This window comes from Macaca fascicularis, chromosome 9 (genome assembly GCF_037993035.2).
Source record: "Macaca fascicularis isolate 582-1 chromosome 9, T2T-MFA8v1.1".
NCBI lineage: Eukaryota > Metazoa > Chordata > Mammalia > Primates > Cercopithecidae > Macaca > Macaca fascicularis.
The window spans coordinates 25,369,091-25,627,219 of NC_088383.1; the positions used below are offsets into that span (position 1 = coordinate 25,369,091).

The 258,129-nt window shown below is 40.6% G+C and overlaps 1 protein-coding gene and 1 long non-coding RNA gene across 18 annotated transcripts; one reads left to right on the top strand and one right to left on the bottom strand.

The window, feature by feature from the left end:
• Nucleotides 1–16,902: 16,902 nt before the first annotated feature.
• ARHGAP21 (Rho GTPase activating protein 21) lies at nucleotides 16,903–149,620 on the bottom strand. 16 transcript variants are annotated; one of them, XR_012417537.1, is made up of 28 exons: nucleotides 149,176–149,620; nucleotides 97,329–97,508; nucleotides 94,145–94,169; nucleotides 67,423–67,515; nucleotides 65,806–65,884; nucleotides 61,813–61,867; nucleotides 54,616–54,645; nucleotides 51,361–53,257; nucleotides 42,580–42,681; nucleotides 40,902–41,060; nucleotides 40,656–40,758; nucleotides 37,406–37,442; nucleotides 35,071–35,196; nucleotides 33,777–34,061; nucleotides 31,106–31,170; nucleotides 30,606–30,742; nucleotides 29,900–30,042; nucleotides 29,063–29,218; nucleotides 28,894–28,972; nucleotides 28,289–28,362; nucleotides 28,122–28,211; nucleotides 24,969–25,094; nucleotides 24,747–24,788; nucleotides 24,325–24,430; nucleotides 23,314–23,587; nucleotides 22,384–22,415; nucleotides 20,183–20,281; nucleotides 16,903–19,386 (listed from the first exon to the last, which is right to left on the bottom strand). XR_012417537.1 is itself a non-coding variant. In XM_074001241.1 (27 exons), exons 1-26 carry the CDS (start codon nucleotides 149,236–149,238, stop codon nucleotides 20,213–20,215), a joined length of 4,353 nt encoding a protein of 1,450 aa, XP_073857342.1. In that variant the 5' UTR covers nucleotides 149,239–149,620; the 3' UTR covers nucleotides 16,903–19,386; nucleotides 20,183–20,212. The 16 variants fall into 16 exon arrangements, 13 of the variants coding, with proteins under 13 accessions (XP_073857342.1, XP_073857340.1, XP_073857347.1 ...); XR_012417536.1 differs by lacking the exon at nucleotides 20,183–20,281; XM_074001241.1 differs by lacking the exon at nucleotides 23,314–23,587.
• A 51,824-nt stretch (nucleotides 149,621–201,444) lies between these two features.
• On the top strand, nucleotides 201,445–222,360 carry LOC135964932 (uncharacterized). 2 transcript variants are annotated; one of them, XR_010577677.1, is made up of 2 exons: nucleotides 201,445–201,818; nucleotides 222,144–222,360. It is a non-coding gene; the product is annotated as an uncharacterized lncRNA (long non-coding RNA). The 2 variants fall into 2 exon arrangements; XR_010577676.1 differs by lacking the exon at nucleotides 201,445–201,818 and adding an exon at nucleotides 214,614–214,721.
• Nucleotides 222,361–258,129: the final 35,769 nt, after the last annotated feature.

A 258,129-nucleotide genomic window follows, 5' to 3' on the forward strand; every position in this document is an offset into this window, starting at 1 on the left:
ATAGGTTCTACGGTAGAATAATCTTCATAAGATTATATTTTATCAGATTATATTCTATTCCCAATTTGCTCAGTTTTTTCTTCCACCTTATGAAGGAATATGAAATCGTATTAAATGCTTTTTCCACATCTATTGAGATGACCACCTCATATTTTCCCCTTTATTCTGTTAATGTGATTAACGACATTGATTAGGCATAGTTATTAATATGGTACACTGACAAAGCAGTATATATTATAGTGGTTAAGAACAGAGCTCCAGTGACAGGCTGCCTGGATATTAACATGGTTACACTACCTACCAGCTTCGAAGACTTGGGTACTTTCTTAAACTCTCTGTTCCTAAGTTTCCCCCCTCTCTAGAAGGAATATAAATCATAGTCCATCTCATGAAATTGTTGTGAGAATAAATCGGGTCACATGTGCAAAGAGCTTAAAACATCTGTGACTTAGTGCTCAATAATGTTCGCTATTTTTATTATTAGATCCTGGCCTAGATTATTAAAACCTGACAGCAAAAAGAACTGCCCTGAGATCTGAGCCAGAAGGACCCAGGCCTCTACTTCAGAGGGCTCTATGGTGGCCCTGCTCAGGTGACACTGATCCTGCAGAGGAGGCATCTTCAGGGCCTGATGCCTACAAGAGGGTCTCCCCGCACTTGGAACATGGCCAATGTAAGCAGACATGCTCCAAGTGTGAGGACAGACACCTGATCCAGACACATGTCCACTTACGCTGGCCATGCTCCAAGTGCAGGGACCCTGGAACTCTGCCCAAATGCCCCAAGCCTGCCCTCTGGGACTCAAGACGTTCTACCCTAGGTCCAACGTCCAGATGGTAGAAAGCTTTGGGGTACAGACTTCAAGGCCAGAGAGGTCTCCAAGGGATGGCTGTTTACAGTAGGATGTTGATGGAATTTATGAAAATAGGCTTATCCAGTCAGAAGCATAAAACAGATTTATTTAGCGGTTCATCAGCTTGATGTATTACTTTTCTACATGTACACATATGGTATGTACACATCTACTTGTACCATTGTCCTGAGCCCTGCCCAGTGGTTGGTTCTCAGCCACACTGGCATACCAGGTCATCTTAATTTGCAGAGGCCAACCTGCAGCCTTCTCTTAGCCTGGGAGTGTGAAGCACACGTGCTTATCTCCAGGTCAAAGCCCTGATGTCCCCAGATATGTTGATTCATTGTTCGGGAAGCAGGAGGAAAGGGCTGAGAGCAGTTCTGGGAAGGGGGTCTTCCTGGAGACAGCCGTGAGGGCCCGTTGAAGAGCAGGGCTGCCAGGGAGGCTTTGATTGGCTCTGCAACAGAGAAGAAGCCACTCTCCTGGCCAGAGCTCCCCACGTCTGCCAGCCTGCAGCCTTCTTGCAGGCATGGGGGTCAGGCCATCGGCAGGATGTAGACCGCACCCTCCAAGGATGAACATAGGCCAGATTAAGGAAAAGGAGCGTTGGTGGGGTACGGTGGCCTGTAATCCCAGCATGTTGGGAAGCTGAGGCAGATGAATCACTCGAGGTCAGGAGTTCAAGACCAGCTGGTTAACATGGCAAAACCCCATCTCTACTAAAAACACAAAAATTAGCCAGGCGTGGCAGTGGGCGCCTGTAATCCCAGCTACTCAGAAGGCTGAGGCAGGAGAATCGCTTGAACCTGGGAGGCAGAGTTTGCAGTGGGCCAAGATTTGTCTCAAAAAAAAAAAAAAAAAAAAATTAAAGGATTGTCTTTAAGGAGTGCAAGGCCCAAAGGGATTGGGGTAACAGCATCACGCAGACCCTCCACAGCCACCTTCACCAACTTGGGGCCCTGTGACCCACTCTTCTGAGTTCTATATGGCTGAGGATTGAGGGGCAGCTGACCTAAGAATCCTCCCTCAGGCCGGACGCGGTGCTCACGCCTGTAATCCCAGCACTTTGGGAGGCCGAGGTGGACGGATCACGAGGTCAGGAGATCGAGACCTTCCTGGCTAACACAATGAAACCCCGTCTCTACTAAAAATACAAAAAAATTAGCCGGGCGTGGTGGCGGGTACCTGTAGTCCCACCTACTCGGGAGGCTGAGGCATGGGAATGGCGTGAACCCGGGAGGCGGAGCTAGCAGTGAGCCGAGATCGCGCCACTGTACTCCAGCCTGGGCGACAGAGCGAGACTCTGTCTCAAAAAAAACTCTTAGCAGCAGGGCAGAAGCTGAAGGCAGCATTGAGAAATGGGAGTACAGGGAGTGCTTCTAATTTTATGTGGCCTCAGCATCCAGTTTTTAATATAAGTTTACCTTTCACATACCAGGAGCAGGGCTTAGTTCCCTTGATGGGGTTTCCAGTAAGTACTCCACCCCACCCAAATGGCTCCAGCTGGTGGCCAGAGATAAGAACTTGGAGGCGCCTCTCCCACCTAGCAGGGGGCGTGCCCTGCTTGTGAGGTCACAATGTGGCCTCCTGGGACTCTTGCTTGCTTGCCTGAAACCCACCAAGAAATGGTCCCTGTGGGAAACCTGTTTGGGTAACACCCTGGACCCAATAAAGGCCCTGCTCAAACAAGGGGATCCCTTCTCATTCCCTGTTTGCACCCCCCAACTTCCATGTGTATGCATGTGCTTGTATGTGTGTGTGTGTGTGTGTGTGTGTGTGTGTGCACGTGTGTGCACGCAACCTCCAGGTGTGCCAAGTACCCCCACCAGGGTCTGTAAGTACTAAAAACTCTTAAATTTTTGCATTGTGGTTGTGCCATTGTAGCCCTGCCAACAATCCAGTCCCTGATAGTGAGGCTGCCCCAAGGGGACCCACACAGGTGGATCTCCAGCTGTGCTCTTCTAGCCTCTGTTGGCTCCTGGGGACAGGGGCTGCCAGCTAAGTTGATAAACTCAGTTTCATTCAAAACTGGCAGTTAGGCTCCTAGTTGGCCTGGAGCCAGCTGCAGTTAGGAAGGGACCAGAAGGAAAGGAGAGGAAGAAGGCAGGTATGCCCAGAGAAGCTGAAGAACCCGGGGGGTTAGGGGTTGGGGGGCAGGAGAGAGGCAGAGACAGATACACCTGGCGCTGCTCCATCTCCCGTAGCTTTGAGGCCCAGGGCCAGGTCTGAGGCACCCTCAGCTTTGTTCTCGAGAGAACCCAGGGCTCTTCCTTCTGAAAAGAACACACCACATCCCAATGTTCTAAGAACCCCATCAGAGATCTTGTCTGATGTGCTCATGACTTCTCAGAGATCCTGTTCCTGGAAAAGCTAGACTGTGACCTAGAAGGAGTGACCTGGGGTCTTGAAATCTCTCCTCTTCCAAGCAGAAAGGGCATGAGAAACGTTGGCACCTCGAGATAGAGAAGCTGTGCTCTGGGCAGAAAGGAAAGCCTCCCGGAAGAGCGGTCACTGAGCAGAAGCTTGATGGGCAGGGAGAAGAGGAAAGGAGTGGGCAGGCAGAGGCGGGATGCAGGAGAAGGATGCTGAGCCATCTGGTCACCAGGACTCGGGAGCGGCAGCCAGTGGCGTGCAGGAGGAGGAGCAGGCGCCCACCGTGTGGTGGAGGAGCTTTGCTGAAGATTTGCTCCACCTCAACCCGGCCCTGGTCACTCTGGCCCTCTTCCCTGGAGAGGCGCTGGCCCTGCATGCCTTAGAGAGTGTGGTCTCCCCCACTGCTCACCTGCCTAAGGGCACAAAACTTGCAATGCCACCAGGTCTCCTGTGTGCCTCCTTAGTCAGCAATGTGGGTAACACTCCACCCCTGTCCTCAAGGATCTCAAAATCCGGCAGGAAAGGCAGAAAATGGACACACAGTCATGGTGCCGCCAGTGTGAAGGTTCCGGGTAGGTGCAAGTGCAGAGAAGAGAGGGCCCACTTTACCGCAAGCTGAGGACACAAGTCATTAGGCCGGAGGGCAGAGTGTGTTGGCGTAGGAGTAGTTAGACCTAAAATAAGGGCTTCCTATGCTAGGCAACCAAGTTTTAGTCACTTGCTTTATAGGCAAAAGCAACGTATTCGTGGATTTTCAGCAGAAAACTGTTTTGAAAAGCATTTTGAAAGCAGTGAGGGGAATGACAAAAGGGAGCTGGAAGCTCAGAAAGAGCTGAGGGGGGCTGGGTACCTGTGATCTCAGCACTTTGGGAGGCCCAGGCAGGAGGACTGCTGGAACCCAGGAGCTTGAGACCAGAGTGGGCAACATAGTGAGACCTTATCTTAAAAAAAAAAAAAATTATTAATGGCCAGGTGTGGTGGTTTGTACCTGTAGTTCCAGTTACTGGGAGGCTGAGGTGGGAGGATCGCTTGAGACTGGGAGGTCGAGGTTGTAGTGATCCATGATCATGCCACTGCACTCCAGCCTGGGAGACAGAGCAAGACCCTGTCTCTAAATAAATGAAGGAAAGAAAATAGAAAAAGAAAAGAAGGCAGAGGGGGCTCCTGAGTCTGATCTGTGGCTGTGCAGAAGCTCAGGGGATGGGAGGCAGAGCCTGACAAAGTGGGTGACCCTACCCAATGCCTGTCGAGCCGAGTGGGGCGACTTGCTCCCAACTGGTCCGAGGCCTCACTTCCCCACCCCTTCCTTCCACCTCCACCTTCTGCAGCATTAAAACACACTGCTTGCCCATGGGCGACACCGGGGGGTCATCTCTGGATTCCATCATGTCAGTCACTGTCCAGGCAGTTGGGCACATTTCCCGTATTCTTTAGCTACGGCAATGTCAGGTGCTTCTGTCTAGGTGGAGGCATTGAGAAAAATGAACAAGATCTTTACATTTTTTTTTTTAACTGGAGACCAAGGTTTTGAAAAATTAGCTCAATTGCTGTCTCAAGGTCAGTCACACCATAGTCTAAAGGGCCGACCTCCCAAAAAATGCTTCCCCAAAACACCCCCATCCTGTGTGCAGCCATACCATCTACCACCTCTGGGCTTTAACGGCCCCCTTTGCTGCCAGAGAAAATGCCACTCCACTTCTGGTACCCCCTGAGGTGGTGACAGCAGCTTGATCTGGGAAGAGCGCAGTCCCGCAGATGGACCTGAGTGGCACGTGGCCTAGCTGAGAGAGTTCCACACCTGGGCGTCAGCTCCAAGCCTGCCTGAGGTTCTGGCTACCTTCCACACCTCAGTGCCAGCCTCTGGTGCCCCAGGAAAGAAAAATGGCTTTCTGCTAGGTTGTCTTCCTGCCGCAGAACTAGAAAAGACTCGAGCAAGGCTTTGAGGAAGTGAAGTGACCCAATCAGTTTCTTTCTCCCAAGACCTCTGCTCAGGGCTTCCCCAGTGGGAAACAGGGCTGGAAAATGGCACCTGATTGGAGGTAGCAATTGTTGTTGCCTGGAACAAAGGAAAGAAGGAGGGAGAGAAGATCATTAGGGATAGGAGAAGGTGGCTGAGGAGACAGTGACATTGTGAGTGATGTGATGGTGACAAGTGCGGCTCTGAAGTCAGGGAGAGTGGCCACGATGTGTGAGCAGCTTCCAGAAGCCAAGAACCTCCAAAAAGGCAACAGAGGTTGAGTCAGGGAAGAATCCAGGCAACGTCTGCAAAGCCAGTGTTGTCAGTGGAAAAGCTCTGGGGAACAAAATGAGGGCAATCATCCTAGAATGTGGCAACGGAATCTTTGCAGACCTGACATATTTTGTTTTGCTTTTAAGAAAAGAATTTGTGTGCACAAAGCTGTTATTTGAATTTCAAGTAGGAATTGAGCTGTGTAGTATTGTTCAGCTTGACTCATTGCAAATAAGTATTTTACCTCTCTCCGAAATGACTTTTGGTAGCAGAAAATGAAATAACTTTAAAGCAATCAAAGCATCTTTCCTTGAGGGAGTTTCATTTCTCATAGCTCTTACTCTGCGCTTCATTCTCCTGTGAAAAACTGAGATTGCTTATGAAAATGACTGAGTTAGCAATTAAAAGCATGTTTAAATTATGTATGTAAGAGAAGTTAAATGCATTTAAACAAACTTCTGTGTTCTATGTGTTCTGTTTTATTTTTTTATATACTTCACCCAGTAAATTCTATTGTTTCAGAAAAGCCTTATGTCTTGTAATGTTGGGGCATGGAAAAAAAAAAAAAAAAGAAAAACTTCATTTCTAAGTGGCATAAATAATACGCCATCATCTAAAAATCCTCAAGTGGGCCAGGTGGGGTGGCTTATGCCTGTAATCCCAGCACTTTGGGAGGCTGAGGTGGGTGGATCACTTGAGGCCAGAAGTTTGAGACCAGCCTGGTCAACACAGTGAAACCCCATCTCTACTAAGAGTAGAAAAAATTAGCCGGGCATGGTGGCACACACCTATAATCCCAGTTACTCGGGAGGCTGAAGCATGAGAATCACTTGAACCCAGGAGGCGGAGGTCGCAGTGAGCCGAGATCTCGCCACTGTACTCCAGTCTGGATGACAGAGTGGGACTGTCTCAAAAACAAAATCCTCAGGTGGGCTAGATTTTATTCAAATACACAATACTAACCTGAGGTTTCCATTTACTTTTGTGTTCTTAGTATATTACAAAGGGGTAGAAATCTCTCAAATTTTTATAAGTTCTGGAATTCTATGTTATCAAAACGAAAACTGGAACCACTGAAGTCAATCTGACAGATTCTAACACCATCACTAACCATTAGAACATGCGGGGGGTCGGGGGATCTGATCCTAACACCATCGCTAACCATTAGAACATGCGGGGGGTCGGGGGATCTGATCCTAACACCATGGCTAACCACTAGAACATGCTGGGGATAAGGAGGGATCTGATCCTAACACCATCAGTAACCATTAGAACATGCCAGGGGTGGGGGGATCTGATCCTAACACCATCACTAACCATTAGAACATGCTGGGGATAAGGGGGTGGATCTGATCCTAACCCTGTCACTAACCATTAGAACATGCTGGGGGCGGGGTGGGATTTGATCTAGGTGGAGATCTCAGATTTTCCATTCTTAAGACTGTCCCGAGCTAACCTTGGACAAACGGCTGAATCTCTCTGTGCCTGAGTTTCTTCATCGTAAGACAGGGATATTATACTCCTGCATCATCTGGGGCTAGGTTCAGCTGCACATGACAGAAAACCCAAAGTAATAATGGCTGAAACGAGAGAAGTTGATTTCTCATGTCCAAGCAGCCCAGAGGTAGGCGACCCACAGTGTCATCTACTTGGGATCCACTGTGCAAGGCTCTCGTTTTGAGATTCCCACGTGTTTCAAGGGGATGTGGAAGCTGGGCTGTGTCCAGTCTGTGGTAAGAGGAAAGCATGTAGAAGCCCGTGCCCGCTGCGTGTGCAGGCAGTGGCTGGAGTTTGCGTTAAACCACTTCTTCTAGGCAATGGGCACGAACTCAGTCCCGTGGCCACACCTAGCTGCGAAAGAGGCTGAGAAGTGTGGTTTCCAAGAAGCAGTACTGGGAAATAACCAGGACTCTGCATCACAATCTGTTTCACTGGGCAGTTGTGAGACCTGTGTATTGATGCATATCAAATACTTGGGACAGGGCCTGGCACACAGTATGTGTCAGTGAATGCTGGCTGTTATACAGGAAGTGGTGGAGGCAAGCAGTTTGGCATTATGGAAATGCATATGTCCAAAGGAGAACTGCTTCTCAATTGTCCTTTCCTATTCTTATCCTAGATGAATTGCTGGGATCGGGTAGAGACGAAGTCAGTTTGGTAGAATGTATTGGCGCTGGGTAGAGGCCAAAGGGTTGTTGTATTTGTAATTCAAGGACATCTCATTCATGTCAGGAGTGAGGGTAGTCATTTGGAGTTTAAAGCAGTGATTGCCAACTGTTGTGCAGCAGGTGCAGGCAAGTGGGGAAGCAGCCTGGTGGGGTTGAGAAAACTGGGGAGCACACATACTCTCTGAGGGGCGAATGCAACCTGCCACTACCCTGTAGTAGGACTGGCGCTACTAGACCTTCTAGTTTTTAAAAAGTCTGGATTTTTATGTGACATCTTTTTGTTCGCCTTGAACATTGTCTTATGGCCACAGGCAAGCAATCAGTTCAGTAAGACCACATGAGATGAAAATAATTAGATGAGGGACAGGCTGGAAAAAGCTATCAGGAGCTGCAGCTGGAGGGCATGATCGTGACAAACTCCCGGACAAGGTTACGTAAGAAAGGACATCATGGGTGGATCTTCAGTTTTCAGCCCTTTCTCAGCTGGGTAAGAAACCCAAGGAAGGAAGAAATGCTAAAGCTACAGTTTTATGACTTTTGTTTGCATGATTTCTGCTAAAATAGGCTGGAGGAATGGGATGATGACTATTTTCTAACATTTAAAATGCTGTCAATACTAGAACTGTAATACAGCACTCTTTCAAACAAGAAAAATCCACATTTCTGTTTTTGTGGTCGACTACATGATTTAAGTTCTTGTTCTGTTTTCTCCAACCCCTCCATGAGAAATCTCCAAGCGTAAGATTATTTTGCTCATCTCTTCTTTGAGGATAAATCCCTCTGTTTGAATGATGTTTTCTCAGGGCAGGGATGGGAAGTGTCTGCTAATCGATAATGACCCACCAAGAACCACGAGGGTCTGTAAACAAAGCTCTGGTTCCCCTCATTATCCTACAGCCCAAGCATCCTGTGGGACCATATGTAGGTTTGCAGAAGAGGTCACTCATGGAAAATGGAAAGGGAATAATTGGGTATTTCTCCTTGTAGGAATTCATGAGAAGGAAAAATATGTAATGTTATAAGAAAGTCAACATGGCCTAAGGGAAACTTTACCAGGCTTTTCGAGTCAGTCACTTGGGCCAAAACGAAGAGAATGATAAAGATGCAAGGCTCTCTGGCTGCTTGAAACATGAAATAAAGGAGACTTTCTTTTTTTGGTCAACAGTATAGTCTAAAAATGTCAAGGCTTATTGCCCAGGTTAATGGTTTTTGATTTCTTGGTATCTGAGGTTAGCCACAGGGGAGCATATTATTATAAAGTCACCTGGCTTCACGGTGGCTCTCATTGGTTTTACTTACCGATAGACTTTTATTCTCAGATTCTTAAGATAAGAAATCCTCTAGGAAAACCTTCCTGAGACTCCTGTTTGAGTCTGAGCTACTAGGAATCTTCTGCTGTCTTCCAAAGTCACTGTGTAAATGTGCATTTATCAATATGATTGTATTTCTCCTCCCCCTTAGTCTTTAAAAAGCACTCTTTGGGTATTCTCAAAGATTAAAACAAGATAAAATTCATTTGGGTATATTGAACTATGTACACCATGACAAATGTTTGCTTTTCTGGCTCAAAGATAATGATAAAATAAGTCTATTATCCTGATTTCTATAAACTGTGAACGCATGCTTTACTATATGAGAAAGCAGATCACCATAGGCACGAGTCAGTAGAAATATCAAAGAATCAAACCTGCTAAAACTGAAGGTATGATAGCTATTGGATCCAGATATAAAATAACAGAAAACACAGTAACTGAGAGAAGGAGTATTATTTCTCTCATTTTACATATCACAAAAACTAACATGTAAGTTGGGTAGCTTGTCCAAACTCATCCACTTTGTAAATGGCAAGGTCTAGATTTGAAGTCAGGCAGTTTGGTCCTATAATTCTTATAAAATGTTTTATATTTTACAGAAATAAAAGGGGATAAAATGTGATGCAAGCAAAAGAGATCTGAAAACTAGGCTGTTTTAAAAAACAGCTAAAGAGAACTTTCTAGAAGTGAGATAAGTGAAATTTAAAACTCACTGAACAGATTAATAAGACATGGCTGAAAGTAAAATAATAAATTGGAATATAGTTCTGGAGAGCTTACCCAGAACGCAGCACAGAGAGAAAATGAGAAGTAAAATATAAATAATAAGGTAAAAAATACCTTATTGTAAGTTCATTCAACGTACATTTAACAGGAGGAGCTCCAAAAGGAGATAACAGACGAAAGGGGGAAAAGCCAATATTAAAAGTGACTGAGACACTTTACAGAATCGACAAAAGATACCAATCCTCAGTTTCAGCAAGCCAAACAAATCCTAAGCAGAAAAGAAACCCACATCTAGACACATTGCAGCAAAGCCTCAGAACACCCAAGACAAAGAAACGATCTTACAGCAGTCTGAGAATAAAAATACACAGACCTCGACTGAAAACTGATTCATAACTGCAACACCAGAAGCCAAGAAAACTAGTATCTCCAAAATGTTGAGGGAAAAAGATTGCTGTGTACCTATTTGTGTATCCAGCAAAATGGTCTTTCAAGTGTGAAAGCAAAATAATTACATTTAAAGATAAACCAAAGCTGAAAATGTTTATCCCTAACGACTCTCACTAAAACTTCTGAAATACACAATTTAGGTAGAAGGAAAATTATCCTACAAGGTAGGTCTGCAGTTCAGGAAGGAACAGTGATTATTGAAAATGGTAAAAATATAAGTAAATCTAACCATTAGCATTGATTGTATAAAACAACAATGGTAGTATATAAATTGGGAGAGGATGACTGGACTTAACGTAGGCTTAGATCTTTGTGTTGCTTGTGAGAAAGGTATAGCTATTGATTAAATTTGTTTCCTATGCATATTAAATTTCCTAGGGTATGCACTAAAAGGATAGAAATTAGGGAGGAAACGAAAAGTGAAGGAAAAAATCCATCTAAATTAAAGTAAGAATGAAAAACATGTCACTAAAAAGGGGTCACAGGAAAAAAACAAAACAAAACCCAAAATGCAATTCAACCAGGTGATGAAAACAGATCAGTTAAGTACTATCAATGGAAAATGACTAACTGGGGAAGTTAAATGATACGGTTTGTAAGACTAATTTAAAAAGGGAAAGGAAAGGAAATGCAGCTCTGTGGCATTTAATATACAGACAAAAGATATTAAAGATTGTATTTCCTCAATGGTGTGTGCCTTTCAACTGGAGAGTACATATCTTTTTCAAACACACCTACAACATTAGTTAGAACTGACTGAAATGGAATGGAAAAAATACAAGAATGAAAAACATACAAACCAAAACAAAGCTAGTGTAACTAAATTAATACATGGTAAAATACAAAATAGACTTTAAGTAAAAGTAGAAATGAAAAGAATCACTAGAAAATAATAATTTAATTATTATGTAATCACAAGTGTACTAGAAGAAACAGGAAGTTATAGCCATTCTAAATGTGCAAAAAAAAAAATAACAAAAAGAAAAACCAATAAGGACAAAGTGACAAATTCATCATCTACCCCAAGAGGCAGCCATGCTCAGCAACTGATAGACCCCCCAAAATCAGATGAATTTTGATGCATCAGATCAAGTATGAATTTGAAATCACAACAGACATACACTCAATGATGTGTGCCTTTCAACTGCAAAGTACAGATCTTTCTCAAACGCAGATACATTAGTTAGGACTGATTGTATACTTCCCTCAACAAATTTCAAAGAGCTAGGATCACATAGACCACATACTCTGCCACAATGCAGTTTAGAAAACTACAAAAAGAAAAACTAGAAAAGTTCCATCTCTTTGGAAAATTTAAAACATACTTCCAACAACCCATGTGTCAAGACAAAATCATGACAGGAAATACAAAAATGCTTAGCATTAAATCTTGTTTGACACAGTTTATACTATTTACAAGGAAATGTATAATCTTAAATAACTGATACTTGGCCTAAGCATTCAACTTGAGAAATTAAAGAGAACAGAAGAATCTTCTCAATAAAAGTAAAGACAACGTCATATTGAGTTATAAAAGAAATTCATGTGGAAGCTCATAGGATCCAGAATGGCCTGGATAAGAGGAAACAGGCAGGGAAGCTTTCCTATCAAGATTTATAAGGTGTGTATTAGGACCAGTGGACTAGAACTGGCCAATGGAACAGTGAGCCCCACACAGTCCAACACATATATGGGAAGTGACATGGCAGAGCTGGCATTGCACCCCGGAGGGGAAGCGGGGTACTTTCAGTACATGGTATTGGGACTACAGGATAAAAAATATAGATCCCCACTTCCTATCACACACAACAATCAATGCAATATAGATCAAGGTCCTTTATTTTCAGGTGTCCAGTGTTAGATAAATTATACAATGGCCCTGCTCCTAACCATGTAATTCTTTTTCTCAGTCTAGGCTTTGAACAAAATCCCTCTCCATCCAACAAATATTTTCTGTGTGCCAACTATGTTCCTGCCAATTGTTCCAGGCATGGAATACACCAGTAAACCAAAGACCTCTACCTTGGTGGGATTTACAGTCTTGTGGATAATTGATATATATGGCAGTTATTATGTATCGGGCACTTTATTAGCCCTGACATATTCATTAAATACTTGATAGATACTACTATCTGTAAGTGCCAGAGCTAGGATCTGAAGTTAGCCTGCCAACTCTCAGAATCCCAGCTAACTACTGTATTACATCTAGTGCCTTCCTTATTGCCTTGGTGAAGAATATGCCATGAAATGCTTTACGTAAACATGTATGTGATGATCCAAACACATTGTTATGTGTAATGAATTGACTTTTCTTCTGCAAATCTAATGTACTGGATAGGTACCATCCATCCTCGGAAGAATTTTGAGATTAGCTACTCAATCATTTTCTGTGTTGTGTGGTTCAGATGAAAAAGCCTGAGTGGTGCAGAGATGGCACCACTGTGCTCTAGCCTGGGTGAGGGAGGGAGGCCCTGTCTCAAAAAACAAAAAAATAGGCCGGGCGCGGTGGCTCACACCTGTAATCCCAGCACTTTGGGAGGCCGAGGCGGGCGGATCATGAGGTCAGGAGATGGAGACCATCCTGGCCAACACGGTGAAACTCCGTCTCTACAAAAATACCAAAGAAAACTAGCCGGGCGTGGTAGTGGGTGCCTGTAGTCCCAGCTACTTGGGAGGCTGAGGCAGGAGAATGGCATGAACCCGGGAGGCGAAGCTTGCAGTGAGCTGAGATCGCGCCACTGCACTGGGCAACAGAGCGAGACTTTGTCTCAAAACAAAACAAAACAAAAAACCAAAAAACTGAGGTACAGTGATTCCACCTTCTGGGGAAGCTTATCCATACCTTAAAATCTAATGCTGAGTAGGTGAAATTCGAACGATGTCATAGATGAGCACCTAGTTTTTTGCTTTGTTCTGTTGGTAGATTTTTACAACTGCCATCTTCATTCTACTCTCAGAAAGTAAAGGTTTCAAGACATCTGTTTTGTGTCTGTAAGATAGCATCTTCAGGACCCTATGGTCAACAAATGTGACAATCAATAAATCTTTATCTCTAATTCCCAGTATTTTCCTTTTGTAACTGCTTCATTGGAAGGTTTGAGCATATCTTACAATGTCTCAACCTTCTCCTTGGCTGGACAAAAACTAAGTTTCCTTTGCTGTGTATTTCCTTCTACTCTCCTAAGATGCTGTTCCAGCTCTGGTGGTATTTAGCTTTCATAGCAGGGATGCTGGGAGGTCTGTGTAACAGATGCTTTTCCCCTAGTACAGCTCCCCTCCTTCCTTCCTGGGCAGCCAGCTGAGATGTGTTACTGTGTTACAACTGGCTCCTACTGTTCTCTGTTGCACAAATCAGTCAGCTAAAGCAGCCCTGCTGGTGTCCTACAGTGTTTAACCTTGCTACAGTGAAATGGCAAGTGGGACATTTGGTAGTCTTGCATATGAATCCAGGAATCTGACATTTTATAGCGAAAAGCTCATCAAAAACGACCACAGGAAAAGATAATCCTGCCATTCCACCTAATATCAGTCACAAAATAAATTCCAGCACATGAAAACCAACTTTAAGCCAAGCAAATATATACCATATGTCTGTGGATAGGGGAGTATGTCTTAGTGGTTCTCAAAATACACATATAAAAGCCGATAAATCAGGATAAATAAAACTTAAAACTATGCAAAGAAACACCTGAAACCAAGTTTAAAAACTATAGACTGAAAGAGGGGATCTGAAATTAAGATTAGTGTCCAGATCTTGTAAAGATCTGTGAGAAAAAGATAACAGAAATATGGTCAAAGGTTCACATAGCTGGATGCAGTGGCTCATGCCTGTAATCCCAGCACTTTGGGAGGCTGAGGCGGGAGGACTGTCTGAGCTCAGGAGTTCAAGACCAGCCTGTCCAACATGGTGAAACCCTGTCTCTACTGAAAATACAAAAAATTAGCCAGGTGTGATGGCACGCAGCTGTCATCTCAGCTACGCGGAAGACTGAGGCAGGAGAATTGCTTGAATCCAGGAGATGGAGGTTGCAGTGAGCTGAGATCATGCCACTTTACTCCACCCTGGGGACAGAGCGAGACTGTCTCCAAAAAAATTAAAATTAAAATTAAAAAGTTAATTCAGTTGGAAACCAGAATAGCCAATGAACATCTGAAACATGGTCTCTTCCCTAGTAATGCAGGAAAGGAAATGTAAACCAGTGAGAGACCTCACACCCATTGACTTTGTTTTAAAAACAAAATTTTTAAACACTGACAGTACCTAGTGTCCTTGAAGAGATGAGAATCCTCATACATGGTTGGTGAACTCTGGAGATGAATTTGACAAAACCTAGTAAAGCTGAAAATGTGCCATGTCAGTGCAGTGGCTCACACCTGTCATCCCAGCACTTTGGGAGGCCAAGGCAGGCAAATCGTTTGAGACCAGCCTAGGCAACATGGCGAAACCCGGTCTCTACAAAAAAATACACAAAGAAGTAGAATCCAACTTAAATTATATTTGGTTAAGTCAAGGATGTCACTAAAAGAACATATAAATATGCTAATAGAAGGGTGAAATGCTATAATAAAAATATTAACCCAAAAGAGGCAAGAAACAAGAGAAAAGAGTATGCAAAATGCCCTGGTCATGGAGAAAACAAATGGTTCAGATGCAGATGTGAATCCAAACACATAAATAATTATATTAGATGTAACTGGGCTACGTATTCCAACTTAGACTATGTTTAAAGAAAATCTATATGCTGTTATGAGAAAAATACAAAAGGATTAAAACAGATAACGATGTATTATGCAAATACTAAACAAAAATAATACAGCTACATTAATATATAAAATACTTTAAGGCAATAAAGCTTTGGTTGAGACTGATTATGAAGGACATTTCATAATAGAAGAGTCAATCTACCACAAAGACATAACAATTCTAAATTTATGTTCACTTAGTAAACTAACTTCCAAATAAAAGATTGACACAAAAGATATGCAAATCTACATTCACATCATAATATTCTATCACTTCTCAGGAACTGGTAAGAGCCAGGTAAGAAATCTGTAATAATCTAGATCTGTAAAACATGATTCAATTTGACCTAATAAACCAAACAGAAACCATCCAGTAAGGATAGAATACATACTCTTTTCAAGCAATCATGTAATATTTCTCAAAATTGACCATATACTGGGTCAAAATGGATGTCTCAATTTCGAATATATGTTTAATGATAATGTAACATTATACTGGAGTCAACATGACTAGAAAGGTTTCAAATGTTTGGAAATTAAGCAGTACATTGCTAAGTAATTCACAGGTTAAAGAAAAAAATCAGAATGGAAACTAGAAAACATTTTGAAATGAATAATAAAAATACAGCGTATAGCCTTAAAACGCAGATATTAGAAAACAACTAAAAATCAATTTTCTAGGCAATCGTCTCAAGTTAAAAAGTCCAGCAAATTAAAGCCAAAGAAAGGCTGAGCGTGGTGGCTCATGCCGGTAATCCCAGTACTTTGGGAGGACAGGGCAAGCGGATCGCTTGAGCCTGGGAGTTTGAGATGAGCCTGGGCAACATGGAGAAAGCCCATCTCTACAAATAATACAAAAAACCCCAAAAGTTAGCTGGGCGTGGTGGCACGTGCCTATAGTCGCAGCTCTGCAGTGAACTGTGATGGTCATACCACTGCACTCCAGCCTGGGCAACAGACTTGAGACTGAGACTCTGTCTCAAAAGAAAAAAAAATAGAAAAAATAAACTTAGGAGCAAGAATGAATAATAAAAAACTATTTCAGCCTTGAAAGTAACTTTTTTAAAACATGTAAGTAAAAAGTGTTTTTGACAGTTTTAATAATACTCTGACTTTTCCAAGAACTCCCCTTCATGTAAACTAAGGGAAGTGTGTGCTTTATTTTGTTCAAAACTTCAAAAGCAGGGCATGACTCTTGATAAAATCTTATCACCAGCAGCAAACTATTCATGGTACCATCTCCATGTGTAGTTACCATTGTGATTCTATATACTGGAGCAAACATCTGACTATTGCATTATGTTATTTTTGTGCTGTAGTTGTACCTGAGCATTTGCATATTGAAAAATTTATTATAAATCACTTTTTTCTTTTCTACTGTAATAGGGAATTATAGTCTATATCGTAACATACTGAATATAAAGTTATGTTTAGATATATTATGAATTTCATTTCATGATGGTAAAGGGGAAATTTCAAAATACTTTTAAGAAAGTATCGGGTTTGACAGTTGAAAATCTCTGGATTTGATGATTAAGGTCCTTCTCAGCCTTAACAGTCTGAGATTTTTTTGTAACCATTACTACCAACAACAGCTTTGTTCTATTTTGAAACTAGTGTGTGGCAGGCACTGTAAGTGGAACAGTATCTCATTTAAATCTAATCACCCTTATAATAGGTAGTAATACTGTCACTGTTTATAAGAGAAAACAAATTCAGAGGAGTTAAATAATGTGTTCAAGTTCACATATCTAGGAAGTATAGAGTTGGAGTGACTCCAAACTCATGTTCGTTTCACTCACGAAAAGGTCATTAACGTACATTACTTTCCCTAGAAGAATTAAATACTATCTGTCGACAAGTGAGGTTAGGCTCATGTAAGCATCTGTAAGAGTGTCTGCCCACCACAGCAAGAAAGAGGAGAAGATGGAATGTATAAATATAGTAGGTGTCTTTTGAAAGTCAGGTACCTTTTTAATCACGTAAGGTAGTTATAAATGGATGACATCTAAAAATATATCAGAATAAGTTTCAAGCCATGCAAAGTTCACCAAAACAATGTTTATTTCCAGTGTTTAATTGGGTATGCACACAGGCATGACACAGGTTTGGATTCATTAAGTCCTCATGCAGAATTATATTCTTCTCGATAAAGAAGCCAGTTCCATCCAGGATCCACTATCTACACACCTATGTTACAACATTTATATCAAATCTGGTATCTGAAGAAAAGATACACATTTAATATGTTCATTTAAGTTACGTATTTTACAGAAAGATTAAAAATTCAAGTCACACAAAACTCAAAAACTGTATTAAAAGTTTGAATATAAAACTCAGATCCACCTGGAATGACTAAAGAATGGAAGTTCTGTATCCACCTGTGTTAAAACTGGTAAATGTAATGAAATTTGTTACCGATAAAACGCATTCATTTATTCAATGTAAGTTATCTAATTTTAACAATATGGCACCCTAAAAACCAACTGTATTTTTATGATGAGGCACTTTTGTTAGTGATGAAACCAAAAGAACAAATTTGCTGCACACTGATGCCAGCGATTTTCTTCAGTGATTTTGGGTATATGCTATGTAGTAAGTTGCAACAAATACCTTGCTCATTTGTGTGCAACTATCCGATATATTTTTAAATATATATATATATGTTCTTCTGGCTGTAGTAATGCACTGTAAAGCTATTTCACAGTGCAAAATGATGAAACCAGCCCAAATGAAGGCTGCATAATAACAATTCTGATACAAGAAAATATTGACAGAGTTACTGGAACGTGTAACAGTAGTTTTTTTACTTGCTAGAGTGGACATACCCCCAGTTTAAAGACAGGGATGAAACTCTGCTTTATTGCCTGGGGTTTCAGACAGTTTACGAGGCTGGGCATTCGCTGCAGAACTAGCATTTTTGCTCATGTTCTGGAAGCCTTCTCCGTTTATTTGGTCAGATGACTGCGGTGGTATGGAAAGAAGGGGCCTGTTGGTTGAAGCCAAGGTGCTGGAAGAACTGCCTGTGTCGCACTGAAAAGACAAAGGTGTGTCGGTAGTGGCTGTTTCTCGTGTGCTTGGGTTCTCTGTCTGGGGATCTCCGATTTCTCCTCTGCTAAGGTCAGAGGTACTGGTGCGTAGGCGTTCCCTGGCCAGCCAGTCTGAGATGGAAAGGTCCTGGGCTGAGCATTTTGGTTTTAACCGGTTCACAGCTGAAAGTTCTGATTCTCTCTCCCCGCTCTGCTCATGCACTTTCCAAAAATTCAAAACACTGATTTCAGTAGCATCTCTGTGCCCTCCTAGCGTATGTCTGCGCCGGATGCTTTTCCTTTTAGCAGTCTCAGCATTCGCTTTGTGGTTCCCTACTCCAAACATGTCATCCGCAGGGGCTCTGGGTCTCAGTTTTAACCGATCTGCTATTTTTGTTTTCCATGTGGGTTCCTGTTTTTCGGATTCGCCTCTGGTGGGGGTCAGTAAACTCCCAGTTGACTTTCCTTTTTTCATAACATCAAACACTTTAGTTAATGAAGGTGCTTCTTTCTCATTCTTGGCATCTCCTAGACTTCCACTATCTGACTTGAACCTAGCTGATTTTTTCCTGGAGAGAGTATCACATTCGATGAGTTTATGGGAACTGAAGAGCTGTCTCCGGCTATCTAAACTTGATGTTAAACTTCCCTCGGTGCAACTCACTTCGCTTCCTTCAGAATTTCTCCGGCTGTTCTTAGTCACTTCTTGCAGTTTTCCTCGGAAAAGCCTCTCTGAAGTCAAGGCTGTGGGGAAAACGGGAAACTCGCTCTCGCTGTCGGTTTCCACAGGCCGCCCCTCGCTGATGAGTTCGCTTCTCTCGTCGTCTGCCTCGTCCCCCTTGCTCTCTGCCATGGATTGCACCTCAGGGCTCAGTCGACTGGAGTCCAGGCTAGTCAAGTATGTAGCAGATGATGTGGTGGAATAATCTGAGGTGATGGTGCTGATGTTGGCCAAAAACTCGCTATGTTTCGTTTCTGGACTGGTTGATTTCTTCATGGAAAACCTTGCCAGGGAGGCCTGGGAAGACGTGCTAAGCAAAGTGCCAGAGTCAGAGCCTGTCTCTTCAAGGTGGGAGGACTTCTGTGCCAGAAGTGACCTGGGGCTCTCTTTCAGGATGGCAAAGCGACAGCTGAGAGTTGGGGACTTGTTATGTTTTGAGTTGTGTGGCGGTGAGGGTTCTTCGGAAGGCGTGCTCTCTTTTCCTAGTGATATCTTTTCATCTTTTGTCGTGCTGGGGTCTTTCCTAGTGCTGTTGTCTTTGGCAATGATGATCTTCTGTTTTCTGCCCAGTGTCTCACTTTCCTTTTTGGACTCTTCTTTAGTATCATTGTGACACTGTTCCACATTTTCTTTCTTAAAAAATACATTGTCCAGTTCATCTTCTGAGCTGCTAGGCTGTGCTTTTTCTTTTGGCTTCTTCCTCTTGCGACTAGCGGCTGCAAAGATGGAGGACACAAGCAGCTCCCTGCTATACTGATCCTTGCCAGATCCCCAAGAACCCTGGGAGGCGAGAGAGAAGACAGACTCTGAGCATGAGAATGCAGCTGAGTTCATGTTCCGACAAGCTTGTCTCCCAAATATTTCTTATCAAATTATTATCTACTAAAGCTCTGGAAGCATCAACAATGCAATTAGCTTTTTTTTTTAATTTTTTTTTTTTAACACCTCTTTTTACCTTGCACCAAAGCCAAATTTTTATTTAATGAGTCCAACTTCTTGCCTGGTGGTATTTAACTGCCAAACCACAGCTCATACACATCTGCCTTTCCGGCAAACAGTCTCTGCTTAGTGCCAGTTCCTATCAATATCCCCCAAACACCTGACCTTCCCTCCTTCCACAGTGCCCAGGCCTGCTTCACTTCCTTCATTTGGAACACAGGCATGAGATAGGTTAACCAATATTGTGACATGGTCAAACATCATAGTCTGATATAGGTTATTAAATGTTTATGACTGACTTTAATTTTCTAATTACAGGTATCACATGATATAGATACTGTATCAGATAAGCTCATTGAGATAAGGAAACTCTGGTCTTCCATTAGTTCATCCAGGAGGGATCTTCAAGGATCTGCCTTAAGTAAATCAGGTTGGTACTGTCTTCATTTATCTCAAGGTAACAACGGAATTAGAATATTCAAAAAACAGGTCAGGTGTGGTGGCTCATGCCTGTAATCCCAGCACTTTGGGAGGCCGAGGCGGGTAGACTGTTAGAGCCCAGAAGTTCGAGACCAGCCTAGGGAACATGGTGAAGCCCTGTCTCTACAAAAAATTAACTGGGCATGGTGGCACGCACCTGTGGTCCTGGCTACTTGGGAGGTCGAGGTCAGAGGATCACCTGAGCCTGGGGAAGTCGAGGCTGCAGTGAGGCATGAGGGTACAATTGCACTCCAGCCTGGGTGACAGAGTGAGAACCCATCTCAGGAAGGCAGGAAGGAAAGATCAATTAACATAAGTAAAAATAAATCCTTACCACAGAAACACTTTAGTGCACTGTTATTGGGAAAGTTATTTGCTATGTATAATGGGTTCTTTAAAACATTTTTTTTCTAAGATGGAGTTTCACCATATTGCCCAGGCTGGTCTAGAAGCCTTAGTCTCAAGCTATCCTCCCACCTCAGCCTCCCAAAGTGCCAGGATTACAGGCATGAGCCACTGCATCTAGATATAATAGGTTTTCGATTGCAACTATTAATTCGTTCCTAAATATCTGCTGGTTTAACCACACACTTTTTGAGACAAGCAGGTAGGCAGGAGGTACGCTGAGTAACAGAAGCCGACAGTATATTTCTCTATTGCCTAAAAATCTTAGACAAGTTAAAACTGCTCTATTTAAAGTAAAAATTCAGGCTGTTCTATCAAAGAATTCACCAAGATGAAATCACAGATGAATATAACTTTGTTTTTATATTATAAAGACTTTCGTAATTATCCAGCACATTTCCCCACATTTTGCTAAAGACTAATAGTTGTGACTGGGCTCTGAACTGGGAGACCTTGATGTCCATCCTCTCTAGCTTGCTAGGTACGAGCAAGTGATTCACTTTTAAACATCTCAATTCCATGGCAAGAAGCAATTAGATTATACTGTCTTTAAGATTTCCTTAAGGGTCTCTTTACAATTCTATGATCATATGCGTGTTGGGGCAAATTACTCTACTTTTCTACAGAGACTGTTAGAAGTAGTTACTCATATCATTGGGATATCCACTATATTACAGGCATGATATAACACCACTATAGATAAGATGAAAAGGCTATTGTAATAACAGGTTAAGAAAAATGCACCTAGAGAAAGGAAAAGCAGGGATTTCAACAGAGTTAACAAAACTGTTCTAGATTAAAGAAGTCTAAAGAGATTTGACAATGAAATGGAAGGAATGATCCTTGACTGCATTCTGTATAAGGAAGTAAAGAATATTACTGGGACAATCTGTATAAACACTGCACATTAGATAATAATGTATTGTACCTACATTAGTTTCCTGAGTATGAAAATTACTCTGTAATTATATAGGAGAATGCCTCAATTCTCTGGTGATATATGCTGAAGTATTTAGGTGTAGTGTTATCTCTACAAGTAACTATCAAATGATTCAGAAAAATCTCTACAAGTTAACTATCAAATGATTCAGAAAAAAAGTGTGAATTTACAACTGATAAATCTAGGGTAAAGGATTTGGGTGCTATCATTTTAGCAGCTTTTCTGTAGGTTTAACATTTTTCAAGATAAAAAGCTGGGCGAAAAGATGAACATCACAAGTAACAGAGACATGATAAAATATTTTTGTAAGAATTATAATTTAATCATATGGAGTCCTATTATGATATTTAAACATGATACATAAAATTCATGTCTCATTACAAAATATAACAATGTTTTAAGAAGTCTGACAATTCTAGTTGCTACTGCCTCAACAGAGCAAAATTTAGATCCACTGACTTGACAACAAACTATTCAAAAAGTTGTATAATTGAGGGAACACAGATTGTGTAAAAATATTATTAAAAAATTAGTGATTTCACTGAAAAGGCAAGACTATAGTGTAAAAATGCATAACAAAAAAATTGATAGTACTTCTGAACTATTTACAGATGATACGATGTTTGGGATTTGTGTAAAGATGGTCCTAGAGGGAGGGAAGCACGTGGCATGCAGAGGAAACAGAGCTGGCCGAGTGCTGATAATTATTGGAGCTGGAGATGGGTACAGGGAGGCTTCTCGTTTTATTATTCACTTCTGTATATGTTAGGACCTAATTTTCACATTAAAGAATGGCCTAGATCTTTGTATTATGCCAAAACTGCACAATGAGAAGAATATGAACTTTTGAGTTTGTATTCCAAGTCAAAATCCAGTATTATTGTTTTAGGAATTCATTTTTTATTATACTTTGTTGCTCTGTCATTAGACACAGAGAGGAATGCATTTGAATATCAACCATAACAATCAACAATTCCCCCCTAAAATATTTCAAATTGTATGAAACAATTTACCTTAGATTTTGTTGAGTCACTAGTAGCTGAATCTGTGAAAAGTTAAATAAAACATGGTCAGTATTAGCCAATCTTTAGTGCTTTCCACAAACAATGCAAAACTTATGGAAAGACAGGCACAGAACAAAATGTGAAAGCAAAACTCAAAACAATAGAACACAGTGGATAGTCAGAGCTCACAAAGATGCAAGCTGCACCACAGAAAGCCACCGCCATGAAAGGATGCTGTGAATTGTAGGCAGAACCAGCTCAATGATAGAAATGGCAAAGGAGCCCTGTACTAAACAAAAACAGAAATACTCGTGTTTATTAGATTTTCTAAATATTAAATCTAGCAATAAAGAAGCTTGAGGACAGTATAACAACAATGTTTTTTGTTTGTTTTTTTATGTACCACATCCTGTATCTGAAACTGATACACAATGTAGAACTTTTAAGAGTGTTGGCCGCCCTAGCTACAATTGAGACACTCATACTGGTGTGTTTGATTTTTGTCAGACTTAAATTTTCTAAGCATTATGCTGTACACGTATGGATGCAAAAGAGGCATTAAGATAATCTTGCTTCCAGGTCACTTTGGTTTTATAATAAATAATGTTTATCTTTGTGCTTCAGACCCCAGTTCCATAGCAGTGCAGTGAGGGATCCTTTTGACTAACTTGCTACCAGTTTTGCAATTATCTATTAACAAATGCTATTATGGAAATGGAAAAATGGAGACCATAATTTTACTGTCTGGCAAAAACTCAGATTATACAATTACAAAGAGGGTAGGAAGGGGCTAGCAATATTCAGGATAATACCAATTTTGCAGTTTCATCTTTCAACATTAGGGAAATTGGTTTTCAGAATAATGAGCTGAGCCCCATGCCACGCCCCTTTTAACACATGGCTAAATGCTTTATGACTTTAAGAACTGGTAGACCATACCATGCTATTTCTCCTCAGGGTCTGCTTCAGAAATAACAAGAAACAGCAGAAAAACTTTTAAGAAAGTAGTAGTGATCTGTTTACAATAATCTTAAGAGAAACTTTACACCACAGATCAACTATGTTTGCATTTACAAGAATCGGGGGTTTCTGCAGACAAGGCAGCTACAGTGTGGACAACAGTCCTCCTTCTTCCTACAGTTCCAGCTGTCCATCAGGGACATCACAGAATCCACTAGTGACATTACCGTGTGATAGACTCCTCCCACTTCGCCTGTTCAACATCAGTATAGATTTGCCTGTGTCAGTAAGAGCTGAAAAAACCCTTTAGGACTAAAACAAGAACTAGAGACAAAGGGAGAACATTGTGTAAAACAACATGCTAGATTAGTGCAACAGTTTGGCAGGAGAAAGTTTTCATTCAAAAGAGCCTAGAAGAACTAATACTTAACCAAGCATTAGGGTGGCAACAGGAAACGGAAGAAAATAAATCTCAAATAGGCTGGCTTTTACTGTGACAAATAAAACACTGTTATTTATGAAAATGGAGCCCATTACCAGTTCAACAGATTTAACTTGCTGCTTTTAAACAGAACTCCTGGCTCAAGAATAAGAACTACTTATACAGCCCAGATCATACTTTCTGCCATCACAGCAACCACATACTCAGTAGCATATATCTGTTTTACCTTGTGATGACTATTACATGGAAACTGTGAATTAAAAAAAAAAAAAAAAAAAAGAACAAAACAGTGGTTTGCATGCTCATTTCCCTCATAGTTCCATTCTGACAAACATTACATTACAACTGCATGCACTGCCAATGGCATTAGAGTCACTGGAAGATAATTCAGATCAATCGGAAAAGGAAGATTAAGGTTTTTTATTAGTAGAAAGGAAGAGAAAAAGAAAAAAATCATAAGTAACAATTCACTATGATTGATTTGCTCTTTCATATTGTAAGAATGTAGCTTTCAGCCTAGAGGTCAAGACTGCCCAGGCAAGAGTTACCTGATACATCTCCTGGGGAGACTCCTGTCCTTCCAATGTTGGTGAGTAAATGATCTATGTTTGGCACTGGCTGGGAGTCTACTGTGCTTTCCTCCTGCACTGTTGTCTATGGTTAATAAACAAAGATCTCTTCATCATCTCTTCAAAGATACTTTCTTTAAAATTTAAACAACATTTAGTAAAAGACACATTCCTAAGTAAAGCACCTGTGCTTAATGTTTTTACACTGTTTACGCATAATTATCTGCAAAATAAGCACTGTACTGGTATATTCATTAGATCAGAAACTGAGCTAGAGACCTGCTTCCGGGGCGCAAAGCGGACAATAGCATACAAAGCAGGAAGTTGACATTGTTGGCGCGCCAGGATCTTGTGTCCCAAATGAAACTAACTGAGTACAAATGCTGACGGACAATACTTACAAGAGGCTCATCAGCACCTTCTTCTGTGAAAAACCAGTCATGCTAAAATTTAAAAAAGGTAAGAAGAGAAATTAAACAAGCCTTTAAATATATTGATATCTTGGAGGATAGTATAGAAAAAGGGTAATTTTCTTAGGGAAAAATATTACAACCAACCTCTCTGACCACATAGTGGCTGCCCGTGAAAATGAATTTTCTTGTAGGGATGAAGCATGAACTTACGTGCTGGATGAGCGTTTCTACGATCTTGTACTGGTCAGGCATGTGGGTGACCATGTGGGTCATGTTGTCTTCTGATGTTCGAACAAGGGTTGGACCAAACACTATTGCTAGGTTTCTTGGTTCCATCTGAATGGGAAATACCAGAATTTTTCTTAAAGAAGTAGGCTGAAATTCCCATTGTAGGATTTTTGGTAAAGAAGAATATAAACAGAAAAATGGCTTTGATGTAGATTTAAAAAATGCTTTCTAGCAAGGTTTTTTTTTTTTTTTTTTTTTTTTTTTTGAGACAGGGTCTCACTGTCACCCAGGCTGCAGTGCAGCGGCATGATCATAGCTGACTGCACTCTCGACCTCTTGGGCTCAAGTGATCCTCTTGCCTCAGCCTCCTGAGTAGCTAGGACTATAGGTATGTACCACCATGCCTGGCTAAGTTTTTTAAATTTTTTTTTGTAAAGATAGAATCTTATAATGTTGCCAAGGTCACATTACAAGACCAAGATTTCAAGGTCTTGAAATCCTGGCCTTAGCTTCCCAAAGTGCTATGATTCCATGTGTCAGCCACCACAAGTGGCCTAGTTAGGATTTTCAAAGCAAATGTGTACAAAATGTTTCTTCTGCATTAATGATAATGTGCATTGCATAATTAGCATTCATTTTTTTTCCAAGAAGTCTTTGATTGAAAAAACTGATTTGGTTCAAAACGAGGGTTACCAAAGCTGGATTAACTGATAAAAATGTTAAAATCAAAGGAAAAAAAGCTTGCAGAAGATTACAGGCACACCTGTAGTCCCAGCACTTTGGGGGACCGAGTCAGGTGGATTGCTTGAGCCCAGGAGTTCAAGACCTCATCTCTACTAAAAATAGCCAGGCGTGATGGTGTGTGCCTGTAGTCCCAGCTACTCTGAGGCTAAGGTGGAAGGAGGTAGAGGTTGCAGCTTGGGCGACAAAGTGTGACCCTGTCTGAAGAAAAAAGGAAAAAAAAACAAAACAAAATTCCCTCCCCTTGAGAAATGAAAGTGGAAGAAATATGAAAGGTTACAGATTTTCCCTCTAGTACATCAAAATCACTAATGTGTAAACACCCAATGGTTGGAAATATTACTTCTGACCCATTTTTACCTGAAACCAATCTTCTGAAGCTCTTTGGTTGGGTTTGCTTTGCTCTGAATGCCTCACTCTTTTGTATACTTCTCTGTTTATGCATTAATTTCTATAGACGGTATTCCTTGTTTAATTATCAGACTGTCAGAGGTATGGATCTTTTGCTTTCCTTCATTAAATCTTACAATGTCTGATATATTTTGAATTCAGTATTTGATTAAAATAACTTTAATCAACCCTAATAACATATCAGGGGGCTAAAAATCACCACCGAACTCAAAAAGCCAAACTGGAAAAAAGGGAAAAGCAATTGCTGCACACCTAACATGTTAACTAGTGTAGCACATACCTAACGACACCATCACTGCAGAGGAATAAGAGGAAATTGTGTTGAAATCAGGATTTTTCTAGAGAGTTGGCTTGGTAGAAAGAAACTATGTGTGGGAAAGGTGTACTTAAAACTGGGCACGCAGAAATGTTTCTGGTCTCCCTCTTAGAATATGTACTCATCCTACTCTTCTATCTGTGCTGGTGTTGGTGGCTCAAAAAACACAAGTCTACCACCTCAAATGCCTTATGTAAAATTTTTACTAGATTCTTGACTATGATTTATGTTTTTAGACTAATGATAACATGCATTAATATTTATATGTATACACAGTAATATTTTATCTGGGTAAACAGTTTCAGCTGGTTCCTACATAAAACTGATAAAATAGTGTACAGTTTATTCATAAATTTAAAAATTCTATTTTTCTTTAATATTCCATAAAATACCATACCCTTCTTCAAGATTCAGTGTAATTATATTAAAGACACAAAAAATTCTGCAGTAAAAACCTATGCTAAAGATTAATTCAGTACTTTCTAAACTAACTAGACCAACACTCTTTTCTCTGTACTGATGAATGATATAATAGATTTCAGGAAACACTGACATTAATTGGAGACTACTTCAGCTACAATTATATTGAAAACTCTTTGGCTCCTACAGTATGAATTTCTGGAAACAGTCTAGGCTTTCATTTCCTTTTTTTTTTTCTCCCTAACCATTTTGTAGCCCTATCACTACGGAGGAAATTGAGCATCTAAAGGAAGTAAGCTTCTTGATTTGCAGGTAATAGAGGTTGACACTCTTCTCATATCAATCCTTACTACAACTTCCAGAACATGCACAACGACTAAACTGATCTATCTAAATCACTCAGAAAAGAGTGTCAGCAATATTCCTGAGCTTGTGGTATTCTTTCATTTTCTTCTCCAGAAATTAAAATGACTGTTTCAGTACTTTAAGAAGTAATGCCCTTGAGTTAGAAAATCATCATTTTACAATCTCTGATGATATAATGGATTTAGGCAATAATCATCAAAAAACTAAGTTAAGACTACAACCTGTCAACCAAAATACCATGTGTAGACCTTGTGTGGATATTGACTTAAGCAAATAACCCTACAAAGACAGTTTTACAATCAAGAAAAACTGAATGGGGTTGGGCATAGTGGCTCATGCCTATAATCCCAGCACTTTGGGAGGCAGGTGGATTGCTTGAGCCCAGAAGTTTGAGACCAGCCTGGGCAACATGGTGAGACCTTGTCTCTAACATAACTTTTAAAAAAAGAAAAACTGAATGTGAACTGAGTATTAGACAATATAAAGAATATATTTTGTGGTGTTAAAAGGGATGAAAATGACTTATCTGTTTATGTCTGTTTTCACTGTATTCTATTTGGCCTTTTGACTGTTGTAGCGTATGCATATCTTACCTCTTCAAAATACTGATATACAGCTGAAAAATCAGAGCAGTAAAATTTCTGACTTTTTCATTTTTCTTACTGAATAACCATACAAGAAATCTTTTAAAATATCCTTTTAAAATGGTGACAACTGGTATTTTGGGATCTTTTGCTTTTAAAAACAATTTTAAGAAGAACTTACCCAGTTTGATGTTGAATTTATAAACCTTTTATTGACTATTTGGCATGAAGGAATGAAGCATATCTTTTAAACTAAAGCCACTAAAAGTACATTTCTCAAATAAGCCTTTAACATACCTTATTTTTTTCTGAATTTTCTGCCACTGTCTTCAGATGAGCTGAAAGGAACTTAAGTGTTTCATAATGATGTTCAGGCAAATCGTGAATCTGAAACACATTATTTTCACGATGGATTTAGAGGCTGAATTTTAGTTGTATCCCCCAAAATATAAAATAATACCTACTAGTCTTTTTAATGTTTTCAGACGATCTAGAGGATCTTCTTTACGATTGGCTTCAATAAAATCAGCATATTTATCTGATGACAAGAACAATAAAACAAATTTATTTTAAATTGCTTAGGTGAATTGTAATCTAGTTTCCCTTTAAGGATTAATTTTAAACCACAACATAAGAAAGATTTCTACATAGTCTTTGAAATGTAAATCTCTAAAATGTAAGTTCCCTGCAGGAACCATCCTATATTTACACAGCCTGTCCATTCTTCCCCCACCCTCCAACAACATCTAGTAAAGTGTCTTACATGGCATTTAAATACTTGGCTTGACTGGAAAAACATTTTTCTACTCATTGTACCTTATTACGTCAGAAGCCATTTGAATGGTAACAATAATATTAATTTGGCTGCAAATATGTATGAACAAGATAATACATATGTTAATCAACCTAAACAACTTTTATGTTTTTAATATGAGGGAGAACTCAACAAAGCCTCCTGTTTCCTTTGACCAAGACATTTTGTCCTGGTTCAATGGAATACTCTATGGTTTTCCAACTGTAACTTGAACCATTTCATCTGATTATCTATCTTTCATGGGAGTTAACTCACCATTTGTGAAGAGAGGCTCAGGGAGTTTTCTGAAGAAGGATTTTAGTAAACTGCTTATCACATTCAAATCTCGCCATTTCTAGGTGTACAAAATAGAAATACAGTATTTTCATATCCAATACCACCAAAGGGAAAAAAAAGGATCAGTTATTCAAATAAGCAAACTTACATCATCTTGTATATCAATATCAGCCATTCCCTTGTTGAGTTCTTCTTGCATACTTGAGATGGCTGCATTATTTCCAGGAACTCTATAAATACCTGTATATTCAAGACCTCTTTCTTCAACTAATTTGCAACATATGTCAACTATTAATGGAATATACTGAAAAACAAGAAATAAACATTTTATTTAATGCAGCACAAATGTTTAGTAGTTGTATATCACAGCTAAAATGCCCCTTTCGTCCAAAAGGAAACATACATTGCTGTTATGTAATATAAAGAATAGAGACATTACAGATCTGGGAATAGAAAAAACCTGCAAGAGATATTTGAGACAGTAAGAAGAGAAATAGACTGAGAGAAAGAGGGACCCCCAGAGAGATAACATTGTAAAAAGTAAGAACAGGTAAGGAGAATGTGGAAACCGTTCAGCTGAATAAAGAGACAGTCAAGAAAAGAAGGAGGTGAGAGTAACATCAATTCATGATATGAATCCTAGCATAAATATATACACACACATTTGCATGTATTATATTTTCTTAATTAGGTCCTTGTTCTCATCCTTGTTTTAAGATGCTAAAAGCAGAAACAGACATGATTTGAAGATGAATTGTTACCGACCATTTCAGACACATTCCTAATGGTTGAATATTCAATTTCAGAGTCAATACATTAGAAAAAAAGCATTACAGGTCAGAAATACTTAGGGAAACTAAAGTCTGCTACGAAGAGGAAAATAGATTGACAGTCTCTGTTGTCTGAAAGGCTGTATACTCAGATCCCATTATAATCACAACCGAATTAATGACTTTAGGAAATCCGGTGGGCTGGTGTCTCCTACCCGATTAGTATGAGCTGGTGGGCAGTCATCTAGTCGGACGCCGAACGTTCCTGTAGCAGTTGGCTTTTTCTCAAATGTCTTTCTCATGATACTTGGAATGCCTTTTCTCCATGTGCCTTTGTCTTTTGGGGGACTGGTATCATCTTTTGATTGCCAGTCAAAATAAAACAACATAATAAAACGGAAATGAGTGTTTAAATCATGACTTTAAAAACATTTTATCAATGTTTACATAAATCCAAGTCCTGTAATATAAATAATACATCCTATATTTAACAAAAATATGTTCTCTTCCATATAACTTATACTTCTTCATTCTTTTATAATGTGTGCTATAATTTTCTTTAAAACAGCAAAAAAATAAATAAAATCAGTGTGTCATCTTTATAGTGAGACTTCAACAAAGGGAAAAATAATAGTTTTATTTCATAAATGATAGGACCTGAATCCTCCAAGTCATTTAAATTTGTAATGTCTCTGATTTAAGTATTGTTTGTATTTTCCTTCACTTTCTCTTTATAATGAAGCTGGTGTCTTGGGCCTCACAAAGGGAAAGGCCCAATGAGCCCAGACCAGGCCTACTGTGAATTTTGAGCTAGTTGACATGGGGCCTGGTCAGTAGAAATGGTACAGAAAACATAAACGTACCTCTCCGATGCCAATTTTAAATCATCTTATTTACTTGTTAGAAAGCTAACATCAATACCTTTACTGAGAAGTTTCCTTTCCGACTCTTCCTTCGGAGAGTGTGGGCTTTGAGTCTTTGGCTCTGATTTAGCACCAAGCAAAGTTTGCCTGATGCTGAGACTCTGGCGAGGTGTTTTTGGCAACTGCTCTGCTTTGCTGTTGAAGGAAATGACATTTGTTAACTATTATAGTCATCCTCCTCTATCTGTGGTTTCAGTTACCTGTGGTGAGCCATGGTCTGAAAATATTAACTGGAAACTTCTTGGAATAAACAATTCATAAGCTTTCAATTTTGTACAGTCCTGCCCAGAATAAGAATCATCCCTTCATCCAGAGTAGCCACACTGTATACGCTACCCACCCGTTACTATATGGGAAAAAATATAGTGTAGAGAGGATTTGGTACTATCTGCAGTTTCAAGCATCCACTTGGGGTCTTGGAATGTATCCTTGCAAATAAGGGGGATGACTGTACTGATTTTATATCCAAATTAACTGCAGGCAAGGTGGGATTCTCACCTCATCAGACTGTTATATTCTTTTATTCTTCGACTAATTAGATCCCTGTTAGTGACTCCAGTGTCCTACAGAATAAATAAAGTAAAATTAGAAAATCAATTCTAAATATCAATAAGTAAGTGATGATCCCTACTCTTTTGAGGCTTTGTATTGTACTGCTTTGCTTGTTTAACAAAAACATTACTATCATCTGTTCTCAGTGGAGCTGTTTCAAAGCTTCTATTCAACATCACCATGTGACAAATGTTTCAAGTGCCTCCCAACATTGCCAAAGGGTTTTGTTTCTTTTCTGTATCCATGCAATACCTAGGATAGTACCAGCAAGTAACAAGTTTTCAATACTTATTGAACTGATCTGTCCATTTAAAAATAAATGACTACGAAGCAGTGTTTTCTCTAATACCAGAAAGAATGATCAGTGTTTAAAAAATATACGTGTAAGTGATTTTTCTTCAAAAAGAAAAAGAAATAATATAGGTGGATAAAAGATGGAAACAGACTGCCAGAATGTGTTAGTGACTAATTTGTAAGGACAGTGAAACCAAGGATCAACTAGTATCAAAAGATGCAGTTACATTACCAGAAAAGAAAAAAAGAGAAAAGCTTAAAATTTGCTTGATTTTTTTTTTAACCTCTGTGAGTTAACTTGTATAAAATGCTATATGGTAAACCCAGAGTTGACCATAACGTGATCCTTTTATTCCTATTCATTCCAATTATACATTGATATTGAGTGGGGTTGTCAATTTTTTTTAACTTGCCTCGTTTTGATTGATACAGTTTACAAAGAATACAGTCTTTAAATACAGGAGTAAGTTATCTTGAATTTAAATAGACCATTCCAACTTATCAGCTAAGAGATCATATGATTAAGATCTAGAATAAGACTGCCTGGATTTAAATCCTACCCCGATGCTTAAGTCGCTGTGTGACCTTAGGGAAATGATTTAGCCTCTCTTTGCCGCAGTTTCCTTATTTGTAGAATGGTGGTGATGATAATAGGACACATTCATATGGTTGCTGAGATTAATGCATGTAAAATGTTTAAAATAGTATGTGCCATATGCTATGTGCTCAGTGAATTACTGTTTTCTCATCTATGAAACTGGGGAAAATACTTGTGTACCTGTGTCTTAAGATTAGATGGTGATGATAATAGCTCACACTGAGTAAATGTTTATTACCTGGCAGGCATTCTTCATATGCATTACCTCATTCAATCATCCAAACGGCTACTATGTGTCACAGAACAAGTCATCTGAAGGAGTTTCAACAATGACAGTCTACTGCCCGAGAGAGTGCCTGACACATAGTAGATGCCTGTTACACAGAACTCCTCTGAACTATTACTTAAAGCTGAAATCCACATCTAAGTTCTTATTCTCCCTATTTTGCAAAAATTCAGGTCTGATGCTCTCTGTATAGCGGGTAGTTGTACAACATAGGTTGCACTGATAAAGATCTGGTGTTACTTTTTAACCACAAACAAGGCAGAGTGTAAACTACCAAAGGAAAAAAGCACACTTTTCCTATGATACACGTTTTAGTACTTTGAATTGGATATAATGGAAATGACTAAATTAGAACATAATCTGCATAAGTTTACATTTAATGTAGGCATTCCTGAGTACTATAAGAGAACTCTGTGCCCCTTTTTTGGTTATAATAAATGGGCATGAAAAGTGAAAACACAGTGAAGAAAAAACTGTTAATGATAAGAAAATACTTCAGCAAATGCTGACTTAATCATTGCTAAATTTGCTTGATAAAGTTTATAGTTATATGTACTTTAAAAACCATCTTTCCTGTTGAAATTCCTACTGTAAAAATATCTTGATGATCATAATTCTCAAATCCCTAAACACTTCTGCATGAAAAAGAAAAGCTGGGCTAGGCGCAGTGGCTCACACTTGTAATCCCAGCACATTGGGAGGCCGAGGTGGGCAGATCACGAGGTCAGGAGATAGAGACCATCTTGGCTAACATGGTGAAACCCCATCACTACTAAAAACACAAAAAATTAGCCGGGCGTGGTGGCGGGCACCTGTCGTCCAAGCTACTCGGGAAGCTGAGGCAGGTGAATGGCCTGAACCCGGGACAGGGGGCTTGCAGTGAGCTGAGATCACGCCACCGCACTCCAGCCTGGGCAACAGAGGAAGACTCCGTCTCAAAAAAAAAAAAAAAAAGCTGACTTATTATTTTTGAAAATGCAAGTTTTCTTAGAAACTAATTATTGTATGACAGTAGGCTATATCATATTCTTGACTGTATAATTCTATTAACAAAAATCATCAGTATCACTCTGCATTTATATGGTTATTTATACTGGTAAGTATGTTTACTGTAACTTAAGCACTACAACGATCCTGTCTTTGAAAGATGGAAATGGATCTGGAACAACTTGGTCACAAACGACCAGGACTAGGAATGTAGTTCACTGCTTCTCGGTATGCAGAATATATAAATAACCTATGTTTCTAGTTCAGTGATGGTGATTTTCCAATATGTGAAAATAATATAAAATAGGTATGTCTGAGTTTTCCATCAACTGTTTTACATGAAAATAGCACATTATAATTTTTTATAAAAATGATGTATCATATTCCTTAGATCTTTGTAAGAAAGTGTTGTGAAAGGGTCACATTTCTCCAGCATTCCTTTGAACACCCACCTCTTCGTTTAGGTTGCTGCTGTCCTGGATCGTCTTGATCCAAGCTAACATATCGTCTCTGTCTTCCGCCTGAAACAGGCATTCGCAGTCGGATGTGGTGAGTCGAAACACATTTTTCCTCTTGGTCTCACTGTAAGAGATGTCTATCAAGCAAGCATTAACACTGATGGGCTGCTCTTCCTCAGACGGAGTCGTCTGCTCTCTTTTATCTTTGTACAGGTAGAGTGAATGACCCCGAAGTACAACGTACATCTGTTTCCACGGCCGAATACTTCCACCAACTCGCTAGAAAACATGCGACATTGCATGAATAGTCAGTATTTGGCTAAATCTTTGTGACAGGATAAGCACATTAAGCAACACCCTTCCTCTGCGCTTATACATAACTAGTGTAGCAGGTGGCAGATTTAGCTCAGTACCTATTTGTGAGGAGAGGAAGATAAAAATTGTGGACCGTAAACCGAGTTAGGCAGTGTATGCATATCAAAGTCAAGGACAGTGAAATCCCAACTTTAGTTGGGAAGGCAAAATGAACAAAGCAAATCAAAGAAAACAAATGTAGCAAAATACATCAAAAACAGTAACGGAACAGAAAATTTAAAAATCAGTCCAAAAAACCTTTTGAGTGAAAGACTTACGACTTAGAGCACACAAATGACAGAAACTGCAGAAGTTCTCAAACAATTGTATACTTAACTAATTAACAGAGTTCATCAACTTAATATGGCTTAGTAACTCTATCCACATCCAAAGTGAGTTTTCTGACAGCATTAAAATATTCTTATATATAAGCTGTCCAAATATTATAGAACATTTTTGCGGCAAAGTTTTTTTCTATTGAAATCTACTGGATGCATATATTGATATTTTTATGCTTGTTTAATTCTTAAAATACAATGAAACAAACTTATAAAGGTAACTTAAACTGAGAAAAGAGATATAAAAATTTAAAACTGAACTGCCACTTCCTAAAGGACAATGGGAATAACCCATTGCTAATAAACTAATAAGAAGGGCAGAGTTCCTTCTTAAATACTTTGGTTTCTTTTTTACATTGCCAAAACGTAAGACAATATGCATGTTGACTACATGCAGCTAACACACAGGACAAAAAGTACTAAATTAAAGCAATAATTAGAATTTTTTTAAGGAATACTTTTTTAATGTAGAAAAACATAAATTTTTTTTTCACTCTTTAATCTGGGTACCATGCCATTTTATGTATACAGGTTTTATGGTTTATTTGTCAGGGTCTGCATTTCTGACAGTCAGGGTGGCTTAGAAAACACACTACCTTGCCCTTATCGGTGACAAGAGGCCGGAAATGGAGCCACCCTTCCTTGGCAGCATCACTGAAGACCTCTGAGGAAGAATCTTTTCTGGACCCAGAGTCTTCCGATGACTTTTGGCTGTCTGTGATCTATAGAAAGGACCAAGAAAACAAGGGAAAACAGCATTTTCCTTTATAAATATTTGCACATTGAAACTGCTTTGTGGAAAACTCTTATTTAATGTTTCAAGTGAAGGGCTATTTTTGAAAAATCCTAACTTTGTATTTTTAAAAATTTCTAGTCTCATTTAAAAAATGTGAATTGACTATCATTTTTTAACCATTAAAAATAACAAATGGTACAATTTTCCTGTTCTCATCAGTTCACATTTTAGTGAAAAATGAGAAAATGATCGTTTTGTGATTTATGTCATTTGAAGAATGAAAACAGCAAGATGCAATAACGAATGGCTGAGAAACAGCTAGAAACTGGTGATGCTGTGGCAGGGCTTCTCTGAAGAAATAATATTTTGTTGAAATCTGAAGGAAAAATAAGGAGCCAGCCATAAAAGGTCAGAGGGAAGAGAAGTTTGGTGAGAATGTATAGCTAATGACTGTATATCATCATTATCACTTAAAATGTTCACTGATTAATGTGATCAACAAACAGCTAATTCTAGATCATTAAGGGTCTTTTAGGCCATGGTAGGAAGTGTGAAAGAAGCATTAAGTGACAAATCAGGGGAGTAACTGAACACCCAGTTCAAAGCTCACTCTGAGTACTCTGTTGAGAGTGGATTCTAAAGGGACAAGCATGAAAAGAGCTGCGACTACAGGAATCCAGGTGAGAGATGATGTCAGCTTGCATTTAAGTAGCATAGGTGAAGACAGGAAGATTCAGGGTAGTCTGGAATTGATATGGGGGAGAGTGAAAAAGAAGAAACATGGCTAGTTCTGAGATATTTGGCTTCATCAAGAAGATGAATGGAAGTGAACTTGCTGAGATGGGGAAAACTTAAGGGATAATGAGGTCTGGGGGTAACGGGTCTAATCATCACGTAAACCTTGAGTTGCTGATTAAACATCCAAGTGACGGCAGCTGACATGAGCTGCAGTTCAGGAAGGAGGTCAAGGATAGCCACGTAAACTTTGGGAAACCTCTGCATAAGATCACTGAGGAAATCAGGGTAGATAAAGAAGGGTCAGAACAACTCTGGGCATTCCAATATTTAGATATTAGGTGGAGCAGAGGGGATGGAGAAGTAGCCTTTCAGTTAGAAAGAAGAACAGGAAAGTGTGGCAAGATGGAAGCCAGCAGAAGAAAGTGTTTCAGGAAGGGAGCTGGAAATTGCATTGAATACCAGCAAGGGTTCAAGTTAAAAACCGACGTTAACCATTAGTTTTGGAACCTGAATGTCAGTGTTGTTCTGATGTGTGTGAGCTGAGAAGAAGTAGAAACTATAGTTTTTTTCAAGGGGTTCTGCTGTGAAAAGGAGTAACGAATAAAGCGGGATGTGGATTCCAGGAAGGTTTCTATTTTAATGTAGGAAATAGAACATGGGTGCATACAACAGTGAACAAGTCACTGGAAAAATGATGACTGTGCAGAAGGGGACTGAGAAACTTAGAGGCAAGAGAATCCAAAGAAGTGTGGGGGTGCACAGTAATATTTATGGTAAGAATAAGGAAGGCAGCAAGTGTGGGTATAAAGGCTGGGGATGGTGGCTCACGCCCGTAATCCCAGCACTTTGGGAGGCCAAGGCGGGCGGATCACCTGAGGTCAGGAGTTTGAGCCTATCAACATGGCAAAACCCCATCTCTACTAAAAATGCAAAAATTAGCCAGGCGTGGCAGGCACCTGTAATCTCAGCTACTTGGGAAGCTGAGGCAGGAGAATCGCTTGAACCCGGGAAGTGGAGGTTGAGAAAGGCAGGAAACTGATATTTTTGGAGATGGTAAATAAGGAAATTCCTGTCTAATAGTTTCTATGTTTTCAGGGAAGTACGAGGGGAGGGAGAAGAGAGAGAACAGGGGTGGAGTGAGGGGTGTTAGGGGAAGCCACGAAATAATTTCCAGGATAGAAAAACATACAACAAAATACAAAAAGGACTGCTGGGCAGTTAGATTTCTGGCCTTGAACTGATAAAGTCAGAAAAATCAGCACAACGTGCATCAAGTATTACGTACTTGAATATGTATAGAAATTAGAAGAGAACATTTTATACATGATATTTTCCAAATGTACTCAATACTTACAGAATAAAAGATTACAATATTTAAATATTAAATGTCTACTGGGTAAAAGAAGTACTTCTCTATGAAGAGAGAAACTAAGGTAAGGAGAAACTCTAATACTAACCTTGATTCCCTTCAGACTAGATACGTGCTTAAAGGACCTGTTGGGAAAAAAATACATAAATATTTTCAATAAGTGCAAAAAAAACTTAAAGATATAAGAATAATTTTATTACCATTAATCTTTCAATAATAATCTGACATTTCATCATTAATACGTTAAATGTCCCCTATTCAATGGAAGTGAAAAAAAAAAGCTAATTTTATAAAAAACTTTCCACTCAGTAATTAAAACTTTCTTAATTGATCTGGTAAGTTAAAATTGTTTCTGCTTAAAGTGTGGGATTTTCTATTTTTTTTTTTAATCAAAGACAAAGCTACACAGGCTGAACACTGGGTTTTATGTTATTAGTTAACCATAGCTGCAATGCTATATTAAGAATTTCCATGATGTTAATTATGATCAGTAAGCAGTTGCCAGCAGCAGCCATCTTCAGAGAGATGCTTCCTGTCATCTCCACTCATCCTGCTGGTGGATACCCTGAACTGGAAATGTGGCAGGGAGGGCGCAGTTAGGGACAGTCCCGGCCCTTTACTCTTCTACTCCAACCACATTCTGACTGCTTTCAAAAAGGAGGACAACTGTTGCCACTGAAAAGGCTCAGTGCTTCAGGAGACAGGTTCATGTTAAAGTAATCGAAAATAATTTAACTTTTATTAAGGGACAATAAAACTTTTTAAAACTCAAAATTCATTTAAGAAACTTAGAGTTTCTTGAAGATGTTACTAGAGGTGTCACTGTTCTCTCCTCTCAGAAACGCCCCCACCACGCCACAAACAACAATGTAATAAGAAACAGATATGCAAACTCAATCTTCAACCATATCAGAAGACACTGTAACTCTGAACTACCCTATACAAACAAAAAAAGGTGGCTAACTGCAGTGAAGTAAACAATGGATACAGGAAGAAAGAAGAGGGCACTGTTACTTGCAGATCTCAAAACTGCAGTACATTGATTTCTGAAAGATTGAAACCAACCATCCATTGTTTGGAACAATGGAAAATAGCGTGCTGAAGCTGGCGACAGGAGCCTTGTTTGTTACCACGGAGTATCAGAGGAGAATGAGGAAACATACAGTCCTGCCATCACTGCAGGAAACAGTGTGTAGTTGGTGTAGGCTGCGGTAGACTCTGAAATAACGGCAGTTTTTGATATCTTATAATGAGGAAGAAATAAAAGCTAAAATAGCTCACAAATCCAACCCTGTATCTTTAGGAAAATTCCTGCTAGCCTGGAAGCAAGCCCTGCTAGCCACACACAAACCTCCCTGAAATAGCTGGTCCAGAAAGAACTAATTTTATTGGAATATAAAGAATAACCAAATGGAACCCTCAGAGGACTGTATGCAAAAATAAAAAAGACAAATAGCTCTTTAACACAAGGTTCAATATCATAGATGTCAGTATTCCCCAAGTTAATTTATAAATTAATCATTGTATCAATGAAAATGTACATAAGAATTCAAGAACTACAAAATCTGAATTTAAGGTTCAAATACTAAAATAAAAATAGCCAGGAGAATTCTGAAAAAACATAAAATAATGATGGATAATAGTCTTACCAGATAAGAAAGACACCATAAAACTACCATAATTAATAGAACCTGTTATACATTAATATACAGATAAATCAACTGAATAGAGCCCCAAAATAAAATTAAATACATATGACTTAGTATATAATAAAGATAATGTACTGGTGGGAAAAGGATGACATTCAACAGGTGCTTTTGGGACAACAGAGATATTAGAAAATGTAAAGTCTCTTTATCTCACTAATTAGAATAAATTAATTCCAGGTGAGTCAAAGTTGTGAGTTTACAAAAAAAAAATAAGTAAACATAACTTTTGTTATAATTCTGGAGTAGAGACAGAATTTTTCGATACGACTCAAAATTCAAAGGCCACAAAAATATTTCCTAAATTTAGCCACAGAAAAAATTTCAAATATTTTTGCATGGTTTAAAAAAAATGAAAAATATTGAATTAGGAAAGACTTGCAACACATCACAGAAAAATGTTAGCTTCTTTTATATAAAAAGGATGCAGAAGTCAGAAGAATCCATAGAAAATAGTCAAAAAATATAAAAAATCAGTTCACAGAAAAATATATCTTAAATATATGAAATGGTGTTCAACTGGTAAGAAAGCGTCAAATTAAAACTGCAAAATGCTATTATGATAATTAAAAAGATATGTATCAAAGTCTAAACAATACACTGTGTTAGAATATAACAGCAGAGGCTTTTGTATATTGCTGGTGGGAATGTGGTTCGGTATAATTTTTATGGAGAGCTATTAACAATATATATTAAAATTAAAAATATGGCCAGGCATGGTGGCTCATGCCTGTAATCCCAGCACTGTGGGAGGCCGAGGTGGGTCGATCACCTGAGGTCAGGAGTTCCAGACCAGCCTGACCAACATGGTGAAACCCTGTCTCTACTAAAAATACAAACTTAGCCGGGCGTGGTGGTGCATGTCTATAATCCCAGCTACTTAGGAAGCTGACGCAGGAGAATCGCTTGAACCCGGGAGGTGGAGGCTGCAGTGAGTCGAGATCGTGCCATGGCACTCCAGCCTGGGCAACAAGAGCAAAACTGTCTCAAAAATAAATAAATTTTTAAAATAAATAAAAATATACCTTTGATGTAAGAATCCTATTTTCAATTGTATTTATTCACACATGTGCTAACTGCACTATGTACAAATATAGTCAATAAAGTATTTGTGATAGCATAAGATTTGATCACTATAAATGTCTATTAATACAGAGTATTGGTTAAGTATATCATGGTATAAACTACTCAATGGAAAATTAAAAAATCATGAAACAGCATGAGCCAGGACTATATGCATTTAATGATCTCTAAGATCAGTGTCTATATCATGTGTCATTTGTTTGTAAAAATAATTAGAATACAATACACATATATGCATATTTAGGTAGTGTACATATGATTTTATGTACAGAATAGCTCTAGAATTACACAAAACAGTAACATATTATGTCTGAATAGTACTGAATGGCTGCAGTTTTTAGGGTGAGAGTATTTAACATTTTTCTACCATGTTTGTGTGTTATTGATTTTTAAAATTCAATTTAATGTTACCATTAACAACTTTATTTGCATTTCTAATGTCAAAGTTAGAAAACATAAGACTATCATTCAATTCTGAACTTATATGTCCAGGTCATGCTGAATACCCATCCACATGCAAATATTTAAAATAATACACCTGAGACTTACAATTTTGCATCTTCTCTGTAATCATCCAGACCCTCATCATATGATTTTGATCTTTCTGTCTTTGAGTTGGGCTGAGCATCCAGGCTAGGAGGGCCAACAGATTCTGTAATTAATTAAAATTCAGTATTTAGACATTCACAAGTGGTTCCCAGATTCTTTTAATGGTGGAAAGATCAGTTTATCATACTGTTCTAAGCGGAAAACAGAGCATGAGATATCGTTTACAAAACCACCCTTTAGACATACCGTGGTCATGTGAGAGCTGACGGCGAATTATGGGAGCTGAAGTTGTGAGGCTGGGAGGAACTGTTGCTATGGAGGGGACCTGAGAGGTAGAGGCTGATATAACAGCAGAAGCAGGGATATGTGCAATATCATGATCAATGCTAGGGCTAGTTGGTTCATCTGTAAGAAAAAAGGAAAATCAGAATGTTCAATGACCTAATTGTTATTAATAAAACTCATAGTCAGTAACATTATTAAGGGGGTCAGATAAAGATTTTAACACTTCACCACCAAAGCACATCATTAAATGACCTATTCAGTCTGCTAAAAATTGATTTACAGTTATTACTCTAGTAATTCTAAATAATTCTGAGAATACGGTATAAGAAATTAAATGAGCTGCTCTGCCAACCAATTAATGCCTTCACTAACTAATTGTCAAGGTACTAAAGTTTATAGGTACCTCGAACCTAAACCTATCAAACCAGAGCAATAATCATATACCACCCAAAAGAATTACTTTTCAAATTTTAAATGTATCACAGATTATCACTTCAGGAAATTAAGCAAGGTGATTGGTTGAGGCTCAGTTTTCAAAGCATTAATTCCTAAAACCGTATCTCCTCCCTCAACCCCACACAAGTGTATCTCAATTTCTGTAGAAAGACAAAGTCCAGTCTCTAGCTTACAAAATAAGTTTCCAGAGACATTTGTACAAAATTCTTACTCTTATAAAAACATCAATGATTTAAATTCTAATTGAGGCCAAGAAATGTAATTCAATAGGATGCTGGAACTATAATCCTTAAAATTAAATGCCCCAGAATAAAACCTGTTAAAGAATGTACTACAATGATAAACCAGGGTTTTGATGCCTTGATTTAAAAGGTCCAGCTATGTTAATTTTGACTAAATTCTAAGAATGCTGTACCATATTATCAGGATTTTACTCAAAAAGACCGATAATGTTACAAAAATATAACATTTCCATCTTATGGCCAAAATCAGTAAATTCTAACTAAGTTTAGCTTATTTTCTATTTTTACAACTTTCTTTAAAAGCAGCTCTTTACATTTTAGCAAGAGAAGACATTTTGGAAATTTCTCTATGCACCACTTTTTACTAAGTAAATGACAGTTTACTATCATGTCAGTAAGAATACAGTAATTCTTTTTCCAAAATCAAGAAGATAACTGAAGTTTTAAAAATTCAATGAGGATAACAATTTAATTTCACTAAAACTTGTATTTAAAACTGATTTTGATATTTAAATTAGCACATGTAATAAAGTTTCTTTAAACAATACATGATATAAAGCAGGCTGGTTTTATAGAGTCTGCTGATCCATAACTCTGTTATAGATTAATGAATACTGATGTGAATAGGAATATACTGTATTCTTCAAAAAGTATCTGACTCATGCAGAATTAATAAATCTTTATACTGGGATAAATATTTGAGGAGAATGATTCTATGCCTTGCAAAAGTAATGAACATGAAATTCAAATTGTACATGGATTAAGCATTATTGCAAAGCATTAAATACAATTTTCAAATTTTGTGTCCCTGGATTTCCTGATGGTATTCATTCAATCCCTTCCGACTTACTATATTTTGGAGAAAATTTCTGAAACACACTGGATTAAAATAATCAGTTTTAGATATGTCTGCAAAAATAGGTGGGAGGATAGATACTCACCTGTTCTAAAGTTGGACTGAATGGAGAAGGCGTGGGAGAAGAGACTAACATTGGGCTTACTCATTTCAGTATTGTTGCATTCTTTATAATAAATGCCTTTTACTGGTATGTTAAAAGGAGAAAAGGAAAAGCTAAACATACTTTTAAAGTAAACACAATTATATTACCTCACATTTACAGACTATACTAATCCCATTCTTTATTCCCTTTGAAAATATAAAAACTTTTCTACCGGTTTAAAAATACTGTGTTAGGAATAATCCAAATTCAAAAACTCTATAATTTTCACATACAGTTTAATTATTACCAATATGCAGATTACATAAAAACAATTTCAATTTATCTTATTTTCCAATGTAGAAAAATAGACATTAGTTGACCAAAGGGAAAACAAAAATTTATCATCTCATATACAAACATATTCAAAAGCATCATGATGTCACACTCTCAAACGACTTCTAAATTTTTAAATAAAATATTCTGTTAGATGAAAACCAATCATCTTTATCCTAGGCATACCACATACTACATTAAGACATTAATGCATTCAAAACGTCTTTATGAACTACTGGGGTTACAGATTTGTTATTAAGTGGCATAAACATTCGTGTTAAACTAAATTACATAATCAAAGAACTGACTTAAGAAATGAAGTCTTGGCCGGGTGCGGTGGCTCACACCTGTAATCTCAGCCCTTTGGGAGGCCAAGACGGGTGGATCACCTGAGGTCAGGAGTTCCAGACCAGCCTGGCCGACATGGCAAAACCCTGTCTCTACTAAAAATACAAAAATTAGCCGGGCATGGTGGTGCATGCCTGTAGTCCCAGCTACTTGGGAAGCTGAGGCAGGAGAATCACTTGAACCTGGGAGGCGGAGTTGCAGTGAGCTGAGATCATGCTACTGAACTCCAGCCTGGACGACAGAGCAGGACTCTGTCTCAAAAACAAAAAAAAAACAACAAAAAAACCTGAGGTCTTCATTTACTTTCTTCACTAAAAGACCCAGAGCTCTTTTTAATAAAAAGAATGGTAAAGAATACGTAAGTTGCTACACATCAAAATTCAATATGGTTACTGTTTCTTAACATGTAAAAAAATACAGGCCTATATATCCCAAAATTTTGCTTTGGAAAACAATGTTTTCCAAAAGTAAATAATCCTCACAGATAATATCTACTCCATTATTCATTTAGATTTTTTCCAAATGGAAAATATTTCAAATTATGTTTCTATTGATAATATTCATATCTGAATAGGAAACTTTCACTGTTTATTGCTTATCAATATTTTAGAAAAAACATCTTAAAGATTTCATATTGTGAAACTTCATGCATAACTGTTACATAATCATTTTTCAGATATCAAAGCATGAAAGAAGAGAAGTCCTTCTATATGAAGAGCTCTTATAAGTAAGAACCACCAAAATCACAGCGGAAAGAACAAAACACATGAAAACACAACTCATGGAAGAAATACAAAAGCCTCATAAAAATGTAAAAAATACTTGTAAAAACCTATTACTGAACTGATCAAATAAAAGCAAGATGAAACAGTGATTTATAACTGTCTTTTCATCTCATAAACTGACAAGTATTTTCACTTTAAGATGTTCTCATCCTACTTGATCCTCTTCGTATTCTTCAAGATAACTACAGAGAGTGTATCTATGCCTGTCTATCCCAGAGATTCAACAGGATTTCACAGGAGTGGCTGGCCCTCCTGTGGGTGGGCATGATCTAGGCCTATCCCTCTCAATCCACAGAGATTGGCCAACGGGTGAGAACCACGCAGTCAGGGCCCCTGATATTAATAGTATCTCCAGGATTCAATACATGGGCAGTGAGAAAACTATGGGCTTTCTCTTCTTTTCCTTGAATAGCAACTGTAGAAATCAGTAAACTGTTGAGTTGTCACCAATGGCCACCTTTTCTACTATGTGGAGAAAAATTATCTGAGAATGAAGAAAGCAAAACAAAAAAAGACTCACAGTGGTGGCTCATGCCTGTAATCCCAGCACTTTGGGAGGCCAAGACGGGAGGATCACTTGAGGTCAGGAGTTTGAGACCAGCGTGGCCAACATGGTGAAGCTCCATCTCTACTAAAAATACAAAAATTAGCCAGGCATGGTGGCACACGCTGGTAATTCCAGCTGCTCAGGAGGCTGAGGCAAGAGAAACGCTTGAACCTGGGAGGTGGAGGCTTAATGAACTGAGATTGTGCCACTGCACTCCAACCTGGGCAACAGAGTGAGACTCCATGTCAAAAAAGAAAAGGGAAAAAAAAACCTCACTCTTGATGTCATCACTTGGGTATTTAGATCCAGCCATGCATGGAACCGGGTCTACCACAGAAGTTCTTCTCTGTGAGCTAACATTACTTCTTGGCATGAGCTAATTTGAAATAATTGCCCTGTTCCTGTAACCAAGAGAATTATGATGAACATAAATGTGGAGGGCAATGCGTTTCTACCACCCTAACAAATGTGCATGTCTTCTCAGAACACCCAGTGTCCACTGGCACAGGTTAGGGCACAGAGCAAAAAAAAAGTACCTTCTAAGATGAGCTGAGTTATGAGGAATGTTTCTCACAGCTTATCATAATTACAAAGAAGCATATAATTAATGTACTTTATATTTTATAATTATAGTTGACAAGAGTTTTATGTAACTCGGTGAAATTATCAGAATTTTCAGCATAGACCATGGCAGAATAATCAGTTCCCTGACATAATTCTGCTATTTTATTTCACCTCTGCTACGAAGTAGTATTCCTACCCTCTCCCCAAATTACAGCATAATAATTTAAGGAATATTAACACTATTACTTATTTTAATGACAGAGTAAACTGTATATTGCAAAGACAGGGATAAATTTGTATAAGTTGAAAGATATGGCAACTAACCTGAAATTATATATGCGGTTCCAAAATAGCAACAGCATGTATATATCTTTTTTACTAAAATATGGAAATTGAATAAACTGTTTCTGTTCCAACTCCTACCAGAAGGGACATACCTCAAGCAAAATACACTTAAAACCTTGATTTTTCCTCATCCTTAGGGAAAAGGAGAGGAAATACAGCTAATGGATCCTGTGTCTTAAAAATAAATTCAGGCCGGGTGCAGTGGCTCACGCCTGTAATCCCAGCACTTTGGGAGGCCCAGGCGGGTGGATCACAAGGTCAGGAGATCGGGACCACCCTGGCTAACACAGTGAAACCCCGTCTCTACTAAAAATACAAAAAATTAGCCAGGCGTGGTGGCGGGCGCCTGTAGTCCCAGCTACTTGGGAGGCTGAGGTAGGAGAATGGCGTGAAGCCGGGAGGTAGAGCTTGCAGTGAGCCGAGATCACACCGCTGCACTCCAGCCTGGGCAACAGAACGAGACTCTGTTTCAAAAATAAATAAATAAATTAATTAATTAATTAATTCAGATGTGACAAATATCCTTTCTTTTTACTTGCCTTCTGAGATATACACTCAATTTAAATCAAAGGAGGTGAAAGGCTAAAGTTAAATGATCTTATTAACAGTCAAGCATAAGCTCCTTCTTTCAAGTAACAATGTATTAATCTTTGGTAATGCCACTTTTTTGGTATTTTTTTTTTAAATCAGAGTTAAGCCCAATGAAATAAAGACATCCTAAAAAATTGAACTCCTTAGGCAAGTTTAAATTAGCCCCATTAATACCAATTACTGAACATCAGGTAAAAGAGCTGATAAAAATGGCATGCTGGAGCTGGAACTCCATTTACATTACATTTAAAAGGCCTGGAGAAAGAATGTTTAAAAATGATGCTAATATATTCACATGGCCTTCTCATCTTTGACCCAGCAACAGACCTTGAGTAGGCTCACTAAACATTTTTCACTAATTATAAATAAAATTTTTGAAGCAATAAGTCTTGTTTTATATGAACTGGTAAGGGGTACCCATCACCTAGTTCAAATAGTCCCAATTTTTACAATAATTAAGCTTATTATCATAACTGGAATTCAGTTTTCTAATTAAGACCAAGTTTCTTTAATGGTCAGTTCTGTGAACATGGATTTAAATTAACATTTGGCTTTTTGAAAGTCATTTGGAGATCTGGCTATCTTAATAACCAAAAGGTCAATGCTATATCTCCCTATTAGATAGAAATGATTTTACAGTGGTTAGGAAGGGGAGTATTTTGAATAAATTCCCTATTCATGTTTGCCATAGCAAGATGGCAGTCAGTGCTGACGATGAGGGAGTGGAGTTATAAATCCAAGAGGAACTACTGTGAAGTAGGTATTTGAAAGGGAGGTGACAAAATCAGAGCAAAAGCAGGGATATGTGTGATATGGGCAGCTCGTCTACAAGAAAGCAGGCACCAGTGAGCAGAGCAATGGCTCTAAATCTACAAAGGGCAAGTGCAAGGATCACATCTAGATTTGCCACGGTTAACAGGTTACAATTACTTGGCTGAGGTTTTGCAGTCCCATAGATCAAAGATAACTAAACCTTTAAGATCTGGGGGTGAGGGTGTGTGTCCATGGGCCCATGCACAAGCATGTGTGTATGAAAAATGATCCAGCATGCCAGCTGACATGCTGCAACAATTTCAACAAATTCAACATTTACTTAGAAATTTAATAAATATCAGGTCACCAATTTCACTAATCTATCTTTTATTCTCAATTCTAGTACACAGAAATGCAGTGAGAGAGTAGAAATGTGGATGACTGAGTAGGGAAGTCAAGAGACCTGGTGTGTTTCACTTTGCAAAAGCCACTTAACTTTTTTGGATATTACATTCACCACCTATAAAACAAAGAAGTTGGACTTGGATGGTGAGAAGGGCCAATTCTAGTTCAAATGGCCAACAGTTACAAATCCACTAAAGGGGCAGAATTACCTATTTAATTTATGTAAACATATAAAATATTTTTAGGTTTTTATAAACCAGGCATTTGTTAGAGGGCTTCTGAGATTTGGGTCTATTTTCAACATTAAAGGAACTAGGTGAAAAGGCTCCAAAGTCTATTTTAGTGAAACAATTTCAGTTTGTAAGAGCTAGGTTTTGGGAGGGCACAGTGGCTCATGCCTGTAATCCCAGCACTTTGGGAGGCTGAGGCAGGTGGATCACCTGAGATCAGGAGTTCGACACCAGCTTGGTCAACATGGTGAAACCCCGTTTCTACTAAAAATACAAAAATTAGCTGGGTGTGGTGGCACACGCCTGTAATCCCAGCTACTTGGGAGACTGAGGTGGGGGAATCGCTTCAACGTGGAAGGCAGAGGTTGCAGTGAGCCAAGATCATGCCACTGTACTCCAGGTTGGGTGACAGAGTGAGACTCCATCTCAAAAAAAAAAAAAAAGAGCTAGGTTTAAAAAAACATATTTCCCTAAATAAATAAGCATAGCAATCTATAAAGTGTGCTACAAAGAAATTTAAAGTGTTTCAGAATAAAAGCTAATGTGGCCGAGTGTGGTAGCTCATGCCTGTAATCCCAGCACTTTGGGAGGCTGAGGCGGGCGGACCACCTGAGGTCAGGAGTTTGAGACCAACCTGGCTAACATGGTGAAACCCCGTTTCTACTAAAAATAAAAAAAATTAGCTGGGCATAGTGGCGCGTGCCTGTAATCCCAGCTACTTGGGAGGCTGAGGCAGGAGAATCACTTGAACCCGGGAGGCGGAGCTTGCAGTGAGCCGAGAGCGTGTCATTGTACTCCAGTTCAGGCAATGAAAGTGAAATTCCATCTCAAAAACAAACAAACAAAAAACTAATGGTACTACCAAAGAAAAGATAAAAGAGCATATAAAATTATTTACTGGTGGAACATTTTTGTTAACCAACTTAACACTTCTAAATCATCTTGATATGGCAGTGCCAATAAGGCAGTGACCATCAAATTCAATTTAACCTAGGCTAACCCTCACTGAGCACACACACAGCCAACGTTGGGGTAAGACGGAGTAGTCTTAGAGATATGACAAAAGCATGGAGAAAGAAAGTGAAGATGAAACCCTGGGTGTGGGTAACAGTCACAGTGTTTTTGTATTACTAGTAATGAGGAGTATAAATCAGAGAAGTGTAGGAAGTCAGGATTTTAGAACACACTGCAGTATCTGCTACTCACCATAGGATTACTCATGAACAGCTCACATTGTTATGGTTTGTGTTTACTTATAAAAGAAGTTGAAATTTATTTTCAGGACTTACTATGTAGCTTTATAAAGTGGGGGGGGAGTGGGAACAGTAAACAAAATACTGTTAATGAGTAATATTTCAAATTTAAAAACAAAATGTATTCATTTTGTATGCCTGTATGCCTCCTAGAACCTTAGTATATAGGAGGGGTCCCCAACTCCTGCACTGCAGACTGGTACTGGTCCATGGCCCATTAGTAACTGGGCCGTACAGCAGGAGGTGAGCAGTTGCGGGAGGGAGACAAAAGTCAAATAAGATAGGAACTACAGAGTACTTTTATTCTTAGTAAATAAAATGATTTCTTTTCATCAATCTATATGTATACAGAATTATACAGATCTTTATTTTCTATTTTAGCCAAAGTCCCCTCTTTAATAACATAATTAACTCTTTATTTCTATACTTCATAACTAGGAAGAAATATTAACAGATATATCCGGCACTTTTTTTTTAATACTCCAGTGTAATCTAATTATATTGTTGTTATTACGTAGGAAGAAAATATGATGCCACTGTTCTGATAAGATCGCACAGGCCAGTGAAACACAGCTACAGGTTGTAGGACTTTTTACATTTTAAAACCTCATAAAACAATCATTCGCCTCAGTTGCTTTCTATAAAATATCTATTCTAGATGATGTATAAGATTTCATCTATGACAGGAGTCTACTATTTGCTGAGTTTGGCCTTAGGGGTATACATATGAATATGGGTACAATTTAGGTTGGGATTCCCTACAACATTGACAACTTGAATATATCCTATTTATAAAAACACATAAGCTGTGTGGAACTTTTTTAAAAAGCTTTTAGTGTCACCTATCCAATTAAGTGTTTTCTTAAGAAATATTTTTAAAGCTATCAATAGCTTTACAATTGATAGCTTTAAAAATGTTTCTATAGAAAAGAAACAACAGTCCTCAACAGCTTTAAAAATGTTCCCATAGAAAAGAAAAACTCAACTGGTACTCAAAGAGAAGCATATTATACTGTAAAATGATGGAGAACTCTTTTCATAAACCCACTGGGCACCAGGGGAATAGAAGTATGGGCCTTGGCTGGTGGCAAAAAGAGAAGGAAAAAAGCCCCTGCATCGTGCGCCTCCAGGGGGCGCTCTTCACAGGCATTCTACATACACAGCACCCTCCCTGGAGCTGTGCTCTGCGATGAGGCTGAATGAGGCAAACCTAGACACCCTGTCTCTATCACTTACTGTGCGATTTTAAAGAAGTTATTTAGTCTCTCTATTCCTTAAATTTCTCACTTATAAAATGAAGATAATATTAAGGACATAAGTCATCACCCGTTAGCAGATGATTTAGAGCTGCACAGTCATTATGATGAGAACTGTCTTGTTTTGCTATACATTTAACCAGCATTTCAAAATTCTTTTAGCCATTATCTCAACAAATACTTACTGAGTGCATTCTTTATGCCACACAGTGTTCTAGGCATTAGGGACACAAAAGTGAACCAAAGATTTAAAATTTCTGCTCTCATGTAGTTTATGTTTTAGTTCTACTGAGAAACATGTAACAACAACAACCAAAAAAACCATGTCAAGTGGAAACAGTAATACGAAGATAAATAAAAAAGCTTAAGAAGAGAGTGTCAATTTCTGTGTCTGTGTGTGGGATACCTGTTTTAAATAGGTGAGTCACAAAGGCTGCTTGGATAAGATCTTTGAGCAGAGACCCAAATGTTATGAGGAAGTCAGAGGCTTGTGACTATCTGGAATGTGTTCCAGGGTTGGAAACCAGCTGTACCTGTCCCTGTAGCAAGGCACGCCTGACAGCAAGGAGGCTGTCGAGGCTGTAGATGGGATGCACATGGAAGACTGTGATAAGAGACCACGAGGCAGGACCTCTCTGACCCCATCAGAGACGGAGCTGTGAGGCAGACCATGGAGGGCCTTTCAGACCACAGGATTTTGCATGCTATTTTGGGTGAGATGGATGGGAAGAAAACAGAGGGTTCTGCACAGAGGAGTGGTGTGATCTAATTGACATTTATAAAAACATCACACTGGCTGCTGTATGGAGAACAGATCTGGGGTGGGAGGGAGCAGACAGAAGACTCAACAGGACGGGTGCCAGCAACTGTGGCACACGCTTATAATTTAAGTAACTTCTCTAAATCTATTCTAGGATTTACAGTATGGCAAACTAACTTGACAATGAAGAGGTCTTTTCTCTCAGTACACGTTAAATTTACAAAGAAATATGCTTTAGAGAGTAAAAGCACCATTTACATGAAAGGTTGGTAACTAATTATCAAAACTGTTCCACTTGGTTTTTGATTCACATGAATCAACAATTAGGTACAATTTGCTTTGCTGATTTCCTTAATCTCAGGAATTTGTCTCATCAAAATAAAAACTTGAAATGGGTACTAGGTACATGAAATTTTTTTTTTTTTAAAAAAGGAAAATTGGTACTAGAAATAACCTTTAAAGAGGATAAAAGCTCTGGTTGAAGCACAGCTTATGAGATTCCCTACAAACACTTTGAAATCACACTGTTAAGATTTCTGTGCCTATTGAACTAGAAATAATACTTTTCTTCTACATTTGGCATATTAGCCAATGACTCTAAATAAGCTCACCTATAAATGGGATGGAAGCCAAGGAATCGCCAGGCGGACTGGTACTCGAGGCTTTTCTTTCCTCCATTCTTTTTATGTGGACCTCTCGACGTGCATCATTGGGCAGCCAGCAGGTAGTGTCTGACCCAGTCTCCTGGTCATTTACTGCCAAGATGTAAGACTGATGCCTTAAAGGCTGTGGTGTCTGGCGTCCAGATGGAGGTTTTTCCCTTAGGATGACAGCTTCTTTATTATCTAAAGTATCTGACTGCTCAATTTCAGCCTCTTGTAAACTTAAATCTTGATTCCTTTGACTGATGGGTAGTTCTAAATCTGAAGTACCGGCGTTTTCACTCGATTGAGGGGCAGGCTTGGCAGAGGCTCCAGATAAAGAGGGGGATTTCCCAGTCTCCACTTGCTGATCGGGGGTGCTGTCAGTCCTTACCCATGTCTGCTGATTCAACAGACTATTCTGATGCAAGTGATTTACTGGTCTTTGGTCTTTGATAGAAACAAATGATTTCTGGCTAAATGATGGTTTTGTGACATGCGTCGAAGGAGCTTTCAGAGAATTACTTCGGACTTTCACAAGAGGTGACCTGTCTGGTGAAATACCCCGAGGCAGTGACATTCCACAAGTAGTCTGAAAATTTCTGTTTGACTGCAGTGCTTTTAGATCTGGTGGAATTTTTTTAAACTGTGACACAGATCCCACTCCTCTACCACTCAATCGCCTGTTATCAGAATTAACAACGCTTGGGGCCACAGTAAAATTGGAACCTCGAAAAGATTTATGAATTTCTTGCTGCCTAGGTCTTTCATAAATACCTCGTCTATCATCCTGTTCAGTAAACCCACTCCACTTGTAAGTCTTTTTTTTCTCTCCATTGGAATCAGGTATTGGAGTTCCAGAACTGACATTTTCTAAGGTTTCATCCTGTCCCTCAATATAATCCCATGAACGAGTTCTATGATTACTAAAACTAACAGATGGAGACGTCAGTGCTCCTTGAGATGCACTTCTTGGACAATACTTCATTAGCACTGAGTCTTCCAGTCTTTCTTGGGACACACTGCGTTGCCGTATCTGGACAGACTGGGGCACTCGATCATGAGAGGTGCTTCGACGTCGTCCCTGCAAAGTAGTGCGGTTGGGGACGACCTGGTTATAATCCGTCGTGCTTTGAGATGCTGCTCTTAAACTATCTAATCTTTCTTGTATTGTCCGACAACCTATGTGCAATCGTCTGTTATCAATATACTCTTTGTAAGTTTTATAGTTTTTCCAGTCTATGTGCTGATGGGAATTCGGCGAATAGTGATTAACAGATACAGAGGGAGCCTCCACAGTTTGAGATCTGCTGCTTGAGATTCCATCAGAATGTCCACTGTAATTTCCAGATTTAAGTAAAATTCCAGAAGGTTCCAATGATCTGGAGCCTGCAGTCTGATGAATTAGATGAGTGGTGGGAATTGATAATGGTGGTGATGTGGTTCTTGACACTGTTTTTAAAGAGGTCTGCTCATTCACGCCATACCTCACTTCTTCAGTTCTATGTGAAGGACCTGCATGGTTGTTTCTATTGGATAACAAATCTACAACCTTCTCAGAAGGCACAATGACAGTCCTTACACTTTCATTGCAAACACACACTGCTGTGTTTGATTTTGCAACATCTGTTGGTGATGGAGGCACTTGTATTTCCATTCTATAGGCCCTGCCAGGTTGTGTCAGTACTGGTGTACTGGTTTGCTGTTTGCTCAATGATGAGTCAGGAGGAGATATTTCAACTGGCTGTGCCATGGCTGACGGGGCAGATGGCAGCCAGGGATAGCAGATTGGTGGAGGTTCAGGTATATTGCGGGCATTGCCACTATAAGCTTCGTTGCCTTTCAGGTAGGCATCTTGAGAATATGCCTGTATAGAAATGAGAGAAAGGTGTCACTGGAAATTCACAAAAAGAATAATAATTTCCATTTTTACAGTTTACTATTTTATCTGACTATGCCCTACCTCGTTCCTGAGTGACATTCACTATAGCATGCATGCAAACACAACATAAGGGTACTCTACAAATCTAGAAAGAGCTAGTCTCTCAGAAATCAAATACATTGTAGAATCTGCAACACATACAAATTACAATCACCTCTTTGCTCAAAACATGTGAAACTCATAAATTTCTACCCAATCAATTAGATGTACCCATATTGCTTCTAAAATTCTCCCCATTCAAGCCTTCTGATTTTTCAGCAGTCGACAGGTTAAATGGCTGCCAAATAAATCCCAGTAAAGGAAGATTCATGTATTTTGCCAGAGAAAAGGTGAAAATATTAAAAATCTTAAATGCATTTTAAGTACTACTACTATCATAAATTAAATCTAATTTATTTGAAGCATCTTGTCAATTAACCATTATAGAGTCCCTGAGAATAATCCATTTTGACAAACTAAGCCCATCAGCAGCCATGCTACCAATTTTAATATTTAAAGTAAGAGAATATGCAAGTTTAAGAAATAAAGCACACACAATAAAGGCACAAAAATATGAAAAAAGGTAACTCATCGTTCTGTATATAATTTATACTTTTATTTTAAGCTAATGCAAAAGTATATCATACAAATTTATTTGGTCTCTTTTACTTATTATGAGGAGACATTTCTCTATTACCAACAGGCAGGCATGCAGGTCAAATTGTTTTTTATCAACTATTTGTAAAATTATTCAGCAATATTTTTAAAGCCTTAAGAATAACAGAAATTAACTATAGAGACTTTACAAAACAGAGCTCATCAGTGCAACACAGGGGCTATGTTCAGCATCTGAGACAGGTGTGGTAACACATCTTCCCCTAATCAAAACAAGCTTAACTCAAGACTATCAGCATATCTTGTCTTTGCATTCGACAGCTTGCAAAGCTCAAGTGCAGCCACAAACATAACAGCAAAGTAGCAGGGACAGGAAGAGGGTGAGATACTTAAAAAAAAAAAGAAATATATATATATATTTTTTTCACACACACATACACTGATGCAGGTAAATATTACGTTGTAGCATCAGTTATGTACAGGATACAAAAAAAAAAAAAACCAAACATAAAAATAAAAAATAAGGATGGAAAACCATCTATCACAAACACATTCTGCAAATTAGTAAGATTAACATGATAGAGGGACTTCTCTAAGCAAACTGAACAGTTTTTAATAGATTGGCTTATTACAAATCTCTACAAAACATGACTTAAAAAGCAAGGAAATGGCTACTGTGCATTTCTTACCAGTGCTGTGACATCCTTTGTAAATTGTAGCTAGCAGAAAATAGGAAAACATAGTAGAAGCTGCTTACTGATATAAAGACAAAATCATGTTGTCATATTGATGCTGGAAACGGCAAGCTAAAAATACATCTATACTTGTTTCTCTGGAAGGTACCAAGAGAGGTAAAGGGCAGTGAAGCATAAAGAATAACTCCAGTATTCTTCTGAACATCTTTTTCTCAAGCTTTTATCTGATTCTTGTTTGATGTGTCTACCATTCTTGAAAGCAAAATACATCTGGTGACATGCATTCCTAACAAATATTTTCTTCAATATGCACTGCTGTCTGATAACATGCTACAAAGCTTCCCTCCACAAGAGCAACAGTGATGTCTCTCATTTCCCCCGAGCTTCTTCCATCTCTGCTTCCAGATGACGAAACGAATGCTCTATTATGCATTTAAAATAGTACAACCTCCTCCTTCCCCAGTAAATCAGAGCATAACCACAAGCTGTCAGCAGACTGCAGCTGCCTTTACACTAAGATTCAGGGGGAAAATGACTTTTATTAAGTAAGTTTCACTCAAAAATTAAGATCTTTCAACACTGTGCCTTTTGTACTAATGTATTAGTTTGCAAAAATAACTACTGGATACACATAAAAATATTACTTCCAGAATAATTCTTGTTAACCTATAATAAACATTATAGAACACAGACTAGAATGCAGTGAGAAATTAAAGCTAGGCATATAAAAGAAAACATGTCTACATAATATTTTTATGGCATGAATACTGTTAATCCAAACATGCAGTTTGGGTATGTGCATTGACACACCAAGTCTATCTTTTCCATGCTGATTAGAATCCATACCAATACTTTTCTGCAATAGGAAAATTGTGTCTGGATGAGAAAATACTGTGCTATCTGGTAACAGCATTTCCCACAGTGTCCTTGTGTAATTTTATTATATACCACCTGAAAAGGAGGATGGGGGAGAGGAGGTCCCCACGGTCAATGATGTAGAGTCACTTGGCAAGCTTTTGATTTCTCAAAACCACTATGACATTAACGTACATTGTGAAAATCGAAGGGAAAATATAAACTTATTCACTATGGAGGCCATTTTTTCCCAGAGGTTTTAACAAAACTAGAATATCTACTTGTGTAATGCTATTCTAGAACTAGTATTTTAAAAATAACTCCTTTAATCAAATTTGGGAAGAAATATTGTTTAGTAATAGAAGTATATGGCTGGAACTATTAAAACTTGGGAATATTTTACATACTTCAGACATCTCTACTATTTCTGTATGGCAATTCTAAATGCTAAATAGCGTGCAATACAGTCACAGGTCCCCACTTCTGAGTTATCACAAGGGGTCCTGAAATCCATACACACGCATGCATGAACAGTGAACATCTCACACATGCAGTACTATTATCTAATGTAAGCAATATGGTAGAGATAATAAAATATGGATTCATTCAAGAACATTTTTCACAAAATGTACATTGTGAAACTTCAAAGTACAAACTTATTCACTAGGGAACCTATTTTTTTCCGCAGAGGAAAAATAATTAGAATATCTGCTTGAGAAATGCTGTTCTAAAACTTTTTTTTTTTTTGAGACTGAGTCTCACTCTGTTGTCCAGGCTGGAGTGCAGTGGTGCAATCTTGGCTCACTGCAACCTGTGCCTCCCGGGTTCAAGCGATTCTCCTGCCTCAGCCTCCCAAGTAGCTGGGATTACAGGCATGAGCCACCAAGCCCAGCTAATTTTTGTATTTTTAGTGGAGGTGGGGTTTCACCATGTTGGCCAGGTTGGTCTCGAACTCCTGACCTCAAGTGATCCACCTGCCTCGGACTCCCAAAGTGCCAGGATTACAGGTGTGAGCCACCATGCCCGGGTAGAACTAACGTTTTAAAGATATGTCCTTTATTCAAATTTGAGGAGGAATATTATTTTTGAAACCAATGTCATAAGAATTACATATTCAGTATTAACAATTCTGAGTTTTAGTTAGGTTTTAAGCCCAAATGGATACTTTACAATATATGTAGGTGTTTTGATAGAAATAGACATTTAATTTTTTTCCAATTGACTAGCTCTTGTGAATTCAACAGAATATGACAAAACATTTTTAGCCATTTTTTCCATTCAGCTTTTTTGTATATCACTTCACATTCCTTCTTGAGCTTTCTTTACCCTTGTACTTAAGTATTACGCCTTATAGGAGTTTAAATAGCTTGTATTTTAAAACTGAAGCCTTCTCTAATGAAAACAGAATAGTGGCAGCCCTGTTTTGCCTACTAGATACAAAAAGCTCTAAAAAAGCGGGGGAAGAGGAAGAGGAAGGAAATAAGAAAGATGACCCAAAGAATTCTTTCTTTGGAATTAGAACTCTAAAGGGTATGTTAAATACAACTTAATACTAACAGCCTGGATCTTGATTATATGTACAGTGCCTAATAGTAACTAAATAATCCTAAAATAATCTTCTAGTTCATTTTTTACAGTCACATCAAAATCACCATGACCATACCTATGATACTGTGTATTAAATGGTAAACAAAACAGAGGAAAAAAAAAAAAAAAACCCTGAAGAATAAAAAAGGTGGTAAGATTAAAATTCCTGCCTTTCAATTCATCTTTAACAGGTCATTAATTTAATGCCATTACCTATGATAAAAGCAAGAATAACTTCATGTTTGTTGGTAGATGCCAACCATGCCAGCGTAGGGAATGGGAGAAAGGGATGGTATAGAAGAAGAAGGACTTTCTTTTTATTATACCTTTCTGCGTTATTTCAAATATCTTCAACCAGCACATGCTATTCTTGTAATTATTTAAAAACAGATTTTAAAAAAATTACAAAGTAAACTGCTGCTAACTTGCAAAATATGAAAGAACCCTCCAGAATCATACTCTTGCTTCCCTTACTCTACGCCGGACCACCTAGATATACACTTGACAAATGGCTAATCTTAAATAGGATATTATACTGATTATAAAACACATGAAATGCTTATTTTAAAAGTAATTCTAATAAACCTCAAGAAATACTTAGTTTAAATTACATTTTTCAACTTATGTCACATATCCATAGAGCAGCAAAAAAGAAAACTGGACTCAGAACCCCAAGGTTCACGTTAGAATAACAGTTCCGATACCAACTGGCAGGGTGACTTATGGTAAAGCCACCTAAACAATTCATCTCCACTCAACAGCAGTATAGGACTGTGATTTAGAGTACAGGCTTTCATCTCAGACCTGCCCGAGTTCAAATCCTTATACCATTTGCTTTCTTCCTTATTATACCAGACACGCTGTTTAACTTTGCTGTGTTTAACACAGAACAGCGTAAAGTAGGTTTAAAATGTCATGGCCAAATATTAGACATACCCAAGAATCTCCAGAGTTACAAAAACCGATTAACTTAAAATTTAATTTTTGAGTCAATGGAGTCAAATGCTTAACAAAATATCTTGGGTGATGAACCAAGAGGAATGCCCCGATCTAGTTCTCCTACCACTATTTCACTCAGGGAAGTATTCTCTTTGGTCAGTGCTGTGGTCTGAATGTTTGTGTGTTCCCCTCCCGCAATTTGTACGTTGACACCTAATCACCAATGTGAATGAGTTAGGAGATGCGGCCTCTGGGAGATGATTGGGTCATGCGGGTAGACCTCATGTATGAAATTAGTCACCTTATAAAAGAGACCACAGAGAGCTGTGTCAGCCCTTCCACCAAGTGAAGACACAGTGAAAAGGTACTATCTGTGAGAAAATGGGCCCTCATCAGACACCAAGGCTACCTGAGCCTTGACCTTGGGCTTCCGAGCCTTCAGAATGTGAGAAATAAATTTGTTTATAGTCCATCCAGTCTAAAGTATTTTGTTACAGCAGCAGCCCAAATAGACTGAGAGTCACGATCACTGTTTAGGTGACTGGATTGGTGTGGCTATTTCATTCATGCATAGGTAACATTTAATGGGGAAACAAAACCATTTTGGTTTTTGAAAATAAAATAAAAAACTTTTTTATTTTGCAATAAATACGAACCTGCCTAAGATACTGGAGTCTAAAATATTACAACAAAATACTGTCAAAATGATTAAAATGAATGTAATACTATTCATATTGTTAAGCTAGAAAATATATGCTGGTTTAGAAAATGAGGCTGCCAAGCACAGGATGACTATTACTAGCAGTAGTTTAAAAACAGAAATGAATTATTCTTAATTTTACTTCATGGTTTTCAACATTCTGTCATTGTCATCCACGAATTATGAAACCTATAATCATATACCTGTCCTTACATGAGTCAAGTTTTAAGCCAAATTGAATTTTCTAGGCCACCTCTCAAAGGCAAGCAGAATGCTTCTAAAATAATTTGGTCTGTATATCACTTCAGGAAAAGAGAAAAAACCTCCATGCACTACCCAATCCTGTGGCCCAGGCAAACATATACAACCTACAAGTGTTTCCATGGGCAAATGATTTTTACGGTGGCTGTAAAAATGTTCACATTACCCATTGCTTTTCTTTACGATAAATTTTCAACCTCATGGGAACAAACACATCTTTAAAAGCACATAGTTTGAATAACAAATTTAAGGTCTGCATAAGTACTTCTGAAGACCGCTTAAAGAACATTTTAACTCTGGAATATATGTCAGAGACAGAGAATTATATACTCCTTTGATTTCTTAATGAATTACACTACATTCAAATGTGAATTAAGGATAGGTTTAAAAGTAGGGTTTTCTTTTATGATTAAAGGCATGTGCTTTTATTTCTTAATGATTACGGTAATTCAAATACCATGTTTTAAAAATACATTTTATGTTACAGTATACCAGAACTCTTTACTGCTGAGCCTTGAAGATCTGTATGCTCATGTTATTTACTAAACTGGTTTTTCTCTGTTTCTGGGATACTTTATATTTTACTTTTACTTTAGATTTACTTAAATAAAATATAACAAGACAGACTATTCTAGAACATGAATGAGTAACAGAAAAAAACGAATTTTTCTTTAAGTAACCTATTTTTCGATTAATCATATCATTACAAAATTATTCCTTCCATTGCATGAAGTGGTTTGCTGCTCTTCATCAATCACACTGCAGGATATCATGGCGATTCTGCATTTAATTGCTTCCTTGCCAGCCATTCTGTGAAATGAGCACTGTTCCAAGAGCCATCCAACCAGTGCCTTCACCTTGGCAAGGAAAGGGTCTACTGAAGATCAGAGAACAGTTCAGTTTCGGAAGCTGATCCTGTCTTCAAGCCTTCAGATTGCAAGGAGGAAGCCAGGTAAATCCTTCGCTACCATTATACATCATCTTCTTTATAAGAAGAGCACTAGAGAAGAATTCCCTATTTATTTCTAGTCTAGTGATTTTCACAGCCATTCGTGTCTGTGGTTATGTCTGCTACATGATCACTATGCTGAATTGTCAGGGTAGGAACTCTACAACCACTTTTGCATGCCCAGGAAAATTACTGCAGCTAACTGTACCTGCCTTCCTGAGCCTCCCAACTCCAACTGAACTGTGTACTTCACAAGAGTAATTGTTTTCAGTACTAAGCCATTCCTACATAAAATCTACATGCCTTGAAAACATGGGGTTAATCCCCATGAGTTTCACTTTATTATAGTTTACATGTCAGTGAATGACTCTTTAGGATCAGCTTTAGTGATTTTTTTTGTAAAACATGTTTACAGATTATTTAGGCCTTTGAGGAGCTAAGTTCAAACTACTGCCTTACAAATGAAGAACATTACTATACCATTTCTATTACCATGACAAAGAGTGGATAAATCTCCCTGCTTTTCTTGAATTTAGCTATAGATAATAAGAAAAAAATCCAATTATTCACCAAAAAGAATTAAAAATAAATACTTCAGTGGCCACTGCCATTTCTTAGATCTGTTAGTTGTCAGTATGTTACTTAAAGAGTTTTTCTATTTTATTCTACTGAACTGCAAAATCAATGGAAGGAAAGTATTATTTTATTGAATGAAATATATATGTGCATATATTTATATATGTATGTGTGTATATATATGTGTATATATACACATATACATATACAAAGTAAAATATATAAAGTATTTTATTGAATGAAATATATGTGTATATATTTATATATGTATGTGTATATATGTGTATATACACACATATATATACATATATATAGATAGATAGATTTTTTTTTTTTTTGAGATGAAGTTTCACTCTTTAGTCCATGGTGGAGTGCAGTGGCACGATTTCGGCTCACTGCAACCTCTGCCTTCCGGTTTCAAGCAATTCTCCTGCCTCAGCCTCCCAAGTAGCTGGGATTACAGGTGCCCACCACAAAGCCCAGCTAATTTTTGTATTTTTAGTAGAGATAGGGTTGCACCATGTTGGCCAGGCTAACCTTGAACTCCTGACCTCATGATCCACCCGCCTCGGCCTCCCAAAGTGCTGGGATTACAGGCGTGAGCCACCGCGCCCAGCCGAAATTTATATTTTTATCATCTTCTTTCAGCAATATTTAAGCTTAATAAATAAGTATTCCATTTATTTCTTTATAAACATCAGAAAACAATTTTAGACTAAATACTAAAGTTTTCAACTTTCATTTCAAAACTGTAACATATTTTCCCCTTAAGGTACAGACTCTGTTCATTGTGAACATTTTAGGAATGAATTGATACTACTTACAATACTGCTTGGTGAATTTACAAACAGTAATATCTATTGGAAAATTAGGAAATGGCAATCATAAAATTTGTCCTCATATAAAAAAAGAAGATTCTATTTTTTTTTTTTTTCTCTGTACATAGTGAGAAGGGGAAAAAAAAAAAAAGATTCTAATTCCTGGGGATATGCACTTGCACTCTGAACTCTACCTTTGGTCCAAGGATGAACTAGAAGGCAACACTAGGACAAACGCTTTAGGAGTCTCATTCTAAATGACAGCAGTAAGAGTTCACTGTAGAATCAACATAACATTTCCATGTCACTTAATTGCAAAAACTTGACAATGGTATTTTTGGTCTGATTTTTGTAAAATGTAGAGAATTCCAGATTCTGTAAAAGGAACTAGAGGGTTTTTAAATTCTAGAATTTTTTTAATTCAATCTTTAATACTTCCATCCCAAAAATATTTTCCTAACATTCATGACTGTAAAACAACTCATATATGAATAAATAAAACTTACCACTTGGAGAATGTCTTCATCTTTTGGCATAACACTAAGTTCCAATGTTGTATCACTGAAATTGAATATATATACTATTTTAGGAGAGGTAGAAGTGTATCAAAAGACTTAATGGAAAAACAGTTAACTCAGAAGTATTTTTTAAATTGTTTAAGATTTTGGTATTCTTTTTTTTTTTTTTTTTTTTTGAGACGGAGTCTCGCTGTGTTGCCCAGGCTGGAGTGCAGTGGCACGATCTCGGCTCACTGCAAACTCCGCCTCCCGGGTTCACGCCATTCTCCCGCCTCAGCCTCCGAGTAGCTGGGACTACAGGCGCCCGCCACCACGCCCGGCTGTTTTTTGTATTTTTAGTAGAGACAGGGTTTCACCATATTGGCCAGGCTGGTCTCAAACTCCTGACCCTGTGATTCACCTGCCTCGGCCTCCCAAAGTGCTGGGATTACAGGCCTGAGCCACCGCGCCTGGCCTATTTTTGGTATTCTTACATCTTTATTTTTAAAATCAAATCATTAGAATGAGAAGAAGTCACCTTTGTATACATAAGTTAACTACACACAAAAGAGGGACGGACCCCTGGCATGTTTGTGCTATTCATTATCAGTAAAGTCTTCTTCATAACATGTTTCTAATTTAGAAATATAAAGTATGTTGCTTATATTAAATAGTCCCAAGACAAAACTCCTAACAATATCAGTATACAATTATTTGTTTTACTCAAGTCACAAAACAAATTACAGATTGTCATATATTCTGTTCATCAAGTTAAAATTCATTAACATCAAAGAACCCTCAAATTTAATATTTTAAATAATTTCTTTTTTCTTTTTTTTTTTTTTTGAGACTGAGTCTTGCTCTGTCACCCAGGCAGGAGTGCAGTGGTGCAATCTTGGCTCACTGCAACCTCTGCCTCCTGGGTTCAAGCAATTCTCATGCCTCAGCTTTCCGAGTAGCTGGGACTACAGGCACACGCCACCACACCCAGCTAATTTTTCTATTTTTTAGTAGAGAGGAGGGCTCACAACGTTGGCCAGGCTGGTCTCGAATTCCTGACCTCAAGGGACCTGCCCACTCTGGCCTCCCAAAGTGCTGGCATTACAGGCGTGAGCCACTGCGCCCAGCCAACTAATATTAAACATCTTAATTGTGCAATATTCCCTCCTGGCCTCGGAAGTGAAGGAAATCGCTTTACCATCACAACGACTGAGATGACTCATTTTTAATAACTATATAACATTTCAACTATTTGCTTTCTTGCCTATGATTTACTTTTAGTGCCTTTGCAGGGATAGCTCAAAGTCTAATTTTATTTTGGTTCTGTAAATTTCCTGTTGAAAACGATAGAGAAATTTCCTTAGGTTTTGAAAGTTCAAAGGGGTAAACACAACTGAATCCTGTGATCTGGAGTTACGTACAGATATGGCAAAGGCACCGGGCGAAGTGGCTCACACCTGTAATCCCAGGCTGAGGTAGGCAGATCACTTGAGGTCAGGAGTTCAAGACCAGCCTGGCCAACATGGTGAAACCTGGTCTCTACTAAAAATACAAAAATTAGCTGGGCATGGTGGCAGGTGCCTGTAATCCCTGCTACTCAGGAGGCTGAGGCAGGAGAACTGCTTGAACCTGGGAGGCAGACACTGCAGTGAGCTGAGATCGCGCCATTGCATTCCAGCCTGGGCAACAAGAATGAAATTCCCTCTCAAAAAAATAATAAAATAAAATAAAATAAAAAGTTATGGCAAAGGCAGTGCTACTATCTCCACCAAATGCTAACAGTATCAGATAGATTTTCCCCCAATACAGTCAAGAGATTAAGAAACAATCAAATAACAACAAAAAAACAAAATAACCTACTGGTGTCTCTTAACAGATTTGAATCATTATGTTTCGTTTCATAAATGCTCAGATTATGCTAAACCCATGAGAACCACAGGTTCAAATAAATTTAACTAGTAAAATATGTAGGTACTTTTATTTCAATATTTAGCATTGGTAGAAACTGATGTTTCGCTAAACTCCCGCACAAGGACACATCTGTTTGTTTTTGTTCTGAGACAGGGTCTCACTCTGTCACCCAGGCTAGAATGCAGTGGCTCTATCAAGGCTCACTTGATTGACCTCCTGGACTCAGGTGATCCTCCCACCTCAGCCTCCCAAGTAGCTGGGACAACAGACACACACCACCACGCCCAGCTAATTTTTTGTATTTTTTATAGAGACAGGGTTTCACCATGTTGCCCAGGCTGGTATCAAATTCCTGGGCTCCAGTGATCTGCCCACCTCAGATTCCCAAAGTTCTGGGATTACAGGCATGAGCCACTGCACCTAGCCCGCAGGGACACGTGTTACATTAATACACTGCAGAATCTCTAGGGCTTTGTGCTGCATTACCCATTTGCTACCAACTGCTGAGAGAAGAAACACAACTTTTTTAATGGAAATAAAATTATGAAAAAATATTTCTGTAATATTCAAATTGATTTTAGTGGTTGAAGTGTTATTACTCTGAAAGATGAACTGCACCAGGAACAGAAGAATTAAAGTAGATTTTGAAGAAAACAATGATTAAGTTGGTTTTTAAAGAAGAGATATTAACAAATACACTAAAAATCTTTTAAGTTATGGGCTGACAAAACATATCATTGTACTTGTGATGATCTAAATTATTTTGAGGAAAAAAATTTGGGCAAAATCTGTTATCCCTTGGAGAGGCTTTAAATTCATTATCAACATTAGAGGCAATATTCGAGTTGTTTTCTGTTAAAATCCCATTAAATATTAAAACATTAAAGAAAATACTCTGAGATCAATTAATCATGACCATGTCATTTAATTGTAAGAAATGGCAATGTATTAGGGCATTGGTGTAAATAATTTAGATTGCAGCATGAGCCACTCTAGATATGGTTAGGAGAGCTTGATAAAAATCTTCAGAAAATGAAGAATTGCACTTCAATTACAGACAGGTGAGTTTGGCCAACAGAAAGCATTAGATAATCCAAAAGTTCCTACATTTGAATCTGAGAAGAACCTCTTACAACAGAGTGACGATCTGACTGGGCTCAGATCCATGGCCTAACCTTGACAGAAATTCATAATAAATGGTTATTTGTAATTTGGAAAAATTTTCTGGTTGTGTGGGTGAAAGACAGTAGGACTAAATGATCTCCAAGGTCTCATAGACAGTCACTCTATAAATACGTATCTAACTTCAGAGTTCAAAATCCTATTATTCTGTAAAATGCAGGCAGACAAATGGATTAAAAGGGAATGTCTTGTTGTCTTGGTTACAACAAATGAATTAATTTAGGAAGATTGTTCAAAAGGATACTTAAAAGTAACATACCCCAGTAAGAGGTTTTAAAATAAATTATGTATGCATTTATTTATATATTATAAACAAATTATACATTTGTCACTTCAAATAAAAGGGGTAAACACAGTAAATCTAAAATGTGTGCCTCTCAGCCTCTATGGGATTTTAATCATAGATCTGATACATCTGTCAAGCCAAAGCCACCAACTAAGCTATCCTCAGATAGCTGGTCCTTGGCAACTCTCAAATGCATCATATCTGAGGGAAAGTTCCACATCTCCTTGTTACCACAGTTCCTTATAAGAATAGAAGATTGTACAGAAAACCAAACACCGCATGTTCTCACTCATAGGTGGGAACTGAACAATGAGATCACTTGGACTCAGGAAGGGGAACATCACACACCGGGGCCTATCATGGGGAGGGGGGAGGGGGGGATTGCATTGGGAGTTATACCTGATGTAAATGACGAGTTGATGGGTGCAGCACACCAACATGGCACAAGTATACATATGTAACAAACCTGCACGTTATGCACATGTACCCTACAACTTAAAGTATAATAATAATAAATAAATTTAAAAAAAAAAAAAAAAAAAAAGAAGATTGTAGTAAATCTATGTGCTCTATTGATTTGTAAAACCCATCTTTGGCCAAAATTAATGTTTTAAGAGTCTTACCTGTTTTGAATTAAAGCAATTACTTGGGAATAGGTTTTGCCAATAACACTTTCTCCATTGACTTTTATGATTCGGTCACCTTCAAAGAGAAGTTAAAAAACACATGAGAAATCCTGCAGAAAGTCACTTTTGAACACTTTTGAAATATTTCTTGAATAATGTCCTTATTTTTAATGTGGTATATATTAAAATAAAAAAATACAGAATTGTGAGAAAATTATTAGTATAATTATATTACAAAATAATTATATGAATATCCTAGCTTATTACTTTTAAAGTATCTTATTACTTTTAAAGTATCTTTTAAATACATTTAATATATCCAGCTTTTTGTGCAACTAGCCATGTTCTAAGTAAGAGTTCCAGTCATTACTGAATTGAGAAATTTCGAAAGGTCTAGTCACCAGAAGACCAGTGCTATACTACTTATGCTCCTATCAGTTGTTTCCTGAGTTGCAGAACTAATTATCTCTCCACTTACCCTGTCTTTTTTTTTTTTTTTTTTTTTTTTTTTTTTTTTTTTTGAGACAGAGTCTCACTCTTGTCGCCCAGGCTGGAGTGCAGTGGTGCAACCTCTGCCTCCCGGGTTCTTTCTACTCTGAGTAGAGTAGAAAGGAAAAGACAGAAACAAAGAACAGAGGACAGAAAGAACAGAGGAAAGAAGCAAATAGACAAAAATGCACTTTCTGTGTGCTTATCACAGCATATCTCCACTTCACCTTCCCAATCATGTGGGGCTTAAAATATAACAGATAATACATTCTAAAGAAATCCCATATGCACACTAATATTCATATTATACATATTAATGATATTTAAATCAGGCTTACTTTAAGTGTAATAAAAAAAATAACTCAGGTGAGTAATACATTAACAGTACATCCTTACAAATCTTAGCAATGATGTCCACTACTTTCTAATATTTGTAGGTGAAAATATAGCATTTTATTTAAAAGGCAGTGAAATATAGTTTTTCAATAATTCCCATTTTAAATTGTTTGATGTTTAAAAAACGAAAGAAAGTAACTATTTTAGAGTGTGCACTAACATAAATGAAATCTCTACTTAGGTTTTATTAAAATCACAAATCACAAAACATTTTAGAACAAACAGCTACTACATCCAGCCAATTAGGCCACATATACTGACACCTTCAGATGAAGCCAGGCTTACATTGCATTGGAGACTTAAGCCACTCTTTGCGCTGCAAATTAATTAACTCAACTCTGGCAGATCAGGCACTTCCAGAACTTAAAAATCCAAGATCATTTCACATATATCATATAAATACCTTCATCATTTTGCTACTTTGTAATCCTTTGTCAAAATTCAATGCATGAAAAATATGTTCCTTAAAAGAGCCTCTAAAAGTCTATTTATCTGTGTGGTAATTAAAAGTGCTCACAGTGTATCAATTTATATTGTTATTTCTGTTCAAACCCATCCATATGGGCATCAAGAAACATAATTAGTTCTCAAAATTAGTAACAACAGATGTGAAGGAAAAGGAAAAAGCATACAGAAAGATGCAAAAGGAAAAAATATCGAACCTGAAATATGGAAGACATAAAGTGAAAAAGAAATTAAAAGGTATTGTTTAAAGAAGAGTATCAGCACCTGTACATAATCCAGCTTCAAAAGCAGGTCCTCCTTGTTTAACTTGTTTAACAAATATGGTATCCATTGGTTCCAAGCGGTTTCTTTGTTTTCCTGTTGCAGAGAAGCCCAAAGCATGATTTTACTTCACAATACCTTACTAAAATATCAAAATATAAAATAGTATTTGAGACAATTAAGCAAATATTTTTAATGAAGTATTAAATACATATCCTGAATTTGGATGCTAAAATTATAATGCAAGAGTTTTCATTAATTCAAACATTTATTTTGCTTCTTCCATAACATAATGACAACCACAACACTGTAATGCTTTCCATTTACTTGCTACATTCCGTATGTCAGTTGCCACACTAAATACTGTACATACCTCAGAGCTAATTTCCATAGCAAGTAAGTGCTACTACTACCATTCATAAAAGAGGAAACTGAAGCTTAGAGGGATTAAATAAAGTCTCCAAGGTCACATAGCTAACAAGTGCCAAAGCTGATTACACAGGCAGTACTCACTCTACTGCTTTTGTTTTTTGTTTTGTTTGGTTTTTTTTGAGATGGAGTCTCACTCTGTTGCCCAGGCTGGAGTGCAGTGGCGCAATCTTGGCTCATTGCAACCTCCACATCCTGGGTTCAAGTGATTCTCCTGCCTCAGCCTCCTGAGTAGCTGGGACTACAGGTGCATGCCACCATGCCCGGCTAATTTTTGTATGTTTTAGTAGAGATGGGGTTTCACCATATTGGCCAGGCTGGTCTCAAACTCCTGACCCTGTGATTCGCCTGCCTCGGCCTCCCAAAGTGCTGGGATTACAGGCCTGAGCCACTGCGCCTGGCCTCTACTGCTTTGTAATACTGCATTGTGCTAATAAGCTTTAAAATGCAACAATGAATAAGACATATTCCTTTCCCTTCAGGGAGTCTGGTAGGAGGAGAAAGACATACAAACAAATAACAGTGTAATATAAAAAACAATCAGAGACAAATACAAAATACAGTCATGGCAATGAAGAGAGCATGATCAACCCCGTAAGTTGGAATTTCACAAGCTGTTTTCCATGGATCATTGGCATTAACATCTAAGGTGCTTGCTAAAAATGGATGTTTTGGAGTCTGACCAGAAATCTGCTTTGTCAACAAGTTTCCCAGGTGATCCTAATACACATTAAATTTTGAGAACAACTAGTTGTTTCAGTGAAATAGAAGTCAATGACAAATTCGCAGATGAGAGGACATTTAAGCTAAGTGATAAATAGCATAAGTATTGTGGGGGAAGAAGGAGGTACACGGTAGTTCTCAAAGTGTGGTCCCAGGACCAGCAGCATCAGTATCACCTGGGAATATGTTAGAAACGCAAATTTGTGGACCCCGCCCTAGATCTCCTGAATCAGAAACTCTGAGGTGATTGCAATGCACACTTAAGTTTGAGAATCACTGAAGTAGAAGACACAGTCCTGACCCTTAAAGAAGAATGTAATAGAAAAAATAAGGCATATACATGTGTTGAGTAACATACTACCTGTTAAACAGCAATACTGAGCAAAAAATGATTGAGTGTCAAATATAAAGAGTTCATAATTATTGCCATATAAAACTGAATTGTTACCATAGTGTATGCACCAAGATGGCTCAAAAGAAGTTACTTAATAAAGGAATATCTATCACTAGCTCCCCTTAAATACTTAGCCATTTATTCTGAAAGATGCCCTCTAAAGCAATGAATGGCGAGATTTCAAAGGCAATGGGGCATAGCAGAAATTGCTTGTTTTAGAAGCCAGCAGACATCAGTCCAAATCCCTTCCTTTGCCACTTGAAATTTTGTGTGTGTGCTGCACTTCTTCTTCATAAAACTTACAACTCACTACCTAAAATTACATTTTTATTTGCTTACATGTTTGTTGTATATCTCTCTAACATAAAGAGCAGGAATTTTTGCAATGCTCACTAATATCCATAGCACAGAGCAGGCATTCAATAAATAATTATTCAACGAATTAATACATTTATTATTTAGTTTAAATTCACACAAGCCCTCAAGATGGGCATTATGATCCTAAAATTGCCATTTGAGTGAAGAGGAAAAAGAGACTCAGTAAGTTGCTAGAGGCAGCGTAGGGATTTGAACCCAGGTCTGAATTCAAGTGTGGCAATTCCATGCTGCCTCAAAAGTAACTGAAAGTGATTCATTTCTCAAGCTCTACTGTATTCAAGTAGACAGTCCATCTGCAATTAATTTAAAAGGAAAAAAATACTTTATCAATTCAAGTCACTTAAAATGCAAACGCTGAATTCCGATCAAGTTGGTGATCGGGTTAGGTCACTCTGTGGTCAATCTAAAATTTACAATAGTTGGCATTAAAGAAAAAACATCTATATTCTTGGCTAGAGATCTAAAGGCTTAGTAAGTTTTGTTGCATCAAGTCACTGCTTTCATGGAAAGATTTATATAATAAAAGAGAAGAGACATTTTTCCTATTAACGTCTTCTAGTCCACTGTGTCTCAAAGGTGATTATATCATACTTAAAAATACAAAATGTAAATGACCATTAATGAATTCTACAAAATAATAAAAAGTTGGTTGGGTAGCAATGCGGTGACTTCAGAAAATTCTGATAGAAAATTTCACTTACACAGAATAGAGGTGTTCCAAAATAATGTGGTGTTAATTCTATAAAAGAAATACTAATTTTGAAATAACTGCCATTGTAAAGTCAGACACACTTTGTCACTGACAAATCTTTCAATACACTATGCCTGAAAACATATGAAGATGGAACAGATTAAAATAGAGTCCAATCCTATAGCAAGCACTGTTACATCTGCTGAGAGTTGCACTTTTAATTCTTGCTCACTTTTTTTTGTTTTTGAGACAGAGTCTCACACTGTTGCCCAGGCTGGAGTGCGGTGGCATGATCTCGGCTCACTGTAACCCCCGCCTCCCAGGTTCAAGCGATTCTCCTGCCTCAGTCTCCCGAGTAGCTAGGATTACAGGTGCCCGCCACCATGCCTGGCTAATTTTTTTGTATTTTTAGTGGAGACGGGGTTTCACTATGTTGGCCAGGCTGGTCTCGATCTCCTGACACTGTGATCTGCCCTCCTCGGCTTCCCAAAGTGCTGGGATTACAGGTGTGAGCCACCGTGCCCGGCCTCTGGCTCACTTTCCTTTCTGAACTTTCTCCAAAAATCTGACTTGTTACCTAGATATCATCCAATTCCTCCTAGAGAGAGAAAAACATTTCCCGTAAGTATCCCTTAAAGATAAGCAGATTTCACTAAGAAATATACTTTTCTTCAATTTCTATACACCTTGGCTCTATGTCTTGAGTTAAACACTTGACTCATGAATTTTAAGAGTGTCTTCTTTTTAAGGTACGTGCTCCGCAATTTTGCCAGAACTGGAAATCAAAAGTATCACATTTAACACGTGTGTCATTCACAAGCTCTCTCAGGTCTATAGCTTTTATAAGTAAATTTCTAGATATGCAGAACTGAAAGCCTGATCCCGAACCGTGGTAATTCACCAGGAAAAATGACTCCTTACTTCGCTGTATGATTACTTAGCAGACCCAGATGGCTTCCCTGGCAATTCTTAGTAAAAGCATCTTTCAATTCCACATCTGTATTTTATAACTTCTTGATTTTTTGAGAACACATGGGACATGTTTCAAAGAACTGTTAAATACCTTATTCAAATATCATTTCCTAACCTTATCAAAAGAGAGTGTCTTTTTGGCACATACATGCAGTGAAATCTTCCTATATTTGCAGAAAAGAAGGTAAAAAGTCAATTATCTTACATGGATGAGAATGGCTAAAGTAACCAGGTTCAGAAAAAGTACCATTTTATGTTATAATATATAATTAGTACTGACTTAAAAAGACATAAAAAGCACAGGTAAATTTACCTGAACTTGAACAGTACATTTGAAATCAGAAAGAATACACATATGTCTACAATGAAGTAAATGTGATCAGTTGGGGGAAAAATAACTTGAGTAAAAATATTAATTATATATAGGTAGTAGCTGCCATCTAAATACTGAATGTTCAGGTGGATGTGATTCCTATTCTCTCTATTCATTAGAGTGCAACAGTTAAGACCATGGGCCCTATAACCATATTACATGGTTTAATATCCCACCTCTGTCATTCATTTTCCAAGTGGGGTCATCAGATTGTGCAATATTTGATATATATTTAAACTAAAAAATAGTAGTAGTCTATCTGAAATTCAAGTTTAATTAGGCATTCTGTATTTCATATGGACAACCCCATATCCAAGTGATTTTAGATGATTTGTATGTGCCCCCAGTTTACTGATCTGAAAAGTGGGGATGATGATAATAATTATTCCTATCTCGCAAGGCTGTTGTGAGGATTAAAAAAGATAATCCAGTAAAGCATTTATATAATATTTAGTGCACATAGGTATTTAAATTACTATTATGACAGTCCTGATTATAAACTTTTCAGGTTTACAAACAGATCAGAGACGATCTTGGGTACACAGAGCCTGTCACATCACAAGTGAGCAATAAATACTGGTTGAAAGGACACCCATAAAACTCAACTGTCATATTATAGGGAAGTCAAGGAATATTGCCGGGGGAGGGGATGGGACGGGAAACATGAAAGAAAAGAAAGTGAAAAGGTAAGAAGAGATTATACTAAAAAAATTTCCAATAACTCTGACACAAACTATAGACTTGTCTTCAAAGAGATTGTGTCTAAAACCGAAGTGCTACATCTATAGGTCTGGGAGCTTTGTCAGTCAAAAAGGATGAGTTAAATTGCTAGTGACCTCCTTCTCTGGAGAATGCCTTAGACAAAAATCACTTGCAACATTTAAATTATTTGAAATTTTTAAATATTAAGTATACAAAAAAAAAAACAACAACAGACTAAAGCTAATAGATTACTTTTAAGAAGCAACAAAATTTGAACTATGCCAGTTACAACAAGGACTCTATAATGAAGATCACAGAGAAACAGATCATGATAGTAAGAAAATCCTACAGTTCTGAGGACAAGACAAACATATTTCTTAACAGACTGGAAAAATACATAGTTTATACAAAGAAAAACTATCCTACATTTTAATCAAGAGCAAAGCAATAGAAAATAATGGCTCTTGTCTATGGCCAGACCACCTTAAATGTGCCCAATCTTGTCTGATGTCAGAAGTTTAGCAGGACTGAGGCTGGTTAATACTTGGATGGGAGACTGCCTGGGAATACCAGGTGCCATAGGCTTTAAAAAATAATAAAATATAAAAGAAAGAAAGAAAATAATGGTTATCACTGAGATTGAGCTTTTGTTTCTTCTCTCTCAAAGTTCTCACACTTGGAGAATTTTTTTAGTCAAACCAAATCTCTGATTTTATGAGACATATTTCAAAAAATGGTATTTTTTCCATTGGCTTCTTTATTGCCAAAGAAAAATGTCTATCTCTATACAACAAAAGGCCGTTGAAATAAGACTGTGCTCCAATCTGAAAGTTAGATAAGCTTGGGAAGAAGTATACCCTCCAGAAAGGTGGAAAGCTAAAGAGGTTTATCACATAATGGAATATGAAGGCACCAAGCATCAGTTATTTAAGGGAAATAAATAGCATACTGAAATTAATATCTATTTTTCAGATAAAAAAATAACTGAAACCCCAACACAGACTGAAATACATAGCAAAGTTATGTCTGAGTGACGAAAAGGGATCCTTATTTCTCTTTGATGGAGAACAGACTGCACAGAAAAAAACAGGATGTAGAAGAATTTATTGAGCAATAGAAACTGTGGATCTATTAAGGAAAAAAACAAAAATAAGGAGTAATATACACCAAATTCAGGCTAGTAATTACCTCTGGAGGAAGGGAATAGGAAAGGAGTGGCATAAAAGGGCCTTATATTTGCAGTCATTTATGTCTTCGGGAGAGAGAAAGGAGGAAAAGGAAAGGTTGTGAGGGGTGGAGGTGAAGCTGAAAGGTTAAGAGGACAAAGATGGGTGGCAAGCATTTAGAAGTAACATTTTTTCCTATATTTTGTTTGCCTAAAATATTTTATAACTATTATTTCTTAACATTGACAACAGGCTTCTAACTTTTATTATGGGGATACGGTTTACTGGTATCACACAGTTATCTTAAGAGTCTAACAGAGACCACAATGTCCAATATTAAAAATCTGTATGTATCATATGATAAATACATCCTACATAAGTCATTAAGCAGAATCCAATTTAAGAAGAAGACTGCTATGGCAGATTATTAGTCCTTTCTTAGTATATTTGTTTGTTTTTTGGTAAGGAGAGAAGTACTAAGAAAGATGTGCCAACTTATTAAATCTAGGTGTTCCCCAAATTCTCACTCAAAATGCTCTCACTCGCAGAGTGATAGCTAGCACTTTGAACTTGTATCTCCAAGTTTCCAATCTATAGATCCAGCAATTACCATGAGCTCCCAAGCCCAAATTCCAATAATCTCTGGATACTGTCAGTAGAATGTCACCTGTCAGGTCTCAATCACATTATATCTATTATTAGTAAAAACATACCATCTTTCTACTTAACCCGATCTTCAAGTAATAACAAACAGAACAAAATAAGAAAATCTGTTCAATATAAAAAAGCAAACCATGTTTTAACTGAATCATGCTAACCTTTCTTTCATCCCACACCTCTCTAGTTTTTAAAAGGTTTTGCTGGCCAGGCACGGTGGCTCACGCCTGTAATCCTAGCACTTTGGGAGGCAGAGGCGGATCACGAGGTCAGCCTGGCCAAGATGGTGAAACCCTGTATCTACTAAAAATACAAAAAAATTAGCCGGGCATTATGGCACATGCCTGTAATCCCAGCTACCTGGGAGGCTGAGGCAGATAATTGCTTAAACACGGGAGGCGGAGGTTGCAGTGAGCCAAGACTGTGCCACTGCACTCCTGTCTCAAAAAAAAAAAAAAAAAAAAAGTTTTACTGTGGAAATGTCCGGCATACACAAAAGTAGAGAGGACAACAAAGCCCCATGAATGCAGCTTAAATAATTATTTAAAAATCTGTCAATCTTGTCTTGCTTCATTGAAACCTACCCACTTTAAAACATTTTAATGCAAATCCCAGATATCATGTCATTCATAGATACTTTAAATATATCCATATACACCACTAACAGATAAGAACTTTACATTTTCTTAAAGGCAAGACAACAAAATCCTTCAATAGTTCTTCACAGTATGTAGCTTCCTGCACTATGTGATTTCTACTGTAAGCTGACAAACAAACCCACTCTATATTCATCTTCCTAAATACCTACTTAACATTAATAAAAAGCAGTATGTCATGACAGAAATGATAGCCCCAAAGGCTATGAAATCAATTTAGAAAGGTTTCACATGTAAAAATCATAATAGAATCCTAAGTTAAGTGTCTTAACAAGTAGCCCATTCCCAATGCAACTGCTCTACCAATGTATTCAAGTTCATTGAGTTCATATATGCACGAGAATATACAGTACATGAAAATCTCCAGCACACAGAACAATGCCTGGCACATAGTAGATGCTCAATAAATGTTTGCTGACTAATTAAAATTAGAGCCCTGGAAAATGCCAATAGTAAAAATTCCCAAAACCAACCTGGAGAGTTGTTTCAGGAACAAAGCAATTGTGCTACAACTAATCTGTACTATTTCCCTCAAATAGTGTAAGGAAAATGCTGCCACTCAATAGCAGTTTAAGTACAATACCACTAGATGTCAGGCGTGAATCAAAATTTTCTGGCATTATGAAGTATCTAGGCAAGAAAGCCTGTAGATGGGTGTTATTCATTCAACAAATATTTACCAAGCTCTTACAAATGTGCCAGGCATTGATTATCCTACAATGAACAAAGAATCCTGGCATCTGCCTTCTGAAGTATTTGAAGTTCAAGTAGCATTGGGTTTTTTCCCCCTAACATTTCACACATTTCACAAACGATATTATATCTAGATTCATAACCCTATTATTTCTGTTATGCTAGAATTTAATTTCTTTGCAAACTCAGAAAAACTCGTTATGGTGCTCTAACCAATTACCTTTCTATCTGACTTTATCCTCTCAATCCTTCAACCAATTAAACTTGCTTGACTTTATCAAGACCTTCCATTCCCTTTAGTCTTCTCCATTCTTCTAAGCTATCAGTCTCCCTCCAGAAATTACTTCCATGCTCACTTTGGCAACACATATACTAACACTGGAACAGAAGTAACTTTCTTTCTTACTAAGATTACCCATGGATCAGTATTTCAACAAAATTCACCAGCACCCTCAACTTCCTTTCCCCTTAACCTTTCAAAGCATTTGATTTGCCAACTCTGACTATGGAGAATTCCAAAATACGCCTGCTCTGTTCTTCTTGGCCTGCTACTACAGCTGAATAAGACTGCATAACAACCACTGATTTACAATTTCCCAGTTCAGCTAAGTTCTTGACACTGCTCAGAAAAGTCTCTTGCTTGCATTTTAATTCCTGCCCGCTCAAAGTTGCTGTTTCAAACTTCTAGTAACCTTCTTTTTTTAAATTTATTTTTATAGAGACAAGGTCTTGCTACATTGACCAGGGTGATCTTGAACTGACTTCAAGTGATCCTCCTGCCTCGACCTCCCACCCAAAGTGCTGGGATTACAGGCATGAGTCACCACAGCCGGCCATAATAACCCTCTTTAACTTGCTGTTCCATGCTGATTTCCTCACGCTAGTTCGATAACCTTGTTTCCCAGTTCACTCAGTTGCTATATCCTCAACTTTTTTTTCTTTGCCTGTCCTCATGTTCTTTGTCTTATTTCAGGTGGGATTTAGTCATCAGCCCTCTTCAGGACCTTGCCTCCATAATTATCTCTTCTCACATGTAAAACGTCATGTGAGAAAATCCCTGGTCTTCTCTCCAAATCTCATGGATATACAAAAGCTTCCCAAACTTAAAACAACAAAAGTTCTCTCCACCTTTCCATATAGCTATGTTCTCTATCCCATTGTTTTTCACACTTCTTAAAAATGTAGTGTATATATCACTTACCTTCACTTACCTGTCAAATCTATTTTCAACCCCTAACCTCTCTCTTGAGAACTCCAGAAACAAATTTTCAGCTAGATACGGAACTCTCTACAGGCATCAGAAATGCAACTTATCCCAAACTAAACTCATTTCTCCAGAGGAAGGAGAGATATATTTCACTTCAATATCCTTCAATCCTTAATTTAATGACACCCCCATCTATCCAGTCACTCAAGTCAGAAAAGCATAATGCTCCAAAAGTCATCTTTAACTGGAGACGTACACTCCATCCTCAAATCCTTCCACCAAATCTGTGCAAATGTAACTTCTAAATGTCTCTAAATCTGTTCTAGAATGCCATTTTTCCTTCCTCCTGATAAACTCCTATTCATCTGTTAACAACCCAATGGACACCCCACCTGAGATCCCCTCGCCTGGTGGTTAAAACTCTGGCTTCAAGAAGTTCCGGCCAGGTGTGGTGGCTCACACCCGTAATCCCAGCACTTTGGGAGGCTGAGGTGGGTGGATCACCCGCAGTCAGAAGATAAAGACCAGCCTGGCCAACATGGTGAAACCCCATCTCTACTTAAAAAATACAAAAATTAGCAAGGTGTGGTGGTGAGTGCCTGTAGTCCCAGCTACTAGGGAAGCTAAGGCAGGATAATCGCTTGAACCCAGAAGGTGTAGGCTCCAGTGAGCCAAGATCGTGCTGCTACACTCCAACTGAGCCATAGAGCGAGGCTCTGTCTCAGGGAATAAAAAGAAAAAAGTAGTTTCTAGTTTGGTGGAGGATATAAAATAATTACATAAGTGCAAAAATAAAGGTATATGCAGTTGTTGCAGGATCACGGCCCAAGGAATCAGAGTCTGTATTCTATATATATTCATTAGATATATACGTGCCAGGAACTGTTCTGGGCTTTAAGAAATAAAGTAAGAAAATAAAGTCTCTGCTCTACATTCCAACTGAGAGAGAAAAATGCTCAGGAAGAAATAAGTAATATGAGAAATGGTAATAACTGCTGTGAAGAACAATAAGCAGAGTGAGAAGGAAAGGAAGAGGGAAAGGCAGGGCTGTTTCTCTGAAGTGGTCAGAGAAGGCCTCTCTAACAGGTGACATGTGCACAGCTATCTGAAGGAAGTGAGGTTAGAGGCCATATCACTTCCTTCCCAGTAATTAGTTTAGTGAGTGGCTCACAGGACTGACTCAACAGATGTTTGCTAAGGGAATAAACAAACAAAAATTATATTTCTTGATTTAATGTATTTGGCATTTACATGTAAATATTTCTGTTCTGTTTTTATAGCAAAGATGAAAACCTATCTGTTAAACATCAAAACAGGAACTATAACTCTTATAATTAAATCTTTACTAAATGGATTTATGAATCAAGTACTTTCAATGCAGGCTAACTAGCTGGACAACAATCAGGAAGGAAAATGGGACTACCCAACAAGGGGGTGTCTATGATTAAGGTCTTAAGTTACAGAGCAGTTGAAAAAAAAGACAGCTCAACTTCTATGAAATCAACTTGGCCAGGTGTGGTGGCTCATACCTGTAATCCTAGCACTTTGGGAGGCAGAGCCCGGAGCCTAGGAATTCAAGACCAGCCTAGGCAACATGGCAAAACCCTGTCACTACAAAAAATAGAAAAATTAGTCAAGCACGGTGGTGCAAGCCTGTGGTCCCAGCTATTCCAGAGGCTGAGGTAGAGGTTGCAGTGAGCTGAGATTGTGCCACTGCACTCCAGCCTGGGAGACAGAATGAGACCCTGAATTTAAGGGGGGAAAAAAAATGGCTCGGCATGGTAGCTTAGTCCTGTAATCCTAGCACTTTGGGAGGCCAAGGTGGGAGGATCACTTGAGTTCAGGAGTTCAAGACCAGCCTGAGCAACATAGTGAGAACTTGTCTCTAAAAAACTTTAATAATAAAAAGAAACCATTATACAATGATTTGATCATTATACAATGTATACATGCATTAAAATATCACACTGTATCTCATAAATATGTACAATTATTTGTCAATTACAAATTTAAAAAATAATTTAAAAAAAAAAGCTCAAAATTACCTAATTAGAGTTACCTCTAAAATAACATTTCTATAAAGAAGTTATTTCCAGAGGAGAAATTAACATCTTGGAGAACATTAATACTCTGCCATGTACTTTCTTCTTTTTTACCTGTATCGCCCTATCTGTTCAGGGTCTCCAATTAGTTCTCTGAAATCCTAAATTCCATGTGAAATGTTTTAGAACCCTTAAAGAGATTTTTAAAATTTCATTTATTTTCTTGGCTGCCAAATTAACTTCATGCACTTTTTTTCACTCTTAAAATCTACTCCTAGAAATGTAATTTTCTGACAATGCTACTTTAATCCAACTGAATTTCTTGCATTTTAGATCACTATAAACAAGGTTTCCTGGGACTTGAAGTAAAAGATTTTTTTTTTAACCCTTCATCTAACTTGACCACCTTACTTTACCAGTTTATTTTACAAAGAGGAAGTCCAAATTGTTATGTAAATCCAGGATTGCCATATTTTTGTTATCACTGTTCTAGCTTACACACATAGCAGCTATGTGAAACTGATTTCTAAATCAAAAGAGTGTCACTGGCACTCTGTGTTAGAGAGGTTGATGGGAAAAGATAAAAGAAAAGTAGGAGGGCAGTTGGAAATCTGCTTTTCTTCTTCAACAGCAGAGGTTAGACACTAACATACTAAATTTTGCAGCTTTGGGAACAGTCATTTTAGAAGCTTGGGCCAATTCAAGATGGTAGTCATCATTCGAAACACCCCAGTGCACCTCCCTTTATTCAACACATTTACTCAGCAAACATCTGAGCTCCTACTATATATAGGTGCCAGGTACTTGCTAGGCACTGAAAACTCAGCAATAACAGACAATTTCTATTCTTAATGATCTTTGCTCTGAAAGTAATACATAAAAAAAATTATTGTCCATAAAAATACTGAAAAGTCAAAGTATGTAAGAAAAGTTTACTTTGCTTTTATTTTTTCCAGAGTCTCACTCTGTTCCCCAGGCTGGAGGGCAGTGACATGATCTTGGCTCACTGCAACCTCTGCCTCTTGGGTTCAAGCGATTCTCCTGCCTCAGCCTCCCAAGTAGCTGGGATTACAGGCATGTGCCACCACACCCGGCTAATTTTTCTATTTTTAGTAGAGACGAGGGTTTCACAGTGTTGGCCAGACTGGTCTCAACTCCTGACCTCAGGTGATCCACCCACCTCGGCCTCCCAAAGTGCTAGGATTACACCCATGAGCCACCATGCCCAGCCTGCATATTCTAATACCCAGCCTTTGCCTCTCATTTCTCAATTTGCCTTCATAGGTTTGTGCTGCTGCCACCACCTCCCTAGAAGAGGTACGTCAGGAGGAAGAAATTCCCTACTCGTTTACCACATAGCATGAACGATCACTCAGATTGTCTCCAAAATATGAGCAGGAATTTTCCAGTAGAGAATTAGGGGAAAGGTCCATCTATAGCTTTTAAAAATTGTGAAACATCAATCTACTCCATTTATCCCTTCAAACATCTGAAAGCAGCTATCACTTTCTCTCTAAGCAATTCTCTTTCAAGCAAAGTTTCAAGTTTTCTCCATCTTCTTTTTAAAAATACATATCCTAGGTCAGCTGGGTGCAGTGGCTCACGCCTGTAATCCCAGCACTTTGGGAGGCCGAGGTAGGTGGATCACCTTGAGGTCAGGAGCTCGAGACAGCTCGGCCAACATGGTGAAACCCTGTCTCTACTAAAAATACAAAAATTAGCCGGGTGTGGTGGCAGGTGCCTGTAATCCCAGCTACCTGGGAAGCTGAGACAGGAGAATTGCTTGAACCCAGAGGCGGAGAGTGCAGTGAGCCGAGATTGCACCATTGCACTCCAGCCTGCGCAACAAGAGCGAAACTCTGTCTCAAAAAAAAAAAAAAAAAAAAAAATTTCATCATAGGGTCAAAATGTATATATCTTACCATCACAGCCCCTTTATATCTGAGGCTCCCAAGTGTTTTAATCATGTCCTAGTTAGTCAGAAGACAACCCTGGAGACCTCCTTTCCCATATATTCCCACCTGTCCACTAGAGAAGAACAAATAAATATTTTGAAATTAACTTGTTACTAGCAACATATAGAATCACTTATTACCTTTGTGTGTGTTTATGTATGCATATGTGTATGTGTCCATATATGAATATAAGTGAGTTTATACATTTTACATTAGGAAATATTACCCATAATAGCAAACTACAAATAACTTGGTAATTTTATTATAACTACTTCTTAATAGGACAAATACATGGGCAGCAAATTATCTAATGACTTATCAATGTACTAGCTAATTGGGCTAATATAGAGAGATGGGTAATTTATATCTGAACCATAGTATATATACATGTAAAGCCTAGCTGTTAGAAAATTACATTCCAAAATACTATTGATAACAGTGAAACAATACATGCCCAGGACACTGAACATGAGCATCCATTTTAAGGACTTTTCTACCCAGCAAATAGAAGAAAAAGCCCCAAGTCCAGTTAGGAATCTATCTGGAGACTCACCCACACTTAAGAGGAAGGGTAACTACAAATAATTCCCCACCAACCCAGAGGCTACTTTGGGGCTACAAAGTAGGAAAAAGAAAAAAAAGGAAGGGAAAAGATAGCTCTAAGAAGTGGCCATGGGCTAAACTGCACATGGACATGGATTTGTAGGCTAACTCAGGTAACAGCCTGTTCCTTGTCAAAAGCAAACACCAATCAACTTGGAGAAGAGATTTTTCATCTTAGATCTCAAAGAATCCCCAAGTAATAGTTTTTGAAGGTCAAGAAACACAAAGCAGTTAAAAAAAAAAAAAAAAAAAAAAACACCATGGAAAACAACAATATTCTAAGCTAAAGCTACCAGAGAAAACAAACAAGAGAAACAGACTCACAAAGACTTCTGATAAAGGAATCACCAGGCACAGATTATAAAAAAATTCCGCTTACCATGTCTGAAGAAATAAAAAGATAAACCTAAAAGTGATCCAGGTGAAGAAACTATAAGAAGTGATCAAGCATATTTGCTGTAATACCCTAAAAAACTTCTCATAATCAAACTTTAAAACTTAACTAAAAAGAAATTTACTGAACATATATTGGAAGAAATTATCCAGAATGCAGACCAGAAAGACAAAAAAGAAGAAAAAGAGAAACTAGAGAATTTAGTAGCCATGGGAGATGGAGTACGAATGAAATAATATCTTCAATATTACTGAATAATTGTGTACCCAGCAAAAATACCTTCCAAAAACGAGGGGAGAACACAGATATTTCAGGGAAAAAAGAAGAGAGAATTACATCACATATAAGTAACATGTTGGAGCCAGGCGCAGTGGCTCATGCCTATAATCCCAACTACTCAGGAGGCTGAGGCTCTGAGTAGTGCCTAAGTGGGGACTGCCTGAGGCCAGGAGTTCAAGATCAGCATGGGAAACACAGCGAGACCACATCTCTTTAAAAAAAACAAAAACAAAAACAAAAAACGCAACATGTAGATAGGAAGGAGATAGTGGAGTTAAAATGTTCTAGGGTCCTTATATTGTATAAGAGTAGAACAGAATTAAGTAGCATTAGACTTTGATGAGTTTGCATATTGTTTCTAGGGTAACCACTAAAAGAAGGGTAATAATGTTATTTAGCCTTTCAAGTAGAAAGTATAAAAGAGAAATTATTTTTTAATTTCAGAAAAGAGAAAAATGTAAGAATGAACCAAGAGGAGTTCAAAATAAAGGTGAAGATTAAACAATAAATACATAATTAATTACATTAAATACATAGGTGAAAATTTCTAAATCTACCTACTGTGAACTAGCTGGTTACAGAATCAACTCTTGCACCCATGAACAACAGCCAGAAAAGCTAGATGATGTATAATCACTATTGTGTGAAGGCACCAGAAAGCTACCAAGGCAAAGATGGCCTAATGGAACAAGCTTCCAAATACATGGAAATCCAGAGAGGTGAGTCCAGTGCTTTGTACAACTGTTCACCTTGAGGCATTTCCTGTTTCCAAAGTAATGGCTGAGAGACTGACCAGCTACACAGAGCTTCCATCAATCTCAAAAGGCTGAGGAGACAAAAAAAAAAAAGGAACTTCAGGGCCAGCCAAGGAAAAGAGCTCTAGAAAACACCATGTTTTCAGTTGAGGTCCCCAAAAGAACACAACTTGTGAGCAGGGGTGAAAAGAAAAAGCCCAACCATGTCAAGCATGGAGGTGTGCTGTTCCGCCTTCCTTCTGAAGAACCTGCCGCAGGGAAGACTGTGACTGACAGCCCCAGCTGCCGCCCTTTGGATCCATCACCATGTTCATGCAGAGGCCACATTTCCCCATTTCTGCCCAAAGCAGGATTCTTCTAAAAGACAAGCGTTTGCCTGGGGATTCTTCACTGGCCTAGCAGAGGAGTTCTTAGATCTGTGCTGCAGTCTGGGGCCCTTCCTTCCAATTCGTTCCTTTCCTCTCTTCTTTCACAGAGGTCAGGCCTGTCTCATGGTCTGAAGTTTTCTCCTGTACTCTCTTGCTTTCTTCTTTATCCTTTATAGGCATGGCCCCCAATAAGTCTTCTGCATATCTCATCCTGGTTTAGTATCTGCTTCCATCTTGATGTCTGCTGCTAAATATCAATTATCAGACCAAGGCCCGCCTTTAGGTGAAGGCAATCCTTAAGCAGAGATCAAAAATTCTAAATGAAACAGAAAACCAAATCTGGTGATACATAAAAAGCGTCACACATTGTGAACAAGTTTGGTTTAGTCCAGTAATGCAGGGCTGGTTTCACATTTGAAAACTGTATCAACATGATCTACTACATTAAGTGATGAAGGAAGAAAAATCAAAGGATTCATGAGAGAGATATACCACATTCATGGATCAAAACATTCAATATTTCAAATATTCCAGTATTATAAACAATATAAAATCAATCAAAATTCCAACAGAATTTTTTCTTGTGGGTATAGAAACTGAAAATTCAATTCTAAGAAGACTTATTCTACCCAACAGCAACACTTATTATAAAGCCATATTAATTAAGATAGTGTCGTCTTGGTGCAAAGAAAGTGATCAATGGAATAGAACAAAGTTTGGCAAACTTTTTCTGTAAAGAGCCAGACAGTAAGTATTTTAGGCTTTCTGGGACACATACAATCTCCGTCGCATATTCTTCTTTTTTTAACAACCCTATAAAAATACAGATCTATTCTTAGCTTGGAAGCTGCACAAAAATGAGCCATGGGTCAATCCCTGGAATAGAAGCAAGTCTAGAAACAGACCTACACACATACACTTTATGATCAAGGTGGTATTACAGACCTCGAGAGAAAGTATGGACTTTCCACAAAATAGTGTGGGATCAAATCAATATCTACATAGGAAAAAAATTCACCTTGACCTCACACCATATGCAAAAATAATCAATTTTAGGTGAATTGTAGGCTTAATTGTGAATAACATATCTTGAAGATAACACAGGAGGATATCTTCATGACCATGGAGTAGAAAAAAATTCTTAATTAGAACTCATGAACTATTAACCACAAAAGACTGATAATTCACATGACATTAAAATTAGAAACTTCCCTTTATAAAAATTACTAATAAGAAACTGAAAGGCAAGTCACAGGTTGAATTACCTGCCAATTGTATATCACTAACAAAGTCCTCATCCACAATATTTAAAGAATGCCTACAAGTTAATAATAAAAAAGAACTGACAGGTAAAATCCAAATAAAAGGTAATCAACCTCATTAGTCTTCAGGAAATCTAAATTAAAGCCATAGTCCACACCACTGTACATCCACTACAATGACTAAAATTACAAAGACTGACAATAGCAAGTGTCAGTGAGGATCCAGAGCAAGTGGAACTCTCATACACTGTTGCTGAGTGTGTAAATGGGTACAGTCCCCTCAGAAAACTGTTTAGCAGCATCTACTAAATGTAACCATATGCATACCCACGACCCAGCAATGCCTACATATACATACTCTCTAGAAATGAGTACATGTGTGTACAAAAGTACACATACGAGAATACTCATAGCTGCATTGTTTGAAGTAGCTAAACACTGAAAAAAATTCAATGTCAATTAACAGTAGATTGGATAAGTTGTACATATTTTTTTAAAAATCAGCTTTATTGAAGTATAACATACACAAGATAAAAAATACCCATTTTAAGTGCAGGGTTCAATAAGTTTAGACAACTGCAAACACCCATGTAACTACTACCATAACCATAATATGGAACATTTCTATTATGCTAACAAGTTCCCTGGTACCCTTTACCAGTCAATTCAGGTGACCACAGAACTGTTTAGAAGAGGATTTTGTTTCGTTTTGTTTAAGAGACAAGGTGTTGGCCGGGTGTGGTGGCTCACGCCTGTAATCTCAGCACTCTGGGGGGCCAAGGCAGGCAGATCACGAGGTCAGGAGATCAAGGCCATCCTGGCTAACACAGTGAAACCCCGTCTCTACTAAAAATACAAAAAAATTAGCCGGGCATGGTGGGGAGTGCCTGTAGTCCTAGCTACTTGGGAGGCTGAGGCAGGAGAATGGTGTGAACCCGGGAGGCGGAGCTTGCACTGAGCCAAGATCATGCCACTGTACTCCAGCCTGGGCGACAAAGCTAGACTGTCTCAAAAAACAAAATTTTTAAAAAAGAGACAAGGTCTCGCTATTTGCTATGCTGCCCAAGGTGGCCTTGAATTCCTGGGTTCAAGCAATCTCTCCATCCTCAGCCTTCCCAGTAACTAGGTCTACAGGTGCAAAACCACCATGCCAACTCACAAACCTGTTTAGATTAGTCTTTCCTAGGATTTTATATAAATGGAACCAGGTACTACTCTTTTGTGCTTGGTTTCTTCCACTCATCAAAATGTTTTTAACAACAAGAACATGAGCAAAATAATAAAAAGTAGATAAATTATATTTTATCAAAATTAAAAACTTTTGTGCAGCAAAGTACATTAAGAAAGTGAAAAAAAAGGTGAAAAGATGACCTACATAATGGAGGAAAATACATGCGAATCATATATCTGACAAGGACCTGGTAACCAGAATATATAAAGAATACTTATAGCTCAACAACAAAAAGACAACCCCATTTAAAAATGGGCAATGGATTTGAACAGACATTTCTCCACATAAGATACACAAATGGTGACAAGCACACAAAAAGATGCTCAAAATCATTAGGCATTAAGGAAATACGAATCAAAACCACAATGAGATACCACTTCACACCCACTGGGTTGGCTATAATACAAAAAATGGAAAATAACACATGTTGGTGAGGATGTACAGAAATTAGGACCCTCATTCATGGCTGGTGGAGACAGAGAAATGGTGTAGCCACTATGGAAAATGGTTTGGCAGTTCCTCAAAATATGAAACATAGGATTACCATGTGACCCAGCAACTCTACTCCTAGGTATAATCCCCAAAAATTGAAAACAAGAATTCAGACAAACACTTGTACATGCATGTTCACATCAGCACTATTGTCCAAAGAAGATATACAAATGGATCTTTTATTATTATCTACCTTTCAAGGGAACAGAATCCTTTATTTTTTTTTTGAGATGGAATTTCACTCTTGCTGCCCAGGCTGGAGTACGATGGTGTGCTTGGCTCACTGCAACCTCCACCTCCCGGGTTCAAGCAATTCTCCTGCCTCAGCCTCCTGAGTAGCTGGGATTATAGGCATGTGCCATCACACCCGGCTAATTTTGTATTTTCAGTAGAGATGGGGTTTCTCCACGTTAGTCAGGCTGGTCTCAAACTCCCAACCTCAGGTGATCTGCCCACCTCGGCCTCCCAAAGTGCTGGGATTACAGGCATGAGCCACCGTGCCCGGCCCAGAATACTCGTTCTTACACATTTTCAAGAATGAATTATGCGAGAGTAAAGAACTTTCTTTTTTTGTGTTGTAGATACAGAGATCTTGCTATGTTGCCCAGGCTGTTCTCAACCTCCTGGCCTTGGCCTCCCAAAGTGCTGGGATTACAGGCCTGAGCCACTATACCCAGCCAAGAGTAAAGAACTTTATTGAGAAGCTGTGGTAGAAACTTAGAGACTTCCTGAGTTGTAGTCCAGCTCTGCCACCTGCTAGTAACTTAAACACTCTGCATTTTAGTTTCATCATCTGAAATATGGTGGTGATAATAATATCCACCTTAGAAAGCTGCTGAGAGGGTTAAATGAGTTAATCCATGGAAAGTCTTGGATTGCAGCAAGTACGCTGTTAAATTAGCCTCCACCACCACTACCATCATCATTATTGTTATCATCATCATCATTATTCTTCCTACTTCCTAAAATATCCTCAAGAATATTTAAGACACCTGTGATTGTTCTAATGACTAGTATTAAAAGTTCATAAAAAACATACCTAATTAGTATGTTTACCTAACTGCCAGAGAAACTTAGTTTAAATGGCCAATATAGTTAAAAATGACTCTGGGAGGCAGTGGGGCACACCTATAGTCCCAGCTACTTAGGAAGCTGAGGCAGGAAGACGGCTTGAGCTCATAAATTGGAGGCTGCAGTGAGCTATCATCATGCCACTACACTCCAGCCTGGGCACAGAGCAACACCCTCTTACTCGTTAAAAAAAAAAAAAAAAGAGATGCTAAAGGGTTCAGTGAATGCTCCTTCCCAAAGCCTTCAGAAGAGATCCATGTAATGCTGCTACCCATTTTGAAAGCAATTCTAAACATGCTTCTGATATCCCACCCAAAGCCTTAGATCATGGACCATGCTTGAAAAGTCTCCCAGGCCGGGCGCGGTGGCTCAAGCCTGTAATCCCAGCACTTTGGGAGGCCGAGGCGGGCGGATCACAAGGTCAGGAGATCGAGACCACAGTGAAACCCCGTCTCTACTAAAAATACAAAAAATTAGCCGGGCGCGGTGGCGGGCGCCTGTAGTCCTAGCTACTCAGGAGGCTGAGGCAGGAGAATTGCGTGAACCCAGGAGGCGGAGCTTGCAGTGAGCCGAGATCGCGCCACTGCACTCCAGCCTGGGCAACAGCGTGAGACTCCGTCTCAAAAAAAAAAAAAAAAAAAAAAAAAAAAAAAAAAAAAAAAAAAAAAGAAAAGTCTCCCATCAGTACAGGATACCTTTACCAAATGAGGTTTTGCCAAGGTTATTGCTGAATATCAATCCAACACTGGTGGAAACTCAGTTTCTAATAGTGTTTTATAATATCCAGATCTCTTTGATATTATATCTGATTTTTTGCACCAAGGAATGAAATGCTTACAATCCTCCATTCCCAATATAACATCATACACTTTCTCCATTAAATAGCCTAAAATCCTCCTCTCTGAATATTTTCTTTTGTTTATCAATGGTGCAGCGATTTTGAAGAAAGTTACTGCACATATCTCCTTAATCAAAATTGACGTATGTAGCGGAAGAGCTCTGCTCATCAGTATACCACAGTAAGCTAAATATCTGATGTTCTGCTCAGGCCCCCATGCTGGAGCCAGGGCTCCGACCACTGTCATCAACTTTGGATGGCATCCCGAGACCACCCTTCTCTCAAGGCCATCTGACCAGTTCGAGCTACCGAAAGACTCACAGAAGCTGGTTGCCACCATCCCACTACTCTTAATATTCATAAATTCTGTAAAATATTATTTATATTATAATTATATTATATTAGAACATAGTGTTATACTATATTGTTATATTATAAATTATTATTTATATTCTCCAGAGATTTAAGGGAATACAGGATGTCAGCAAGATATTAATTATTCACAAGCAACTATTACCACCAAAAAAATATTCTTTTACTTAACCTTTTTCTTATAAAACATCTGCATCATAGTACAGAAAACTAACCAACAAGAAAAAATACCTTTAAAATATGACTGCACACATAAAGGATACGAGAAACATAACAAAATGCAAACACTGGGTAAGTAAAATAATCAGAAAATTAAATGGCTCAGTATTTCTTGGTTGATAAGAAAGAAACAAGAAAATTAAGTGGCAAAAGAGATTTCACTAAATTGCCAAAAGGGAAGAAGACCAAAACAAAATCGTTCAACTGTTTAACAGAATTTTGGCATTATAACAGCATCTCTTAGGAGTTTGAATAAAATCCTGGCAATTATTTTCTCTCCAGTGATTCTAGGCTTTGACTGTGATCATTACACTGGAGGCTCCGTTTCAACTAAACTAACACAAAATTCTACATAAAAGGATTTCGTGATCTCAATATGCTTGAAAATAAGTTTTCAAAAGAAATGAGACAGTAAGATAAAAATCATAACATTCTGTTGAATTAAAATACTAAATTATATATAGTTTGTCTCTGAATAGATTGCATTCTAAAAACTGACTTGTAAATAATTGTCTAGAAGTTAGAAGAAATTTTTTTCACATACAATATGGTATAACTGTTGATCAGGTTATTTGCAATGATATCATGACTATTATACTTAGGGCTAAACAGGCCTTTGTGAAATAGCCTGTGACCCCAACTATCAATTGGGATGCCAAGATCAAACTCACACTTGGAAAGCAAAGGTGCAATCAAGGTAGGTGGAGCACTAGGACTCCATAACCTCATTAAGCTTTGCAGGTCCACGGCTAGCCAAGTACTGAAACTGAGTAACAAGTGATGGTTGCTCCTGCAAAGTGTTCACAGCCTCTAAACTTGGGATCTCCTTGACCTTTCTCCATGCAGGATGCACAGAATTAATTTCATAACATACTAAATATACCCTATATTTATCTTCTAATTCTTAACACTACATAAGTCACACCCTTTTTTAAGACTAGAATTATTTTTAAAATAAAATTAAAGAAATGAGGAAGGGGACTTAAAAAGATGTTAACAGAAGTAAGATGGCAGAATTATAAGATGGACCTAAGAGTTAGACCCAACTGATTTGGAAATCCAGTTACTATCCCTTACTAGCTATGTGATTGTAGGCAAGTTATTTCTCAGCCTCAGTTCCCTCATCTACAAAATAGGAATATTATTTTGTAGGAATATAGGAAATCTCACACCTTACAGGGTTAGAGTGAAGGAAATAGGAATATCTCACATCTTACAGGGTTAGACTGAGGATTAAAGACGATTAAAATATATATTATGATGCCTGGAACAGATTAAGTTCTCAGTCATGTGCTAATTTCCACCACTCTCCCAATCCACTCCCCAAAATCAAGCAGTTCTTCCAAATATATTACAATTATATTATAAAACGCTTTCTCCAAATACTCTCATACCTTTTCATATTCTTCTTCGCTTAGGAAGAAGACTACAGATCTGGACTTAATAAATATCCAACTTTGTTGAACTTTGCTTCAGAAGAGGTAAGGTACTTGAATTTCTATTTCTCCCATTTTAAAGCCTTAGTTTTGTGATTTTTGAAATTATCTTATTAGTCTTTTAACTAGCTAATTGATTTACCTTTTTGTTAACCTCACTTATCATTATTTTCTCCCTTAATCTGTTAGACCTCTGATGGTAAACTTTTACTACATTTCAATTACAGTTGTCCCGTGAACAATGGGTTTGAACTCTGTAGATCTGCGGATTTTTTTTTTTTTTTTCAGTAAAAATATGGTATTCACAGTAACACACGGATGCAAAAGCTGTGTTTCCAATACATGGGTTCCACAGGGTCTATTACAGGACATGAGTGTGTGCAGATCAGTACATATGTGGGTGGTCCTGGAAGCAATCCCCTGGGTACATCAAGGGATGACTGTATTTACATCCTTCATGGACTTTTTCTTTCAGCCATTTTATCTTCTAGTTATTATATTAACTCTATATTTTCTTATGATGTAACTTTTCTTACTTAGGATTATCCCTTAATCAACATCATAAAATATCAGTAGAGCAACCAGATAATTTAACCTCACACTATAGCAGTAACTCAGTTCAGAACTCAAGTTCAGCTGTAAGGGATAATAATCATAAAAGATCACTGGATATGCAGCCTTGAATATCCATTCTTCTAAACGCTTTGAATGTTGTCACTGGATCAAGCCAGACTCATGGGTATACACTTGGACCACAATGCTTTGGTGCCCATCACTTTAAACCAGGGTTTCTTGCCCTTGCATTATTAATATTTGGGACCAGGTAATAGTAATAACTATTATTATTATTTTGAGACAGACTCTCTTGCTCTGTCATCCACATTAGAGTGCAGTGGTGCGATCTTGGCTCACTGCAACCTCTGCCTCCCAGGATCAAGCGATTCTCCTGCCTCAGCCTCATGAGTAGCTGGGATTAGAAGCATGCACCCCCACCCCTGGATAATTTTTTGTATTTTTAGCAGAGAAGAGGTTTCACCATGTTGGCCAGGCTGGTCTCAAACTTCCGACCTCAAGTGATCCACCCACCTCAGCCTTCAAAAGTGCTGGGGTTACAGGCGTGAGCCACTGGGCCTGACCCAGATAATTCTTTGTTGTGGGGGGCTGCCCTGTGCACTGTTTCAGCAGCACCTCTGGCCTCTATCCACCAGATGCCAATACACACTCCCCCTCTCCCAATTGTGATCAAGATGCTTATAAAGAGGGTACATTACCATATACCCTCCAGGGAGCAATATCATTCCCAGCTGAGAAGTGCTTTAAGCTGAATGAGACCTTGGGGTTTGCAGTCAGCTTACACTGAGGAACCACTTTAAAAACAGCCGTAAGAAGAAATGGTGTTGAAAATATCATCTACTGTATCACTGTTTGTTTTCCAAGGGAGAAACCTGTCTCAGACCTCAGTGCAAACAGAATGTTTTTTCTTAGGAATAATGTGTATCCTTAACTGATCATATTCTCATCTTTTCTATGGCCACTGGCAAGCTCAAAAGCAAACTTACAGCCCAGCTTTAATAACAGTATAGGACCAGCCGGGTGCAGTGGCTCACGCCTGTAACCCCAGCACTTTGGGAGGCCGAGGCTGGCAGATCACCAGGTCAAGAGATAGAGACCACCCAGGCCAACATGGTGAAACCCCGTTTCTACTAAAAATATAAAGTGGGTGTGGTGGCGCACACTTTTAGTCCCAGCTTCTCGGGGTGGGGGGCGGGGGGGCAGGGGGGCGGTGAGGCAGGAGAATCCTTTGAACACAGGAGGAGGAGGTTGCATTGAGCTGAGATCACGCCACTGCACTCCAGACAGAGTGAGACTCCGTCTCAAAAAATAATAATAACAACAACAATAACAGTCTAGGACCTAAAGCATGAGTTTACATGTACTAAATCTTCTGAATGTGAATTCATTTTTTACCATAAACTCTTGACCTTATATTTTATCTTGCTATAAATAAGGTATTTCTTTATGTGGTTATAAACCCTTTTTCTGAGTGAAATTAAGCATATATTAATAATTAAAATAGGCAAACTGTTATCTTCTCCAGCAGATCATACCCTTCAGGCTCACTCTATTATTCCTCTTCAAATCACCTTCTGCTGAATCTACAATAGATCTTCTAGTTTTCCCTTATAAATATTCAAGTTTATTCTCCCTAGCCAACGCACAAACTAAATCCATTCACTTCAGTGAGCTATGTCAGACACATGATGATCTGCATGAAGTTTTATAACAATGTCTTTCTACATTTATTAGAAGTATATTCCCCTCATAAGAGGCATGAATTCTAGACGCTGTGTGTCCAGTAGGTTGTCCAGGCATCAGCACATCAGCCTTTAGGATGATGGGAAGATGGAGTACTTATATCCTCTTTTCTCTTGCTGATGCCAGCTTTGTAAGTTTTCCCTTTCCCCACTAAGGCTTACTTCTAACCCATGCCAAGTAGCATTTGGAATTCATCCTAAACCCTGGTACATGACAGATGGTGATGCAGGAGTGGCTCATCTTGTACCAGTGACAACTATGAAGAGTCCTGCCTGGCCCTACACCCTCGGATTACTTTTGATAGTGCAAAAAAAAAAAAAAAAAAAAAAAAAAAAAAGCCATTTCTTTCTCATTTTAACCCATAACCTTCTCAAGACCTCAAACGGTTGTTACAAAGGTCCATCAACAGGTTGAGTGGTTAAACAATCTGTGGTATATTCATGCAAATGAAAAAAAAAGTAGTACTATACACATAATAGTACCCATACACATAATACAGTGTATTATGTGTAGTAGCACCCATACACATAATACAGTAAAGGTCAAAAATATTGTGCCTGACAAAAGAGTACATGCTGTATTATTTCATTTATAAAAAAAAAAAAAATCTAGAAGAGGCAAAAATTAACCTATATAGTGATAAAAATCAGATCAGTGATTGTCTGAAGACAGCAGAATAAAAAGGAGCACAAGGGAACTTTATGGAATGATGGAAAGGTTGTTTTTGATATCACATCTTAATCGGGATAGTGATTTCACGGTTATATATTCATCAAAACTTACCAAACTGTACACTTACAATAGATGCAAATGTGGTATTCTTGCTAAACATGTATGACCTTGAACTAATGAGAAAACATCAGATAAACTGAAAATGAAGGACATTCTATAAAATAACTGATCAGTACTAGTAATAAAATACAAGGAAAGACTATAGGGACACGACAAGTGAATACAACGAGGGATTCCGGAAGAGAACAAGGATACTAGCAGAAAAATTGATGACATCCAAATAAAGTCTGTAGTTTATACAGTAGTCCTGTATCAATGCTAATTGTTTAGTTTTGTTGATTGTACCATGGTATTGTAAATTTGTTTTGTTTTGTTTTGTTTTCTTTTGAGACGGAGTCTCGCTCTGTCGCCCAGGCTGGAGTGCAGTGGTGTGATCTTGGTTCACTGCAAGCTCCGCCTCCCGAGTTCACGCCATTCTCCTGCCTCAGCCTCCCGAGTAGCTGGGACTACAGGCACCAGCCACCACGCCCAGCTAGTTTTCAGTATTTTTAGTAGAGATAGGGTTTCACCGTGTTAGCCAGGATGGTCTCGATCTCCTGACCTCGTGATCCGCCCGCCTCAGCCTCCCAAAGTGCTGGGATTACAGGCGTGAGCCACCACGCCCGGCCCCCCATGGTATTGTAAGTTTTTAACACTAGAGAATAAGTAAAATAAAGGATACATGAAAATTGTCTGTACTATTTTTGCAACTTTGTTGTTGAAAATTATCTAGAAATAAAAGTTTTTAATGGGTGCATTTTGTTGAGTGTGAATTTTAACTCGTTCAAGTTGATTTGAAATCAGTTATTAAGAAATAATTTTATCTCCAGCCTGACTGTCCTTTCACGTTCATTAATGTTTAAATCAACAGTAACATTAACTACAAGAATAACCCAAACCCTCTTCTTTTCAATATCTGACTCAATAAACCTAATTGATAAAACACATAGCATTCCTTACCTAAAATAATCATCTCATTTAGAAAGATTACTAATTGAAATAAAAATCTTAAGTACTCTCCTTGGAATTATGATATATTCCTCCACAAAAACACATACAATTAACAATAAAATCTTTACATGTTCAAATTAAGATGAGACAATGGAATTCATAAAACTTAGAAGTCCACAGTAAAAAACATTTAATTCTATGGCTCTCACACCTAAGAATTATTATACATTTGAACACTAAAAATTATATCATCTCATTTAGTATCACTTAAAGAACAGAAAGAAATGGGTAGAAAAACATTGAGACAAATTAAAAGGTTTATAGCATACCTCCTCTGTTTCCATTTTCTTCATCCTACAAATAAAAATATATATATACATACATGAGTATACATTTATAAACTCTTGTTAATCACAGCAAGGCTCATTTTAATTCAAATTGACCTCCCTAAATTGTGCCAATTACGATCTCACCTACAATATTCTTAATTGATCATATTCTCTTCTATAGCCACTGCAAGCTCAAAAGCAAATGAATAGCCCATCTTCAATAACAGTATAGGAAGTACCTTTTACTGGAAAGATAAGAGTTTTCACAGAGATAACAAGGCTGTGGGTGAAGCCAACTTAGGGGTAGGACATCAGTTCAGTTTTTGGCATTTGAGGGTAAGCTTTCTAATGGAGTCAACTTGTCAAGTAGGCAGTTGGAGAGAAGGAAAGGCCAGGTCATCGCTTACTGTACCACACTTAAATGTGCCTTTAGGGGATATTACAGGACCCAGAGCTGTCTATATAAATGGACTGGTCCAAAATTGCTACATATTTAAGTTCTTGTATTCAATTTTGAAGTTTACCTACTTGGTCTCTTTCATTGTTACCGAGCTGTCTTGCTGCCATGTTATCTACCTCTAGCTGGAAAACTAGAAAAGGAACCTTTAAAAACTAGTCTAAAAATACATTTTTTCAAATATTTGCTGAGCCTCTACCATACTGGAGCTACCATGTACCTCAGAAAGAAAAACAGACATTGGGTGAAGGGCTGATAATTTATGACATCATTTTTTGACCTTTATTTAGGCGGCCCAGTGTTTTTTTTTTTTTCTTCTTCTGATTATAAGATCTGGTCTGAGACTGAAGTTGCCAGCTAAGTGACAAAATAAGGACACTGTTATATTAATTACACATTTTCTAAAAGCTATACAATATTAAAATTTTTAATTCTTTTGAAGTGAATTGATAAAATTTCTTAATTAAAATGGAAAATATTCCAATATATATTTTCCATGTAAAATTTACAAGACAGAGCCCTATTTGCAAGAACATCTGTATTTAATAATAGCATTAATAGCTAAAATTTATTGAGCAATTACAGTGTCAATTTCTATGTTAAGTGTGTTACAACTACTGTATCATTTAATCATTACACAGCCTGTAAAGAAGGTACTACTATTGTCTGTTAGTTAGCTTATCCAAGGTCACAGATCTAACAGGAGGCAGAAATGGAATTCAAATCCAGGCTCTTTTGACGCCAATGACCATGCTGTTAACAAGTGTAAGCATGTCCTGGAATACCATCATTTCATGCAAAGTTGTTTTGTTGTAACGTTCACGAGAAAAATTAATTCCCCACTGGGGTTCTGTATGTGTGAAGTTTCCACATTCTCCCCACTGTGTGGGTTTTCTCTAGGTACTGTAGTTCCCTCCCACATGCCAAAACTGTGCCTGTTCGATTCACAGGTGCGTCCACATTGTCCCGGTCTGAATGAGTGCAGCTGTGTGTGTGCTCTGCAATGGGACGGACAGCGTCCTGTCCAGGGTTAGGTCCCACCTCGTGCTCTGAGCTGCATGAACTGCTGGGATAGGCTCCAGCCACCCTCAAATCTGGACTTGTTTTTATAACTCTTTCTTAAGTGTATGAACACCTCACATTTACTTCAATGTTTAATACTGGAAATGTTTTGGTCTTTATTTACAAGTTTAGTGATTTTTTTTTTGACCAGAAATATGCCAAGTAAACTCTAGCCAACATAAGATCAGTTATCAATTAAATACGTTTCACTTAAAGTTGTAGTTTCCAAAAATCAACTGACAATGTTAAGTGAGGATTTATTGTAGTATGCTACTAAAATTTCTAGAAATATTTTCCAATAATAATAATACATGTTTATATAAGTTTGGTAAAATTATCTTATAAAACATTGTACTACCTATATGTTCATCATGACCCAAAGTTCTTATTCAAAACAAAACCAAAACAAAGACAAAAAAAATACACAATCCTAATGTAATTATCAAGTGCTCTCATATATGACCTAATGCATAAGTAACACTGAGACTTTTTAATATCAACTAGATTCTTAAGAGATGAAAACCCAAACAGATAAATTTCACTCCAAAGGTAGCAATTATATACAATCCTTAAGAGATATTCAGTTGTTTCCTGTTATCTCAGTGTTAAAGTAACCAAATATTAAAAAATTAATTGAAAAAAAGAAAAGAAAAAATAAGCTATTCCGTATTTCAAAAAAAGCATATCCTGTAGGACATTACTAGAAAGACATATTTAACCAAAAAATAATTTAAAACTGTGGTCTCTAGATACAAATACAGACACTACTTTTTAAAAGACAGTTTAGCAGTCATAGATATTTAGAATTAGAAAAGACTTTCTCATACCCTAGTTCAATTCCTACAGATGAAAATGGAAATCTAGAGGTCAAAAGAAGTGGCCTGGCCAGGGTCTCATAACTCTTCTGAATATCATTATTTCCATTATGCTATTGTGTAACAGTTCAGCATCAAGCATGCATATTGGTCAAATTCAAATCCCAGATCAACTACTTATCTGTTTTATGACCCAGATCAGTTTCCACATCTGTTATATGGGGCCAATAATACCACCTGCTCCACAGGATTCTGGTGTGGATAAAGTAAGATAACGCTTATAACAAATGGTAAGGAACACAGAGCAAGTACTCAGTGTGTCAACTGCACTTATAATTATCTCAGGCTGTCCTTTTCAGGCTGTGTTACTGTCCACTGAAGCCTGTCAATGTAATTCATTCTGATGAGAAGCTGTGTTTCTAAATTCTAACATGCCATCATATTACATATCTGAAAGTTAAATATTGTTCTAATTCTGCTAATTTTCTATAACTGCTGGAATATTTTAGTGAACCATTTCCTCTGCAGAGTCTGCCCACAAAACTCACTACCTTTTTAGATAACAGTTACATATTAGAAAAAGTAGAATGAAGTCTGGAATTAGAAGTCCTTAAAAAATATAGATTTGGAGTTTAGAATCAATATGATCTTTCAGAGAAGACTAAAGTTTTGTTTTGTTCTTCAAGGTGGGAAAATACCTAAAAGGAGAAAAATAATATAATAAAAATTCAAATGTAATGCTTAATTCTTTTAAGACAGAAAAAAGGCCAGAGGGAAGGAAGAGGAAGACTAGAAGGGGATAGGAATGGCCTTGTGGTTTTTTTCAAGTTGTTGTAACTATTTCTCTTACCTTGTATGAAAATTGAATTGCAGACTCTGGGGGATAAACAATAAAATGTCTTAATGTAAACCCAAAGCCTTGAGATGTTCTTTTCAACATAACTGTTTTGGGACCTGGCCAGGAGAATGTTTCATCTTCGGACAGTGATACAGTTTCACTTTGTTCTTTTCCATCTTTATTTTTTGAGACCTAAAGTGAAAAGATATGTAAAAGTTAATTACATAACACAATAAACTTCCTCACCTAAAAAAAATTCTATGTAAACATGTTAATACCTAAGCGCCGATATGAACTATTTTCGGATGCATAAATTATACAAAGCATGCAATTATCAAAAACAAAAATTTATTATATTATTATAACAAAGCATGCAATTATCAAAACCTAGAGCTTTTTTCTAGAAAATCATGCTATACAAAATTAGTCAGAAGAAATAACACTCAGAAAATATAAATATAATTGCTAAAATTAGAAATGCAGTAGAAAGAATGAAAGATAATACCAAAGAAATTTTAAAGAACACTATGGATTAAGAAACAGAAAGCATGAAAGAAGAGATACAAAACTGACCAAGAAAGAAACCTAAACCTTATCAGATAGTCCAACAGCAAGAAAGGACGTTAGAAAATAATAGAAAAGGTCTTCAGGTTCTGAGCACGAATTCAATATCCACATAGATAATCCTTCTGATACCCTGGCCTTCTTGTTCTTTGACCTCCTCTCCTCCACTCTGCTTTCACTTGGGCATGACTGAAACCCCCTTACAAGCCCAAATCAAGAATCCCTGCTAGAACCACCACCTATTATTAGTTCACTATTTAGTTCATTCCCTCTCATTCCCCAGCCCTTACAATTCTTCAATCTGGAGCTGACCCTACCACCCTTTCCCTGTCCCTCATCACCCCATGTTCTCACTTTCCTCTTAAGCTAGCTTCAACTCACTCCTTTACCCTCTCCCACTTCCTCCAAGTTGCCTGACAAAACCTAACCCTGGATAAATCAACACAGCCTACTCCGGGCCTGCTGCACTTATGCAGGCAAACATGGGTGGAGAAAAACAAAAAACTAAGCTATTTCACTCTAAGTTCATGACTATCAACCTCAAGAGAGCCTTTAGTGTTGTCTGTCAATAGTGACACATTTCTCTCTGGTCATTCATCCTAGATGACTATTTCATCCCTTTTCCCCACCCTCACCTGCAGCAGATGGTCCTGCTTTCTATTACACTCAGAAAACAGAAGCAATAAAATGAGAACGGAATCGCCTGCCATGATCACCCCACCAACCTGCAACCGTGCCCATGTTCCCCTGCCTTCCCTTCTGCTATGATGGATGAGCCGTCCACTCTCCCAAGGCGCCAGCAGTTGAGACGAGATCCTCCCCTCTTACTATTCAAAGATACAGGTCCAACAATTCTCCCCTCTCTCTTTTGCATCACTTATTCTCTCTTTACTATATACAGCATTCCCATTTGCATACACGTATTTTGTAATTTCTTTAATCTTAACAAAATCTTTTTTTTTTTTTTTTTTTTTTGGGACAGGGTCTTGCTCTGTGGCCTGGGCTGGAATGCAGTGGCATGATCGTGGCTCATTGCAGACTGGATCACGGGGGCTCAGGAGATACTCCCGCCTCACCCTCCTAGGTAGGTGGGACTACAGGTGAATGTCACCACGCTAATTTTTTCTTTCTTTCTTTCTTTTTTTTTTTTGTAGAGACAAGGTCTCACTATGTTGCTCAGGCCCATCTTGAGCTCCTGTGCTCAAGCGATCCTCCCGCCTCAGCCTCCCAAAGTGGTGGGATTACAGGTATGAGCCACCACACCTGGCCAAAATCCTCTCTTGATCACACACACCCCTCTCCAGCTACCACCTCGTTTGTCTGCTTCTCTTTGGAGCAAAACTCCTTAAAGTTATCTGTACTTGCTGTTTCCAATTCTTTTCCTTCCATTTCTCTGAAATCCCTTTAAAGCAGGCTTTTATCCGCCTAACTCCCAGAAACTGCTCTTGTCAGGCTCACCCACGACTTCCACATTTTAAACTGAATGATCAATTCTCAGTTCTCATCTTATGTGCACCTTATTGGCACAGGGGTCACTTCTTCCTTCTTGAAGAATTCTCTCCACTTGACTTCTCACACTGATTTTTCTTCCAACTCACAGGCGACTTTGTCTCAGGATCCTTTGTTTTCATCTGCTAAGTTTCTGAACCTGGAGGCACCCAGGGCTCAGTCTATGGACTTCTCTAGCTATACTCTGTCTTTTGGTGATTTCATTCCATTTACTACATTAAACACGGACTATATGCAAATGACTCCCAAATTTGTATTTCTAGCCCAAGCCTCTCTCCAACCTGATAGGTATCTTACACTTAACATGTCTGCATAGCTACTCAGATTTTGTTTTAAATTACAACTCCAAGTTAATCCCAGCATTTTGAAAAGGTCACCTTTATTGAATTGCAAATACTTGAATAGTCTTGCTTCTTTTATATTGTTTATTATCTTCCACCAGTGAGTCTATCTACTCTGCCACAATAATTTGCCTCATATAAAGGTGAAAAGGTAACTAGGTGGTCACATTGCCCAGCCAAACTCGAAACTTGCAGTAGGGGTGGCCATATGATTGAGTTCTAGTAAATGGAATGTTAATGAAAGTAGTAATACAGTACACCCCCCCCCAAAAAAAAAAAGCAATTCCATATACTAGCAATAAGCAACTGGAAATTTAAAGCTTTTTAAAATACCATTTATAATTACATTAAAAATATGAAATATTTAGGGATAAATCTGACAAAAGGTTTGTAAGATCTACAGACTGAAACTCTAAAACATTAAGAGATATTAAAGCATAAAGAGAGATGTACCATGTCCATGACTTAGAAGACTCAGCATTGTTACAATGTTAACTCTCCCTAAACTGATCTATAAATCCAGTGCAATCCCAATCACAATCTCAGGAGATTTTTGTGTGGAAACTGCTATGGTATTTCTAAAATCCACTTTATAATGCAAAGAACCTAAAATAGTCAAAACAACTTCAAAAAAGAACAAAGTTGGAACACTCAGACTACAAATCTTCAAGACTTACAAAGCTACAGTAATCAACAGTACAGTATTGGCATCAAGATACACAGATTCACAGAACAGAATATGGAGTCCTGCTCTAGACCCATAACCACATGATGCTGTCATTCTACTCCTAGGTATTTATCCAAAAGAAACATGAACCCATGTCAATATTGTACAAGTATAATAAAAATACGTGAAACACAAATCGCCCTGGAACGACTGTGTGGAGGCTGTGTGCAAGAAAAGAAAAGAACTTTGATCCATAACTCGTATCACAAACAAAAATTAACTCAAATGATCATACACCTAGGCAGGCCACAGTGGCTCAAACCTGTAATCCCAGCACTTTGGGAGGCCGAGGCAGGTGGATCACTGGAGGCCAGGAGTTCAAGACCAGCCTGGCCAACATAGTGAAATCCTGTCTCTACTAAAAACACAAAAATTAGCTGGGTGTGGTGGCACAAACCTATAATTCTCACTACTTGAGAGGCTGAGGCAGGAGAATTGCTTGAACTCAGAAGGCGGAGGTTGTAGTGAGCCGAGATTGTACCACTGCACTCCAGCCTGGATGGGGAGTGAGACTCTGTCTCAAAAAAGTCAAATAAAATAAATGATCATAAACCTAAATAACACTTAAAACTATGAAACTTCTGGAAGAAAACAGGGGAAAATCTTTACGAACTCAGGTTAAGATTTCTTAGCTATAACCCCAAGGAACATAATCCATTAACAGAAACAACAAAAAAATATTCATTGGAAGAATATACAATGAATTTTTTAAAAAAGATAAATGAAACTTCATCAAAATTAAGACCCTCTGCCCTTTGAAAGACACTTCTTGGCCAGCCATGGTGACTCACACCTGTAATCCCAGCACTTTGGAAGTCTGAGGCAGAAGGATCTCAGCCAGGAGTTTGAGACCTGCCTGAGCAACACAGGGAGACCCTGTCTCTACACAAAATTTAAAAATTAGCCAGGCAGCCGGGCACGGTGCCTCACGCCTGTAATCCCAGCACTTTGGGAGGCTAAAGTGGGTGGATCATCTGAGGTCAGGAGTACAAGACCAGTCTGGCCAACATGGTGAAACCCCATCTCTACTAAAAATACAAAAATTAGACAGGTGTGGTGGCATGTGCCTGTAATCCCAGCTACTCAGGAGGCTGAGGCAGAAGAATCGCTTGAACCAGGGAGGTGGAGGTTGCACCAAGCCGAGATCATGCTACTGCACTCTAGCCTGGGCAACAGAGCCAGACTGTCTCAAAACAAACAAACAAACAAACAAACAAATTAGCCAGGTGTGGTGGTGCATGCCTGTTGTCCCAGCTACCAGGAGGCTAAGGCACGAGAATCACCTGAGCCCAGGAGGATGAAGCTACAGTGAGCTGTGATCACACCACTCCAGCCTGGGTTACAGAATGAAACCCTGTCTCAAAATATATATATATTTTATGAAAAGTATATACACACACACACATATACATACATATATATACACACTTACACTTTTATGAAAACGAAAAGGCAAGCCATAGAATGGGAGAATATATTTGCAAATAATGTATCTGATAAAGGACTTGTATCTAGAATACATAAGGAACTCTCAAAATTCAATAATGGAAATGCAAACTAAAAACCATAATGAAATGCCACTGCACATATAATAGATGTGCTATATAAAAATTAACCATACCGAGTGTTGGTCAGGATATGAAGCAACTAGAGCTCTCAGACACTACTAGTGGGAATGTAAAATGGTGGAAAACCATCTGACAGTTTCTTAAACATACACCTAACATATGACACAGCCATTCTACTTATAGAGAAACTGAAAGCATATGTCAACACAAAGACTTGTACATAAATGTGCATAGCAACTTTGTTATAGCCACCAACAGGAAAACAACTGAAATATTTCAACAACAGATAAATGGATGAACTGTGACACAGCCAAAAAACAGAATGCTACTTAGCAATAAAATGAAATCAACTACTGATATATGTAGCAATATGTTAATTAGGCTTAGTTAAAGAACCCAGACAAAAGAGGGGGAGGAGGAGAAGGAGTACACACTGTATGCTCCATTTATATAAATCCTAGAAAAATTCTAAATACTAGTCTATACTGACTGAAAGATTAGCAGTTGCTCTGGGTGGGTGTAAGGATGGAGATTACAAAGGGGCATGAGGAAATGTGGAGGGTGGTGAATAATCTTGACTGTGGTGATGTTTTCACTGGTGCATACCTATGTACAAACTTACTGAACTGTACAGTTTACACATGTACAGTTGACTATATATCAAACATATCTCAATAAAGACATTTAAACAAAAGAAGCAGCAATAGGATGCTAATCATGAAACTCAAGAAAGTGGTTATCCTGGGGGGATAAGAATGTGTGAATGAGGAAGCATGGGGCTGAGATCTGGGGAAAACACACACATTACTCCAACAGCATGGGTAATTTATAAGTTAAGATCTGTGGGGAGTTCCTAAGGGGTCATTTTATTATACCATATTAAGTCAATATGATATACAAAATGATATATATGTATGCTTCTTTTTGTATATAGCAAATATAAACATAAAAAGTAGACTGCGTTCAGTGGCTCACACCTGTAATCACAGCACTTTGGGAGGCTGAGGCAGGCGGATCACCTGTGGTCAGGAGTTTGAGACTAGCCTGGCCAACACGGTGAAACCCCGTCTTTACTAAAAATACAAAAATTAGCTGAGTGCAACGGCACGTGCCTGTAATCCCAGATACTTGGGAGGATGAGGCAAGAGAATCACTGGAACCCGGGAGGCGGAGGCTGCAGTGAGCCAAGATGGCGCCACTGCACTCCAGCCTGGATGACACAGCGAGAGACTCTGTGTCAAAAAAATAAAATAAAATAAAAATAAAGAGTAAAAATTATTCTAGAATTTAACATTGGAAAAAATAATCACTCATTGTTTCCTATCTCCCATCATTCTTTAAGAACACAAGATTCTATTTTGATTCTATCTCTTTTTTTCCAACTTTTATTGTAGGTTCCGAGTGTATATGTGCAGTTTTGTTACAAAGGTATATTGCATTGCTGCATGCTGCTGAGGACTGGCATAGGAATGTAATTCTCTCTTTTTATCTGACCCAGAATTTTAATTTGCAGTTTAGCATTATGGTTCAGAACATAGGCTCACATTCTCACTCATAAGTGGGAGTTAAACAATGGGTACACATGGACATACAGAGGGGAAAAATAGATACTGGAGACTCCAAAAGCGGGGAAGGTGGAAGGGGATGAGGGGGAAAATTATCTGTACAATGTTCGCTATTCAGGTGATGGTTATGCTAAATGCCCAGACTTCACCACTATGCAATATACCCATGTAACAAAACTGCACTTGTACCCCCTAAATCTATAAACCTAATTTGAAAAAAACAACATAGGATTTGGAGATTTTGAGTCAGCTCAATCGGGCACTAACTCTGGCTCTGCCATTTGCAGTTTGCTAGTTGCAATTATTTAACCTCTCTAAGCCTGTTTTCTCATCATTAAAATAAGAATAAAAGCACTTCTCCCAAAGAATGAATGTGGATTAAATGCGAAATGCATATGAAGAGCTGAGTATATAAACATTTAATAAATATTAACTCCAGGCCAGGCATGGTGGCTCACACCTGTAATCCCAGCACTTTGGGAGGCTGAGGTAGAAGAGACCAGCCTGAACAACATGGTGAAGACCCGTCTCTACTAGAAATACAAAAATTAGCTGGGCGTGGTGGTGGGCATCTGTAATCCCAGCTACTTGGGCGGCTGAGGCAGGATAATTGCTTGAACCCAGGAGGCGGAGGTTGCAGTGAGCCAAGATCGCGCCATTGCACTCCAGCCTAAGGGACAGAGTGAGACTCCGACTCTAAATAAATAAATATTAACTCCTCATTCTTTCTCTGCAAGCTCCATTGTCTTTTCAAATCTGTTTTTCCTGATGGCTCTTTAAATCACAATCTCTCACAACACTTTAACATACTTGTGTGTAAAATGCAACTGGAAAGATGCATCAAAGCAAATAATGGAGCACTGGAAAAAACTGGGTTAGCAATCAATAGTGTAAGTAAGAAATAAGAAAATAAGTAACTGAATCTTGGATAAACTGCTAACTTTTTCCTCCTTATTTTTAGCTATTTGTGTGAATGAAGTCTCTGAAGTCATCTACGAGGCTATGTATATTTGAAACTATTTATCATATTTATCATAAATCCATTGTAGTTTATCCCCCACTTCTAGGATTTAGCAGGGTATAACATGAGAGACTCAAGCTAAGTCCCAAGCAACTGCAAAAGCAAGCATATGATTAGGTAGGGTTTGTAGGGCAAGAGTTATTCTAGGCTTAGTTTCCCAAATAGTCTAGTTAAGCTGTAAGTAATGACTGGATCCTCCTTTTGAGATCCAAATGAGAATTCACTGTATACATGCAGATCACGGTCTCACTCACTGACACACTCTCTCTTCACTCATTCAGTAAATAAATATTTATTGGGGACCTACTATTACCCAACCTTGTTCCACAGAGTTGATACACGGATGAATAAAATAGTCATTAAAATTTTAGTTCTTTTTTTAATTAAGCCTCTCATTTTGAGACAACTACAGATTCACAGGCAGTTTTAAGAAATAATACACAGTCAGGCATGGTGGCTCATGCCTGTAATCCTAGCACGTAGGGAGGCAGAGGTGGGGCACAGTTTGAGATCAGGAGTTTGAGACCAGCCTGGGCAACACAGTGAGACCTCACTCTCCACAAAAAGGAAAAAGAAAAAAAAAAAAAAAAGAAAGAGGGAAAGAAAGATACAGAGAGATCCTATGTAATCTTTATGTAATTTCCTTCAACAATTAACTTCTTAGAAAACTACAGTACAATATCACAACCAGGTTACTGACCCAGATACAATCCACTTGTGCTATTCTTATTTCTCCAGTTTTATTTGTACTCATTGTGTGTTTAGTACTATGCAGTGTTATCACTTTATGTAAGTGTATATACCCACCACACCAATCAAGATACGGAAGTGTTGCATCCCCACAAGGATCTCTCTTGTTGCCCTTTCATAACTATACCTATACCTGCTCTCTCCCTCCACCTCCTACCTGGCCCCTGACCCTTGGCAACCACTAATCTGTTTTTCTTTTTGTTTGTTTCTGTTTTATTGCTGTTGTTGTTTTGTTTGAGACAGAGTCTTGCTCTGTGGCCCAAACTGGAATGCAGCGGTGCAATCTGGCTCACTGCAGCCTCAACCTCCAATGATCAAGCAATCCTCCCACCTCAGCCTCCCAAGTAGCTGGGTCTACAGACACGTACCACTATCATGCCCGGTTGCCCGGTTTGAGGGTGTTTTTTTGTTTTTTGGGGTTTGTTTTTTTTGGGGGGGGGGACAGGGTCTCACTATGTTGCCCAGGCTGGCCTCAAACTCCTGGGCTGATGTTATCCTCCTGCCTTAGCCTCCCAAATTAATCTGTTCTATATTTCCATCATTTTGTCATTTCAAGAATGTTATCCAAATAGAATCATACAGTCAGTAACCTTTTGGGACTGGTTTTTTTTCACTCTGAATAATTCTCTAGAGATTCACCCAGGTTGCTGCATGTATCCATAGTTCATTCCTTTTCATTGCTGAGTTGTATTCCATGGCATGGATATGCCACATTTTGTTTAACCATTTATCTGTTAAAAGACATCTCAGCTGTTTCAAGTTTTGGGTTACTATGAATAAATACGCTATGAACACTCACGTACAGGTTTTTGTATGAACACAGTTTACATTTCCCTGGAAATGTCCAAGAATGCTACTGTTAGGTCATATGTCATCTTAGTACATCTGGGCTGTTATAACAGAATACCATGGGCTAGGTTGCTTATAAACAACTGAAATTTATTTCTCATGGTTCTAGAGGCTCAGGAAGCCCAGGATCAAGGCACTGGCAGATTCAGTGTTTGGTGAGGGCCTACTTCCTAAATAGGCCGCACATTCTTGCTTACCTAGTGGAAGGGCAAGGTTCTTTCCCGGGGCTTCTTTTTTAGGGGCATGAATCCCATTCACGGGGCTCCACCCTCAGAACCTAAATAATCTCCCAAAGGCCTAATTGGGTGTCAATATATGAATTTTGGGAGGACATTCAGACCATAGCATATGATAATTGCATGTCTACTCTTGTAAGAAACAGCCAAACTGTTTTTCAGACTGGTTGTACCATTTTACATGCCCACCAGCAGTGTGTAAGTGATCCATTTCTCCACATCCTTGACAGGACTTGGTATTGCCACTATTGTTTATTTTAGCCATTGTGACAAGTGTATAGTGATATCTCATTGTGATCTTAATTTGTACTTCCCTTATGGCCAATGATGATGAGTATCTTTTCATGTGCTTAGCTGCCATCCCATTATATAATTTTAGAGCACAAAAGAATCTTTTAAGATTTAATCTAAATAAGTGAACCCTTTACACATGAGGTCCAGATTTGCAAAGTGATTTATCCAAGATTGTAGCTGGTTTACATCACAGTAAGAATTAAAATAATGGTCTCCTGAATTCGATGCTAGAATATTTTCTCTATGTTAAATTGCTTTTCGTCATCTCTTTTATTTCATAATCTACATAGATTCTTCCCTGTAACAGCTTTTTGATCTAATTTATTATCTTTTACAATTTCCCTTTCCTGTGGGACTCATATTTGAACACTTTAAAAACTATACAGTATTAAATTTATTTCTAATGTACTATTATGACTTGGCCTCACAGCTCCCAAATATATCCAAGTTTTCTCTTTTAAAAAATCATATAGGTAACTCTTGGATCACGGTTACATGCTTCACATTTCTGAATTGAGCCTGCTATGTCTTGTTTTACTGGGCTCTTTACACAAACAGAGAAGATGGGATGCAGAGTAGGCAATTTCTTTCTTGCTCTCTGCAAACTAACTAAGATTTCTGAATGTGACATAGCTCAGGTGTCTCAGTCATTCCACCCACACAGAACGTAACATTGAAGTTCCCCTAGTCTCCTAAAGGGTTACATATCTATGGGCCTTCACAGAAGGAGAAGATGAAAAGAAATACATACATGTGCCCTCTTCACTCTTACCCACATTGCCGCTGATCTTTTAGATCTTATAACAAGGGCAAGCTATAGGCACACACAGTGAAGGAGCCAGCAGTCACGGGTTTCTCCACCCAAGAAATATCCCTCTACACACATCTTATTTCCCTAATGTGAGTGCCAATTCATGTAACATCAGAGTGCAAGAAGCCAAGAAGTGACTGGAATAATAGCAGTAAATTCCTGTGGACTAAGAACTGTCATTTGACTCCCTTAAAAGACTTCATAACAAGGTCATTTGATTGAATAATAACTCAAGGTTAAAAGAAACCAAAATAAAGATTAAAAACTAATTCCATAAAAATTAGATATAACAAGTAGACAAAGCAACTCAAAGAGGGTGAGAGAGAGTGTAAGGGGAAATCACTAATCATAAAGCAAATAAAGGTGATAAAAACCTCACATAAGGGAATGCGAACCAGCATTCCAAACTGGAACAATGGAAATGTTCCAAAAGACTGCAATGAAAGTTTCACAACTGCATAAAGTTGCTAAAAATAATTGCAACGTATGCTTACAATGGATGGATCTTATAGTTAGTAAGTTATATTTAAATAAAAATGTTATTTAGGTAGATGTGTTATATCTGGTTTCCACAGATAAAAAGTACAAAGTCTAAATGTTCACCAGAGGTGAAACAGATAGGGCTGTCACAAAAGTAAATGCAAGAGAATTATAAAAGAATGCCTGTATAAACAATATATAAGTCCTAATCTATCTTTTGTAACTATTTGTATTTTAAGTAGAACAGGGTCCTAGTATATTCCAGGAATCATTCATAGTAAGACCGAAGAAAGCATTTTATACTGTGTTCCTCTTAAAAGATACTGATATTAATTCCATCATGTATCTAAGATTATAAGCCTAACTCCTATGGACTTTTGGAAGGCATTTTGTCTTTTTTTTCCCCATCTTACCATCAATATTAATAATACCAGTTACCTAAAGTAAAACTTCGTTCCTTACTTTAGGGCCCGTTTCATGGTGACACAACACCTTTTTATGATGTCATTAGTTGAGAAAATACAAGACAGGATTTGAATGTGTGCAGCCACATGGTTTTTTATTCTTGTATATAAACTGTTGGAACTAGTATGGTATGACCGTCCCCTGGCTCGCTTTTTCTTTTGTACCACTGGAAGATGGCATGCTTGGGGGGAAGGACATGGACTCTGGAGCTAGAATGCCTGGGTCTGGATTCTTGATTTGTTAAGTTGTGGCTCGTGGGCAAGTTCCTTAACACAACTGTGCCTCAGTTCCTTGTCTTTAACATGGGGATGATAATGACAGTGCACTTCATATTCTTGTTAAGAAGATTAAATGAGTTTGTAAAGGGATGAAAACAGAACCAAGCACATAGTACACGCACTATTTAACTACCTAAAAAAAAAACATAGAGGTCACTGATACATAAAGGCTTATTTCAAAAACGTATTGTGATATCACTTTTGAGATACTTGGGAAACCAGTATGCAAAATATTGTTTTGTAGGAAGGGAAAAACAAAATCTTGAACATCCATAAAACTTTTAGCATATTATTGCAGATATCACAAATGTGAAGGAAAAACAGGCTTGCTGTGATGAATTTGTCCAAAATACACAGCTAATAGTAGGTGATGGAGCTAGCCCATGTTTTTCTTTATATGCCATGAATAGGAAGTGAATAAAATGTTTTTCAACATTTAAATATTGCTTATTTTTAAACTACTCTATCCATAGTCCTAATGCCACAGAAATCAATCATATTGTAAATTATTCCTCACATACTAGGATTCCTTGACAGGGCATTTCTCTGCAAAATTTTTCAACATGTGGAAATCTGATGTTGGGAACTAAAGGGTTATTTAAATTCCAACTGAGACAGAAGACTCTTGAATACAATTTTTTACATGATAAGTATATTTGATAACTTCACAAGCAGCTTGTTTATGCAGTTTCTTTCTAATTTTAAAGATTTCTTTCTCTTTTTTTGGTCAATAAAGGTTGACAACAATGGGAAATACTTTGATAATAAATATCTAGATTGTATCTAGATGCTTTTTCTCAAAAAGTAACTGTTTTTCAGTGGGTATTGAACATGCTTTGATAATAAATATCTAGATTGTATCTAGATGCTTTTTCTCAAAAAGTAACTCTGTTTTTCAGTGGGTATTGAACATTTAAGGGATAAAAGATGATGACTGCTCAGGAGACCAAGACCATCCTGGCTAACACAGTAAAACCCCACCTCCACTAAAAATACAAAAAATTAGCCCAGTGTGGTGGGGAGCGCCTGTAGTCCCAGCTACTCGGGAGGGTGAGGCAGGAGAATGGCGTGAACCCGGGAGGCGGAGCTTGCAGTGAGTGGAGATCCTGCCACTGCACTCCAGCCTGGGCGACAGAGAGAGAGAGAGAGAGTCCACCTCAAAAAAAAAAAAAAAAAAAAAAAAAAAAAGATGACTAATGAGACTGTAATACTCTCACAACATGAAGATGAATCTAAGTGCCTTTAGTCCATAATACTTCCAATTAAACATTTGGGCTTAATTTTTCTCAATGTTCAAGTTCATTATTTACTTGGACATTCATTTATAACAACACTTTTCATATAGCTGGCTTTAAAAAACTGACTGTTGACATGAGTCCTTTCTGCTGGTTCTGTATGGCTTCATGTGTGGATTATTTTTGAATCACTGATATTTCACTATATTTATTTCTCTATTCAGGGTTCTGTTTTTTTTAACTTAATAGCACTTTTCTCTGTCTTTCTCTGATTTACTTTATTTTCAAAGGCAAGTTTTTCTGTTTTTTTTTTTTTTCTTTTTGAGAGAGTCTCGCCCTGTTGCCCAGGCTGAAGTGCAGTGGCGTGATCTTGGTTCACTGCAACCTCCACCTCCCACGCTCAAGCAATCCTCCCACCTCAGCCTAAGGTATGTCTTTATAGTATAATGCCAAAAGATGGTTTGTTAATATAAATTGTAAAGGAATAACTCAGAAACCTGGGCTATGTCCATAAGCAGCTGCTATCATACTCTATCCCCGTCAGCCTCTCAACCTAGAAGGGCACATGGTTAGGAAACCACCTTCCCTTTGGACATGCACAGATCTCAGTCAACATTTTATCTTCAAAGTTTCAATTGTACTCCTCAGTGCTATCCTCAGGAAAATTAAAAACCATCTACTTCTCATTTTTCAGAAACAGTTATGGCTTCAGTTTTAGAGAAAAACCAATAAAAATAAAAATACTTTATAAAGTAATTTGCAGATGCTACATACATTGCAGGATTGTTTCTTAAAAAAAAAAAACAGAAAGCCTAGGCCAGGAATGGTGGCTCACACCTGTAATCCCAGCACATTGGGAGGCCAAGGTGGGCAGATCGCTTCAGGTCAGGAGTTCAAGACCAGCCTGGCCAACGTATCGAAATACCGTCTCTACTGAAAATACAAAAATTAGCCGGACGTGGTGGTACATGCCTGTAATCCCAGGAACTCAGGAGGCTGAGGTACAAGAATCACTTGAACAAGGGAAGCAGAGGTTGCAGTAAGCCAAGATCGCGCCACTGCACTCCAGCCTGGCTTACAGAATGAGAAAAAACAAAACAAAACAAAACAAAAAACTTGAACATACAACACTATAAAACACTCTTCAAATACTAACCATAATTAAATTATAATACATGATCCCCAAAATTTAACTAACAACTGCCACAATTCACTATTACTACAACTTTGAGAGGCCTATACAGTATTTACATTTGTAAAATGAGGCTCAGAGAAATGCATACTTCAAGCATTTTCTTTTTAAATGAAATCTTAAAAAATTTAGATCTTGCTGAAACAAAAACTCCTGTCAAAAACAAAACTTCCCATGAGTTTATCAGTTTGACTACTGAACAACTCTGAACAAACTAGGAATGGGTTTTGTATTTATGTTTTAATTTTTGTTTTAAGAGACAAGGTCTTACTCTCTCACCCACGCTGGAGTGCAGTGGCATGATCTCAGCTCGCTGTAACCTTCGCCTCCCGGGTGCAAGCAATTCTCCTGCCTTAGCCTCCTAAGTGGCTGGGATTACAGGCGCCCGCCACCTTGCCCGGCTAATTTTTGTATTTTTAGTAGAGACGGGGTTTCACCATGTTAGCCAGGCTGGTCCCAAACTCCTGATCTCAGGTGATCCCCACCCCCATCCTCAGCCTCCCAAAGTGCTGGGATTATAGGTGTGAGCCACCGCGCCTGGCCTAGGAATGGGTTTTTAACAAATAATGACTGATATTCAGATTGTTATAATCATTTAAATCTGCTTTATATACATTTTCGTTTACTTTTTTTTTTTTTTTGTAAAGAAACACAGACGGATAAATCAATATATTTAAAATTGGGGGGCTGTGGTCTAAAAATGTAATTTTGGCCATTCATGTATTTCTTCCTCAACAAACCATGTAGCAGTACTACAGTAGTAAGTACTCAAATTTCTGCTTAATTGTTTTTTCCATTCCTTATTTTAGAAAACATGCAACTTCCTAAAGGCAGAAAGACAGCCAAATGATGGAAAGAAATAATTTGCTGAATATATATTCAAAAGAGTTTAGTGGCAGTCAATCACATTTAGTATAGGCCCAAAACAACAAGACAGCATCCAATCAATATACATATTAGCAGTTTATAGTGGCACAAGCATTTGGCCCCTACTCTCAAAGCCTAACTAGCTCTATTAAGCATTTATAATCAGTTACCTTTTAAGCATGTCTACCAAAATCAAAGATCACGATTTTATTTACATTCCTGATTTGCTGTTAACTTCCCAAAGAGTATCTACCAAGCATAAAGATACAATGAGATTATCATTTAGTGCAACAAACCTCTTTCTTTTCTAAGTATAATACTTTATTGATAGAACTGTCTTCTCGGTTGGTTGCGGTGGCTCACACCTGTAATCCTAGTACTTTGGGAGGCTGAGGAGGAAGGATCACTTAAGGTCAGGAGTTTAAGACCAGCCTGGCCAACATGATAAAACCCCGTTTCTACTAGAAATAAAAAAGATTTGTTAGGCATGGCGGCAGACGCCTGAAATCCTAGCTACTCGGGCGGCTGAGGCAGGAGAATCGCTTGAACCTGGGAAGTGGAGGTTGCAGTGAGCCAAGATCGCACCACTGCACTCCAGTTTAGTTAACCCACTCACTAACATTATTTTCAATAAGCAGAGGACACTGAAGAAAAGATACGACGCTAAAACAAATTAAGAAAAACATGGTACCACAGCGTTAAGATGAAATCAAATGGGAATTCACATATACTTCACTGGAAGTACAATGTTCCTGTAAACCTACTTGGCAATATCTACTAAGAAACTTCAATTTTATACTTGTTAAGCTAGTAAATAATGAAATAAGAAATAAGGGCAAAAAGTCATATTACAAGCTATTCATTCCAAGGTATAATAACTCAAATTGGAAACTACTTAGGCCGGACATGGTGAGTCACGCCTGTAATCCCAGCACTTTGGGAAGCCAAGGCAAGAGGACCGCTTGAGCCCAGGAGTTGAAACCAGCCTGTGTAACATCATGAGGCCCTGTCTCTACAAAAAAATTAAAAAATCAGCCAGGCATAGTAGCATGCATCTATCTGTGGTCCAAGCTACGTGGGAGGCTAACGCAGGTGGATCCCTTGAGCCCAGGAGGTCAAGGCTGAAGTGAGCCGAGATAGTGCCACACACTCCAGCCTGGGCGACAGTGAGACCCTATCTCAAAAAAATAAATAAATAAAAATAAAGATAAATAAACTTAAACTGGAAACTATGTTAATGTCTAACAGCAACAAAAAAGAATAGTAAGTAAATTACGATATAGCTCCTAAAGTCATGACTGTGAACATTTTTCAATGGCATGAGAAAATGCCCAAAATATAATGTTAAGCAAAAATATAACATATAAAACTCCCCAATATGATCAAAATTATTCTAATCACATACACACTTTATGGAATTAGGAGCTGTTTAAATTTTTTTCCTAAACGATTCATGGATTTTCTATAATGAACATGCACGCAAGCAGTTGTTACCTTTCACATCCAGTTGCAATATTGGGTGTCACATCCCTGCAGATGAGTTATGACTGTTTTCACATGTTTCCTGTGTACTAACTGAATAAACTATTCTTTTCTCAGCACCAAAGTGCCTTACAGCAGAACTTCCCCATCAGTGTACTTTACTGCTTAAAAGCAGTTTCTAAGCCAGGTGAGGTGACTCACATCCATAATCCCAGCACTTTGGGAGACTGAGGCAGGCAATGGTTTGAGCCCAGAAGTTCACCTGCAATTTCCAGGAGAGCAAGGGCAACCTGATACCAACCTGGGCAACATGGTGAAATCCCATTTTCTACAAAACACACAAAATTTAGCCAGGCATGGTAGTGCCCGGCTGTAGTACAAACTACTCAGGAGGCTGAGATGGGAGGATCACTTGAGCCTGTGAGGTCTGGGTGACAGAGAGATCCTGTCTCAAAAAAAAAAAAAAAAAAAAAAAGGCAGTTCCCCAGGCCCTCCACTGTAGAGAGTGCCTTTACTGTAGGACTTACTGACCATATTATAATTGCTTGTTCATGCATCTATCTTTTTAATCACAGAGCAGCTTCCTGACAAGATGCCCAAGTTTTACTCTACTGCCCAACACAAAACCTGACAGAAAGTAGGACCTCAAAAATGAATGAAATTTATATGAAATAAGTAAAGTTTACATAAAACAAGGATAAGAGAAAATGAAGACTTTAAAACATTGCTGGGGAATTGTTCTTATTTCCTTATTTCTCCATTTTCCTCATTTGAGGCAGTAAGTGCATACAGCACATTTCACAACAACTAGACAAAACCAGAGAAACAGACATAAACTCAAATACAGATATGTCTATTTTTTACACATATTTTCTTGTAAAGAAGTTTTACCAACTATAATAGAGATATTTTCAAAAGCTACTTACTTTATGCTATGAATAAAATCTTGTTTTCTATGAATCAAGGAACAGATTGCATTTTTATGGTTAAAAACAATTACTTCCCTTCCCTTTGGGTAGACAAACTTCAATTTGAGTTCATCCTAGCTACCAATGAAATAATGCAGTCCCCTCTGAGCAGATATAAGCAATACCAAGCATGTATATAGGCTACTGAAGATATAGGTACAGACGGTCAGACATATATCATGGGGTTTCACTATTTTGTTTGAAGAGCTATGATTATCAGATTATTATTATCAGATTATCTTATTAAATGAATGTACAAATAAGTTTTTATAATATAAGTTAATTTTGAGCTATCAGTAATACTGTATCAGCAACCAATGTTAATGGTGGACTCATTTTCATTGGCAACACTTGAGAGACTACACAGTTTCAAAGAATTTTACAGCTAGAAGGAAACTTAAGAGATAATAGAATTCAATTTGGTGGCCAGGTGCAGTGGCTCACGCCTGTAATCCCAGCACTTTGGGAGGCCTAGGCAGGTAGATCACCTGAGGTGAGAAGTTTGAGGCCAGCCTGGCCAACATGGCGAAACCCCGTCTCTACTAAAAATACAAAAATTAGCTGAGTGTGGTAGTGTGCTGTCTGTAATCCCAGCTACTCTGGAGGCTGAGGCAGGAGAATCCCTTGAACCAAGGGAGGTGGAGGTTGAAATGAGCCAAGATAGCGCCACTGCACTCTAGCCTGGGTAACACAGAAAGACTCCGTCTCAAAAAAAAAAAAAAAATTCAGTGTGGTTATTCACCATTTTATAGAACAGAACACTGACACTCCAACAGATTAAACGATTTGACAAACGTTACACAAATATTGGTGACCCAAGCTATTCATTAGGGTCCAAATTAAGGCAGGACAGACCAGTAAGAGTGTACTACTCCAATGGGCCAAGACTAGACGGGGAAACAACTCATAGAAGATGCTGAAATGGTTTTTCACGTGTGTAAAAATATACGGTCTCTATGTATCGGCTAGGGTGAAGGCACTCTCCTATCAGACATTTACTCATTAGTTCTCAATGAAGGTAGACTGTCATAGTCTGCTACTTCCAGGAGACCAAGGGCAGCCTGACACAGGAGTTAAGCTCTGTCCTAAAAGAACTCATGCCCCATGAATAGGAAGAAAGACAGAAGCTTAAAGGGAGTAGCATCAAACATACCTAGAATTACTGAATCTCAGAGATGGGGTTTCCTTTTTCTTTCCCTTCCTCCCATTTCAAATCTCTGAGACCTTTCGCTTAGAACAGAAACTCAATATACAAATACTGAATACTGTATACAGAGCTGCTCTGCTGGGAGAGAGAGGCAAGGGCGTTTTTACAGAAACCTACTCTACTAATTCCTTGGAAACACTAACGGTCTGATAGGGACTTTTAAAATCATAGATCTAGTTCAGCCGATTCATTTTACAAATACAGACACCAAGGCCCTGAAAGACTCACTGGTGGCCTCATAGCTAATTAGTGACACGGCTTGGACTAGAACCTAAGTTTCCAATCTTCTGATCTTGGAACTTTTCCACCACACCACTAACAAATTGTTTTAACAATCTGAAGATAATAGCTATTGGCTAATATACCATTCTTTTTTTTCCAATTTATATTTATGAAAACATAATGTATGTTCACTTAGGATAAACCAGAAAATAAATCTAAGCAAAAAGGAAATAATTTAACTTACCTGTCATTCCCTGTCTAGAGAAAATTATGTCAATACTTTGAGACATACACATATTCTTCCAGACTTTTTCATACATAAATATACAGTGGCTGGAAGCAGTGGCTCACACCTATAATTCCAGTACTTTGGGAGGCCAAGGTGGGTGGATCACCTGAGCCCAGGAGTTCAAGACCACCCTGGGCAATACGGCAAAACCCCATCTCTACAAAAAATACAAAAAATTAGCCCAGCATGGTGGCACATACCTGTAGTCTCAGCTACCCAGGAGGCTGAGGTGGAAGATCATCTGAACCCAGAAGGTTGAGGCTGCAGTGAGCCATGATCATGCCACTGCACTCTAGCCTGGACATCAGAGTCAAGGTCTCTAGTCTCAAAAATAAATATATGTATATGTATTATATATATACACACACACACACACAAATACATACTTTAGGAAAATCTGCTTCTAACCTATTTCTTTTTATTCAATATTTTATAAATGTCTTTCCATGTCAACGACATATGCCTACATCATTATTTTTAAAGACTACATTATTTTTAAAGACTACATGGTATTTCATTACATAAATCACATTTTATTTGTTCACTCTTATCTGTGTTCATTATTTTTTACACTACATTACTACTACTATTATTATAACTACAACTGCCTTGTAGACCAGTGTCTACGAAAAACCATTGAGAATTACATTAGGATAAATTCCTAAGAATGGAGCTGCTGGCTCAAATGTTTACTTTTTGTTTGTTACTAGTTTTAGATACAATATTTTAAAGTGCCATCCAGAAAAACAGGGAACCAAATCCACTGACAGCAAGAGATTGCTATCTCCGTATTCCAGCCAACACTGGGTATTTTTTTCATCTTTGCAAATATGTTAAAGATGAAAATGGTTCTTAATATTTTAATTTTTTTATTCTTTCATTACTAGTGAGGCTAGACATCTTGGCATATAACATGCTATTCTAAGTGCCCCATAATATAAATAACATAGAAACGCAGGATGGGCTCACTCCTGTAATCCCAGCGCTTTGAGAGGCCAAGACAGGCGGATCACCTGAGATTACCAGTTTGAGACCAGCCTGTTCAATGTGGTGAAACCCTGTCTCTACTAAAAACACCAAAATTAGCCGGCGTGGTAGCATGAACCTGTAGTTCCAGCTACTCAGGAGGCTGAGGCAAGAGAATTGCTTGAACCCGGGAGGCAGAGGTTGCAGTGAGCTGAGACGGCGCCACCGCACTCCAGCCTGGGCGACAGAGGGAGACTCTGTCTCAAAAAAAAAAAATATATATATATATAAAAATATATATATATATATGTATATATATACAAACACACAAACAAAAAAAACAGAAAGACAGATACAATATAGTCTCCAGCTTCTTTAAGATTAAATTAGAAAAGTACATGGTGTCATTGGTGTTCAGAACACAGCCGCCATATAAAATTATAAATTGGGGTTAACAAGATTGTCTTAAAGTGTAGTAGAAACCAAAGCAAAATCCCTGGGGGCTGGAAAGGAAGCTTAAAATACACAGAAACTGAGAGGTCATCAGCTGGGGTAGCAGACCCCTTAGAGACGAGATAACAAGCCTTTCAGGGTAAGAGGATCAAGCTGTCTTACATTCTGATTAGTGTGAGCACTGGTATGTACCCTAACTTTAGGTGGAAACATCAGAGTTGGTCCAGCTTTGAGTTCTTGGGTCCAGCAAGGCAAATGGCATGAAGCTGAGCTAACAGCATCCACAGTTCCCTGGGGAAAGACAGGGCTTAGATATGGAGCAATGAGGCTATCATCCAACTTCTAATGTGGTAATAACACACAGTACACTCATGTTCTTTCAAATACATTGCTGAGGTCACACTGAATTGTGTCTTATTTATTTCAAAAACCCAACTAAGTAAAAAATTCTAAATGTAGAAGGTATTTGTTTTATATCTTGTTCATGAAAAGTTATGATTAAATATCAAAAAGTATTTTAGATGCATTTTAGAGGCATTGGTGGAACTTACTATTTAAAACCCTGGAGGAAGGCCTTTTAGAAAGCAATAAATTATTTTAATCACTTCATAATTTATGTCCTATAAATACAACTGCCTTTCAACACAATGTATTTCTGGAAACATTATGAAATGGATTATTTTAATAGGCAATATTTCTACACAGAATAAATGCTTTAACTGGCTAAAATACAGAAACGACCCAATAATACCAGAGAAGCCCAACCAGAGACGGCTGAACAATCAGAAACCTCTAAAACCTTTTACAAGGCCAACTGTTATGATTTTTAAGTAAGCATAAATACATAAGATGTATATTTTACAAAGAGAATCTTCAAGTATTATGAAGTGCACACAATACTCACAAAAAATAGAAATCCAAAATACCATAAATTTTACTAAAAATGTATAAGCTAGAAATAAGAAACATGAATCACTCAGATCAGCCTGAAGAGACAAAATGGAATTCTCTGTTACAAGAAGGGCAGTAACACTGCTTTACTAATAGTGCAGGTGTTCACGGCTCCATTCGATGCCCCAGGGCATGTCTTTAAGCACTAGCTGGCTAGATCATTTCTAAAATCAATTCTCGGATTTTTGCTGATGATGTTGATATTGTTGTTATTACTGAAGTCTAGTAGATGGAGAGGAATGGTGTTAGGAGGGAAGGACATAAGTTTACTCTGTAATATGGGTTTAAAACACCTGTAAGGTGCCAGTGGAGATACTTACTAGTTAAACAAATGAATCTAAGCTCAAGAAAGTGATCTGAGATTTGGAAATCATCAGTCTATCATATGATATCTATAGGCATGGAGTCGATGAAAACATCCATGAAATTATAGGCTATGGGGGAAAAACTGGTACAATTGTTCTCACCAAATTATATAAAATATTTAATACAAATTTTAAGTAATTTTAATTTTCACAAGAAGAAACCATTTCTAAGAGTTTGTCTTCTTATAAACCAGCTCTATATTTTGGAAACTGTAACAGCCAAAAGCTAGAAACAACCCAAACGTCCATTAAGAGTAGAATGGACAGGCCAGGCGCCATGGCTCACGCATATAATCCCAGCACTTTGGAAGGCTGAGGCGGGCGGATCACTTGAGGTCAGGAGTTCGAGACCAGCCTGGCCAACATGGCGAAACCCCATCTCTACTAAAAATACAAAAATTAGCTGGGCGTGGTGGCAGGTGCCTATAATCCCAGCTACTCGGGAGGCTGAGGCAGGAGAATCGCTTGTACCCGAAAGGTGGAGGTTGCAGTGAGCAGAGATTGCACCATTGCACTCCAGCCTGGGCAACAAGAACGAAACTCTGTCTCAAAAAGAAAAAAAAAAGGAGTAGGATAAACTGTGGTGTATTCATACAATGAACTACCATCAATACATTTTTAGACAATTTACAACTAATGCAACAACGCGGATACATTTCAAAGATAATGCTGAGTGGAAAAAGTCTAACACAACAGGCGCATACAGGGTGATAATATTCACACAAAAGTTCAAACAGGCAAAACCACTATATGGTGATGAAGTCTGGAGAGGGATGATCTTTGGAGAAGAAAACAATGACTGCCAAGGGCATAACAGAGGCTTCTGAGGCGCTGTTCATGTTCTATATCTGGGTGGCCAATGACGACACAGGCATGTTCACTTTGCAAAATTCACCAAGCTATGTATTTATGATTTATGCATTTTATGTACTGCTATATTTCTATTTAAAACATTTACAAAAACAAACATGAATCTGATTGTCATTGTCATGCTAAAAAGCCAACAACAGAATTCCCATCACACTGGGAAGGAAATATAAAACCTTCTGTTTTTTTTTTGAGATGGAGTTTTGCTCTTCTTGCCCAGGCTGGAGTGCAATGGCACTATCTTGGCTCACTGCAACATCTGCCTCCCAGGTACAAGCGATTCTCCTGCCTCAGCCTCCCGAGTAGCTGGGATTACAGGCGCTCGCCACCACGCCCGGCTAATTTTTTTGTATTTTTAGTAGAGACGGGGTTTCACCATGTTGGCCAGGTTGGTCTTGAACTCCTCAGGTGATCAGCCTGCCTCGGCCTCCCAAAGTGCTGAGATTACAGGCGTGAGCCACCGCACCTGGCCCCTAAAACCTTCTCTTGCAGAGGGATTGACTCTAACCTAATACTCTCATCCCTCTCCCCCATTCACTGGCTCCTACCACACAAATCTCCTGGCTGCATCAAAGCTCACTACGCAAGCGCTGTCTCATCTTAGGGGCTTTACCACCATAAACCAGGTATGTAAAGAAACTGTACTGAGTAGAAAATGAATGTTTTCTTTTCCTGTAAAAGAGTTTTATTTTTGTAATTATATTTTTATTTCTGTGTTTATTAATTTAATATCTGTCTCCTCCACTAGGCTATAATCTTCAGGAACACAGACATACATGTTCACCATTTTACAGCCTATACCCAGCACAGTGGTCAGGACAAAATCAGGTGCAAAAGATACACACCAATGGCCCACTGAAACTTCATTTTTTTCTCAATTCACAAGTATACATTGTAACACCAAGCTGAGATCTAAATGTTAGGATGATTGCCTGAATTACATTCCTTTGATCTCTACGCCCCAGAAAGTACCATTCAACTCACCCATACCCCCTTATGCCTAGGCCCACAATCATCAAATTTAATAAAATATTTTGACTGGTCACTATTGTTTGTGGTACACTGAACATAAATTCCCATTCCCTATTGTACAAGAAAGAATTAACACAGGAGGCCTGACTGCTATCCTTAGAAAGGCCAGCTTGCGAGGCGGCCCTCCGCTGGTGTTTGGCAACTTGGATTTCAAGAGGGTTCCCATCATTCCTTAATGATAGTGGCTCCCCAGTGCCTAGACTGTGCAAACAATGTGGTTTATGCTGAATACTTCCTTTCCTTCTGGGAGTCCAGAATGTTAGTATATACTAGGCTGAAGGTACCTACGTAACCTGTCCCCAATAAACATCTTGTCTTGAATGAGCTTCCCTGGTAGGCAACATTTCACACATATTTTAACAATCTGTTGCTGGAAAATTAAGTACATCCTGTGTGGGTCCACTGGCAGGGGACTCTTAGAAGCTTGTGGGTGGTGTCCTCTGAACTTTGCCCCACACACTTTTTCACTTTGCTTTTGTATTCTTTCACAATAATACATCATAGCTGCCCGCGTACTACTTTATGCTGAATCCTGTAAGTCCTCCCAGAAAAGAAATGAACCACGGCCAGGCATGGTGGCTCATGCCTATAATCCCAGCACTTTGGGAGGCTGAGGCAAACATATCACCTGAGCTTAGGAGTTCGAGACCAGCCTGACCAAATGGTGAAACCCTGTCTCTACTAAAAATACAAAAATTAGCTGGGCGTGCTGGCACGCGCCTGTAATCTCAGCTACTCGGGAGGCTGGGGCAGGAGAATCGCTTGAACCTGGGAGGCGGAGGTTGCAGTGAGCCGAGATGGTGCCACTGTACTCGAGCCTGGCTGACAGAGCAAAACTCCATCTCAAATTAAAAGAAGAAAACAAAAACAGCCTGTAATCCCAGCACTTTGGGAGGCCGAGACGGGCGGATCACTAGGTCAGGAGATCGAGACCATCCTGGCTAACACGGTGAAACCCCGTCTCTACTAAAAAATACAAAAAACTAGCCGGGCGAGGTGGCGGGCGCCTGTAGTCCCAGCTACTCAGGAGGCTGAGACAGGAGAATGGCCCGAACCCGGGAGGCAGAGCTTGCAGTGAGCTGAGATCCGGCCACTGCACTCCAGCCTGGGCGACAGAGCGAGACTCCGTCTCAAAAAAAAAAAAAAAAAGAAAGAAAGAAAAGAAACTCCCTGAACATTATCTCCCAATTCCTAAATGGATTATCATCAATCACAGTGATAGAAAAAAAACCGTGATCCCTACCTTGTAATATTCATGCTATGTGTCATCCCCTACCCTTGAGTGTGGGCTAGACCTAGTGATTTGCTTCTAATAAATAGAATCTAGGGTGGGTACGGTGGCTCACGCCTGTAATCCCAGCATTTTGGGAGGCTGAGGCAGGTGGATCACTTGAAATCATGAGTTCAAGACCAGCCTGGCCAACGTGGCAAAACCCCACCTCTACTAAAATTACAAAAATTAGCTGAGTGTGGTGGTGGGCGCCTGTAATTCCAGCGACTCCGGAGGCTGAGGCATGAGAATCACTTGAACCCTGGAGGCAGAAGTTGCAGTGAGCTGAGATTGCCCAACTGCATTCCAGCCTCGGTAATGGAATCAGACTCTGTGTCAAAAAAAAAGAAAAGAAAAGAAAAAGAATAGAATTTAGCAAATGTGATGGGATATCACTTCCAAGATTAGGTTACGAAGGACTGTGACCTGTCTCGCCTGTACTGTCTCTGGCTCTCTTCCATCATTTCTTCTCATGAAGCCAGCTGCCCTATTGTTAACTGCCCTCTGAAGAGACCCTTGTGTCGAGAAACCTCTGAGGGCAGCCTCAGCCAACAGCCAGCTTAAGAACTGAGGCCCTCAGCCCAAGCACCTGAGGGGAGCTAAATCCCACCAGCAACCCATGAGTGAGCCTGAAAGCAGACCCTTCCCCAGACAAGCCTCAAGATGACTGCAGTTCTGGCTGACGCCGTGATGACAGTCTCGAAAGACGCCCTGAGCTGGAGGACCCAGGTAAGCCACACCTGGATTCCTGACCCCCAGAGAAACAGAGATGATAAATGTTCTTTTAGTCACTACATTTTAAGGGTAATCTATTACTCAGCAATAGATAACTGAACTGACACACTCTACTACCAAAAACAACTAAAAATCCAGACAATATATGTGAAATAATGGTTTCCGGGCATTGGACACCAGGCCACAAGGGACAGTGATCCCTCAAAAAGATGACACAAACAGCGGGCCCTATGGGCACCCTAGCTTACTGCACAGAAAGTTTCAGGGCCTTGGCACAGGGCAGGGGAACCAGGCAGGGTGGCTCAAGTTCACAGCACAGAGTCCTGGAGAAGAAAGCGGCCCAGAGAGACAGAAAGCGCTGAGAATCTGCAGGGGGTCCTCCCCGACCCCAGTCTTCAGCTGAGCAATGACGAGGGAAAAGAATCTCCTGAAGAAATTACAGGCACCAATCCTCGAAACTCACACAGGACGAAGGACAGAGCCCGTTTTCGCCAATGAGTGGGAAAATCCTCAGCATCCAGGGGCAGTGGGTAAAGTATCAGAAGCGTACTGTGCCTCTGTCGCGGGGCAGAGTGGTTCTGAGAATGTTAACTCAAGGGGGTAAAATGTGACGCTGGATGAAGGCTGAAATGAGGCACTATGACCCAACACAGGATTAATACCGAGGCGCAGACTCAGTGGAGCCTCAAATATACTACTGGGATGGCTGTAGGAAGTTTGGAAAAAATGATGGCCCACATTAAATGAAGTAGAGATGCCAGAACTGCTCTGACAGACCACGGCAGAAGGGATCTGAAGGCTCAGAGAATCAGGCCTGCTAAACAGGTCTATGTGCTATGTGTTACATCAGAAAACCAACCAGCTAACAGCGACCCTGGGGAGGGCCCACAGGACACTCCGTGTACCATGGCAATACTGAATGTGCTGATGGAGGCGGTGCCAGTTCGCTGTCCCCTTCCGGTCAGCACTGACAGGAGAAGATACTGCTATAGGTCTGGGCTTGTTAAGGACCAGCGAGGATTTTAGGATCACAGAACGGCAGAGGCCAGGTAGCAGCATTTCACATTCAAAGCCAGTGACATGTAGAAATGAGGATGAAAATCAAGATGACATCCAGAGGCCCGACCCAGAATCTCTAGAGGTGGGGAATACAAAATGTTCCTAGGGGTGGCCCTTCACTGGCTCTCATCCCTCCCTGGGAAAGGTGAAAGTGATGTCCCAGATGGGGCAAAACTCATTATGCCAAGGGAAACCATCCAGAGGAAAAGGGCAGCTGGAGGTATTCGCTGCTGAGAAATGGGTGAAATGGCCTTATAAAGGGGTCTGGGTGAAGGGGTGAGGGGTATGAGGACAATATGACAAATAAAGGGATGAATTTCAGCAACAGAAAAAGAAAGACAAAGAGAAAGCAAAAAAGAAAAGAGACACCTTTTGGTCCAGTATGTTCCCTCTCCCATTTTCCTATTCCATCTTTTCTTCTTCTCCAGGTTCCCCTTGTTCCCTTTCACTTCACATTTTCTCCACTACTCCCTAAATGAGCCATCAATTTAAAGGATGCTTCTTTCTTATATTTTGTACAGAGCTTTATAATTTCTCATTTAAAACCTGATGAGCTGGCCGGGCACAGTGGCTCATACCTCTAATCCCAGAACTTTGGGAGGCCAAAGTGGGTGGATCACTTGAGGTCAGGAGTTCGAGACCAGCCTGGCCAACACGGTGAAACCCCGTCTCTACTGAAAAAATGCAAAAAATTAGCTGTGCATGGTGGTGTGCAGCTGTAATCCCAGCTACTAGGGAGGCTAAGGCAGGAGAATCGCTTGAACCTGAGAGGCAGAGGTTGCAGTGAGCCCAGATCGCACCACTGCACTCCAGCTTGGGTGACAAGAGCAAAACTCCGTCTCAAAAAACAACAAAGCAAAACAACCCAATGAGCTGAACGCTATCTTCAACTAAGAGGCAGTAGTGTCATAGTCATATGTACCACATTTGGGGGGGAAATTCTAAGTCATTTTGTTGATAAAGCTAGTAAATTCAGCAGCTCCCACATTTGCTTATTATCTATGACCACCCTTAGAAAAATTAAGTGCTACATTCTTTAATGGACCTATTATACAGTTTGTATTAAATGAAAGATTGTCCCATTCATCCTCTAAATTGAAAGACTATGAACGGGACCCTACACAAGAAACTTTCCCCATCAATCGTGAATTAAACGTGGTACAACACGGGAGTCAAAATTGCATTTCTTAAATATATAGTACTATGTAGAAACTTATCCTGCTTTTCTAAGAATCACTTTTTGTTAGAACTGGAATTAAGAAGCCCAGGAAATCATCTAATCAGTTTATAACATAGGAAAACTAAAATCCAGAGCATTAACACACTTGCTCAGTCACACAACAAAGCAGCAGCAAAGTGACTAGTGAGTTCATGCCTCTACACTCAAGCAAACTGTTTCCCCCAAAGCTGGGGAGAAGGTAGTATTTTTAAGTGCTTTTCTCTTTGCAATCAAGTCTCTAACTATCATCAAGAAGCCAAGACAGATGGGTCTGCCATCCATTCATCCACACACCATTTAGACTGTTCCTTTAAATTCTTCCTTTTCCTTCAGAGATTTCCATTTTCTCTTTCTTATTCATTTAAATCTGATTTCACCCATCAACCAGAGCTCCCAGGCAGAATACCCTACTAAGGTATTTTGGCCAAGTACCTACTAGGGTCCTCTAAGTTATAGATCTAGAAGCACCTGGCTTGCTACTGACCATCAAGTGAACCAGAATTAAAGCAAATTGCTTACAGTCCAAACATAACCACTTTCCAACTAAAAGCAATTATGCATATTGTTAAATGACAGTAATGACGCCACTTTTTAGAATTTTAACATTGAATTCTGCTCACATAGGCTCAATGTTTATAATTATATTGCTTATATAACACGTACACCAACTCACAATATATTTGTACACATATATCAGCAATGCTAAAGGTTTCAGTAACAGAGCAGAGGAAGAACATCAACTAATCAACACTACAAAAGGCGCCTCACAGTCATCAATAGTTACTGCAACACCTGATTTGCCCTTCCAAAGTGTTTTCCTACCTTAGCTTTGCTCTGTTGTAGAGCAGAGCTTTAGCTCTTCAGTACTGTATATCTATCATTCCAGACATTCCTTTCATCTTTTCTTCCCCTTTCTGGTTCCTGTTATCTCTTTTTCAGTCTACTTCTCGCCACTACTCCCTAAATTGGTCAGCAACTGGGAACGGGACGGAGATATATAATTTATGCATATATTTGCATATTATATCCATGTAATTTTATTATTTACTCTAGATGTCTGATACAGCTTTAGAATTACTTTTTTTTTTTTTTTTGAGATGGAGTCTCACTCTTGTCCCCCAGGCTGGCGTGCAATGGCGCGACCTCGACTCACTGCAACCTCTGTCTCCCGGATTCAAGCGATTCTCCTGCCTCAGCCTCCCGAGTAGCTGGGATTGCAGGTGCCTGACACCATGCCCAGCTAATTTTTGTATTTTTAATAGAGATGGGGTTTCACCATGTTGGCCAGGCTGGTCTCGAAATCCTGACCTCAGGTGATCCGCTCACCTTGGCCTCTCAAAGTGCTGGGATTACAGGCGTGAGCCACCACGCCCAGCCTAGAATTACTAGTTTTAAAAGCTGATGACTAGAACACTACATTATATTCTTCGGTAAAGAGAAGGCATCACGCACCCAGACTTTGGAGTCTCACTCCCTGGGCTTGCGTCCTGCTTTGCAGCTTCTTAGCTATGTGGCCCTGACAAGAGACTTAAGCCCTTATCAGTTTCTTCGTCTGTAAAACGGTAATGTGATATTCACAGCATCTCTGTAGAGTTGGTTAAATAGTCTGACACATAGTTAAGTACTCACTAAATATTACCTATTCTTCCTCACTCACAAAATATTGAACTGAAGTTCCTGTGGCATTTTTCACCATTTTAGAGGTTTGCTGTGAGGGGCAGAGAGAGGTGTTTTTTTCCTCCCCTGTTTAAGGCCAACAGCTGTGATAGCTACAATTCTGAAGATTAGGTCAATGGTTCTCCAATACTGCTGATGAAATACAGAAGCGGTCTGGCTGGATTTCTCCTAACAATGGTTAATAGGCCTCTGTCCTTTAATCCCCGTCCCCTTGCTCTCACCTGCAAGCTCCACCTGTGGAAAACCAGCCACCTGGGCATTCTGGCAATGCCAGCTGTGTCCCCGCACATATTAGTTCCTCTGCTCATCCTGTAGGCACCCTGCCCACCAGCAAGGTTTCCCTGTGCCACTTGCAGCTGATGTCTCCTGCACAAGGTGATGAGTGCGGAAGTGCGCCGCGAGCATGTTCAGAGAGAACACTCACACAGCACACCCACAACGCTAAAGAGGCTGGCCTCGAGGTCAAGCCAGGAAAAAAGCCAGTTTAAAGTATTACACCTAGGCAAGGCAAAACCCTCGGAGTTCTCAGCCTGAAGTCCAATTTTCAGGCTCCCTAATTGATTAAAATAATAAGAATTAAACATGGTTTCAATTTTTCCCATTTATGTTAACAATGAAATATAAAACATGAAAAATTGAGATTTTTATTTCTGATTAGGTATTCTGGATTAATTTACGATCTTATCCAGTGGTTGCAAAAAAGAGGTACCATTTAGCCACTTAGAAATTTTCTACATAATTATTTAAATAATATGGCAAGTGGTAACACCGTAACACTTTGCATTTGTCCTAATTTTTAAAAGGCTGATGCAATGTAAAGTAATATTTAAAGAAAAACAAATTAAGTACCTCTCAAAAACAACCTTTAACTGTCTTTTGGCCATTGAAGGCAGAGCTTTAATGTGTGGAAGAATCACCTGACCATCTTGTTAAAATGCAAATTCTGATTCCCTAGAGTCTAGAGTGAGCCCTGAACGTCTGCATTTCTTACAAGCTTCCAGGAGTGTAGATACTGCTGGTCAGTTCATAGACCACACTTAAAGTAGCAAGAATTTAAGGTACCTTAAATGTCAAAAGGCCTATTTCCAATTTCCTAGCTTATCAGCGTAAAGCCTCCTTCTACTAGTGTTAGAAGCAGCTGCTGATTTTAACAGCTCTGAGGAACAGAGACCTAGGATACCATTTCTTAACAAAAAAGGAGGAGTGGGGGAGGGAGAGAAGAGGAAGGAGTTTCAGGGAGAAAGCAATTAAAAAAAAAATGCTCTATGCAGCCTCTTTCCCTCTTCCATTTGGTTTCCCCAGGGAGAGAGGAAACTTCACTACGCGTGGGGCCTCTTTGATGTGGCTATCTCCTTGTTGTTTCCAGTCCGAAGGATCCAATCCAGGATTCCTCCGGCTCTTCTTCACTGAAATGGACTTATACAAGAGTGAGATTTCCATTAAATAATAAAAATTTCCAATCATTTTACAACCTTCTTTCAAATAAAAAAAAAAGTGCCTTCTTTAATGGCATGATTGTTTTTCCCTTTGTAACATCTAAATTGGCACAGAACATTTCTCTGAGAAGGGAACATGTGAACAGAACCCTAAAGAAAGCAAAGCAGCAGCCTATGCAGAGATCTGAAATGAAAGCATTTCAGGCAGTGGGAATGGTGAGTGCAAAGGAGGCCCGTGTGGTTAGAGAAGAATGACTAGGGTTTGAAAAGTAAGTGGAAACAGGGCACTGGAGATAATGAAAGGAGGGAACAAAACTTCTGAAGGCCCTTGGCTTTTATGCTAATATGGGCAGTCTCTGGTGGGCTCTGGTAGAATACCATGTTCATGTTCATGTTTAAAACGATCATACTCGATGCTGAGCTGAAAAGAGACCACAGGCTGTATACAAATATCTACAGAAATGATAATGCCAGGATCTCCCATGCTTGATGCTCCCCAGTATTCCTTCTGAGTTCCCTATGTATGTGGCTGTGTAAAAACAGCTGTCACTGGACTTGAAGGAAACCAAGAACTGGGATTATGGGATATGCCATATATATAAAACCTTAATGCACAACTTCTTCTATTATCTGGCTCCAGTATCACCAAACATTCAACCCCTATTTCTAAACACTGATTAGAACATTTGAAATTTATCACACACCTTGGTGGGGGGAAGAAAATACCTCCGGTTCTTTTTTTTCTTTTTTTTTTTTTGAGACTGAGTCTCGCTCTGTGGCCCAGGCTGGGTGCAGTGGTGCGATCTCAGCTCACTGCAAGCTCCGCCTCCCGGGCTCACGCCATTCTCCTGCCTCAGCCTCCTGAGTAGCTGGGACTACAGGTGCCCCCCACCACACTCAGCTAATTTTTTTTTGTATTTTTAGTAGAGACGGGGTTTCACCGTGTTAGCCAGGATGGTCTCGATCTCCTGACCTAGTGATCCACCCGCCTCGGCCTCCCAAAGCACTGTGATTACAAGCATGAGCCACCGCGCCCAGCCAATACCTCCATTCTTAATGGTGGTGTGGGAATAACCAGTATTGTAATCTATAACTTTTTTTAGTTCACTCGTCTGTCAAGAAGCCCAAGAACAATCACCTCTCTAAGAGCTTTAGAATATAAAAATTTTTTTTTGTTGTGGTTGTTTTTTTTTCTGAGACAAGGTCTTGCTCTGTTGCCCAGGCTGGAGCGCAGTGACACAATCTCGGTTCACTGCAACCTCCACTTCCCCAGCTCAAGCAATCGCCCCACCTCAGTCTCCCAAATATCTGGGACTACAGGTGTGTGCTACTATGCTCAGCTAATTTTCTTGTAAAGATGAGGTCTCACTAAAGATAGTATCACTGTGACCCAGTAATTTCAGTTCTAAGAGTATCCTATGAAAATAATCCTGAACAGGGAACAGTTTAGAATACAAAGATATTCACCATACATTATAACAGCAAAACACTAGAAGCAATTTAAATGTTCAACAGATAAATGGCTTCAATACATATACATACACATAATATATAGTGTATAGTACAGTGTATAATATATATTACAGTATATTATACACTGTACTATGTACTATATATTATATAGGCACTGAATTATATACACTGTACTATACACTATATATTATATAGGCATTGAAAATAATGTCCTAAAATGGAAAAATGTACATAATATGATTCCAGCTTGTAAAACACACACACACCAACTAGATGCACTGGGTGAAAAAAACAGCAGTATCAACATATTAACAGGAGTTGAATTTGAAAGATTTAATTACGTAGACCAATTTTAATTTATATATTTTCCAGTTTTTACAAGTAACCATGTATTTTATTTGTAATTTTTAAAAGTAATGGCTCTTTTTACTACCATCTCTTTAGTTTTAATGTAAATCTCGTATAACATCACCTATAACAACCTAGAATACATTAATAATAATTGTAAGCATGTATTAAGCACTCAACATGCCAGCACTATGTTAAATGCTATATCCAGGTTACCTCATTTTAATCTTCACAACAATCCCTGATGGAGGTACTGTTAGAGGGGAGAAGGCAAGTAACACTCAAGCCATACCACTGCCACAGAGCCAGGAACAACTCCAGGCCTTGAATTCAGTTCTTGGGCACTAAACTCTGCACTTTCAACTATAACACTATACTGCCTCCATACAACAGTGGTAATATTTAATAAGTAATGTTACCTTGCAGAATTCTCAGTATGCCACCTGAGAAACATGATGGCCACTCTCCCACTTCCCATGATATCATTTCTTTTCTCTGTCTCCTTCAGTTGTTCTTCTTCCTTCCCATCCTGCCTTTTCTGTGACTTGTTTCCTCTCACCCATAGTTCTTCCCGACCTATACCGTAAGCTTCCCAAGGCTATCCAGCAGCATCCTTGATAACTGCTTAGCTTCAACGGTGAAACTCAAAGAAACCAAGTGCTGCCCTAAGTATTCCTACAAACAAGAAGTTATACACTAAAAGCCTAGCACCACATCTGGCCAGCAGATGTATTTTGCTTAGATCTCACTATTTTGAAAACCTTGAATTAGTCATCAACATTTAAAAATCAGGACAAGTTGGCCAGGCACGGTGGCTCACGCCTGTAATCTCAGTACTTTGGGAGGCCGAGGCGGGTGGATCACGAGGTCAGGACATTGAGACCATCCTGGCTAACACGGTGAAACCCCGACTCTACTAAAAACACAAAAATAAAATTAGCCGGGTGTGGTGGCGGGCGCCTGTAGTCCCAGCTACTCGGGAGGCTGAGGCGGGAGAATGGCAAGAACCCGGGAGGCAGAGCTTGCAGTGAGCCAAGAACGTGCCAGTGCACCCTAGCCTGGGCGACAGAGCAAGACTCCGTCTCAAAAAAAAAAAAAAAAATTAGGACAAGTTCACATGAAAATTCAAATGTTCAGCTTCTCTTGAAATCTAAATGATCTGACAACAGTGGGTACAACATGACAACAATCTCCTAAAGCCAAATCTCTAGTAATCCAGTCTCCACCCGCCTCTATTGTCTAATTCCTGACTGTCATCCACTCACTTTCTTTACTCTTCAAGTGCCTGGCTCCCAAAGCACTGATTGTGTGACCTCCACCAAATACTTTAAGTGGTGGCATAGAAGCCACATGAGATGTTGTCATATGCCATTTTTACTTTATGCTAAGTTCTACGTTTTTTTTCTTTTTCTTTTTTTTTTTTTTTTTTTTTTTTTGAGACAGGGTCTCACTCTGTGGCCCATTCTCATCTCACTGCAACCTCCACATCCCAGGCTGAGGCGATCCTCCCACCTCAGCCTCCTGAGTAGCTGGGACTATAGGTGTGCACCACCATGCCTAACTTATTCTTCTATTTTTTTTTTTTTCTTTTTTGAGACAGTCTTGCTCCATTGCCAGGCCAGAGTGCAGTGGCACAATGTCGGCTCACTGCAACCTCTGCCTCCCGGATTCAAGCGATTTTCGTGCCTCAGCCTCCCAAATAGCTGGGATTATTAGGCATGCGCCACCACACCTGGATAATTTTTTTTGCATTTTTAGTAGAGACAGGGTTTTGCCATGTTGCCCAGGCTGGTCTCGAACTCCTGAGATCGGGCAACCCTCCCACCTTGGCCTCCCAAAGTGCTAAGACCACAAATGTGAGCCACCGCTCCTGGTGGTATTTTTTCTATTTTTGGTAGAGATAGGGTTTCTCCATGTTGGCCAGGCTGGTCTCGAACTCCTGGGCTCAAGTGATCCTCCCAAGGTGCTGCTATTACAGGTATGAGCCATTGTGCCCGGCCTACAAATTCTTCTTCTCAGAGACTTTGGCAACTAAATGGCCAACGATCAGACCTAAACCACAAGGATGGTAGCAACAACAATCCTAGCAAAAAACCCCAGGCCAAGGCACATCCAAAAGCACTTGGTATCACTGGCTTACTGAATCAATGCATCCCTAGATTCTATTGCAACTCAAATAAAATTCCTTTGGGATTACCCAGAATGAAGAAGTCTTAAAAAGGTCTCAGACCTCAAACTAGAAAGTTTTCTGATGATGAGACTAATGAGTTTAGTAATAGCTGTAAACGAGTCACTAAACACTAAAATATGTTAAGTTTCAGCTTTGTTAGGCTCCTGATACTATGAATTTTACACGTTAAGATAATTGCAGCCTCTATCTTCTTTTATCCTCTTAGCAGCCATCCAAAATCCATATTTTTTACAGTAATGTAAATCCATTAGGGACAGAACTAGAAAGTGCATTGAGGGATCAATCTTACGCTGAAATAAACAGAGACTAAATGACCTTCTCCACCTCTGATTTCTCTGATACATTAGTCTATTATGCCCAGCCTAAACTATGAAAATATTTCTTCACCATTCCAGAATAGAGAAAACAGGACATAAAGTATTGGAGACCCCGAAGTCCCACTGGGAACTAATTCCGTATCATAAACGAAGAAGCTCACATCACAGCTATGGAAGAACTGAGAAATGGTTGGGGCTGGGGCAACCATGGTCAGCGTGCTTTATTTATTATTCATTGCTTTCAATAACATTTTCAACTGTTTTCCTTTCAAATTTCAAGCAATATTAAATAAGTTGTATTTAGTAAGGAAGACAAATACCCACAAAGTGATGAATAACCTACTAGGTAAATAATTCATAGTTTTAAAAGATTCACTGATAACTGGAATAAAAGCTATCATCCAGGTTACTTTCTATTCTGTAAAAGAAGCCATTATGCTGAATATGTACAATATTATCTATGATTAACAACAACAGTCTGATAATAACAGTGTTGATCAAGGGATAAAAGGAAAAACAAGAGCTTTTGCTTCTTAGGGAAGAACACTCAAAAGCAGATGATAGCTATCGTAGTAGATTTTCTCTATTGCAAAATAACCATTTTCTAAACAGACTAGTAATCGAAAAAGTTTTAAAAAGTACTTCCATTTAATCCCACTGTGAAAGAACTCAAGAACCATATTTCACTAAAACTGAAAAACTAGCTAAAAAGCAACTCATTCCAAAATCTTTCCTACTTTCTAATAAATACAATGTCAGATGCCTTCAAAAATATGTAACATTTACTTATGTTACAATTATATTGCTTTAATTTTTTTGCCAGTTTTAAGTAATTCATTCTAACTTCCCCTCCTCCACCACTTAAATCTCTGCAAATAGTCTCATCTATGCTACTTACGAATTAACTTAATTCTTTTAAATTCAGATCATTAGATTTGTCACATTAAAAAAGTATTTTGACAAAAAATATATTCTAAAAGATTACTTTCCTACTCTTACAGGAAGACAGTGTTTTCACATCCTGATTTACTTTTGCTTTATACATCATAGCAGTTTTGAATTAAAAAGCAAATACATACATACACACTTATGAAACAAACCTGACCACTCCATGCACAATACAGATTGCACAACAAACTCCAATTGTGGTTGATCATGCAGTCTAAAATCCTGAACTGGGCCGTGACTGCCTATAGCGCAGTCTGCATCTCTTCTCTGACTCAGCTTCTGTCAGCACAGCAGCGGGTTACGAGAGCTCTGCAGTGATGTGGTCCACAAATAAGATCTTCCCCTCCCTTTCCTGTCTAAGCAGCAATAGCTAACTGCCAGAACGACATCATCTTCCCAAATGCAATTCCCACCAGTACATTTAAATTATTAGATCATGAAGGAAAGTTTTCATAAAATTCTTATTATTTAACATTATTTGATTTTTAAAAGGTTATTGCTTTTCCTCCTTTTCTGGGCATGTTTAGTCATTCAATGAAAACACAACTTGGGGAGGTAATATATAAATCAATCAACTATGCTGGCTCCGGTCCACAGCAAACAAATTCCAACACAAGGCTGTGCCATCATTAATGACGCTCACAATGACTTGATCCCAAGGGTACCAAAGGGTACTCCATCCTTTCTTAACCTCTCAGTAGCGCCACACAGAGCTAACAACTCCTTCAATGACTCTCATCATGGGTACCACAATTCCACTCTCTTTGTTCTCTTACAACTTCTTTAACTATTACTTCTTTGCAAAAGGCAATGTAGCAATGTGAGAAAAGCCTAGATCTTAATAAGACAGATGTGTGACCAAGGAGGCTAAAGACTTATCCTTTAAGCTTCAAATCATTCATTTGTAAAATGGAGACAGTAACACATACATGAGGTTTAACCTGAAATAACATCTGTAACATGCTTAAAACAGTGTCCAACAGATATCTAATAAATGATTAACAGTTTCAAGATTATCACCCCTTTCTGTCTAAATCAGAATTCTATCCTTGACCTCCCTCTAATTTCTTACACTTCCATAGGTGTTGTCACCTCAACCTGTGATTTTAACTATGAATTACTTCTAAAGCCCTCTTCAACACCACCCTTTCTCCCAAGCTCCAAATCTGCATGACTAAACACTTGCTAAGCACAAACACCTACATACTACATGTCCAAAACTGAATTCATCACCTTCCCTCCAAACTTGCACTACCTCCTCTATTCCCTAATCTGCATAGTGACTGTACAACTCATCCCCCTAGTCACCCAAACAGAAACCAGAGTCATCTTAGACTCCTTCCTTACCTCTCATATCCAGCTACCAAATCCTGTCACTTCTCCTAAAACATATACTAAACTGTCCTTTTTCCATTCCACCGGCACTGCCTAAATTCAGACTCCCATCAACTTTCTCCTAGATTATCACAGGGCATCTAGTTGGTCTCCCAAACATCCTGTCACTCCTCTCTGGAATCTTGTCTGTGGAAGACTAACAAAAGCATCTTTTAAACCAAAAGCTAATCATATGACTACCCTGTAAATTCCTTCTGTTGCTCCTTTCTGCCTGTATACAGCAGTGGTTCCCAAAGTATGTTACTACTTGTTTTATAGGATGCAGAATATAAACTACAGTTAAGTAAAAAAAGTCTTCAATAGCAAAAGAAGTTTGAGAGAAGCTAGGTTAAACAATGCTGCTGCTGGAAGCTTGCCAAAGGCTAAATATAAAGCTCAAATTCAAAGTCCTCAAAATCTGAAAACTGAGGCTACTGAAAAGCTTGTTTCTAACTAGTTCGTGTTGGTGGCTGGTTTGTCTGCCTCTGTCCGTCCCTTAACTGGTGGTATTCCCTCAGGTTCTGGACTTTGACCCCCTTCTCTCCCTCAATGACCTCATCAACTCCCAAAACTATAATTACCATAGATGCTGGCTTAATTGAACTCTGCCTGACTTGCTAGACCAACCAAAATTCTTCATTTCCTGGCTAATTCTTCAATACTGGCTGATCCCATGGCAAGCTCAACTCTATTATAATTATTTGTATAAATTTATGGGGTATCATATGCAATTTTGTTATTTGCATAGATAGATTGTGTAGTGGTCAGGTCAGCTTTTAGTATATTTATCACCCAAACACCACACACTGTACGCATTAACTAATTTCTCGTCATTCACCTGCTCCCACCCTGTCACCCTTCTGAGTCTCCACTGTCTATCCTTCCACTCTCTACATCCATGTATACACATGTTTAGCACCCACTTATGACTGAGAACATGCAATATTCAACTTTCTGTGCTTAGTTTGTTTCACTTAAGATAATGTCCTCCAGTTACATCCATATTGCTGCAAAAGACATGATTTCATTCTTTTTTATGGCCGAATAGTATTCCATGAATAACCTTCCATTCCAAATATACCACACATTGTCTTTGTCTTTGTCTATTCCTCCACTGATGGACACTTAGGTTGATTCCATATATTTGCTACTGTGAACAGTGCTGCAACAAACATACAACAGCAGGTAACTTTTTGATAAATAGATTTCTTTTCCTTTGAGTAGATTCTTAGGTCAAATGGTAGTTCTATTTTTACTTCTTTAAGAAATCTCCACACAGTTTTCCATAGAGGTTGTAACAAAGAAAAGAAAGAAGACCCAAATAAACAAAATCAGATATGAAAAAGGAGACATTACAACTGATACCACAGAAATACAAACGATCATCAAAAACTATTATAAATAGCAATTATGCTCACAAACTAGAAAACCTAGAGGAAATGGATAAATTCCTAGAAACATACAGCCACTCAAGGTTGAACCAAGAAGAAACAGAAAACCTGAACACATCAATAACAAGTAGCAAGGCTCAATCAGTAATTTTAAAAAATCTCCCAACAAAGAAAGCTCAGGACCAGATGGATTCACAGCCAAATTATATCAAACATACAAAGAACTAAAAAGAACTAGTTCTCCTGAAACTGTTGTAAGAAATCAAGGAATAAGGAATTCTCCCTAACTCCTTCTATGAGGCCAGTATTGCCCTGATACCAAAACTGGAAAAGGGCCCAGGCACAGTGTTTCATGCCAGTAATCCCCACACTTTGGGAGGCCGAGACGACAGGATTGCTTGAGCTCAGGAGTTCAAGACCAGCTCGGGCAAAACAGACCTCATCTCTCCAAAAAAAAATTAAAAATTAGCCAGGTGTGATGGTGCATGCATGTAGTCCCAGCTACTCAGGAGACTGAGAAGAAAGATTGCTTGAGGCCAGCAGGTCGAGGCTACAGTAAGCCATGTTCATGTCACTGCACTGCAGTCTGGGCGACAGAGCAAAACCTTATCTCTTTAAAAAAAAAAAAAAAAAAAAAAAAACCAATCCAGACAAGGACACAACAAAAACAATAACAACAACAAAACCCGACGGACCAATATCCCTGACGCACAGACACAAAAATCCTCAACAAAATACCTGCAAACTGAATCCAACAGTACTGCAAGCTCAACCCTTATGTCTGGGAAGATAATCTAGACACTCAATTCTGCTCCCAACAAGTGACATTCAAGCTTAACATAAGTCAGTTGTATTTTTGCACAAATCTCTATGTCTGTTTTTTTCTTGTTTTTTGTTTTTTTTTTTTTTGAGATGGAGTCTCGCTGTGTCACCCAGGCTGGAGTGCACTGGCTCACTGCAACCTCCGCCTCCCGGGTTTATGCCATTCTCCTGCCTCAGCCTCCCAAGTAGCTGGGACTACAGGCGCCCGCCACCTCGCCCAGCTAGTTTTTTGTATTTTTTTTTTTTTTTTAGTAGAGACGGGGTTTCACCGGGGTGGCCAGGATGGTCTCGACCTCCTGACCTCGTGATCCGCCCGTCTCGGCCTCCCAAAGTGCTGGGATTACAGGCGTGAGCCACCGTGCCCGGCCTCTATGTCTGTTTTATTTGTGTTATGGTAATAATGTAATGTAGATGGTATGGAAACTGATGAAATATGGGTAAAAACAAGAGTTGCTCTTTCTATGAAAATTAACTTGAGGTACACTGAAAGGATATGCTACAGCTAGGGAAAATATCCAGTATCTTCAGATATAGATATTCTAGATATACTACATGTAGAATTTCTAAATAGAGAGTATCTGGTGAGACACTAGATATTCTCCCTAGTATTCTAGAGATAACAGATATTCTACCTAGCTGCAGCATATTCAGAAACTAAAGCTGTTCCCTCTGCCACAACATTCTTCTCTTCTACCTAGTTAACTCCTTCCCGAGTTAGCTTAGACACAATCTTCCCAGGAAGATTTTCCCTGATCTCTACAATAGGTGAGGTCGGCCTGCTATGTGTTTTCATAGCTCCTTACTCTTCTCCTAAAATCCTATTCATTGTAACTCCACTATAAGTACTTGTTCAATTGTCTGCACTTCCCATTGCCCATGTATATCCATGAAGGTAGGAGCCAGACTATGTCTGTATTTTTATGCTGCTGCACCCTCAGTGTCTGGCACTTAGAAGGTGCTCAATGTTTGTTGAATTTATTAATAAATGTGGAAGGACACTTCTAAATATAACAGGAAAGTCTGGTACTAGATCAAATTTGAATCATTTTTGATTAACTTTTATCTTAGGAACAAAAGGGTCATTATCACCAGTTGTAGGCAAAACACAAGTTGCTTCCTTCCTCAGTCTCACTAAGAAAGTAGTTGGTGCAGTAACTCCCGCCTTTAATCCCAGCACTTTGGGAGGCTGAGGCAGGTGTATCATCCAAGGTCAGGAGTTCAAGAACACCATGGCCAACATGGCGAAACGCCATCTCTACTAAAAATACAAAAACTGGCTGGGCATGGTGGCAGGTGCCTATAGTCCCAGCTACTTGGGAGGCTGAGGCAGGTCCATCATTTAAACCCGAGAGGCAGAGGTTGCCATGAGCTGAGATTGCACCACTGCACTCCAGCCTGGGCGACAGAGTGAGACTCCATCTCAAAAAAAAAAAAAAAAAAAAAAAAGGAAGGAAGGAAGAAGGGAAAAAGAGAAAGAGAGACAGAGAGAGAGAGAAAGAGAGAAAGAGAAAGAAAGAAAGAAAGAAAAAGAAAAGCAAGCAAGCAAGCAAAGCAAAGCAAAGCAAAGCAAGAGGAAAGAGAGAGAGAGAGAAAGAAAGTAGTTGGAGCACTTTGGCTTCTAGCAAAATCGCTGCATATCTAACAACTGATACTATTCCATCCTCTAAGATGCTGAAAAATTCTGGGAGAAGGAAACGAAGGGTTTCAGGCATCTGATTTTCAAGAGTTCCCAGGGGAACCACTAAACAAAAGTTCATACCAAAAAAGAAAAAAAAGAAAAACTCAGAGACTAAAGGCCCAACTATAATCAAGCTTTTATAAATCATTACTAAACATAGTCTACTTTTCCTGTCTTCAGTCCCCATGTCAGAATATCTTCATCTGTAAAATCCTTTAGAAAACTCCACCAGTTTCCCATGAAGGATAATATTCATGGAACTATCTTTTCCTTATTTAAGAATCAACAAGGAAATCTCCCTGAATTCCCTTCTCCCCTCAAACAAAGATAGTGCAGCCAGACAGCAAGCCAACAGCAACAACAAAAACACATGGGCAATATTTACGACAAAACTAGGTTTCAAGGCATCCCTATGAACCCCAAAACAGACACGAGAAGAGGCAAATCACTAACAACACTTTTAAGTTGTACACCGCATCAGCATCTGGAAAGAAAGGGGCAAAGAGAGACATCTGAGCATGTGACCAAACAGAAGAAACCCCAGTGTAGGGGTGTGAACAGTAACCCCCCTGAAAGGATATGTCCTTATGTCTTTGCAGATGTAATTAAGTTAAGAACTTTTTTTTTTTTGAGACAGAGTTTCACTCAGTCACCCAGGCTGGAGTGCAGTGGCTCCATCTGGGCTCACTGCAACCTCTGCCACTTGGATTCATGCGATTCTCATGCCATATTAGCCAAAGTGGTCTCAAACTGACCTCAAGTGATCTGCCTGCCTCGGCTTCCCAAAGTACTGGGATTACAGGTGCGAGTCACTGCACCTGGCCAAGTTAAGGATCTTTAGAATTACCTAAATCCAATGACATATGACCTTACAAAAGAAAGGCAGACGGAGACTTGGGCATGCAGTAGAGAAGGCCATGTACGGACAGGCAGAGACTGGACCTATGTTGCCACAAAATAGATATGATCTATGCAGTGGTCCTTCAATATTCGCGGGAGATTGGTTCCAAGACCTCCTGCGGATACCAAAATCCATGCATGCTCAAGTTCCTAATATCAAATGAAGCAATATTTGCATACAACCTAACACGCCTCCTGCAGTAAATCATCTCTAAATTACTTACAATACCTAATACAATGTGAATACCACATAAATGGTTGTTATTCTGTGGTTTAGGGAATGATGACAAGAACAAAAAGTCTGTACTTGTTCAGTACAGACACAATTTTTTTCCCAAATATTTTTGATCCACAGTTAGCTGAATCCACGGATGTGCAACCCCATGGATACAGAGGGCTGACTGTTTATACAATCTATGGACAGAGAAGGGCATCTATATGATTAAATGAAAACAAAAGTAAAAACAATTTCCTAAAAGGATAAGAATAACAATCTGATGTGAATGGGGCGCCCAGAGCCTTTCCTTTCCCTCACATCCACTAGCACATAATGTTTCCAGAAGCCAATATCCAGAACCCAGAGAAGAAAGTAGGTCTCACTGATCTGGCTTACACAAATTCTTTTAAACATACAATCTGTATTTACTAGGAAAATACTGGGTATTACAGAAGTATTACCTCAAGGTAAAAAAAAAAATGGTGCTGATGAATCCCCAAGATCACACTAGCTATGCCACATCCAGAAGAATGTCTAAATATAATCATAAATGCAGCTTTGTATCTACTGATATTTAAGGACACTCTCTACATTGTGAGTAATGAGAAAATCAGGACATATACTTAAGAATATAAGTCTTCTCAATATATTAATTAGTGCAATGAACAAAAAATAGAACTCAAGAGAGTATCTTCCTTAGGTTGTACGAAGGGCAAAGAAGTTGGGGGATTATAAACAGTGCTGCATACATAGCACTACTCCTGACTATGCCAGAGCCCTCTTCAGAACAGAGATAAGCAACAGGGGGAAAGGCAATAAGTAACCAATTCTGAATCAAAAACACACCCAATATCAAATAGAAAACTCAACAGCAGCTAGTCACCAGGGAAAAGTAAATAAAGTCTTTAACTTCCCTGTTGCTTTATTTTTTTTTATGATAATAAACAGTTTCTTCTGATCTGTCTACTTTCCCCAAAACAGATGAATAGTCAGAAATATCAAATTTGGGTTTATCGATCTATTCTTTTATTCACAAATCTACACAGTGGAAATTCTTGCATATTAAATAGATAACTAGAAGTAAGAGGACTTATAAAACATTTCCATCACATCAAGTTTCTTTTTTTCTTTTCTAGAGATGGGGGCCTCCCTATTTTGTCCAGGCTGGTCTCGAACTCCTGGGCTCAAGCAATCCTCCTGCCTCAACCTCCCAAAGTGCTGGGATGACGGGCTTGAGCCACCATGCCCAGCCCGCATCAAGTTTCTTAAACCTATAGTATAGTATATCCATTTGTCTTTTGGATTATTTGAGAAGCACGAAATGTCATCATCCAGATTATATTGTGAAATAAACTATTTGTACAATACCCAATTTTATAAGAATATGGCAACTTAAACCATAAAACTATTTCAGTGAAAGCAATCCAAAATTGAGTTTTTTGCATTTAGATATCTTTCTACTTCAAACCAGGGAAGATATGGAAGGCTTATAATATTTTAACACATTTAATTACTTATCGTCAATTAAAATTAGATAAAATAGTAGGACATCTTTAAGTCCAATAACCTTTCGTTTTAGTAATCTAATCACATCAACCAGACAGAAAAACAAGTGCCTACCATATGGTCGTTCTGTAACAGAAAATAGCTGCATTGAATAACAGCATCTGTGCATCTTATCAACACTAGCATTGCCCATACTTAAATCAGCATATTGTTAACTATAATAAGATGACAGGACCCTTCCCAAAGCAAAGAACAAAAGAAACTGAATATTACTTTTGTGCTAGATTACTTGACCTGGTAGTAACTAAAGAAATGAAGAACATCAAGGCACAATGAACTTCATAAAATGCTTAACCTGGAAGAAATGAATGGGAAGGAACACTAACAATTTATGGAGAAATTATTTAGATCTGGGTACCCACTTTGCTGATGGCTCTTATCTAGTGATAGGCCCCACTCAATACATTCAAATCCAGGCTTCTGCCGAAATGCCACTTAATGATCCCTGCTGCTGCTACTGCCATCATTCTCAATTCTAACAGGTTTTAGCTTTAACCCAACCTTGCAGCATAAAACTTTTGGCACGGAACAGTATTCTGACACTTACATTCAGGTATGTGAAGAAACACACAATTACAATTAAATAATAGAGTTATACGGTACTATAATTAGCCTAGAATGAAGATCCTATGCCTCCAATGAAGAAACATGCTTTTTAAAAATTGTTTTTTGGCCAGGTGTGGTGGCTCATGCCTGTAATCCTAGCACTTTGGGAGGCTGAGGTGGGCAGATCACAAGGTCAGGATATCGAGACCATCCTAACACGGTGAAACCCCGTCTCTACTAAAAATACAAAAAATTAGCCAGGCGTGGTGGCGGGCACCTGTAGTCCCACCTACTCGGGAGGCTGAGGGAGGAGAATGACGTGAGCCCGCAAGGTAGAGCTTGCAGTGAGCTGAGATCACGCCACTGCACTCCAGCCTGGGCGACACAGAGTGAGAGTCTGTCTCAAAAAACAAAACAAAAGAAAAAAATTGTTTTTAAGTATTGTTTTGAGCAGTGTGTATGCTTTTTAAGTATTGTTTTAAGCGGTGTAGTTTGCTACAAACCGAATTTTCACAAGACTGATTACATATTACCTATTTTAAAAGTCTATACATAGTGTTCTTTTATTGTCGTTTCGGTAATAAAAAAGAGAAAACATAAAAATAAAATAATCCTGATATTCTCATCATTCAGAATAAACTGTTAATCTTTCGTCACAATGTTTGTGATTTTTTTTAACTGGTTATGAAATATTTGTGATATGAAAAAATAAAAATATGTAATAAGGAACATTCATATGCTAGCCATTCGTTTTAAGAAATAAAACGTCATCCATACACAGATTATCTTTTTACAGTTTCTTTTATCGACCAGATTGCTCTTTCACTTGTCTGTTAATTATCATGATCTCATCTCTTAGTGGAAATTGTTTCATACATTTGTACTACACTCTGTTACTTGGTTACCAGCTTCCCAGAGGTAAAAAAGGTGCAAAGAAAAAAGGCACCAAAAATTTTGACAGCAGTTCTAACGGAAATAGAATGGAATTCAAGGTAGGCACGAGGTCTAAGGGAGAACATACTTCATACTGTACATATTTTGTATAAACTAAAATAAGTGTTCATCCAGGCATAGTGGCTCACACCTGTAATTCCAGCACTCTGGGAGGCTAAGGTGGGCGGATCACTTTGAGATCAGGAGTTCGAGACTAGCCTGGGTAACATGGCAAAACCCCATCTCTACTAAACATACAAAAATTAACCAGGCGTGCTGGCACACGGCTGTAATCCCAGCTACTCAGGAGGCTGAGGCAGGAGAATCACTTGAGCCTGGGAGGCAGCGGTTGCTGTAAGCGGAGATTGTGCCATTGCACTCCAGCCTGGGTGACAATGCAAGGCTCTGCCTCAAAAATAAATAAAATAAGAATTCACATACTACACGTCCAAATGCAAACTCAGTAACATTTTGGAGTTTTTCTAAGTCTTTATTCATTCAAAAAAAAAATTTATTGAGAACCTATTATGTGCTAGGCACTCTTCTAGGCACAAGAAATACAATGCAAACAAAACAGACAAACTGCACTCTTAATGCCTGCATTCTAGATATATTACCTGTCTCAAATACACAAGCAAAATCAAATGCATAAGCATGCTGGGTGGAGACTAAGTGATACAGAGACAAAGCAAAGAAGGAAGGCAGAGCATGGCACAGGGAGCAGGGGAGGGGCATTCAATAAAGGGAGTGGTTGGCAAAGCTTCACTCAGAAGGTGACCTCTAAGCAAGAGCCCGAAGGAGCCAAGGAAGCAAGCCGTGCAGAGACCGAGTGAAGAGTGTTCTAAGAGGAGAGTTCAGTGAGTGGGAAGGCTCTGGGGACTCCCATGTTTGTGTACATGCAGAAAAGCAAGAGACCAGAATGGCTAACACAGAGTGAGGAGGGAAGAGGCACAGGAGTTACACTCAGGGAGGGGGAGGACCAATTATACAGGGCTTCGCAGGTCACTGCAAGAACTCTGGCCTTCAATCTTCAGAGAAATGAGAAGCCATTTGAGGAATCTGAGCAAAGGAATGACACAATTTGATTTATAAATTGTCTGTCCTGATTGCTGTGTGGAGAACAGACTTCAGGCTGGCAAGGACTGAAGTGGAGAAATAAGTCAACCGGATCCACATGTCACGTATGAGAAAAAAGAGAGACATCAAAGATCACTCCAAGATTCCTGGCCTGGCAGGGTGGGATTGCTATTGCTTGAGATGAGGAAGACTGGGAGGAGCAGACTTGGGAAGGTGAGCTAGGGGAATGGAGGGAGAGTCAGGATTGTGGTTTTAGATACGCCTATTTACTATCCTAATGGAGATTCTAGGCAGGCAGGTCAGTTGGATACAGGAATCTGAATCTGAGAGACAGAGCAGCAGGTCAGCAATAGAGATACACACACGTACACGTAAAGAAATATAAGTGAGTGTGTGTATGTCAATTATCTGCATATACTTGATATTTAAAACCATGAAACAGTATTGGGAGAAGAAAAGAGGATTAACTGAGGCTTGAGGTGCAGGAAGGTTTAGCAGACCAGGATGTTGAGGAAACTTCAAAGAGACAGAAGGAGGTGACAACGAGGAAGGAAGATAATTAAGAGAGTATAATGTCCCGGAATCTACATGAACACTGAATAAAATGTAGAGCCTTTCCTGCATATTCATTTATTCATTCAAAAAATATCACCTGACACTTACTGTGTGTCAGTCACTGTGGAAACAAACATGGTCCCTGCTCTTATGGGGACTGCAATCCAAGGGGGATATAGATAAATAAACTTGTAACTGGTATTCCTGAAAATGAGGATGTTTTGAGAGAATACACCAGGGGCAGCTAAAACAGTCCTGCGGGTCAGGGAAGGCTTTCCTGAGGAAGCAGTATTGAAGACAAGACAGTAAAACTCAGCCATGGAGCAGAGGGAGGAGGAGCAGGGGAGAGTAAAGGGAAGGGTGGAAGAAAGGACCTGACTGGAGTTCAATCTAGGAAGAACAAAAAGAAGTAACAGGTGAGACAGAAGGGCAGACCAAATTACCGAAGTCCTTTCAGACTTCCCAGAAGTCTGAATTTTATTTCAAAGGAAATGGGAAGACAGAAAATTGTCTTATAGGAGGTAATGTAATGATCAGCTGGAGTACAATGGCGCGATTTTGGTTCACTGCAACCTCTGCTTCCTGGGTTCAAGGATTCTCATACCTCAGTCTCCAAATAGCTGGGACTACAGGTGTGTACCACTACGCCCAGCTAATTTCTGTATTTTTAGTAGGGACGGGGTTTCACCATGTTGCTCAGGCTGGCGTGGAACTCCTGACCTCAGGTGATGTGTCCATCAGGAGGATCATTCTGATTATGGTAGGGGCAGAGCTGTGGAAGGGGACAAGGCTAAGTTATTGGGATACTCCATAGGGAGTCTGTTTCTGTGGTTCATCAGGGAGATGCAGCTGACCTGAACTCGGGTGGGGGTAGTGGGTATTGGGAATGTGGACTCCACAGGACTTTGCATATGAGGAATGACGAGACAGAAGAGTGAGGATGCTGACCTAGTTTTTGACTTGGACCAATAATAAAGAGATGGTAGTGCTACTCAGCAAAAGAAGGCGCACAGGAAGAGGAAGGGTCAGTGGTAGCGGTGAAATTTGATGAGTTTGCAATGCCTGGGGAATATCCCCCAAAAGTGTTCATTCGGTAAATAGGCAACTGGCTGAAAAGGTCTAGAGGTCAACCATAAAGCCTGAGATACAGGTGTAGCTATGGAGTCACCAGCACACAGGAGAGTGTAAAATAAAACCCAGGGAGTGAGAAAGAGAATAAAGGAATGGAATGGCCTTGGCTCTGGATGAAACCAACAATGAGGCAAGAGGAGGAAGAAAAACCCTACAAAAGAGGCAGATAGGGAAACAGGAGGAGGGGAAAAGGAGAGTGACTGAGAAGGAATCAGGGAGTCTGGGATGAAAGCAAAAGCAACTGTCCAGCATTCCAGAAGGAAGAGTCAATACATGGATTCATACAAACTCGTACCCAGAACAATGTCTTATTGTATTGTTTACAGTATTTCAAAATCAACCAACAAGTGTATTTCATCAGCCATAATACATTTCAGTCATAGAATAATCTTAGCCTAGGTCAAGAAGCAAAACAAAAATAAGTTCATTTGCATTAGTAAAAAGTTTAATAATAAAGTGTCAAAAATTCTATTACTGGACAAGAGTATGGACTACAGATAAAAAGTGAAATAAATGTTAGAAATGGAAAAAAAATTATGTGGTTTAGAAAGCTGAGGGAAAGTTTTCTCTTCTTTGGCTTAAAAAAAAAAAAAAGTTGAACCTTGAAAGATGAAGCTATATGGATATGAAAAGGGGTGATAATATCACAGAAGAATCTATATAAAGTGATTTTGTGAGCAAAGTTACTCAAGGATTGGTGTCAGAAGACTTGACAGACTACACACACACACACACATACACACACACCAAAAAATCACTTAAGAGGTTCAGAGTGAGTGATTTCAAGTTTTAAAAATACACCTTGAGATGTTTAAAGTAAATAAATTTATGTGAGTACCATCTGGACCATCCTTACTGTATAATGCCAAGACATATTCTACTGAACTGTCCTAATTTTTTATTTGAAGAGGGCTGTTGATTTGTTTTGAGCCTTCCAACATATCCTGGGGGTGGGGAGGCCTAAATGTATTCATATATCAACACAATAAAATTGTAATGCTTAAGATGAACGAGTATTTTGCTGTTTTTCAACAAAGTGCAAGACCTTATTCAGAGAAGGTGGAGTTGGCTAATTAAAGCATGAAAGAGAGACTCCTATTAATTCATTACATTGATTTCTGCTGCCCTACAAAGTTAGGTTTTCTTGGCTGACTGACAGCATTACTATTGAGACATACATACTCATCTCTTTGTTAATTAAAAACACAATAACAAATGTAGTACCCAAACACATTATGGATTTTTAACATTTTTTAAAGAATGATAGTACCACTGTGGAATGTAGTGCTTCTAATAAAAGTGAGGACAAAAATTAAGAGCAGTGTTCAAAAACCTAAATATTAGCCCGAAGTATTTCACTGGCAACTCCCTATTGCTAAAAAATATTCACAAGATTTAATGTGTATCAGAAGCATCAATCACAGATAAAAACACAACACAACTAAATACAGGTAATAATCACACAAGTTCTCTTCACTTCCAACCCTGAGGTTTTAAAATGTTTTCTGACAGCATATATGCCTTTATTTCCACTTCCACATAGAATCTAGGCAAAATATCTATTCTTTAGAAAGTCAAATAATATTGTAGTTTAATACCAAACCTAAATACTGTATATATATTTCACATGAGCAAAATACAGGTGATATTGTTTTCTTCATTCCCAAACTAGAAACAAGATAGCCATGCCGCCAGCAGTAAGGTCCAAATGAAAATGAATTTCACAGCCGTTAAAAAATACATAACTGTCATTGTTAATAAAAGCCAAGTGTGCAACAAACTGGAAATACTGCTTGCTAGCCAAGGACAAGATGTGTCTAAATTCTTGGTTTCAGGACATCTCTTAAATGACCAAAAAATAATAATCATCAAATAACATTAGTTCTCGCAAATAGAATGCAAATATAATGCTAATTAAAGTATTCACAAGACAATGACAAATAAGGCTTCAGGACCACAATACATATTATTATGTAACTGCAATACACATTAAGCAATCACCAGGTTGCAGGTAGGCCTTCCAAAAGGAGTTATTATGGTTTACCGTGATCAGAGGATTGTGGTGTTCTATTTAATCATGCTTTTGCCTGCAAGCAGGTGTTTACAGATGTCAAAAAGTAAAACACTGATTCTAAATGTAAACCTATAGTTCTAATAAATTGTACAGTAATAGCACGCTGTACCTCACAGCGTTTTCTGCATAAACCTTCTAATCCGACATGAAGTAAGCTGCATGAAGCAAGTTTCTCTGCATGCTTTATGAGCCAAAATTTAACTTCTGATTCATTTTTATTAAAATGCCAAAACTCACACACTGACAACCAGACCTTGTTTCAAGGACTATGAAGTTAAAATTTAACATCCGGTGCAAAAGAACGTGAGACGGTGAATGAGGGTTCACTTGGGTATGTTATTGTCTAAAGTAATCCTCAACGCTTCAATGAAAACATAGGCATCTCAAAAGTAAAATTTAAAGGATAACAATATTCAGTCTATTTAATGAACAAATTACAGAAATCGCCAATAATAAACATAGTGTATTCATAATGGAAGTAAATTCCGAATACTTCAATCTCCAAACGCGAGGAGGAAAAAAAAAAAAAGGTGAGAGGCAACAGGGTATATGGGTGTCATAAATCAATGTATTGTCTATGATTTCTGTCCTGCCTACTCAAAAATTTTTAGGAAGTCTGGAGTAAAATCTCTGGGTCTTGGGAAGATGCTAGATGCTACCCTAAGCAGCAACGCAACCCACCTGACACCCCAGAGCGGCTCACAGAACTCCAGAGGTGTGAAAGGGAGGGTATAAATAAGAGAACAGCAAAGGCACGAGATTTTTTTCCGGGAGTTGGAATTACGACTCTGTAAGGTCGTTTTCCAGAGCTGTGCTTGAATTGTTCACGGAAAAACACGTCTTTTTCTACCTAAAGCAGAGATCTGCAGCAACAGCAGCCAGGCGCCCACCGTCAGTGCCAAAGAAAGACTAAGTCCCAGGTGCAACAAGCATACTAGCTGCCGTCTCTGCACCCGGGAGGGCAAATCCTGGACACAGACACACAAAACGCTCAAAACCACCCCCAACCAGCTCAATTCCAAATATCTTGGAAGAGGACTGAAGGAAAACGGATACTCAGGTGCCCATTCTCAGGCTTGCAGTACCCACAGCCACAGAGATGGGACAATTCCTGGCTCTGAGGAGTGACCAAGATGAGGACATTCCAAAATGCGGGACGTGTTCTTGCAAAAGAAACACGGGAGTCTCTGGAAACAGACGTGGGCCAGGCTTCACCTCGCTACTGGTTAACCTGGGGCGCTCCCACCAACCAGCTCAAAGCCCCGGGAAGCCCCTAGTGAGGCCCGGTGGCCGGTCACCCCCAACTTGTAGGACACTCAAGACACAGGCCACCGCCCTGCTGGCCAGGAACGCTGGCTCCGCGCTTACCTCGCAGGCCTTGAGCTTGTCACCATCTCCCTCAGGCAGACCAGTCCGACGCGTGGCCATCATTTCATTTCAAATGACAAAGAAGGGACAAATCCTTTGGAATCCACATTGGAGGTGGGGGGGGGGGGATGCCACCACACACCCGAAGGGGAAGAATTCCGCAAGCAAGCTCCGAGGGGCAGGGCTGGTGAAACAGACAACGTGCCAGGGAATGAAGGTTTTCAGGAAGCGCCTTCAAATGCCTTGCTGATTTCTCGCGACTTCAACTGACTTCGCCTTCTTCTTCCATTTCTGGAGACTTAAAAACAAAGGCGACAGGTCTTCTTGGAAGCCAGTGTCGAGGCCAATTGCAGAAAGCGGTCCCCTTCTTCCCAGTGCCACTCCTGAGTCCTGGAAAAATCCGAACGGGTCGTGAAGGCTCGAGTGTCAGCTCCCAGAGAGATCCTAGGAAAAGGAGAAGTTAAAGGGCGTGAACTTTCTCCAGGCGCCTATCACTGTCTTGCCCACAAGTCCACACCAAGTTCGCGTTTCCTCCCTAACAAAACAAAACAAAAAAAAATTTTTTTTAACGTAAACAAACAAAAAGCCTATAAATTCGAGGGGGTGTTTAAAAAAGAAAAATCTCAAAACTGCCCAGCGGTTGCGTCAAACACATCAAACACACCTGGCTGTTATGCAGCCTTCAAGAAAATCGTTCCCCATTCAAGTGCATTTTAATTCATGTCTTTCCTGGGCAGAGCAGAGGGCTGTGCATGTTCTTTTCTGCATCACCCAGACAGGGACACTTCGGGGAAGTTTTCTCCCCCACGAGGTTGAAATGGGATCACACTTTTCAAGCCCCCTCCTCGTTCCCCTCCGCCCCCCAAAAACTCAAGCACAAAGCCAGCCTGGCTGGGGCCGGCGTGGGCTCGGCGGCGTCTCCGGGTGACTCGGGCGCCGCCCCTCCGCCCCTCCGCCCCGGCCGGCGTCCCCGAGGAGGCGGCTGTTTTCCTTGGCCCGCGGCGGGGCTGGGTGGGGACGGCCGGGGACGGCCGGGGAGGCGTGCGCGGCCGCGGGTGGGACGCGGGCGCCAATCCCGCTCCGGGGCATGATTCCGAAGCCACACTCGAGCAACTCTGAAGTCGCGGCTTTTCCCCCAACTACAACTCGACACGGCTTTCCTTCCCCTGTGGCCACCTAGGGGGGAAAAAAACTAGGAAAAAGCAAACCACCACCCACCTCCCCCACGATTCCCCCGCCCCTTCCTGAGGCGGGTCGGAGACCTCCAGCTCCCAAAGAGAGCGGCCCCAATATGGGCTTTCTCAAAGGTGCTAGGAGCCCCTGGGCGAGACAAAACCGGGGGCCTTACCCTTCCCGCCCGCTCGGGCCAGGCGGCCAAAGCGCGGCGGCGAGCTGGAGCGGGGACGCGGGCCGGGCGCCGGGCCCGGCCGGGACGCGCTAGGCCGCAGGCTCGGTTAATATTCATGAGCGGCCCCGGGCGCCCCTCCTCCAAGGCCGGCCGGCCGGACCCCGGCGCCCGCCGCCGGCCTTTGTGCCCTTCCCTCCGCCCCGCCGCCCGCCCTCGCTCTGCACACGCGGGCGCGGCCCCTCCGCCCCCGCCGGGCGCCCGCCGCGGGCTCCCTCCCGCCCCAAGCCAGCGCCAGGCCGGGTGGCCTGAGGTGGCGGGAAGGGAGAGAGCCTGCGGCGAGCCGGGCTCACCCCGGCCCGCGAGCGCGGCGCCCTCCCGGCTGAGACGGAAAAGAAACCAGACACGCACCAGAGGAAGCGGGACGAGTGGATCCGCACCGGGCTGGCCGGCTCCGGGACAGCGCGCCCCGCCCGGCGTGAGCCGGACCCCGCAGCAGGACGATCCCGCGCTGCCCGCCGCCGCCGCCGCCGCCGCGCTCCGAGGCCGCCGCCGCCGCCGCGCTCCGAGGCCGCCGCCCCCGGCCGGCCGCTCCCAGGCACCGCCGCGACCTGCCCCGGCCGGCCCCGGGCTCTCGGCCGCCGCGGGAGGGCGTGGGGCGGGGCGGCGGCCGCCGGACTCTCCCCTCGCCTCGCCGGGCCGGGCCGGGGCCCCGCTCCGGCGCCCGCGAACGCCAAGTGACAGAAGCGCCTCGCTCCGCGGCCGCGCGGAGCTGTTTCCCGGGGGCGGATTTCTCGCTTCTTCCTCCCTGGATCCACCTCCTCCCACTCCACCTCCTTCCCCTCCCCTCCCCAGGGGAGGCTCTGGGGCTGAATATTTTCTGTCTTGAATAACACGGGCCCGGGGAACCGACGCTGGAGAAGGGGGATTACCCGGAGGCCGGAGGGGGGTGCTCGCCTGCCCCCTCCCCGTGGGTCGCGGGACCTACAAGCCCTCGCCCCCCAGCACCCCAAAACCAGGCACACACAACCCTCCCCGCCCCTGCAGTCTCCCAAGCGCTGAGTGGCAGCGTCCAGGGATGGGCTTGCTCCCGGGGAAGGAGACCTGGTGGTAGGCGTCTGGGGTGGAGAGGGGGACAAGCCTATAACAGCGACATCTGCAGACTCGAGGGATCAAAGGTCCTAGACCGGGGGACGGGGATTGGCAAATTGTGCCCCCCCTTTTTTGCAGCGGGCAGGCAATGAAGCTGCGACCAGACGTGGGACTTGCAGATAAGGGAGTGTCCCTTCACGCCTCACAGCAAAATCTCTTCCTGTGGTGGGAAGGGGGAAGTTAGCCAAGCGTTGCTCATTCAGTTCTTTCCCTTTTATAAATTCTGCAGAGCGACTGAGCGAATTTGGCGCGGCTAGCGGAACTGTGAAGAGGCTGCTGCGCTTCTCTGTCCGCCACACTTCAGGTCACAGCCGCTCCGGAGCCGCGGCACAACCGCCTCCCTCCCCACCCAGCTCCCGGGCCTTGTCACAGACCCCGGCAGCTCGCTCCGCCCCACCGCGCCTCACAACATCTCCCGCTGCAAATTGTCCAATCGGGAGACACGATGGGAGAACGCGAGCCAATCAGGGACTGGTTAGTCAGGCTTCCCTCCGCCCTCTTCCCCGCCCCCAGGTGAAGGCCACCGCCCCCTCGGCCTCCCCTTCCCACCCCGCCCGGCTCCTGGGAGGTGGCTCCCCGGCTCCGAACCTCGCGGGTCTGGAGGGGAGTTGCTCGCAGTCGGAGGCAGCGTTTGTCACCTTGTCACCCTCATCCTCGGCCCCTTCCCATACACACTCCTCTCTCCTTTTCAGTGCTCCTGCTGGTGCTGTTGAGGGTCATTTTTATCCTCACTGCGGCGGGGGACTGCCAGCTATTGTGTCTGATCAGCTGCCACCGCCGTCCAGAGGGAAAAAAAAGAGGAACAAAACCTAGAAGCTATGGAGTCCGCTTACCTTTTCCTTCTTTCTTGCTACTCTCCCCTGTAGACTTAGAGTCTTCCCCCGCCCGCCCACCACCTGAGGTCCTGTTTCTTTGTGGGGGACAGGGGAGCGGGGACATAAAGCACGCCCTGCAGCTGGGGCACCTGCGCCTTCGTTTTTACATCTTCCTTAAAGTGGATGGTGCCAAACCAAATCGACAGCTAAATCCTCCGCTTCAATTCGAGGAAAGACGTTGACGAGATCATTTTTAGATGGCCACGAAATTTGCATGTTCTTGACAGCCCGTCACCAAACAAGTCAGCTAACAATCAAGAAAAGAAAAATAGAATAAAATACAAGGAGGGATTGCCAGTCAGATGGTAATTTACTAAATAGCCCACTGGCTGTAGCAGTATCCAGTGCTAGATACTATTGAGTAAATTAACAAGAAGTGAATAGAAATTCAGGGTTCAAGTAGCTCACCGCTTGTGGGTTTATAGAATATGTCCAGAAAGGAAAAACAATTTACAGCACAAAACAACTCCTTACACATGCAAATGTGCATGCACGGCATAAACGGAATACCTAACAGCTAAGGACATTTGGGTTAAAATTTTTGCACTAGAAATTTTTGTAAATGTCGATTGTGAAATTTGCAGTTTGATAAAGGAGAGTAAAATGTGGGCCATGAAAGGAGAAGGAAAAGGAAGGAAAACACATTCTAAAAATTATGGAAAAATAACATAACCTAGAGAGGCAATATTTCTATAAGAGGTAATAAGATGTAAGGACCAAGATTACAATCCAACTCCATTTACCACATAACTTAGCGCGAATTATTACTTATGTGTCTAAGTACTAGAGCTATCAAATTCAACGCCTCCTGCTAGGTATTCCTCTAAAAGCTTTACACAACAAGATAGGTGGGTGGTGAAGGAAGGTTTCAAGCCCAGGGGATCTGGCTCCAGAGTCCATTCTTTTATTCACAATACTATACTAGGCTGGGCTCAGTGGCTCACGCCTGTAATCCCAACACTTCGGGAGGCTGAGGTGGGAGGATTGCTTGAGTCCAGGAGTTTGAGACCAGCGTGGGCAACATAGGGAGACCCGTTTGTACAAGCAAAATGTTAGCTGGGCGTGGTGGCATGCGCCTGTAGTCCCAGCTGATTAGGAGGCTGTGAGGCAGGAGGATCGCTTGAGCCCAGGAGTTCAAGGCTGCAGTGAGCTATGTCCAAGAGTGGCACTCCAGCCAGGGCAACAGAGCCAGACTGTGTCTCAAAAAAAAAAAAAAAAAAAGATAAAACAACAGTATACTACCTCTTAATATGGGTTTTTAATAATAACAGCTAACACTTAACTTACTATGTGTTAATTATTGTGGTCTTTCAGTGCCAATGTAACTCTACTCCTGGGACAAATATAATCGTGATGTTCCAAAATTTGGGAATGTTTTTAAGAACTGTTATGATAAGTTACTCTCTTAGGTGTCTCACGCGTATTAGGCTATCTGGATGGAGAGTGCAAAAGGCACATAGTTAAAATTTGAAAAATTTAACTGGGCTTCCACTGGGCCTCTGAGTTGTAACAGCACCCTCCCTATCTTGCTGGACTGTTGAAGAGAATCAAATGAGATATAGATGTGAAGAAACTTTTAAGGCCAGGTGCAGTGGCTTATGCCTGTAATCTCAGCACTTTGGCAGGCCCAGGCAGGAGGACCGCTTGAGCCCATGAGTTCGACAAGCCTGGGCAACATAACGGGGTCCTATCTCTATTTAAAAAATTTTGTTAAGTTAGCCAGGTGTGGTGGTCAATGCCTGCGGTCCCAGCTACTTGGAAGGCTCAGGTGTGAGGATCGCTTGAGCCCGAGAGATCAAAGCTGCAGTGAGTCTTGATCACGCCAGCGCACTCCAGCCAGGGCAACAGAAGACACTTTTAAAATGTAAAAAAAAAATTATTTCAATTAAAATATTACAGACTGAGCATGGTGGCTTATGTCTGTAATCCCAGCTCTTTGGGAGGCCAAGGCGTGCGGATCACTTAAGGCCGGGAGTTCGAGACCAACCTGGGCAACATGGTGAAACCCTGTCTCTACTGAAAATACAAAAATTAGCCTGGCGTGGTAGCACGAGCCTGGAATCCCAGCTGCATGAGAGGCTGAGGCATGAGAATCTCTTGAGCCCGGGAGGCAGAGGTTGGAATGAGCTGAGATTGCACCACTGCACTCCAGCCGGGATGACAGAGCGAGGACTCTATCTCAAAAAATAAAATAAAATATGATTATGAAGCAGAAGTTTGTACTATTTCCCCAACAGCAACCCTACTGTTTATAACATTTTATTGTTACTGTTTAGGAATATATGAACCCAGTTAAAAATTAGGTCTATTCCTTTCTGAAGCCATGAACAAGAATATTTTAATATCAGCTCTCATTTGGACGCTTTTGCTTGTTTGTTTTGTTTGTTTTTGTTGTTTTTGAGACGGCGTCTCACTCTGTCACCAGGCTGGAGTGCAGTGGCACAGTCTCGGCTCACTGTAACCTGTGCCTCCTGGGCTCAAGAGATTCTGGTGCCTCAGCTTCCTGAATAGCTGGAACTACAGGCACACGCCACCACACCAGGGTAATTTTTCTTTCTTTTTCTTTTACCCCCCCCCCCGCACCCCGCCGCACCCCCACCCCTCCCACCCCCGTAGAGACAGGGTTTCGCCACATTACCCAGACCGATCTCGAACAACTGACACCTCAACCTCCCAAAGTGCTGGGTTTACAGGCGTGAGCCACCGCGCTTGGTCATTTGGATGCTCTCTGACCAGACCAAAAAGTGAGTGTGGCACCCCTATGCATCTGGAAAGAGGAAGCCTACAGCTGGTTTTCCTCCATTCCAAAGGCTAATCGGCTTAATTGCTGGAGGGTGCAAGCCTTTGGAATTCTCTTTAACTGCCCATGGTGGACATCTCACTTGTGAACACCTCCACCAGAGGGAGGGCAAGGGAAAGGAAAGGGGGCCAAACTTCAGTCATGTGGCTATGTGTTAGTTTCAGTAAGAGATTTGGTGAAACAATAGGTTTTGGGGCCATTGTAACTGAAAGGAGATTGAAACTAACTGGTTGCTATCTTGATAGTTTTCTTTATCCTCAAATATCATGGATAAGCAAGAGCTAACAGTAATTCTAGCGCTGTTTGCTTTGAAAGGCTATTGTCCTCCTTAGAGTATAGCTAATAAATGTGTGGGTTTCCTATAATCAAACTTCTTGGAGTATCCTTTGAAATAGCCTCTGAAATTACCATAGCTATATTAATAAAAACAAGGAAGTTTTATACACTAAAAACTAAGCAAGACATTTTTGAAGATGGGAACTGTATCCTTGAAAGGTAAGTGTTGGCTTTGCTAACCACATAATATCGTTTTGGTGAATGATTATCAAGGGAAAAAATGTCAAAGCCAGAAATAGAGTCAAAGTATCCCAGTCCCTGATGTGGAAGGTCATTCTATGATAATCTATGAATGATTTCTACTCTGAATATGTTAACAGAAGCTGGCAATTCTGAGAAGCACAAGTGTTTCCTAGTGAATCCACAATTGAAATTTGCAATTTGGGTGAAGCATTTGCAAAACTATGTTAAGACCAGTGGCCCTCAGAGGAGTAAGGGGTTTTCTTTTGTTGGTTTTAGGAAAATGCTTTTGGATTTTATTTCTTATTCACACATTACCAAAAGACACATTACCTACTAATATTACTATGAAAAAGCAAAAGACTTTTTTTTTTTTTTTTTTTTTGAGACAGAGTCTCACTTTGTCATCCAGGCTGGAGTACAATGGTGTGATCTTGGCTCACTGCAACCTCTGCCTCTTGGGTTCAAGCGATTCTCGTGCCTCAGCCTCCCCAGTAGCTGAGACTACAGGCATGCACCACCACACCCAGCTAATTTTTGTATTTTTTAGTAGAGACAGAATTTTACCATGTTGGCCAGGCTGGTCTTGAACTCCTGACCTCAGGTGATCCACCCACTCAGGCCTCCCAAAGTGCTGGGATTACAGGCGTGAGCCACCATGCCTGGACAAAAAAGTGAAAGATTTTCATATTGAACTGAATAGCTACAGAAATCCCACCACACTTGCAAGGCATTTAACTATTGTAATTGAGAGAAGGGAATGATTCTCCACCGTCAACAATTTCTAGGATTCTTCATTCATCTCTTTTAAACAAATAATGTAAATGATTTACTAATTTATTGTTCTGCATTTGCTAAATTTATATCTTATTATTTCTCTTCACATGATTACTATCTTTGATGATTAATTTCTAGAAGGCAATGACATTATTTAATTCATTATATACGATGCCTAGTAAAGTGCCACACACAATAAATATTTTTAAATAATTTCTGTGCCCTCAGTGTATTGTCATCTTTTCCTTCTCTGGACTAGAGTATTAGTGTTTATTTTGGGTTTTTTGTTTGTTTCTTTCTTTCTTTGTTGCCGTTACTTGATTATAAATAGTCTTCTTTTGTTACATGGATATATTGTGGGAAAAAAATAACAAATCTTATTTAGCTAAATATTATCTCCTTTTTTATCTAGATTATAAACTTCTCTAGAGGAGATTCCTGGAGCTTTTACTACTTTCACATCCCCATAATATCTACCACATCTTTTACACATAGAAATTACTACAGAATTATTCAAGAAATAAAAGATGGTTGTGTCACTATTATTGATAAATATTTATACCTCAAGAAATTCCTGGCTGACCAATAACAGTACAGGTCACAGGAAGATATATATATAGGCCTGTGTGAATATGCCTAAAACAAAGAGTGTAAATTATAAGAGGTGTCCACAAAGAGAATACTTGGTATGGGCCTCAACTTTCAGAAATGCCACATTTTACCTCCCTATAGAAACTTCTCTGGCTGGGTGCAGTGGCTCAAGCCTGTACTCCCAGTACTTTGGGAGGCCCAAGTGGGCAGATCACTTGAGGTCAGACGTTTAAGACCAGCCTGGACAACATGGTGAAACCCCATCTCTACTAAAACTACAAAAATTAGCTGGGCATGGTGGCACGCGCCTGCAATCCCAGCTTACTCGAAAGGCTGAGACAGGAGAATTGCTTGAACCTGGGAGGCAGGGCCCAGCCTGGTTGACAGAGTGAGACTCCATCTCAAATAAATAAACAAATAAATAAACTTTACCGCTGGCGATTTAGCTGTTTTTCAGCCATAAGACCATCCTAAAAATTAATATCACTTGCATTTTGGCAGAAACTATAAAATTTCACCCCAAAGCTTATCCATAATCATATATCAAAAGTTTTCTTTAAATCCAAATTATTATTCAGCTTTAGAATTTCCATAATTAAAATTTAGTGGTATGCTAGTCATAATCATCAACATTCTTAAGTTTATTTATGTTTTAAGAAAAAATATGAATAAAAAAATCCATGTGCAAGTTTTTATTTCATCCTAAGAATCGTGACTTTCATTTGTAAGTATTCCAACTTTGCTTAAAAATATGAGACCAGTTTTTAAAATGTTTCCACCCACCCAACTAAATATGAGTTGGAACATTGTGAAAATACCGTGCAATCTGGAGAAACCCATATTACAACTGGAGAATTGAAGTATGTTTTTATCATTTTGGAATGGAATGCTAAATTCCAACCATTTTAACTAGGAAACTGTGCTAGCAGTGGATTTTTAATATCTTAGGCCTAATCCAAAGTAACCAAATCTTTTCATCACAAAAAAATAAAAAGTTCCAGCCTTCCCTTTCATTGTCATTGAGCAGAATTAGGAAAGACACCTAAAGACTTCTCTATTCCTTGATTCAAGAACCTCTGAGTATCTTTCAATATTGTCCAGCACTGTAGATTCCATTCCTCTATTCCTATAATTGCCTGCATTCCTTATTAATCCAAAAGTCAACTAACCAAGGCTTCTTCCCCCAGATAGGAGAAGATTGCAGGACGATATGTGGTAATTCACATCTGGGCTTAAGTAGGATAGATGGCAGGCTTACATAACCTTTCTCCTCAAAGATTTTTTCAATTATATTTTAATTTTTAAAAATTGCAATGTAAAAAAGAAAAAAAAAAACACAAACTATGAAGGTGCCCAATCTCATACCATTTTGTATGAACCCATTCTCATACCTCCTTCCAGCTTTCTTCTGTGGCTCCTCATTGCTTGAATCCAACAAGAAACATGGGGTCCTCAAAGATAATTCATCCATCCTGTTTATTTCAATATAAATAGAAATTTTAAATAGTAAATATTCATCAAAGATGAATGAAAAGGAAATAAGACTGATATAAACATTTTAAATTGTGATATTGGGGAAGAGATGAAATAAAGAAATATATTCTTGTGTCTGTTGGCTGTATGAATGTCTTCTTTTGAGAAATGTCTGTTGAAAAAATGCTCATCATCACTGGCCATCAGAGAAATGCAAATCAAAACCACAATGAGATACCATCTCACACCAGTTAGAATGGCGATCATTAAAAAGTCAGGAAACAACAGGTGCTGGAGAGGATGTGGAGAAATAGGAACACTTTTACACTGTTGGTGGGATTGTAAACTAGTTCAACCATTATGGAAAACAGTATGGCGATTCCTCAAGGATCTAGATCTAGAAGTACCATATGACCCAGCCATCCCATTACTGGGTATATACCCAAAGGATTATAAATTATGCTGCTATAAAGACACATGCACACGTATGTTTATTGCGGCACTATTCACGATAGCAAAGACTTGGAATCAACCCAAATGTCCATTAGTGACAGATTGGATTAAGAAAATGTGGCACATATACACCATGGAATACTATGCAGCCATAAAAAAGGATGAGTTTGTGTCCTTTGTAGGGACATGGATACAGCTGGAAACCATCATTCTTAGCAAACTATCACAAGAACAGAAAACCAAACACCGCATGTTCTCACTCATAGGTGGGAACTGAACAATGAGATCACTTGGACTCAGGAAGGGGAACATCACACACCGGGGCCTATCATAGGGAGGGGGGAGGGGGGAGGGATTGCATTGGGAGTTATACCTGATGTAAATGACGAGTTGATGGGTGCTGACGAGTTGATGGGTGCAGCACACCAACATGGCACAAGTATACATATGTAACAAACCTGCACGTTATGCACATGTACCCTAGAACTTAAAGTATAATAATAATAAATAAATTTTAAAAATAAATAAATAAAAAAGAAAAAATTGATTTCTTACAGTTATAGAGGGTGAGATGTTCAAGGCAGAGGGGCTGCCTCTGGTGAGGCCCTTCCTGCTGATGAGAATCAAAAAAAAAAAAAAAAAAAAAGAAATATATTCTAAAAAGAAACGATACATTATGGAGGAAGATTAACCCCAGTAAACAGAAGAAATATAGAGACAAATGTTTCATACCCTGAAGAAAATAAAATATATCAAAAGAGAAATCACAAGAGAATGAATGAAACATAAAAGATGTTAGAAGGGCTAAGAGAAGGTATTGAGAGGGAAAAGTCATACCGTTGCAGAAACAGCACATGAATTAGAAATAAGAAGAAATAAGAACTGTCTGGCTGGGCACAGTGGCTCATGCCTGTAATCTCAGCACTTTGGGAGGCCAAGGTGGGAGGATCACTTGAGCCCGGGAATTCAAGACCAGCTTGGGCAACACAGTGAGATCTCATCTCTAGTTTTAAAAATAAAAATAAGAAATATCTAGCAGAAAATTGCGGGATGGATGACGGATTTTTTTTAAAAGCACATCAAATAAAAAGGAAAAGGATAAAGATTAAAGTGATTAGACAGGAGATGAAAACATAGAAGACAACAGAAATCTGATTTAGAGAAATTGATGTCTCTGAAAGAACTTACAACTAATGAAACTAAAAAAATTTTTTTTCAAAGATATATATACGATGGTAGCCTGCTAAATGTTCCCCCAAATCTGTTCTCTCCTTCTCCTGTAATAGTAGCATTTTAGGCACCTGGTTAACAAGCTAGACTTTCGATCTAGGTGTGTCTGGGTGTGGCCATGACTAAATTCTAGGCAATGAAATGTGGGCAGGAATGATTGTGTGTCACTCTGGAAGCCTTCCCTTGAAAGGCCTAGATCTGTGCCTTCCTAGACCCTTCCCTGATTCAGAGTGACTGGAGACAGGGTTGCCAAGTTTAGCAAATAAAAACAATGAGCACACAGTTCAATTTGAACATCAGATAAACAACAGATAACTTTTTAGCATAAAAAAGCCTGGTTCAAATTGGTGTTTGAAACAAAAAAAAGAAAAGAAAAGAAAAAAGAAAAATGTTGCAGGCAATAAACAAATCAGATTTTAGTGTGTGTCTCATTAAAAAAAAATACTGTTGGGCACAGTGACTGACACCTATAATCCCAACGCTTTGGGAGGCTGAGGCATGAGGATTCCTTGAGCCTGGGAATTCAAGACCAGCCTGGTCAACATAATTAGACCCATCTCTACAAAAACATTTAAAAATTACCTGGGTGTGGTAGCTAATTTTTAGCCCAGGCTATTCTTGAACTCCCAGCCTCAAGCAAGCCTCACACCTTAGTCTCCCAAAGTTCTGGGATTACAGGCATGAGCCTCTGCACCCAGTCTTTCAGCTGCTTTTAAATGTGAATGACCACATGATTCAATCTTTAAGTCACATTATTTGTTTTCTTCAAAATTTTTCATATCAATTAATGCTCAGAAAAATTTTTAGGTGAATAATGGTTTTGCTTTGGGTCAGTGATCAGCAAACTTTTTCTGTAAAGGGCCGGATAGAAAACATTTTAGGCTTTGCAGTGCCACACGAACCTCTGTTGCAACTACTCAACTCTGCTATTACAGTGCTAAAGCAGGGATGGACAACATATAAATGAATGAATGTGGCTGTTTTCTATAAAACTTTATAACAGAAGACTGGATTTGGTAGATGTGCCACAGTCGGCCAACCCCTGCATTAGGTAATTCACTTTGATTTGCTTGCAGGATTTCTTTTCTCTTTTGAGACAGAGTCTCACTCTGTCACTCAGACGGGAGTGCAGTTGCTTGATCTCGGCTCACTGCAACCTCCACCTCCCAGGTTCAAGCAGTACTCCCACCTCAGCCTCCTGAGTAGCTGAGACTACAGGTGCCCACCACCACGGCTGGCTAATTTTGGTATTTTTAGTAAAGGCAGGGTTTCACCATATTGGTCAGGCTGGTTTCAAACTCCTGACCTCAAGTCATCCATCTGCCTCGGCCTCCCAGAGTGCTGGGATTACAGGTGTCAGTCACTGTGTTACAGGCTGGAGTTACAGGCTGGAGCCACCTTGCCTGGCCAGATTTCTTTTCTTATACCAAAGTTTAGTAACTTCCTCCAAGTCACTATTCCGTTTTCATAATCCCTGAAACATGGTAAATTTTTTTTAATTAAAAAGAAGTTTTTTAATAGAGACAGTGTCTCACTATATTGACCAGGCTGGTATTGAACTCTTGGGTTCAAGTGATCTCCCTGCCTGGGTTTCCCAAAGTGCTAGGGTTACAGGCATGAGCCACTGCACCTGGTCAATCCTTTCAATCCTTGGAATTGCAAGAAAGTTTTCACATATTGGTTAGGACAAAGGCTAAGCTCTTGCACCAAAAATATTTTTTAAATACCACAGTACTTGTGTATAGAAGTGACTACAAACAAAGTTATGTCTTTTTCAGGTAATGATCCCAAAGTGTGCTCTTCAGGCCTGCCACAATAGCTCCATTGTCTTCCATAGGTGGTTTCATCTCTGGGTCAAAGGCAGATGCTCCAGTTCTATCTCCTGTAGGGTTCTCAAATAAAATATAGGATACCCAGTTCAACTTGAATTTTATTTATTTATTTATTTGATATGGAGTCTCCCTCTATTGCCCAGGCTGAAGTGCAGTGGCACAATCTCGGCTTACTGCAATCTCCGCCTCCCAGGTTCAAGCGACTCTCCTCCCTCAACGTCCTGAGTACCTGGGATTACAGGTGCACGCCACCACGCCCAGCTAATTTTTTTTTTTTTCTGTAGTTTTAGTAAAGACAGAGTTTCACCATGTTGGTCAGGCTGGTCTCGAACTCCTGACCTCGTGATCCGCTCACCTCGGCCTCCCAAAGTGCTGGGATTATAGGTGTGAGCCACCATGGCCAGCCCCTCAACTCTAATTTTAGATAAATGACAAATACCTTTTTAGGATAAATTTTGTTGTTGTTTTTGAGACAGGGTCTTGCTCTGTTGCCTAGGCTAGAATACAGTGGTGCCATCACAGCTCACTGCAGTCTTGACCTTTTGGACTCAATCAATCCTCCTACCTGAGCCTCCCAAGTAGCTCAGGGACCACAGACATGCACTACCATGCCTGGCTAATATCTTTTTAATTTTTTTGTAGAGACAGGGTCTTGCTATGTTGCCCAAGCTGGTTGTATGTTATTTAATCTGCCTTAAATAATGGTTTGAGTGACCAAATAATTAGTTAAAAAATGAAAAAACAAGCTACAGTCTATCAGAAGATATATGCAACTGATATGACCCACCAAGGATTTATTTATTTATTTGCAATGGAGTCTCGCTCTGTCGCCCAGGCTGGAGTGCAGTGGTGTGATCTCGGCTCACTGCAACCTCTGCCTCTCCAGGTTTAGGTAGTTCTCTGCCTCAGCTTCCAGAGTAGCTGGGATTACAGGCGCATGCCACGATGCCCAGCTAATCTTTTGTGTTTTCAGTAGAGACGGGGGTTTCACCGTCTTGGCCAGGCTAGTCTTGAACTCCTGACCTCCTGATCCACCCACCTCGACCTCCCAAAGTACTGGGATCACAGGCATCAGCCACCGCGTCCGGCCTCCCATCAAGGATTTGTAAACTGAGCCTCCATAAACCAGTAACTAAAATAGAAAAGATGAATAGGCAATTTATGAAAGAGAAAATACATGTTTTCACCAAACATAATAAAAGATGCTCAGTATCACTGAAATCAGGATAATGCAAATTAAAATGATAATGAGACCAATTTCAAACCCATCAGACTGGCAAAAATCAGTCTGAAAACAGCAAAAGCTGAACTGTTGACGAAAACAGAAACTCTTCAGGTGGAAAATACGAAACCAGTAAATAGGCGGAGTATAGTGGCTCTGGCCTGTAATCCCAGCACTTTGAAGGCAGGCAGATCACCTGAGATCAGGAGTTCAAGACCAGCCTGGCCAACGTAGTGAAACCTCATCTCTACTAAAAATACAAAAATTAGCTGGGCATGGTGGTGGGCGCCTGTAATCCCAGCTACTCTCAGGAGACTGAGGCAGGAGAATCACTTGAACCTGGGAGGCGGAGGTGGCAGTGAGCTGAGATCATGCCATTGCACTCCAGCCTGGGTAACAGAGTGAGACTCTGTCTCAAAACAAAACAAAACCAGTAAATGGCAACTCAAGTTGCTCAGGTCCCAAACCCTGAATAATTGGAAATGACTAGCTCCACTTCGAAATTCAAGAGGTCTCAAATTAAAGACACCCTAATCTGCCCTTGCCACATTAAGTGTCAATTCTGTTTGTACTGTTGCTCCAGACCAAGAACTTCAAAACAGCCTTGACCCCGCTTTCTCTCCCACCCTACAGCCCCACATCAGTAAACTCTGTCAGCAACACCATCATATTATATCTAGAATCTGATCACCTCCACAGCGATCACCCAAATCCAAGCAAAGTCATCGGTCACCTGGATGAGATGACAGCCTTCAGCTAGTCTTCTGCCCTGTCTTTATTAGTGTCGACTCTCAACACAGGAGCCAGTGCAACCCTTTTAGAGCCTAAATCAGGTCTTGTCTCTTCTTTGCTTCAAACTCTCTGATGGCTTCCCATTTCACTCAGATAAAAAGCCAAAATCTTTACAGTAGTTTACTTCATCCTGCTGATCCACCTCCGGGCTATACCAATCTGCTTAAAGTTCATCAGGCACCCAGACTTTCCCCCACACCTGTCACTCACCTACTGTTTGCACCTGTTATTCCCCAAGGCTAGACTATGCTTCTCCCTGCCAGATATCCACTCTCCTCATTTGATTCAGGTTTTTGCTCAAACAGGTCTTCCCTAACCCTCCTACTTAAAATAGCACCATAGTCACCTACCTGACTCCACCCCACCCCAATTACCCTTTCTCTCCACCTCCACCCCTTATACATACCTTATTTAATTTTTCAAAAAGCACTTATTGCCACATATTGTTTTATATTTTATTTATTGCCTATCTTCTCAGCCTAGAATGTAAATCTCCGAAGAACAGGAAGCAAGTCTATTTTATTTATTGCTATATCCCTAGTGCCTAGAACAAATCCTGGCATATACTAGACATCCCATAGAATATGAATTGAAGAGTTTGGCCACAGCAGCTCATGCCTGTAATCTGAGCGCTTTGGGAGACCCAGGTGGGAGGATTGCTAGAGCCCAGGAGTTTCAGGTTGCTGTGAGCTATGATTGCACGGATGCACTCCAACCGTGGTGATAAGAGTAAGACCTGTCTCTGAAGAAAGAGAAGAGAAAAGAAGAGGAAAAGAAAAGAAAAAAGGAAAGAAAGAGAAGAAAAGAAAAAAGAAAAGAAGGAAAAGAGGGAAGAATGTGCCATAAACCCAGAGGCTTCCTGGGAGATGGCAATTTTTTTTCTAGATCTTTAACTCTTATGCAATTTAAATGTTTCTGGGGCATAAATAAATTATCTAAAATCCTTTATCTAAAGCATGAATGATAAATATACGATAGAAATGACCAGGTGTGGTAGCTCATGCCTGTAATCTCAGCTCATGCCTGTAATCCCAGCACTTTGGGAGGCTAAGAAGGGAGTATTGCTTGAGGCCAGGAGTTCAAGATAAACACATAACAGAAAAAAAAAAAAAAATACCAGAAGACAAGACAATTTCACATGAGAATGATTTTTTAAATCCCAATTAAAATATTACTATTAACCTTAAATAATATATTAAATGTACTCTGGATGGAAGTTCATTACATAAATGGAACTATTGTTTGAAATTAGGACATTGCTCCATTAAAAAAAAAAGTCGGTTTTATTATTGATGAAGCTGATAGGAAAACCCAGCTTTCAATGTGAGCCAATTAGGTTTAGTAATCCTCCCCCTAAATTACAAAGACTCCAGCTGTCTTGGGCCCAACTGAACCAGGAGGTAGTACCCCTGCGTCTGAAACTGTCCCAGTTGTCCCACAGAACTGATATTTACAAGTTTTTTTTAAATAAACATAAAAGTTGACCCTCCCAGTCTTGAAATTTGAAACCCATTTGTCTTATCCGAGTTCTTTTCTTAGGAAATCAACCCTCAGGCAAGGAATTGAAACTCTTCAGATCACTGCATCCAGACTTAGAAGACCCCTCATCCAACATGATTGCTTCCTTACCCCTCCCTAATTCTTGCTTTCCCATCTTCCCTGCTATATAAGCTCTCCAATTTTAGTAGATTAGGGAGACGGATTTGAGACTTTCTCCCATTCTCCTGTAGCACCCAATTAAAGCCTTCTTCTCTAGCATTAAAAGTAAGGGGAAGGCTGGGCATGGTGGCTCACACCTGTAATACCAGGCTTTGTGTAAAAAGTGTTTTCACGGGCCAGGCGTGGTGGCTCACACCTGTAATCTCAGCACTTTGGGAGGCCAAGGTGAGCAGATCACGAGGTCAAGAGATTGAGGTCATCCTGGCCAACATGGTGAAACCCTGTCTCTACTAAGAATACAAAAATTAGCTGGGCTTGGAGGCACAGGCCTGTAGTCCCAGCTACTTAGGAGGCTGAGGCAGGAGAATTGCTTGAATCCGGGAGGCAAAGGTTGCAGTGAGCCAAGATAGGGCTACTGGACTCCAGCCTGGCAACAGAGTGAGACTCTGTCTCACACACACACACACACACAAAAGGAATGGGAAAAGGCTGGGCACAGTGGCTAACACCTGTAATCCCAGCACTTTGGGAGGTTGAGGTGGGCAGATCACTTGAGGTCAGGAGTTCTAGACCAGCCTGGCCAACATGGTGAAACCCCGTCTCTACTAAAAATATAAAAACTTACCTGGGCATTGTGGTAGGTGCTTATAAACCCAGCTACTCTGGAGGCTGAAGCAGGAGAATTGCTTGAACCTGGGAGGCAGAGGTTGCCGTGAGCCGAGATCATACCACTGCACTCCAGCCTGGGCAACAGAGCGAGACTCTGTCTCAAAAAAAAAAGGGGGGATGGGAGTCTCAGTGACCAGTTGACCATTTCCACTTGAAGGCTGTGTGACATGGGGGATGGAGTGACCAGAGAGAAGACATTGAAAAGGCAGAATAGTGGTGAAGAGATGTATGGCTGAGAGAGGGGCTGTATTTTCAGCATGTTTCCATAAAGGCAAAACACTAGGGGTGGGACTGTCTCAAGAAGATTGGGGTGTTCTTTCTGTATGATGCTTGAAGAAAACCTTCTACAAAGAGTTGTAAACACTTTTTTGGGGGGGGCACGGTGGCTCATGCCTGTAATCCCAGTCAGTACTTCCAAAGAGAAAAATCTTATATAATCAACATTACCCTTGAAAATCCTTTAGGAAGTGAAGATGGATACAATGTTACCCAATAGGCCCCTACTAGTGTTTCTCCCAGCAAGAGAGTCATTGTTTCTTCAATTGCATGCTGAATAAAATGGATATCTAATAGCAGGATTAACCTTAGGACAGGCAGATGAGATGCTTCCCAGACTGCTACCAAGAAGGATATGTAGACTCATGTCTCTCATCTCATTTTCACTTTCAGTTGAAAGCTTTTGAAGAAAACAGACAGTGTCACCTGCACTACACAAATTGTTATTATTCTCTATTATTTAAAGAGGGGTGTATTGCAGTTGAATTTGAGTAAATTAAGTGAATGCATGCTGCAACTCCATTTTGGGAAATGTACTCTGAGACTTTTCAGTGCTACGTATTACCTTGATTAGGCAAGGAAGCTATTTCAGAGGGAGGGAAGAGTTTTTCCAGTAGTATAAAGAATTGGACCTATAATCCTAGCACTTTGGGATGCTGAGGCAGGCAGATCACCTGAGATCAGGAGTTGGAGACCAGCCTGGTCAACATGGTGAAACCCTGTCTCTACTAAAAATACAAAAATTAGGCGTGGTGGCAGGTGTCTGTAATCCCAGCCACTCAGGAGGCTGAGGCAGAAGAATTGCTTGAACCCAGGAAGCAGAGGTTGCAATAAGCCAAGATCATGCCACTACACTCCAGCCTGGGCAACAGAGTGAGACTCTGTTTCAAAAAACTAAAACAATAATTGAAGAAAGGCCTTTCTGCAGAAATATATAGAAAGGTAGATCTTGAGACAGAAAAGACAGTCCAGGAACTGGACTGTGCCAGAGAGGGCCTTGTGAGGAGTGCTTGATTTCTTCTTCTTTTGCCTTAGGTTCTGAAAATAGCTATATTTTGCCTCCTGTTTAAAAGTTCCTCTGCCTACATTGTAATTCTCTCTCTCTCTCTCTTTTTTTTTTTTTTTTTTTTTTTTTTGAGATGGAGTTTTGCTGTTGTTGCCCAGGCTGGAGTGCAATGGTGTGATCTCAGCTTACTGTAACCTCTGCATCCTGGGTTCAAGCGATTTTCCTGCCTCAGCCTCCCAAGTGGCTGGGATTACAGGCATGCACCATCACACCCCACTGATTTTTGTATTTTTCATAGAGACGAGGTTTCACCATGTTGGTCAGGCTGGTCTTGAACTCCTGACCTCAAATGATCCACCTGTCTTGGCCTCCCAAAGTGCTGAGATTACAGGCATGAGCCACTGTGCCTGGCCTGTAATTCTCTTTTTATGGGACAAGGTCTTGCTCTGTCACCCAGGCTGGAGTACAGTGGCATGATCATAGCTCATGGCAGTCTTCAATGCCTGGGCTCAAGGGATCCTCCCACCTTAGCCTCCTGAGATGCTGTGACTACAGGTGAATGCCATCACACCTGGCTGATTTTTTTTTTTTTTTTTTTTTTTTTTTTTTGAGACAGGGTCTCACTCTATCACTCAGGCTGGAGTGCAGTGCCATAATCTCGGCTCACTGCAACCTCCACTTCCCAGGCTCAAGTGATCCTCCCACCTCAGCCTCCTGAGTAGTGGGAACTGTAGGCATGCGCCACCACAGTCAGCTAATTTTTGTATTTTTTTGTAAAGATGGGTTTCACCATGTCACCCAGGCTGGTCTCAAACTCCTGAGCTCAAACAATCTGCCTGCCTTGGCCTCCCAAAGTGCTGGGATTACAGGCGTCAGCCACCACACCTGGACTAATTTTTTAATTTTTCATGAATTGGCGGGGTGGGGGGTCTTGTTGTGTTGCCCAGGCTAGTCTTGAACTCCTGGCCTCAAGCAATTCTCCCACCTTAGCCTCACAAAGTTCTGGCATTATAGGTATGAGCCACGGAGCCTGGCTGTAGTTCTCTTTAGTTAGTTGCATAACTTCAGCAAACCTCATGTACTCAGGTGGAGTGTTGTCAAAAACCAAAGGATTGGGCAGTAAATGGAAATTTGGCCTTCCCTAAATCATCCCTCCACTCAGCATGGCCGTAGAACCTTGTGTCAAGAAAGGTGAGTAGGACAAGGTATTTTGGGCCGGGCACAATGACTCACACCTGTAAAACCAGTGCTTCGGAGGCCGAGGAGTGTGGATCACTTGAGATTAGGAGTTTAAGACCAACATGGCCAACATGGTGAAACCCCGTCTCTACTAAAAATACAAAAACTAGCTGGGCATGGTGGTGGGCACCTGTAATCCTAGCTACTCAGGAGACTGAGGCATGAGAATTGCTTGAACCTAGGAGGTGGAGGTTGCAGTGAGTCAAGATCACGCCATTGCACCAAGCCTGGGCGACGTGTGAAACTCCATCCCAAAAGAAAGAAAAGAAAGGAAGGAAGGAAGGAAGGAAGGAAGGAAGGAAGGAAGGAAGGAAGGAAGGAAGGAAGGAAGGAAGGAAGGAAGGAAGGAAGGAAGGAAGGAAGGAAGGAAAGAAGGAAGGAAGGAAGAAGGGAGGGAGGGAGGGAGGGAAGGAGGGAGTACAAGGTTTTCAGCATCAACTAGCTACAGATTGAACAAAGGCCTAACACAAAAGCTGGCAGTCATGAGAGGGAACAGGGGATAACGGACATACAACTATGCAGCTGCATAAGCCAGGAACAGATATGAAATTAGTTTGCTATTTCTTTCTCCCTACATGTGCTATAGAAAGGTGGCTGACTTTTTTTTTTCTAGTTTATGGCATTTTGTTAAGTGACTGATTCTGGAAATGCTTTACAATTGAATGTTTTTCTTTTTCTTTTCTTTTTTTTTTGTGAGACAGAGTCTGCTTTGTCACTCGGGCTAGAGTGCAGTGGTACCATCTCGGCTCACTGCAACTTCTGCCTCCCAAGTTCAAGTGATTCTCAAGCCTCAGCCTCCCGAGCAGCTGGGACTACAGGCGTGTGCCACCACACCCAGCTGATTTTTGGATTTTTAGTAGAGACAGGTGTTTCACCATGTTGGCCAGACTGGTCTGAAACTCCTGACCTCAAGTCATCCACACATTTCGGCCTCCCAAAGTGCTGAGATTACCAGCGTGAGCCACTGCTCCCAGCCTACAGTTGAATGTTTTTGAGTGTTTTTTATGTATATCTTTATAAAGCAAGGTAACTGTTATTCTTATTTTATTTTATTTTTTTGAGACAGGATCTTGCTCTGTCACTCAGGATGGAGGGCAGTGGCATGATCTCCGCTGTCTGCAACATCTGCCTCACAAGCTCAAGCCATTCTCCCACCTCAGCCTCCATAGTAGCTGGGACTACAGCATGTGCTATCATGCTTGACTCATTTTTGTATTTTTTTTGTAGCAAGACAGTCTTGCCATGTTGCTAATGCTGGTCTTAAACTCCTGGGCTAAATCCATCCTCCTACCTCAGCCTCCCAAAGTGCTGGGATTACAGGTATGAGCCGCCACGCCCAGTGTGCTCTTTTCATTTTCGCCAACATTTGGTTTCTCACTTGGACGTCATTTTTAACCAGAAGACAAAGGTGTTATGCAGTAAGCCCACCTACAGGAAGTAGTTACTGCAACACTGAATAGAGACGTGGATGCTCCTGTCACTCAAATTTGTGCTTCTGCCCAATTACAGACTGACTACACGTCAGAGAACTCCAGTTTGTCCGTGGGAGCCCAGGCAGTAAAATCTAGCTCACTCATTTTAAATTGTGCTCTCTCATAGCTGAAGGTGGGGAACTTAGAACCCTGATGCAAAGTCTGATTTAGAAATCGGGGTTACACGTCTGAAAATGCAGGGCTCAGGTATGGTGGCTCACGCCTGTAATCCCACCACTTTGGAGGCCGAGGCGGATGGTTCACTTGAGGTCAGGGGTTTGAGATCAACCTGGCCAACATGGTGAAACCCCGTCTCTACTAAAAATACAAAAATCAGCGGGGTGTGGTGGCACATCCCTGTAACCCCAGCTACTCAGGAGGCTGAGGCAGGAGAATCGCTTGAACCCAGGAGGTGGAGGTTGCAGTGAACTTTAATCACACCACTGTACTCCAGCCTGGGTGAAAGAGCAGACTCTGTCTCAAAAAAAAAAAATAAATAAATAAAAGGAGGGGGTGGGGAATAATCAGGCTAGAAATTGAGTTGATAAAAGCGGTAAATTAAGTAGCACCTGGATTCTCAACCTGGGCTACACACTCAAATTCTTCTGAGAGTTTAAAAACTCCTGTTGGGTGCAGTGGTTCACACCTGTCCTCCCAACATTTTGGGAGTTCAAGACCAGCCTGGGCAACATAGTGAGACCCCCGTATATATATATATCTCCACATACACACACACATACACACACACAGTTAAAACTCCTGAGATTCAGGCCACCATGGAGATAGATGAATTCAAGCTCTCTGGAGGTGGGACCCGCACATTGGGATTTTAATACTCCCCTCAGGTGATCCCAATCTGCCACCAGGGATGGGAACCACCTGCTAAAGAGGCAATTAGTGGAAAAGGAAATGCTTACTTCACAGAAGCCATCAGAAGCCTGACACTTCAGAACATGTGCAAGAATTTGTATGTTGCTTTCTCTTATTCTGGAGCAGAAGGCATTTTAGGAGTTCTTAGTCCAGAAATGTAAACTATTCTGTTTGGACTTCATTAAAGCACGTGTGGGCGATGTCCCCGTGAAATCACTTCAACCATCTTGCCAGATGGTTGCAACAGGAAGCTATTCTGGTTTTGTATAAAACGGAACAAGTAGGGTGAGGCAGCAATGAAAACTTACCCATTATAGCACTGATTTTCTGAGGGGTATAGAAGGACCTTCATTTCTCCCAGGGGATTCTTTTCCTTCTCTTTTATTTCTATAGAAAACATTCCTAAAGCAAATATTTAATTTGATTGAATTATGACTTTTATATTAATAAATACACATACTTCAAAGGCTTTAGTAAAAACATGAAGCTCAACTTTTTTTTTTTTTTTTTTTTGAGACAGATTTTTGCTCTGTGACCCAGGCTGGAGTGCAGTGGTATGCTCTCAGCTCACTGCAACCTCTGCCTCCTGGGTTCAAGCAATTCTCCTGCCTCAGCCTACTTAGTAGTTGGGGTTACAGGCATGTGCCACCACGCCCAGCCGATTTTTGTATTTTTAGTAGAAATGGGGTTCACCATGTTGGCCAGGCTGGTCTTGAACTCCTGACCTCATGTGATCCACCCACCTCAGCCTCCCAAAGTGCTGGAATTACAGGCGTGAGCCACTGCACCTGGCCTAACTTCTTATTTTCATGGAGAAGAATGTATACCTCCAAGTAATGGGCATTTCAAATGAATATTTTTTTCCACTCCTCCTCCTCTTCCTCTAAAATGAATATTGAAGCGCTATTAAAACTGAAACAGGGGCTGAGCATGGTCACTCACGCCTGTAATCCCAGCACTTTGGGAGGCTAAGCTGGGTGATTACCTGAACCCAGGGGTTCAAGACCAGCCTGGGCAACAGAGCAAGACATCTGCCTCTAAAAAGAAAGAAAAAAACCCTGAAAATTAAAAAATGTATGTAGGAAGTGGCTGGCATAGGAGAAAGTTGGGAGCATTAGGCAGATGAAGTGAGGGGGAGAATAGCCTGTATAACATGCTGTTACCATCACTTAGTAGGTATGGGATTTTGAGGTAACCCCGCAAAGGCTAATTCCTCCTAAAATCCATGTCTGCAGCCTTACTAACAGCATGAGACAAACAGCACTGAGCATAGCCAGCTGTAGATGATACATCTCAGAGTCTTTTGCAAACAGATATTCTTTTTCAGTATAAATATAATTCTTGATTATAGCAATGTATAAAAATATACTATCACAATCTGTAAACAAAACAAAGCAACAACAAAAATTCACAGCATTTGGATGGTTACTAGCAAAAAAATAAAACCCAGAAAATAACACGTGTTGCCTGGAACATGGAGAAACTGGGAACCTTGTGCATTGTTGGTGGGAAGGTAAAGTGGTACAGTCACTAAGGAATACAGTATGGCGGCTCCTCAGAAAATCAAAAATAGAAAAATAGAATCACCGTATGATCCAGCAATCCTGCTTCTGGGTATATAGCCAAAATATTTTAAAACAGAGATTAGAACATAATTGTATACCCGTATTCATACCAGCATTATTTACAATAGCCAAAAGATAGAAGCAACTCAAGTGTCCAGCCGTGAATGAATGGATAAAACTTGTGGTTGATACACAAACACACTGAAATGTGTTTTTTATATATACACACACACACACACACACACACACACGCATATATATATATATATATATATAGAGAGAGAGAGAGAGAGAGAGAGAGAGAGAGACAAGGTCTTACTCTGTCACCCAGGCTGGAGTGCAGTGGCACCATCACAGCTCACTGGAGCCTCAACCTCCCAAGCTCAGGTGCTCCTCCCACCTCAGCCTCATGAGTAGCTGGTACTACAGGCGCACACCACCACACCCTGCTAATTTTTGAATTCTTTTGTAGAGACAGGGTTTCGCCATGTTGCCCAGGCTGATCTTGAACTCCTGGGCTAAAGTGATCCATCCACTTTGGCCTCTCAAAGTGCTCGATTACAGTCATGCACATAATATTATTCATTATTTTGTTTTCTTTTTAAAGAAGGAAACTCTGAGGGAGGAAGGGAAAGAGGAAAGATATATTATGAATTCTTTTTTTTTTTTTTTTTTTTTTTGAGATGGAGTCTCACTCCGTCGCCCAAGCTGGAGTGCAGTGGTGTGATCTCAGCTCACTGCAACCTCTGCTTCCCATGTTCAAGCGATTCTCCTGCCTCAGCCTCCCAAGTATCTGGGATTACAGCCCCCAGCCACCACACCCAACTAATTTTTGTATTTGTAGTAGAATTGGGGTTTCACCATATTGGCCAGGCTGGTCTCGAACTCCTGACCACAGGTGATCTGCCCACCTCGGCCTCCCACAGTGCTGGGATTATAGGCGTGAGCCACCGCGCCTAGCCTATCAATTCTTAAAAAAAAGGAAATTTTGACCAGATGCAGTGGCTCCTGCCTGTAATCCCAGCACTTTGGGGGACCAAGGTGAGAGGACTGCGTGAGGCCAGGAGTGTGAGACCAGCCTGGGCCACATAGTGAGACTCTGTTTCAAAAAAAAAAAAAATTAGCCAGGCATGGTGGCATGCACCTGCTGTCCCAGCTAGAATCACTTGAGCCAGGGAAACAAAGAGCCATGATCTGTCACTGAACTCCAGCCAGGGCAACAGAGAGAGACCCTCTTTCAAAAAAAGAGAGGAAATTTTGACACATGCTACAACATGGACAAACTAGAAGGCATTATGTTAAATGAAATACGCCAGACACAGAAGGACAAATACTCTATAATTCCACTTATGAGGTGCATAGAGCGAGACTCTATCTCAAAAAAAAAAAAAGTTAAAAATGGTAAATTTTGGTATATGTGTATTTTTCCACAACTGAAAAAACCACAAATAACAGTTTTGAAGGAAAATTACTCTATTAGATCCAAGTTGATCCTCTTTACCTGCTAACCTCCAACTGTAATTAGTTCTCCCTTACAGAATCACTGTCTATAGACTAAATCTCTCACCAGTAGTGTTTTAGGAAGATAACAGTTTGACGTGAAAACTCACCACTTCAGTGTGGTTCTCTCTCCCTATGCTCTTCATGTGCTCAAGTTCTACTATTTTTCTTTTCTTTTTTTTTTTTTTGTTTTTTTTGTTTTTGTTCCTTTAGATGGAGTCTCACTCTGTTGCCCAGGCTGGAGGGCAGTAGTGTGATCTCGGCTCATGGCAACCTTCGTCTCCCGGGCTCAAGTAATTATTCTCTGGCCTTAGCTCTGGAGTAGCTGGGACTACAGGTGTTCACCACCATGCCTAGCTAATTTTTGTATTCTTAGTGGAGACAAGTTTTCACCATGTTGGCCAGGCTGGTTTTGAACTCCTGACTTCAAGTGATCTGCCCACCTTGACCTTCTAAAGTGCTAGGATTCCAGGAGTGAGCCACCACGCCCGGCCTTTCAACCTCTCATTTTGAAGAACTTCTTTGAGCACCAACGCCACTCTCTTTTTCTCCCCCATCCCTAAAGGGTAATAGTTTGAATAGTGTGGTATATCTTAGCATCTTATTGTTCTTTTTTTTTTTTTTTTTTTGAGACCGAGTCTCACTCTGTCTCAAAGGCTGGAGTGCAGTGGTGCTATCTCGACTCACTGCAACCTCCACCTCCCGGATTCAAGCGATTCTCCTGCCTCAGCCTCCCGAGTAGTTGGGATTACAGGCGTGCACCACCACTGCTGGCTAATTTTTCTATTTTTTTTTTTTTCTTTTGAGATGGAGTTCCACTCTTGTTGCCCAGGCTGGAGTGCAATGGCACGATCTCAGCTTACCACAACCTCCACCTACCAGGTTCAAGCGATTCTCCTGCCTCAGCCTCCCTAGTAGCTGGGATTGCAGGCATGCACCACCACACCTGGCTAATTTTGTATTTTTAGTAGAGATGGGGTTTCTCCATGTTGGTCAGGCTGGTCTTGAACTCTCGACCTCGGCCTCCCAAAGGGCTGGGATTACAGGCATGAGCCACTGTGCCCGGCCATAATTTTTGCATTTTCAGCACAGACGGAGTTTTGCCATGTTGACCAGGCTGGTATCAAACTGTGGACCTCAGGTGATTCGCCCGCTTTGGCCTCTCAAAATGCTGGGATTACAGGCATGAGCCACCATGCCTGGCCATATTTTTCTTTTTATTTCCTGCTTTTTTTTTTTTTTTTTTTTGAGACAGAGTCTCACTCTGTCACCCAGACTGGAGTGCAGTGGCCTGATCTTGGCTCACTGCAACCTCCGCCCTCCGGTTTCAAGTGATTCTCCTGCCTCAGCCTCCCCAGTAGCTGGGATTACAGGCGCCCACCACCACGCCTGGCTCATTTTTGTATTTTTAGTAGAGATAGGGTTTCGCCATGTTGGCCAGGCTGGTCTCCAACTCCTGACATCAGGTGATCCGCCTGCCTCAGCCTCCCAAAGAGCTGGGATTACAGGCTTGAGCCACTGCGCCTGGCCTATATTTTTATTTCTTAATTAGACTTCTTATTTTGGGAAAATTGTAGATTCACGTGCAGTTATAAGAAATACCCGGTTTCCCCCAATGGTAAAATCTTGCAAGACTATAAAATAGCCAGGATATGGATATTGGCATAGTCAAGATACACAACACTTCCGTCACTTCAGTAATCCCTCAGGTTGGCCGGGCGCGGTGGCTCACGCCTGTAATCTCAGCAATTTGGGGAGCCGAGGCGGGCAGATTGCCTGGGGTCAGGCATTCAAGACCAGTCTGCCTAACATGGTGAAACCCCGTCTCTACTAAAAATACAAAAATACAAAAATTAACCGGGCGTGCGGGCAGGCACCTGTAATCCCAGCTACTCCGGAGGCTAAGGCAGGAGAATCATTTGAACATGGGAAGTGGAGGTTGCAGTGAGCTGAGATTGTGCCACTGCATTCCAGCCTGGGCAACAAGAGTGAAACTCCGTCTCAAAACAAAACAATAACAAAAAATCCTTCAGGTTGCCCTATCTTTTTTTAGCCACTCCCACGTCTCTCCCAGCCCCTCCCCCAATCACCCCTTAACTTGACAACCATTAACTCGTTTTTTTTCCTATACCTTTGTCATTTCCAGAATGTTTTACAAATGGAATCATACAGTCTATAACTTTTGGGGATTGTCTTTTTTCACTCAGCATAATTATCTGGAGAGTCATCTATAATATTGCATGTATCAATAATTTATTCCTTTTTATTGCTGAACAGTATTCCATGGTATGGATGTATCACAGTTTGCTTAACCATTCACCCATTGAAGGTCATCTAGGTTGTTCCCAGCTTTTGGTTGTTATAAATAAAGCTGCTGTAAGAACATGTGTGTACAAATTTATATTCCATGAATATAAATTGTCATTTCTCTGGGATAAATACCCAGAAGTACAATTGCTGGGTCATAGAGTAGTGACATGTTTTTAAAGAAACTGACAAAGTGTTTTCCCGAGTGATTGCATCATTTTATACTCCCCCAACAGTGTATTGTGATCCACTTTCTCTGCATCCTTGCCAGTATTTGGTGTTTACAATTTTTTCTTGTAGTCATTCTGATAGGTATATGGCGATATCTCATTGTGATCTTAATTTGCATTTCCCTAATGGCTATTCATGTAGCACATCTTTTCATGTGCTCTTCTTATGTTTGTTTTATATATAACGTCTGGGGGTTTTATTATTTATTTATTTATTTATTTATTTATGAGATGGAATCTCGCTCTGTCACCCAGGCTGGAGTGCAGTGGCGCAATCTCAACTCACAGCAACCTCCATCTCCCGGGTTCAAGCGATTTGCCTCAGACTCCTGAGTAGCTGGGATTACAGGCGCCTGCCACCATGCCCAGCTAATTTTTATATTTTTAGTAGGCTAGGTTTCATCACGTTGGCCGGGCTGGTCTCAAACTCCTGACATTAGATGATCTGGCCGCCTCGGCCTCCCGAAGTATTGGGATTACAGGCATGAGCCATTGCACTCGGCCTAATGTTTTAGGTTTTTAACTATATTTTGAAGCAGCAGGTCGGGGAAAGTACCACATTGTCTCCTATGATGGGTCAAAATAGAGTCGTGGTTAAGAGATCAAGTTCTGTTCTCACATGGCCAAGGTCCAAATGCTGGCTTACCCATGTCTAGCTTTGCATGGGTAAACTTGCAAACCTTGGGCAACCTCTCTTTCTTCAGTTTTCCAAGCTGCAACATGGGGGTAACACCTACCTTGTTTTGAGGATTTAATGAGCTAATCCATGCAAAACACTTCAAACAATATGTCCAATTATTTTTAGTTATTATACAGAATTCATAGGCATTTGGTAAAATTGATAATAGTTTCACAACATTTTAAAATTTGCTTCACTCCCTTCTGATATTTAATATTATGGCAAACAATTTTGATGCCAACTTATTTTTGCCTTTTTAAAGTAACCTTTTCTGGGTGTGTCAGTATAGCTTGCGGGATTTTTGTTTTTCTTTGCAATTCCTAGCTGTCATCAGCCTATGTATGAGGAAGTGTCTCTTCATGCCTGATAAATACTTGATAAGCTCTTTCAATCTCAAATTGCAAGTGCTTCTGCAACTCACAGAATCATGAATAGATATGGTTCAGATTCCCTGAATCTCCAAGCACGATGAAGCCACATTTCTTTACCCAATGTTCAGTTCTTTTAATCTTTTCTGAAATTGGGAGGAGATGGGTATACAGAAAGGAAGAGCATTTGAAACCTGATTATTCCATTCAAAACCAAAGATTCATAAGCAAGGCTTACCAGCATTTACTCTATGGTTCATAGTGAAATAATACATTGAACATTTAAAAATTTACATATTATTATTATTTGAGACAGTCTGGCTCTGTCACACATGCTGGAGTGCAGTGGCCATGATCTCAGCTCACTGCAACCTCCACCTCCTGGGTTCAAGCTATTCTCCTGCCTTAGCCTCCCACGTAGCTGGGATTATAGGCATGTGCCGCCAAGCCCAGCTAATTTTTGTATTTTTAGTAGAGACAGAGTTTCACTGTGTTGGCCAGGTTGATCTTGAACTCATGACCTCAGGCAACCCACCCACCTTGGCTTCCCAAAATGCTGGGATTACAGCATAAGCAACCATGCCTGGCCAAAAATGTCTATATATTTTAAAGTATAATATACACCTTTGAAGTATAAGGCTGAAAAAACTTCTTTTCCCAGTGTCAAGGAAGAGACAGTCAAGTCACCGGTAAAATAATAATTTCAAATCACTTTCCAACCATGTTCTAATCCTTAAAAGATATCTACAAATTATGTGAGAAGCATCTTCATGGTTTTTCATATTTATTGTACAACAAATAGAATGCAGAATTCTAAAATGAGTTTGATTACATGCAGAAAGCTGTCCCCGTAGGTCATGAGCATTTGGCTCAATGGCTGTAAATATGGATTGGTAAATAAATTATGGTACGTATCTGAAATTAAATATGTGGTTGCTAAAATAAGTTAGATATGTGCACTGGTATGCAAGGTAGTAGTAGATACAGAATTGTATGAAAACATAGATTATACATGTATATGTATAATGTATATATTCAAAAATATTTATGGAAAGGTATGTATTTGCCAGAAATGATAAACAAACTCTGAAGATTGTAGGACTAAGTACTGTGTGATAGACCAAAGACTTATTTTAAAACTTTCCCTATTATTTGAAAAATTTTAACATTGCGCAGTATAAAAACAATAGTTGTTGTTGTTTTGAGGCAGGGTCTTATTCTGTCGCCCAGGCTGAAATGCAGTGATGCGATCTCGGCTCATTGCAACCTCTGCCTCCCAGGCTCAAGCGATTCTCCTGCCTCAGTCTCCCATGTAGCTGGGATTACAGGCATGCGCCACCATGCCCAGCTAATGTTTTTTTTTTTTTTTTTTTTTTTTTTTTTGAGATGGAGTCTGGCTCTGTCGCCCAGGCTGGAGTGCAGTGGCCGGATCTCAGCTCACTGCAAGCTCCGCCTCCCGGGTTCACGCCATTCTCCTGCCTCAGCCTCCCGAGTAGCTGGGACTACAGGCGCCCGCCACCGCGCCCGGCTAGTTTTTTGTATTTTTTTAGTAGAGACGGGGTTTCACCGTGTTAGCCAGGATGGTCTCGATCTCCTGACCTCGTGATCCGCCCGTCTCGGCCTCCCAAAGTGCTGGGATTACAGGCTTGAGCCACCGCGCCCGGCCTATTTTTTGTATTTTTAGTAGAGACTGCGTTTCACCATGTTGGCCAGGCTGGTCTCAAACTCCTGACCTCAAGTGATCCACCTGCCTTGGCCTCCCAAAGTGCTGGGATTACAGGTGTGAGCCACTATGCCCGGCCTATTCCTGTCACGTCCGGCCTATTCCTGTCAAAAAAAGAGAAAATATTGATATATGGATGTTAGGATCTACCTCAATATAGAAATAAGTGTTAGTTGGCTGGGTGTAGTGACTCCCTCCTATAATCCCAGCACTTTGGGAGGCTGAGGTGGGCAGATTGCTTGAGCTCAAGAGTTCGAGATCAGCCTAGGCAACATGGCAAGACCCTGTCTCTACAAAAAATACAAAAAATTAGCTGGATGTAGTGGAATGCACCTGTAGTTCCAGCTACCTGGGAGGCTGAGGTGGGAAGATCACTTGAGCCGGGGGGGTGGAGGTTGTAATGAGCTGAGATTGCGCCACTACACTGCAGCTTGGGTGAGAGTGAGACCCTGTCTCAATTTAAAAGCAAATTTTGTATTAAAAAAAAGAAAGAAATGATGGTGCCAGATTTTGTATTTATCTACGATGCTGTGTTTTCTTTGTATCTCTTAACAACAAGCTATTAGACCAAATTAATAATAGGGAAAACAAAAATCTTGGCTGTTATTGCAGAACACTGAACCTACTTTTTTAAAATTTTACTTTTTGAGACAAAGTCTTGCTCTGTCGCCCAGGCTGGCGTGAAGTGGTGTGATCTCAGCTCACTGCAACCTCTGCCTCCTGAGCTCAAGTGATTCTCAAGCCTCAGCCTCCCAAGAAGCTGGGATTACAGGCACATACCATCACACCCAGCTAATTTTTGCACTTTTAATAGAGATGGGGTTTCACCATGTTGGCCACGTAGTGTCTAACTCCTGTTCTCAAGCAATCCACCCACCTTGGCCTCCCAAAGTGTTGGGATTACAGGCATGAGCCACCGCGCCTGATCAAAAGCCTGTGTTTTGGTTGTTATCTTTATTGTTTTCTGCCTTGTATGCGAATCTACATACATTTTTTTTTTTTTTTTTTTTTTAAAGACTCCAACCACATATTTCACTCTGTCACTGCCAGAAGCAACAGTACAGTATTATACTCTCCAATTTCTCTACCAGATTCAAGGGTTATGGCCTCTTTGGCAGGGAGAGAGTTACTGTCAGGATCTTACTGTTGGATCCAGGACAAACCATTAAACAGTTGCATAAGTCTTTGTCAGCTTGGAGTTGTTGTTCTGCAGGTGTTTTGCTATGTTGACACAGCTCATGTTTGCCGTGTTTTACTTATTGCTCTTTCTTTTGGAGGAAATCATAGAGAAAACAGGACTCAAACCACAAACGGAAACAGTTTATCTGTTTAGCTGTTGAACTCCCCGGGAAAGAAGAAAGAAATCAGTTAAGAAATACATGAGTGAATCTTTTTAAAAATCCATCTTCAAAACACACCAAAGAGAGTAATGAAAGTGATTGATTAGAGGCATTTGCACCAGAGAGACACAAATGCCTCTAAGTGAGGCATTAAGGTTAATAATTATGAAAGTCCTGTCATGCTGAAGGCTCTGCAGAAGAGACACAGGTAAGTAAAACAAGCCTCTACTCTCATGGAGCTTCTTGCTCAACAGAGAAAAAGAGCAGGCAAGTGACTCTAACATACAGCAAACCATAAAAATGTGGCCATCATCCTCGTGACATCCCCCATTTTAGCAGATCTTAATAATTATTCATAATCAATTACATTTACAGATCTTGTTTCTAAACACATGTGAAAATCTTGTATATTTTATTCTAAACATATGTGAAAATCTTGTTCTCAAATACAACATTTAATGAGGCCAATGAACAAGCTTTCAGGGAATAATATATTGTTGTCTAAGAAGAAGGGAAGGTTTTGGAAAATAGAAGTGACCTGTCCCTGTGCCTTGCTGATGGCCACTGAAAAGGCTGAGCATATAGGAAATAGTCTTCATTCTAATGTGAAAGGCATATTTGTGTCCCGTGGAATGAGAGGTATGCATGGTATGAGAACAGGACCCAGGGTCATTGCAGGGCTCACAGTTGTAAGGCATATTTCGTGAGTTATATTCCTCCACATGGATCATTGCTTGTTAGTGATCACATTCGTTACTTCTATTAGATCAGTCCTAGGGTGTTTAATTATTCCTGTAATTTTCATTTGTTCTTCCCTTTCTTCATCATTCTCTGTCTTTGGTATTGTGGAATTTCATTTCAGTCTCGAAGTCCATTTGATCTCATCCAAATGCTAGTTCAGGAGCATTTGTTTTCTGTTTTCTCAGAGTCTTTATACATAGCTCAGCAATTCTTATATTTCTTAAAACTTTTATCAGTTGGATGAAATAAAGGCTCAGAACTATATATGATTTTTACAAACACCTACATTTTAAGTCTAAATAGATTATGTGTAGTTGATATTTTACAGAGTGAAAATTTGAAGATTACTTTTACAAAATTAAATACCTGTTTATAGCTTATAAACAAGCTGTATAAACTATTAATCATGATCTATCACCTGACAAGGCTAATACTTATCTAACTTTCTTTTCTTCTTTTTCTTTTTTCTTTCTTTTCCTTTTTTTTTTTTTTTTTTTTTTTCAGACAAGGTTTTGCTCTGTTGCCCAGGCTGGAGTGCAGTGCCATGATCTTGGTTGACTGCAACCTCCACCTCCTGGGCTCGACTGATCCTCCCACCTCAGCCTCCTGAGTACCTGGGAATACAGGCATGCACCATCACACCTGGCTAAGTTTTGTATTTTTTGCAGAGAGGGGTGTATTAGTCTGTTTTCATACTGCTGATAAAGTCATACCCCAGACTGGGAAGAAAAAGAGGTTTAATTGGACTTACACTTCCACACGGCTGGTGAGGCCCCAGAATCATGGCAGGAGGTGAAAGGCACTTCTTACATGGTGGTGGCAGGAGAAAATCAGGAAGAAGCAAAAGCAGAAACCCTTGATAAACCCATCAGATCTTGTGAGACTTATTTGCTATCATGAGAATAGCATGGGAAAGACCGGCCCCACGATTCAATTACCTTTCCCTGGGTCCCTCCCATAACACAGGGGAACTCTGGGGGATAAATTCAAGTTGAGATTTGGGTAGGTCACAGCCAAACCATCTCATTCCACCCTGGCCCCTCCAAATCTCATGTCCTCACATTTCAAAACCAGTCATGGCTTCCCAACAGTCCCCAAAGTCTTAACTCATTTCAGCATTAACCCAAAGTCCACAGTTCAAAGTCTCATCTGAGACAAGGCAAGTCCCTTCTGCCTATGAGTCTGTAAAATCAAAAGCAAGCTAGTTACTTTCTAGATACGATGGGGGTACAGGTATTGGGTAAATACAGCTGTTCCAAGTGGGAGAAATTGGCCAAAACAAAAGGGTTACAGGCCTCACGCAAGTCCAAAATCCAGTGGGGGAGTCAAATTTTAAAGCTCCAAAAATCATCTCCTTTGACTCCAGGTCTCACATCCAGGTCACGCTGATGTAAGAGGTGGGTTTCCATGGCCTTGGGCAGCCCCACCCCTGTGGCTTTGCAGGGTACAGCCTCCCTCCTGGGTGCTTTCATGGGCTGGCATTGAGCATCTGTGGCTTTTCAATGTGCATGATGCAAACTGTCAGTGAACAATGGTAAATGGTACCAATTTACCATTCTGGAGTCTGGAGGACAGTGGCCCTCTTCTCACAGCTCCACTAGGCAATGCCCCAGTAGGGAGTCTGTGTGGGGGCTCTGACCTTCTATACTTCCCTAGCAGAAGTTCTTCATGAAGGCCCCACCCCTGCAGCAAACTTCTGCCTAGGCATCCAGGGGTTTCCATATATCTTCTGAAGTCTAGGCGGAGGTTCCAAAACCTCAATTCTTGACTTCTATGCATGCACTGGCTCTACACCACATGGAAGCTGCCAAGGCTTGGGACTTCCATTCTCTGAAGCCACAGCCAGAGCTGTACATTGGCCCCTTTCAGCCATGGCTGGAGTAGCTGGGACACAGGGCCCCAAGTCCCTAGGCTGCACACAGCATGGGGACCCTGGGCCTGGCCCACAAAACCATTTTTTCCTCCTGGGCCTCCAGGCCTGTGATGGGAGGGGCTGCCATGAAGGTCTCTGATGTGACCTGGAGACACTTTCCACATGGTCTTGGGGATTAACATTAGGCTCCTTACTACTTATGCAAATTTCTGCAGCTGGCTTGAATTTCTCCTCAGAAAATGGGTTTTTCTTTTCTACTGCATCATCAGGCTGAAAATTTTCTGAACTTTTATGCTGTGTTTCTCCTTTAAAACAGAATGGTTTTAACACCACCCAAGTCACCTTTTGAATGCTTTGCTGCTTAGAAATTTCTTCTGCCAGATACCCTAAGTTATCTCTCTCAAGTTCAAAGTTCCACAAATCTCTAGGACAGAAGCAAAATGCTGCAGTCTCTTTGCCAAAACATAATGAGAATCAGCTTTGCTCCAGTTCCCAACTAGTTCTTTATCTCCATCTGAGACCACCTCAGCCTGCTATCAGCATTTTTGTCAAAGCCATTCAACAAGTCTCTAGGAGGTTCCAAACTTTCCCACATTTTCCTCTCTTCTTCTGAGCCCTCTAAGCTTCCAACTTCTGCCTGACACTGAGTTCCAAAGTTGCTTCCACATTTTCAGGTTTCTTTTCAGCAACACCCCACTCTACTTAGTCTGTTTTCATGCTGCTGATACAGACATATCCCAGACTGGGAAGAAAAAGAGGTTTAGTTGGACTTACACTTCCACATGGCCAGGGAGGCCTCAGAATCTGGCGGGAGGTGAAAGGCACTTCTTACATGGTGGTGGCAAGAGAAAACGAGGAAGAAGCAAAAGTGGAAAGCCCTGATAAACCCATCAGATCTTGTGAGACTTATTCACTATCATGAGAATAGCATGGGAAAGACAGGTCCCCATGATTCAATTACCTCCTCCTGGGTCCCTCCCATAACACACATGAATTCTGGGAGATACAATTCAAGTTGAGATTTGGGTGGGGATAAAGCCAAACCATATCATAGGGTTTCACCATGTTGGCCAGGCTAATTTTAGAGGGAAATTATTCTGTGTTTCAAAATTAGGTATAATGTTATCTGCAGAATTTTTGTTGAGAATTTTCATCAGGAGTGGATGTTGTGTTTTGCCAAATGCATCTGCTGTGTCCATTGAGATGATCACATAATTTTTCTTTTTTTGGTTTATTAATATGGTGAATTACATTTATTGATTTTTGAATGATAAACCAACCTTGCATTTCTAGAATAAACCTCACTTGGCCATGATGCTTTTAATGTGTTGTTGGATTTAATTTTGATAAAATTTTATTTAGAATTTATGTTCATGGGGAATACTTTTCTATAATGTTCTCTGGCTATATTTTCTCATTTTTTTACTCCTCCTTGCAAATCTATTAGTTTTTTGCCTCATGTAATTAAAAGATCTGTAATTTGGTGCACAAACTTATGTTTTGTGCTTGAAGGTTCACTTAGCTTGGTGGATCTGTGAGTTAATAGTTTCTGTCATATGTGGAAAATTGAAGGCCATTAAATATTTTTCTGCTCTCTCTCATCTCCTTTGCAGATTCCAGTTACACATACATTAGGTCATTTGAAGTTATCCCATAATTCACTGATGCTCTTTTCATTAAAAAATTCTTTTTTCTCTTGTCTTTCACTAAAGTAGTTTCTATTGGTCTATCTTCAAGTTTATTAATATTTACTTCTTCAATGTTTAATCTGCCATTAACCCCATCTAGAGATTTTTCATCTCATACATTCTACATTTTATGTCCGAAAGTTCAATTTGGGTCTTCTAAAAACATCTTCCATGTCTCTATGTAAATTTCTGAACATATGGAATGCAGTTATAATAACATCTTTTAAAGTTCTTATCTATTAATTCTAATATCTATGTCAGTTTGAACTGCCTCAAATATTTCTCCTCATTAGGGGTCCTATTTTCTGCTTGTTTTATGTCTGATAACTTTTGCCTGGATGCCAGACATAGTAAACTTTACTTTGTTAGGTGCTGGATATTTTATATTCCTGTAAATATTCTTGAGCTTTGTTCTGGGGTGCAGTTACCTTACTTGGAAGCAGTATGGTTTGTTTGGGTCTTGCTTTGAGTTTTCTCAGGTAGGACCAGCAGAGTGCTCAGCCTAAGGCTAATTGTCCACAATACTGAGGCAAGAGCCTTCTGCATACTCAACCCAGTGCCCAGGGAATTACAGTATTTATCCAGTCTGTCCAGTGGAAGCAGGCACTATTCCTGCGTCTCTGTGTGGAATGGGTGCTGTTTCTTTAATCCTTTTGAATGGTGCTTTTCCCAGTATCAAGTAGTTTCCTCATGCATCCACTTTCAATGTTCTGCCGCATACTTAAGGGGGACCTTCTGCAAATATCTGGGTCCTCCCTTCCTTCCTTCCTTCCTTCCTTCCTTCCTTCCTTCCTTCCTTCCTTCCTTCCTTCCCTCCCTCCCTCCCTTCCTTCCTTCCTTCATTCCTTCCCTCCTTCTCTCCCTCCTTCCTTTTCTTCTTTCTTTTCTTCTTTCTTTCTTTTTCTTTCTTCTTTCTTTCCTTCTTTCTTTCTCTCTTTCCTTCTCTCTCTCTCCCTTCTTTCTTTTCTTTTCTTTCTTTCCCTGTCTTTCTTTCTCTCTTTCTCTTTCCTTCTTTCTCTCTCTCTCTCTCTTTCTCTCTCTCCCTTCCTTCTTTTCTTTTCTTTTCCCCTTTTTTATTTTATCTTCCAGTTTTATTAAGGTATAACTGACAAATAAAAATTATATATATTTAAAGTGTACATGTGATGATTTAATATATTCTGTAATAGTTTAGAGAGGAGACAAGGTGAAACTGAACCATGGCAGTGACCTAAAAATGGGATGGAAATGGATACAAAAGATTCTGTAGAGGGAAAACCAGTAAAACAGAAATCGGAGATGAAAAGAAATAGAGAAATTAATGACATACCTGATTGACATTTTGGGATTAGAGAATTAGGAGAAAAATGATGCCATTCATAGAAATAGGAATCTAACAGGAAGAGTTGCTTTGAGGAGGTAGTTATCAATCTTGAGTGCCATTTACCTGTGCATTTTGTAGGTGAATCTATTGATCAGGCAATTGGAAACATAGTTCGGGATCTCAGAACTGAATTGTGGTTTAGAGACATTGATGTGAGAATCATGCCCCTAAAGGGGATATTTAGTCCTAGGATACTGATGAGGTTAGTGAGAGAGAAAGAGAGAGAGAGAGAGATGTAGACACAAGTGGAGAATCCCAAATAGACAGTTTGGGGGCATAAGCTTTAGGAGGCAGAAGGATATCAACAAAGGATATGGATTAGTCAAGTTTTCCAGAGTCGGGAGCAGACTCTAGAGAGTGTAAAGGAAAGGAAAGGACAGCATTCTGAAAGTAAAAAGGTCGGTGTCTGGAGTGCCAGAACTAGGTCTCCACTCCAATGACATCCCTGACAATGTCCCCTAACACCACACTACATCCTTTTCTTTCTAACATTCTTCAGAAAAGTAGATTTATTCTCAGGCCTATATTCTGTTTTCATTCATGTCATTCTTGTCTGTCTTGCTAGGAAACCCGTGGAAATACTCATCTTGGATGCTGCCGGCTCTTGTCAGTGACTTAGAAAGGGTAAAGACTCTGAATCTGTTCATCATTATAGGGTGGTGGTGGTTAAAATAATATAGGTTAATAAATATTTTTAGGAGCTTTCTCTTTCTATTAGAGCAGCAGACACAACTAACAAGTACATCAACTTTTCCTCACCAATTCTTTAAGTAAATTAAACACGCTTTGTATTTGTTTAGGTTTAAACTTGATTAAGACTCACATATGTATTTTCTTTCTTCATCTAATTAGTGATTTACTGTTATTATCTGAAAGTCACACAAGACTAATTGAAGGTGAGTAACATTTTATAAGTACACTATACAGTACCATAAGACCTGGAACAGCATGTCTTTTGTTCCGAGACTGTCAAATATGCATCCTGAAAGGCAAAAGTGTGCAATGAGGGGTGCAGAGAATTCTGACTTTCTGATTTCCGTTTTTTTTTTTTTAACCTTAAGAAAGAAGAAAGACATTGGAGATAGTTAAGCTGATGGACTTGGTTTCTGCCTTAAATAAGGAGCTAATATGGGACAATCATGTGTGCTATTGTCATTTTCAAAAACTAGAACAAATAAACAGACAAACAAACAAGAAGATAATTGTTCTACCCGCGGAATCCATTGTTAGAATCTGTGAGAAGAACATTGAGTCTGCTTATTTCTATAATGGGCATTTCTACATAGGAAGAACTGACCCCATCATAATCAAGGGTCATTGAAATGCTTTCTATTAGTCTAGAGAAGCTCGCGAGTTCATTTAGTTCAGAGAAGAGTTGTAATTACTGTCCTGAAAGAGCTAGTGTGTGGAGCTTGAAAAGAGGGTAGCCACTTTAAGGGCAAGAGATCTCTCTATAATGCAGTCAATAAAGGTGAAGACATGTTCTAAAATGTAAGCTTAGTTGTCTCACTATTGCCCCTAGCATAATTCTAATGCCAAAGTTTTTTTAAAAAACATATTTTGGCCGGGCGCGGTGGCTCACGCCTGTAATTCCAGCACTTTGGGAGGCCGAGACGGGCAGATTACGAGGTCAGGAGATCGAGACCATCCTGGCTAACACAGTGAAACCCCATCTCTACTAAACAATACAAAAAATTAGCCGGGCGTAGTGGCGAGCGCCTATAGTCCCAGCTACTCGGGAGGCTGAGGCAGGAGAATGGCGTGAACCCAGGAGGCGGAAGTTGCAGTGAGCCGAGATTGCGCCACTGCACTCCGGCCTGGGAGACAGAGGGAGACTCTGTCTCAAAAAAAAAAAAAAAAAAAAAAAATATATATATATATATATATATATATATATATATATATATATATATATATATATTTAAATCTTTAAAAAAATACAGCTCGGTCTCACTATGTTGTCCAGGCTGGTCTTGCACTCCTGGGCTCAAGCTGTCCTCCTCCCACCTTGGCCTCCCAAAGTGCTGGGATTATAGGCATAAGCCACCACATCCAGCAAACACCGAAGTTTTGAGTAGGTTGATTCTTCTTTGAGAGCCTCTGTTCTGTGCGTATGTTAACACCCTTTTCTATGTTTAAAATGTATTGTTATAGGGGCCAGGCATGGTGGCTCACACCTGTAATTGCAGTGCTTTGGAGGGTCAAGGCAGGAGGATTTGCTTGACGCCAGGAGTTTGAGATCAGTTTGGGCAACATAGCAAGACCCTGTCCCTACAAAAAATAAAAAATAATTTAGCCAGGCATGGGGATTTGCTCCTATAGGCCTAGCTACTCAGGAGGCTGGGGTGAAAAGATTGTTTGAGCCCAGAAGTTCAAGGCTGCAGTGAGCTATGATTGCATTACTGCATTCCAGTCTAGGTGACAGACGGAGACTCTGTCTCTAAAAAATAATAATAATAATTAATAAAAATAAAAAATTATTTTATAATTGATGCTTTTTTTTTTTTTCTTCAGAAGAAAACAAGGACAATTTTAAGAGCATTTCCATGGATATTCCCTTTTCCCTTGCCAAAAAGTAATGAGACAAGCCTACAGGCTCAGTTCCATTTTGGTCAAATTGCAAATATGTGACATTTTAGGAATCTTGGGCTGTTTTACTCTTCACACCCATTTAATCACAGTTTGCTGACTGGGGTTTGATGGAATAAAGTAGTTCTGTAGATTCACTGCAGTTCTGTTCCTGGGATTTTGTAGCAACTATGGTTTCAAAGGAGAATGGAAAAAATAAACACACTTAGCAACTCAAAGGCCAGCTGACTTAAAACTGGCTTGGACATTCTGGACTCATCACCATGACTTTTTCAATTTTTTTTTTTTCTTGTTCTACATTGTAAACAGACTAGTGTGGATTCTTTTTCTGTATATTTATATTTAAGGAAGGACCAGGTTGGAAAATTCCTTTCGGGGTATACATTTATATAACTTTTAAAAACAAAATAAGGCCAGGCACGGTGGCTCACGCCTGTAATCCCAGCACTTTGGGAGGCTGAGCCAGGCGGATCACTTGAGGTCAGGAGTTTGAGACCAGCCTGGTGGTGAAACCTCGTCTCTGCTAATCATATAAAAAAATTAGCTGGACACGGTGGAGTGCACCTGTAGTTCCAGCTACTCGGGAGGCTGAGGCATGAAAATCGCTTGAACCCAGTAAGCAGAGGTTGCAGTGAGCTGAGATCTTGCCACTGCACTCTAGCCTGGGCAACAGAGAGAGACTCTGTTTCGGGAAAAAAAAAAAAAAAAAAAAAAAGAAGTCCCAGGTTTCATATGTATTAAAACTGAAAGCAAAGACTTGAAAGAAATGTATTTACTGACTAATGACACCATTACCTACCCATTTAGGGGAAAATGGATAACAATATCCTTCACCTTAAGAAACATTCTCTAGTCTAGAGTGCCAACGAGCTTTAGAAAACATTAATTTAGACCCAGAGACCTGGGGTATCTATGGTGGCTATTGTATTGACTTACATTGTGGGTATCAGAGGGAGAAATGTGGCACAAAACCCTATCTAGTGGAGGTTAATTTAGTTACCCCAGTTTATGCACAAGCATAGCTGGGAGGTTGCCCATTTACTGTGTCTCTCTTCCTTGGGTCTGGGGAAAACTCTTAAACTTGAACATCCATTATTATGGTGCATTCAATAATTCTTACGATACTTACCCAAAGATACATATCTTTTCTTTTCTTCTTCTTTCTTTCTTTCTTTTTTTTTTTTTTTTGAGAGAGAGTCTTACTCTTTTGACCAGGCTGGAGTGCAGTGGTGTGACCTCAGCTCACCGCAACCTCTACCTCCTGGCTTCAAGCGACAATCCTGCCTCAGCCTACTGAGTAGCTGGGATCACAGGCACCCACCACCATGCCCAGCTAATTTTTAGATACGCATCTTTTAATATAGCCTACATTCAAAACGATTTTAAGGACTTTGGCCATATTGAAACAGAACAGTTAGTTTGGAGGGCCATTGTATAGAGTGGAAAATGTGCTGTTGGGACTATGGAAACAATTCAGGCTATATTATTATTGCCTGAGTCCTGAGACATTCAGCCCAGCATTTTAATATATCCTTAGACCTTGATTTAGAGAAACAGCAAACATGAAAGGTATGGTGGATATTTTTATGGTGCTTACCAAAATGTATCTTCCATTCTTTGCTTTAAAGTACTCCAACTTGTTTTGGAGGAATCTCTTTGCCAACTCATTGGATAGCAGCCGTGAAATTGTAGTCATTACAGTGAAATTGCCCCGGGCTTGAACCTGGTTGGCTTAAACCAATCAGAACATCCTATCTCTCTAGCCATAAGGATTACTCAGAGATGGATATGATCACATTTGGAACAATAAGGCATAACAATATTATAGTGAAACTTCTGGGAAAAAAGTTCCCTCATACTTCCAGCAACCCCAAAAGAAAATTCTTCCTCTAGATGGAATGGGAAGGTTTTTACTTCTATAGCCATTGTTGCTACTGTGAGTGGAGCTGACTTTAAGACAAAACTGAGGCATTGGGAAGAGCAGGGAAGAGAGAATTAGAATGTAGTCACTAGAGACACACTGTCCTGTAGAAATTTCTGTGTTGCTGGAAATTTTCTATGTCTGCACTGCCCAATATGGTAACCACTAGCCACATGTGGCTACTGAGCATTGAGTTGTGGCTAGTGACAGAGGAATTAAGTTTTTAAGTTAGCTAATGAAAATTTAAATTTAAATAGCCACATATGGCTGGTGGCTACTATATCGAACGGTGAATCACGAGATGGTGCACATAATACTTATGAATAGATCCATATGTCACCTAAACAAAAATCTGTTGCCAACACATACAAGACATCTGATTTTCAGACAGAATGGCTGTATTAGATTTATGTTTTCATCCAAAGCTGTTATGACAGCTAACTTTTAAGCAAGTAACTAGAAGATCAATATCCACTACTCTTTTTTTTTTTTTTTCCAGACAGAGTCTCACTCTTGTCGTCCAGGCTGGAGAGCAATGGTGTGAACTCAGCTCACTGCAACCTCCACCTCCCGGGTTCAAGCAATTCTTCTGCCTCAGTCTCCCAAGTAGCTGGGATTACAGGTGCCCAGCACTGTGTCCAGCTAATTTTTGTATTTTTAGTAGAGATGGGGTTTCACCATGTTGACCAGGATGGTCTCCATCTCCTGACCTTGTGATCCACCCACCTTGGCCTTCCAAAGTGCTGGGGTAACAGGCATGAGCCACCGTGCCCAGCCTACTCTTTTTACATCTGGTATTTTATAGCTGGGAGGACTTGGGCAAATTATATCAAATCTCTGATGATATTTCAAAGATTAAATGAGATGATCCATATAAAGGACTCAGCATGAAATCTTATCTGTAGTAAATATTCAATGAACGGTAGCCTGCTGCTACCACTGCTACTTACCACTGACATAATATAAATGACTGTCCACCTTTTAGTACCTAGACATGCCTATATCTTATAGTAGTAAGTCACTGAGACATGAACATATCAAAGTTGAAAGAGAGTTAGAAAGCAAGTAATCCAAGAAGATATCAATGCAGAAGGTAAATTAACTCTCAGTTGTCAAAATGACCAGGCAATTAGTAGAGCACAGAAGAGACATTATAGCCAAGACAAAATTACAACCAAGATCTCCTACTTTTTATTTTTGCTTCAACTTCTCCCAGATTTTTCAAAAGGCCTGGCATTCTCTATTCAACTTAGCAAACAGGTTAATACTAGTGACTTAGAGAAAATTCCATTCATCTTCTAGGCAGTTTTACAATAATAAGATAATCTTCTCAAGACCATTTAACCTCATGGTTGACTCTAGTTTCACTCTTCAAGACGTGGTGGGAAGGATTTTGCTGTCAGTGTTATTGAATGCCTGAATCACAGCTGTGCCTAAAAGATTTCAAAAGTTCAAGCACTGTTTTGATCTCATTCTCTATTTCCTTTGAAAAAATTTTCTTAGCAGGGGAAAAGAAACCCTTTTTCTTGAGTTTATAGCACTGTATCATAATGGTCAAAGGCAGAACTGGGTAAGTTCCTCAATGAGTTATGTATTTTCCTCTTTAGTTTCTTCTCTTGTCCACAGGCCACCATTTTACAGCTTTCAAACTGGAGCCAACAATACCTAAAAACTAAGTTCCTACTGATTCAATACTGAACGACTTCATCTTTGAGTTAAGATGGCAGGATACCAGGGCACCTATAATTTATGACTACATAAGCAGATACTGTTTGTTTTACATCAACAAATTTTGGAGTTTCAAAGTCATTTCAATCCTTCTTCACGTAGCACTGTAGGGATAAACTGGTTGGAATGTGGGTTTTATAGCTGCATCAGCTCATTAAAAATTATTGTTAGACTGCAGTCCTATTAGATTATGATCAATACTTTACAACTAGGAAGTCAGAGTGAGAAGGTGAGACCCCATTTGAGTTAATTTTGTATTATGTTTCTTCTACATGGATCTGTTTCAAGTATCATTTATGCAACTGTGTGAAATCGAGTTTGAAATGAGAAATCTCTGATTTACAAAGATCTTTTTATCTTACCATCCATCCTAAGCCATACCAGATGTTCTAAGATACTCACCTCAATTGCCACAAAAAGGAAAAAGTTCCCATACTTCCACATTCTTTCTAAAAACACATGCCAGCGGTTCGTTGTTTCCATGGCCGTAAGAGAGATAAGAAGTGTGTTCCTGGCACTTTGGGAGGCTGAGGTGGGAGGATTGCTTAAGTCCAAGAGTTCGAAACCAGCCCGGACAATATAGTGAGACTTCATCTCTAAAAAAATAAATAAATACAATGTGTTCCTAGGGCTTTACATTTCTTCCCTTCTCCTAAGATAAAGGATACAAACATTTTCTCCAAATCAATGCATACCTTTTGTTAATGCCAACAGATTGTTTTTCTCATACATTGCTGTAAATGGTGATTAGACTTCTAAGATGACCACACAAAAGAAGTATGTCAATTACTTTAGGGGTTAACTCAGCTGTGGATGACTGGGATGCGAACTAACGATGAATCTCAGAATTTTTATTTCTGGGAAATGTCACCCATGCCCTAAAATGCAGACTATAAATCTTCAGAACATAACCCATATGGAAGTTGGGGACTTCTTATACTTCAATCAGGTTTCAAATCTGGATGGCATTTACTCAACCATTTTCTTAACAATATAATTTGATGTATGGGCAACAGTGCAAACTCAAATAACAGATTCTAAAAATATAATAATGAATACGTTATATGAAAAACTTCAAAATGTAAAGCATTAATGAAAATGAAAGACTACCAGACATATTAAGGAAGGCATTCTGATGCTGGTAGCCAAAAATATGTCTTCTTGGAGAAATAAATGTTATGGTTGATATATACGTACAAAAGACGCATGGATCAATGTTAATCATATTGCCCATTGTACTTTTATACTTTGAAAGCACTAAAAGATCCAGTAGTGAGTCATAACTGTGACTTCCAAACTAGATCAATTTCGAAGGAAACTGATTCCTGAGACTAGCTGATAAATGTCATTTGTAATGGGAAACATTTGCTTTCTGGCTAGTTTAGTGCATTTAGGTAGACAGTAATGAGTTGCAGCTGAAGGGTGGAGATCCTCTAAAAAGAAGTATATTTTTTCTTTGCCAAATATCATGAAAAAAGTATTTCTTCCAACTCTCCCACTATTGATAGTCATTCAAGAAAGATTCTTGCAATGTGACTCTTTCACAGAAAAAAAAAAAAAAAAACCCACTGGAAAATCAGAAAAGTATTATAGCTCAATAACTAGTATGGAGCTGTAAGAATAATAATCAACATTTATCACTATAGAAACAAAGACACAAAGTACAACAAAGAAATACAGCTTAATGTACAGGAAAAGAAATGTATGATAAACCACATATTAGCATGGACTAGTTTATGTTTTAAATACAAAGAAATCCCAAATCTCAGGTGATTAAGACAGCAAAGGCTTATTTTTCATTATGCTACATGTTGAGCACGGGTGTGCAAGCATACTTTGCTCTGTTATTTTCTTAATCATCATGGGACATGGAAGCGAGCAGTAAGGTACCTGCCACTGGCAATGAAATGCCTCCCCCAAGAAGAGTCCACAGATCACCTTCAGTTTCATTTCATTGGCCAAAGCAAATCACATGGCCATGAGCAATTACAGTAGGACAAAGTTCAGTTCTACTATATGCCTAGAAGAAAGCAAATTAGAATATCTGAGAGCAGCTGTTTGACACACTTACAAAAGAAAAACGAGTTATAGGCCAAGGACCACTACATGCAAAGAGAGTCTACAGGAACTATTAATATCAATCACTACAAGGTACTTGTTGACTGCAAAAAAAAAAAAAAAAACCCAAAAACTGTCAAATTTACTACTAATCAATACATGAACATGAGGATCTAGAAAATGTATTGCTTAGGTTGAAAAGAAGGACACAAGTCATCATGAGAAATGGTCCTAACATAAATTTCAGGCAAAACTTTATTGGTCTGGCGAGGCGAGATGTCTCATACCTGTAATCCCAGCACTTCGGGAGGCGGAGGCAGGTGGATCACCTGAGGTCAGGAGGTCAAGACAAGCCTGACCAACATGGTGAAACTCCGTCTTTATAAAAATACAAAATTAGCCGGCTGTGCTGGTGGGCACCTGTAATCCTAGATACTTGGGAGGCTGAGGCAGGAGAATTGCTTGAACCTGGGAGGTGAAGGTTGCAGCAAGTTGAGATCGCGCCATTGCACTGCAGTCTACAACAAGAGTGAAACTCTGTCTCAAAAAAAACCAACCAACCAAACAACTAAAAAACTTTATCGATGACAATATATTTGCTGAATTCAGCAAGTCAAGCATGTTTTCTAACTAGTTTTATTAGGAAGTCTGGTCTTTGTTAGTAGCCTTCAATCTTTTATTTATTTATTTTTTGAGACAGGGTGTCACTCTGTCACCCAGGCTGGAGTGTAGTGGCACAATCAGAGCTCCCTGCAGCCTCAGCTTCCCTGGTTCAAGTGATCTTCCCATCTCAGACTCCCAGGTAGCTGGGACTACAGGTGTGCACCACCATGCCCAACCAAATTTTGTATTTTTTGTAGAGAGATGGGGTCTCACCATGGTGCCCAGGCTGACCTTGAACTCCTGGGTTCAAGCAATTCACCCTCCTTGGCCTCCCAAAGTGCTAGGATTACGGGTGTGAACCACTGAACCCGGCCTTTTATTTTTTTCAAGCCAGGAGAAACTCCTCCCCCACCCCCACCTGAATTGCACTCCCAAATAAAATCTTATGTAGCACCATAGATACAAAAACAGAGTAGGAGTAGAGCTACTTAAACTGGGATTGGAGGCCCAGAGGCCCCAGAGTGGTTCTGAGACACTGGAATACCCTGGAATATTCTAGAATATAGTTTTACAAAACATTTGTCAATAGAAGAGTGTTCTCTGTTAACATGCATCTGCAGTCCCCACTACTCAGGAGACTGAGGTGGGAGATCTCTTGAGCCCAGGAGCTCAAGGCTGAGGTGAGCTATGATTGCACCACTGCGCTCCAGCCTGAGTTACAGAGTGAAACTCTGTCTCAAAAAAAAAAAAAAAAAAAAAAAAGGAAAAGAAAAGAAGAGAAAAAAAAATCAAGAAGTAAAAGTGTAATAACAAGGCTCTTTGTTCATTTATATGTTAACCTATTTGTCTTTTATGTTTTAAAAAAATGTACTATGTTTTAAAGAAGTAGTACAATATTTATTCTCCAAATTAATTATGTGATTCATGTGATGATATTATTTGTATCTGTCTGTGGTTGTGTTACATAGACCTTAGTAATGTGTGTGTGTGTGTGTGTGTGTGTGTGTGGTGTATGAGTGAAAGAAAAGTTTCACAAAATAAAACCTGCACTTACTATCTGCAATAAATTCTGACATACTCTCTTCTATTCTATGCTATTTTTAAAAAATGCTATTTTTAGTCAACAAAATTATTTCACTACCCAATGAAGGATCACCACCACAGTTTGAAAAAGCCCAGCCTGAGAGAAGTTTCTAGTTGCTAAACCACAGGGATCTAGCCTGCTAAACATTTCTACTGGTGGTTTGAATTAGGACTTTGATTGCACATTGCTCATGTTTGCAGATGACATGAAGCTGGAAGATGTAGCTAATATGACCTTAATAGACTGCAATAATGTGCCCAAGAAAGCGACTTGAGGTTAAAAAGAACTAAATGTAGAACTCTACACTTGTGTCTAAAAGATGTAAACCATATATACCAAATAGGGGACATATTTAAATTTTATTTACTTATTTATTTATTTTTGAGACAGGGTCATTCATGCCCTGTCACCCAAGCTGAGTGCAATGTCACAATCTTAGCTCATTACAACCTCAAACTCTTGGGTACAAATGATCCTTCCACCTCAGCCTCCTGAGGAGCTGGGTCTACAGGTGCATGCCACCACACCTGGCTAATTTTTAATTTTTCTGTAGAGACAAGATTTCGCTTTGTTGCCCAGGCTGGTCTTGAACTCCTGGCCTCAGTCAATCCTCCTGCCTCAGTATTGGGACTGTAGGTGTGAGCCACCACACCCAGCTAAAATTTTAGTTTAGTTTTGTGGAAGGAGATATGGCATAAAAGTCAAATATACGGAAAATATTTCAGGATTTTAATTTACCGTAGGCACAATATAAGTCACCAGTGTTAAGTGTTTGTCAGATAAAACTGAGATGAAAAGCAATCAGATAGAGTCCTGAGAGCCTTCTCTGAGACCAGAGCTCACCTGGACCCTTTTTAAAATTAATTAATTAATTTTTTTGAGAAAGAATCTTAACTCTGTTGCCCAGGCTGGAGTGCAATGGTGTGACCTCGGCTCATTACAACCGCTGCCTCCCGGGCGCAGGTGATTCTGCTGCCTCAGTCTCCTGAGTAGCTGAGATTATAGGTGCCCACCACCACACCTGGCTAATTATTTGTATTTTTAGTAGAGACAGAGTTTCACCATGTTAGTCAAGCTGGTCTTGAACTCCTGGGCTGAAGTAATCTGCCCACCTTGGCCTCCCGAAGTGCTGGGATTACAAGCGTGAGCCATCGCATGCCCAGCCTCACCTGGAGCCTTTTGTCTCTCTCTTTTTCTTTTTATCCCTGGAGCCTTTTGTTTCCTTTTTTTAAAAACATGGTCTTGTTCTGTCACCAGGCTGGAGTGCAGTGGTGTGATCACAGCTCACTGCAGCCTTAACTTCCTGGGCTCCAGTGATCCTCCTGCCTCAGCCTCCTGAGTAGCTGACACTACTGGTGCTCACCACCACGCTGGGCTGATTTTTGTATTTTGTTTTGTTTTGTTTTGCAGAGACAGGGTTTTACTATGTTGCCCTGGCTGGTCTGGAACTCCTGAGCTCAAGCAATCTCCCTGCCTCAGCCTCCCAAAGTGCCGGGATTATAGGCATGAACCACCACGCTCAGCCTTCGTTTTTTTCTTGGGACCACATTTTAATCAGGGGGAAAATGGCAGATGATAACGAATTCAATAAGGATGGTAGGGAAAATGACATCACATAGGAATAGTTGAAAGAGCTAAGGATGCAGAACCTGAAAATATCAGACTAAAGAAATAGCAGTTGGCCAGGTGCGGTGGCTCATGCCTGTAATCCCAGCACTTTGGGAGGCTAAGGCGGGCAGATCATGAGGTCAGGAGATCGAGACCATGCTGGCTAACACAGTGAAACCCCATCTCTACTAAAAATACAAAAAATTAGCCTGATGTGGTGGCGGGCGCCTGTAGTCCCAGCTACTTGGGAGGCTGAGGCAGGAGAATGGTGTGAACCTGGGAGGTGGAGCTTGCAGTGAGCTGAGATCGCACCACTGCACTACAGCCTTGGTGACAGAGTGAGACTCCATCTCAAAGAAAAAAAAGAAAAAAGAAAAGAAAAAAAAAGAGAGAAATAACAGTCTTAGGCAGGGTGCAGTGGCTCATGGCTATAATCCCAGGGCTTTGGGGGCCGAGGCAAGGAGGGTCACTTGAGGCCAGGCATTCAAGACCAGCCTTGGCAACATGGCCAGACCCTGTCTCCACACACACACACAAAAATAAATAAATAAATAAATAAATAAATAAATAAATAAATAAATAAATAAAAGAAATAATGATCTTCAAGTATCAGAAAGTCGAATATGAAATCCCATCAAAGAGGGATTATACCTGTTCCCTTTTCTCCCAGAGGGCAGAACCACACATTTATTCCTTCCTTCTTTCCTTCCTTTATTTATTCATCCAACAAACATCTGTTGAGCACTTACCACATATCTCTTAGACCAGATATCTCTTCGTAGTACAGAGTACAAAAGCAACTCTCCCTGCCCCTAAGAGTGCAATTCAGTAGGAATGAAGGACAGTATCCAGTTTTCTGAAACTTGTGTTGGTGTCTTTTGTGGCAACGCTGTTTCTTTGGGCCAACATGAGCCACTGAGGATGTGTGGCCTTCCGTGTGTGATTGTTTTGCTGTCCTGATATATAATCTGTCTGCTTTGTCCGATCATGTCACCATCCAGTGAAAGAAAATCTTTCAGAAGCCCGCAGATACCTTCGGGATACAATCTAAAATCCAACCAGGCATGGTGGCTCATGCCTATAATCCCAATGCTTTGGGATGCCAAGACAGGAGGATGGTTTGAGCCCAGGAGTTTGAGACAAGCCTGGGCAACATATCAAGATTCTGACTCTACAAAAAATTTAAAAATTAGCTGGGCATGGTGGTGCACACCTATAGTCCCAGTTACTTGGGAGGCTGAAGCCAGATCTCTTGGCCAGGAGGTTGAGGCTGCAGTGAGCTATGATTGCACCATTGCACTCCACACTGGGTGACAGGGCAAGACCCCATCTTTAAAAATATATCTATATTTTTTGAGATGGAGACTTGCCCTGTGGCCCAGGCTGGAGTGCAGTGGCACCATCTTGGCTCACTGCAACCTCTATCTCCCAAGTTCAAGTGATTCTTCTGCCTCAGTCTCTCAAGTGGCTAGGACTATAGGCGTGTGCCACCATGCCCAGATAATTTTTGTATTTTTTGGTAAAGACAGGATTTCACCATGTTGGCCAGGCTGGTCTCAAACTTCTGACCTCAGGTAATCTGCCCGCTTTGGCCTCCCAAAGTGCTGGGATTACAGGCATGAGTCACCTTGCAGAGCATAAAAAATTAAAAAAAAAAAAAAAAAAATCAAATGGCATTCAAGGCTTGTTTTCAAAATATCTCTTTACTTTCATCAATATCTCCTGCCATTCTCCTAATATACACCCCACATTCCAGCCATTAAGAATTAATCTCCATGCTCTGTGTGTGCCTAGTTTCCTTTCTACCTGCACAATCCTGCACGCCCCTTCCCCACTCAGCCCCTGGCTGACTCCTCTTTGTTCACATGACAGCTCCATTACCACCTACACTGAGAGGCCTTCCATGATTCCCACTGGCCATGTTTCAGGAGCTTTTCCTCTGGGTTTTCAAGACACTTCATGAATAGTTACTGTCTGATCCTTATCCTCATTACCAGGCACAGCAGGGGCACAGAGCTGGTCCTCACCAAATGTTTAACTATATTAATGAATGAGGTTGAGAGTGGTAGCTGACATTTGTAATCCCAGTGCTTTGGGAGGCAGAGGCGAGAAGATCTCTTGAGGCCAGAAGTTTCAGACCAGCCTGGGCAGCATAGCAAGACCCCATGTCTACAAAAAGAAAAAAGAATGAATGATACAAAATCACTCCATTCTCACATTGCTATAAAGAGACTGGGTAATTTACCTGAGACTGGGTAATTTATGAAGAAAACAGGTTTAATTGACTTACAGTTCAGGAGCTGTTTAGGAGACATGGCTGGGGAGGCCTCAGGAAACTTACAGTCATGGCAGAAGGCCAAGACCATAAGAGGAGGAAGAGAGAGAAGGGGGAGGTGCTACACACTTTCAAACAACCAGCTCTCGTGAGAACTCACTCACTATCATGAGAACAGCAACGGGTAAGTCCGCCCCCATGATCCAGTCACCTCCCACCAGGCCTCTCCTCCCATACCGGGGATTACAATTTGACATGAGATTTGGGTGGGAACACAAATCCAAATCATATCACTCTGCAAGTTCAGGTTGCACCAAACAGACAGCTATTTATAAAGATTAAGGTGTCATTGACTTTCAACTTTGGATAATGAATCTAAATAGAGGAAATAATGAGAGAGATTCTTAGAAACTCCACTTCTTCTAAGCTCAAGACCACTGTTGGCTGCAAATGCTAGTGCTGTTAGTGCTCTCCTAAACCTGCATCATGGAGACATAAAAAGAGAGGATGATGAATTATTGACCGTCATGATCAGATGGTTATCCCATTTGCTGCTTTGGAAGTTACCCTTGCAACACAGGAGACAACCATCCTTTCTGTCCTGCGAGAAGGCTGGTACCACACAGTCTGTGTGTCCGGGCATGAAAACCATCAGGCATGAAGGGCAGCACGTTGCCGGTGGGCTGTGCCAACCCAAGGAAACAGTGCCTCCTTTGAGAGACACAAAGAGCCACTGTCTTCGCCTCTTTTTTTCTTCTCCAAAAACTGTTAGAGTCCAAAACTCACTGTGGAGATAACAAAGGCTCCTCGAAGACGGAGCAGAGGGCTCCAGTCATTTCACCTGGAGAATTTCAGCCAAAACCAGCCCACAGAACACAGCTCACAAGATTAGGGTAGTCAAGCTTCCTTTTCACCTGGCCTGCAATCTGGAAGAAAAATAAACTCCCCTGAAAACAGAATGTCCCTTTTTTTCCCAGCATCATTCTGGACTGCTCTGTCCTCATCAACAGAGTGATGATTCCTCTTTCTACCAAGATGTTTTCTTGCTAATGTTTACCCCACATGCTAGTGTTTTCTATGACAAGCTCATGTCCACTTGATGTAAGAGCATTAAGAATGATTTAAGCAGAGATGGAGTGACTCTTCATAAGGTGAGTTCCGTGCTAAACGGGAGGTTGGACTGGCTGACCACTAAGATCCCTGTAATTAGGAGGTTAGTAGAGATAACATGTAATTCATTCATTCAAACCTGTGGTCCCCTGGTGGTCACATTAATAGTGAAATGGCTCAAATGTGGACAGCGCTGCCATCAATTCAAGCACAGAGGGCAAGGGTGATTAGGAGAGAGGGCTAAGGGGTAGGGATGCTGTTAGGAAAATTGCCTTAACAAGCCTAAACTGAGCACTTGCTGTATGCCAGGCAGCGGCTGGAGAAAGAAAGATGAAGCTCAGATTGCGTTTAGATAAGTAGTGAAAATAGACATGCACCCAGGCCATTACAATAAAATGGAATGGGTGCCACGGTGCTTATGTGCTATGCAAGTAGCATGGAGGAGGAGCCAATGTAGAACCTGTAGACGGCACGAAAGATGACTCATTGCAGGAGGTGACAAGTCAACTTTCACTTAGGAATGAATAACAACTGACATATGTTGGGAGGAGGGCGTGGAAAGATATTCCAGGTAGAGGGGCCAGGAATGCCACGCAAGAAGGCATGAGGGATCATGGCAGATTGGCGAGCTGCAGGTGGCTTCTTGGTATAGCAGCCATGGAGGATGTCTGTGAAAGCGGGACAGAGGTGGGCTGAGAAGTAGGCGGCAACCAGACTGGGAGGAACTTTCCTGCCATGGGGAATAAGAGCTACCTCCAGGGAGTGGCCTAGGAAGAGGCAGAGGCAAGAATTCAGAGAAGGAAAAAGACCACGCACACTGGACTTCCCAGCCTAATAGAAGATTCCTTTATTCCGAGTGTGGTGAGGGCGTGACTGAAGGGCCCATGTGGACTGGGGGCCCGTGGCCCATGTAGACATCTCAAAGATGAACTTGAATCCCCCACCTTCTATCCCCAACAACGCCCCAGTGCTGTGTAAGGCTCTGGAACTGTGTCCCGGGATGTGGGTGAGAAAACCCTAAGAAGATCTAAAGTTAGATACCCTAGCATCCCAGAGGGTTAGGGCTCAGAGAATATGTGATTTTAAAAACTACTTATATATGTGTATATATAATTTTTTCTCCAGGCAAAATGACATTTGTATGTATACATATATATGTATATACATACATATATATAATTTTAAAAATCACATATTCTCTGAGCCCTAATCCTCTGGGATGCTAGGATATTTACTTAACCTCTCAGATGCTAGAATTTATATATATATATATGCCTGTAATCCAAGCCTGGCCTCAACTTGTATTTTTAAACTTTAATGCTATCATTATTGCTTCCCACCTTATAAGGTAGATACTTTTTTGTGTGTGTGTGACAGTCTCACTCTTGCTCAAGCTGGAGTGCAATGGCATGATCTCAGCTCACTGCAACCTCTGCCTGCTGGGTTCAAGTGATTCTCCCATCTCAGCCTCCCAAGTAGCTGGGATTTCAGGCACCCACCACCAGGCATGGCTGATTTTTTATTTAAGTAGAGACAGGGTTTCACTATGTTGGTCAGGTTGGTCTTGAACTCCTGACCTTAAGTGATCTGCCCGCCTCAGTCTCCCAAAGTATTGGGATTACAGGCATGAGCCACCACAACGGGCCAAACAAGCACTTAAAAATTTTTTTTAAATTATTATTGTTATTATTATTATTATTATTATTATTTTGAGATGGAGTCTTGCTCTGTAGCCCAGGCTGGAGTGCAGTGGCACGATCTCAGATCACTACAAGCTCTGCCTCCTGGGTTCACACCATTCTCCTGCCTCAGCCTCCTGAGTAGCTGGGACTACAGGCGCCTGCCACCACGCCTGGCTAATTTTTTTTTTTTTGTAGAGACGCGGTTTCACCGTGTTAGCCAGGATGGTCTCAATCTCCTGACCTTGTGATCCGCCCACCTCGGCCTCCCAAAGTGCTGGGATTACAGGCGTGAGCCACCATGCCCAGCCTTAAATTATTATTATTTTTTGAGGATGGTGTCTCACTCTGTCACCCAGGCTGTAGTGCAGTGGTGTGATCTAGGCTCACTGCACCCTTTGCCTCCCAGATTCAAGCAATTCTCTTTTCTCTGCCTCCTAAGTAGCTGGGATTACAGACACCCACAACCACAGCTGGCTAATTTTTGTATTTTTAGCAGAGACAGGGTTTCGCCACGTTGGCCAGGCTGGTCTTGAACTTCTGACCTCAAGTGATCCACCCTTCTCGGCCTCCCAGAGTGCTGGGATGACAGGTCTGAGCCACCATGCCTGGCCAAGGCAGGCGTATTTGAAAGGCAAATTTCCTGCAGATATTCCACTTTTGGAATCTTAATTGTAGCCTAAGACTATAGGAGCATGCAGGGCACAAAAGGCCCTGGGTCTAACAGGGTTAATCTCTTCCTGAAATTTCTCCAGTCCTGGGCTTCCATACGAGGGTCAGCAAATAAAAGGAAAGAGAGAAATTTCTGGAAGGTCTGCTGCTGCTGCTGCTGCTGCTGGGACAAAAAGGGGACCCAAGAGCATCTAGTTTAAGAATGATGCCAGCAACCCAGTGAGATGTGAGAATCAGCCGAGCTAGCCAGTGGGCCAGGGGCATCCTGGCTAGAGGCAGAAGTTCCAGCTCTACTGCAAACCTTCTCCTGGCTTAAGGAGGAATCTACTACTGTCATGCACCGCATAATGATGCTTCTGTCAGGACAGACCACACATACAGGGGCGGCCCCATAAGATTACAATGCAGTTGTCCATGTGCAAGTGGCTCCGGCCTGTAATCCCAGCACTTTGGGAGGCTGAGGTGGGCAGATCACTTGAGGTCAGGCGTTCGAGACCAGCCTGGCCAACATGGCGAAACGTCATCTCTACTAAAAATATAAAAATTAGCCTGATGTGGCAGTGGGTGCCTGTAATCCCAGCTACTCGGGAGGCTGAGGCAGGAGAATCATTTGAACCTGGGAGGTGGAGGCTGCAGTGAGCCAAGATGGTGGCACTGCACTTTAGCCTGGGTGACAGGGCAAGACTCTGTCTCAAAACCAAACCAAACCAAAACAAAACAAAAACAAGGTTACAATGCAGTTGAAAAACTCCTACCCCTAGTGGCATCGTCACTGTCCTAACGTTGTAGCACACTACATTACTCATGTGTTTGTGGTGATGCTGGTGTCAACAAACCTGTTGTACTGCCCGTCATATGAAAGTTTAGTGCATGTAATTATGTACAGTACATAATACTTGCTAATAGATAATTATGTTACTGGGTTATGTACTTACTATACTATGCTTTTTATTGTTATTTGAGCTTGTACTCCTACTTATTTTTAAAAAGTTAACCGTACAACAGCCTCGGGAAGGGCCTTCAGGAAGTATTCCAGGAGAAGACCTTGTCATCACAGGGCATGAGAGCTCTGTGTATGTTACTGCCCCTGAAGACCTACCAGTGGGACAAAATATGGAGGTGGAAGACAGTGATGTTGGTAATCCTGACCCCGTGTAGGCCTAGGCTAACGTCTGTTTGTGTCTTAGTTTTTAACAAAAATATTTAAAAAGTAAAACAATAAAAATTTAAAAATGTAAAAATAGAGAAAAGCTCATAGAATAAGGATATAAAGAAAGAAAATAGGCCAGGCACGGTGGCTCATGCCTATAATCCCAGCAGCTTGGGAGGCCGAGGTGGGCAGATCACTTGAGGCCAGGAGTTTGAGACTGGCCTGGCCAACAGGGTGAAACCCTGTCTCTATGAACAATACAAAAATTAGCCGATCATGGTGGTGGGCGCCTGTAGTCCCAGTTACTTGGGAGGCTGATGCACAAGAATCGCTTGAACCTGGGAGGCAGTGGTTGCAGTGAGCTGAGATGGTACCACTGCACTCCAGCCTGGGCAACAGAGCACGAGTCTGTCTCAACAACAAAAAAAAGACAGGTACTTTTGTACAGCTGTACAATGTATTTGTTTTAAGCAGCATTATTGCAAAAGAGTCTGAAAGTTTTAAAAAGTCTGGTTTATAAAATAAAAAAGTTATAGTGAGCTAAGAGTAATTTATTATTGAAGAACAAAAAAATTTTAAATAAATGTAGTGTTGCCTAAGTGTACAATGTTTACAAAGTAAGTCTACAGTAATGCATAGTAATGTCCTAGGCCTTCACATTCACCCACAACTCACTGACTCACCTAGAGCAACTTGCAGTCTTGCAAGCTCATTCCTGCTTGCTGCCCTATACAGGTACACCACTTTATTTATTTACTTATTTATTTTTTTGAGAATGAGTCTTGCTCTGTCGCCTAGACTGGAGTGGCAGTGGCACCATCTCGGTTCACTGCAACCTTAGCCTCCTGGGTTCAAGTGATTCTCCCACCTCAGCCTCCTGGAATTAGCTGGGATTACAGGATTGCTGGGGGTAGCTGGGATTACAGGCACCCACCATCAAGCCCAGCTAATTTTTGTATTTTTGTAGAGATGGGGTTTCACCATGTTGGTCAGGCTGATCTTGAACTCCTGACCTCAGGTGATCCTCCTATGTGAGCCTCCCAAAGGGCTGGGATTACAGGTGTGAGCCACCATGCCGGGTAGGTATACCACTTTTATCCTTTATACCATATTTTACTGTACATTTGCTATGTTTAGATACACAAATACTTACCATTGTGTTAAAGCTGCCTACAATATTCAGTGCAGTCACAGGCAGTGCAGATTTGTAGCAGTAGGCTATACTAGATAGCCTAGCTGTGTAATAGGCTATGCCATTTAGGCTTGTGTAAGTACACTCTACAAGATACAATGAAATCATCTAACAATGCATGTCTCAAAAGGTATCCCTGTTGTTAAGCAACACACGACTGTATTTCCAAGTATTTCTAGTATGTGCCAGGAGCCCTCACCTATGTAATCTGACTTAATTGCAGTGAGACTACTGTGAGATAGGTATTATTTCCACTTCATAGGAGATGAAACTGATGATCAAAGAATTTAAGCATCTAGCCTGGCATGGTGGCTCACGCCTGTAATCCCATCACTTTGGGAGGCCGAGGAGGGCAGATCACTTGAGGTCAGGAGTTCGAGACAAGTCTGGCCAACATGGCGAAATCCTGTCTCTACTAAAAATACAAAAATTAGCCAGGCATGATGGCAGGCGTCTGTAATTCCAGTTACTTGGGAGGCTGAGGCAGGAGAATCACTTGAACCGGAGAGGCAGAGGTTGCAGGGAGATCGTGCCATTGCACTCCAGCCTGGGGGACACAGCGAGACTCTGTCTCAAAAAAAACAAACAAACAAACAAAAAAACACCCAAAGAGTTTAAGCATCTTGCCAAAGTCAGAGAGATAGAAATTGGAGGGCCGAGATTCAACACTGGGCTTTTCCTGTCTCCAAACCCCATTTGCTTTTGTTTTTGTTCTTCCACCCCACCACTGATTAATTTTTATGCCAGATTCCTTCATTGTTTTTTCATGTATGAAAAGGGGGCTACAAAGAGTTAGTAAAACAATTTTTACCTTCCTTAAGGTGGAATGAACAAATATGAAAATGTGTTGGAGGAAAAGGGTATAGGATAAATATAAAGGGTTCTTGGGATAGAGAGAAAGATGGGATTAGATTTTGCATCACTGAGATACATAAACTCAAGTTCCCCTACTTAGCATCAACATATAATACAAATCCATTTTGATTCTATTACTAGCACAGGAGAGGCGGGGAGAAAAAAAACACTGTACTCTCCAGTGACTGTTTTGGGGAGAAAAAAACTCCTTGGTGAGCTAACTGTTCCTTTATTGTCCAGCTGCTGCCTTTGAATCCTGTGTTTGCATTACCAACAATTGCAACGGAAGTGTTTAATTTCAATTATTTATTATTCGTATCCCTCCAGCTTCCAAAGAGAAATGCAAGGCATGGAAATGAAGCTTTTTGAGTTTTCGTACACCAGATTCATATCTCAACTACTTGGTTTCACTGGTTTTGCTGATACATCCATTTAAAACTCACAGAGCTGATACACACCCCGGTTGAGAGGGTTAAGCTATGGCAATTTACTCTAAAATTCAAATATTTGGATTTGATGCAGAGGCCGAATGCCAAGGCCATGCTGATCTGCGACCGAAGAGCTAAAACATGAAAGTCCCCATCTTATTCTCTCCTGACCATGCTGCAGAGATGCTCTGTCGGCTTAATCTCTTTAATCTGCCTTGCTGCCTCCAAAGCCTCAATTATTTTGAAACCACGCAAGGGCCTGGTAGCGAGGCAGAGCTGGCTCCTGAGAGCAGTTCGTGGCTGGGACCAGATCCCTGCGGACTCTTTGTTCGGTCAGCAGAGGATTCTCTCGGTGGCCAGCTGAAGGCCTTTTCTTTGTGTCGTGATTGACAGGCATGAATTAAATATCACCCCACTGGGCTCTCTGATTGGTGAATGATGACGTATTACAAGAATGTCTTGGGAAAATGGTGTTTCATGATAACGGGACAAGACCAGAAAGGCTGGGCTTTTTCAGCTAATCCTAAACTTGACAACAGCAGAGACCTTGATTCTGGGCTCTGTATTTTATTTTTGTCTGGGTATGCCTTGTTCAGGCCCTTTAAAGGATGATCCTTAAATGGCTAAGAGAGGAGCAGAGGATGAAGCCCAACGAAGTGCAAATTTAGGAGTGAGAAAAGGATTGTTTCTTTAAATGACTGATGTTTCTGTAGATGTGCTTGAAGGGTTCTCTTCTAAAATGAGCCTGGCATTGTCTTTGAGGCTTTTCTTCCTTCTCAATTTATCAGCAAGGCAATTAGTATTCCTTAGGGCAATAATAGGCTCTGCAGGGTCCTGGCTATTCCCAACATATACTGGCCTGGCGTTGCCTCGGGCATAAACAGCTCTGCGCACACAATGCTCTGGTTTTGAACAAGCAGAAATAGTGTGATAAGAAAGTGCAGAGAGAAGAAATGGAAGAGCATGGAAATGCACCCCGGAATCCGAGGTGACACAGCATGTCTGTGGCTAAGTGGAGGAGGAAGGAAATGGGGTGCAAGATAGAAACTAATCTGTCATCTAGCCTAACAGTCGGTGAGGGATTGGGAGAAGGTTCATTTCAGGGTAAGGTCATTGAGCTGGCTCAGTGGATGACACCCCAAAACTGAAAGGGCGATTGTAATGAGAGCTCTCGCTGAGGTTGGGGGCAGCATTATCAATCTTAGTTTACATTTCGTGAAGTTTTTTTTTTTAATTTTAGATTCAGGGGGTACACGTGTAGGTTTGTTGCAAGGATGTATTGCATAACGGTGAGGTTTGGGCTTCCAGTGTATCCATCATCTAAATAGTGAACATTGTATTCAATGGGTAGTTTTTCAATCCTCATCCCTTTGCCAACACCCCACCTTTTGGAGTCCCCATTGTCTATTGTTTCCATCTTTATGCCCACGTGTACCCATTGTTTCACTCCCACTTATAAGTGAGAACATGTGGAATAAGTTATCTTAATTAAACATAACTTCTGCTTCTCACTTATAGAGAATTACAGCTCCCACTGATAAGTGAGAAGCAAAAGTGGATCTTGACATGGCCAAGCTGGGGATGTGGTGTGATGTTTTTGCATTAATTTGCTTAGGATAAAGGCCTTCAGCTCCGGCCATGTTGCCGCAAGGATATGATCTCATTCTTTTTTTATGGCTGCATAGTATACCATGGTATTATATGCGCCACATTTTTAAAATACAGCCCACCATTGATGGGCATCTGAGTTGATTCTGTGTCTTTCCTATTGTGACTAGTGCTGCAATAAACATACGAGTGCAAGTGTCTTTTTTATATAAGGATTTCTTTTCTTTTGGACAGATACACAGCAGTGGGATTGCTGGGTCGAATGGTAGTTCTATTTTGAGTTCTCTGTGAAATCCTCATACTGTTTTCCATAGAGGTTGTAATAAATTATCCTCCCACCAATAGTATACAAGGGTTCTGTATTCATTCGTTCTCATGCTGCTAATAAAGACATACACGAGTATGGGTAATGTATAAAGAAAAGAGGTTTAATTGATTCACAGTTTTGCATAGCTGGGGAGGCCTCAGGAAACTTACAATCGAGGCAGAAGGCGAAGCAAACACCTTTACACGGCAGCAGGAGAGAGAATGAGAGCCAAATGAAGGGAGAAGCCCCTTATAAAACCATCAGATATTGTGAAAACTTACTATCACGAGAATAGCATGGGGGAAACTGCCCCGAGGATTCAGTTGCCTCCCATGAGGTCCCTCCCACCACATGTGGGGATTATGGATTACAATTCAAGATGTGATTTGGGTGGGGACACAGCCAAACCAAATCAGGTTCCCTTTTCTCTGAATCCACACCAACATCTGTTGCTTTTTTGACTTATTAACAGTGGACATTATGACTGATGTAAGATAATCCCTCATTGTGGTTTCAATTTGCATTTCTCTGATGATTAGTGATGTTGAGCATTTTGTGAATGATATTTTCTGGTGCATCTAACATAAATTCCAATGTGAAAGGAAACTGGGTCCTTAGGTTTGCCAAGTAGGCTTGCTACCAGTAATATTGATAGAAGAGAGCATCAGGGAAGAATCTTGTGCCCAGCTTTCAGTAAATATGGAAGTTGTTTTGCCATTGAGTTGGGCACAAAGATTCTTTCTACAAGATTCGAAGAAGGGAGAAATATGTAGATGTTGGCCATACTTTGGGCAGTAATAAGGTGATTTGTGCAAAAAGCTTGCTTTGCCTAGGGACTTCTTACTAGGTCTGGAAAGATAGTGTATTAGGTCAGGAGAACACCGGCAGGACCATAACCATCAACTAGGAGAACTAATGGGCCTGGTTCAGGTGAGCAGGTCAGATTCGGATGACGCTCTCCAGAGGAATAACTGAATCTACAAGTCAGGCAGCTCAGTCATGGTCTCATTGGGAATGGAGGGGTTGTTATAAGAAGCACACAGGGGCCAGGTGTTGTAGCTCACGCTTGTAGTCCTAGCACTCTGGGAGGTGGAGGAGAGTGGTAATCTGGTAAAACTCTGTCTTTACAAAAAAAAAAAAAAAAAAAATTTAGCTGAGCATGGTTGTAAGTGCCTGTAGTCCCAGCTACTGGGGAGGCTGAAGTGGGAGGATTGCTTGACCCTGGGAGGTTGAGGCTGCAGTGAGCTGTGATTCTGCCACTGCACTCCAGCCTGGGTGAGTGGATGAGACCGTGTCTTGAAAAAAAAAAAGAAAAAGAAAAAGAAGCATAGTGGGCACAAGGCTCATGAGATTAGGGGGAAAGCTGGGAAAATAGTTCAAAATGCTGGCAAGAAATTAGGGCAACAGGAGGAGACCATAGCCAGAAATGTTCCCTGGAGAAGCAAAAGTGGATCTTGACATGGCCAAGCTGGGAATGTGGTGTGAACCCATGGCTCTAGTGGAGTGTGTGGGGCATGGCAGGGAGAGGGTTCAAAGGGAGGGGAAGTACAAGGCAGACATTTACGAGCACAAAGCTAAGGCGCTGATCGCCTATATTCGCTGACTGCTGGAAATGGCTTCCTTCTTTGGAGATTAAAGTTGGAGAGTTTTCGTATTCATATAAATTATAATCTGGGTCCTTGTTAAAAGACTGCACAATTTGACTGAACTGCTGGTGACTGTGGTAAACACGTTCCTGGGTGTTGAGCATTGATGCAGCAATGCCAGCTCCAGGGAGCCTTCCTACACTGGAAGGAAATGTGAGTAATAACAAATATGCTTTTTTAGCAGATCGACAGCTTGCTGAGCTGGGACATGGTACATTCCAACCCCCTCCCCACCATATTTTTTTCTTTTCCTAAAGCACACTGTGTTGCTAGGAATACTTATTAGCTGTGTATTTCTTCAATTCTTTCATGAATCAAAACGGTTCTGTCCTAATGCTTTGGATATGATTTCTGTCTCAAAATGTCCCTGAAGGGACTGGGATTATTAAATTGCAAGAGAAGTAGCCTGGGCAATGATAGAGTGTGTTCGTTTGCTAGGACTGTCATAACGAAGTACCACATGCTAGGGGGCTTAAACAACAGAAATTGATTGTCTCACAATTCTGGAGGCTAGAAACCCAAGATCAATGTATCAGCAGGGTTGGTTTCTCCTTCTCCTTTTTTTTTTTTTTTTTTTGAGATGGAGTCTTGCTCTGTTGCCCAGGCTGGAGTGCAGTGGCACACTCTTGGCTAACTGTGACCTCCGCCTCCCAGGTTCAAGCAATTCTCCTGCCTCAGCCTCCAGAGTAGCTGAGATTACAGGTGTGTGCCACCACGCCTGGCTAATTTTTGTGTTTCTAGTAGAGACAGGATTTCTCCATGTTGGCCAGGCTGGTCTCGAACTCCTGACCTCAAGTGATCCACCCTCCCAAAGTGCTGGGATTACAGGCGTGAGCCACGGCACCTGGCTAGGGTAGATTTCTTCTGATGCATCTCTTCTTGGCTTGTAGACAATCATCTTCTCCCTGTGTCTTCCTTCACATACTCTTCTTTCTCTCTGTGTCTGTGTCCTAATCTTTTCTTCTTATAAGGACACCATTCATGTTGGATCAGGGCCCACCCTAATGACCTCATTTAAGCTTAATGCTAGAGACTGAATGTTTGTGTGCAACCCATCCCCAGAATGTATATGTTGGCATCCTAGTCTCCAGTGTGATGCTATAGGGAGTGGAGACTTTAGGAGGTAATTAGGCCATAAGGGTGGAGCCTTCATGATTGGGATTAGTGCCCTTAGGAAAGAAAGCCCAGAGAGCACCCTTGCTCCTTCCATTGTGTGAGAACACAGTGGTCCTCATGAACCAGGAAGCAGATGTCTTGCCAGATACCAAATCTGCCAGCACCTTGACTTCCCAGCCTCCAGAACCATGAGAAATAGCGTTCTGTTGTTTATAAGCCACCTGGTCTATAGTATTTGGTTATTGCTGTCCAAACAGAGTAGGACACTTTCTTATCTCTTTGAAGACTCTATCTCCAAAAATACTGTCACATTCTGAGGTACTGAGGACTTCAACAAATGAATTTGGGAGGGACCAGGACATAATTCAACCAATTACACATGTGCCACTACTGGCCCCCATGAATACCCAGAGATACAGCTGTTTTGGATTCTACAAGACTGTGGCGAAAGAGTCTTCACATAAAAAAAGAATACTTATGGACCTGTAAGGAGTGAATTTTCATTTAATCAATCACAGACCCATTTATTGTCATAAACCTGTTATCAGACACATATAATTATCATGTCAATATCAATAAATGTTTATGAATGAACAAATAACTCTTCTTTCTCAAAAAGACTCTTTTTCCTTTGTAAGAGGGATTTGATGCTGGGTGCCATGGCTCACATCTGTAATCCCAGCATTTTGGGAGGCCAAGGTGGGAAGAGTGCTTGAGGCCAGGGGTTCAAGACCAGCCTGGACAACATAGAAAGACCCCATCTTTACAAAATAATTTAAAAGTTAGCAGGATATGGTGGCACAGGGCTGAAGTCCCAGCTACTCAGGAGGCTGAAGTGGGAGGATCCTTTGAGTCCAGGAATTTGAGGCTGCAGTGAACTATAACTGTGCCACTGCACTGCAGCTTGGGGGACAGAATGAGACCCTGTCTCTACAAAGGAAAAAAAAAAGGATTTGACAGTTGAGAGGCAGACCAAGTTCTCTGGTTACTCTTCTGGATTGCTTCCTATTGAAGGACTTGTGGGCAGTCTCTAGTGGACTATAAAGCATCATGAATAATTAAAATTAAACAACGCTTGTCAAAATCAATGAATGGAGCACTCTTTATGACACAATACTTCAGTCTATTGGCTTGGTCACCAATTTGGAAACTCTAGCACCAGGTCCTGAGGCTGCCTACCCTAAGTATGAGGTCCTGTCCTGGCAACGGAGGAAGAAATACCCAGGAAAGAGCCTCCTTCTAAATGAGCTTCCAGGTTGGGGCACAGTGGTTCACACCTGTAATCCCAACACTTTGGGAGGCCCAGGCAGGAGGATCGCCTGAGTTCTTGGGGTTCGAGATTGGCCTGGGCAACATAGTAAGACCCTGTCTCTATAAACAATAAGAAATGAGCTGGGCATGGTGATGTGTGCCTATAGTTCCATATACTCAGGAGGCTGAGGTGAAGGATGGCTTCAGCCCAGGAGTTAGTGGCTACAGTGAGGTATGATCACACCAGTGCACTCCAGCCTGGGTGACAGAGTGAGACCTTGTCTCTATAGTTAAAAATAAATAAATAAAAAATAAGAAGTGCTTCCGGCCAGGTGCAATGGCTCACTCCTATAATCCCAGCACTTTGGGAGGCCGAGGCAGGAGGATCCCTTGAGCCCAGAAGTTCAAGACCAGCCTGGGCAACATAGTGGGACCCTGTCTAAAAAAAAAAGTGCTTTTGTGACAGTGGCGAGATTGGCAGGGATGGGGATGAGGATTTTCCATGTCAGCCCCAGTCTAGACTAGAACCAAACAAACCTGGTTAATTAATGAGCCTGCTACATACAAGTTTATGGGAAGATGAGCCCTGACTAGAATGTGAGCCTTGCCCTGGAGGGTTCTAGCTTTAGACTGTTGACTGTGTCTGCTAAAGACAAGTCCCCGCTCTGGGAACATAGTTTTCTCTTAGCTAATCTTTCATCATCATCACTGCAGCCATGAGGCAGGCCCACGTCAGGAGTAGCTCCAATGCAACCCAGTCCTTAGAAGGAGGGGTGAAGCTGTGGGTCAAAGCCAGGAAAAGGGGTGAGAAATTGAATTCTGTAATATCTAAGGGCCAAGGATGGGCTGATTCTTTTTTTTTTAATTGAGGTGAAATATACATAATATAAAATTTACCATTTAACCTTTTATTTATTTATTTAATTTTAAACAGGATCTTGCTATGTTGTCCAGGCTGGACTCAAACTTCTGAGCTGAAGCAATCTTCCTACCCTAGCCTCCAAAGCAGCTAGGACTATAAGGAAGCACCACTCACCCAGGTACTTTTGTAAAACTTTCTGTAGAGATGGGGTCTTGCTATGTTACCCAGGCTGATCTTGAACTCCTGGGTCCAAGAGATCTTCCTGCCTCGGTACTGGGATTACAGGCATAAGCGATTGTGCTCAGCCCTAGGCTGATTCTTCCAGCTAGGCATCTCAGCCCATCTTTAAGCCCAGAAGGGAACAATAAGACCAAACAGAGACACGCACAGAGCTCTGGAACTGAGAAGAAGATGGGAAGAGAAAGCTGGGCAAAGAGATAACCCAAGTCCAAGCAAGGAGTCTGGGCAGCAGGAACGCCATCCCCAGCTTTCCTTTTTTTTGAGAGCCGGTCTTGCTCTGTCACCTAGGTTGGAGTGCAGTGGCATGATCTTAGCTCGCTGCAACCTCCACGTCCCGGGTTCAAGCGATCCAACCACCTCAGCCTCCCAAGTAGCTGGGACTACAGGTGTGCACCACCACACCTTGTTAATTTTTGTATTTTTAGTAGAGACGGGGTTTCACCATGTTGGCCACGCTGGTCTTAAACTCCTGATCTCAAGCGATCTGCCTGCCTCAGCCTCCCAAAGTGCTGGGATTGCAGGCATGAGCCACCGTGCCCAGCCTGTCTCCAGCCTTCTGAGATATTGTTTATCAGGAAACATTTCTGCTTTTAGATGATGCATCTCCTTTGGATCCCATAGCTCTATATCTGTACTCTTCTACCATCTGTACTACTTTCTACATTGGAGGTTTATTTATATGTGTCTGTTAAGTTTCCTGCTAAACTATAAACTTCCTCAGGGCAGCAACTATACCTCATTCATTTTGGAAGCTCCAATAGCACCCAGCACCATCTCTGGATTGTAGCTCGTGGTTAATAACTATTTACTAAATAGATGAACCTAACATTAAACATTGAAGAAACAGTCTACTCATTCCCTGCGTTTCTTCAAGGAAAGCACCACCACTCATGTCTGCTTAGATGTTATTATTAATAGTGGTTCAGTAATAATAATATAATAATAATAATAATTATATAATAATAATAATACCACTGTGGAAAATTTAGGCCACATCCAAAATATGTGCACTTCCAGATCTGCCACAGGTTGTTTCTATCCCAGGTACTGGAGATAATCTAAAAAGAGCTCAGGGGAAAGGTTGTCAGAAGAACAAAGCGGCCAGGTGCGGTGGCTCAAGCCTGTAATCCCAGCACTTTGGGAGGCCGAGACGGGCGGATCACGAGGTCGGGAGATCGAGACCATCCTGGCTAACACGGTGAAACCTCGTCTCTACCAAAAAAGTACAAAAAACTAGCTGGGCTTGGAGGCGGGCGCCTGTAGTCCCAGCTACTGGGGAGGCTGAGGCAGGAGAATGGCGTAAACCCGGGAGACGGAGCTTGCAGTGAGCTGAGATCCGGCCACTGCACTCCAGCCCGGGCGACAGAGCGAGACTCCGTCTCAAAAAAAAAATAAAAAATTAAAAAAAAAAAAATTAAAAAAAAAAAAAGAAAAAAAAAAAGAAGAACAAAGCATTCGGAAGCTGTCAGGTGAAAAACAGTTCAATGAATTGACTATTTGGGTCAGAGACAAGAAGACTAAGGAGACAGACATCAAAAGTGTTTGCAAATATCTGAAAAGCTTTCCTGTAGAAGAGGAAGCAGACTTAGTTTTGCTGTAGAGGTAGAGCCAGGACCAGTGGGTTTAAGAGCAAGGAGACAAAATTCAAAATACAAGAGAACTGTTAAACTTTTAAATTAGAGCTCTCCAACAATAGAGTAGACTGATAAGATTGTGAGCTCCCTGTCAACACAGAGATGGTCAATAATGCAGTAGGAAGGAAAATACAAATGAGATCTGAAAGATTATCGTTCTGACCATTGTTGCCCAGGCTGGAGTGCAGTTGGCACAATCTTAGCTCACTGCTGCATCCCGGGTTCAAGCGATGCTCCTGCCTCAGTCTCCAGAGTAGCTGGGACTGCAGGCATGCGCCACCACACCTGGCTAATTTTTATATTTTTAGCAGAAAGAGGATTTCACCATGTTGGCCAGGCTGGTCTTGAACTCCTGACCTCAAGTGATCCACCCACTCGGCCTCCCAAAGTGCTGGGATTACAGGCATCAATCGTTGCGCCTGGCCGTGGTTTTGATTTCTATGTCTCTAATCACTTAGGGGGAAAAAAAAAAAAATGGCCAAGGCATGGTGGCTTATGCCTGTAATCCCAGTACTTTGGGAGGCCAAGGTGAGAGGATCACTGGAGACCAGAAGTTTGAGACCAGCCTGGGTAAAATAGTAAGATCCTCTCACTACAAAATAAAAAATAAAAAAAAATTAGCCGGGCATAGTAGCACTTGTCTTTAGCTCTTCCAGCTACTTGAGAGGCTGAGGTGGGAGGACTGCTTGAGTCCAAGAGTTCAAGGCTATAGTGAGCAATGATCATGCTATTGCACTCCAGCCTGGATGATGGAGTGAGACTCTATTAAAAAAAAAAAAAAAAATCCTGTTCAGTTTCAGGGATGTAATATTCTCTTGTATCTCTCTGCGGATATTAATTCTGTGTCCTCAGAAAAAACGAGCTTCTGCTTATTGAGTTTGATATCACTCTTCAGGATATTGGTTTTTTAAAAAATGATGCCCATTCTTAGGTGTGAACTCATGTGATGGCTGGCATGTCCTTAGAGCCTGTCTAGAGTGCTTTCTCTGCTTCCCAGCATTCTCAAGAAGGGGTGAGTTATACCTACTGTCAAGTGGGCTATACCCGTAGTCAGTCTCCTGGATATGGGGACTCCCCATTATTTCTGAGTGTTTGCAAGGCTTCTTCCAAAGCTCACATTCATTGCTTCTACCCAAGGGCAGACACCTCCACTTGGCAAGGAGAGGTCGCAGCTTATCTCATCTGGCTGCTCCTAATGCATGTCCCAAGCCAGTTAACTCCAGGTTTGCCTCCAGGCTCCCCTCTTACTCCTCACAATCTGTACCTCCAGCTTGGGGTTGGAGGCTTGGAGCATTCCAGAATGACTTTCTCCTTCTACAACAGTCGTTTGCTTTCAGAAAAACAGCCTCCTCTATGAACCAACCCTGCTTGCCTTCCCTTATTTAGATATTCCTTCTTATTTCTGGTCCTCCAAGAATACCCCTTCCTGTTCTCCAGCCCTATTATGGGTTTATTATTTTAAACTTGTAATCTCTTTTCTGTCATTTTTAAGCATCTGTGCTCAGTTAACCATCTTAATTCAATCTCCTGTCTCTTCCAATTCTAAATGTTATAATTTTATAAATGCGAAGGGGAAAGTAAACAAAAAATACAGTCATTACAAAAATAGCTCATTTTAAAGCTGTGGTTTTTTTTTTTTCCTAAGTACATCAACAATTAGATAGGTAGTGATCTACTACCCATTACTACGGGTAGTGACCTCTACAAGTCTTAGCAAACACAAAAACATGTCATCTGCCACCCTAGACACCTGGAAAGTCTAGCTATGATAGCTATGATTTAAAGTGAATTAATTTAAATTTGTTTCAAAGTAACTCATCAATGTAGTTTAGAGCTTTAAGCCCCTTGGCCAGGCGTGGTGGCTCACGCCTGTAAGCCAATCACTTTGGGAAGTTGAGGAGGGCGGATCACTTGAGATCAGGAGTTTGAGACCAGCCTGGCCAACACAACAAAGCCCTGTCTCTACTAAAAATACAAAAATTAGCCGAGCGTGGTGGCACACACTTGTAATCCCAGCTACTTGAGAGGCTGAGGCAGGAGAATTGCTTGAACCCAGGAGGTGGAGGTTGCAGTGAACCGAGATTGCACCATTGCATTTCAGCCTGGGCCTCAGAGTGAGGCTTCATCTCAAAGAAAAAGAAACAAACATATTAAAAAAAAAAAAAAAAAAAACCTTTAAGACCCGTCTCCCAGGCCTTCCCAGCTGGAATCCTGCTTTCTAATGATATCTACTTCAAAACTGTCCCCTATGGCATTTTTCTCCGTCATTCTTAGTAATGTGTTTATAGCACCATGTTTCACTGAATCCATTTTGAAATGTAATCATCTGTTATCCTAGATGAGGATTTGGCTTTCTTACCCCATTGCTGTCCCGACTTCTCATTCTTCCTAACTTATATCATAAGTTTTGGGTAAATCAATATTTGGAATTCACATTATTATGACTATGTAAATGTTTTTTATTTTTTGGCTGAGGTAAGTAGAAGAGCATATGTTCCTTTTCTTATTTAAAATTTTAAAATGTTCCTGGAATTTTATTTTTTTTTAACTTGGCTTTTTGTATTACAAGATATCATCATGCAAAGTCCCTAAATGTTCCTGGAGTTATTGACTCAATATTTTTTTAATATTTGTGCAATCATTAATTCTAAATACTCCAATAGCTCTGTAATATGCCTCTTGATTCTATTTTTCATACAAGTACATCGATTTTGTTTTGTTTTGTTTTATCCAGGAGATCTTCTTCTTGGAGACTTCTCTCCTCATAGTCTAACCTGAATTGGTTGTTCACTATGGCTCCCATACAGCCGTCATCCTGTGTTGCGTTCTCTGGTTTCTATAATTTCTGTTTCTTGCTTTCTCTCTTATTTTTCCAAAGAACATCATTCTGTATGTCATACACACTTGTGTATGAAAGGTAAAATACTTGTGGATTTAAATATGTGAAAATATCTTTTTTTTTTGAGACAGAGTCTTACTCTGTCACCCAGGCTGGCATGCAGTGGTGCAATCTCGACTCACTGCAACCTCCGTCATCTCCTGGGTTCAAGTGATCCTCCTGCCTCAGCCTCCGGAGTAGTTGGGACTATAGGCACGTGCCACCACACCCGGCTAATTTTTGTACTTTTGGTAGAGACAGGGTTTCACCATGTTGGCCAGACTGGTCTCAAACTCCTGACCTCAAGTGATCCACCTGTCTCAGCCTCCCAAACTGCTGGGATTACAAGTGTGAGCCACCACGCCCAGCACACGAAAAGACCTTTTTTTTTTTTTTCCCCCTATCTTTATACTTTGTTCATAATTTGGCTGGATATAGAATTTGAAGTCAAAAAACAAAGCCCCCTTGGGTTTTTTGAAGATCAAAAACTAATCCGTTGATCTATAGCTTCTGCTATTGTTATGAAGAGATTCAAAGCCATTTTGATTCTTGATACTTTTTATGTAAACTGTTGTGTATTTTTTTCCTCTCTAGAAAATTTTAGGATCTTCTCTTTATCTTTTTCGGTTCTGGAATTTCCCAGTAATGTTTGTGGTTTGGGTCCTCTGTGGTAGGTATACCACAGGCCCCTTTAAATCTAGAGACTCAGATTGACAATAATATCTTGTTTCCTATGTGTGTGGGATGGAGTTAGGGTGGGTGGGTGGGTAGGTATCATATCATGTCTGGATATATAAGGAAAAGGAGACAACCTATATTGTGTATGCAGTCTTTTTGTTTTTTGAGACAGGATCTTGCTCTGTTGCCCAGGCTGGAGTGTAGTGATGTGATCATCACTCACTGCAGTGGGGACCTCCCAGTCTCATGTAATCCTCCCACTTTAGCTTCCCAAATAGCTGGGACTACAAGTGTGTGCCACCAGGCCTGGTTAATGTTTAAAATTTTTTTTGTAAAGATAGGGTCTTGTAATATTGCCCAGGCTGGTCTTGAACTCCTGGACTTAAATGATTTTCCTACCTCGCCCTCTCAAAGTGCTGGGATTACAGGCATGAGTCACCATGCCTGGCCTGTGTATGTAGTCTTTTCATCTAATATCCATCTTTTCAGTTCTGTGCCTAATACAATCTTCCATATTAGTTGGTGATTCCAAAACATGATGCTCTCTGGGGCTCTGGTGGGGGTAAGTGGGAAAAATAATTCTTTTTTCTCTGCAGACATTTAGATGGTTGAGTTCTCAATTCTGCGTAATATCTCATCCATCCATTTTTTTATTCATCTAAAGAGACATTAACATATCATTCATTGGTCTTTCCAACATTTTACCTTTCTATCCCTGACACTTTATTATTAACATTTTGTTAGATTTATTAGGTGTTTGTTAAACCCGCCATATTTAATCAAAAGTCTAAGGAGTTGTTAGTGTGAGTCTTTGAAGCCGGAAATGACCATAGTTTGCTGTCCATGGAATGACTGGGGACATGTTTCTGAACAGGACAAAGAATAGGGATGGCCGGACGCAGTGGCTTACGCCTATAATTCCAGCACTTTGGGAGGCCAAGGCAGGTGGATCATGAGGTCAAGAGATTGAGACCATCCTGGCCAACATGGTAAAACCCCACCTCCACTAAAATACGAAATTTAACTGGGCACTGTGGCACACAACTGTAGTCCCAGCTACTCAGGAGGCTGAGGCAGGAAAATCGCTTGAACCCAGGAGGCGGAGCTTGCAGCGAGCTGAGATCGTGCCACTGCACTCCAACCTGGTGACAGAGTGAGACTCTGTCTCTAAATAAATAAATAAATGGGGATATACTGTGCCTCGGTGTCTTGTTTTGTTTTGTTCTTGTTTTTTTTTTTTTTGAAACGGAGTCTCACTCTGTCACCCAGGCTGGAGTGCAGTGGCCTGATTTTGGCTCACTGCAAGCTCCGCCTCCTGGGTTCAAGCGATTCTCCTGCCTCAGCCTCCCGAGTAGCTGGGATTACAGGTGCGCACCACCACACCCAGCTAGTTTTTGTATTTTCAGTAGAGACAGGGTTTCACCATATTGACCAGGCTGGTCTCGAACTCCTGACCTCACATGATCTGCCCACGTCGGCCTGCCAAAGTGCTGGCATTACAGGCGTGAGCCACCATGCCCGGTCTTCTGTTTTATTTGGCAAACCTAACTTCTTGCTTCCTGGTAGCAAATGATACAAATGGCATCAGTTGACTCTAGCCTTTCCCTCTTGCCAGGTAGCCTCCTTTGTTGCTAACAATTCAAGGATCTATTGTTTCTCTTTCCTGGGCTGACCAATGAATATGGAGCTAGGAGTCATTTTGAGTGACAGTCTGCAAATCTGATGTAAATACAGAGATTGTAAGAGGAAACTGTGGGGGCTGGGTGCAATGGCTCACACCTGTAATCCTAGCACTTTGAGAGGCCGAGGCGGGTGGATCACTTGAGGTCAGGGGTTCGAAACCAGCCTGGCCAACATGGTGAAACCCCATCTCTACTAAAAATACAAAAATTAACTGAGCATGGTGATGGGCACCTGTAATCCCAGCTACTCAGGAGGCTGAGGCAGGAGCATCGCTTGAACCCGGGAGGTGGAGGTTGCAGTGAGTGGAGATCACACCACTGTACTCCAGCCTAGGTGACAGAGCAAGACTCTGTCTCAAAAAAAAAAAAAAAAAAAAAAAGAGAAAATAATAATAATAATGCCTCACACCTTATAAGTATTATATATGTGTTTGCTATGATTATTGCTGTTATTTCAAATGACAGGTGTTGCTTTGTTTTTTTTTTAGAAAACCATTAGAAGAAAACCGAAAACAGAATAGTCTGCAGCTGTTGATTAAATACAAGATGTGGAGCTCATTCTGTAGGAACTAAGCCTCAAATGACATGCAAAGGACTCTTTAGGAAGACCCACTGGATTCCTTTGCTGTATGAGTTGTCGGTATTTCCAAGGTGAATGTTAAAGTTTGCCTAATAAAGCCACATGTGCCCAGAGTGGGTCGGGGATACTCCGTGTGGGCTCACGTGGCATCCCTGGATGTCTTCTTCCCTTCTCTTCAGGAAAGCCCCTTTATTTATTATTTTTATTTTTATTTTTTGAGATGAAGTCTTGCCCTTGTCACCCAGGCTGGAGTGCAGTGGCACGATCGCAGATCACTGCACCCTCTGCCTCCTGGGTTCAAGCAATTTTCCTGTCTCAGCCTCCTGAGTACCTGGAATTACAGACACCTACCACCATGCCTGGCTAAGTTTTGTATTTTTGGTAGAGACAGGGTTTCACCATGTTGGCAGGCTGGTCTCGAACTCCTACCTCAAGTGATCCGCCCACCTTGGCCTGCCAAAGTGCTGGGATTACAGGCGTGAGCCACCACGCCCGGCTTGGGAAAGCCCCTTTCTTATTTGATTCCTTTCAGTAAATAGCTGCCATGTGCCTGGAAGGGTACGATGAACTCAGGATTTGGAATGGAAGTTTTTGTGGGAAGTGGGACACTTTGCCCTGGTGGGCCTGTGACTTTAAACCCTTGCATGTTGTGGGAAAAGAAAGGGGCTGGCAGGGGCTGGGACCCACACAGGAGCCGGAGGTCAGCAAGCTCAAGCAGACATCCGGATGCCCTAACCCTGACTTCTTCCATCCCAAAGGAGGACCTCTGGTGTGCCGGAAAGAGCCCGAATTCAGAGTCTGTTTGATCTGAGTTCCAGTTTTATCCCTGATTCAATTTCTCACAGCTTTATGAACTTTGCTTTTTTCATCTGTAAAATGAATACTTCTCAGTGTTGTCATGTAAATGGATGAGTTTGCATATGTAAAAATTGTCTGGCATATCCTAGAACTCCCTTTGCTCCCATTTTTTGCTCCTTTTCCCACTGTACATAATTATCAGTCCAAAATACAACTCCCAGATTCCCACAGCAAGACAGGATCTGGCCCAGGCAACAGCGGAATGCAATTACACCGCTCCACTGCAATTATATTACTATAGGACATTCACTTTTAAAGGATCTGCAGAGGCTAAATTTTTCGGGACTATCTGAAATTCTCTCTGATAATGACTTGTTTTGCTCAGCAATTGAATAATGTTGTATTTAATCACTTAAACAGTATTTATTAAGCCCGGTCCAATGTCCTGGGTAATATGGAGGACATAGAGGAAGAAGAAAAGAGCTTACAATTTTGTGGAAGAAACCAAACAACTAGATAAGTCATCTAGAACTAAATCAAGTAGTGGACTATGGACAAAAGCCTGGAGACTTGTTGCATTTCAAAGTGGGAGAGACCTTGATGGCTTTCTTCACCCAGCTGTGCAATAGAGCCTAGCGACCATCTTCACCTGTGCAGAGCTAACTGGGACTTAGGGAGTTTCATGCTAATGTGGGGTGGGGTCTGGGGGATTCTGGGAATGTGTGCACATGCTGCACATGCTGACTTGTCTTCAGGAGCCAAAATGCTTTCCCTGCTCAGAGCTGTTTTAGTACAGGGTTATTTTCTCATCTTTCTGGGAAAAGGAAAAAACCCAAAGGGAGAATGCTAGTGGATACAGCGAGTTCTTTTCAGAACATGTTCTGTGCCAGGCTCAGCTGCCTACCAATTTTTAATTTTTTGGCGATTTGCTAGATGTAGGGCCTCATTTTTAAAAATTGCTGTCTTCTCTAGCGTACAGATTCTTTTCCTGCCTGCATCCTCCATTTTTTTCGTAGAGAATAGACTTCTGTTTCAGGCATCCACGATATACTTGGCATATATCTACATTACTTCTCATTTATAGCTCTTCAAGCCCTCTGAAAAGACAACTAAAAATGGGCCAGGAGTGGTGGCTCACACCTGTAATCCCAGCATTTTGGGAGGCCAAGGCTGGCGGATCACTTGATGTTGGGAGATCGAGACCAGCCTGGTCAACAGGGTGAAACCCTGTCTCTACAAAAAATAGAAAAATTAGGCAGGTGTGGTGGTGGGCGCCTGGAATCCCAGCTACTCAGAGGCTGAGGCAGGAGAATGGCTTGAACCCAAGAGGCGGAGGTTGCAGTGAGCCGAGATTGCGCCACTGCACTCCAACCTGGGCGACAGAATGAGACTCCGTCTCAAAAAAACAAAACAAAACAAAAACCACAACTAAAATCAGCCACTTAGTGACCTTCTGTTAAGGTTCTATTTATTGGAACTGGATATTGATTATCGGCAAATGCCTCTGTTTTTTCCTCTCTCTCCTCTTGTAGAAGAATTGGAAGGTCGGTCTTGCCATGCTAACTTCTGCTTTTCTTCTTTTCTTTGCTACTTCTACCTTTCATTCTGATTTGATCCACAGTAATACTCTTTTCTCTTAATTCAACTGTGTGCTCTGCATGACTGGAAAATTCCTAGTTTTTGCCCTGCAAATAAGTAAAGGCAGATCCATGCAGAAGAGCAATGCTTTCTTGGTTCTGGCTTTCCTCTGCTACTGTAGTATCTCTGGGACCCACCCAAGTCCATACCAATCTTTTTGAGGGGTCCTAGTTAATGTTTCACGTGGGTTTGCAAATATGTCTTTTGAGTGTTGGCCATTTTCTTTGGCTCCTGTAGGAAATGCCATCCCTGAAGTTGCTGCTCAGCCCCTCATCTGAACAACAGTACTGATACTTTGCTCTCATCAGCTGCGGCTGACGTCACCTGCAACCACCGAAGACATGTTGCTCTAGGGATGCTGGGGCTGATGTTGGGGTGTCTCTGCCAACACTGTGCTGAGACTGCTGGTGCCATTAGGATGGACTTGCCCACAGATACAGCCCTAGTTCTTGTTCTGGGCTGGAGTCTACAACCCCTTGTGGGGCAGGCACCACCAGAGCAGGTGCTGGCCTGGGGGCTGCAAATAGTGATACTGTGTGCTGCTTCCCAGGGCTGCAGCCTTAGGGCATCCATGGCTCCCTATGCAGAGGTGGCCCTACAGAAGTAGAGATAAACCTTCCCCATCACTTTTTGGGCATGTTCTTCTACCTCAGACCAAAGCAGTCCTGTTTTATGCTCCCAAATTTCTCACAGAGTTTTGCATGAGAAAGCACTTTTTGACCGGGCACGGTGGCTCATGCCTGTAATCCCAGCACTTCAGGAGGCCGAGGCGGGCGGATTATGAGGTTAGGAGATCGAGGCCGTCCTGGCTAACACAGGGAAACCCCATCTCTACTAAAGAATACAAAAAATTAGCCGGGCGTAGTGGCGAGCGCCTATAGTCCCAGCTACTCAGGAGGCTGAGGCAGGAGAATGGCGTGAACCCAGGAGGCGGAGGTTGCAGTGAGCCGAGATTGTGCCATCGCACTCCAGCCTGGGTGACAGAGCAAGACTCTGTCTCAAAAAAAAAAAAAAAAAAAAAAGAGAAAGCACTTTTTTTTTTTTTTTTTGAGATGAAGTCTCCATCACCTAGGTTGGAGAGCAGTGGCGTGATCTTGGCTCATTGCAACCTCCACCTCCTGGTTTCAAGTGATTCTCCTGCTTCAACCTCCCAAGTAGCTAGAATTGTAGGCACACACCACCATGCCCGGCTTCTATTTTTAGCAGAGATAGGGTTTCACCATGTTGGCCAGGCTGGCCTCGAACTCCTGACCTCAAGTGATCTTGGCCTCCCAAAGTGATGGTATTACAGGTATGAGCCACCATGCCCAGCTGAGAAAGTACTTTCATATTTGCCTCCCTCTTTCTCGCATCAAGATTCTGATGCTTGTTTGCTGGGAGAAACTGGTGGAAACATCTACGTTCCAGACGCCATGCTGTTTGCTCCTAGCACACTGAGCATGATGTTGAAGCAAACTGTTGAGTGTTTCCCAGGCTTGCTCCAGTCCCTCAAATCATAAATCTACCTCAAACTCTCCTTCCAAATTCCAGTCATAGATTCAGTTTTTAAATCTATTTTGTGACAGAGAAGTATGACAGTATGATTAATAAAACAATTTTTTTCTGGGTGCAGTAGCTCACACCTGTAATCCCAGCATTTTGGGAGGCTGAGGTGGGGGGATCACTTAGGCCCAGGAGTTTAAGACCATTCTGGGTGACCCCAGCCATAGCAAAACCCCATGTCTACAAAACATTTTTAAAAATTTAAAAATTAGCTGAGTGTGACGGTATGAACCTGAAGTCCTAGCTACTTGGGAGGCTGAGATAGGAGGATCCCTTGAGCCCAGAGTTCAAGGCTACGGTGAGCTGTGATCTCCCTACTGCAGTCCAGCCTGGACAACAAAGTGAGACCCTATCTCAAAAACAAAACAAAACAATTCCTGGTGCTGTGACTTATGCCTGCAATCACAGCACTTTGAGAAGCCAAGGTGGGAGGATTGCTTGAAGCCATGAGTTTGAGACAGCCCAGGCAACATAGCAAGACTCCATGTCTACAAAAAAAAAAAAAAAAGTCTCTGGGCATAGTAGTGGGTGCCTGTGGTCCCCCCTACTAGGGAGGCTGAGGTAGGAGGATCCCTTGAGCCCAGAAGATTGAGGTTGCAGTGAGCCATGATCATGCCACTATACTCCAGCTTGGGTGGCAGGGTAAGACCTTGTCTAAAAAAAAAAAAACAAAATCAGAGATAAGAGATAAGAATCAATTTCATTAGGATAAAATTATATGGGGGTATAGAATGGATATAAAAAGAAAAAAAGACGTTTTATTTTCAAATATTAAACTACGACTTTCATATTCTTTCTTTTTTTTCAGACAGAGTCTCGCTCTTTTGAGCCCAGACTGGAGTGCAGTGACATAATCTCATCTCACTGCAACCTTCGCCTCCCAGGTTCAAGAGTTTCTCTTGCCTCAGCCTCCTGAGTAGCTGGGATTTCGGCGTGTGCCACCACACCCAGTGATTTTTTTGTAGTTTTAGTAGAGACGGGGTTTCACCATATTGGCCAGGCTGGTCTCAAACTCCCAACCTCAGGTGATCCACCCACCTCAGCCTCCCAAAGTGCTGGGATTATAGGCATGAGCCACCGTGTCTGGCCTCATATACTGTTTAGTGAATGAAAATGAGTATTAAATTGCCCAGATATTTAGATTCCATCAGACACATTTAAAAGTGATCTGTGGGCTTAGTTTACAATATTAACATTTACAATCCACTGGAAATTGCATCCCTGGCAACTATTTAAACTTATGTTGAAAAATTTTAGATGTTATCCTTCAAACAGGCGAGAAAGTGCTGCATAGTTTTTCAAATTTCTTTCTTTTTTTTGAGTGGAGGTGGGGAGTTGTGAGTAAAATGTTTAAGGATCTCCAATTTAGAGTGTTTTACAAATATGCTCTGAACAACTGACCAATTTCTATGAATTTGTTTTTTTCACATGTTGTTTATTCACGTAAGTATTTTATAAGTTAGTTTAAATTTATTTTGCACTGGAAACCATGAAAAACAATAGTTATGACAGAGAAGTAAGTTCATTCAGCTTAATGCTCTATCCCTTAATTGCTGCTCAATCTACTGCTATCCAGACGCTTATGAAAGCAAGTGGATCTGAAATTACCAATTGCTAGATCAGAACAGAGCCTGCGGGGAACCACTTTGACACTTCTATTTTAAAGCCTAATCTGTTCCCATTCTCTGCTGCCTCCCTTGCCTTCTGCTGTTTTTCAATGTTCAAAAAACAATAAAACAAGGTGCCAAAACCCAGGAAGGATGGGTGGGAAGGGGAACATAATTAGCTTTCAATGTGATATTATTTTTATGGCCATTCCAAGCTTCAAATATCGGTTGGGAGGGGAGAGTTTAGAATAAATGGGTAACTTGATTATTAAAAGAACCCTTCTCTGTTTGGAAAAAGAGTAACTGTCCCAGGAAAAGGGGGCTCCCAGGGATGCTCTTTCCATAAACACCTTTACACTCTTCTTTGTTGGTTGTAAGAAAAACAGCATTCAGGGGCTAGAAATGGAGAGAAGACAGGGATTTCCTTTAGCAAAGGAATTGCAGGGAATTTGGGTTCTCAGGATCAGTGGTCAAAGATAATATTCTTTTACTAGGGCAATTAGAGCTAGCAGAAGATTCATTTATTCCAGCAGCGGAGAAAACTGTGCAATGGCTTTTTTTTTTTTTTTTTTTTTTGAGACGGAGTCTCGCTCTGTCGCCCAGGCTGGAGTGCAGTGGCCGGATCTCAGCTCACTGCAAGCTCCGCCTCCCGGGTTCACGCCATTCTCCTGCCTCAGCCTCCCGAGTAGCTGGGACTACAGGCGCCCACCACCTCGCCCGGCTAGTTTTTTGTATTTTTTTTAGTAGAGACGGGGTTTCACCGTGTTAGCCAGGATGGTCTCGATCTCCCGACCTCGTGATCCGCCCGTCTCGGCCTCCCAAAGTGCTGGGATTACAGGCTTGAGCCACCGCGCCCGGCCGCAATGGCTTTAAAATGTTTTTATTTTTATTTTTTTTGAGACAGGGTCACCCAGGTTTGGGTGCAGTGGCATATTCACAGCTCACTGCAGCCTCGACCTCCTAGGCTCAAGCGATGCTCCTGCGTCAGCCTCCCCAGGAGCTGGGATTACAGGCGTGCACCACCACACCCAGCCAGTTTTTAAAATTTTCTGTAGAGACAGGATCTCGTCATGTTGCCCACACTGGTCTCAAACTCTTGGGCTCAGGGCAATCCTCCTTCTTTGGCCTCCAAAGTGCAGGGATTATAGGCAGCCTGTGCAAAGACTTTTAATGCAAAAGTCGTTGTGTAAAAGTTGAGCATAAGCCCCAGACTTTTAGACTCTGAAGAACAAGTTGAGTGAGTTAACTTTGTTTCCTCCTTTGCCCTGTTTATGAACATCAGAGTCACACTTAATAGTGAAAACTGGAAATTTGGCCAGTCAGGAAAAGTTACATCTATGTATTTATTTGGACTTAGTGAAGTCATGTTCTTCTAAATTCTACTTAATCTAAACTTTATTGGCAACTATTGATATATTGTGTTTGTTAGAGATTTATTCTTTTTTTTTTCTTTTGAGACAGTGTCTTGCTCTGTCACCCAAGCAATGCCATGCTCATGGCTTACTGCAGCCTTGACCTCCCAGACTCAAGCAATCCTCCTACCTCAGCCTCCCTATTAACTGGGACTACAGGCATGCACCACCACACCCAGATAATTTGTGTATTTTTTTGTAGAGACAGGGTTTCACTGTGTTGCTTGAACTCCTGGGCTTAAGTGATCCACCTGTCTTGACCTCCCAAAGTGTTGGGATTACAGGCGTCGGCCACCACACCCAGCATTAGAGATTTATTCTGATAAGTGTATATACATGGTTTTATAATTACACGTACATAGACATATAGATACACATATATGTTTTAGAGCAAATGTTTAGCTTATGGCTCCTCATGCAAAATGTTCTGTTGAGCACCACTGCAGTCCAAGGAAAAAAACAGATGGTTGGTTCACTTTACACAACCAAGCCTAAAACCCCATCATTCAACAACCAAAATTGTAGGCACTGTGCTTAAGAAAGAATGATCAAAGTTTCTAAGTCAACCCAAGCCTCAACTGTCCCACCTAAACAGTTGCCAAGACTTGATATGAATGTTCACCTATGAACTCCGCCTCAGTCTTCCTTGACTCCCATTTCTAGCCTGGGAGCGGATATTTCTTGTTTTTTTTTTTCATTATTATTATTTTTTAAAACAGAGTCTCACTCTGTTTCCCAGGCTGCAGTGCAGTCTGACTCGAGTGCACGATCTCAGCTCACTGCAACCTTCGCCTCCTGGGTTCAAGCGATCCTCCTGCCTCAGCCTCCCAAGTAGCTGGGACTACAGGTGCCCAGCACCATGCCCGGCTAATTTTTGCATTTTTAGTAGAGACAGTGTTTTGCCATGTTGGCCAGGTTGGTCTCGAACTCTTGACCCCAGGTCATCCACTCGCCTTGGCCTCCCAAAGTGTTGGGATTACAGGCATGGGCCATCATGCCCGGCCTCCTGATTTTTATTTTTCATTCTTTTTTTTTAATAAAGATAGGGTCTTTCTATATTGCCTAGGCTAGTCTCGAACTCTTGGCCTCAAGCGATGCTCTCATCTCGGCCTCCAAAAGTGTAGAATTACAGGGGTGAGCCACTGTGCCCCGCCAAGTGTTTCATGTTCTGATGGATTAAATATGTGTCCTATGGGAGGTGGGCCATATGAAACTCGAAAGGACCACACAGTGTTCATAGAGTCACCCTGCAAATTAGCCTCACAGCTGTCATGGTGTGAAATGACGGGGTAGGACACCCCCTCGACTTCATTTACCATAGGGGACACCATTTGGCCCCAGAGATCGGTGGCAGGAATAGCCTTTGTAGTTATTAGATTCTGTTACCTTAGGTCTCTGGGTCCAGAAAGTTGTGAATGGAGATTCCCTGTAGAAATTGGAAATTATTACCCAAAAAGTCCCACCTCTGAATAGCCCAGAGGTGCGTACATCAAAGGAGGCCACTGTTTGTTTGTTTTTCTTGGCCAAGTGGGAGGAGGAATGCCGGAGAGCTCAGAACATTCCCAGAGAAAACGAGGGCTCTGACTTGATATGTTTTTCCCAATTCCTTTCTGAGTGAATTCCACGGCCGATAAACTGGCTCAGGCACAACTGTTCACAGCTGCATGTAGGATGTTGCAGGGGACACAATAGCTGCTGTGTGTGCAGGAGGACAAACAGTCCCACACAGGCCTGAGCCTGAGGAACAATGAGCGACAAACGGCCTTCAATACAATGCATTCATTTCCTGTAATAACACTGGGCTAAATGCGGCCTGGGAGGCCAGTTCCACCTGACCGAGAGACACTCCGCTTCATGCCATCATTTTTAGAGGCCCGCTGTTCATGAAGAAAGACACATATAAAAAGGAGAGAGATGGCAAGCGGTCGAAGGTTTTTTTTTCCCCCTCCTGCAAAGCAAGATATAATTAAAACCATATATATTTTTAATGCCCAGATAAAACAGTGTGGTAAAAATACTGTCGAAGTGTTAGAAGCTATTTCAATTTTAAGTCTTTCTGACACTAACTGCTCGTGATTCACCATCGCTGCTAAAAATACTGGCAGGCGGCACCCTGGGCTTCTCTGCTTGCCAGCAGGTAGACTGGCTCTAATGTGAGCTTACCTCCCTGTCCTGCCAGAGCTTCCATCCTCATGTGGGTAAAAGTCCTACTGGGAATTGGCTTGAGAGCCTATAATAGTAATAATAATTGGCCGGGTGCGGTGGCTCATGCCTGTAATCCCAGCACTTTGGGAGGCCAAGGTGGGCAGATCATCTGAGGTCAGGTGTTCGAGACCAGCCTGGCCAACATGGTGAAACCCTGTCTCTACTAAAAATACAAAAAAATTCGCCAGGCATTGTGGTGGGCGCTTGTAATCCCAGCTACTTGGGACGCTAAGCCAGGAGAATTAACTGAACCTGGGAGGCGGAGGTTGCAGTGAGCCAAGATTGCACCATTGCACTCCAGCCTGGGCAACAGAGCAAGACTCTCTCATAAAAAATAATAATAATTAATAAAGCCCTAATAATAATCAAGATGATGATGATAGCTAACATCTACTGAGTGCTTACTAAGTAGCCAGTCTGGGTCTAATTGCCTGAATCCTCACAAGAACCGTATGAGGTGTGGATCCTTATTCATCTCAGGTGAGAAACCGAGGCACTGAGAGATTAAGCAACTTGCCCAAGCTCACAGCTATTCATCCTTTTCAATATATACCCAGGGGCCGGGCGTAATGACTCACACATGTAGTCTCAGCACTTTGCGGGGCCAAGGTGGGTGGATTGCCTGAGGTCAAGAGTTTGAGACCAGCCTGGGCAATGTGGCAAAAATCATGTTGGTTTAAGAGCCAATAGTAATAATAATTAATAAAGGCCTAATAATAGTAAATACGATGATGATAACTAACATCTACTTAGCATTCTACTGGACCACAATTGTGTACCACCATGCCCAGCTAATTTTTAATTTTTTTGTAGAGATGTGGGTCTTGCTATGTTGCTCAGGCTGGTCTCGAACTCCTTACTCAAGTGATCTTCTTGTCTTGGCCTCCCGAAGTGCTGGGATTATAGGCATGAGTCTCTGTGCTTGGTCTTTCTCCTCATTTTAGAATTGAGAGGCACGTGGGCAGGAATGAAGTGTCCCAGCTAATACCACTCAGGTAGTTCAAGAGAGAGCCGGGGCTAAAATGAAAGTCTGCTCTTTCTACCTGTATCAAAGAACAAACTCAGAGCCATGTATTACATACTTACTGAAAACTGAATTAATTAATATCTGTACTAATAAGTGTCCTGGCAGGGATTTGATAGGAAAGAAATAGAAGATATGATTTTATGATTTCTACCATCCCAAGACTTGTGATTTTTCTGAGGACACACAGGATGCATAAATACAAGACTTGATGGTCATAATCTTACCTCGGCAATCCAGCACGTATGCAAGAACAGAGGGAATGTGACTTCCGGGATCACCTGGTTAGGATGGTGATAACTCAGGAGGAGATAAATGGGAGGGGTATGAATTGGTGCAGAGAAAGTAAAAAGCATTTGTGAGATGAAGTAGCAAACGGAAGCTATATCTGCTCATTTCTGCTTGCCAGCATAATTTCACCAAGCACCTGGCTCTGTGGTGACATGCAGATCTCTGGAGGGATGCTTTGAAGACAAAACAGGACAGAGCATGTGGCCCTCTGTGTCTCTTACTTGAGTCACCATATTCCTTAAAAGATAAACGACCCTTGTTCTTGTCTTTCCTTAAACATAAGATAACTTTTTTTTTTTTCATCTTGAGACAGAGTCTTGCTCTGTCGCCCAGGCTGGAGTACAGTAGTGTGATCTCGGCTCACTGCAACCTCTGCCTCCTGGGTTCAAGCGATTCTCCTGCCTCAGCCTCCCGAGTACCTGGGATTATAGGCACATGTCACCACACCCAGCTAATTTTTTTGGTATTTTAATAGAGATGGGGGTTTCACCATGTTGGCCAGGCTGGTCTTGAACTCCTTTGGCCTCCCAAAGTGCTGGGATTACAGGCCACTGTGACCAGCCAACATAAGATAACTTCTGATGAGGTTAGTGACTATGCTTTTGTAATCTATAACTAGATGGACTCATGCTGCAACCTTGATGTGATTCTGCTTCAAAGTAACTACCTCTATTAGCAAAAACCGCAATGATTTTTGCACCAATATAATAACTTTTGAGTATGTTGGATACGATCTGTCATCGTAAACCTCCCCCACCTGTATATAAAAACACTGGCTGGGAGATTTCTGACAAAACCTCCTCTCTGAAAGACTCCTCCTGAGCTATAGGTCTCAGACCATAGTCCTCAGTAAGACTTCTGAATAAAACTAACCTTAATTCATTAAAAACTTGTTTGTTTTTTTCTTTCGTTCACACATTCAATGTGGAAATACCATTTGTGCAGAAGGACAAAGAAGCCATGAGTGAAAGCCAGGAGCACGGTAGCAAACAGGTTTGTTTGGCTGGCACAGAGACGACGTATTAAGTCATGAGAAAGGACTTCATGAACAGCAACCAACTTTAAAAATATTCCTGTCATACCTTGAGGTAGCTAGCTGTTTGACATTTGAGACACAGAGGTAGAGCGCGATGGCTCACGCCTGGAATCTCAGCTTTTTGGGAGGCTGAGGTGGGAGCGTCCTGAGTCCAGGAGTTTGCAAACAGCCTGAACAACATAGCGAGACCCCATCTTTACTAAAAAGAAACCAAATTAGCCAGGTGTGGTGGCATACACCTGTAGTCCCAGCTACTGGGAAGGCTGAGGTGGGAGGATTGCCTGAACCAGGGAAGTCAAGGCTGTAATGAGCTATGATTATGCCACTGCACTCCAGCTTGGGTGGCAGAGTGAGACCGTGTCTCAGAAAAACAAAAAGGTGGGCGTGGTGGCTCACACCTGTAATCTCAGCACTTTGGGAGGCGGAGACAGGTGGATCACTTGAGGTCAGGAGTTCAAGATCAGCCTGGTCAACATGGTGAAACCCCGTCGCTACTAGAAATACAAAAATTAGCTGGGTGTGGTGGTACACACCTGTAGTTCCAGCTACTTGGGAGGCTGAGGCAGGAGAATCACTTGAACCTGGGAGGCAGAGATTGCAGTGAGCAGAGATTGCGCCATTGCACTCCAGCCTGGGTGATGGAGTGAGACGCTCTCAAAACAACAACAAAAACCACAGACATCTGAGACACTGAAGACTGCCATAGTTTGATAGCTAAAGGACAAACCCAGTTATAGGCAAAACAGTGAAATTACCTGCGTGGTTTCCCAGCAGGCCACATTAGCAACCATTAGTGACCTCAATGGTGTTAACGGAGCTACATAAATCAGTCAAGAACAGTGATGGAGCTTTGTACTATAGTCCAGATACGGTGCTGGGCTCTGGTATAGGATGAAAAAGATGGACCCAGTCCTGCCCTGAGTGTGTGTTCTTTATAGGTGCATTTTGTCCTAACAGTTCCAGCAAGAAATCAGCTCTCTTTATGAAAAGTAGGGAAGTGTAGCAGTTCTCAGGAGCGGTAAATAATCAATATGTGTTTCATGGCTGTTTAAATGAGTGAATAAAATCGCTGCGCTCGTTCTGTTCTGTCACTGACTCATGCAGCGAAATGGGCATCTTAACCACAGCTTAGAGGGAGCTGAAGACAGCAGGGAGGACTCAGGCCATCCAGCCTGGGATACCCTGCCTCCACATTTCTGTACCAAGAGCTGGTCAACTTGAGAATCAGTCTGTGAGAGACCTAGTCATTACAACACACAAGATTTCCTTCCTTCTCTCCCTCCCTCCCTCCCTCCGTGTCTCTTTCTTTCCTTCCTTCTTTTTCTTTCTTTCTTTCTTTCTTTCTTTCTTTCTTTCTTTCTTTCTTTCTTTCTTTCTTTCTTTCTTTCTTTCTTTCTTTCTTTCTTTCTTTCTTTCTTTTTCTTTCTTTCTCTTTCCTTCCTTCCTTCTTTCTTTCTTTCTTTCTTTCTTTCTTTCTTTCTTTCTTTCTTTCTTTCTTTCTTTCTTTCTTTCTTTCCTTCTTTCCTTCTTTCCTTCTTTCCTTCTTTCCTTCCTTCCTTCCTTCTTTGTTTCTTTTTCCTTTTTTTGAGACAGGGTCTTGTTTTATAGCCCAGGCTGGAGTGCAGTGGTGCAATCATGGTTCATTGTGGCCACAAACTCCTGAGCTCATGTGACCCTCCTGCCTCAGCCTCCCAAGTAGCTGAGACTACAGATGCATGCCACCATACCAGGTTTTTTGCTGTTGTTGTTGTTGTTTAGATATGGGGCCTTGGTACATTGTACAGGTTGAACACAAGGTTTTCCGAACAAGCTTCAGACTAGAATCAGAGGGCTCTGGGCAAGTGGAGAGGGCGTACAGGGAGAGTCAGGAGAAAGTCGGTTTGGTGCTGGTCAGTGGATGATTAATCAATTTTGGTTTTGCAGAGTTATTTAACCTTTCTGAGCCTCAGTTTACTCACCTGGAATATGGAGAAAATACAGAGCAGGCTCTGGAGGCAGAGAAACTAAAATTTTCATCACCTTTAGCAATTTGACCCTGAGAAACTACTTTCAGCTTCTCTTTGCCTGTTTCCACTTGTGTAAAATGAGAGTGATTATGATCTATCTCAGAGCTACAAGAATGAAATACGATAATACATGTTAAGTGTTTAAGACTGTCTGGTTCACAGTGTTTAATAAATGTCAGCAATGTGTATACTAGGATGGGTCTGAGGATTGGAGAAATGGATGCAAAGCACTTAACATCCTGCCTGACACACAATGGGTGGCTGATAAGCGTTAGCTATCATGCGACTTTGAGCAACCTGATAAATATATATTAAACAAATGCCCACAGGATGAACGTGTCTTTTCATCTTTGACTCTCTGCCACTTAGAAGTATTAGTTTCTTATTGTTTCTTATTGCCAGTCACACATTTAGTGACTGAAAACAACACAAATTTATTATGATAGCTCTGGAAGTCAGAAATCCAAAACAGACTTCATTAGGCTAAAGTCGAAGTGTCAGCAGAACTGCTTTCCTTTTAGAGGTTGCAGGGGAGACCCTTTCCCTGCTTTTTCCAGGTTCCAGAGGCTTCTTGCACTTGTTGGCTCGTGTCCTCTTCCTCCGTCTTCACAGCCAGCAGTGAAGCATCTTCAAATTTCTGTCTGTGACTCTGACCTCACTTCTGCCATCCCATCTCCTTCTCTGAGTCTAACTCTCCTCCTTCTCTCTATTTATTTATTTATTTTTTGAGACTTTCACTCTTGTTGCCCAGGCTGGAGTGCAATGGCATGATCTCGGCTCACTGCAACCTCTGCCTTCCCGGATTCAAGCAATTCTCCTGCCTCAGCCTCCCATGTAGCTGGGATTACGGGAATGTGCCTCCACACCCAGCTTCCTCCTTCTCTTATAAGAAGGTTACACTGGACTCACCCAGCTAATCAAGGATAATCTCTCCATCTCAAGATCCTTAACTTAATCGCACATCTGGAAAGTTCATTTTGCCAGGTTAGGCAACATAGTCACAGATTCTACGGATGAGGATGTGGAAGTCTTTGGGGAGCCACAATATCACCACAGAAGGAGTGAACGAACGATGTGCTGCACACAAGCACGGCCTTCAGGAGCCTCTGTTGAGCACCTGACCTTGTCCAGTTTGTCTCATGCTGAACAAGTCTGCCCTGGACCTTATGTAAATTCCAAGGACATTTGACTTGGCAATAGGCCTTTCTAAATGCTAGCGTTTTCACAGCCTTGCCTCAGAGAAAAAGGCAGCTTGTGATGAAAATAACCATCTCAGGCTATTTTTTTTTTTTAAGAGACAGAGTCTGCTCTGTCACCCAGGCTGGAGTGCAGTGGCGTGATCATAGCTCACTGTAGCCTTGAACTCCTGGGCTCAAGTGATCCTCCCATCTCAGCTTCCTGAGTAGCTAGGACTACAGGTGTATGCAACCATGCCCAGCTAATTTTTTAAATTTATTTTTTAAATTTTCTGTAGAGACAGATTCTCACTATGTTGCCCAGGCTGGTCTCGAACCCCTGGCTTCAAGCAATCCTCCTGTCTCGGTCTCTAAAAGCACTGAGATTATAGGCATGAGCCACCATGCCCAGATTCAGGCTATTTCTTGATTTCTACTTTTTTATCCCAAGTTAATTATAAGGATCTCATTTGCTATTGATGATACATTTATCTTTGTATTATTAGCTAATTAATTATTCATCATAGCTATGCTGAGGAGGAGGCCTGTTTGTCTCTCTTAGTTTCTTAGATGAACAGAGCCAGGCCTGGAAAGGATCCACTGAGCCTGGAATTATAGCTCAATGTTGTAGCCATCAGAATTACTTGAGTTCTGAGTATTGGCTTCAATCTTTTACTTCTTTGCCTTTAATTGGAAAAGAAGGGTGGAACATGGTAGGTCTTAATTGTTGACATCACCGAATAGAGTTATGATGAGATTAAGACTCTCTCTGTTTCCCTGTCTGTGGGCACACTTTCTTTACTGGTGCCTGACTTGAAAGATACTATATAAAGTGCTCATGAACTTGGGACACTAAACGAATACGTCTTTGATGGTTTCTTCCCTCAGTGTAGAAATGATTTACCAAGTTATTCTGGGTTCCAGATTAAAAACTGGAACTTCTGACTGGGTGTCGTGGCTCACACCCATAATCTTGTCCTCTTTGGGAGGTCCAGGTGGGAGGATCACTTGAGCTCAGGAGTTTGAGACCAGCCTGGGCAACACAGTGAGATCCCGTCTCTACTAAAAAACAATGAGCTGGGGACTGTGGCGCATGCCTGTTTTCCCAGCTACTTGAGAGGCTGAGGTGGGAGAATTGCTTGAACCCTGGAGGTGGAGATTACAATGAGTCATGATTATGCCACTATATTCCAGTGACAGAGTAAGACCCTATCTCAGAAAAAAATCCCCAAAAACAAAAAACAAAAACCCAAAAGCAAAAACCAAAACTTTTTTTTTCTTTTGTTTTTTTAAAGTAGAAATGGGGTTTTGCCACAGCTGGCCTCCAACTTCCGCTCAGGCAGTCCTCCTACCTTGGCCTCCCAAAGTGCTGGGATTACAGGTGTGAGCCACCGTGCCTGGCCATAAAACTGGAACTTCTTTTAAACATTTTTATTGTAATCAGATCAGAAAATGGTTGCCAAAATAATTTGTACTTAAACAAAAAAAGTCATCTGTTCAAATTAGAGCAGCTCCACAATTATTTTAACCATAGATTTGATAAAGGTAACTTTAAAAACTAAAATTTTGTACCCTGATAAAGAAAAAAACCAGGTTCTGACAAATATTACCTGGCCACAGAAACATATAGTTATTTCTTAAAGTATGCTGTGACGTAGCAAGGACTGAGATGAAAGAGAAGGTATCCAGAGATGAATGATTAAAAAAATGTAAGCCCTAAGTATTTACATGTAACTATATATTTTATATGTGTGTTGATTAATACTATTTGGTAAGAACTGCACATATAGTGTCTCATTTAATTCTCAAAACAACACTATGAGGTAGGTATTATCTCTGTTTGGTGGAAGTTTAGAGAGGTTAAACCACTAGTCCATGGTTGAAAGTTAGTCAGTTTCCGGGCTGGGCAACACGGTGAGACCCCGTCTCTACCAAAAATAAAAAAAATTAGCTGGGCATAAGTGGCATGCGCCTGTGTCTCCAGCTACTCAGGAGGCTGAGGTGGGTGGATTGCTGGAGCCCTGGAGGCTGAGATGGGTGGATTATTGGAGCCCTGGAGGCAGAGGTTGCAGTGAGTCAAGATCACACCACTGCACTCCAGTCTGGTCACATCGCTGCACTTCCCCATCAAAGAAAGAAAGAAGAAAATAAAGAAAGAAAGAGAGAGAGAGAGGGAAGGAAGGAAGGAAGGAAGGAAGGAAGGAAAGAAGGAAGGAAGGAAAGAAGGAAGGAAAAGAGAGAAAAAGAGAAAGAAAATTGGAAATCTCAAACACAGACCTGACTATCTGCAAAACCTATGCTTTTAACCTCCTCTTTCCAGTATTATACCGGGAGAGCTAGCAGAAGTGGGTTAGCTTAGGGCCTGCATTTTAAGTTTGAGTTCTGCAGAGGTAAAATGATGTGTTGATAACATAGACGGTAAGAGGCTGGATGAAACTGCAAGGTGATCTCTAGTAAATTTGCTCCCATTTGTTTCTAGGGAACATGAAGGAAACTTCTTTCTCTGTTAGCTTTTATAGTTTAGGAAGTAAATGTGCAGTCGGAGTCGCTCTAAGGTTGCTGGGGGTTAGAAGAAAATGCCTTTGTTTGAGTCAGACACGCTAGAGGGAGGTAGATGGGATATCACCTTGGAGCTGAAAGGGTGACCTGCCCCCATTAGTCACGACTGTCAAGCTTGGGCTTGAGCAGCAGTGGATCATGGAGACAGGGCACAAAGCCAGAGGCAGATTGGAAATGCCAAGGGCCCGTGGCTGTAGGATCAGCACAGGTCCCGAAGTCAGGTGAGCAGGCAGGAGTGTCCATGGGCCAAGGCAAAAGGCAAGGAAACCAGCCAGCCAGTCAGGCTGCCCTGAGGCACCAGCCCCTGCTCCCAGCAGGCCCAGGCTGGAGGCCTTGTATATTTCGGCTGCTCCAACAGTAGCCTGTCCTGCGGTCTGTATAGGGGAGCCTTAGACCAGAGCTGGGTCACAGGAGTGAGTGTTCAAGGCCAGGGTAGATTCCTTGTGAGCAAGCTCGTGCCAGCACCTCCATGGGTACTTTGGGAAATACCACACTTGAAAGATGGCTGGTTTGTTTATTTCCATAAATGGTGCAAGAATCTGTGGTGTAAATTTTAAAAACATGCCTCGTTATATATCTAGTATTTAGTTGGTGGTCAGGATCATCATTTTAGTTGGGTTCTTATAGTCCCAGCTACTCAAGAGACTGAGGCAGGAGGATTGCTTGAGACCAGGAGTTCGAGGCTGTGATTGTGCTTGTGAATAGCTATTGCCCTCAAGCCTGGGCAACATAGCAAGACCCATCTGTTAAAAAAATCATCATTCAATTTAAGTCGAGTCATTTTTGAGATACTTCATGATTTTTAAAGGGCTAATATCTAGGATACTAGAGGGTCATACTAAATAGACATGCACTGGACTGTAAAGGGCCACTGCCTAGTGTATCTTAAATAATAAATATTTGTCAAATGAATGAATGAACCTGAACTGACACAAACAGAAAGTCTAGGCCAGGTAAGATACCTCATGACTATAGTCCCAGCACTTTGGGAGGTCGAGGTGGGAGGATCACTTGAGGCCAGGAGTTTGAGACTATCCTGGGCAACATAGTGAGACCATGTCTCTACAAAAAATTAAAAAATTCGCCAGTGTGGTGGCTTGGGCCTATAGTCCCAGCTACTCGGCTACTCGAGAGGCTGAAGTGAGAAGATGGCTTGAGTCCATGAGTTTGAGGCTCCAGTAAGCCATGATTGCACCACTGCACTCCAACCTGCTAGGTGACAGAGCAAGACCCCATCCCTTAACAAAAAGAACAAAAGGGTCTATGCAGTAGTCCACCTTAGCTGTAAAGGATGCATTTCAAGACTATCTCAGTGGGTGCCTGAAACCTCGGATAGTACCGAATCCTGTATATATTATGCTTTTCCCTATACATAGATAATTATGATAAAGTTTATAAATTAGGCACATATGAGATGAACAGTAATAACTAAACATAGGGCAATTATAACACTATTCCAGCATCACTACTTTTGCACTTTGAGGCAATTAGTCAGTACAATGAGAGTTACTTGAACACAAGCACTGTGATTTCTTCATAGTTGATCTGAGAACTGAGATGACATGGCTACTGAGTAAGTCAGGGACAGGTGACATCTGTAACTCAGGATATGCTAGACAAAGGGGTGATTCACCTCTCAGGAGGGATGGAGCAGGGTAGTGCAAGATCTCACCACACTACTCAAAACAGCATGCAATTAAAAACTTATCCATTGTTGATTTCTAAAATTTTCTGTTTAATATTTTTGGATCACAGTTGACTGCGGGTAAGGAAAGCTGCAGAAAGCAAAACCACGGATCAGAGGGGACAATGCTGCTTTCTGGAACTCTGTAAGGAGACCGACATAAACCCAAGAAACTAGGAACTAATACATCATGACGTACTTTTTCTGTTTGGGAAGTGGAGAAACCACGCCCTTCTCCACAAAAATGACACTTAGGAAAGAGACCCCAGGAAGGGTGGGCAGCAAGTGGAGTGAGGGCCGAAAATAACTGATGAAGGTCAATTTCAGCCTTCCTGCCTCCAGCCTTCTCACAGACTCCGGTGCAGAAGAGAATGTATTTAGCTTCCTAAATCTGTGCGTACCACTAACAGGTTAAGAAATGAGTTAAATGCCAGATTCTTAAGTGTTGCACGTGGGAGCATCTGAAACAGAGACTTGAGTCACTTTGCCTCTGCCTTAAACACCCACACAACAGAAATGGATCATGGCATTGGCTGAGCAAGTGGGAAGAGCAGAGAAGCAAGAATACTAGAAGTTACTCTGTGTTTTATACAGGTCGTGCCTTCCCGATCTGAAAGCCTGAAATGCTCCAAAATTCAGAACTATTTGAGCTCTGACATGACTCCACAAGTGGAAAATTCCACACATAAATACTTAATACAAACTTTGTTTCGTGCACAAAAAAAGTATGCAAAATATTGTATAAAATTACCTTCAGATTATGTGTGTAAGGTGCACATAAAATATAAATGGATTTTGTGTTTTGCCTTGGGTCCCATCTCATTGTGTATATGCAGATCTCATTACGCACACGAAATTGCAAACACTTCTGCTTCCAAGCATTTCACATAAAGAATATTCAGCCTGTACCACATATGTATCCCCTTCTTTCCAAGTGCTTTCCTCTTAATCCAAAACGAATCTTCCACCTCATTTGATGAGAATTAGTAGTTCCCTAGGTGAGCGTGGGTATGAGCTAATTGCAATTTTCAATACCCTTTTAAAAAATATAGTGCGTAATTCCTTTCGAATTTCAATTTAAAAATTCTTCTGCCTGAAAACTGGAAACTTCTAAAACCCAATCAATGGCCAGGCACGGTGGTTCACGCCTGTAATCCCAGCACTTTGGGAGGTTGAGGCAGGCGGATCACTTGAGTCCAGGAGTTCGAGACCAGCCTGGCCATCATGGTGAAACCCTGCCTCTACTAAAAATACAACAATTAGCTGGGCGTGGTGGCGGGTGCCTGTAATCCCAGCTACTCGGGAGGCTGACATGGGAGAATCGCTTGAACCCAGGAGGCAGAGGCCGCAGTGAGCCAAGATCACGGCACTGCACTCCAGCCTATGTGACAGAGCTAGTCTCTGTCTCAAAACAAAACAAAACAAAAAACCCAATCAAGTTTGACAGGGTAAATTATTTAATACCTATGGAGCTTAGTAAAGAAAAAAATGGATGAGTGTGCTATTTTTAAGATACTATGAGACAACAGGTTTCCATTCCTTTCTCACCACAGTGGGAAATGTTTAAGTCAAATAAACTTTGGGAATGAGAAGCCTCTCTGAGCAAATAGTAATTTCTTATATATTTATATACTTATAATTGTGGTAAAAAACACAGAACATAAAGCATATCATCTTAACTACCTTTAAGTGTACCATTCAGTAGTGTTAAGTATTTGACATTGCTGTGCGACAGATCTCTAGAACTTTTTCATCTTGCAAAACTGAAACTCTTTACCAGGGGTATCCAATCTTTGGGCTTCCCTGGGCTACATTGGAAGAAGAAAACTTATCCTGGGCCACACATAAAATACACTAACACAAACTACAGCTGATGAGCTAAAGAAAAAATTATATATAAAAAAAACTCATCGTATTTTAAGAAGGTTTGCAAATCTGTGTTGGGCCGCATGTGGCTCATAGGGCCACGGGTTGTACAAGCTTGCTCTGTACTCATGGAAAAACTGATTTCCTCCTCCCCTCCTGCCAGCCCCTGGCAACTGCCATTCTGTTTTCTGGTTTCTATGAGTTTACCTACTACTTACAAGAGTGGAATCGCATAGTATTTGTCTTTTTGTGACTGTCTTATTTCACTTAGCATAACGTCCTCAAGGTTCATCCACGTTGTACTATGTGACAAGATTTCCTTCCTGTTTGAGGCTGAATAATACTCCACTGTATGTATATACCACATTTTGCTTATCCAATCATCTGTGGATAGACAACTGGATTGCACCCGCCTCTTGGCTATTGTGGATAGTGCTGCTATGAACATAGATGTGCGAGGAAATAGTGATTTCTTATACTGAGACAGTACTGTGTTAACTAGAGAAGAATGAGTGTATTTAAGCTCTTAGTGAGGGGTAAAAATGGGGGAGGAAAGATACTGGTGACCCTTTGAAACATTAGCAACTTTTGAAACTATGCCAAGACCTCAAAGAATTTTGCTGGAAACTTTTCAAGTGTATATGATTTCTCTTCAAAAGATATTGTTTTAAACCAAATTGTTTTTCCTGGGCTTAATGACAGGATTTAGTCTTTAATGAAATGTTCTGGAATGAAGGTTGAAAGAGGAAGTAGAAATATTACACTTATTAAAACCCTGCAAACTATCAAATATTCAAGTGAACCCCTTCCATTTATTAGAAAGCTAAAATAGTTTCATGCAAAGATAAGTATAAATAGCTTTTGTTGAACACCTTATTTAGAATCATTATTAATTATTATCAATTGTTAATCATCCTATATGAGATGTCAACATCTTTTTTCTAAAATTCCATTTTGATGTTTTTAAGTATTTGGAGCCAATTATTATCTTGTCAGTTTGATTGCAGTGTATTTCTTTTAACTCTTGGGGTATTTTTTTCCCAGCAAAATAGGAATGCAAACACCTGAGGAATAAGTGGCTCGAATGAACATTATTCTTTTTTTTTTTTTTAATTTACTTGAAATTCTGGGATATATGTGCAGAACATACAAGTTTGTTACATAGGTATACGTGTGTCATGATGGTTTGCTGCACCTGTCAACCCATCACCTAGGTTTCAAGCCCCACATGCATTATGCATTTGTCCTAATGCTCTCCCTCCCCTTGCCCCCGACCCGTGACAGGCCCTGGTATGTGATGTTCCCCTCCCTGTGTCCATGTGTTCTCATGAACATTTTTCTTTCTCTGTCTGGAGAAGCAACAGTAGAAAAATTTTAAAGGACTCTAAGTGTGTATAATTCCTTTGCAGACAACAGGTTTATTTTTCTCCACTTCCATTTTAAAGATAAATAAAAGACTAAACTAAAGTAAGAATATCAAGAAAATGCAGGGACATGTTTCAGGAATCTTTAGTAGTGTGAATATTATGCATAGTTTATCTCTGTCTGAAGGACTGTGAGTCAGAAAGGATGTGAAAAACATCTGGGTAGAAAAAAGTAGTGTATCTAGAGATACATTTTGCAATCTCGGATCCTTATCTTCTTTTTAGTGGTTATCAAAGACTACAAAGATTTCATAATATCAAACACCCTAAAAGAAAGAACAGCCTGCATGTGAAGTGCCTAAGATTGATATCTTGTTTCTTATTTGTTCACATTTATTTTTAGTTTCCTTTTTTCGAGGTTGGACAAACTCAAAACAAATTAATAAAAGAGACTTAGGAACTAATCATTGTAAAAGTTTATGGTGCAATATTAGACCAAATTCCTGCACATGTTTGTTTCTAGGAAAAAGATTAAGATGCCAATGTTAGACTACATGAAGAGAGCAATAACTCAGGGAAAAGATGGAAGAGTGCCCATCGTAGAAACATGCTGTCCAGAAAAATCACCGATTGTAAAGAACATCCTCTCTTCTTATATAAGCTACCAGATGTTGTTGAATTGAATTGAGAAAAGAAAAAAAGAAAAAGCTTATGAGTCATCGGGTGCAACCACAGTTGAGCAAAGTTTAGCAGCCCTTTTGATTAAAGCATGTCGTGGTATGTGTAATAAACAATGTTACAAAATGAGAAAACATTGATTCTCTACCAAACAGAACTTAGGTATTCAAAACATGATTTGAGCCATAGATTAGAATGGTATTGAAAATAGATGACATTTAAGTGAACAGTGGTCACACACATAGTGTATGATAAAAAACAAAACTATCTTAGGGCCAATAAATATGACATGCCTTGGGAGACATTTTACTTTTGATAATCCTAAAGATCACTTTGTTTATCAAGTGTGTATGAACATGGAGAAGTTCATCAGTATGTGTATTTTAAACACTAGAGAAAAATACTTTCAACTCTTGCCCATTTAGAAATTTTTATTTTTATTTTTTGAGATGGTGTCTCGCTTTGTCACCCAGGCTGGAGCGCAGTGGCGCGATCTCAGCTCACTGCAAGCTCCGCCTCCCGGGTTCACGCCATTCTCCTGACTCAGCCTCCCGAGTAGCTGGGACTACAGGCGCCCGTCACCATGCCCGGCTGATTTTTTTTGGTATTTTTAGTAGAGACGGGGTTTCATGGTGTTAGCCAGGATGGTCTCAATCTCCTGACCTCGTGATCCACCCGCCTGGGCCTCCCAAAGTGCTGAGATTACAGGCATGAGCCACCGTACCCAGCAGAAACTCTTGATAGCTTAATATAGCTGAAATGACTTTGGAAAGTCTAGATCATCACTTCTATCAACCCTCCTACTTCCCCTCTGGACCCCAAGACACATTTCAGAGAGATCTATTTTTTTTTTTTTTTGAGACAGAGTCTCACTCTGTCGCCCAGGCTGGAGTGCAGTGGTGCAGTCTCCGCTCACTGCAAGCTCCGCCTCCCAGGTTCACGCCATTCTCCTGCCTCAGCCTCCCGAGTTTAGCTGGGATTACAGGCGCCCGCCACCACACCTGGCTAATTTTTTTGTATTTTTAGTAGAGACGGGGTTTCACCGTGTTAGCCAGGATGGTCTCGATCTCCTGACCTCGTGATCCGCCCGCCTCGGCCTTCCAAAGTGCTGGAATTACAGGCATGAGTCACCGACCCAGCTGAAATCTATTATTTTTAAGAAGTTGAAGTGTAGACCAGACAGAGAATTGACAAAAATGTTCTTTTTTTTTAGACGGAGTTTGGTTCTTGTTGCCCAGGCTGGAGTACAATGGTGTGGTCTCGGCTCACTGCAACCTGAACGTCCAGGGTTCAAGTGATTCTCCTGCCTCAGCCTCCCAAGTAGCTAGGATTACAGGAGTGTGCCACCACACCAGGCTAAATTTTTTGTATTTTTATTACAGACAGGGTTTCACCATGTTGGCCAGGCTGGTCTTGAACTCCTGACTTCAAGTGATCCACCTGTCTCCGCCTCGCAAAGTGCTGGGATTACAGGCATGAGCCACCGCACCCGGCCGAGAAAAACATTCTTACATCAGAATAAATCCAGGTTGTGGCTTCTGTTTCTTTCTAATGGGGAGCAGGAACTCTTGGACTTGATTTTCAAGAATGGGGTTCAGCCTTTCACCTCCTAACATTGCAGTTCAACTCTAACACCTCAACTCTACCCCATCCCTAGATTTTTCTCTAAGTTCTTTATTCTTTCTTTTGAATTTTACTTCTTTACAATTTTTTGCTTTCTCCTTATCCACTACTTTTTTTTTTTTTTTAATGTGTTATTCCCAGAACTAATGCTGGTACTCTAGAAAGTCAAAGTAGTCCTTCGATCAATGGGACCAAATAACTTTTTTTTTTTTTTTTTTGACGGAGTTTCACTCTTGTTGCCCAGGTTGGTGTGCTGGAGTGCAATGGTGCAATCTCTGCTCAGTGCAATCTCCGCCTCCCGGGTTTAAGCGATTCTCCTGCCTCAGCTTCCCGAGTGGCTGGGATTACAGGCCCCGCCACCATGCCCAGCTAATTTTGGATTTTTAGTAGAGACCGGATTTCACCATGTTGGTCAGGCTGGTCTTGAACTCTTGACCTTAGGTGATCCAAACACCTCGGCCTCCCAAAGTGCTGTCACCACGCCCGGCCGACAAAATAGCTTTGTTAGCTCTGCTTCATTCAATCGACATTTAGCAAATGCCTATTGTGTCCTACCCTTGTGCACACACCGGAGACAAAGAGGAAACAAGATAGTTCCCACTCTTTCTATCATTTTTGCAGTTGTCTCCAAAGGCGGATGTTCGTATCTCCAGATGGGTTCAAATGATTCATGAGAGTGAGCAGAAAGTACGAAAACTTCTTTTTATGTTTCTTCTTTTAAATTTAAAAACAAGAAAGTAAGCCTTATTAACATTTAACATGTGGACTGCAGTGAAGCCCTCCCTTGGCCCATATGTCAGATGTCACATGTCAGGTACAGTAATTAAAATAGCCTAAGGGAAGAGAAGAGATCCTATAATGTCAAAGGGGTGACCGTCCAATAGGCGTAATATATGTTATACGTAATACATTTCTACATAATAATATAATACGTAATAATAATACGTAATAGTATTTCCAATGTTATACGTAATATATTTCTTTATTCTCTTTTGTTTTTTGAGAGAGAATCTCTCTCTGTTGACCGGGCTGGATTGCAGTGGCGCCATCTCGGCTCACTGCAGACTCTGCCTCCTGGGTTCAAGCGATTCTGCCTCAGCTTCCCAAGTAGCTGGGATTATGGGTGCTGGCCACCATGCCCCGCTAATTTTTATTTTTATTTTTATTTTTGGTACTTTTAGTAGAGACTGGCTTTCTCCATGTTGGCCAGGCTGGTCTCAAACTCCTGACCTCAAGTGATCCACCCGTCTTGGCCTCCCAAAGTGCTGGGATTACAGGCTTGAGTCAGCGCACCTGGACTTTCTGATAAATGATATGGGATTGTATATCTAGTTTTATTTCCTCAAATAGGCTTATTGAGGTATAATGAATATGCAATAAACTACCTATATTTAAAGTATACGACTTGATCAGTTATAACATATGTAACATACTCATGAAACCATCGCTGAAATAAAGATAATTAACACTGACAATAGTTTCCTGGTGCCCCTTGGCCACCACCTCCTTTCATCTCTCCCTGTCCTTGTCCTTCCATCCCCTATCCACAAGTACCACTGGTTACTTTCTGTCACTATACGTTAATTTGCATTTGTTAAATTTTATGTAAATAGAATCACACAGTATGCTCCCTTTTTCAGTTGGCTTCTTTCACCCCATATAATCATTTCTGAGATCCATCCATGTTTTAACACGTATCAGTAGTTTTCTGTTTAGTGTATTCAGTTGTATGGAGATACGCCAATTCCTTTGTCTATTCACATATTGGTAAACATTTGAAATGTTTCCAGCTTTGCTATCGCAAATAAAGCTTCTATGAACATTGCACATGAATTTCTTTCTTTCTTTTTTTTTTTGAAACAGAGTCTTGCTCTGTGCCCAGGCTGGAGTGCAGTGGCGAGATCTCGGCTCACTGCAAGCTCTGCCTCCCTGGTTCACGCCATTCTCCTGCCTCAGCCTCCCGAGTAGCAGGGACTACAGGCGCCCGCCACCGGGCCCGGCTAATTTCCTTTTGCATTTTTAGTAGAGATGGGGTTTCACCGTGTTAGCCAGGATGGTCTGGATCTCCTGCCTAACCTCGTGATCCGCCGGCCTCGGCCTCCCAAAATGCTGGAATTACAGGCGTGAGCCACCATGCCCAGACCATTCACATGAATTTCTCTTTCTTTTCTTTTTTCCTTTCTTTTCTTTTCTTTTTTCTTTTATTTTCTTTCTTTCTTTTCTTTTCTCTCTTTCTTTCTCTTTCCTTCCTTTCTTCCTTTCTTTTCTTTCTTTCTCTTTCTTTCTTTTCTTCTTTCTTTCTTTCTCCTTTTCTTTTTCTTTTCTTCTTTTTTCTTTCTTTTCTTCTTTCTCCCTTTCTTTCCCTCCCTCCCTCCCTCCCTCCCTCCCTCCCTCCCTCCCTCCCTCCCTCCCTCCCTCCCTTCCTTCCTTCCTTCCTTCCTTCCTGCCTTCCTTCCTTCCTTCCTTCCTTCCTTCCTTCCTTCCTTCCTTCCTTCCTTCCTTCAACAGTCTTGCTGTCACCCAGGCTGGAGTGCAGTGGTACAATCTCAGCTCACTACAACCTCCACCTCCTGGGTTCCAGCTATTCTCCTACCTCAGCCTGCGGAATAGCTGGGATTACAGGTGCCCACACCATGCCCAGCTAACATGATCAATTTTGAGTTAATTTATGTATATGCTTTGCAGTATGGATCAAAATCCATGTTTTAGCATATGCATATCCAATTATTTCAGTATGATTAATTTGGGGAGTATTAACATTTTAGCAATATTGCCTCTTTTGACTCTAGAACACAGCTTATCTACTCATTTGTTTAGCTTTTTAAAAATTTCTGTTAGCACTTTTAGTAGTTTTTAGTGTGCAAGCCTCTCACACCATTCCTCAGATTTCTTAAATGTATACTTCCAGTATTTCATATTTGTGGATGCTATTATAAGTTTTGTATTTTAACTTTCAAATTTCTGATTGTTTCTACTGCATACATTTGTTTGTATATATTGAGCTTGTGTTCTACAGCCTTCTTAAACTCACTTAGTTCTACTAGCTTTTTGATAGATCTCATTAGATTTTCTACATCAGTGATCATTTCATCTGTGAATAAAGACAGTTTGACTTTTTCCTTTCCAATCCGGATGCCTTTTATTTCTTTTTATTACCGGGTTATACTGAATAGATCTTCTACCACAATGTTGAATAAAAATGATGAGAGCAGAATCCTTGCTTTTCCTGATCTCAAGGGAAAAGTATTTAATCTTTCACCATTGTGTATGACATTAATCGTAGGTTTTTTGTTTTTCATAGATGCCATTTATCAGGCTGAGGAAATTCCCTTCTTCTTCTAACTTACTAAGAGATTTAATCAAGAATGGATGTTAGATTTAGGCAAAGACTTTTAAAAATATGCATTAAGGTGACCCTATGGTGTCTATTTTTTGTTGTTGTTGTTGTTTGTTTGTTTGTTAATATGATGAATTATACTGATTTTTGAATGTTAAACCAGCCTTGTAATCTTGAGATAAACCCCACTTGGTCATGACATATTATACTTTTATATATGTTGAATTCAGTTGACTGAAGCTTTGTTTAGAAATTTTTGCATCTGTGTTCGTGAAGAATGTTGGTCTGTAGTTTCTTTTTCTTATAATATTTTTGTCTGATTGTGGTAGCAGGGTAATGTTGGTTTCATAGGATGAGTTTAAAAGTATTCCCTCCTTTTCAGTTTTCCGAAAGAATTTATGTGTAATTGCTATGATTTTGTCCTTAGATGTTTGGTAGAATTTACTAGGAAGATCCTGCAGACACGTTTTCTTCATGGGAAAGGTTTTGTTTGTTTGTTTTTTGTTTTTGGAGACAGAGTCCCACTCTGTCACCCAGGCTGGAGTGCAGGGGTGTGATCTCGGCTCACTGCAACCTCTGCTTCCTGGGCTCAGCTTCACCAATGCCTGGCTAATTTTTGTATATTTTGTAGAGACGGAGTTTTGCCATGTTTCCCAGGCTGGTCTCGAACTCCTGAGTTCAAAGTGATCCAGCCGCCTCAGCCTCCCAAAGTGCTGAGATTATAGGCACATACGTGAGAATACAATAAAAATATTCTTGGGCATACAAAGTCTTAGAAGATTCATCACAGGAAGACAATATTGGAAATATGCTTGAAGGAAGTATTCACATATGCAGTCATGCACCATGAAATGAAAATTCAGTCAACAATAAACCACATATGTAATAAAGTCCCATAAGATTATATTATCATTGGCCGGGCGTGGTGGCTCAAGCCTGTAATCCCAGCACTTTGGGAGGCTGAGACGGGCAAATCACGAGGTCAGGAGATCGAGACCATCCTGGCTAACCCAGTAAAACCCCATCTCTACTAACAAAATACAAAAAACTAGCTGGGCAAGGTGGTGGGCACCTGTAGTCCCAGCTACTCGGGAGGCTGAGGCAGGAGAATGGCGTGAACCCAGGAGGCGGAGCTTGCAGTGAGCTGAGATCCGGCCACTGCACTCCAGCCTGGGCGACAGAGCGAGACTCCGTCTCAAAAAAAAAAAATAGTAAATGGTTTTATGTTTGTCCTTAATGAACTTCATCCCTTTTTTCCTTCCTGATTCTACTCTTGTAAGGGTCATTTAGAATTCTGATCCTGTTCCCTTAGATTGCTGAATGACTAGAGGATTATCTGTATTAAAATCATTTGGAGAAGATTAAGGAACTGTTAAAAATGTAGGTTTTCACCTAAGTCTACTGAATCTACACCTCTAGGGATAGGTTCAAGTAATTTATATTTATTTGTCTCCTAGGTGATTGGTAAACATTAGAAGCTTGAGAATTCTGTCTCTAAGTGCAATATTTCTGGAATGTTTTCTCTTTCCATCGACCAGTTCTCCAGTTCTCTGGATACCAAGTGGATGTCCAACAATTTAATTCAGTTCTAACACTAACTACCTGGAGTTAGCATCAGCCTCCAGAGGTTTAAAAGCTGGATTCCCTAAGACTGCCTTCACTCCAGAGACCAGCCACAAGTATCAGGTCCCCAGGTAACCCACACTTCTGTTCAACTTGGCTACAAATCTGTGGGTTCCCACCCGTCCTAAGTTTCCATAATTTGCTAGAACATCTCACAGAACTCAGGAAAAAGTTTTTTTTTATTAAAGAAAAAGAAAGATAGGTTGTTAAAGATACGAATCAAGGCATGCCGCCTTCCCTTCGTGGCACTGTGTTCACTGACCTGGAAGCTCTCTGAATATTTTTGTCTGAGAGTTTTTATAAAGGTCAATCTCTTGCCCCCAGCCTCCTCTCTGGAGCTCAGTGGGAGGGTCTGAAACTTCCAACCCTCTAATCACTTGGTCTTTCTGGTGACCAACTCCATCCTAAGTCACTTCATTAGCATAAACTCATAAGGGGTTTCTTACGAGTCACAAAAGATGTTCCTGTCACTCAGGACATTTCAAGTGTTTCAGTACCTGTGCCAGGGACTTGGGACAAAGACCAAATATGTTTCCTATTATACCATACCATTCTTTCTTACCCTCATCTGAATGTCATCTATACATCTGTCTATACACTTTCTATGGTTTCATTAGTCTGTTTTCACACTGCTATAAAGAACTACCTGAGACTGGGTAATTTTTAAAGAAAAGAGGTTTAATTGACTGACAGCTCCACATGGTGTACAGGAGGCATGGCTGGGAGGTCTCAGGAAACTTACATTCATGGCAGAAGGCAAAGGAGAAACAAGCATGTCTTCACATGGCCGAAGAGAGAGAAGGAGAGGGGAGAGGCGCTATGTACTTTCAAGCAACCGGATCTCGTGAGAACGCTATAACGAGACAGCACTAGGGGGATGGTGCTAACCCATTAGAAATCACCCCCATGATCCAATCACCTCCCACTGAGCCCCACCTCCAACATTAGGAATTACAATTCAACATGAGATTTGGGTGGGGACACAGAGTCAAACCAGCTATACATGACGCTTAGTCCTGTATGGTGAAGTGAGTACTAACTCAGCAGTCCAACAGTATTAGTTCAGTTTCTGTCTTTGAACAAAGCTGTGTGACCCTGAGGAAGTGATTCAATCTCTCTGACACTTACTTATCTCTAAAATGGAGATGCCAATTCCTCTCTCAACATTTTGTGCTAAGTATTCAATTAAGAGTTATTTTCAGGCTGGGCATGGTGGCTCACGCCTGTAATTCCAGCACTTTTGGAGGCTGAAGTGGGAGGATTTCCTGAGCTCAGGGATTTGAGACTTGCCTAGGCCAAATAGGGAGACCTCATCTCCACTAATTTTCTCTAAAAAGTAGCCGGGGTGGTGGTGTACACCTGTGGTTCTGGCTACTCGAGAGGCCACGGTGGGAGGATGGCTTGAGGATGGCTAGGAGGTTGAGAATGCAGTGAGCTATGATCACGCCACTGCACTCCAGCCTGGATGACAGAGTGAGACTCTGTCTCAAAAGAAAAAAAAAAGGGTATTGTCAAGTTTTTGTACAGTGCATGATCCATAGAAGTTGCAACCAAATTGCTCATGAAATGTCAACAAGCTTGAGGGCCTAGGCTCGAATCTTTCACAATATGCTTTGCTATGCTTAGGCCAGATCTCTTCTGAGTACAACTGTAAAGATTGGTGCAGTCACCCAGTAGCTATGTAGTGTCAGTTATTTTCTCAGGCAATGATGAATATTCTTCACAGGGCACAACCTTGTTAAAATAAAGATAAGACAGATTACATCCATTTCTTTTTTCACTCAACCAACTCTACCACTCAATATTAGAAGATTAGATAAATCAGATAGAGCAATTTTCATTGTAAAACCATGTTGTTAGTTGTCAATCTGGTGTTTTAAAAATGTTTATTAATTGATTTGAGGATTACTGGATTACTGTTTCCAGGTATAACATTATATATATATATATTATATATATATAAAATATACAATTATTATATAGAGTTCAGTATATATATTATTATGTAGAGTTCGGTTCACCCAGTTATATTTATTGTATTTAAGGAAACTCCACTGTGGATTAGTTTCTTGGCCAAATTATTATGCAATTTCTTTCTATAAAAATAGAACTGCTACTAAAATTTCAGTATGAGTTCACACTTGTAGAATACTTAATGAGCAAAATCTATTTTCCTAAACTTTTTTGTACTGCAAACTTAAGCCATTTAGAAATAAATCTGCTCTTTTTTTTTATGATACAAAGTTTTACTCTCTTACCCAGGCTGGAGTGCAGTGGCACGATATCGGCTCACTGCAACCTCCATCTCCTAGGTTCAAACGATTCTCCTGCCTCAGCCTCCTGAGTAGCTGAGATTACAGGCATGTGCCACTTCACATGGCTAATTTTTAGTAGAGATGGAGTTTCGACATGTTGGTCAGGCTGGTCTTGAACTCCTGACCTCAGGTGATCTGCCCTTTTTGGCCTCCCAAAGTGCTGGGATTACAGGCATGAGCCATTGCCCCTGGCCTAAATCTGCTCTTTCAATGTCTTCATAATCTATTCCAAACACTATCAGTAGGCAAATATGTACGTGTGCACACTGTCTGGTATTCTTTTTGTCATCTTCTAGATAGTATTCTGTAATTCTTTAAAATCTATAAAAGTAGGCTTGTTTTCATAATTATACATCATGATCAATGAATAATCAAATCATTTAGTGATCTTATTAATAGAAAGTGTGCAGGGCTTTGGGAGGCCATGATGGGAGGATCACTTCAGGCCAAGAGTTGGAGACCAGCCTTGGCAACTTAGTGAGACCCCATCTCTATATAAAATAAAAAAAAAATAATTTTTTTAAAAAGAAAATGTGCAGGGCACATAACTTTTCAGTGGCAAGTTATATTTTCTGTAGATCACCACCAATATACATGTTATCCCACTTGATGTTCTTACAATATGATGCTGCTGTTCTTCCATCAAATGACGACAGTCTGTGTTCTCTCCCTTTGAACCCAGGCAAATCTGTGTAACTGCTTTGACTAACAGAATATGGCAGAAGTGAGCCTGCTATATAAAAGGCAATATGGCTTCCATCTCCTTCTTCTCTTTGTCTCCCTCCACTTTGGAACCCAACCACCATGTTGTGGGGAAGCCCAGACCACATGGAGAGGCCACATATTAAGGTTCCAACTCACAGCCTCAGCTAAGGTTCCAGCTAACAGCTAACATTAACCACTAGACAAAAATAAGCCTTCAGACTAGAGCTTTCCATAAAACATTCTACGATAATGCAAATGTTCTATGTCTTCACTGTCCAATATGGTGGGTAACTTACTACCACATGAGGCCATTGAGCAGTTCTAACATAGCTAGTGTGAACGAGGAAGTAAATTTTAAATTTTATTTGACTTTAGTTAATTTAAATAACCACATAATTGCGGCCACATTGTGCAGTTCAGTTTCTCTTGGTTGCAGCCATCAGCCTTGGAGTCTTCCATCTGAAGCACCGGACATCACTGAGCAGAAACAAACTACCTCCAGTATGTCTTCTCTGTATTCCTCTTTTTTTTTTTTTTTTTTGAGACAGAGGCTTGCTCTGTCACCCACACTGGAGTGCAGTGGCGAAATCTCAGCTCACCACAGCCTCTGCCTCCTGGTTCAAGTGATTCTCCTGCCTCTGCTTCCTGAGTAGCTGGGACTACAGTGCATCACCATGCCCAGCTAATTCTTGTATTTTTAGTAGAGACGGAGTTTCACCATGTTGGCCAGGATGGTCTCGATCTTCTGACCTCATGATCCACCCGCCTTGGCCTCCCAAAGTGTTGGGATTACAGGCATGAGCCACCTCACCTAGCCTCCTAACTCTTGTCAACCATTAAAGAGAATAACCAATTATTGTTGATTTAAATTGCTGTTTTGGAATGATTCGTTACAAAACAATCAACAACATTTATTTATTTATTTACTATTTTTTAGAGACAGGGTCTTGCTTTGTCACCCAGGCTGGAGTGCAGTGGTGTGATCATAGCTCACTGCAGCCTCGAACTCCTGGGCTCAAGCAATCTTCCCACCTCAGTCCCCTGAGTAGCTGAGACTACAGGTACATGCCACCACCCCTGGATAACTACATTGTTTTTTGTTTTTGTTTTTGTAGAAATAGGGTCTTGTTATGTTGCCCAGGTTGGTCTTAAACTCCTGGCCTCAAGTGATTATCCCACCTCAGCTTCCAAAAGACAGACGTGAGCCACCCCAAACCCCACCCCCATCAACAAGGAATATGCTTCCTCTGGTTTATGTGGCTGTTTCTACAGCAAATAAAAGCTTGCAAGTCTCTCGCTTTTTTTTTTTTCCTCCCAGGTGAGTTCACAGGAATCTCCCATCTTTTAAAAGCCCTCTGGCTATGATTGTATATGTCTTCTCTTCACAGCCAGGCTTCTTGAGTGACCTTAACACCTTCCTCACTCACAGCTTACTTTCTACTCCATGCTCACTAGGCTCTGGACACAAAGGAGGTCACAGTAACCTTAGTTCAGGCTTCCTTCTCCCACTTGGGCAATGGAGGGCTTCAGCGCCCCACCCTGTCTTAAAAAGCCACTTCCTCCTGGCTGAGAAATTGCAAAACCCTCTCTCTTCTGAGATCACTAGAAAGAGACACTGTTTTTAGGAAAAGGCACCCCTTCCTGAGGGCTGATACAGTCGTCAGCCAGGGTCCACGGGTTGGCAAGTGGAGTGTGGGCTCTCCTTGGCTTGATGTCTTTGCGAGGGCACCAGCAGTGCAGGCTGCACAACCTGATGCTGTAGCTGGGTTTCTGGGGTGCTCTGAGCTTTCTGGAACTTGTCCATCAACATTCCTCTCATGTGGCTCCTGGTCTCCTTGTGGATGTCTGTGGCTCATGATGCCTTGGAGGGTGGCATCTTGGGAAGCGTGCATTCCAGCCCACAGTGCTTCCCAAATTGCAGAGCCCTTGGGGGTGCTAGTACGGAGCTACTTTCCTCCTTCTTCCCACCCTGAAGCTTCCCCGTGCTCCTCAATGAAATGTGAAGAACGGCTGGCCTGTCAGCTCCACTACGCAGCACAAAGATAACCACGAATGCAGCTCTTTAGGCTGCTGTCTTAGTCTTCCTCTTAGTACCGGGTTCAGAAGCCACCATGGGTGTACAACTGGCCAAGAAACAATGCAGCCATCTCCATGCACACCCTCTTCCTATTTCTGCACACCTCCCCTCAGCAGCATGCAAAGGCCCCTCTTGAGATCCCCTTCCTCTCTTCCTGAAACTGGCTTGTTGCCAGCTCGCAAGTGTCATCTTGGGATGCAAAGGAGCTTCATGATTGCAAAGTCAGTGAAACTCCCGAATGCTAAGTTTGCCCAAATTAGACAACTGGGTGGAGAGTGTGGTTTGGGGTTTCAACTTCCTAGAACACACTACCTCTATGACGAAAGGGAGGGCATATTTCCATGACACCAGGTCTCTAGACGTGGGATAGCCTGCTTTTTCTCTCCATTGGGAAAACACAAGTTGATTTCACAGGAGGCTGGGCAAATGCCTGCCTGTGCTCTGAAAGGCTGTTTTCACAGTCTCGGAAGGCCTGAAACATGGCACACCATCTTATACGCAAAAATTACACGAGGCACGTCGGAATTTGACTATTTGTCGTTTATATCTAGAGAGTCCGTGGGTCAACAATGAGTATATTCCAGTCCCTTTAAGAAAGGACCAATTTACAATGAGGGGTTCTAATTTGTTTGGAAAATCCCAAAGTATTACTAATTATGTTGATTATAACTGAATCCAGACTTCCCAATGAAATACACACACACATACACGCACATACACACACACACACGCACACACACACGCATACTCACACATTTTCCCCCTTACAAATCAGCTTTGGAACACTAAATTAATAATGGATTTGTTATTAACCAAGTAATAAGTTTTTGCATTTTTGGTTTAGAGTGAATAAACTCGATGGTATTAACTAGACAGGAGTTTTGCAAGAGAAAAGGAAATGCTATTTTTCCCAAGATGACTTTTCTTGGATATCACTGTGAAAGTATTGTCTGGTAGGAAAAAATTGCAAGCATGATTAAACTTCTTGTATATTTAGTGAATTTTCAGCATTAACCATACAAGTCCTTACAATCTTGTGAAGTGGATAAATTTCCTTTGTAATTTGAGTAAACAGACTGTCCTCAGAAAGGATACTGATGCTTACTAAAATTCAACGTTTTTAAGAAAACATTTTCATATTGCATACTTTATGGATAATTTTACACTTAAAACCAAATGTGTGCCTGGATTTTTCTAGGTCTTCTGACATAAACATGGCATTGTGAAAAAAACACTATGTTCAGAATATTAATTTTGATATTTCAAGAAATTCACCGGTCAGACACAATTAGAAATCTAAGCTTGGGTACCAATGCTTCTGTGAAACAA

Excerpts from the sequence above, each read along its gene's own strand:
- ARHGAP21 (XM_045399692.3), bottom strand. The coding sequence starts at position 149,238 with ATGATGGCCACGCGTCGGACTGGTCTGCCTGAGGGAGATGGTGACAAG. Across the intron at positions 41,061-42,579 it reads TCAGTCCAACTTTAGAACAG|ATGAACCAACTAGCCCTAGC; the intron begins GTGAGTATCTAT and ends TTTTTCTTACAG. Across the intron at positions 22,416-24,324 it reads CTCCCCAGGAGATGTATCAG|ATTCAGCTACTAGTGACTCA; the intron begins GTAACTCTTGCC and ends AACTTTTCACAG.